The 207,626-nt window shown below is 43.1% G+C and overlaps 2 protein-coding genes and 2 long non-coding RNA genes across 5 annotated transcripts in view; 3 read left to right on the plus strand and 1 right to left on the minus strand.

Annotated features, from left to right (window-relative positions):
* AP5M1 (adaptor related protein complex 5 mu 1 subunit) overlaps window positions 1-481 on the minus strand; it is a 10,582-nt gene extending 10,101 nt beyond the window's left edge. Inside the window, exon 1 of the mRNA XM_021401953.1 lies at window positions 341-481. Within this exon, the coding sequence (XP_021257628.1) occupies window positions 341-399 (59 nt within the window). The 5' untranslated portion in view covers window positions 400-481. The remainder of the gene's footprint in view (window positions 1-340) is intronic.
* EXOC5 (exocyst complex component 5) lies at window positions 483-27,460 on the plus strand. Its single transcript, XM_021401952.1, has 18 exons — window positions 483-633; window positions 4,467-4,558; window positions 8,005-8,152; window positions 8,525-8,719; window positions 12,301-12,365; window positions 12,898-12,926; window positions 13,095-13,204; window positions 13,668-13,712; window positions 13,814-13,954; window positions 15,019-15,101; window positions 15,550-15,759; window positions 16,943-17,090; window positions 19,266-19,374; window positions 19,657-19,777; window positions 20,546-20,632; window positions 22,584-22,692; window positions 23,655-23,870; window positions 25,154-27,460. Exons 1-18 carry the CDS (start codon window positions 607-609, stop codon window positions 25,340-25,342), a joined length of 2,124 nt encoding a protein of 707 aa, XP_021257627.1. The 5' UTR covers window positions 483-606; the 3' UTR covers window positions 25,343-27,460.
* LOC110401171 lies at window positions 29,662-152,556 on the plus strand. The gene is made up of 13 exons (XR_002440298.1): window positions 29,662-29,797; window positions 58,067-58,257; window positions 66,101-66,198; window positions 72,201-72,302; window positions 76,044-76,154; window positions 77,320-77,470; window positions 97,647-103,633; window positions 110,829-111,658; window positions 112,542-112,652; window positions 117,463-117,549; window positions 128,145-128,290; window positions 128,564-128,773; window positions 149,154-152,556. It is a non-coding gene; the product is annotated as an uncharacterized LOC110401171 (long non-coding RNA).
* LOC110401890 lies at window positions 163,465-167,067 on the plus strand. Of its 2 annotated transcripts, none has more exons than XR_002440671.1 (3): window positions 163,465-163,723; window positions 164,006-164,164; window positions 166,725-167,067. It is a non-coding gene; the product is annotated as an uncharacterized LOC110401890 (long non-coding RNA). The 2 variants fall into 2 exon arrangements; XR_002440672.1 differs by lacking the exon at window positions 166,725-167,067 and adding an exon at window positions 164,257-166,714.

The raw sequence follows: 207,626 nt of genomic DNA on the forward strand, positions 1-207,626 counted from the left end.
AAAAAAAAAAGAAAAAAAGGGGGGGGAAAAGAAAAAAAGAAAAAAAGAAAAAAGGAAAAAAAGAAAAAAAGAAAAAAAGAAAAAAAGAAAAAAAGAAAAAAAGAAAAAAAGAAAAAAAGAAAAAAAGAAAAAAAGAGGGGGGTGGGGAGTGGGGAACATGACCAGAATCCAGCACTTTATACTGACGGTTCTAAGCCCAGGCCGGAGCCAACACTGTTAGACCCAGAGCATCCCAAGCGCTGTCCCCGCGATGCACGTTTCCCAATTCTCCCACTTCCCCCCCGCCATGCCCCACCCGCGGAGCACCCGCCTCGTCCCTTCGATTTGCCCCCGCCGTTACCTGGAGAAGAGCACGGCCCGCGGCTCGTGCCGCAGCACCCAGAGCGCCCGCAGCGCCATGGCTCGGCGCTCAGGGCGGCCGGGCCCGGTCGGGCCGGGGCGCCGCGGCCGGGGAGGAGCCGGGAGCTGCGCGCGGCACTGCCGCCCGGCGCACGGCCATTTCCGGCGGGCGGAGGCGGCGCCGCGGCGGCTGCTGCTGCTGCTGTGCCGGGACACAATGGGCGGCAGCGGCGGGGCGGCGGCGGGCCGCTGAGGAGTCAGGCGGCCATGGCCACTACGGCCGAGCTGTTCGAGGTGGGTGCGGGGGTTCCCTGCGGTGGTGTCCGGGCCCCGGGGCGGGGGGGAGATGGGGCCTTCGGTGCGGGGTGTGTGCGGAGAATCCCGGAACCGGGAGGAAAAGGGGGAGGGCGTGGGAACGAGGGGGAAGGAGGAAGTTTGGGTGATGGCGTGCGGGGCGTCAGCCCTCCTCGTCCTCCCTTTACCTGGCACCGCTGTCAGCTGCGCCGTGGGCCCGGAGGTTGAACCGAGCGCCGCGGTCTCCGAGTGCCTCTGCAACAGGGAGGGAGCTTCGCCCACCGGCGTCACAGCGCCCGAAACGGGGAGCACGCCCTTTGTCTGCTGTGGCATTGAGGCCCAGGAAGGCAAATAGCTCGTCCAAGGCCTCGCACGGGGCGTTCAGGAAGAGCTTAGCCGTCCTTCTGGCCTGGACGTTGTGTGAACTGTGTGGCCCGTGCATGGGGATGAGGTGTCCTGCCGGCTGCCCGCAGTTTGAGGCGCTCAGGGCCTGGTGCCCGTTTGGTGTGTTAGCTCTGGGACACGCTTTTCCCAGCCTTCAGGATAGGCCTTCCTGTTTCAGCATAGGGTCCCGTGTCTGTGGCTTGTCAAAAGGCGTGGTGTTCACTTGGATCTATGAATCTCACATAGGTGTTATGACTCATGTCCTAACGTGTCCCTACGAGGACAGGCTGAGAGAGCTGGGGCTGTTCAGAGAAGGCTCTGAGGAGACATTATAGTGGCCTTCCAGTACCTGAAGCCTACAGGAAAGCTGGAGAGGGACTTTTTATAGGGGCATGTAGTGCCAGGACAAGGCGAATTGGCTTTAAACTGGAAGAGGGTATATTTAGACTAGGTATTAGAAACAAAGTCATTACTGTGAGGGTGGTGAAACACTGGAACAGGCCGCCCAGTAAGGCTGTGGATGCTCCCTCCCTGAAGCATTCAAGGCCAGGCTGGATGGGGCTGTGAGCAACATGCTCTAGAGGGAGGTGTCCCTGCCTACAGCATGAGGTTGGAACCGGATGATCTTACAGGTCCCTTCCAACGCAAACCATTCTAGGATTCTATGTCTTTTTGCTTGCCTGGTTTTAAGAAATAGAGAGAATAAAGTAACACGATCTAAGTAGGTAGGTGCCAGGCTTAATGCTCTCTCCCCACCTCCACGATAGACTCTTCTCGAGAAGTTTCATTTCTCAGCGTGGTCATTACATGGTTCTGTTCTTTGTGGGATGCTGAGTATGGGAGAACTTCTGTGTGTTAAGAAAGCTGTGTTTTGGCAATTTGGGATCATGCACAGTTTGTTCCATTTTGCAATAGCAGTAGAGGTGAGATGGCAAAGTAGGTGAGATCTCTGTGAAGAGATCCTTTTGAAGTGTTGTTTTCCAGTAGGGAAAGCAGCACTTCATTTCTCTCCTGCTTGCAGTTCTGTTTCACTACAGAGGCAGGAGGGGCTATATTGACACTTATTACATTAATATTACTTTGTGCATTTGGTTACAGTGACTGCCATGAAGGTAAAAACATGAAAACGTGCTTATTATGGGAGTAACCCTCAGCTACATCCTGGGATTAGTGTTAGATTCAATGTTTGCATGAAGGCGTGTTTGAAAGTCGTTTTCAATATAGATATGTGAAATTACGTAGAGAGGTCTGTGCTGAAAATTGACGCTACGTGCACTCATTCTACCATGCGTAACTCAAAGTATGATGATTATTTCTAAACTGGCTTTTAGCGTGGCTTGGTCCAGTTGAGCTTTGTTTCTACAGGCCAGGTTGTCACCCGCTTCAGGCCTATCTCTTATTAAATCAGGAGCATTGGCAGAATGGGTAGGATCGCGTTAATTCGTGTCGAGCTGAAGCTGAGTTCAAAGCTGTGAAGAAATTGACTGTTGGGGCTCATCTGATAACAGGCAATGGACTTGCAAATGACATTTGTGGAAGCTGATTTTCAGCAGTTTCTTCAGGACTGGAAAGGAAAATTAAAATAGGAATTAGGCTATCAGATAGCTATAGGTGACCATATTATCAAGATAGCATTAAAAGTGGTATAATTCTCCTTAGGAGATCTGGCTTGCAGAAAAGCTCTGTCAAGTTGGTTTAAATAATAATAAAAGAGATCATTATGTGTAGGGGGGGCAATTATATTGCGTGAATGAAAGTATATTTGTTTGTGTATGTTCACATCAGTAAATAGTGCACCCTCTGTACAGGGCTATTCCATAGAGTTGGCATCAGTATCCTTGCAACTAGAGTGGAACTCCAGCTGGATTATGGGATCTTCAGAGGAAAGGCTGTGGTTTTAATAGAAAGGAGAAGCGCTGAGAAGAGCCACAAAGTGACTATGAAGCTGGAGGGCTCCCCTGAAGGGGCAGTTGCTGTATTGAATGGCTCATTTCACCTATAATTAAACTTCCAAAACTGTTCCCAGTAATTTGGATGTAACGATGACGTAAGGAGAGAGTTTATACGTAGTATGAAAGCATTGCCTTGTAACCTCTGAGGAAAAGGGTCCACATACAGGAAATAACGTTGCATATTCCAACTTGGGGTATGATTCTATATCAGGAAGAACCAGGATGAAAAGATAAGTGGTGTGTAGGGAAATGCTTTCTCAGTGCTCTCGCTTTTGAAGCTTAACCAAGTTGCCTGAGCAAAACGCAGTTGCTGTAGTCAGTCTTTGGAAGAGGATTCACCCAGCGATCTGTTGAAACTTCTGCACCGACCAGCAGGATCCAGCACGCTGCAAAGTGTATTCAGAAAGCTTTTATATTTCAGTTTAATAGCTGGGCTTGACTGGATAGGGCATGATGTGTTTGGGGAGAAACGCTAAGGCAGCTTGGTGTTAACATGAGCAAGGACTGGCAATATTTGCTTTCCAGCCCTTGCTTTTGCACTCTTGACGCTTTGTTGGGTTGTGCTTCAGTTCTAGATCCACTGCATGCAATGGAAAAGCTTCCCTTGAAGTCCTGGGGGCTGTGAGAATGCTTCATTTACAATTTAAGATATGGCAGTGTTAACAACACAGCAGTGCTGCTAGATGACCAACAAATCTAAAGGAATAACTAATGTTTGGTGGTGTGGGTTCATTAGTTTTGCTGTTTGTTATTTAAGGGATAGGTATCACTGCACTTTGTTTCAGATACTTGAATATTCAGCTGTGGAAGAAGTGGTTGAGCTGGTGCAAGCATTTGATCAGCTAAAATACGAGCTTTTAGTTTTATCATTTAGAAAACGTTAGAAGCAAAATTAGTTTTCTTAATTGTTCACCACTGCACAGAATGTTTGTGGAAGATCCAGCCAATATTATGGGGGGAAACTTGTGTGACCTTGTGTTTGTAGCATCAGGCACGCCCTGTTTTTCCTTTTTGGGAAAGAAAATCTGTTGTCTGTTTTTAGGCTTCCTTTGTTTTTTTTTTTCTCCCCTTTATCTACTTTGTTTCTGCAGCTGCAGTTGGATGTCGCGTAGTGGCCAGCAGCAGGCTGGCAGTGTTCTGCCACGGGGCAGTGCTTTGGTCACTTTAGCTCGTGGTGACACAACCTCAGATGGTTTAGCTGCAGAATGTGTCCGACACTTTGCAGTGACGATCCATAAGCACGGTGGGAAGTAAAGGCAGGTAATGCAGAGGCAGCTCTGCACAGACTGTGAGCGAGGCAGTCTGGCTAGGTGTTCAAACCCACCACACTGAGAACGACATTCTTTATGAAATATATCAGCATAAGAGGTGATGTGCTCATTGCCAATGCTGTGCTTGCTCTTCCTCGTCGTGAAGCTTCTAAATGCTTTCAAAACGATGTGTAAGCAGCTGCTCAAGATGTGGCACATTTTAAAGAGCTTTTATTTTGTGGCTTAGGAGCCTTTTGTGGCAGATGAATACATAGAACGGCTGGCATGGAGGACACCTGGAGGAGGTTCCAGAGGCGGAGAAGCTTTTGATCCAAAAAGGTAAAATAAAATTGTGTAATGACTTCAGTGGTTGCATCTCTAATTGTACTGCTTTATTACATACACAACAGAAAGCTTTTATGGAGTGCTGGTGCGTATCCAGTGAGATTTTCATGTGGGAGAACAGATAGAGTTTGTGACCATGCAGCAGTTATTCAGAACCACCAAGAGTGGGGAAAGTCACTTTCTAATTTAGGCTCTTTGAATAAAGGAGAATTGATGTTGTTCTTCGTCAGACATGAGTGTTCCAAAGCACTGAAGTTTCTGGATTAAAATGTAGTATTAGGCTTCACTGTTACGATCATTAAGTCAACTTAATGAGTTCCTTGCTAGTTTAGCACCTTTAAATGGCTTGTTTTAGGACCCAGCACTTACAGTGCTGTTGCAAATAACAGGCACAAACAAACTGGTAGGCTGGGAAGAAGGGCAGGAACGTGGCAATGTTGACATAGCTTGTTTGGAGCTGAGTGTGTGTGCTGTGGTTTGAACCAAGTGAGCGGCTCTCTTCTTCTGAATGGAAGTGGACTAGTGCCCCTTTCCCTTGCACTTTTCTGCATGCTATATGAGCCAGCTATAGGGAAATGATCTCAGGATAAAACCCAGCTCACTAAAATGTCAGGAAACTAACCCAATGGAGAAGTCAGCTTTTTCTAGCTGAGCTAGCATTTTTGAAGGACCAGAAGAGCCTGAGAGCAGGGCAAAGGGAATATTGTGTGTCTGTGAGCTAGTGGTAAGGAGGAAAGGAGCGAGGGCAGGGTATAGAGGAAGCGGGGAAGGAGGAAACAGCAAAACCTCTTGTTTGTGGAGAGCTGGCTTGGCTCTTTTGAGAAACTGCACCCTGTGTTGAGAAAACAGTGCTCTGGTTACTGGCCCAACACCAGGTGGTGCATTGGTATCCCTGATGCATGATCTTATACAGCACCATTTAACATCTCAGCTTCTGTATTTTGTACCTCTGGATGTCCCTGGAAGCATTCAAGGCCAGGCTGGATGGGGCTGTGAGCAACCTGCTCTAGAGGGAGGTATCCCTGCCTACAGCAGGGGGTTGGAACTGGATGATCTTAAAGGTCCCTTCCAACCCAAACCATTCTATAATGTTTATTTCTGAAAAGGGACCATTTCCAATAGTGCTACGTTTTTAGCTTTTTCACCAGTATTGGTATTTTTTCTAGAGATGCAATTAAGTGTTTTCATTTCTTAAATGATTGTAGCTTTTGAGATGAGCTTGATCTTCTTCCTGTTATAATTCTTGAAGTGCTTTTGAGCTCAGCAGAAAGTTTAGCTTCCTCAGTGTTGATTTAGATTATGGTGATGAATTGATCTGCAGTGCGCAGTAGCTTAGTGACTTCTCACACAATCTTATTTCTGTTTAAGGCTATTTGTAGCTACCTAAGATAAAAATCCTGAGAAGTTTAGGGATTAATAACTTCACAGACAAATGGATATGAACAGCTTCATTAACGTGGAGAAAAAACATTTGTTTTTGAGCAGTCTGGCTCCTTGGAGAGGAGGATGGATGCTGAACTGTTAACATTGAATCTGAGGTCAGCATCCTATATACAGCTTTACATGCAAGATAAGCAGGAAGAAGCCTGGAGATGCACCCCATTGCTTCCTATGGCTGTTTCTCCATAGTTGTGCCTGGCACTTACCTCACAGTAGTTAGTGATTGCTGCTAACACCAACTCACATTAACCTTTCTTCTCTATTTCTGGTGGTTTGCTCGTGTTAACTTCTGTCACACGCTTTCACATCTATCAGGATGAGTGGAGGACTCCCACAGCAGCAAATAATTCTCTTGTGAGGTCTTCTAGTATGGGAGGAAGGGGAGGCAAAAGAAACAGAAACCTTTTGGCTGTATGGTTTTGGGTTTTTTTCCTGTTTTTAGAAACTGATGCTTTCTTTTGTTTGTTTTGAAGAAAGGATGTTGAATTCTTCATTGCTGTTCTGAGAAACATGCTGAGCAGCTACCTCTTCTATTTAAGCATTCTTTCCTCTCTTGCCACGTTCAGTGCTATTGCTGACTAAGTGCTGAACTGGCATAATACCTGTTTCAAAAACAAACCTACCTCAAACCGCTCGAAATCGGCTTGTTAAAATGAATAGATACTGCACTTCTTAATGCTTTTGTTTGAAAGCATGCTTTGCGCGATTTCAAATCATTCAAATTTTATTTTTAAAATACTTTTAAAAACTTATATCTATCTCTCACAGTTTTCTCTGGAATCTAATGCAAGATGCTTACTTTTGGGGGTTCTGGTAAGCAGGGAATGGAGGAAGGAAGTCGTAAGCATTTGTCACAGTCACGGTTTCTGTAATAAGTTGTCACGTTTTCTAGGCACTCTTGTAAAGATACCACTTGAAAGACTAATTAGTTTTTCAGAATTAGAATGACTAATTAGTTTCTTAGAGTAGTACAGCGAGCAAAAAGGCGCCAAGCAGCAGGGTAAAAACCAGTCATTTCAGCAGCAGAAATGAAAACTGAAAATTCAGGTTCCTCCGCGCGAGGAAGAGAATCACGTTAGTACCAATGATGTATTGCTCAGAGAAAACACTGGATAGATTTGGGTATGTATCTGGGATAGATTTGGGTTTCTTTTCATCTTCTGCTTTAACCTTAAATCTGGACAAATTCTCCAATTGTTGATATGTTTTTAGTTATTAGCATGAGGTTTATGGCTATGGAGGACCTGGGAATAGTTAATTCCCTGCAGAGCGGTGACTCATGTTTAGAAAAATATAAGCTGAAAAGATAACTGGAGTGGGACAGAATGGAGAAAAACAAGAATGAGAGAGGAACGCATTGAGAATGGAATGAGAAAGAAAAGAGGAAAACTTAAGAATGTGTTCGAAGATCCTGTGATTGGAGAGGGTAAAATGTGAGTCTGCAAGTACCATCACAGTGATGGGAAATAGCAGGAAAATAAAACTTAGTGGCGTATGTTATAGGAAGAATTGTTAGGAAAAGCAGTGTGGTTATAGCCAGAACAACTTTATCAGAATGTATGATTGTATTCATTGCCTATTAATAGGACAGTGGCTTACAAGTTTATTGTAAAATCTACAGTGCAGTAGAAACTATTCTACTGTTACAGCCCTTACATGGAAGGGACATGGTAGCCTAAGCTTCCTTTGTCTTGACAAGATTTGTTTAAGGAAGATGGGGATGCAGGGACTTTTGTGCTAGTGAAAGAACGAGGCTCTTGAGCAATTGATGTTTAACTGTTTCCCCTGCTCTCATGTAACGTTTATTTGATCACACAGCTTTTGTGTAGACATAGTTCTACACAACTGGGATGGCGTAGTTTAAAATAAAATAGCATTCATGAGTTAGGCATGATCACATCAGCATTGTAGGTGAGCTCTCGTTTGAGTCGTTTGCTCTTTACAAACGTGCAGTCTCTTTCGAACTAAAATCTACCTTAATGTCTTTTATTTTAAATCAGATTGTTGGAAGAATTTGTAAATCACATCCAAGAGTTACAGGTAATGGATGAAAGGATTCAAAGAAAGGTGGAGAAACTGGAACAGCAATGCCAGAAAGAAGCAAAAGAATTTGCCAAGAAAGTACAAGAACTGCAGAAGAGCAACCAGGTAAAATCTAAAGCGTGTGGTTGGTACTAAGCTTTGCAGATTTAAAACAGCACGTGCTGCATCAACGTTTCTTGGTACAGCATGCTTCTGTTTGAGGTAAAAATAGCAAATGTAATGGAAGGCAATTTCCCCTGTCAGAGCCTGCTTTATCTGCATGTTCCAGTGGTGACTGTTAGCTATTCTAAAAGCGAGTCTTCACACTAGTTTAGTGGAAGATGCTAGACTTTGAGCAGTTGCTTGAGCTTAATTAGTGGTTCCAAACAGTTGTGCAGCTCCAAGGTGGAAAAGCTGATGCCTGGATGTAAATTGAGTGTTTCCAAAAGTACAGTAAATGGAAATCTGAGCATTGTGCCCGTGTGTACGTTCTCCCAGGTTGCCTTCCAACATTTCCAAGAACTAGATGAGCACATCAGCTATGTAGCAACTAAGGTCTGTCACCTTGGCGACCAACTGGAGGGGGTAAACACGCCGCGGCAACGGGCTGTGGAGGCTCAGAAGCTGATGAAATACTTTAATGAGTTTCTGGATGGAGAGCTGAAGTCTGATGTTTTTACAAACTCTGAAAAGGTAAGAGCTGTCAGCGGGATGAAAGCAGTTCAAAGCAATAAGCAGTACTGCCCTAATTACAAGCTGCTACCATGACTTACCATGGTCAGACTTCAAACCAGTGAGTGACTGACTTGTTAAAGTTTCATTGTTCTGAAATGTAAATTAACAACACTGGGCTGCAGATTGCTGATAAAGCATTTGTATTCAGCGATGCTGAATGTGGCAATGTTGGCATTTTTTCACTTTATGAAATTATCAGAGATTTGAGAAATGCTGGCGGGGGCAACTTTAGAGCTCATACAATATCTGCCCTTTTCCTTTGAACCCCTTGCCTCAGATCCACCCTGTAACGCAGAACGCTTCTGAATGCAACTTCTTTGTGAAACTTCACTGTGTTGGGTCAGTCCACTGGCCTTGGATACCTTTTTGTCACAGCATGCTTTTGGGCTTTGTGTAGTCCTGTGGTTATGTCTCCACCCTCTGAATTTAGAGGAACTAGGCAGGAAAACTTCAAAGAAACGTTAAAGCATTTTGTTTTTCTTATGCTTCAGAAGTGTGCTTGGGAAGCAAATAGAATCTGAGTGGTCTGGCTAATGGAAATAAATTGTAGGACTAGTGTCCAGCTGTAAGCAAGAAGGCACATATCCTTCACAATGCATAGGGAAATGTAATCCTTAAAGTTGGTTGATTTCTGATTTTTCTGTTTTTGGATTTTTGTGGGCTTTTGTTGTTGTTTTTGGTGTTGCTTTTTTTTTTTTTTCCTTCCTCCAAGTGTGTCCTGGCTAACCATCCTCCCCTGTGTATGTTGTGTGTGCAGTAGTATGACTGTTCAAAAACTGCAGTATTGTAGCAATGGCAAAAACTTGCTTTGCGTGTTCAGCAAAAATATCTTTTCTTGAAATGCATCTCATAAACGACCTGAGAAGAACTGATTACATCCCTCACTGCTGAGCTGAAGGTGTCTGTTAGGGAGGTGGAGAACGAGTAATTTCATATGCTTGCATTTCCCAAGAAGTCAGTTGTATAGTGACTTCTGCATTGTGCTTTGTGGATGTATGATGACTGCCTGTTGATAGTTTGCCTGCCCAGAGAGGGAGTGCAGAGAAACCTTTTCTGACATCCAACGGAAACAGGAAGGTTCCAACATAACAACAGTTGTTCTGTAGGTCACCTTTTTCATGTCTTCCTTTTTTTTCCTAAGTACAAATGAAACATTCATTTTGAAATTATTTAAAAGAACACAGTAAATAACAAGGCATCGGGTAAAGCAAGTTGTGTTGTCTGCTGAGAAGTCTCATAAGGAATTTAACTTCTACTCCAAACTTGATTTTTGTAATATTTTCTGTTGGAGGCTCTGAAAAATCTGTGGTAGATATATATGATAAGCCTGGAAATTGTTAAAGAAATTAATCTTTGTGTGCCCTGAAGACACAGAGCAAATGTGAAGAAGAGAAATGCAGGAAGTCTTGCATCAGTCTGCAAAGGAGGTGTGTGGGGACACACATTTAAACAGCAAGCAGAAATAGTGTTTATAAAGGAGCCTTCCTAGGCGTGCAGTGTGATATTTTAATACATCTTTGAACTAAAAATATTTCTGAAGTACAGGATAGTAATAAATATATTCAGAAAGGTATAACATTCATATTTTGGCAGCATCCTCTGATGTTTTTGAGCTGATGCGGGTTTCCATTGCGATTTCTTGTTCTGTGCCATTGCTCACAAGACTCTGGGCTTCTCTCTAAGCCATTAAGGACAAGGGATGCTGAAACAAGGAGGCAAGGAATTGCAGTGCAGCTATTTCTGCAGGAATTCATGTATTTCTCAGTAGTGTCAGTTCTTATAATCTCTTGGGTTCTTACCTTTTCTTTTTTTTTCCCCTTACCTTGAAGTTGTTGTTTCCCACATCACTCTGTCCTTGCTGTACTGAGCAATTTCCAGCTTATCTCCGTGATGGCTTTTCTTTGCTGTCCTGTCCTCAGCTATGTGCTGTGCGTCTTCATCCTCCGAGCTGTTACCATTTGCCTTGCCCTGCCAGCTAACCAGTCCCTCTTCTGCACACAAGTGTCTTCAAGTGAGCAGATCAATTAAAAAATGATGTAGCAGCTCACTTGTTTATCGTGCAACAGCATCGTTGTGTGCGGTGTTCACTATTATTCTTACACCCTCTTCTGCATTTGTTCTGTGCTCAGCATTGTTCCATTACGCCCTTCAGCTTGTTCACACCAACTCTGTTAAAATTTTTGCGTGCTGTTATGTCCACTTTTTCAGATGCATTGTAGCCTTTACGTTGTGTTTCACAGAATCAATATTTATTTTGACTTAATGGTTTACGGAAGCCCGATTCAATTAGAAATGAAATATGTCTGCGTTTAAGCAGAAACCATGGAGAATTGATTTGTCTTGGCTTCTGTTGTGCTTAAGAAAAGGCTGTGAATTCAATAAAAATCTTAAGAAGTTAGTTAGCAGCTCTTGTGTGGGGAAACAAGACGGGAGATGTTGCATTTGTTTGCTGATTTTTTTTGTTTCTTCTTTATTTACCTACCTTTTGGTGATTTTTTTTTGGGGTGATGCTGGTGCATAAGTGCTGATATACAGACTATCCTAATGACATCGGCACTGAACAGAATTGTTAGTTAGGCATTAAGGTTGCTTTCAGCTAATAGAAATAACTGCTGCTTCATTGGATTTATTTGAGGAGCGTGGCTGCTTTTGATTTGAGAGGCTATTGTAAGCTGACAGTTCCAAACATAAGCTGCTCTTAATAAGCAGAATGAGTGCGCTTTATTAGAGCCCCTGTTTCTGCTGAACAGCCAGCCTCGTGCAATGACCGTGCTCTGTTTTCCTACCTGTGCATCTTGTTCTGTTCTCAAGAAGTTTTAATCCCAAGCTGCTCATAAGTGGTGATAGAATAGGATCTCAGTGTTTCCATTCCTCTCGCTCTAGTTCTATGTACATAACTAACAAGAAAAGCAAGACAAATTGCGTGCTCTTCTTTATACTCTCTGTAATGTCTACTTGTATGAAGGCTTTGCCTGGATGTAGTCGTCAGTTTTCCTTGCTCTCTTTGACATGCCTTCCAGTCACTAAAATCAAATAGTAAAAGTCTCTGCAGCTGTCTTATAGCCATGCTTTGGGCTGTCAATGCCATCTACCAAATAAATGACTTCTATCTTAATTCATCACAAAGTATCATGTTGCAGTTCAGCCGCCTATGTGTTACAGTTGTCTATTTTATTCCAAAATAGGAGGATGCCAACTGACACAAGAATGCTCTAGCCACGTTACTAGATCAGGAACTCTGGTCTGTAAGCCATGTTGGCCTGGTATGGTGATGAGTTTAAAGACCTGTAGAGATGTGCCCCACGTGAACATATAGCAGAGGAATTTTTATCATGTTTTGACCTATGTAATTTCTATATTAAATAATATCTTATGCATTGTAAAAGTGCAGACTGTAAGGAAGTGATCTCCTATAGTGGTATATCAACTAAAGAAATAGTAACTACAGTGTGAAAGCTGAACAGTAGAGATGAAAGAAAGCAATAGCCCTTGTTCAGGCCTTCTTTAGTAATTGGCTGTCGTGTTTTTACTCATAACAGATTAAAGAGGCAGCAGATATTATTCAGAAACTGCATTTGATTGCACAGGAACTGCCTTTTGACAGGTAAAATTCTACCTGAACATCTCTTTAAAAAACAAAGCAGAAAGAAAATCCACAACAACTTCACGTAGCTGTAATATTCTAATGCTTCCTTTTTTGGAGAGGGGTAGGGGAGGCAGCAAGGAAGGGATGGGATGGGATGGGATGGGATGGGATGGGATGGGATGGGATGGGATGGGATGGAAGGGAGCTTTATTTCACTCGGTGATTGCTGCAGCTTTTGAGATAGATTGTGTGCTTATTTCTCTCTATTCTTGAATTTGTGTTCACGTACTCATGTTGCAGGATCTTTACATACACGTCCTAAACTGCTTAACTGACTTTTAATGGGATAATTTTGGTGTGCTGACTTAATGCTAGATTTGGATTAGATGCTTGTAGGTTCTTATGGATATGGAGTATGTAACTTTTCTGTCGTCTTTGTGTTACATATATTCCTTTTTAAATAGATCACGAGTAACATGCACTCTAGGATGTCTGATTTCTCTTGTGACGTGGATTTGAATTTAATCATGGTATTTTTTGATGTTAACAGGTTTTCTGAAGTAAAATCAAAGATAGCAAGTAAGTTATCTATCCAGTTCAATCCATATTCCCGTATATGCATCGTAAAAGCTGATTAAAGAAATATGCAGTACTGTCAGCATTACCACTTTTGCCAGTGCTTGTATTACATAGCTTCATGGATTATTTTTTAATTTTTTTAACCTTCTTTCCTCCATTCCCTTCCAGGTAAGTACCATGATTTAGAGTGCCAGCTAATTCAAGAGTTTACCAGTGCGCAGCGGAGAGGTGAAATATCCAGAATGAGAGAAGTAGCAGCTGTCTTACTCCATTTTAAGGTAAAAATTAATTGAAAAAAAATAAAACCCAAAACCAACAAAAATCCACCAGCTCATTTTTAAGAGAAAATACTTGCACAGGCAAACAACCATATCAGATGACATGCATACCTTTGAAAAAATACTGAGATGTTCCATCTGAAATCAAATGTAGGGGAATAAAGGAGGCAAATGATGGGGAAGCAGAGGCAGTGTCAATAGAGACCATTCTGAGAGAATTTTTCTTGAATGTGCGTGAGTTGTCATTCATGCTTGTTAAAACCTGTGGTGTTGTATATCCATGGAGAGTTGTGGTAAGTGAACCTCTGCTAGTTTGGTGACAAAAATGGAGTCTGCACTTCAGATGAATGTGTCTCTTGTGATAACTTCTTTGCAGGAGTTATATTTCCTTAATTTTGTTCTGTATAACAAACATGGAGAGCCTGCTTTTAAGACTGTTTTTTTTTTTTTTTTCCTTCCGCAGGGCTATTCCCATTGTGTTGATGTGTACATAAAACAGTGTCAAGAGGTAAAGCATTTTATGTTTTACATGCACCTCCTTGGGTGTTGATTTCTTTAGTTCTATAACTAGTTGTAAATATGTTGTGAAATTTGTTTCCACAACCCTAGGGTGCGTCCCCGAGGAATGATGTGTTTGAGGATGCAGCCATTCTCTGCCAGCGAGTGAATAAGCAAGTTGGAGAAGTCTTCAGCAATCCAGAGACTGTGCTAGCCAAACTCATCCAAAACATCTTTGAAGTTAAACTTCAGGTATTTCAAATATTAATATGTTAAAGTTATCGAGGAAGCCTTTCATCCTTATGTGCTACTAGTAACAATTACTAAGAATTTACAATATTCATAGTCTTGTATAAAGATGTAGAATCACAGCTGATTGCCCTATAACCTTTCATACAGATAATCAGACCTATTTCAAATAAAACTACTTGTACTGTGAATGCAGCAAGAATGAAAAGACTCAAAATCAGTATGTAAAATTAAAAGGGAATCAGTACATTCATTAGCTAGTTTACAAGATGTCATACACGCTTGATTTTTTCTGTATGCCACCTACCCAGAATATGTCAGGAAAAGAAGTTTCGTATTTAGTATCTTTAATCTGTTCATAGTTGGAATGGAGTTTCTCGTGTGAGGTTATCATTGAATAGAGAAAAATAACTTATGCTTGGAATATTTATATGAACATTTGGGAACATTAGTTGAAAACACTGTTACCCATCCAGAAAATACACTCCCTTTAGTATGTGAAGTCAACAATGTGCCTATTCATTGCAAAAAGCAGTTTCCTGGTCAGCGTTATTCTCCTTATTGATGATAATGTAGAGCAGGGACTGAGTTTGTATTTCATCCCCAAATTTGTCCATCAGTTTTGACATAGATTTTTTGGTAAATAATAATTTTGGCCGAATAGTCAGTTACAGGAGGGCTCTAAGCTTGTATCTGCATTGTGTAAGCAAATATATAAGTATCTCTTTTTCTTACTGTCAGCTGCAGACGTGCCCTTAGGCCTCTGATGGTTTTGCTTCTTAAAGAGTGGGGATCTTATGTTTGGTCAAGCATGTTTTCAAAGCAGTCTGTCTTTTCTATTTGCTTTACATGCTGCTACTTCATATTATTAAATCATTTTCTTCAAAACAGTGTATTTATCTGTAGATGACAGAAGTCTCTCTGATTACATCAGAGACTTAACCCAAAGACAATATGAATTGCTTAAGGTGCGTGCTTTGAAGTAAACTATATATAACCTAACTTACAGTGAGGATGACCTCAGGTTTGATATCTATTCTTCTAACAGATATACCTAAATTTTACAGAGTTACGTAAAGGACCAGCTAGAAGAACACAGGAAATCGGATGCAGAACAGTATCTTAAGAATCTTTACGATCTGTATACAAGGTATATACATGTAGATGATGAAGTTATTGTTGTAGATATCCTCTTGGAATGAAATGATTTATCATGATCAAGCTGTAGGAAATAGGACAAAAAAGTAAACTTCTCATAAAAATGGAAAAGTTTTCATGTCTGTTAACCTTTCCAGTGAATAGATTTCTAAAGAAACTTTAAATAGCTGTTATTATTTTGAATGGGAGGTATTTTGCATAGTGATCTTGGAGTGTGATTTTTAAACTGGGCAAAAGCCAGTCCTCCCTTTGATGGCAGTGGTGCTGTATGTAATCAAACATGAATTATGCAAAGTTCTTTACTTAAGTATAAAGCTGCTGCTAGAAGTTCTAATCATGATCAGGATTCTGTTGTACTATGTACTTTACAAGCATGTAATGCTGTAATTCATACAAATGCAACCTTTTCCTCCTCTCCCCTTTGTTTCTTTTGCATAAAGAACTACTAATCTTTCAAGCAAATTGATGGAATTTAACTTGGGTACTGATAAGCAGACTTTCTTGTCTAAGCTTATCAAATCCATTTTCATTTCCTACTTGGAGAATTACATTGAGGTGGAAATTGGTTATTTGAAAAGTAGGAGCGCTATGATTCTGCAACGCTATTACGATTCCAAAAACCACCAGAAGAGGTCTATTGGCACTGGAGGGTAAGTTTCTTCTATGAAGTTTCCTGCTTCTGAAGTGGAAGGGAGGTGGTAAGGGGAGAAACATAGTATTTACCATGCTAGATGTACAGTGATCGACTGCAAAAGAGCAGACTTCTGAAGTGACCTGTGGCTTTTTATAATTTGCCATCATTTTCTGTTAACTTTCTCTAAAATGCTTACTGCTCTTGATACGTGTGAAGGGTGATGCATGGTATTTATATACTCATGGAAAATGAAAAATACCAGTTAAACTTATGTTTCAACTTAGGATCCAGATCCACAAAAGGACTGAAGCAAAATTAAGGTACCTAACGCATGTATATGTGTGTATCTAAAAGCATACATTTTTTTTCACCTGCCCAGGTCTTGTGGTCCCCTCCCAAGACCTAGGAAGGGGAAAAGACCATAGCAATGTCAGTGAAAAAGCTCTTAGTGAGCCCAGAAGATGCAATGGACTTAGAGAAAGGTAAAACAAGACTTCTTTATCCTCAGGGTAGAGAAACTGTAAAGAAGTAGGGAGACATGGGAAAGGAAGAAAGAAAACTTGTGTGAGGAAGAGGTGATGAGACTGTTGCACCTTTCAGAGTTAATGGGTTCCGTGTGTTAGGCATGAAAAGTGATTTGGAGAGAACAGCAACAATAGCAAAGTCATGAAATGAATAAAAACAAAATTAAAAATTTAATTTTCTTGGGGAAAATTAAATTGATTGCAATGACTGTCTCTATGGGTTGCTTTATGCATGGAAATGTGTTGGAGCATGCTTGACTAAGTCATGAGTGCACAGATAGGGATGAGGATGAAAGGACTTACGGGTGTGGATGAGAGAGGAAGACCTCAGTGTTTTGAAAGTAAAATGTGACAGTGTATGGAGGCTAAACTTTGTCCACAGAGCACACAGCCCAGAGGATTAATTTGACATTATTTTTATTCCCTGGTGGGGGAATAGCTGCTCCCATGGTATGAGTGTACCATGGTAGGACACAACTGACTGTGGGATCAGAGGTGGTTGTTTTGCATTTACTAGCAATTTTTTTTTTTAAGCCTGTAAGATTGTCTTAATGCTTGCATATCCTAAACTGTGTCTTGGGTTCTGTTTTTGTAAGTTAACAACTGAAATATCGTGAAGTATTGTTGAATGTGAGCTTCTATCCAGCGAAATCTTTCGGTGCCTCTTTGTTCCAGTATTCAAGACCTCAAGGAAAGAATAAGGCAACGTACAAACTTGCCATTGGGGCCGAGCATTGACACCCATGGAGAAACGTTTCTCTCACAAGAAGTGGTGGTTAACCTTTTGCAAGAGACTAAACAAGCTTTTGAGAGATGTCACAGAGTAAGTTTGCTTCCTGTTATCTCCATTAGGGAGAGAATTTTGTGTACAAAGTCAAATCCTGAGGTTCACTTGGATCAGAAGACAGGAAGGACTTCAGCGTATTGAGAAATTCTCTCTTCTGTTTCTCACTAAATCAGGATCATAGTAGGAATTTGAGGATTTCTTCATAAATGTGGATTTAGTTTTATTTGGTCTTTTTCATACTGTCTATTTTTGGAAGAAGTAGGTAGGGTTAAACCTACTTATCTACACTGGTGGTTTCTTTTTGGTGTTTTTTTTTTCTTTTTAAATAAATTAGATCCAAGAGCTGAGAAGAATTTACTGCTTTCTTTCCCCTGTTTTATGACTACAGAGTTGTTCTCTTGTGTCAAGTGCCATTTCTTCAATCGTCATAGAGTATCACCAATGAAGAACTGAGTGGAATCATCTTTGATAGTTTACCTTGATAACTCTGTACTGTTCTTTACAAGTTTGTCTTACCCAAGAAGGTTTTCATCCTAACTAAATCACCTGTTTTACTGCCTGTAACTTAGTGTTTGGTACTCAAGTGTAAATGAAAACCCATGAAATTTAATTGGAGAATTCACAGATTCCAGGGAATATTTATTAGCTAAACGCAATATATTCCTAATATTCCTAAAATATTCCTAACAATATTTTGATGCCTCTAACATTCTAAATTAGCATAATGTGGAAGAGGTTCTAACATCTTAGTTATTCAAAAACTGTAATATTCAACATTCTGAGAGGGAGGCAAGCATGTTATAAAATATAGGTACAGCACAGTATTACTTATACACGTAGGAACGACCGCATTCTTAGTGGTGGAAGTCAATGAGTGCAGGTAGGTCATCATTTCCTTTTTCTCAGTATGGTTGTTGCTAGGAATTTGTTAAAATCATAATACAAACTTCTAATTGTGCATACTTTCTCCCTCCTCCTCCCCCGGTAGGGTCAGTTTTTTTTTAACACTTGATCTAAAACCAATTATATAGGTTGCATTGGGGAGAACCAGTTGAGTGCAAAATGGATCTTGGGAAATAAGGAGACTTTCAGAATTCTGGGCACATTAAAACCTTCTGGGTCATCATATATGCTGCTAAGATTGTGTTTGTGATCAGAGCAATTCACTGTGCTAAAGAGCAGTTAAGTACTGGCTAGCTAACTGGAATAGCTACATGGTATGACCGATGCATGCTGGCACGCTCTGAATCCCAGCCATGGCTGATTTAGGAGAAAAAGTCAATGGTTCCTACCTAACCATATACTGAAACATTCCTGTGCCTGGAAATGTCTCTGACAGGGTGGGCTTTTTGTTTCTTTATTTTTCAGGCATCCTCTGGAAATCTCTCGGAGTGTTCTTGTGTAAATTGCTTTGAATTGCAATAGTAATCTTACTCCAAGCTTCAGAGAGTCTCCACTTAATTCCTTAAAAACCAAAGCCCCATTTTTTGCATGCAAAAGCCCTGTCACGTTTTTCTTTAAAAAATGGATTTGAGGACAAGTTGCTGCCTCAAATCCTGTGTTGCTTACAGTTAATGGAAGTACAGATGCTGTGTGTACACGTGGGCATTACTTCACTTAATAACAATTTTCATGCTCTGTTGACTCCAGCTGAACTGCGATAAATGTCACTGAGGTTCAGACCATATTATTTTTGCCCAGGTACTGAGACAGTGATAGAACAGCTGCATTGGCTGAAGCAGAAGGAGCATCTAACCCAGTGTGCAGCCTCTAGCTGTGGCCAGTGGCAGAAGCTCAGTGCAAAAAGGCAGGGCATGTATAGAGTCACCTTTACCAGGTAGCTCATTTCAGCACGAAGAATTGTGTGGTTTAGGTGATTACAGAAATTGCAGCTGGACGTTTGTGTTTTTAGAACTGAATTAATATCTTCTTTCATTTATTATCACTGCTATTATTAGAAACTGTTTACATTTTTGCTCTCCATAGCATCCTGCAGCATATTGTCTTCATTTTACCTGTTAGTACCAAGGAGTTTGTTGATACTAAAGGCTGTTCCTCAATAGTTCTCTGTATGGATACTTTTAAAGTAAACTTCCAATTTTTCTGAAAAACTCATTACACTTTAAGCTTATCCCCTACTCAATATTGGGTAAACTTTCAGTTATATGTAAAACTGACCTTTAAAATAAAAGTTCTTCCTTTTCTTTTAAGCTCTCTGATCCATCTGACTTACCGAAGAACGCTTTCAGAATTTTTTCTATGCTTGTAGAGTTCTTATGTACTGAACACATTGATTACGCATTAGAAACAGGCCTTGCTGGTAAGTGTAATATTTTTTTTTGAACACTTCATCTCATTGGCCTTTTAGTGCAGATCATCTTTGCAGATCTTTTGCTGTGCCTTATTGATTGGTCTTGTTCAAAATGCAGTAGTTAAGTGAAACCTATGAGAAGTATTCTATGTATGGCACCATGGAAAATTTTTTCAACTCTTAAGTGTGTGATTTTAGCACTCATGGAAAAATCTGCATGTTTAAAATATCATCATGCTAATTAAAGAACTGCATATCGTTACAATATTAATGGGACCTTCTTCCCTTTAGGCATTCCCTCTTCTGATTCAAAGAACGCAAATCTTTATTTTTTGGATGTTGTCCACCAGGCCAATACTATTTTCCATTTATTTGACAAACAGTTCAATGATCATCTGATGCCATTAATCAGGTACTTTTATTTTGATTAGCATTTCCATTGTGAATGGTAATTTTTGGTGAATAAAGCAGGTTTTTCATTCTTCATCTCTGTTAAGAAGAATTTCTTCTTGGAATTGTTCAGCTTAATGTTGCAGGAAGATAAAATACTGTCATGGGAGGAGGAGGAAGGGAAGTTACATGTAGATAACCAAGGGGAGAGAGGGAACTCCGAGGATATTGATAGGAGTGAGAGAGAAGTTGCTTTGCAAAGACCTTACTGCTGCATTGCACTGGGCTAGTGCAGTTTCATGGCTGCATCTTGGGGTGAGCTGGTGATAGCAGGGCTGCGGAGATTGCTGGAGTCTCTGCAGGGGTAGAAGCTGGCCATGCCACAGAGCAACATGAACCACGTGGAAACTGGGCGTTGTTACAGGCTGCTGGGTGGATATGCTCAAGGTAGAACATTCACAACATGATATGTTGTGAATTAGTGTGCGTGGAAAGCTGGGTTTGCTTGCTAGTATGGCAGGAGCTGGCAGCAGCAGAGAAGCACCATGTAGGTGTAAGCACAGTGCTGCCTGAAGTGTACTACAATGCCATCCATCAGCACTCCACAAATTCTGCTCAGGGTCACGTGGCTATTGATTTATTGATCTGAAGTTAGCTAACTCCACCTAAACTAGTCATTTTCAATGGAACAGGAAATCTTCACACATTCCTGATGTGAGTAACAGCCCCAGCAAACAGATTTGTTTCAGTATTGTAACCCTCTCTCACATAATGCTTTATGCTGTTGCAGTTCATCTCCTAAATTATCTGAATGCCTTCAGAAGAAAAAGGATATCATAGAACAAATGGAAGTGAAGCTGGATATGGGCATTGATCGGCAAGTAGAGATTAAAACTTCGTTAACCTACCAATTCTTTTAAAACTCCTTTGTGATGTTGCTTGGTTTCCTTTTCAGGATTAAATATTTCAGAACACAAACTTGATTTTTTTGTTTTTACATTATTCTGTGCAGGAAATTGAGGTCTTGTTTGTTTAGAAGGTCAGTATTTACATGACACGCTTCTGACCGTACGTAATCTGGAAAGACTAGTTAGTAAATAATTTTGTTATGCTGAGAATTCAGTAATTCACTTTTACCTTACTGTCTCACACTACTTTTTTTTCCCCATTTAGGGGAAGGAGGAATGATGATTGAAATAGGTTAAAGACTAGCAGAATTTCCATAAGGAAAAAAATTTGACAGAAATAGGTTAGATGACTTGTGTGAATCTGTGCTGTGGATTACACCTAGTCATAGAAGTCTGCAGACTTGGTATAATTTTGGTTCTGACGTTAACTTGCTTTGAGATAGTGACTTATTTAATCTTTTTTCTATTTCTTCTAAGAAGAATATTGGAATAGCCATAACATTTATAAATGAAAATCATGCAGTAATAGAAATAAACCTTCCTGTGGGATATGAAAGCTACTGTGGAACTCATTGAAGTTTTTATAAGAATCACTCCACACTGGAGAGTGTTGAGAACAGCACTGTATAGGAAAAGTAGGCATTGCATTTGTGTCCTACAGGGTGATCTCTGCAGAGGCAGGGAGGAGATTGGATGTATTTCCAGAGAGCTCTAGAAGTTGTTTCTTAAAGGCATTTTCTGCAGGTGCAAAAAGAATGGTGGGGATGGAATATGTGTGTGTAACAATTGAGATTTTAGCTGTTGATGCTGGAAGTTGACGACAGAGGCTTAAATGCAAAGCTTGAAATACTTGAACCGCAGAGACCATAAGCTTAGTTTCAGACAGCCATGGGTCAGTTGTCAGCATTAGAATAGTTTGTAACTGTGTCGAGTAAGTAATCTCATAAAAGTGGTAGTAACACTTGGGAGAACAAGTCCCTGTTGGAAAACACTGTGCTCAGAGGTTTGTGTGGAGTCTTCAAAAGCATTAGTACTTTTACACCTAAAGGAGAGGTTAGTTTTCAGATGAATGTTACATGTAAAATATGAGTTCTTGCTTACATGCTGCTTTGTGGTACCACTGCTGATAAGAATTCATTGCCTCACTGAAAGGAATGATCTAATTTGAAAAATAAAGCACTTTCCAATGCTGAAATTGCTAATAAAATTAATTTCTAGTATGCCTCAGCATACCAGAAATTCATTCTAATGCCTCATTCTAATGCCCTCAGCATTATGCAGTCTGAACGAGTCCTACAGGAGCTTCTGGAATGGTATTCACAGTTATTGTCTGCCCCTACAGAAGTGATTTACTAGTCAACCAAAATTAGTTCTGATGGTTTTCTGTCAGTTTGTATTCTGTGTGAACAGTCTCTTGGGAGTATTTGTTGAAAACAGAAATTGAGGAGACTGCAAGACATATATTTTTTTAATTTGTTTGGATGTAGATTGTTGAGTGAAGTACACCTGAAATGCAAATTTTGAGTCTCTAGGCATAGAAAAGGAGTTTAAAAGGATCTGTTTATTACCTTTTTGGACATAAATATTCTTTCTTGCCTTTCCTTTAATTTTGTTTTTTACAAGAAGTTGGGCTTTTTCTGTTTGCTTGTTTGTTTTTTCCTAATTCTCTTTTTCATAATGACTTTCTTATAATCAAGCTTGCCTTCTTTAGAGAACTGCACTGCAACTTCAATCCATTGTTTCTTATGTTTCCTTTTAGTATTTATTCCACAAATTAACTGTTAGGTAGTGAGGTTTTTTTTCCTCATTGTTTTATGCTGTATACTTTTCTGTAGAACCACTTTACTGTATGTAAATATAAAAATCAAGGAAATGAGAATGTTCCCTTCAAAACCCTAAGTGTTCTTTGTAACTTTAAAGGACATTGAATTGTATGATTGGACAGATGAAGCACATCTTGGCTGCAGAGCAGAAAAAGACAGATTTTAAACCAGAAGATGAAAACAATGTTTTGATCCAATATACCAACGTAAGTAAACGAAGTTCCAACTCATCAGTATAGCTTGAAATGCACTTAAGTGATATCAAATACAAGACAATGTTTAACAAATACACATTTGACAGCGCGCATTTGATTAGTTTACTTAGCTATTCTACTAAGCAACTGCAAACTCTGTTGAGGACTGCTTTTCCCAGCTGCAGGGGGACATTAGAATTTTGTATCTAGTGTCAGACACAAATGAGTAGGTGCTGTACAAGCTGTCGCATTCTTTCCCATCCCAAGAGGCCCAGATTTAAAACAAAGTTTTTAACTGATAATGGGCTTGTAGCTGTCAGTTTCAGGAAATTTGTTATCAGATACTCTGTAGTTCCCTTCAGGAACAGAAGAAAGCAGCATGGATATGGCAAGATCATTTTTTGCTGCAAAATGTTCTCTGCCACTGAATCTATTCTATTTCAGCCTGGAGGATAGAATTTCAGCTTTAGGGCTGGGTTGCATTAGGCTGTTGTTAGGGAACAATGTTGAGAAGAGTAGAGAACGAACTGTCATTAATGGGAAAAATGTATCTGAATACGTGAAGCTGGGTGAAAACGGGAAGAGTGGAGCAGTAGGTTGTAGAGGCTGGTGCTGTGTGGGAAGAGTGAAGATGGCCGTTAAGTTGGGTTTACAACTAATGCTGACAAGATTTTAATCATCTTGATTTTTTCCCCCTTGGTTAATTGTTGCTTAAATTAAAAGCACAAACTGTACTGAACTGACATATATACAGTATAATTTGGTGGAATGTTGTCTTGCATCCATCTTTTTACGTGTGCTTATCCCTCTCTGTGGCAAATGAAAACCTGTTGAAATTATTAATTGGAAGGTAACAGATGATGTTGCATTGTAGGAATTTTAAAGAACTTAGTAATTAATGTTCAGCTTATGACGTAGAAGGCATTTTAAGAGAACAGGTTTCTTGAATTTTATTTATTTATTTATTCCCTAAGGCTTGTGTTAAAGTCTGCAGCTATGTTAGAAAGCAGGTGGAAAAGATCAGGAAGTCTATGGATGGTAAGAATGTGGACACGGTCTTGATGGAGCTTGGAGTTCGTTTCCATCGACTCATCTACGAACACCTGCAGCAATATTCCTACAGTTGCATGGGTGGCATGTTAGCTATTTGTGACGTGGCTGAATATAGAAAGTGTGCCAAAGACTTCAAGGTAAGTTGTGTATGTTGGTGACGTACAGCCATGTTGGTTGATTAGATAATACTTTATTTTAGCATTTCTTCTAAGAAGTTTTCGTAAAAATAATCTTTCTGTTTGAACATCAGCATTTCACATGCTGATGTTATAGATCCTGTTCCCGTACTGATAGTGCTTTATCATGTCCTAAAGAGCAGTCTCCTGATACCATTTTGTTGCTTGCGGGCTATGTGAATGTGTTGAGGAAATATTTAGTGTATATGATACTATGTATTTTAGATATAATTTTGTATTGAAATAAAAGCTAAGATTTTGTTTCTGGCCAAGACCTGTGGTTCTCTTGCTTCAAGTGCTTTGTTTTTTCCTGATGACTATTGCCAAAATTTTGAGAAAGTCAAGACAGGGAGACATAGTAAAGCCTGTTTTTCTAAGTCTCTTCCAATCATATTTAGTTAGAAAGTGAGTCTTCTGAAAGAGATTTTTTGATTTTACATGTATTGGTATCAATGAGTTTCTCCTGGAATAGTCTTCAAACTTCCCAATAACTTCCTTAGTTTTCTCAGTGATGTCTTCAGACTTTTTCTTGAGAAAACAAATCAGAAGTGACTTTCTAACCTTCAATTTATGTCTTTGTAAGCAGCTCGATACATTTTTAAATTGCAGTATAGATTTGTATTTAACACAAGATATGCATACAGTGAGAAACTGCAAGCTATCTTACAAAATAAGTAATTTTTTTGTTTTCATTCCGTGTTCCATCGGATGTTATTCTAATTAACAGCAATTACCTATGCAGTTTTACAGTGGATTTGCTGTGTTCCGTGGCATTAAAATCTTAAAGATGACACTGTCAAGATGTTTTTACATAGTTGAAGGCCATGATTATTCCAAATACAATGCTTCCTCTCCAACCCCATCAAAAATATTGTAGGGCTGAGGAAACAGGATCTGTGTTGTAAATACCACGAGTCATACGTTAGCTCCACCAACAAAACTTCTCAATGGCCAGTTCTGTTGTAAAAGTAATTAATCTTAGGTGTTAGTGGATTTAAAAAACAGACCACAGAAACTACCCAACAAAAACCATCAAAACTGTAAGCTCCAGAAAACATTAGTCTGGCGTCTGTATCTTGTATATGTGCATGTGCCTGTATATATTTATATACAGAGTGACTGAAATGTATTTTCGTAGGGAAGAAGTATTCTGATGATCTTGATGGGTGTTGTTTTAAGACCTAAAACAGTTTTCACTCGTAATACCTCTCTCTTTCTTTCTTTCTTTTTTTTCTTAACCACAGATTGCGCTGGTGTTACAGCTCTTTGATACTTTGCATGCACTTTGCAATCTTCTGGTTGTAGCCCCGGATAATTTAAAGCAAGTTTGCTCAGGAGAACAACTTGCTAATCTGGACAAGAACATCCTTCACTCCTTTGTTCAGCTGCGTGTTGATTATAGGTCTGCACGTCTTGCTCGTCACTTCAGCTGAGAGCACGGGAGGAAATGTACCTATGGGCAGGCCTCAGTGAGAAAGCACAGGGAATGTTTTCTAACCGAACCACAGTTGTAACTTTTGTGGAATAATGACTGTTCAGAATAAAACAGCCATATTTAGACGTGACTATGTAGAATGCTAGCGGGTAAAAATCTGAATGATACGTAAGCTAAAGTTCTCCCAGTGATGAATTTTTTTGCAAAACTACTTGCTACTGATTTGATTTTTTTTTTTATTGGACATATTGGTGTGGGAGAGCAAGTGGTACATGGAAAGTATCTTAGTCTTCAATATTGAATCATCAGATACCATTTGTTGGAGTTGAACTACAGAGCATAGCGTAGGTAATGGATTACATAGAATAGACCAGTGTAACAACATTCTTCATCAGTTTTAATGACTTAGACTTCAGCACAGCTAATCATAATCAAATTATCTTTGATTGGTGTTTCTAAGTCATTTCTTTCATTTAAAACGTTATCCTGCTCAGTGTAATTTCTTGCTCTAATTAATTAGTTGGGAATTTCTTTGAGATAGAGAAGTAAAAGGAACAGTATCCCAGAAAGATGTAATTTATTCATTGTGTAGCATTCTAAACAGAACTAATGTGGTGGGAAGATTTTATTTTCTTGGTTCTTTGGTTTTGGGTTGGTTTTTTTTTGTTGGTTTTTTTTTTTTTTTTTGCACCTAACAGTCAAGGGCCCACTGAAAAATATTGGCATCGTCTGACCTGACATTCTTGTTTCTCTCTGTTTGATATTGGCACACTGAATTTGATAGATGCTCCTAAAAGTAAGTGCAGCTGCCTTGTGTAGGGTTTTACTAGAAGGTGAAGGTGCCTGTGGTTGGATTAATACAACTTTTTCCTGTCTCTCGTTTTGTGTATAAATAAATTCAGATTATAACAAGCGGAAGGATAAAAATGTAGCCCAGTTGCTCATTTATCTACGGGAGGAATGGACAGCAGCTCTAGCAAAAACCTAAAGGTGAAATGTACTGTGCTGATGATAACTGATCCTTGGTGCCTGAGCAATATGAAATGTTGAAGTGTGTAAAAGCTTCTCTTCCACTGCTCATAATTTTAATACTGGAGACTGACTACTTCTGCATCAGTTCTACTACAGCATTTATTCAAGGTGCTTCTGGGATGGACCCATCATGTGCAAATAGCGAATTGAAGCAATGGTGGTTTGAAACATCTAGGGTAGCTTTTTCCACAAGCAGTTGAAAATTGTTGTAAATAGACCTTTGTTGAGAACACACTCGTGGAGAACAGGTTGGAACTGCTGTGGACTGTGTCTTCAATCTGACTTGCGTCATCCCCGAACAGCTCGTCTGTAACACTTTGATTTCTACTGTGGGCTCAGCATACTTTATGAAAACATTTCTCTCCCATCTTCAGAGCAGCAATTCTATAGATTTACTTTATGGGTCGGTCAAATATAATTATTTTTGTTAATGACTTCCCAGGTGTAGTCAATTTTGACAGACTTGTGTGGAACTTCTCTTGGTTAGTTGAGGTTCTTCTTCATTTTCCATTTAGCAGAGCATTCTATCAGTAAACAAGAGAGTGGATGCCAGACTTTGTCAAAGTGTTCTGGGCGACTGGCTGCTTTGTTGAGCTGCAGAGCTCTATTCCTTGGCCATGGCAAAGCCACAAAGAGTTCTGGATGCTGGAGGAGGCCCATGCTTGTACTGCTGCCATTTATTTTTTATTTTTTTCAAAAGCTCTGATGTGAATTCAGATGATACCTCTCTGTTACCTCTGTAACTGAAAGCCAACAATTTTAAGGCTCTGGTTTTATGAACCAATACAAAACCTTTCTACAAAAAAGTGTCAATTTGTAATAAAAAAAGCTTCAGAACAGTGAACATCATTTTAAGATTACAGATCACAGAAGTGCTTCGGAATTTGTTGTATGGTTGTTTTGAATTATTTTTAGGTTGTATGAAATGTATTTACCATATTTCTTGCTTTACTAGCTGTGTTTCCCATGAATGTGCTCAGTGCAATATTTCCATTATGCCTGTTAACAGGGGGCAGCAAAAAGTAGGTGAATACTAGAACATACATATGTAAACTCTTCCTCAATAAAAAGAATTTCCTCCAGATAACTTTTTTCCATTTCATTTCCACATTCTTCCAATATCTTTATGCTCAGTTATAAAAACAAAACAAACAAAACCTATTCAAAAAGAAAAAAGCGGGGGTAAAAAAGGAATAAAAGTAATTTTACTGACCAAATTAATCCCTGGTGTGGGCTTTCCCCTTCCCCTTTTCTTGACAAATCTCGCCATGCACGTACTGAAGGAATTTCTGTATGTTGTCAGTAAGTTTGCTTTGCAATACAGCTGGGACTGGGATAGGGTGGGAGACTATAATTTTCATACGTTTTTTAAGTTTAGAGCTATTATAGCGTATAATTTGGGAAAATATTTCCAGTGGCTTTTGAATACCATCAAGTACTATCCAAAATACAAATATGCATTTTAATGTTCGTGTAATGAAGTAAAGCGTTGCCTTTCTAATGCTCGCTCCCAGAACATTGGCATTTAACAGGCTGGCAGCCAAATGGATGCCTGAGAGGAGAGCGTGCGTGTGTGTGTAATTATGTTGTCTACAATAGGTGAAAATGGCTTTGCAGTAAACTGTTGTGGGCTGGAAAATAAGCTGTGTTTTTAGAAGTCCTATAATTTAGTAACGTGATTTGTTGCTGTTTCACGTATGCGCAGAGCGCAAGAAGGAGTTGGTGCTCTGTAAGAAGGCTTTTCAAGGCGAATAAAAATAAAATTGGGAAATGGATGTGCTTGGAAAAATAGAAGATCCAGATTTTTAGGAGAGGGTAAGAAATGGAGACATGAATTAAAAGGATACGGGGAACAAGCAGTTTTGAATGGAGTGGCGTATCACGTGGGGGGCTAAAATGTGATTAATAGAAACCTGGCATACACATCGACCCAGGAGAATAAGCAGGATTGGAATTGAAATCTCTTTACAGCTACATCCCCATCCTGAAACGAAGTGAGCTTCTACAGGAGGGGCTGGCTAAAATACTTGGCCTTAGGGCTGCTCGCTCATCTTGAAACTGCTGGGTTCAACAGGAAGAGGCTTTCCATCCTCAACTGTAAATCTACTCTGAAGGACAGGTGGTAAAGCTGTGATGTGAGCTTTGCCTGTTTCTGCTGTGAGGAACAGAAATGCTTCAGCGCTGCGCAGTCGTATTAGGAGGAAGGAAGAAAGGATTGCTGGAGCTGAGCCTGTTTTTGTTTTTCTTTCAAGGCTGCAGTGATCTGGATAATGGTGAGTAACTGCTTGACTGGAGAACTACACGGTACTGATAGGGAGAAGGTTAGTTTGCCTCAGAGACAGTCAGTAAGAGAACTTGAGTTGGGTTTGTAGGAAATAAGGCAAATACGTGACAAAAATTCTGCCTCCTGTGAAGTGCTTCGAAAAGGGGGAGAGCGGCCTGTTGTGTCCCAGTATGGGTCCTGGAATGCGTAGGCCTGTTCTTCAGAAACGCAAATTCATTCCAAATTTCTGAAGCTGACATAGCATACTCAATTTAAGATGTCGTAACAAATCCCAGAAAGGAGTGGTACACCTTGGATTAAGTTTTTATTGTGTTACTCTGCCAACTTGGATTAACGCTTGGGTTTTACCAGTCATGGGCAGGGAAACCAGCCCAGGCTGAGGTGGTAATTTTTCTTTGTGAAACAGGTAGCAATGATTACTTGTCTCATTTTAGATGCAGGCAGCAGCTCTTTGTTGCACTTCATCTCAAGAGCAGAAGGGAGGATAAGCCATGCTCTGTGCCAAAAGCTGCTCTTCTAGAGGACACCTGAAAGGTAGGGGCACCTTTCCCATCCTCTTGTTCTGCTCCATGCTGGCATCAAGGCAATGTCTCCCCCACTTCTGCCTCTTGTAAGCAGAAGTGCATTTGTCTTGCTACCTACGCTGCAATATTTTCTCTGCGGACATCAAGTGGACAGGCTGGCACGCTGTTTGTTTTCTCTTTCATAGTTGTTTTTACATCTGTTCAAGGGAGGGGAGGGAGAGAGATTGCCTGTCCAGTCATGTTCGCTGCTTAGTGCTTGTCTTTTCTTTTTTTCCCCCTCTCTCCTTATTTCTTTGGTGGCAGGAGATTTCTATGTCTTCTGCTTATCTGTGAGTCGAGAAGCAGCTGTGTTTGCCTGTCTTCTTTTCACTTGTGTGGGGCACTGCTTATCCTGTGTCAATACAGCCTTTAGTCTGTGTGGTAACCCTCATTTCTACTTGTATTCTGTTAGCTTTACTTCTGTGTCCTATTTTCCTTTCCAGACCTCTCAGGACTGCGCTGTTCCTTCCCCACTGTTACAACACTACCAGAGAGGAAGCCCTTTAACTTTGCAGCATGGCTTCTAAGAGTCCTCTACACACTGTCTAGTGGTTCTTCAGCTACATGTAGCCTGGTAGGTGGGGGAGTTTGGCTCCCTTCCCCTTTGTCTTGCTACCTTCCCCATATTTCTGCAGGTCTGCTGTTCAGTGTACTCTCCCCTATGACAAAAGTCGTAGAATCATAAGATGGTATGGGTTGGAAGGGACATTAAAAATCATCTAGTTCCAATCCCCTGCTGTGGGCTGGTTGCCCCCCACCAACCCCTGCTGAGCAGGGCCCCATCCACTGCCTTGGGCATCCCCAGGGATTGGACACCCACAGCTCTCTGGACAACAGTGCCAGGGCCTCACTGCCATCTGAGTAAAGAGTTTCTTCTTAAAATAATCCAAGTGGCAGTCAGTGGCAGTGCACTCCATGTGCTAAAGCTTGCCCTTGGCGTAGCCAAGAAAGTCACCCTGCTGCAAGGGAAGGGTCAGCACATCTGCTCTGTGCCTGCCCTTGCCCTTCCCTGTTGCAAAGCTTCAGCAAGGAGCGATGTGAAGCCTTTGTGTCACCTTTGGGCTACCAAAGAGATTTTAGATTGTCCTTCATAGGCTGATCCAGGAGCTTTGAGCTATGGATTGTTGTCCTCGAAGGGTCAGAATTGTTCCCCCCTGCAATGTCATTTTAGAGAATGGCCTGTGCAATTCTCATGAGACGCTTAGCTGTAAGTACTGGATTGTTCAGTTGATTTTATAGTACATGATATTCTTTGAAAGCTGGCATTTTGCTGAAAACAGAAATGGTCTCGTAAGGCTGCCAGAGCATGAAATAAACAAATGGTACTTGAGGATCCTGGTGCTTTCAGGCCAATAGGGATAATGGCAGCAGTGGCTGTTGCTGAAACCTGTTGTGCTGTGTTTTGTTTTTCTCCAACCTGGATTTAGCAGGGATAGAGGGGAGAATGGGCTAAAAGACGTTGTTCCCTTTGGTTCCTTTGTTTTAGGCGCACAATGGGGCTGTATAAGTTGGGGTTGTTTCTCCTCCCCTATTCTTTATTGACTGTTTGTACGACCTTTTTCCCTTGGAATTTATTCACCTCAGTTATTATCAGGGTTGCTCTTGTCAATCTTGGCCCTATCCCAACTTCATTTCTAGCCAAGATGCCTGATACGTATTTGTATCATGTCACAAAGAAGCACTTGCAATCTATTCTTTCCCATCTCACTTGAATGCCTGCTTTCCCAGTTTGCTCATCAGCATGGTGGGGATGGCAGCTGGCATTCTACCAAGGGTCCGGTCTCCTCAAGGCCACCTCTGTTTGAAAAGAGGGGCAGAACTGCGGAGATATGTCCCAGATTGATTTGTAGATAGACAAACCATGCAGCAGCAGAACCAAAGCAAAGTAAATAACTCCTGTTGAAAGACACGGTCACGGTTCTGCTGGTGGCATCAGCTGAGGTGAAGACAGTCGTTTGGAACTCTCTGCTGTTTTGACATGTGGTGTTTGGGTGTTGTAGTAAAGCCAGCTAACACGAACTTATATTGGAAACATTTTTATGATGTTCTATTTGCTGTAAACAATTCATTAAAATAACTTGCTAAGTCTTAGACAAGTGGGTTTTTGAAGGTTGCTCATTTTACTTATCCACCCAAAGTCAATTTGAGTATGAATATATATCATTTTACTCATAATAGCAAACAACTTCAGAGAAGAAACATTTATTCTGGAGGCAGAGATTCAAACTAAACGGCAATGATGCATTACAAATATATAATTATTTGCACTAATATTTGAGCAGGTGGAATGGATTAGTACACGGTCAACATTACACTGCTGATAACATGTATTTTTCTATATTAATATGTACTGTGCAACATGTATTAAAATTCATTTTAACAGAGATAGCAATATTTATATTGCTGTGTTCTACAGACAGCAGAGTGAATTGTTGAAATGTGCAAAGCTGGGCTTGACTCAACTTAACTTTGTTTCCCTGTTTGTGTGTTTTTAATTTCTCATTTAAAAAAAAAAAAGGCCACACAAACAACCCAACACCCTTCAAGCCAGAAAGATTTGCTTCAGTATGGAATTTTTGATCTGAATCACTTTCACTCCTACTCTCCCCAGCCTGGCAGGAGACTTCTTGATATGAGACCTCCAAAGCTCAATCCTTTGTATCAATACTAGGATACAACCTCATTTTAGAAGCTTGATAGGTAGGTTCCCTCTGGGGATTTTCCTGAATTATTATTTTTTTATAGGACCTGCTTTTGTCTTCTGGCTTGTAAGCTGTTGCTTTTCCCTCTTAAAGCATCTTTCTGGAAGTCTCTGATGTTAGAGACTCCCTGTTTAGCCAGTGAATGTGTCTCCTGTTATGAAGGACGAGAGACCTGGTCCTTGCTGGTGCTGTTAAGCAGGGAGTGTGACATGGGTTGAGACACGAAGTTTTAGAAGGATATCATGAATCGTGTTGTCTGCAAGTGTTTCTTGACAGCTACTTTGATCTGAGGTGTGTTCTGATGAGATGCAGGCCTGGGGCATCCCAAGACACTAAAATGACCTCCCTGTCAAGCCAGACAGGAGTTGATGCTCAACCAGGCTGGTTAATCTCTCTGTTTTTGTGTCTTTTTAAAATTTTATTATGTATATGCTGATATATATGCTAATCTCAGAGAAGCGGTTGTGAGGATGGATCATCTGTCTGAAATGCCTCATAAACTTCAAGACTAAAGAAAAGAAAGTCTTTAAAAAAGTATTTTTTTTCTTTCTCTGCAATAGTGAAAGCCTTAAATAGTAATTTTGAGGCAGGTCTTGAACTCCAGGTCTTCTGAAGGAGACCAGAAACAGTCGGCTTACGTTCACTCAAAATAAAGGGCGCCGTGCCAAATTCTCTGCTGGTGTTAGCAGCTGTAACTTTGCCAGCTTCAATGAAAATGTGAATTTTTACAAGTCCATAAGCATGTTAGACACATACCTTTGTCTCCTCACAATTAGTTTTGTTGCTTACATAGCATGAGGCTTTCTGCAGCACATAATCCAGTGCCTAAATATAGTAATTCCAATGCACTTGAGATCAATTAGATTTGTACTTTTAAACTCAGTTTTGTCTGTAAAGATAATGTTATATTGCTGAAGGGATTTGGTATTTAAAGTGTCTGAACAAGTCTAAGTGGCTCTTGGGCATTATAATTTTTATTTAGCTGCTTTTAGTCCAATCACTAATCAAATTAAAACCTACCATGACTGGTGTGTAACTCGGAGAAGACGGTGGAGCATGTTTGAGCTGATAGCACTTAATTTGTTGGCGGGTTAGGTGCTACGGTGGTGTTTTTGTTTGCAGCAACAAATGCCTGTCTTCTGAAAATGGAAAAGTAGGCTGAAGTGGCTTTTGGGGGACAAAAAGACGTAAATCCCAAGTGCAGAAGATGGTAGTTCCTGCAAAAATGGGCAAAATCCCCTTGAAGTCTTCGCACTGCAAAGACCCTTTGCTTTAAAAGAAATTATTTTCCTTGGTCTTGGTAATCAGCAGTTCTATAGGAATAATACTGCAGGTTGTGTGTATGGAGAAGGGGAAGGATGGGACAGAGCTGTCAGTTTCCCTCTAAGAAACTGTTTCTGAATGTACCCTCAGATCAGACCACCAGGTGGAGGATGCCTTGTGCGCTGGTGATGTGATCCAAAATGTAGGTTGTTTCTCATTTAAGACATGTTGAGAAAACCCAAGCTATGTTTTGTGCAACTTGTTATTCTATATATGTTGGTGTTTTCAATTCAGGCCCACCGTAGGAGGTAACAAACAGGAAGGTGGGCATTTTTGTGTTTTGTTTCATGTAAGAATGGTACATTTAGAAACGTTAGGGGCATGGCTTTAAAAGAGAAGGCAGAAAATAATGATTCAAAGGAACTGCTTAGTGCTCAACTGTTTCGTCATGTTGCGAGGGCAGAAATCAACAGCAATATCAGCTAAGGGAGAGAGTGCAGCTCTGGAAAAAGAGAATAAAGATGAATAAGCTCTTGATCAGGCTCAGGAAATGTTTGTCCTTTACGTTTAGAAACTTGTAAGAGTCTGTCAACTTGGTTTAAAAAATTGTGCTGCTGATATGTTGTGCTGTCAGATCCACTCTTACACTTGTCTCGAAGTTTGAATTGAAATGAAGTGTACTTTCTTTTAATTGTAAGGGCGAGCAAATTACTTCATGCTATGGTGGATGAGAAATGGCTCTCATTCTTGAGCAGAACTTATTCTTTTTAAAATAGGCATAAGGAAGACCAGATATGCTGAGGAAATGAGAAGAGAGTGACATAGCATTCCCCTGAATTAAATTAAAAAAAAAAAAAAAGTTTTTGGATGTCAGACTGTGGATTCCAAGGGGAAAATGGAATGGAGCCAATGGTGCGATAAAGCAAAGATTATAGAAGGGAGCAGTGCAACTCTACAGTGTGATGCAAAATATAGCTAGAGGCAAAAGTGGAGCAGTTCTCAGGGCATGGTAACGTCAGCGGGCACAGATATCACTGAATTCCCACTCCGTGAAGTTACAAACTGTGTAGTACTTGTATAGATCTGTTATGAGATGGACGAAGAGAAGGGAGCTATTCCAAAGTCTGATTCATCCTGGCACGTAACTAAAGTAGGACAGATGATTTGCTTCCTAGAAGTCTCAGCTGCCTCATCAGTTATATGGGCAACGAGAAGCTTGTTTAGATCAGCTCAAATGAGATGCCTAAGGGGTAAGGTTGCCTCAACCTCTTGTAGAGGCCAGGAAAGCCTACTGATACTCGTTATTTTGACCCCTGAAGACTGTCTGTAATGAATTCAGCCCTTTCGGCTTTCCTGGCCCTTTGGATCTCCTTTTTCCCTTGAAAATGGAAGAATCTAGAGCTGGTTTGCTTTTGCTTGGAAGTCTGCTGATAGACTAGAGAGCAGGGAGTTTGATAGCAGGCAAATACTGCCTTGCAGTGCTCAGTAGTTGCCTTTACAAAGGCTGCACAGTAGCTTTGGCTGCTATGGCACGACGTTGCTTATGGATTTATCTTCAGTGGCAATGCTGTGTGAAAAGACACATTAGTGTACATGGTGATGCAGGCATGAAAACTGTGCTTCCCAGGTTGCTTTGATCTTCATCTCTTTGGTGATCTGAAAGCCAAGAGATGAGTCTTTTCTGGAGTGGCCATTCTGTGACGGATGAAGAAAATGAGCAAATGGAGGAAAAAGAGAAAGGAGGTTAAACTGGACAAAAGGCTTGGACTGAAATCTGAGAAATGTTTCCTTTATTTCTCTTTGCTTCACTCTAAACAAGTCTTTGATTTGTCTAATCTGACACTGGCTAACTTCAAACGAAATGAGTTTTCTTCTAGCTTGGTTCCCTTCTGCTTGGCATCTCTCCGCTCCCACACCTGCTGGTCCTTGGCAGAGAGGAGCAGGCCCTCTCATTCTGCTCCCCCTTGGATCCCAGCTCTGCCTGCATGAGTGACAGCTGCTGTCTGACCGTTTGGCCGACTGGTGATTGTGCATTTGCAAGGCTGTGCAGTGAGGTACGGTGCAAGTTAGACAATCTACAGACGCCATCCGTCTGTTCCATCACTGGTTCCTCTTAGAAAGTGACTTCCTTCCATTGTCCTTGAAAGTTGATTTTTTTTGATCTCTTCCTCCACGCTGAACACCGTTATCTCTCCTTCATGGTGGAGTTCTGCTGGCTGTGGTCTGAGTGACTTTTTCATATTTTAGAGTTACTCTGGCAGTCTATTGGCTGCACCTCGTGTCTGTTTATGAGCTGCCCTCATACGTCCTCACTGCTGTTACCCTCTTGCTTTCCTGGATCCGTCTTCTAGCAAATGTTGTTCGGTTGTAACAGAGATAAAAGTAGTGCTTCCCAGTCAGGTTGAAGAGTTAGAGATTTTTTTCCCCTATGCAGCAAGGTATGGGATTTCTTGCCATCGTATTTGTTCTTTTCTATGTTTATGTACTGCAAATCACAAAATCTTTTTTGTCCCCACAAAGGACTAAGCTGCCGGGAGCTTGCTCATCTTTGTTGACCAGTTCCCTCAGGTTAGGACTCTGAGGGTTCATAAAGCTGAAAGATACCACCAACATCAAGGAGAAATAATTTATCTCCCTCTGAGGAAAATGCTGGGTATAGCTGGACATCTGTTTGGACGTTCAGTCCCTCCTAAGGCGCTTTCACCTGAGTTGCCATTCTTCTTTGACTCTCCCTTAGGCCTGTTTTACCTGGAGACAGTTTTGATCCTCACTATTCCCTTCCCCCTCCTCAACTCTCCTCCCATGCCACGCTCTTCAGCCAAGGCATATTTGGCAGGATAGACCGGAACTCTTCCAAGAGTAGGATCTTCATCAGTCAAGCAGTTGCTTGTCATCTTGTCCCCTCCTGATTCACAGGTGGCTTTGAGCTTCCCCGTCTGGCAACACGAGAGGCAACTGCTAACAGAGCCCGGTTGATTCAACCCAACAAAACCAAAGAATTTGGAATGAGAGGATGAAAGATCACCTTTTTGCACTGTGGCACCCCAAAGACAGGCTTCTCATTATGCAACATCTTGGAAATTGTGGTTGATGTCAGCAATGATGGAATGAAATATGGCTCCTGTCCAGCCCAACCCTTGTGCTTAATGTTTGATAGTTGGTTCATGGAATCGCTGACAGTTTTCTATACCTGTTGAGAGTATGCCATAGGCTTGCTGTGACAGTTTATCTTCTTATTTAATCTTTTTATCAGCTTTTTTTTTTTTTTCCAGTGGTCTGTCTAATGGTCAATTTGGCTATGGCTGTACTTAGCCGTGCAGCAGGTGTAGGTCTTTCAGTTTGTCTTCCTACATATATGGTATGTAATTTGGATTAAAATGGGCCTCAGAAAGTCATCTGCCCAACTTCTGACTTTTAAAGCAGGGTCAGTACTGAATTCAGACAGCAAAATGCAACACCTCTTTCTGCCTGCCCAAGTGCAATCCAGTGCTATGCTTCTCTGCAGCTCTCTATCCTGATGGTGAATGGGTGAGACTTTACTGGTCTGTGTTACTGGTGTTCAGGCTAGTTCCAGGATTGCTTGCATGGAGAACAGTCTCCTGTTATATAGGAAAAATTAATTTAAAGCATATTCAGTGGAATAGGTCCTTGGCTCAAGAGGGAAGTTAGCTGTTTTTAAAGTTTCTAGGCAAGGGAAAGAACTATGAAATACTTCCTCCAGCATTTCAGCTATGTAAGCTCCTGATTGTCTTTTTTTTTTCCCCCACACTTTCATGAAATTTGTTACCAGATCAAATAAATGCAATGTGGCCCTCATCTGAGGTTGGAGGAGAGTGGCTGCTAATTTCCTTTTTCAGCAAGAGAAATAGGAAAGGTGCCTTATTTGTAATCGAAGCAGAGAAACAGTTAAGCATCTTAAGCTGTGTAAGCAAAAACGAGAAGAAAGTTGCCAGCATGTTTTTGACAAAAGACAGGGAAGTGGCAGGCTGTTTGGGGTATGCAAAAAATTTTTCCTTTCATACATATTGACAGCCAGAGGGGGGTTATTATTGAGAATATGGGTAAAGTTACTGCCAGTTTCTGCTGGTACTCGTGTTTAAAAAGAAACTATGGAAACCAGGAGTAGGAATATTAATTAAGTTCAAATTTGGAATGCCTTTGCCAGGAGTGGCTGCATGAATTCAATGAAGCAGCCTGTTGGGTTGCAATTCACTACGTTGCTTGCAATTTAATAGAATGCTGAACTTTTCATAAATTAACATGTTGTTCCAATAATCTGATTAAAAGGTTATATGTTGATAAGATTAGCTTTCGCTGAGTTTTTCCCCTTAAAGAACCAATATATGTTTTCTTTAATCGGTATGCAATCATAAACTGTACCTTAGGGGCAAGTGCATTGACTCATTCAGATTGTGGAAGCACAGATGAAATCGGTGGAGCTGTGACATTTTACATCAGCTGAAGATATGACCCTTGTCCCTAGTTTCTGGTGGGCGTCTTTATAATTAAAATATTCCAAAAAATTAGATTTTGATTAGCTGTGGAAGTTGGGTGAATCCTTTTTTTGTAGAATAGGGTAGAAGCGACGAAACTTTGATTCTCTTCTAGTTTGTCCTTCTCTTTCTTAGGACTTAACTACATCGTATGTCTAAAAATATTACAAATATAAACGTGTATAAATATATGTATATACAGAGGGAGAGAGACACACTCAGATGCAGGAAGAAAACTTTGCTTGCGGAGGATCACTTCCTAGCACATCACAGCATCCATTGTAGTAGGCTCGGCGCTGCAGCATCCATTTTAGAAACTTAGATCCACAAAAGTATCTGGATGCTTAAATCTCGTTGTTTTAAGGGGTTTTACATGCCTGAATAAATTTAATGAGCCTGTGCTGTAAAGTGGCATGCTTTAGTGCTCTGCAAGCATTAGCTTAGCTCACGAGGATGGATGTGGATGATGGGATGTGCATTGCAGGCTGGTGGCAGCTGGAGAAATAGAAGCAAGGAATCACCTTTAATAAAGTGGACAGGCCCTTGTTTGTGTAGACGGCTATCTTCTCTTCCCAATTCCTTCTGTACTTCCTTTTCTGTGTGGATTTAGCCACGTCTGAGCCTCAGTGTTTGTGTCTACATAAGTAGTGTGTTCAGGCAGACAAATGAGCCTACCGATCGTGATGTGGAATTAGCCAAATGCTTGGGAGAGACGTGAATTTTGTATCAAATATGGATAACCACCCACCTGTCTGCTTGGGGAATCGGCTACAAAGTGATGAGTGAGGTACCAAACAGAGCAGCCAGCGCTGTTCCCAACTGATGATCCAATCCTGAGCTCAGCTCACCGAACTCCCATACACACCCAGAGCTGCTCGGCCAACCTCACCCTTCCATGGCCTTCTTTGGGATGAAAGGAGAGATGTTAGAAGTGGCAGCTCTAGCTGTGCAGAGCTGTCACGTAGCTCAACCAGGAAATGTAGAAAAGCATCGGAGGGAGAATCAGGGGACCAAGCAGGAAGGCTGAGTGTTTGCTGTCTTGCCTGTAGAAGAGCAGGTGGAGTTATCCGTGGGATGCTGCTCCGTTTTTAGGAGTACAATGAAATGCATTCCAAATAATTGTCTCAGAACCCTTCAAGTGCGAGGCAGCGATTCAGGAAGGCCGCCAGTTCCGTGTAAGAATAGGGTAACTGCTTTGGTTCTTAACGGCCTTACATCTTTGCGCTAAGAACAGTGGCTGTGCTCAGAAAGCACTTATTAAGCCAAAAATAACACCCCATTTTTTTTTGTCCTGTGAAAAGAGAGTTATAAATATCGTCGCGGTCAGCAGTCGATCTCAAATCTAAACTGCACGCTTTGCTGGGAGGTTTTTTTTCCCCCCCCCTCAACAGAGGTGAGCAGCTGGTAGAGGTGTGCTTCCCCGGCATGGCAGAAGGGAGGCAGTCTTGCTTCAAGTAATGCTATTTCTGGGCGGTAATCCAAAATGCACAGTAGGCAGAAGTTAAAAGGAAGTGCTTGCTTTTAGGTTTTTAAACTATATCCCTTAATCCTGGGTGATGATTGACAATCATGATTTAGAGTACGAGGTGCCCCTTTCTAATCCGGCAAGTTTGATGTTATTTGCGTATCTAGTATGGCTTTATTCAACTAAAACTAAATGGGAGCCTGTGCAATTGATGCCACATTTCTGAGATGAGTCCTGGCCTGGGAGTCTATTTACAGATTAGTGGATACACAGTATCCACAGTACTGCCTTTTTTAATGTGCCCGTGTGTGTAATTCAAAGACTCTAAAAGGCAAATTTACAATTAAAATGTTTCTTGCTGGGTAAGAATACTAGTGGGAGACTTTTAACATAATTTAATTCACCGTGAAGGAAAGCAATATACAAGATTATATTAATCCTAGTTTGATAATTATAGTAAAATAAGAATACATGTTTGTATTTCATAATGATGAAAAAAGCTATCGTTTATTGGCTTTGTGTTTTTTATTATGACATATGTGCTTGATCTTGGTTGCAACAGAAATGCTTTTCTTCTGCCAAACTTTGTGGTAAGTGAATGTAAAACAGAGAGGACAAAGTAGTTAATGAGTATTTGCCCGCAGTTTGTTATTTGTAAAGGTGAGGTGACACGTCTTATCTTCTGCCATCAGCGGCTTTTAAATCCATTTTGCTTAAAGAAAAAGAAGTAAAAGATAATGATACGTTGGAAATGGCAAATAGAGGACACCTCTGAAAAAGCTGGTGTGTCTTCAGCGTGCAAAGCATCGCAATACCTTCTGCGTTTTGTAGGTTTTACTGTTGATTCCCCAAACGCAGGCTAGCTAAGATGCACACTCTTGCAGATTGAAGCTTGGCGTGTATATTTAGCATTAATCACAAGCAGCTGCGGTGGAGGGAAACCTTCTTCCTAGCCAGCCAGATTATATTAGATTAAAATGATCCACATGTAAGGTGTAGCAATACCTACTACCGGGGCAGGAGGGAAATCACATTATACTTGCAACTAGATTAACACAGGGATTGAGTTGACAAATAATTCTCTCCTGCTTTTTATTTTGTCAGGTGGGAGAAATAAAATGTTGCTACTCCGGTGAACTGCCTCACCGAGGCATGCTTCTGTAATTGCTTTGGATGTGCACGCTGGTCCCTCCAGTCAGCACAGGATCCCAGCAGAGCCTGGTGCCGTGGGAGACACTCCTGCAAACCCCAGCTCCACAGCCCCAGCTGCAGGGAGTACAGCTGTGTGCCAGCTGCAATGGGCCAGTTGTGGGCTGATGTTGCATGCGGAGTTTTGCACCTTGTGTAGTGCCTGGGGTAAGAGCAACTGGGGAAATAGGCTGCACTTGGTTGTAGGCTGTGCACCGTGCGTCCTGAGAGTATGCTACCATGAGTGGGGCATAAGCACACGCTGTGTGCTTGCAAAACTCATCTGTAAGGCCAGGAATATTTTCCTTTGTGGCTTGAGGCTGTCAGTAGAGGAGGACAATATGTGGTGTCTTCTGTACTGTCTTAGAGAAACAATAGCTCAATAAAATATCGCGTAGAGCTAAGGAGTGGGGAAGGGGGGACTGAGCTCCATTTGCATAATGCCAGCGCTGGAATTTGGCTGCCAGCGGGGCAGGGGAAAGCAGGGGGCTATAGAATTCACTCTTGATGGTGAATAACGCTGGGGGCTCCACGCTGAACGACTGGGATGGAGCCGTGGTGCGCCTGGGCATGCTTCCAGCACGCGCTGTCGCAGAGGAAATTCCTCTCTTTGGTAGTCTTGTGTGAGCAGAGAGGACAGGACCAGGATCCTGATTATCTGGGACTCCTCGGGAACCCATCTGCGTTGTCATCTGCTTACAGCTTTTTTCCTTTTAATGGTATCAGGGGTCTGGGGTAAGAACAGGGTGGCCAAAGGAGCAAGGGTACTTGGCCAGAGCACAGCCAGCTGCACTTTAGATTTTATTTCTTTGTCCCTATAATTTGTCCTCTAGTGTAAGGTAGCACAGCTAGGATGTGTGATTTCCCCTGGACCTCTCCAAGCTCAAGGGGAAAGAGTGCCTGGTTCACAGTCCGGGGCTTCTGCCTTGTGCTTGGCTTCCACGCATCTGGTAACAGACTTCTGCTTGCCTTCTCTTCTTCTAGTTGGCCAGAAGTTGACCGTTTCACTGGACGGCAACATGCTTTCCTTCCTCCTCTTTTTGTTTGCACTGTGTCTCCCTCTCTGTTTGTCAGTCTGCTTCTCAGCTGATTTTTCATTTCCTGCCTGGCCCGTTTCACCAAAGAACTCTGACTTCTACCGTACTCAAAGTGCTTTATTTGCATACATGTTATTGTACCCTTTCTAATGTAAGGCTTGTACTAGGTTGTGTTCGAAGAGCACACCATGGCTGAGGATTGCCTTCTTGGCGCAGAGCTGATGTGGTTTCCAAGTCCCATAGGTAGTAATGCACAGCTAATGGTATTAGTATTCTGTACGTTCATGGCAACTGTGTAGCACTACCACATTCAATTGATGCAACAGAAATGTCTGGGCAGGAATTTTTAATATAACAGAACAGAGAAGTAAACACAAATATTGCACAGAAGAGCTCATCTGGAAGCTCGCCAATGTGTACTGCACTATGTCTGAGAGGTTCTGGCTGTCATCCTACCAAGTTATGGTAAATATAGCACCACAGGACCATGTTTGACCATGTTCAGGCCGTTTATGTGTGAAAAATGCAGGGAATATCTTGGCTTACATCGGGATTTAGATATTTGTCATTTTTCAGTCACTCCCTCCATTTTAGATGGGATCTCAGACAGCTTCTGCAGCATATTGATGCAGTACTGTTGTGTAATAGCAATGCTGCAGCAAAGCAGGGCAACGGCTTCTCAAAGCACTTTCAGTCAGCTGTGGAAAGATCTGGAAAGCAATAGGCTTTGATTCCTGAGTGGAGTCAGAAGTCCATTGAGAATGGAATCTGTTGAGCTCAGTTAAACTCTTCCTTTTCTAATGAGTACTCTGAGTACCTGAATTGCAGACCAGTAAACAGTGCCATATTTGAGAGCTTATGGCTTATTTATCTTTCCTGGTGTTTCAGAATGTGCCAGTGAGGTATAGTATGAAGGATCAGCCAAACCATTTCAGGGAAGTAGCATTATTTGGTTACCACACATGCAGTGCAAGGGCATCTTCACGAGGATGGAAGTGATACCAAACTCCATGAAGTACCCAGAATGACTTTTACGAATTCTATAGCATTACATACTCAGGAATCTGATCTCATAGCCTGGAACATGGTCCTTGTTTATAAGCTTTGGTAATGTGCTGAGAAAGGCAAAGTCCATGATGATGAACTCTTGTTTTCCCTATAGCTAGGTCATAATTTGAACAGGGTTTGTCTCTGCTCTAAGATTAAATGTTGGTATTTGATCTTCTAGGGAAACTGTTTACCACCCATGTGAAATCATCAGCTTCTTGTGAAAGCGTAGATATAAACAGTGGTTGTTTGGATAATTGATGTCTTTAAAACAAGTCTTGCTCTGTACATCTCAATGAGATTTAAAAATCAATCAACATCTGAAAACTATATACTTTCCACAAACCTAATGAATGCCTGTCTCTGTGAGACATTGCAGCTTGCATTATATTTTGAATTAATTGGCAAACAGTTACATAAAGAGATCATATTAAGGTCTCTGAAAAAGGAAGCTGGGTTAAAGATGAGCTTTCATCTTTAAATCTGCTTTTCCCGACTTTTTAATAGCTTGATTTGTCAAGATGTAGTTGACTCTGCTGGTTTGTGTATAGATTTTCTTTCTTTGTTTTTCTTTTACGTAAAGAGGTTGAGGGGGAAGCCAATACAACATCAAAGCATTAAAATAAAGAGCTTTAAGGGAAGGAAAAGAGAGATGTTAAGATTAGGTGAATGAGGGAAGCAAAGGTGTGGAGGAGATATCATCAAGTAAATAAAGATGTGGCAGTGAACTGCTCTAATGAGACACGAGGCTAATTAAAGAAAAGGAACAGAGATAATTATTCTCAGATGTTTTGCAAGGTGCGAGAATGAGGCTAGCTGAAATCTCAGTCCTGCTCTAACCTCACATTCTGTCTGTCTTCCCCTATGAAGACACTCAGGTCATCTAAGATCAGGCTTCACAAGTCATGCACTGACTTCCCTCTGGTGACACTGTTTCCAGAGGTATGGTGCATATTATTCTCCTGTCCCTGCTTTCCACCTGGTACTTGGGGAACCACACTGGAAAACAGGGTTTCAAACAATCTGCAGCCTCTGCTTTGTTGTAAGTGTGAAGCCCCGGATCTCATTTTTCTTCCCACACGGGCCTTATGTTGGGACTCAATCCGTGGGCCACAGCGTAGTTTCCTGTGAATCTGAGCTTACCTAGCAATGAGGGTTGGTTCTGCCTTTCCTCAAAAGAAAGCAGTTTTTAAAGAATATCTTTTGAAAAGCAGGCTCGCTCACAGTGAAGGCTAAGGGATGCGTGTGGTTGCCATGCAGAGGTGTAGGGACTAAAGCTGCTTCTGTGGAAGTTAATGGCAACCCTTCAGTTGCTTTACAAGGTCCAGATCATTGTTGACCTGTTCTGTTATCATCAAAAAAAGAAAGAAATCTATGACAGGTTCAGCTTTCAGACGAGATGCCTTTTTTCCCCCTCGCTCCTCACCCCCTCCTCCTTCCATTCCCCTTGTCCTCCAAAGAAGACTTGTGCGCTCGCCTCTTTTGCTGCCTTGGCACTGTATTAGAATACTTGCAGGAAAAGGAAAGAAAGCAAAATCCTGAAAGCCATGCTTTTCCCTGTAGGTTGGCACCATCGCTTCAGCTTTCATCAGCGAGAGCGGCGTGCCAATCTCACGCCAGCACAAACAGATGTGACTCTAGAGCTTTGAGTGGCCAATGAAAGAGGCATTACTTGCTGAACTACGCTCTGAAAGCGGCCAAATTCACCAGCCTTAGGATTTTCCATTGAGACAGACGGTTTCTCAGAGCTTTGCTTCAAGGTGCCGGGATTTGGGTTTTCTTTATTTATTTATTTTCCTTCCCTTTATGCGCTGACATTATTCCAACATTCAGCATATGATTTCTGTTTCATAAGAATGTTATCAGACCAGGGTAAGTGCATGGGAAGGCTGTTCGCTGCTCTCTGAAAACCACTATATACATAATGCAGGGCTGTATGTATAGATGGGATGAAATGTATTCCACATGCAATGGGAGCTCACGTGTATTGAAAATTTGTGCAACAGATAAACTGTATTTTAATTTCGACAAAAACCAGCCAGTTTTCATGCTATTTGAAGTATATAAAGCAGTAAAATACATACGATTCAGAACGCTCCGCTGAATCAGAAAAAGGAGGTGCTTAGTTGGCAAAAGCACTTAATCCAGACATCTACAAGGGAAATCATGTAAGTCCAATGATGCTTAGTGGCAATGAGTGCCACTTAATAGGGATTGTAGTTCTGCTAAACTGGGACACCTCCAGATGATTTAGCAGGCTTAGTGGAACGGGGTGAACAATTTGCAGACTGTATTCTTCAAAGCATATACCTTCTTCTGATATGCAAAAAATCACCAAAAGGTCTGCAATATTTGGGACAATATTTGCTCCTTGGAGTTTTGTGAAGGCTTTCCCGTAGCTACCCCTTGCATGGCTCGTGTGTTGATACACTAAGAAATCACTAATTGCTGATGAGCCTGGGCTAACAGTTGGTCACAGTGGATTAGCCATTTTTTTGCGAGACTAGCAGGATCTACTATGATCATCTGTCCCGACGTCTGGCCTACATTACCCAGAGAATTTCATCCTGATGTTACTCTGTCAGGCCCTTCAACTTCAGGATGAATTAGAGTTTAGCTTTTATTGTGTAGGAGTCACAAAATCAACTTCCTTCTTTGCTTGCTGGTGTTTGTACGATAAACGTTATGTTGGAGATGAAATTCTTTCAGAGCCAAGAGTGTCCCACCAGAGGGAGACAAGACTGATGGTGAATGATACTGAGAGGCAATGATGTAGCTGAACCACATTCTCCAAGATAGGATGAATTTCGTTTAAACTATTATAGGGAGTTATTTGTCTAACCTGGCCCTTAGAGCTGCACAGTGTTCAAGAAATGTTTAGATGTTGTTCTAAGGGACATGGTTTAGTGGGGAAATGGTGGTGGTGGTTGAACGGTTGGACTAGCTGATCTTGGAGGTCTTTTCCAACCTTGGTGATTCTATGATTCTATACACCATGGTATCTCTTGGCAAATAGTTTCACTGTGTTTCATTAATACTGCTACATTGCTTAAGGTTTCCAATGGCATTTGACGTCCTGTTCCACAAAACTAAAAGTAATTATATGGTAAGAGATCATTTCCAAATAATTCTAGGATCTGGAGGGACTGAACAGACAACCAAAAGTAAGTGGCAGAGTCCTCATTTTACAAATGGAAAACTGCATCTTGGAGGAATTGAACAAATTCTTCTGAAGTCAGAATCAGGACTGGGACTTGAACTTTTGTGGCTTTGCAACCTAGTCCTGTCTAACTGCCCTTCCTCCTGAGATGAGGAATGCTCAAGGTAAGATTAGATTCGGAGACTGGAAAGCAAGTTGAATGTTGAGCCGTGTGACAAGATGTTCTTGTGAATTTTTAATTGTTGGCTGTGCAGACATGTCCTTTGTAAGGCAATAACCTGAGGAGATCTGTCCTACATTTTGGAAACTGTTGCAGTTCTGCAGCTCTTGGAATGAGTCTCAAATGAAAAATCTGTTCTGTAGCCCATTCCCTACCATGTTCCCTCTAGATAAAGCTTTAAACCTGTCAACTTAGTGGCTATTGTTCCAGGAATTTATCCTTGGAAGCAAGTGACAATATCCCTAATATTTGGCTGGAAAGAGAATCTCTTTAGGGAAAGACTAAAACAGTGCAAGCTGATCACAAATTGATAGTTGCCTGTTTCTATGTTATACAAATTTCAACACTCTATGATTTTCTACTTAAAAAAATCAACTCTTAGCTAGTCTCTTTCAAAATAATTTTGCATGTTTTGTCAGATCGATGATGAAAGTTTCTCTTCTACCTGGTTCATAGATACTGGTTTCTTCATACAAGTACCAGTGTGAGGTTAATTTCAGGAAACTAAAACTATGGTAACTAGTCTAAAAAATAATAATAAAGATGCGCATATACTTCCCTGGAGGTTTCCAAGAAAAAGGGTAGATATGGCACTGAGGGATGTGGTCAGTAGGCACAGTGGGGATGGGCTGGGGTTAGACTTGGCAATCTTAGATGTCTTTTCCAACCTGAATGATTCTATGATTCTGCAACTCCATTGAACCTTCCTAGCAGATCAGCTGGGATATCTATTCTGCAAAAAGTAGAATTTTAGGAAAGTTCTAGAGCTTAGATTCAGCAGAACACATGAACATACCTCAATTTTAAGTCTACAGATGGCCTCTTAGCTCTAGTGGTGATACTCATTTGCCCTAATTAACAGAGTTTCCTGAGTTCCTACTGTGCTGCCTCTAGAAGGAGCTCCCTTCTTCCCTCACAGCTCCTCAAAAGCAGGGTTCTTCCCTTCCCCTATACTTTTTTAAGGTCTTAGAGCCTCAGGCTATAGTTGCATTGAAGTTTAATTGTGCAGATGATTAGTGAGTTAAGGATCAGGCTCAGACACAACCTTAACTAACTGTGTAGACACACCATGAGTCACTGGGAAGCTTTTGAAAATCTCACCTTAAAGGTCCAATACAACTGCCATCAAACTCCAAGTACTGACTCCAATGGAAGCTGGACTGGATCCTTAGCAAGAAATTCCATGCATGTCCAAGAGATTTTACAGTATTGGTTTGAAAATCACTTTTAAACAGGCATGATGTGCTGAAACGCCACGTCTGTTTGGAATGAATAAGTAAGAACAAACGGAGAGCCTTCAGCTCTCCTAAAGAAAGGCAGGACAGGCAATGGTTAAAATTAATTCATGTTTTTCCCATGAATTTTGTTTAGATCCATGCTTGTGTACTATTTCCTACACTTCTTCACTTCATCTCAAGCTTGAAATGTTTCTCAAGTCTGCCCAGCGTGGGGTAAAGTCCAATATTTCCAGTGAAGGATTCTTACTTGGATTGCTTTGTCTTAAGGGCTCTGCTGCTAAAGCAAAAGGAAGAGTCCAATTCTGTGCCTTGCAGTCCGTAAATTCTTGCTGCATAATCAGCCACCTTCACAGCTGGCACACAGTAACTGTCAAGCATCCATTTTGTGAGGCTTTGCTTTGCCCCTTGTGGCAAGTCAGGCACTGGACCTAGATCCAGATTCTTTAAAACTGTGCCCAGTTGTGAAATCTGGAGGAGAAATGGCTTTCAAAATCTAAGAACTGGTGTGTTGGAAGCCAGCTACAAATTCATTTTAATTTTGACAGTGCTGCAGGTCATGGGTTACCAGTATCCTGTAGAGCATTAAGTCACTGATTGTATTTGGCCCTTGCTTACCTATAGCATCAGTTGGAAGGCCCATATCTAGCAGCGGTTATTTGTCCATTCATTTTTTTTTTTTTCAAGTTTGTAATTTACTCATTCTGAGCTGGCAAGTGTTTGCCTCTATATATCTGCATGTATCAGGTGTAGATTCACTCAGAGCTTAGAAGTGATCAAACAGTAAGTAGGACAGTGTGCGTCTCGGCACTGCATGGTACTTGTGTGTTGCTCTGTCTCCCCTTTCATATTTAGACCAGGGCTGTGCCTACGCATCCACGTTGTATCCAAATACAGCAGCAGTGCTACTATGGAACTGCAAAAGAACCCATTTGCCAGTGAACTTTTGTTAAAAAAAAAAAAAAGGAACAGAAATATCCATTGAATCTATTAAGCTATTAACTATGTTGACATAACCCCTTCTTTTGGAATACTGTGAATGATTTTAACTACCATGCATTGATGAAAGCCTTAAAGAAACAACCATCCAAGGATGGAACAGAATAATAAATCAGTAACGAGTAGTAGCATAGAATGATTTTCATGGGCAGATTTTCTCTTCAGCTGGGAACAAACCTGAAAAGGATGCTGTTGGTTCACCATCAGGACATGGGGTCCCCTTATGGGACTACAGCTGCTGTATGTATGTATAGCCACTGTATGTATGTATAGCCACCGTATTACAACAGAGGGAAGGTATTTCATAGCTTTGCACTTTCCTCTTTTTCATCCTTTTTGTGACTGGACCAGTCTAAGCAATATCAGTCAACACCTTTAATGGAAACATACTCCAGCTGAAAGCAAGAACAAATTTCCAAGAACATGGAAGGACAGAATTTTTCCACGTTTAATAAGACTGCTGATGTGATCCAGGTGATAAGTGCAATACAAGGAGGGATGGAGTACATGGGTGGCTGGATTCTCACCTGAAAGCTGCAGACCATGTAACTCTTCCTTACTCTTCAGTGGAATTAGACCCAGTTTCTACAAGTAAGCAAGCTGCAGCTGTATATGCAAGTGAAGGCTGCCTACATATGTTGCAGTTCATGATCAATACCTGGTGAAAACATGTATTTGTACAACTTGTAGTCTACGTCACATGATACAATGTGCAGTTGGCGTTTCTTTTGATAAATGTTTTATGCCACGATGATGAGTTCTGTAGTTGACTGCATGGTTGTTCAAGAATATTTCACAAATGAGAGCTCTTCTTATTGAGACTGTCCCTTTTCTCCCCCTTTTGCTGGTGCTTTAATATGCTGATGAGACAAACCGTGCAGTTGAAACGTGAACTTTAAATTATTTAAGTCGGTGTGTTTGAAAGTCAACCATTTCATAAGCTGTGCCGACGGAAGGTCTCCCAGTTAGTCCAGAGAAGTTTTTTTTTTGCTGTCATTTCTGTCCTGTTAATTTGAGCAGAAACTGTAATTAGATGTAAGTGGTCTTGTTCCCACAGAAATGAATGGCAGCATCTGGAGAGAGACAACCGTTCCAAATGCTCTTGGCTACCAGCTCTCTGCAAGTTAGCAGTATGGAGCAAGGGCCTGAATCCAGACTTCTGTCGGCCTAATTTTATATCTGTGGAAGCACAACATTAAATCCAATATTCAAATGCCTCGCCGCGATGGGTGCAGAGCAGAGTACATTCCAGGCTTTCATGTTGCCTGCTCCTCTCAGGAGGCCAATCCTCGCTGCATCTCCTGGTGGGACTGGATGCGTTCCTCTGAATGACCTGGACTAAGAGTAGGAGGGATTCTGGGGCAAAGGCTTTATTTTTCCCCTTTTTTCCTTCTCCATTTCATTATCCAGTTTGACAGTATCTGGGCTCCGCTTCCCCAGTCAGGAGCGCGGCTCTGTTTGTAAACAGTAATTGAGTTAAAAGATGTTTTGTGTCAGAGCTGAGCTGGTTTCTTTATTTGCTCGCCCTGCAGAAGGACGGGCTCCTGTAGGAAGGTGCTGTGCTGCCTCTGAGCACTGGGTCTCCACAAGGTCACGCAGCTCCTTATCACCACTGAAATTCATCTTCAATGAGCATTTATCATAATCAGCACCAGGTGCTGTGCTTTTATCAAACTTCCCATCCCCTAAAGGAGAATCAGACTTGAAGCTGATAGTGCTGTTTTGGAGTAAATGCTTCCATTCAGCCTTTCCAGTTAATTGAAATGGGATGGATTGCTTTCCTTTCTTCAGCTTTTCAAACCTATCTTGTTGCGCTCAGGAACTTGCAGTCCTTCAGAAGGATGTTCATCTGTGGCCAGCCACTGTATGTAGCTGACTTTCCTTGCAATACATGGCACTGCGGCTTTCAACAGGGCAGGAGGTCATGGCTTTAAGTTGTACCAGGGCAGGTTCAGGTTGGGTATTTGGAAAAATATATTTTCCAAAAGAGTGGTGATGCGCTGGCACAGCTGCCCAGGGAGTGGTGGGGTCACCATCCTTGGAGGTGTTTGAGAACCGTGGAGTTTTGGCACTGAGGGACATGGTGTCCCAGGTGGGCTAGGGTTGGACTTGAGGATCTCAGTGGTCTTTTCCAACCTGAATGTTTTTATGACTCTGTGTGTGACAACCCCATGTGCAGGACAAACGTGATGGCACTTCTTTGTGCCTTTTATCAAGCTTTGCTGCCATGCGGTGCTAATTCTTTACGTCTACCTTGCTAACAGCAGTACCTCTGACATTGCAGCCTCCTCTCTATGCCACTGTTTTCCAGGGCTTGGTCTCATTTCTCTAAAATATGCTAATATCTATAAAATTGAGAGAAATAATTCAGACTGAGGTTTTTTAGAGCTGCCTGAAAGATTTACAGGACCGGTTCCCATGCGCCTAATGGGACTTGTGTATCTAAACCCTGTGCAAGTCTCTCAAATCTCTGCCTTCTGCTGTTATGGAGTCATCAGTGATGGCCCAATAAATGAGGGGAATTGAGGTTTACAGTTGAAGGGTTGTCTCAGATTTACTGTTGGATACAAAAGAAAGTACAGTGTCTCTTCCTCAAAGCCATGGCGCTCAGAGTGGAAGTCTGAGCGTTTACAAGTAAATCTGTTATTCAGTGTGGGAATTAAATTAAATTATTCATCCTTTAAGAAATTTAGGAACGTCAGACTCTTCTTTCCTCGATAATTTCAGTAATGCGGTGGTAAAGTCACTTCAGACTTGTCATATGGCTACGGTTCAGTGACAACTTTTCTCTGTGTATTTGATGCTGTTGAATGTTTACATGAAATGATGCTCTCACAAATAGGTGTGTTCTGTGGACAGTAATTCACGTTGTTGGCTATAGAGAATAATCTTTCCATCACGAGATATTTTTATTCCTGGTTTGCAGACATTAGACATTTTTGCTTGCTGTTAAAGCTTGCCCTCTGTTTCCCTCTGCCACGGACACGCTGGTAGTTTATATTTGTAGACCTCTGAATTTGATGTAAAAATTTTCAATTTTATTTCTTCTGGTTGTCTGCAAGGATAAATGCCTGTGCAACATGGCCTTCCCAGGGATGCTTAGTTGGCCTTTCCTCAGTCATTCTCAGCATCTACAATCTATTGCTATAATTTGGGTTTCACTATGCTCACTATATGTAGCTGTTCACAGAATCTTGGAATGGCTTGGGCTGGAAGGGACCTCAAGGATCATCAAGTTCCAACCCCCCTCCCACAGGTAGGGTTGACAGCCACTAGATCAAGTGCTAGATCAGGTTGCCCAGCTGTTCCTATATCGTTCATACTTTCTATTAGGACTTCTACAAGTATGCAGGCTGAACTCAAAGTATCAATGCTATGTTTTGAAAGGTGTGTTTTTTTGGCTTTGTAAGCGTCCAGGTACAACCATCCATGCAAGAGCAGGAAGGCCTGCTGTGGTGCAGTTTGGTCTTTCTCTGATATTGCAATAGTCAGAAGATGCCTGACCTTGGCCAACATTTGCGAAACCTACCTGATGCTTGGATGAGAATCCATGATTGTAAACAAGAGTAAGAGGAGTTCATCTGATTGTGTTTTCTTGGTAATTAGGAGACTATCAGTGTTCCTTTAGATGATTCCCTTGCACTGATATTATTGATAGGGAAATATAAGCTACCCGAGTTATTACCTTTGATCAACGAGAGCTACTTAGGCTTATCCAACCTCTGACCCATTTCTTGCCATTTCCTCAGGTGTCATATTCTGCTGGAGGCTGGTTCTGAAGGGTTGGAGAAGACTTCTGGTGGTGATAATATAGACTACACCAACAGGGAGATGGTAGAAGTGACTATGCTTCTAACTGTTGCTTAAGTGAGATGGGATAAATGCTCGATAGAGGGGATTCTCTGTGTTGCTAGGTTAACAGTTTTGCTGGCTGCCTGGGAAGTTGGAGAACTGGAGTAAGACACGGTAGGGATCACCTCATCATTTGTGCAGGATAAATGGGGGGAAGAAGAGCTAGTATGTGTGGAGAGGACCTGAACCATCACCTCTGGGGCTTCCCAGGGGAGTGGATCTGAAATTAATCCTGCAAGTTGTCCTCATCTATCATATAAAAATCCTTTTTGTAGAAGGCGGTCATTCTCTTTGCTAACTCTTTAGAATGTGGTGGCAGAGCATCGCTGAGCTCCGTCGCTGGCTGTGTGGCTTTGTTCTGCAGCGAGCAGCGTCTTTGCAGGCCTGTGACCTGCCCTGAAGGCTGGGCAGCGCACAGCTTGCTGTGACAGATGCTTTCAGAGCAGGCTGAAGCTTTCCTCTGCCTGGGTGGCCTTTACGTGTCACCTGCTGCCTGCTCCACGCGGTGGCTAAGGGCCGCCAGGTACAGGTGCCAGCTGGCAGCACTCATCTCTGCTTCTTGTGTGCTTTCAATGTTCAGCTAGCAGTGCAGGTAAGAGGTGTCGCAGCTGCTGAGCTGCAGCTACACCCGCTGCCAGGCATCTGCATCCGTGCAGACTTTATGTAGATGCTCGGTAACAAAGCGTCAGCGCTCAGAGCTGGAGATGATGTGATGCACTTTCTGGTTTCAAAGGAAAATCAAATGTGTCTCTATTAAAGAATTTTCTGGGATACTGCAGGTAACATCTGCAGCAGATGTTTCACTATGTGATGCTTCCCATTCTGTCCCATGTCTAAACCAAATATTTATGACTTGAGATACATACCATTCCCACTGATTTCCTACAGAGTTCAGGTTGGCTGTTTGGCTATCCCCTTTTGTGAATGTGACAGAGCAAGGGTAGGGAGAACAGGAGAATGCCACGAGGCAGAAATACCAGAACCGCACTCTAGCTGCATCTGGGCTCCATGTGAAACCCTTTGCCTTGATACACCATAGAGGTAGCCAAGATGCTGCAGATAACTAAGCAAGAGGAGAGCTCCTGGGTCACTGCATTAGGTCACCTCCCAGCCCATGCTGCGACACGCTACAGTGCCATTCATACACAGATTGTGGTCTGCTTTAGCCCTTGCTGGGGTTTGTTTGCTTGGTTGGGAGGGAGAGCTGCCCTGCCAGTCCACTCCACCAGGCAGCTCCATAGCCCCTCTGATCTTACAGGCTGAAATCTTCCTCTAATTTCCAGTCTAAATAAGATCAAGACTCATACGCTCATGTGCACTACTGTCCTTTAGCTTCAGTTTCTCCCCCTAGGCATTACATCTACATATTTTTTTACAGAGAGCAGATCTATCCGCTTCCAGCCTTGTCTTGCTAAGGCCAGAGAATTGTTCTTTATGTGCTGTCTTGCCCCATCAATCCCTGCTACAAAGGACGATCCCACTTCTCAAAGAGTTATTGGATATCTGAAGCTGCTTTAATAAGAAGTCACTTAGCTTTTCTCTTGCATTATTCCCTGAACAAAGCCACTTTGGTCTGCAGAAAGTCTAGGGTTCGGCTCAATGTCAGAGTGACATCCAGTGGAAGCATGGCAGAGCATCTCTATAGCACACCCACCTGGCAAAACCTTGCTTGTCATTGCTTTAAATTTATTTTATTCTTGCTCCACTGAGCAGGGCAAAAACTTGCCAAAGTCAACATGTGATGAATGAAATGGCTCTCGTTGTAAGACCTGTCAATACACTTCAGCTTCCTTACAATAAAAGGGTGACTCCTTTGACGTCTGGGACTTGCACCTGTCCTCCTTCTGAAAGCAATACATTCTCGATATGCTGAAATGCCACTCTTAGGAAATCAACAGAGTTAATCTATTGGGAACACTAAGGTCTCAGGGCCAGCTGTTCAGCTTTTCTTAGTATCATAGCACCATTGATCTAAAGCAGCTCTGATGATACACACCGACTGCTCGTACCAGATAAAATCCCTTTTTTAGTTATTTTGTGCAAGGAGAATAGTGATTAAGGCTGATCTGGGGACAGAACAAAATGGATTATCATAATAACTGGAAAAGGGGAGGTCCCTATATTTTGGGTACATTTAATGTTCAATTTGAAGCAAGGAGAGGGGAAAAAAATGCAGGAGGTGCTCTTTTTGTTCTTTCTGCACGTAAAAGTAGGGAGTGGGCAAAATGGACCTTAATTGCTCTCTTCTGTGTGGTTTCCACGTTTCTTTCCCAACCGCCCACTCCCTTCTGTGAGCCATAGGCCTCAGTGTCCAGGACTCGGCCTCCTTCCCTTCTCCTCCTCCTGTAGGGTTTGGCCACTGGGATGTTTCACCCAACTGCTTCTGAAGACCCTTGGCGTTGGGTAGATGGTGGTTGCTGCTCTAACCCAGTGCTGAGCAGACCAAGGCGTTTCATTACTAACCCATTTATTGCAATGAGCTTTTCTCATCGTTTTAATTCTCCAAAGCACCAATTTAGCTTGTGGGTCCCGAGGAGCCTGCGGGATGCTGGGAGAGCCTTTGACCAGGAAGATTTCCCCCTCTCTCCCCAGTGTCTTCCAGGCAAACGAGAGAAGAGCTTAATTCATTTGAAGAAGCACCAAGTGTTTAAGGTAATTTGAGATCCTTTATCTGTCAGTATTCTTGACAGCAATCAAGAACAATGGAGAAATAAATAAATTAAAGTCCTGTAGCCATGGAAGCACACTTTAGATCAGATTTCTATTTGCATGCTTCATACATATACATAAAACATATTTCATGTACCAAGTTAAATAATGCACAATACTTAAACTATTCTTACTTTTTATCCTTTGGTTATTGTAATTACAAGTAATTTTGTGAAGGATTTTCTATTTTTAAGAAATCACACTTTTGTACTTGATCCAGCTAACAGGATTTTCTTACATTACTTCATAAAGAGACCATCTTTAAACTTCTAATGTTATTTCTTATTCATTAGTACATATGCCTGTAGGGTATGTTCATAAATGGGTTAAAGTTACAAAGTTATGCTTATAAAAGCTCATGGTAATTTGGAGTATCAGGAGGATTTATTAATTTTGAAATCTTAAAAGAGCAAAAGCTAAAATGAGATTGGATTAAGTATATTCTTGCATGCAGTTATTCTAAACACCCTTAAGGACCGCAGACTAACTTACAGAGGACATTATGCAAATATGAATATATCTCTAAGTGCCTCATAGGCTTGCTGATGTAATATTTTACATGGTTAGTTAAGTACATCAAGTAAAAGGTTTGACCTTGATATACTGTAAAAGGTACTTATCCCACAACACCCAATTGTTTTCGGTGCCATTGTGAAATATATCGCTCAAACGTGCAAACAATTTTGCGCATAAATCTCATTAAATGTAGCTCCGGCAGCCAAACAGCTGTCCACAATACCCGCTCTCTTTAGAAGACCAAAGAACCGCTTTATGATTTATCTTTATCAAAATGCTGTTTATATTTATCGACAGAACCAGGCTGTGCTTAAGTAGTGAGATGACAATTTCTTACCAGGACAAACAGAGTTTCTGGGCTTTATTACTGGCTCCTGTTCCCATTACATAGTTCGGTTGTTTTTTTTTTTTTTTAAGGGCATACAGAAGGTGGAAGACTACAATGCCCTAAAGTCAAACGATGTTTTGGGGAAGGAAAACAAGTTCTGGTTTTGATCTCAGCTCAGAATTTCTGCACATTCTTGGGTTTACTTTCCTCTTTGATTGTGTTGCAATAAGCCTGACTATAGGGACTTAAACATTCCATTTTCCTGTATCTTCCCTCCTCCTACCCCTACTCCATTCCATATATATATGTGTGTGTATGTTCCATTGAGGTGGTAATGAAACAGAATAGAAAAATGGATTGCTAAATATTGCGTTATCTTTTCTGTATGCGTATCTGAAGGGAAGATTGGCTGATGTGGCACCTGCAGATTACTTTAGGGTAAATCCTTGTTTGTTCTGTTTAGCATTTTTGTGGTTATCACTAACTGAACTGGAGGGAAAGACTCAGTGGATGGATGAAGTAGGCATGGGTTCCTTATATTAATCAGATGGAAAAATAGATATTCAGCCCTGCACACCAAGACATCAGCCCCCTTCTGAAGCCTGTATCGTATCAAGCAGTTCCTGCGGGGCTCAAGCAGTAAAGAGTCTAATCTCTCTCAAGTCCCTCCAAAGTGACCAAAGTGCTCCAAAAATATTTATGGCACTTTATGTTGGACTGCAAATACCCTACTGGGATTGCCTCTCTTATGTGGTAGTTTGGGAGTGATTGAGTAGTCAGGGGGTAGAACAAAAAGAGAATTAATAATGCGGTTTCATTGGGCTGATGTTGATTGTGTGGGATATTGCATCGAATCGTGCTTTCTCATTAGGTCCATCTTAGAAAAATGATGAATTAGCTGTGAAGTACTACTGAGAATGTATCATTAGCATTTGCCAGCTACCTGGGAAAACTTGACCTGCTGCATATGTCACAGACTGAAATATTATCCCAGAAAAAAGCCATGACTGCAGCTTTATGTGAGCAAGAGCTATTTCTGTGACTCTGCCTGCCATGCTATGGTTTTGCTCAGCGGAAAAAGCCGCTGGTTTTCTTGTGAGATGAGTGGGTGCTCCCACGTTCTGAGCAATTTTGTATAGTGTGATGCTGTTTCTGAAAACGACGTATTTTGTGGTAAAGCACGAGCTATCAGGTCCATTCGGTTTGGACCTCTCCTCTCAGGTTGGATATTAGGAAAATATTCTTCTCAGAAAGAGCAGTGATGGGTTGGCACAGGCTGCTCAGAGGAGTGGTGGTGGGGTCACCGTCCCTGGAGGTGTTTGAGAACTGTGGAGATGTGGCACTGAAGGGCATGGTCAGTGGGCATGGTGGGGGTGGGCTGGGGTTGGGCTTGAGGATCCTGGTGGTCTTTTTCAATCTTCATGACTCTGTGTCTCTGTGTGGAAGGCTATGTACCCGAAGAGGAATGGAGCTTGGAAGCAAGGTGAGGTTTGAGAAATTACATTGTTCTCTGAGCCTGTGCTTGTTTGCAAGGATCCTGTGAATGTGTTTCACCCACGTATTGCTCTTGTTTGGCTCGTGTCAGAAATGAACCCGCTTCCGTGCCACAAAGGTACTTCCAAGGATGCGTGTCAGTATGTCATACTGGTAACTCTGAATATCCATTTATTTCTGTGGCGTATCTAGCTGGAGTAAGTCTGTTTGCTAAAGGATAAAATAAGAAACTGTTTTTGGGAGGTTTACTGATTTCTTTTGCTTTCACGTGGAAAATAAAATTACTACAAAGGCTGCTCATACTAAATGGAGGTTCCACTGGGATTAGCGAGGATGCGGTGCCTGTGAGCAGAAGCTTCTGTCTCTGCGGGAGGAGATGTTTATAAGGAGAGGGACTGATCTTTAACAAAATCTGGTGCTTGAAGTAATATGCCACACACATCGTAATTTAGGACCTGATCCATGGAAGTGCAGTGTTTGGATAAGCGGTTGGGTGCCTTGTGAATTTACAAACACAGCTAAACAGATTAGGTTAGGTTGGTAACTCACTGGAAATGCTTGTTGGTTCCTTTTGGCATCTGTCTGCCACTTTGGTCTCCAAGAAACATGCCTGAATGTATCTTAATTCTGTGCGCTGTTTGTAAGAATTTATTTTCTTAAAATGAGTTAATTGAGTAGGTTCTTAGCTATGCATTTATTTAAATCCTAGTGAACTGCTGTGTACGAGAGCGCTGCGTTTATCCTTTTTATCTACTAAAACTTCACAATCAACAAAAAAGTCATTATTAATCTATTCATAATGCGTGCACGTACACAAAACCTGTATGGAAACCCATGCGATGTTCCACGTGTGCACAGAAAGCAGCAAGCGGTATTCCTGCATCCAGATCTGACTCATTTTAAATTCAGATAGGGGAAAAAAATATCAGCAGTGAGATAACGTATCACACTACTGAAGATGATAGCTTTTCTTTTTGATTTTTTTTTTTAATTCTTCCCAGTGCTGAATGTGTGCATGAGCAGTAAAACTCAAATGGAAGCACAGTATTGACCTCTTAAGATAAGAAAAAGTACAACGCATCTTTTTTGGGCCCTATAGACGTGTATTAAGTGTTTCTGTGTATATTCCCTTTAGAGATGATTGGAGAGGAGAAGATCTTTGGTTGAAAAGAAGTAAAAAGCTGCAGGGTGAATGACGTCTTCTGCATGTGCCACAGAGGCAGCAGAGCTCTATACAGGGACCAGGGTGGAAGGAGGAGTGAGTACGTAGTCATTGACCTACAGGGACGTGAAACACATCTCTGGAATCTCATGCTGACTGTCTAAGTAAGTTTCTTTTGAAATCTTATGGCTTCTCCTATTCTCTCTTTATATTGTAATTCTGAATTAGAGTTCACTTCTGGCACTGTGTGAGCTGTGGCACAGTGTGGTGTTGGTTCCAAATGGGCTTACTTGTGTTGGTGAAACAAAAGTTTGTTTGTATAAGATGCTTAGCAAATATTTTGTACAGATTGGAACATCGGGATGTTTCCTAGAAGTGAATGCTTAATACAAACTGCTACAGGTGCAGAAGGAAAAATAAAGCAAGAAAATCCCTGCTCACCTGCAAAATACCATGTTTTGGGAGAGCCAAGCCTACAGCAACCTGCCCCTTCCACCCATCCTATGCTGGAGATGCAACACCATGTCTCAGCCTTCTCGTCCTGCTGCTGTGATGCTCGTGTTGTGGGGGAGCAGCAGGGGAACCTGCTGATCCTTGCATCCCACCATCAGAAGGTTAACGTATGAATGAGTTGGCTGGCTTTCAGCTTTATTGAAATCATCGTGGTACCATAAAGCAAGGGCAGCCGCCTTGCCTTGCACCTGCTGAGGCTCTGTGCTCCGCGGTCTTTATGGAACGAGCACTGGGAATATATTAATAACAAATGATTCGATTGTGGAAGGAAAAGCCTTCTAACAATGATATATCTGCTCATGGCTGTGCTTCCAAGGAAATCGCTGATAAATCTTTTTGATAATTCAGATTTGGGGGCAGGGGGTTGTCAGTGATGATAATTGAAAATTGGGGAAAAATACTTTTGATCCTACAATTGCAGGATTTTGTTTATAGGGGTTTTTCGGGTGGTTTTTCTTTTTTCAAATTTTCAGTATTTCAACAAGTAGAAAAAAACATCTCTCTCTATAGAATGAAAAGCCTTTGACTCCTAGCTATTACATATCACTGTGGTTTGAAGGATTTTTTTTTTTAATGTTTTCCAGTTCGATTTTCTGGAATAAAATGGAAGTATGGTCATATATTTTGAAGGGAAAACACTGGTTTTAAACCAACAAAATAACTGGTTGGTTTGAAGAAAGTATTTTGCATTAATTTTTTTCATAGTTGCATCATCTTGCTGAGCAGTTTGGTTGATTACAGTTTGATTATCTTCCATGAGAGACGTGTTGCCTAAAAACATCCTCTTTCTCTGCTCATTTCTGCTGTTTCCTAGCTTGCTATGTCTTTGTCTCATCCATTAGATTTCTGTTAATACTTCCAATTTAGTCACATCTTCCAAATTTCATAAAGTGCAGCTTCTGCTGGGCAGAATGTGCTGCTCTGCAGCCAGCTCCTTTCCCTACCAAATCTTTCAGACCTCTCTTCCCGTGCCCTATTCCAGCACATTTCTTCTCTATATTCCATGTCCAGACTTCTCTTCAAAAGCCTTTGCTTCTCCTCCAAGCTTCTATCTGTGGCCAAAAATCTTGCAGCCTCCCTCTCCTCAAGGACACCCCACTGTGCTTGGGTTTAGCTTGTGATTGGAGTCCTGGGTTACCATTTCCAAGACCTAATTTCACCATCATGCACGGCAACAGTTTGGTGAGGCGTTGAGTTCATATAGATGAAGGCAGGTGTGGAGAGAAGCACTGTTAGGTGTGATTGCTATCCAACCTAGCTGAAGACAAGTAGCTGTGGTTTGGAAGCTGTGGACACGTTAGCAGTGGAGCTATGTCCAAGTCAATAAGCCCTAATGTAGCTCCACAGCTTCTGGACCAAACCTGGTTTATGCTGTGTTCAGCTTGAACCACAGGCAGAAATCATAGAATCATAGAATAGAATCATAGAATTGCTCAGGTTGGAAAAGACCTTCAAAATCATCAAGTCCAACCACAACCTAACCATACTGCCCTAACTCTAACAACCCACCGCTAAATCATGTCCCCGAGCACCACATCCAAACGGTTTTTAAACACATTCAGGGAAGGTGACTCAACCACCCCCCTGGGGAGCCTGTTCCAGTGCTTAACAACTCTTTCTGTAAAGAAGTTGTTCCTGATATCCAACCCAAACCTCCCCTGAAATAATATACATCAGCCTATGTATGCACAGTATAATTTTATTTGTCTTGAACCTGCCTCAAAGGCAATAGTAGTTGCTATTAAACTTTGACTTTGAAATTCCTTGTGCCTCCTGCCCATGCTGCTGGGAGCTTTTCTGGTGGGTTCTGCTGCAAAACAGGCAATCTGCTGAGTGCAGAAATACAATTATTGGCCTCTTTCTTGGATGAAAGCAAGCAAAAAATGGTGATTGCACCACAGCCTGGCTCTGGTGTTGGTGAGCACTGCAGGAGTGCTGCTGGATGTCTTGGGCTGATGGAAAGAATTGGGCAGGTGTAGGAGTGATACAGAAGTGCAGCCAGAATTTAATTTCATCCAGAACCATTCTGCACAAGCTGCACAAGCCTTCCTTAGCTAAACAAACACACTCAAAGACAAAGATTTCCCATTTTCCTAGAAAGACATGTGGTACTGACTGCCTGTGCATTCTCTCCTGGAGCCTTAACAAACAGCCTATGCATTTGCATTTTCTCCAGTAGTCTCAGCAGTAAACTTCCTTCCAAAAAAGAGGGGAAAAAAGGAAATCTCATGTTCCCTGAATGCAGAGTGAAATTACACATTCTCTCTCTGTCTCGTACATGCAGATACACAATTTAGTACTTTACATCTTCAAAGCGCTGTTCAAATAGGGACTAAGTCGTGTTTGTAAACACTCGCTTTGGGAGACAAGTTCAAATGGGGCTTAAGTCCCCAGTGAAATGTTGCTGGTCTCAGTCAAGCTCCTAGTGGACATTTGCCACAAAAGCACAGCACTGTTTGCTTGTATCGATAACAATTAGTATTATAACTGTGTTACAGCACAGCCCCCATCAAAGACACATTGTGCAGTGCGCTGGGCATGCACAAAATCAAAGACTTGCCCTGCCTCAAGATGTGAGCAGAAAGAAAAGGGGGAAAAAAAAAAAAAAAAAAAGACAGGAGAAATGATCTGTTCTGTTCTGCAGAGGAGAAATCAAGAGCTGCAGTCCTCAAATATAGTTAAACTGAAGCTTACTGCTGTCCTGATTTGTTACCAATTTTGCTAAATCCAAGGTTAAATTACCAAATGGTGTGACCGTGGTCACAGGGGGAGTCTATGTCAAACCCAGGAGCAGAGCCTGGCTCTCACAAGCCCATAGAAACTGTGTTAACTGGAAGGTTACTCTTCTTCTCCAAATGGAGTTTAATGAACATAACACACTTCAATAGGTGTATTCATAAGAAGTTACCCATTATGGATGTAATGCATGAGTTTTTCTCTCTTGGAAATAGGTTGCTCTTACTGGCCATTTCCTGGTCAGGTTTTGATGAGTCTCTTTCAGGCACAGTTCCCATTGAAACAGGTTTTCCTGAATGAGGACTTAAGGAACAAATGAATAAAGACCTCTATAATTGCTCTATAATGATTAAATGGTTCCCATGAGCAAGGCAGTTCAGAAAGACGTGCTTTCACTTAGCAACGTTTGCGCTGCCAAAATGAAATGGCCACATCTACCGCAGGCAGAACTTAATTCAGGATCGTTGCTGCTGTTGTTGTGTCAGAGCAGAGGTGGGGGCAGGGTCAGACCAGGAGAATGGTAGACCCTATAGAAACACATTGAATATGGCAGCCCAAGTCCACACCATCTTGAGGCTCTCAGGCTGCTCCCCTGGGTGCTGATGTGCCCATTTGGAGCAGTTTCTTGACTCTGCCTTATCTCTGCCACGTTTGTTCTCATTTGAAATGATACTTGGGCACAGGTGTCAGTGATGCAGTTCGAAGGCAGTGGTTCTACAGAAGGAGAGAAGATGGATATATCGACTTTCTTTTGAGGTGAGGTAGAATCATAGAATCGTTAAGGTTGGAAAAGACTGCTAAGATCACCTAGTCCAGCTGTAATGAGGTACAAACCAGACCTGCAGGAGTGACTAGTTCTTCACGTTCCATAAAGCTAGCCTAGAACAGATGTCTTATTTCCCTTTCTCAGATTTTAATTTTTTTTAACGTACATTAGAGCTTAAGAGAAGGGACAAGGTTTGTAATGAGCTCTTCAGTAATGAAAATGGAAGAGCCTAAAGGAATGATCAAAAAGCCCACCTGAGAAAGCTTTTGCCTTTGGGCCTGTGGATGCTGGATCTAGTCCCTGGAGTGCTCTGGGATGTTAATGGGAACAGGAGGTTGGTGATGGACTGTTACGAAGCAGCAAGGAGATGCTGTGGGAACAGAACTCCATTTCTCAGGGTGTCTGAGAGCAGCTTTGTGGAGCATCATTCCATAGATTTCTGAGGCCGTTTGGTGGAAGGCTGGGGGCTCCCTACCTGATTTGGAAATACTCAGTCCCCAGGTGGGTACGCAGACCGGGTCAGCATCACCCAGTGAATGCTTGCACTCCTAAATGTGGGATGGCAGCCCTCGAAGTGGAGCCATCTTGGGAGATTTGCGTTGAACCGGTGGTTGCCAAACAATAGTGTTGAATCTATTGAAAATGAAGAGCTCATAAAAATAAGCTGTGCCTTGTCAGCTGTAAAGAGAGAAGAGCGTGTTGTTCCTCAGGGCCATATTCTAATCTCAGATGCACAGTGTGCATTACCATATAGCTTAAAAAAGCAGATATTTCCAAGATATCATGCAAAGTTGTGTGCAAACAGCTCAGAGAATCCAGTATCCTTCAGGAGATTTTCATGCACTCAGATATACCCAGCAATGGCATAGACTTCTGATAGGTGGTCTGCGGTTCTGTGGCAAAAGGGTAAAAAGGAGGATGGGAGAGCCAAAGAGAAATGTTAGGCACAGGAGCAGGATACAACTGAGTTGGAGCTGGACACTTCAGACACATTTCACTTTGCTGGAACATAAGGCTGGAGGGTGTAACGAGTCCTGCACTGATACCTTTCAGAGCCAGGAAGGAAAGATAACACATTTTGAGAAGCTATGTTGTTTATTTGATTTGGGTTGCTTTTTTTGAGGGTAGTTGTTCTCATTGTTCCTCTTTGCTTGCAACAGGAACAAATAATCTGGGCCAGTCAAGCCAGAAGTAATAGGTGTCAACTGCTGACTGGTGTCTGACCTCAGCCTGGCTGCTGGGAAGCACCTGCCAGCATCACAAAAACCTATCCTGACAGCAAGCAGTGGTGAGGAATCACAGAAACATGGGGCCAGAAGGGATCTCAGGTCATATAAGGCAATGAACAGGTGTCTTTTCTGTCTCTCCAGGCTGAATATCAAAGCTTTCATATGTCCAGCAGTCCCAAGAGACATACCTCGTGCCCACGGGAGCTTGGAAGGTGTGGGTTTCAAGAGCAGTGGATGGCAATGGTGCCCCACAGAGGCCTGCTGCAGGATGGAGCTGCATCAGTCCATTCTAACCCCTATGATTCTGTGATCTACTGCTAACAACTGGGCTTGCAATGGGTAGTAAGTGTGCAGCTAGCTGAGGGTGCTTGTGATCATATGAGTGTTGCTTGGGATGTTCAGGTTGGATATTAGGAAACATTTCTTCTCAGAAAGAGCAGTAATACGTTGGCACAGGCTGCCCAGGGAGTGGTGGGGTCACCGTCCCTGCAGGTGTTCCAGAACCATGGAGAAGTGGCACTGAGGGACGTGGTCAGTGGGCATGGTGGGGGTGGGCTGGGGTTGGGCTTGGGGATCTTAGTGGTCTTTTCCTATCTTAATGATTCTATGATTCTAGGCAAACATTAGCAAAATGTTGCATGGAACTGTATAAAGTGTGAGATATCTTACCCTACGCTCAAGCACAGCATGCCTTCTTGTTGGGAAAAAAAATGCTGTTGCAGATCTACCTCCTGTTGCCACACAGACTGAGAATCACAGAATTATTAAGGTTGGAGGAGACCACTCAGATCTTCTGCTCCAACCATCAACCCATCACCACCATGCCCACTAACCACGTCACTCAAACTTCTCCCTCATCTGCAAGGTTAACCGGCATAGCTCAGCTTCTCAAACACTGGCTGAGCCACAGAGCATCTTAAGGAGACCTCTGTGGTTCTGCTCTGCTAGGCCCTGACCCAGCAGAGTGCTGGGAGCAGAGTTAGAAGCCCATTACTTGCAGTGCCATCCCTCGTGCCCTTAGGCTTGCTCGCATCTGGAACTCATCTCTGGAGCTGCATCCCAGCCACCTCCCAGCACCAAGAGCCCAAGGCTGGGGTGGCTCAGGATATGGGGCTCAGCAGATGAGAAGGGAACACCCCAAAGGAGCCGTGCAGACATTTGCAGCCTCTCTGGCAGCACAGGAGGCACGTGTGGGGAGTGGGGGCAGAATGAAAGTGGTGGAACAACAAGCTATTGTGGGCATCTGAGAACACATTGCAAGAAAAAAGGACTGAGAATTCTGAAGCAGCACTTGAGTGGGTTTTTTTTTTCATAATTTTTGTTCTGCTGCTCTTTGATGTATCACCTTTCTTATTGATTTTCTTTTCTTTGCACTGAAAATACGCATTATCTTCCAGTCCCTCTTCAGTGAAGTAAATCTAAAATGAAAACAAACCACACATTTGGCCAACCCTGCCTTAAAATTACACATCAAGAATGTTTCCAGTGACAAATACTTTCAAGGCAAACAAACTGAAGAGAAATTAAAAAATCTCTGTGGGGCATAAATATGTAATTACACTCACACAGGGAGCATTTTATCAGGTAAACCATCCTACTTTGTTAATTGAAATGCTGCAGCACAAGGTTTTTTGACAAAGGGGCTGAATATGTATGTGTATTTCTCACTGCTGCTGCTCCATTTCTCTCTCCCCTTTCCCTCTGTGCTCCAGTGATGGGGTAGTGATCGCTCCTGGTTTCTTTGTTTGAATATCCTCATTTCTACCACCTCCACTTTATCCTGGCAGGGAAAGTTTTCCTTTCGCTGGAGGCACAGGTAGGTGGTTTTGTGTGTGTGTGTGTGTGGTTTTTTTTCTGTTGCTGTTGATTTAAAACAAAACAAACCCCAGAAAATGAGTCTTAGATAAAACTCTCCAGAAAAAAAAAAAATAAAAACTCAAGAATTGAAAATTAAAAAAAAAGAAAGAAAGAAAGCAGAAGGAATGGAAGGAATCCAGGAAGGAGGCGCAGCACTGCTTATGTCATCCCACTGAGGTTGTCTTACTGGGGGATAATGGGAGCAAGACTGAAGTTTGGGATCAAAGAGATTTGAGGTCCACATACCGAGTCTTTGTTAAAGAAGCTTTTGTCAGTATTTAGTGGGTATAGGCAACGCTCGGTGAAATATTTACGGGGTGATCCCTTCCAAGAAGCGTGGTTGCTGGTGGGCTATTTAATTGTCCAAACACACTCTGCATTGCCAGCTGCGGTTTTGCTCACCCATCTGTGATGCCTCTGCCCAGCCACCTCTACTGCCCTGAGAAGGAAGGGGGACAATTCCTCCCCAGGAAAGAGAGGCACAAGGTTTTCCCATACACCCCCAACTCAGCAGTGTCCCCAACCGGGCGGTGAGGAGAGGCCATGCCAAGCCTTCCTATCAACGTGCCGGCATCTTGTCCAGGTTTCTCGTCTTCCTGAAGACCAGTGGAGAACAATATGTTGTTGTTACTCTCTTCTTTCATGGCTCATTGCCTCGTCTGATCTTTCTGTTGCATTTTCTCTCCTAATAGGCGGTACAGAAGGCATTCCAGTTTCACAGCCTTTGGCCAACATCGTGTAGGGAAACTCAGAGAGGTTTCAATGTTTTTGTTAATGCACCTGAGTTTGAATGTTCCATATTTCCCCTTCTGGTTCATTCTCATCTCTGCTTTTCTCCATAGACCCTTCCCTTTCACAGTCCTGTTTGCAGTGTCCCATTTAGTATAATCTGGACTCTATTTTCAGTCTTTTTGTCTAGGCTCTGCTGTTTATTTTGAACAGAAGAGCAATAGAAGAACTGAGGTTTCCAGAGGAGGGCTTTACCATGCCACGCATCTCTCCAGGTAAGTCACTTAGACTGTCAAATACACATAGATGTGTAACCCTTTTGAAAAATGGTCAAAATACATCTGTGTAATCTCTTATCCTCTCTCTGTCTTTCATCTGCTTTTACGATGTTGACAACAGCAGCGTGTCCTCTCACAGAAGTGCTGTGAGTGAATAACTATGGACTGTGAGTTATTCAGAAACTAAATCATGATGGCTAAAGACTGAGAAATTGCCTGATGACATGGCTTTCTGCTCTTAGGGCCAGAGAACATAACAATTCCACGTGATTTAAGTGCATCTGTGGTTAAGACACATGAGGAAAAAGGTTGAAAAATGAGCCAAGAGCAAAGGAGTCCTATTAAGCTGTAACACTGGAAATAGGAAGGAATTCAAGCTGAGCTCCACCTTTGTGCCTAAATATAATATTGCAGGCTCTCAGAATCAGAGACCTGGCATGGGGAGATTTTGTGTAGGTACTGCCTGCCCTGTGGAGCTGAAAATCTTGGCACAGGAGCAGAGAGGGTCCTAGAGAGGTGGAAACAAGTTTGGCTAGCGTGGTTGACATCAACTACAGTGGCCCAACAGTCTGAGAGCTGTCAATCAACTTGGACTTCAGAGCATGGAGGAGAGATTTGGAATGGTGGCAAAGTATGGGATGCATACCAAGAATGTCCTCACAGGCATGAGGCAGCTTGGAAGAAAGTGTGGAACAGGAAGGCACCAAGCTGGGAGTCAGGGCTGCCAAGGGTTTATTAATTGTTGAAAGTGACTGAAGGATGCTAGGTTGTGTTGGGCTATGTTCTGTGTTTAGTCTTTCTCTGGTTTTGCTGCGAAAACTGTTTTGTTCTACATAAATATCTAAGTATTGCTTCTGAGCTGCCAAAATAATACATGTAGGCAGGAGCCATTTTCTCTCTGACTCTGAATATTGAATAATTTTACGCAAGGAGCATCACGTTCTGTGTGGGTCGCTAGGGCGATGTAACAGAAAATGTTAACCACTAGCACATCCTTTTGTTTTGAATTGAGGAAAGCCTCCCTGTTTCTTCTCTATCCAACATAAGACTCCCAGCAGTGCTGTTCAGGACCTGGGTGGGCAGGTGAATGCTCAGCAGCTGAAATTCAGATACTGCAAAGACTTTTCTAGTGGAAATGGGAGCATCTGGAGAATTTTGTTATCACAAGGGTTAAGCACTGGCTTGACAGAGTCTGCTTGTGGTTCTGGATTTTGGTACACCAGGTATTTTATCCTTGGCCTGGTTTCATTAGGCAAATATTTATATCAGTGGAATCACAGAATCACTATGGTTGGGAAAGACCTCCAAGATTCCCAGCCCACCATGCCCAATGACCGTGTCCCTCAGTGCCACATCCCCACGGCTCTTGAGCACCTCCAGGGATGGTGACCCCACCACTCCCTGGGCAGCCTGTGCCAGTGCATCACTACTCCTTCAGAGAGTAAACGTTTCCTAAAATCCAACCTGAATGCAATAATTCCCTCTTGGACTCTTTGGTGTCCTTGGCTGGCGTGCATCCCTTCTGAGTCACATTCACAGGAGGACTCGCCCATCTTTTCCCCTTCCCTTTCTTTGTGTTTTGAGCTGTGTGGTGGATGTTTGCTTAGTAAACAGTGTTTGAAGTCAGTTGTCTCCAGGTATCTGTGTTGACTGAAACCACTGTACTGTGGCAGAGAGTGCAAACAGAGCAGCTTAGTAGATTCTGTTATGGTTCATGTGAAGCCCTCAAACATGTCTCATGAGGATTTCCTTAGTGACAGATCAGTATATGCTTGAAGGAGTTTGACACTGCGTGATTGTTTCTTTTTTAATCACCATTATTTTCCTAAAATACAAGACTGGCTTATTTGAATGTACAAAACACAAGTAAAGAATCTTGCACCAATTAGGCTGGAAAGCTTGTTATTCAGATATTCAGCTCTAATTCTCCACCTTGTGTTTTCCCAGGAACATCCTCCTTGGACATTTCAGCATGTCCTAGACAATTGCAGAGCAGACTTCAGGCAACCACAGCACTCAGCACTGAACTGCGAGGGCTGGGAATGCAGTGACAAACATTTATTGAAGAGAGGAAATACGGTTCTGTGGTTTACTTTATTATTTACCAAATGACTTGTGTTCATGCTGAAAATTGGTATACTAGCTTCAGCCTATGGTATTGCCCTGACAGTATCAGACAGAAATTTCCACTGGTTTTGGGTGACACTTTTATTCTTGGATTGTGGTTTTGTACAACAAAACTAGTGTAATCTCAGATTTTCTACTTGGACATTTTGCTCTTTCTAATGGGTGAACCTGCATCTGTTTCAGAGCCTGCGTTCTCTTTCTTATAATGTTAATTAAGGGGCTCAGTCTGGTTTTGCTGGGAGCTGTAGGTTCTGGTAGCTGCTGGTTGATAGGAACATTCAATTAATCCAGATTCTGGTGCCAACTACAAGTTTCCCAGTCTGTGGCCATAACAAAATCCCTCCATGATTTTTGCAAACCAAATGATGAGAGCAGGCAAGTGTTTGCCAAACTCAGCCTCAGTCTGTGGTGCAGTTGTAGCTGGATGAGGTGCTGAAGTGCCAGTTGGACCCTGTTATTTCCTGGTAAGGCTGCCCTATCTCTTTTGAAGAATTACTGAAACTCCTCAGAAAAGGGGAAAATAAATTTTGCACCTCTTTTTTGAAAGACTGAAGTTCCTTCCATAGGACATTGAGGTAGCTCAAGGAGATTTTTATAGCTGTTTTGTTTGCATTTGTCATCAAAACACGCCTCTCGAGTATCTTGTTCTTTACTCCTTTGGGAGTACGCTCCAGTTTGGAAGCAGATGGAGGCAGCAAAAAGATGGGTGGTGCAGCAGGCTGTCTAGCACAGTTCCTCTTAACAGGGCTCCACGGACAAGGTCACAGACTGGGTAATGGTCAGAAAGAGGGAGTGATGCCATACAAATCATAGATGAACCTGGGTTGGAATGGACCTGTAAGAACATCGAGTCCAACTCCTGGCTCCGCACAGGAGCAACTGAGTATCAGGCCATAGACCAAAATGTATGAGGAATAGTTGCAGCAGTTGGGGAGAAGGAGGAAAAAGCCACTTGTATGAGCACAGCACTGGACTGGTTGGATAAAAAACCTCATTTCTTGGGTAGAAGTCCAGAGAGAGACGGGAAAATTTCCAGGCTGTTTGCTGGCCTGCATTGTCCAACACCTGTTTTTCACTGAATCATCACATCTGCCTTAAACTATCCTCACATCTTTTCCTGAGCCTGACTTGCTTTGGGAATAAACAGCAGTGATTCTTCATTGCCTTTGTTCATTTAATTTGAACGTGCTGGCACCACTTTTGCCTGCGTAAGCATTTGCAAAGCTTTCCTGGTATAAGTTAACTCCTGTTCAATGATTTGTGGGCAGGTATTCGTAGAGAACTTTGCTGAAAGGCCAGGCAGCAGTCTGCATCCAGGAGAATAACCTTTGTAGCAGTGTTACTCTCAAAAAAGGCTTCAGGCTTTGATGCATCCGTCTGATGGACTTTGCCTCTCATGACACTCAACTGCCCCACAGAAACCTTGGCTGTAATCTGATGTTCTCTAAATGGAATTGGAGGAGAACAGAATGCATAGCATGAGAGTGGGCCTGAAGGATGCTGGAGGGCTCAGTGTTCAGCTCTGGCATAGCTCAGTGTCTTCAGCCTCATTAGATGAGTTGTACAACCCAAGAAAGTTGGCGAATCTGCTAAACAAGAATTATGCTATCTTTTTGACAGATTGTGTTTTTTTTCTCGGTGATGCAGATAGTAGTTTTGAAGGGAAAACTGATCCCCAATTCCCCTTCATATTCACATCCAGCTTCCCTTTAAAACCTCCCCATTTTCTTGGCCCTGCAGTGTCCGTCAGAGTGCTGCTTCAGGACGTTGGTGCTTGGGAGCTGCAACTTCAGCCCTGAAACTACTTGGCTTCTTTTGATATATCCTCATGCTGATGCCAGTTTTCTGTCTGAATAGGCTTCCTTGCCTTGCTGTGCTTACTGCCATGCCATATTTCTACAGGGAAAGCTGAACGTTTTTCCATCTTCTCTTGGAAGACTGAAATTCCCATCTCCCCTACCCACTCTTCCCTGTACTTGCTCACATGGAAGGATCCTTCCTGAACAAGGCATGCTTCTCTACCATGGCCCTGGAGAGGGTCAGTGATGCTTCCCCAGCTCTCTTGGCTACATCTGCCATGACACAGGACTGCGCTTCAGCAAAAGGAATTTGTATCTTCCCACGTTTCTCCCTTCAGCACCTTTGAAGAAGTACCTTTCTACCTCTGTCTCCACTCAGATAGATGATTCTTGCTTCATTTCACTTGGGCTCCTTACCCACAGTCGTTCTGTAGGGCTGGTTAATGCGGTGTGTCAGTGTAAAGAAGTGCCCCGTGCGTGGCCATCTCTACAAGGACTTGCCTGCCTGAGCTCTGCAATTATGTGATTTTAATTGGCTTTTAATTTGGGGAGATTATTTCATATACTTAAATGAAAACCACAGAGGTGTTGTTAATACGGAGGTTAGAAATTGCAAAAAAAAGAATGATAAGTGACTGAATTACTTCTGGGCTCATACAGGAAAATTCACATTTACTTTCCCATGTATTTAATGTGAAATATACCAGAAAGTCCATAATTAGAAAATTATAAGGATTTAAAACCTATATTGCAAAAATACATTTCTGTGGCTCTGGAGGTTGCAAACATGCTTTCCATGTAGAGCTGTATGTTGCATTTATGCTGATTTAATCATTCATTAAACATTAGTAAGAGGCCAATTATGCTGTTCAAGAATAAGATGTTTTACGAGAAAATGACAAAAAGATACATGTAATCATTGAAATGCCAGTTTACAATCAGATAGGATGGGAAATAATCCCTTTAGCAAGCTTAAGCTTTTACATATTAATGGCAACATTGGGGAGAGTGGAAAGAGGGCTTTAACAGCCTTGCGGCCTTCTGGTCCTAATCAGAAAGTGAGTGCTTGCAGTGCTCCGGACAAAAATATAATGAACTCTTTTACTCTGTGGCAGAGACCACGTGACGTGCTTTTTAATTGTCCTTGCTGCGGCTTGAAGTGCACTTCTGCAGATAGACCTGTAAATATAGGTTCGAATCTCACTGTGACTCTTGCAAGAGGTGAGATGTCCTGGGGAGGGAAGGGAATAGAGGTCCACTGGGACACCTCCACACTTGCATTTCTGAAGTTCCATGTCAATCACTTTGTAGAAAAGAGAAGCGCACAGAGGGAGGACATACCTGTAAAATCATGATTGCTGTGGAAGCAGGGTGACAGGAGCTCATATTACCGTCTCTCTTCTAAGACTTGGGGACCCCCAATTAAACTCTTAGGTGACAGGTTCAAAATAAACAGAAGGAAGGGGTTCTTCAGACACAGTGCTGTTAAGTGGTGGAACTCCTTACTGCAGGATCTGATGGATACTACGAGCTTGCATAGGTTCTAAACGCAAAGAGATAAATTCATGGGGGAAAAAAAAAAAAAAACTTTTGAGGTCTATTAAGCACAAAGTTCCTCTTGCTTCAAAGTTTCTCAGCTGCAAATTTTTTATTCATTGGGAAAACGTGTTATGTGCGTGCTAGTCTGGTTCAGGCTGCCCAGGGAGTGGTGGGGTCACCATCCCTGGAGGTGTTCCAGAACCATGGAGGTGTGGCACTGAAGGACATGGGCAGTGAGGATGGTGGGGATGGGATGAGGTTGGACATGGGCATCTTGGAGATCTTTTCCAACCTTAATGACTGTTATTCATAAGCTCATCCTCAGCCATTTGCTTTCTTCAGCTAATGGGGGAAGAGAATGCAACTAATGGACCTTTGAGCTGAACCATCATGGTTGTACTTATGTTTTCATATCTGTGCACATTCGTACGTTCATCAGCAAAAGACATTTTTTAAATCTCATTTTGTGACATCGCACAGATTCCTGTGAGAAAAATATTCACCATTGTTTCTCCCATATTTATCGTGCATCAGAAACCTAAAGAAGATGACATCCAGCAAACCATGGTCTGCGCATGGAGCAAGACTTCTTTGGTGTGCATGAAAAGGCTACTTCAAGGCCAAGGAGCTGCAGAGGTAAGCTCAAAAATGAAGAATACAGGAGATGACTAATTACAGTTGCTAGTTTTGATGTTCACATGATTTCTACTCCAAAGCGACTCACCTCTGAGCCCCTCTGGGTGCTTTGTGTCTTGAAATATTGCAGTTGCCAGGATTGCTCAAACCCTGGAGAAAATCTGTCTTCCTCTCTGAGTGCATCAAGGCTGAGTAGGGTTGGGCAAAGAAAATCCACCGTGATCTGAACGAATACTCTGTCTTTATGAAAAAATCGCAGCCAGGAAGCCCAAAATGTTGAGGACTTGTTTGCAATGAAGGAGATGGTTCGAGAAGTCCTGGGGCGAGATCACAAAAAATAGGGAAGCCCTGAATGAGCTGCGGGTGGGTTCCAGATAAACCAGCAAAATATCACTCCAGCTTCCCAGGGCCAAGCGTTGATGTTCTCTGACCGCCTTGCCGACTTGTACATCTGGCCACCCAAACGTTCAGCCCTCTTTTCCCAAATCCAGTTGGTCAGCTGTGCCCGTTGCCATGCCGGCCTCTGGGCAACGGACCCGAGTGGTGCTGTTGAGAGGGAGAAAAATGTATTCCAGCGATAGTATTGAAGGGTTACCGCTGCCAAACACACTGTGTCTGTGGAAACACCTGTTGAGTAGCTGTTGCAGTGGGCAGAGCAAGATGAAGAAAGACAGCTGTAAAGGTGCCAGCAGCAGTAGGAAGCTCTACCAAGACTGCTTTGTGCCAGTTTAGAGATGTGCCAAATTATTTGGCTGCATTTCAAATATCTGGGTGTCCACTACATTTGCCAGCTCGTACTCCCAGGGAATATTTCAGCATTAACACCACTACTGCCATGCTCCCGCCGCACTTCCACTTTAATTTCAGTCTTTATGTTTCTGGGTTGGTTTTGTGTTTTTTGTGTGTTTTTTTTTAATTATTATTTCTAGCTCCTTTCCACATCTGTGGCATGCAAAGGAAAGCCCAGTATTAGAGTGCAGAGCCCGAAATAACGGCTGGGATCTACAGCTGGTAGGAAGACAAAGCATCGCTGTAAAGTTTTTTTGGCCACTGGTTTGTGAGATGTGCTGGCTTATTTTTTTTTCCTCTCTCTCCTCTTTTTGTTTTCTTTTTTCTCTTTTTTTCCACCAGAGAATAGTAATTTTACCTTTTACAAACAATTTGCTAACCTGCACACTTCTCCTACCTGCCCATCTTGAAATCCTTGGAACTGCAGAGCTTGGCTTTGGGAAGTTTGCGGTGGGAATGGGGCTGAAATTTGAAAGTTGGGCTATTAAGGTGGCAAAACACTCTGGGAAACTCTCTGAATGTTTCATGTCTATTCTGGAGTGTTTATGTACCATCCATTGCACTGGCGATATCCACTGAGGAATAAGAGAGCTCACAGCTGGAAGGAGAATTTCTCTCTTCAAAGAAAACCTTTCATGATTTAAGAGCACTCTTTTTACAGATGAGGAATTGAGAGAAAAAAAGGAGTTGTAAAATAACAACAATCTGTTTTTGATTATCATCTTCTTCCTCAAGTGCCAAGGACTGTAGAACCAGCCCTGCCCCTTTCCCCTGCCCCTTCCCCTTTCCCTGTAAGAAAGTCATAGTACAAATCCATCCACTGTCCACAACAGACCATAGAGGTATGGCCAAAGTTACGTTTCTTCTTTTAAGAGTTTTGAATGCCAGAATGAACAATCAGATAGATCTCAAGGAATTAAATTGTTGCTCTAATAGTTCCTGCCCCAGCCTGGCATACAACTCTTGGTTCAGTGGCTGTTTTATCTGCAGAAGAGAAATTTAGTGCATCCTACTGGGATGAATTCAAGCCTAAACACCCTATTCCTGAATTTCTTTGTCTACATCACGCTCTGTTCATTGCTTCACAGAAGATATGTTGAGTTCTGGACTGGGGACTCAGGAATGGAGTTGCTGTTAGGCAGCGGGCTGGTTGGTAACCCTCCCTGCAGCTTTGTTTTCTGTGGTTTTTGCAGTTTTCTACATGTTTTTTATTCCTTCTCTCATTACATGTTGTGCGGGGCAGGGATCCATTCCTGCTGTTTGTTTTTTATCAAGACAGAATCCTATCTGAACTAGGGTTAAATGGTTAAAATGAAAATCTTTCACACACGTTCCCTTGCAACATGGTCCTTCTCGATAATGCGTCTCATTTATGAAAGAAAAACAAACCTTTGCTTTTTGAATGAGAAAATGTTGCACCATACAAATTGGCAGAAGCCCAAACGTGTCCAGGAGAATTGACTGTTCTTCTTGGAGCTAACATTCCAAATGCCCCTTTTTTCAATTAGCTCTTTCTTTTCCCAAGCACTAGTCAATCTGCTCCTCTTCTGGATGGTTTAGGCCAGGATTAATAACTGAATGCCTGGCTTATTCTGATTTTACCTGCAGGTGCAGGTCAAAGAGCTAGAAAGCAGTCATACTTCAGTAGGGCTTGCAAGAGTCCGTGGTTCATCTTTGCTCCAAGACAATGGGGTCATCTTACAGAAATTCCTGCCACTCTTTTCTTGTCTCTGTTGTGCTAACCAGAGAGCAAAGGAAAGAGCCACTTGGTTCCTGAGCTTTCAGATGTCCAATGGATTGAGAAAACTGCAGCTTCTTGAAAACTTGCTGGCTGGATCTTGTAAATAATGAGAAAAGTCTCTGGCTGTTGCCTTGGCCACATCAAACTTTTCTCCAGACAACCAGAAAATGCATGTTTCCTATTAATCTTCCTGGCTTTGATGCCAGATTCATGGGTTATGGTCTGTTCGTCCTGAGAAAATGTTATCTGAGTCAATATTTAGACAGAATAAGCCTTAATCACAACATAGTTATGCTTCATTAAAGAGGTTTTTCATTCGCTTCATTCGGAAAATAATGCAGAATGTACCAGAAGCAAACAAATTGGGTAGATTTCCTATTCATGAAAACCTTCCTGTTCTTCCATAAAAATAAAGGGCTAATTACTTATTCAGAAGCCTTTCTTTTCTTTCTTCATAGGAGGAGCAGGGATACATTTTTGTGACCTTGCTAGTGTAGAGAGACTTGCCAGATAGTGCCCTGGTTTCCTGTTGCTAGAGTAGACCTGAATGACAGACAGTTGTCCCATTAACCCTTTCCTTGGGTACCAGGGAAGGAACAAACCCAGGCACCAGTACATGCTGGGGCCATCCAGCTGGGAAAAGACTCCACAGGATCGGTCCTGGAGTCACAGTGGACACCAAGTAGAACAGGACCCCAGCAGTGTGCCCTTGATGCTAAGAAGGACAATGATATACTGGGCTGCATTAGGCAAAGGATCACCAGCAGATCAAGGGAGGTGATCCTTCCCATCTACTCAGCTCTTGGTGAGGCCACACCTGGAGGATTGAGTCCAGTTCTGGGTCCCCAATGCAAGAGAGACCTGGACATGCTGGAGAGAGCCCAGCGTAGGGCCACCAAGGGTCTGGAGTAGCTCTGCTGTGAGGAGAGGCTCAGGGCAATCCCATCCATGTCCATAAATACCTGAATGGAGGTATAGAGAACACAGAGAGGCTTTGCTCAGTGCCCTTGCGGAAGGGCAAGGCACATCCAGGTCTCGGGAGTGTGAATATGTAGAGCAGAGCACAGGCATGGCAAATATGGCCTCAGAGCCCCTCTGCGCAGCCATGTGGCTGTATTACCATAGTAACTGACCATTCAGCTGTCCTTAATGCATTTCTTTATCCTCACAACATCCTGGCAAGGTAAAAATGTGTTTTTGTCTCCACGTAGCACAGAAGAGGCTGTGTGCAGTGGCTCACCCAGGGGCACGCGAGCGATGCCGTTGTTCCTCCTGCAGCCTAGAACAGCACAGAAATACCAACGTTGTCCCTCTTTCTCACTGTAAGGAAATAGGTTGTGGCTCCTTCTTCCTTCCTACACCCACAAGTATAGTCCAGGCAAGCAGTGGGGAGGCTGCAGAGAGGTCCGTCCCTTTTTCCAGGGCATGGAAGAGCAGATGATTTTGCCTGCAGTGCTCATAAAAAAAAAAAAATTGATTTCTTTCATCTCTTTCCTGAGCAAAGGCCAGTGCTGAGCCTAGCAGATTATTCAATAATGTCCCATAAAAATATTAAACTTCTGTATCGGAACCAAATTAAAATTGTATTTCATGATGTGAACAAAGGTACCCAAGTTGACTTCGTCTCTCGCCCTCTCCTTTTTCAAATTTAATATCGCACAGAAGAGAGAAATGAAATCTGTATTTAAGTGACTGTGGAACATTGTGCATTTAAAGTGCACAGCAAGTCACTCCCTAAAGCACTCCATATGATATGTAAATCTTTTGATCTTTCACAAAATGCATGAGTTCCATAAAGAATAATGAGTACTAGCTTGGGAAGTACAATATTGACTGTCACTGTAGTGCACTTAGCCACAATTATTATTTGCATGGCTTTTGCAACATAACTGGAGGGGAGAGTCCTGTGAATATTTTTAATGCATTCTAATAGCTGCTAAAAGAGATTTTATTTTATAATAGATGCATTCTTTCTTTTGGGTCTACAAGCATTTTTTTTTTCAATTTATTCATTACATTTTTTTTTTACTCTTCATAAAAAAGCATCTATGGGGAAAAGCAGAGGAGCATACAAGTCCTGAGGAAAGAAACAATTGATGTCCTGCCCTGCCATTAGCTGCAACAAAGCAGGGAAATTGACAACGTTTATTTATTCTTCCAGCCAATGAGAAACGTTTAACGTTATAAATGATCTTAGAAGTGATCTCCCTGAGGGATCTCAAAGTGATGCACTCTTTGAGGTGCATTTGAGATTGGCCAAGGTGTAAATGCCTGGAGATCCCTTAGGATCAGCTTTTCAGTAATAGCAGAAGTTGGCAGACTCTTCGGCACCAATTCAACGTGTCGTTGCTCTTGAGTTTCACCATGGGAAGGATTTTAGTGCCTGGCTCTGGTGGCAGCGGGGGCTTATTTGCAGTACTAGCTGTGGGGAAGGAGAAGCTGAGCTTTACAGTCTGCATGCTGAGCCCTTCCCATGTTTCTTCCCAGCTTTCCAGTGATGCACAGCGCAGTTCCTCCTGGAGATGGGCAAGGTAACCTTGCCTTCCAGAACCAGAACTTTCTCTCTTTGGGACACCAGCATCTTGTTTGACCACCCAGGAGATGCAAAGACTGTAAGCTCACAATGTGAGAGAATGAGGTAAGAATAACAGGTAGAACCATCACAAAACCCATAAATGAAATATAATTAGCTTATTACTATTAGTGCTTTCTGGTTTCCTCCTGAAGCTCTCAATACCCATCTGAAGGTCTTTTTGAAGGAGTTTGATGTATTTATTATTTGCCCTGCTATAAAGCCTGGAAGCTGCTTATTTCATAGAACACACCTTTCCATCTGTCAGGGAGCAGTGATTCGCAATAGTTCTTATTGATCTGGTCTCAGGGTCTGGTTATCAGGGCAAGTAACTTTTTGTCATTTTTGGCCTCGGTTTCTCTGTGTGTAGAATGAACACAGTGATGTTCTCTTTCTTTGTAAAAGCACTTTTAGGGTCTGAGAAGAAAATACTGTAATTAAGTCATACCTGAACAACAATAGAGCATTGCAATAGACAGCTGCAACTCTGATGTGAACCAGGCTTCCAGAAGTCACGGTAGCAAAGAAATGAAGGACACTTTATGAGCCCACTGCAAAAAAAAAAAAAAAAAAGCACATTTTTACCCAAAACTGAATGTATGATTTATTTTTTTTTCCACCTGTTCCACCTATATCACAACATGCACAGGATACAGGACTTGAAAAATTTGTTCTGTCAGTGGCAAGAAGGCATAAAAATCTCTTTCTTTGAGCCAGATACATCACTGGGACACACCATTCGCATTTTTTCAATGGTCTTATCCTTGAAGATTTCAGTTCTCCTCAATGTTGTATATTCCATAGATTTTCAAAAGACTGGTAAACATACAGAGGATGGCATACACTTTGCCAAGTGAATTGTTTCCAGTTTCTCTTCCTGGTGTTGAATTTTCCTACTTTCTGTTGCATGACTTTTAGTTTCCCACTTTAGAAACGTTGTTCTATTCACAAGTCCATCTCTAATGATGAGAAATAGGCAGTGGAGTTTAGGTTGAATGGCCATATTGCTGTATGCAGAACAGGAACTAGATTGGTGGTTTCATGTCTTTCTTTTTAAATCCCTTTTCTCAATATCATTCCAACAATGAATTCCTCTGTGGGAACATTTATTAGATACAAGCTGCACCAGTTCCCAAAAATCTACAGAACTTGTTTACCTGGTAAGACTTGTAGCAATTTTCCATAACATATTGCCATTTATTATGCTCTGGAAAGGCACTATAAAGGCACTTTCAAGAGGAGAAAACCAAGAAAGATTATTCATTTCACATCCTCGTGCAATTCTTTTGTAGGTGGCTTTCAACAAAGGGTGATATTGGATTACATTCATTTTGGTTCTTAATAAACTAGTAAATCTCCCATTGTTCTGTGTTGTCCAATTATAAAAGCAATGAATATGAGACTAAGCACTTCAAGATAACCATAGCTTTAAAGATAGACAAAAAGCTTTATAGATTAGGATCAGAATAAAACTGCCATTTTTGTAGCGTTTTGATGAATAATATTTTGTGAATTAAAGCTTTCTCTCTTAGGAATGTCAATAAATTACTCTTTAAGTAGGAACCACTGCAAATCTCAGGAAGAGTTTCCTGATATCCAGGCTGCTGAAAAGGGAAGGAAGTAAATCCTTCCCAGAAGTCATTTCCTTGCTGTCTGAAGAGGTGATTATGGAGGGTATTTCTTGAGGCCTGTTTGCCTGTAGGAGGGATCTGTTGGGATTTTCTTCCTGAACCATTTCTGTTGCCTCCTGTTTACGATATGGTGCCTTTTTGCACACGCTTCTTAGCTATACTGTATTCCAAGAATGGATCCTTTAGCACTTTATAAAGGCTTAATTGGCAATAAAAGCTGTCATTAGCATTTTGAAGGCAGGATTTGGGTATTTGCTTGCTCATAAGCAAGGGTTTCCAAAGTGGGAAGAACTGCTTCTGAGAGGTCTCTGGAGGTAATGAATTAAAACAGTACTGGCAACTGTTTTAAATACACTGGGCAGAGGCTGGACCATTTTAGTAAAATTTTAAGCATCACAAGTTGGGAAAAAAAGAATTGTAAGCCTCAAAGTGCTCAGTGGGGTCATGAGCTGGGATCATTGCCTTGCTCAGCTCTGTAGGAATTCATAGCTTGCTTACAGAAACATCTATTAATCTACTGACTGCCAACAGATTCTTTGTCAACAAATCCTTAATGGAAAGTAGAGCCCTCCACCTGCTTACTCCTCATATTCCTAACTTGCATGCAACCTTCCGAAATTGTCATGTGGCATGACTTAGTGCTGTGAATTTGTCCATTGGCAGAGGAGAACCAATGACATCTGGCCCTCTCTGGTGGTGACACAGGATAAATGTCCCACCCAGTTGCTCCTCCTAGTTGTATGCTAAGGCACAATATAAAAGGAATGTACATGCACAGAGTGGAAAACAGGTCATGAGAGATGTGGGAAGAGGCACATGGACAGATGTGGGGAATGTCTAGGTGTCTGAGCCCAGGCATCAAGCCTTTGTATCATCCATGGAAAGGTCCATCACCCATCTGTACCCTTGGCTTGGGCTGGGATGAATTTTTGCATCATAAACCTACTACAGCCCCAGAGAGAGCCTGAATCGTCTCTCTGAATGCAGTATGGAAGGGACACTGTGCTTGCCAGGTCTGGCAGCAGTATTAGGAAGCTCAAAGGAGAAACAAAAACAGAAGAGAAGATGCTTCCCTGCCGTCACTCCTCTCCTCACACGTCCCCTCTCACTGCTTCCCCGAATTTCAAGCACTTTTGTCTCTTCTCGGATAGCTCTTCAACTCGAGAGATAGCTGCTGGGTAAAAATAATTCTTTAGCTCAGGATTGTCAGTCCCATCATGGGACCGTGCCTGAAGATGCAATCACACTTTTTGATCAGTTCCGCTGGAACAACCTGTTGTCTTTTATAATAACATTTCCATTGGGAATATTCAGATGCAGAGTCTAAAAAGAACCATTTCATAGCATACAGACAACTACACACACAGTGACTTTGCGTTTTTATCTTTTTGATTTTCCAGTGGGTGTATTTGCTTATTTTTTCTTTTTTTCAGACCGCATCCATCTGCTTCACCGTTCCTACAAAAGCTAGTTTACATGCAATAATTGCCATTAAAAATGGGGGGGAGGGGGAGAAGCTCATTGCACAAATACATTGTTTTGCTCCTTTTAAAGCACACAGGAGCTGCAAAACGACGCGAGGTTGATTGATGGATGGCTTTATTTAATTGTTACTTTCAGAAACATGTTCTCTATCTTACTTATAGCAGGTGCGGGCTGTGACGTGGCATTTGCTCTGGTAATTATGCAGGTTTTTCTTGTAAATAGCAGAACAAGCCAGGATGAAAGATAGCGCTGCCCTCAGGTTGTGGGAAATTATTCAGCTTTCTCTTTACCAAATTTCAAATGATACGTGTAAATGATAAGGTCGCTTTGATTCCTGCTGCACCTCCCACCCCCCGTTCTTTATTCCTGTGGCATAAAACTGGGAGAGAGGGAGGGAGTGGGACTGAAGGTGGATGTGTAGAAGGGGAAGCTTGTGCTGCAGCCTGCGATGAGCGTTGTTGTTGCAGCGCGGGAGGAGAGCAAAGGAGAAAGCTGGCTTGTGTGCCATGCACTGTGGTACAGCATTAAAAGGCCTTGGGGTGTGAGAGTTGAAGTGGCCTGTTAGTAGGGCTGGTGCTTTCCAACGTGGGGCAGTGCAGCTGACCTCCCAGCCAAGTGCCCATCGGCTGCCTATGTCAGGTCTCCTCACGTATCCTTCGTCCTGCACTTCATCCTGGACGCTTTCATGTTGATTTGTGATAAAAGATCAACAACTAAATCCTATGCCCATGCAGCAGTGTTGAGATTGCATGCCTCCCAATGGCCTGAGTGATGCAAAGATGTATAAAATCTCCAGGCAGCATTTCCAGACTTGAGTGCCTGAAGTTTTCCACCAGGGTCAGCATTTCCAAAGAATCACGGAATCATTAAGATTGGAAAAGATCCCGAAGCTCAACCCCAGCCCACCCCCACCATGCCCACTGACTGCGTCCCTCAGTGCCACATCTCCACGGTTCTGGAACACCTCCAAGGGCTGTTGACCCCACCACTCCCTGGGCAGCCTGTTGTGGTCTCCTCTTCACTTCTTGCTTCGGTCCTTTTGCAATGCAAATCTTTGACGACTCACTTTGGTCCTTTCCAAATGTGAACCCTGGGTCTGCGGCCACAGCCAGGTGACTTGATGTCTGCAGCTCCATTCTGCTGTGAGCTGCCTGGTGTTTTACCAGATGTACTGAACACTTGCACTTTCCACTGAAATCAAGAGGAACTGATGGCGTTTGGCATCTACTGGAAGCACAGCCTTGCTACTGAAGGCAGTGTGTAAATAACAGTTCTGAAATAGGCACCCTCTGGAAGTGCTGCCTTCTTTGCTCTATAGCAAGTGTGCAATGAAATGAGAACAAACCCGACAATGAAAAATGTGCATTCAGTTTATATAAGAGCTTAGCTGAACAATGTAATATTTCAATGGAAGGTGCAGAGGATGTATACGAATGAGAAGCGGTTGATTGTTACCGTGTGTCTATCAAAACGAAAATAAGGTCATTCACAAATCTTAACATTCTATGAAGGGGAAGAATATTTTTTTTTAATTAGGATTAAAAATATTATCTACTTAAAATGTGCCCATGCATATAGTTCTGGCATAGCCTATGGCAACACCTATAATTTTGAAATAAAACTGTTTTTTCGAAGAAGGAAGTAATTTTGAGTGATAACTAATTTAGATAGTACTAATTATATTGGTTGGAACTTGCAAGTGAGTCAATGGATAAAAAGTTGATTAAAGCAAAGTTATGAAACAACAATAAAAATCCCTAGCTCTGTTCTTTAAGATGTTCTGAGCATTTTAATGTTTGTTCCTGCCTGCTCTTTTAGCTGGGCTGGAAGAGAATGTTTCCATATAGCTGTTTGGAGAAAAAATGAGAGGAAAACATAAGTTTAAGAACAGTGTGTATATTGTGTATATTGGAACAAGTTGCCCAAGGAGGTTGTGGATGCCCCGTCCCTGGAGGTATTCAAGGCCAGGTTGGATGTGGCTCTGGCAGCCTGGTCTAGTGGTTCTTGATCCTGCACACAGCAGGGAGGTTGAAACTCGGTGATCATTATGGTCCTTTTCAACCCAGCCCATTCTGTGATTCTTTGTTTGTACACCCTGAAATACTGCTTAAGAGGACGTAATAATTTGTGTAGTGATGTGACTTACCTGATCCTTCGGTGTTCTGTGTTTTGAGGCGATGGTCAGTGTTACTGTGGTTAAGCAAGCAGGCGCTGATGAGATTTGTGGACGTTTCTGTCTCCTGCAGCAATGCAAGCCTTTGCATGTAGTTGCTCTCTATTGGTTCTTCTAAGTCAATCTAATGTCTTAGGAAGTGATGCAAATACACCTGGACACTTTATATGATCTCTTTTGGAAGTGCACTCCCTGCATGGAATCCCATAGATCAAAAACACCTCATATCTACTTGCAGCTATTTCAGCTTTGCTTTTACAGCCTGCAGTGAAAGCTGCAGCCTTGCTGGCTGGTAGCTGGACAGGAAGGCTTCAGTGTAGGGATGGACAAATCCATTTGTGGCTGTGGGCTGGATCCAAACAGAGGGATGGAAGGAAAAGAAGAGCACAGGGTTGACGGCCACGTGGTTGCGCTGCCCCGGCTGAAATTCTGCCTTCTCTCTATTTTTCAAGTTCTGCTGCTGAGGAAGCGTGCTTAATTAACCCTAGCAGAGAGCAACCACAGTCAATGCTAATTCTGTTGATTGCCCTATTCTGTTTCTCCAAGCCAGGTGTTCCCTACTCACCTGAATGATTTACACAAGAAGAAAGCAAGCTTAGCAAATGTTCCTGAGAAATCAGGAAGATCTGATGGAGCTACAAAGGGAAGAAGCTGTTGCTTTTATCTCAGCTGCTGGGTCATATCTGGACCCTATCCTGCTTTCACATAACATCTATTTTTTCCCACCATGCTGTTGCTTGTGCCCAGAAATTTCTCCAGTGAAACCTATTCTTTTGCGTTCTCATCGCTCAGATTTTGCTATTTCTTGGAAATGAAAAGAGCCCCAAGTTGAGAACTGCATCACTTTGTGCATGGAGTTGAGCTGCTGCTGCCTGCAGACGTGATCCTGCACCTCTGGAGCCCCCCAGAATGTGGAGGCACAAACGCAAAGCAGCAGAAGAAACAGAGGGCAATATGAACCTGCTCACGCTTTGCTTGTGTGGTGCTCCTCTTCACCAGGTTGTGTGAAGGTTGGGTTTTTGCATTTCGAGTTGTTTTCCTGGGTAGAAAATCATCACTGTGCACAGCTTTGGCCGCGTGTGCCTGAGGATTCTGCGTGTAGCACAAAATTCTGACTGTGAAGTGAAGAGACAATTTTACCATTCTAGTTCAACTTCGTCATCATTATTACTGGTGTTTCTAAGGCTCACATTTTATTTTCTTTTAGTGCATATTTGCTTAATGTACAACCCATGGCACCCTATGTGCACTTGAGCACTTTGAAAGGATTTTGTTGTTTAAAAATAACAAAGGCAGGGATAGATGTTAAAAGAAAGGGAAAAAATAAGTAAGAAATGAAGATACTTAATATACATCAGCTAGACTGTCTGTAAGCAGCCTGGCATAAGTCGTCCTTTAATAGAGCTGTAAGAATAATTAATTTTTCAGTTCAGTGGTCAAACTGAAAAACTGAGGGAGGAAGGAGAGGAGGTGAGTGGGTGGGAAGAAACAAGGAGAAATGTTTGGGTCAACCTGAAGCAGCAATTTCTCATTTTCTCTCACTGAAGCGAAACAAACACATGTATTATCTGTTCCTTTGAAAAAACGGCCCTTGCTGAGTTTCTAAACAAAACCTTCCTTCTAGAAGCAAGGCCTGAAGATCCTGCGTAGCTGATGGTGACACGGATCATCTTTACTGCTCTGAAATTTCTTCTTCCCTTTTCCTTTTCTAGAAAAAAACCCACTCAATAAATTTACCAGTAGCGTGTGAAGAGCTTTATGAAACGTGTGATTAACCAAAACCTGCTGCCCAGCTCCAATCTGCTTCTGCAGCAGTGTTTTTCAATACTTCTGGAAGTAAAACCAAAGTTTAAGTCATACTAACGATGAGTTTGCTTTTCTTGATCATCTTTTCAAGGTTGTTTGAAAAGGAGCCCTCATGCCCTTGGGAATATGTTTTTCCTAGGGTACGGGATGTATCATGGATAAGGCCATGGAGTATCTCAACAGTCCTGAATTCTTCAAGCCTCTGCCACAAATCATGGTACAGACATGGTCCTACCATCCTCTTCTTTCCCTGGGCAACCTGACCAGGAGCCTGACTTAGTGGTTGGCAAACCTGCCCGTGGCAGGGGGGTTGGAACTAGGTGATCTTTGAGGTCCCTTCCAACCCGAGCCATTCTGATTCTATGACTCAATGATTCTTCTTCTTGTAGGGGCCGCTTGTTTTCACCGTATTACAAACAAACCCAACCAAAAAGTGTGTATAGGTGCAGAGCTGATAAACTCATAAGAGTGCATTTCTTTGTGGGAAATCAACAGAGATCCTTAATACCAGAGATGCATTAAAAACATGCAAGCAAAAGAGGCTGCTACAAGAAAAATCTTCGAAGGGGTATTATCCAATTAGTACTGATAGCTCTGCTAATATGATAGCAATTAATATGTTGTTTGTGAAATAAATAGGAGAAGACCTAAATATTCTTTGGAGTTACATATGAATAATGCTCTAATATCTGCTGGAATAATTATAATGAAGCTGTAAGTATTCTCTCATCAGTTGTTTACTGAAATAGCAGTCTATTTAATCAGTAGCAATGCATTCAAGGTGACTAAATATTAAATATGATTGGCAGCTTACTGCTTGGACTAAAACGATTAAGTAACATGAGAAAGAAAGTGACAGGTGACTTCAGTCCCCTCGAGGAAACATGCCCCAGCCAGGAAATGGGTTGGGACTTCTAATAATATTGCTAACAAATAAGTGCTGAAATGTTTGCTTGCAGCAGTCAGTCTGGAAAGGAATGCAAATCCTGTTATACATCTTTTTCATCTTGGTGAGGTTGCAGTGGCAGCACTCACCAGCTCTGAGGTACCATGCATTTTAACTATCCTGCAGAGACACGTGCTTGCTCAGGAGGTGTTGGATGGCCATGCCAGAAAAGCCCCTCCAATCTTCAGCACTGTGCAGACAGACCATTAGCTGCACGGTATCTCATGTTCACCCTTTTTGGAGTCTTTCCTTATTGCATACTCCATTATTTTGGATTCACTTGGACAAACGGGGTGAGGGTGAGAGATGAATTGCAAATCGGTTCCAGGAGAGCCCTCGATATCTGTGTGAATTGGTGTTTGCCCTGGGCCCTGATCTGCAGTTGCTGCTGCAACTGTGGGAAAGGACTGCAGTAAGCAAGACATTTCCATCAAACTGTCTCACAGAAGGATGCAAACTAATTCTATCTTTGAGTTTCACAGCCAGTGAAAGCATTTACTATTTTGACAAAGTCCATGTTTCCAAGGCTCCTAAATCTAATGTGATCTTCCATGCTGGTAATCAGGTAGGTCCTAGTTGTGTGTCAGCTGTTTCTAATGCTTAATCAAAGCCCAGGCGAAGACAAATATTTGTGAGATGTCTGCATGAGAATATGCAGTAGTGTCACCTTCCTTTGGGCTACATCCTGATAACCTGGTCTGGTTTTTGGGTGGTTCAGTGTAGAGCCAGGGGTTGGACTCAATGATCCTCATGGGTCTCTTCCAACTCAGGGTGTTCAATGATTCTGTGACCTCACCAGAGGAGTATTTAACTCCCTAGCAGGCCACAGTTAAAGCACCACTCTTCTTTACCAAACAGAACAAATGCTCATCCTGGAGCTGCAGAGCTCTGAATTCAATCTAAGAAATCGGGACACATCTTAGGGTAAGAAACTGGCAGGGGTTATGCAGGACATCCATAACTGGTCTAAAACCTGAGTCCAACTCTGGTCTTCCTGCTCAACGCTGTCTTTTCTGGCTGGTCCCTCAGGGTTCTCATCAGCATCTCCCTCCTTTCTGGCTCTGTGGAATAGGTGTTCAACCATGAGACTGCTGCAGAGCCTTGCTGCAGTCATTGAGGCTGCTGTTGTCTGCTTCTCAGCCCAAGCAGCCATACTTAGGAATTTGGGGGGCTTGGGGCAGCTACAAGGGCAGCAAGGGAGACACGATTCTCTTTCTGTGTCCCTGATGGGATCCTAAGTGTAGTATAGACATGAGTGTCAATGCCCTTTTACACAGAAAATAGAGAATGAATTCCAAACAGTACTGGAGACAGCTGACCCTTTTAGCACGATGCTTAAATATTCTAGTGCCGTGCCAAGGCAGCATGTGCAGAGTAAATATTTTAATCCCTAATTAATCACTTTGGTTAGATTGGTAAAACAGAAGTCTAATGAAAATAATTTGAAATTTCCTTCATGAATAATTGCATTGTTCAGGGGATTCTGGGAAGAGTCAACTGGCTGACCTTCCATTCTTGGGCTGCTCTATTGCTATGAGACTTAATTTGTGTCCTCCAACCCTTTTCAGTCACCGTCACGAGATTAGAAATACCTTTCATGCAGTTTAGCAGCAACTATGCAAAAGGACAGTGCAGTCAGCAGAGAGGTAAGAAATTAGCACATGCTTCCCTGCGGTGAAACACATACAGTATGGCACATAGGACAGGGGCAAAGCTTCTTTTCCACTCTGTGCCCCTTTATTATGTCCTGAGCATGATGGATTGCGTCGTTTATTGAAGTATTCATGGCCATTTTTAATTAGAGATGTGAGGTCTGCGGGTGTCAGAGCTTTGAGTATTTACAGGATTGGAAAAGAATTTGCTTGTTGATAAATCCTGGTGACCGACACCATGAGTCATCCTGTGGCTCCACGGAAATTCATTTCCTCCTTCAGGTCTTGTCTTTCCGGTGTTCAGAGTCAGCCCCCAGTCCCGTCTAGACAGGATAGCTTGTAGGATCAGAATTACATCTCCTGCCAGAATCAGCCTACATTTCTCTACAAATGCTACAGTCCTCTGTGGAGCAATGATTTAAGTGCAACAAGGTCTGTGGTCTCCCATCCCTGGAGGTGTTCAAGGCCAGGCTGGATGGGGGCCTAGGCAGCCTGATCTGGTGCCTGATTTAGTGACTGGCAACCCTGCCCATGGCAGCAGGGCTGGAACTGGATGATCTTTGAGGTCCCTTCCACCCCGAGCTGTTCTGTGATTCTATGTGGTTGTTCCACAGGGAACTTTTGCCTTGCTAAAAACACCACAATGTACTGTCTTCTTTCTCTTTCTTGCGTGTGATGGCTGCAACAAAGGACTGTGCAAACTGGGAGCGTTCATGAGAACAAGTTGTGTTGTACAGCCAAGCATTTAAAAAAGGGCCAGGAGCATAATGGATAAGGACTGGATTTCTGGCTCAGGGAGATGAGGAAGATGGATGGACTAGATGATCTTAGTGGCCTTTTCCAACCTTAATGATTCTATGATTCTATGACTCTACTGTGCTTAGCTCAGAGATGGAGTGCACAAATTTTGCACGTAGTCATGGGCCGTGAGGTAGGAATTGACAAGGGCAAGGGTCTTGGATCTTAGTTTGGAAGGTGGCTGACTAGAGGAGAGGAGCTGAACATGGGCCAGAGTTCTTGTTTAGGAAAGTGAATAGTTTGGTAGAAACTGGATTGCTGGGCCAGGAAACGTGAGTATCCTTGCCAGTACCTCTAGCAAGCAGAGAGTGTGAATGAGCACAGCTCAGACCAGTGGCATGTGAACAACTCCACTAGAAAGTGTTTTCCACCCATCAAAAAATGTTTTTTGAGAGTAACATATTTAAAACTTTGAGTTTTGTTTAGAGGACGAACAGCAATCACTGGTCCTCTGCTAGCAGCTTTACCTGATGAAGCCAAACCTTTTGCTCTGATTATCACCTCATAGCATCTTGCAGTCTCCCCTTTAATTTGCTTTTTTTTTTCTCCCACATTCACTATTTTACTTCTCTATTCATATGCGCAGATGACGCTTATCAGCCATGGAAATTTACAGATATTAAACAAGCTACAGGAGGGCTCTGATATTGTTCCCTCAATTCAAGATAAACCTATTGAGAATTAAGGGAAAAATTATTAATGAAAACTGAATGAGAAGGCTATAAAGTTCAAACAAAGTGTGTTCCCTACCTCACAGGATTTGGATGCATGCAAAATTTCGTGAAAATTACTCATAAAATGGTATATTATTTCACATCTTCGGGCAAAAGCACTATTGAAATATTTTCATTCAGTGGAAAATATATTGGGTGATAATGATATTTAATGTACATTTAACAAGGAGATAAAGAATATGAAGAGTTTATTGCAAAAAAAAAGTGACCCTCTCTACAGGATTTGAACTTGCTACTTCTAACAATATAAAACAAAGCTTCTACCCCCTGGTAGAGAAAATGTCATCTCCAGTTGAGATGAAGATCAGCTCCTGTAGATGAATGTCATGGAAATGAACCTTGGTTTTGTGTGTTGAAAACAGGCTGTGAGGAAGGAAAATGTATCTGTGAGAGTGTCCAGCAATAGGGTAAATATTTGGCAATTTGAGTTTTTGGGGTGATTATCTGTGTATCAAAATGGAGGATAAAGCTTAAGATCTTACCTCTCCACTACAGAGGGAGTATTGCCATCATGAGTGGCAGTAGGAGCTTGGAGAACAGAAGCGAAGTCAGAATGTGCAGTAAACCAACCTTTATTTTAACCTGTTCCTGATCTCAGCATCACCTCAAGGTGAGTTCTGTGGATTGCCCATAAAGCAGGGCCTTGACCTAAGAAGAGCCCTGCTGAGGAAGTGGACACTGGAAGCTCAAGGGGAAGGTAATGGAAAACAAAGGCTGAATCCCTTTCTGTCCATTGGCAGAGCCAGCATGGCTAACAGGCAGAGAAAGAACCTGTGGGTCTTTAGGACTTGCTGGGAGGGATTCAGATTTGCTTAATAATACCCAGATATTCCCCCAAAAACAACAACAACAAATTGAAAAACTAAAGATTCAGATTCCTTCGCAATTCTCTCATATGTTATTATTTTGTCATAAAGGATGTATGAGAGAACAGACAAATTAAATCATCTCTGCTTTTCAACCTAGATTTACTGGCTTGTGCTTTCCGTCTTCAATGAGGGAGACAGAATGGAAGCACTACTGAATATCAAACTGAACCAAGGTGATAGGAGGCTGACATCAGCTTCATAGCCTCAAAACCCATCCTATATTATGTTTTGATCATGGACAAACCTTGTACCCCTTTGGAGGAGAATGGAGCGAATACAGCCATGCAATGCTGCAGAATACTGACCCAACACTGGCAAACATGAACAGTATTGACCCAAATATGGGGAGAATCAAGCACTGTCCAGAAAATCAGAGCAAGTGCCGTTACTAATATTGGACTATTGCTAATCTGAACCTTGTCTGGAGTATTGAAGAGAGCACAGAGAGTGCTGAAAACCATCTGAAATCCTGGGCGAAATCCAGACAATATTTTTGCAAATTAAAAACTGGCATGTCAGAGAAACTCAGAAACTACAAAGGCACAGGAAGCCTGATGCTCTGTGCAGCCTGCTGACTAAAACTTGCTGCTCAGGGTTCCTAGAGAGCCATTTTAATTGAAAGCGAGAGCATCTTTTGCAAAAGGTTGGGAAGTCCTGCTCTAATTGACTCTTTCTGGGGTTAACTGTTGCAAAGAATGAGTCAGATCCCAGCTCCGCCGCGAGCACCGGGAGCCAGTCCTCCCCCATCATTAATTACTTTGGTTGCGTTTCTTCATCAGCACCGCTTGGATCTATCGACGAGATCCCTGGCGCCTTGCCAGCACCACCACTCTGACGAGATAAAACACTCTGTGTGGGGAAGGGGAGGGCAAGCCTTGCTTGTTATTGCTTCTCTCTTTGATGCTGAATTGGTTGGTTCTCCCACACGGACCTTTCTGTACAGCTCCTTCCTTTAACGGAGCCGCAGGGTTGTCATTGTCGCTTTTGTTTGGTTGTTTTTGTAATCGACCTTCCAGCATTTTGGAGGTTTGTAATCTAAATGAACAGATTCCTACAACTGGTGTGGCTTGGATGCTTCTTCCCAGCGTGTCAGCTAACCGCATGCCTTCATGTAGCTGTAAATTAAGGCAAAGGTGGGGACAAAGAGCCCCTTGAGACTTCTGTGTGCTAAATGGTTTTCAGTTATAGCTAAGTTGTGGTAATATCTAGAAGCAGTGCCAGTGGAGGTTCAGGTTGGATATTTGGAAAAATTTCTTCTCCAGAAGAGTGGTCAGGTACTGGAACAGACTGCCCAGGGAGGTGGTGGAGTCATGGTCCCTGGAGGTGTTCAATAAAAGGGTAGATGTAGCACTGAGGGACTTGGCTTAGTGGTGTGGTGGTGATGGGTTGATGATCTTAGTGATATTTCCAACCTTAATGATTCTATGATTCTGTGAAATCCCAGCTGAATCTGTATGCAGTGCTCAATGTGAAATGCCTGGAGGTGGGACTCCGCCTGCACCTTTCATGGAAAATGGGTGTCTGCAGAGCCAGACAAGGTGCAGACTTAGGAGCAAAGGCTTGATGAGTCCATGTTCCAGCAGGGCAGGGTTAAGGAAACAATCTATGCCCTGCAGTACAGAGCTACTGTGTACCACCCTGCCCAGGGCTGCTGCCCACTTGTTTACTTTGGCTTCCTCAGCCCAGTTTCATACCCTTGCCCTGCCACATTTTTCAGCAGAAGTGTGATGGTTTTATCCTTTCCAGAGCAGCTGCCACATATTCTATGGAACTCCTATGGACACCTCACCAGACATCTAGGAAGAGAAAGGGAATGGGAGAAATGATGTTATATATTCATATTGGGCTTCTCTTGTAGGCAAAGTCTCTACACAAGGCTGCTGCTGCATCCATGCTCCTACGAAGGGAGGTTTCCTGTAGGAGAGGTGTTTATGTGGACTGGGTACCCAGCTACTGAACTAGGGGAGCTGCTGTATGTGGGCATGGACGTGGCTCCTTGCTTGAATCAAGCTGTTCAAGACCACTCCACTGCCATTTGCTTTGTCAGAGGGAGGATGAGAAACATGCACCGCTGGTTTCAGCTTTTTGATCTCTTAGATTATGTTGTCTCACCATGAGACCAGCCAAGGAAGAGAGACAGAGCAAACCCAGAACAATTACAGCACATTTACTGCAAAGGTTTACATGTTTTGCTTGGAATTTTCCCTACCAACTTTAGTTAAGTTCTTCCAAAACCAGCAAACGCACACGGCATTAGAGAGGAAAAGAGCACGTATGCATGTGTGTGTTTGCTGGATGGGATTTTTCAAGTTTTCCTCCATCTAATGAAAATTTGCTTGGCTGTCCCCATTGACACAAGCTGTAACCAAGCTTCGGGTGGACTGATACCCTGTTGTATAGTCCCAGCACACTCATGTTATGTAGTGAGAGCTGGTGGGGGTAGCTTTTTTGCTATTAAGCCTATATTCTGTGCTAAGCATGCACAAAACTATATTTGCTAAGGCCTCCTGTGGCATAGCTGTATTATTTCTTTAAATATTCTCTTTGGATCATTGATGGCATCGCTGTTTTGCAACGTGCCTGGAACATCAGGGCCTAATTCACTGCCACATCCCTAAGGGTGCTGCTGCTGCTATCACTCCTGCTTGTGAGGTGTGTTAGTGGAAAGCACCTCTTCCTCAGCAGGGTATCCTCGGGGTAAGTGGCTCCCTATCTCTGCAAAATAGTACACATTTCATTTGTCTGCATGAGGGTTATTAATGAAGGATGTCATGAGCCCTCAATGAAACAAAGTCTTTGGACATGGGGACCCAGAAAAATGGACACAGTGTACTCACAAAATGTTCTTAGTAGCACATGTGAATTTCTTTGCACTCAAATTAAGGAGGATTAAAGCAGCTAAACTGTTGTTGCTCAGTTCTCTTGGATCATGTGACAAAGCCTGAATCGCTTTTAGTCACTGGTATAGGCCTAAGTCAGTCCCTTGATCTCCAAATTAATTTTTGAATTGAATGATTGTGTGGGGTTTTTTTTGTCCTAATTGAGTCTTCAAGTGAAAAATGCTTAGCAAACAGATGGAAAACTGAGGACAAAAGACTCTATTATGTAATTAAAAAAAAGGGAGAGTTCACCACAACAGTTTGAAATTAGTACTTGGAGGTTCTGTTTATTTTTTCTTAATAAAACCCCAAACAGTAAACGATACACAGTGCGTTTTGCACAGCTTGGTGTAAAATCATGAAAAAAGGAGAAGGTGGAAAATTCATACTGGCAGCTCTTGTAACGGATAATACAAAGTGTCCGAGCAATTTATTGATTCACTTCTCGTTTTCCTTTTATTGATATGGCAGAATCAACAGTTTTCCCAGGAGGAAAGAGGTATTGAGTGATAGCAATGCAAAGCTCAACAGCAGGTCTCTTGTTTCTGGAAACCCTGAAATTCCCCCTGAGAAAACACAGGCTTGGTTCAAATTCTGGAGGTCCCTTGGGGCACTGTAGGGTTATCTGGTTCCCTAGATGCCAAGAAGAAGCTCCAGCAATAAGCTAACAGGCTTTAAATTTGTACTGAGGGGGTGTATGCAACGTCAGGACCCTTCTGTGGGATGCGCTACATGTACTGTGCACTCTGAAATCTGTGTTTTTTTGTACTCAGATGAAGGTTGATGGAGGGAGAGTGTGCAGTGGGCTGCTGGGCTGGTAAATGGAGGTACACCAGTTTGTGGTTCACAGGAGACGTGGCAGAGATGGGCACATAGCCCCCACCCTTAGGACAGTAAAATAACTTACAAGGAATTTCTTGACTCTATACAGAATCAAGAGATGTTTGGTCTCAATCTCATGTGTCCATTGCTGTTGTTATTAGTTTGGGGTGATTGTTGTTTTCTTAAATCCATGATACACTGAAGAAACCCTGCTGTAATGCCTCTGTAATTTTTCTGCTGATGAGCTGCTTCTGCTTTCCAAAATATCAGGTTTGGCTTAATAGAAAAGTCAGTCCTTGAGCATCTAAGATAGCAATAGGCTGAAAAGAAGAGGAATGAGATGGAGCTTCTTCAAGGTGCTTTTCTGTGTTCAGAGCTCAGTAATATCTCTGCTAACTAGCAGGAGTAAGTGGGATTTATCAGAAGTTCTGAGGTCCAAATAGAAATCCAGATAAAAACCATTTACCCATTTGGTTTCTTTCATACAGCTAGCAGGTAGTGTTGCTCTTTGCCCATGAAATCATAGAATCATAGAATAGTTTGAGTTGGAAGGGACTCTTAAAGGCCATCTGGTTCAACTCCCCTGCAATGAGCAGGGACACCCACAGCTCCATCAGGTGCTCAGAGCCCCATCCAGCCTGACCTTGGGTGTCTGCAGGGATGGGGCACTGCCACCTCTCTGGCTGACCTCTTCCAGTGCCTCATCACCCTTATTGTAAAAACCTTTTTTTTCCTTATATCCAATTTAAATCTCCCCTCTTTTAGTTTGAAACCATTTCCCCTCATCCTATCACAACAGACTTTGCTGAAGAGTCTGTCCCATCCCTGGTGTTGCTCTGCTCTTTAATAGGAGCTTCTCGCTGTATTTATGCTAATTTTCCAACCATTAGGGCACATATCTTTGCTAGCTTTTTAGCTCCTGTAGTCCTGACAACTAAATATTTTTAAAGCTTTCCTGATTTACAGTCATCCCTTAATATTATAAAATAGAGAGAAACCAACCAAAGAGCAATTAATTTTCTTTCATCATTGGGAGAAGACTTCATTGAGGTGCAGAGATAACCAGAGCAAGACATTAAGGAGCTGCGTTTTGGTACCTTGGCATTTGCTTCTATGAGCTTCTGCCACATTTGGTGGATGATTCACAGTTTTCTGCTTGAATGGAGGTTAGACAGAAACCATCAAGTGTACCAGGCTCTACCATGGCCCTGCATGGTTTGGTCTTCTATCTACGATCCATGGAGCTGCTATGTTCCTCTGAGAAATTGCTCATACATACTGTGGAAAAGAATTTGATTCTGCTTATTCAGAGAAAAAAAAAATCAGATTTCCTGACATTGCTTGTTGATAAGTAGCGGAAAAAGATCTGGCCAAGTGTGTCCATGTATGGGTGAAGGGCATTTTCCCCAGTGAAGCATCCAGACAACACCTGCAAATAAATAAGCTTCAGAGAAACCTAGATGGCATCAGACCCTCGTGTCAGTGCTGGCATTTCTCTCTTGCTGGGATCTCACTCTGTAAAGGGATAGCTTCTGCATGTAAAGAGGGAGCAGGATGGTCTGGGCTATGGACAATGAAGAGGGAAACTCTGCTCCTTCCTTAGGCTTCTGCCAGTGCACCCCACAGCTCTCCACATCAGAATCAGTAGATCGACTTTCCTTTGTTTTAGTGATTTTCCTGCATGAGAAGTTTGGAAGGTTTATTCTCATTTTGCCTGAAATAGCAGCACATGAACTGGGGAGGAATGGGTCTAGCCCTTCATTAGCGTCCAGTCTCTGCAATGTCAGCAGTTGTTTCTTGCCATCACAGTGTAAAACCCTTTTCCCTTTCACTTCACATTATTTCTTTCCGCAGAATGCTTTCAGTGCAGATAATGCACATGAAGGTACAATACAGCCAGTTGTCTGAGAAAAGAAGCCCGTTTTCTTCTAGTGGGTGGTAGGTAAGAATTACTAATCCAATCTGCTTGAGTTAACGCAAAACAAGGATTAGGGTAAAGTTCCCGAATATGTTAATCTTCCTTTATAGAAGTAAACTTTAGCACCGCTATCAACCCCATGGTTTATGGTTCATGGGAACAATGAACCAATTAAACTCGAGCGGAAAAAAACCTTGCACAAGTTTTCTGATTGTTACCTAATACTTTGAATTCTTTTGATTCTTAATTATTTGCCACTGTGTCATAGGCACAGGAAATAAAATGTTGTTTATTATTCATTAGGCTGTTTCTAAACATATCCATAATTAACTGCGTCTTATTGTGGTTGTTCTTTTCATCTCCCCCTCTATGAATGTAGCTATTAAATGACACGTAAGGTCCTGGGTCGCTGATATAATTGTTGGCAGCACAAACTGTCGGCTTACTGGAATGGTTGTGCCTATTCATAGTTGGAGAGTTGTGGAAAAACATGTGGCCTCTCTGAAGAAAGGAAAGGGTCAGACAAAGCCTTTCTCTTAGGTACTGGGAAGGAAAAAATGTTTCATTTCATTTTTATAAATTTTCTGGCTTTACAGAAGCTGGCCCATTCAGAAAAACTTTAAACGCTGCTTTAGCCTCATTCATTTCCAAAATATTCTTGCTTGTTGCTGAATCATATACATTGCTCTTATCTACAGCAATCCACATAACTGGGAAAATGTTACTGTGTGTTCTGGGTTTTCTTCTCTGCATCATATTTCTAACTGGGGAACAGAGCACAGTGGGGATAATTGGACTTACTATAAGGGATATAAACGTCAAGGATTTACTTTTAAATGCTTAAGAGTCTTTCCTGCTGCCAATACCTGCATGGGAATCTTGTGCGCATCAATTAGAGAAAAGTTGTCCTAAAGCAAAGGTTACACCATAGGAGTTCAGCAGCTTCCACGCTGGTGGGTCAGAAAAGCCATCTTCAATTTAGAACAATAATGCAGGTGTTCCGTGTAGTCCGCATTTGACTTGTTAATGAGTGAAAAATGCAGCAGGACTTCAGTTGTGCTTACAGTATTGGTATGTACCCATGGCTGTAAGAGACTGAACCCCACTGCAATTAAAAAAAAGCACTGTTTTTCAGAGGTGCTGATGAGGTTTTGGAAACCTCGGTGACTATCAATGATTTCATAGAATCATTAAGGTTGGAAAAGACCTCTAAGATCATCTAGTCCAACCAAAATTGTGTCTGTTTTTCAAGAAGGGAAGTATTTGTCCATTAAACCTACTGAAAGAGTAGATTTTTGTGTGCAATTTCATAATCAAAGTTCAGACTCAAGGAGGTTCATAAAATATAACTTGGAAGGAAGCATTTCTGATGCAGGACACAATGAAGATTCCAATCCAGGCTACAGTTCACTTTACAAAGTCATGCTTATAGTGCTCTTGGTTAGCAGAGTTGACATCTAGGGTATGGAAGAGGGCACACAAGGCTGGTGGGATGAGTGTGGTCACTTATAGCAACAATAAGTTGTGCCCATATAATACTTATCTGGTAAAAATTTAGTCCACCATTATACTGGCTTGGTGTGGAGTGGGCTCCCATGCCAGGCACAGAGCTGCCTCCTTCATGCCAGCAGGAAGCCAGGGTTCCTCCGAGGCAACGTTTGCTTCCCAGTCCTTTTGCTCAGCTCCTTTGATTTCTGCATCTCACCTGAGTGCTGCTTGGTTAGTTTAGAACCAGAGCGTGCCCAAGCCTGAAATGCAGCCAGGACGTCTCTCCCTGCAATGATGGCACTTGCATGCACTGGGGCCACATCCTACCAGCTCCATGCCAGTGGGAACAGATGGCACTCAGCACTTGGCAGCATTGGGTCCCGGATCCCAGGGCTTTTTGGTTATTATTTTATTTTTTTGTCTAACTACCAAAAATCCCAAGTAGCGAGGCATGAGTGGAAACAAGGCGCAACGAGACGCGCTGCGCAATCCCGACTGCTTTGGTACATTTGCAAAAGTAGCGAGTCCTCTTTGTGAGTTCCCCAGCACACAGCACAAACAGTCCAAGCCTGAGGCTGGGGGACTTTTCAAGCTTGTATCCCTGCTGTGGCATATAACGAACAGACAAAAACCCCTTTCTGCAACCTCCGCTGGCTGCGACATTTGTTGGTGTCTGTGGCTCTGATTCACCCCGCTTTGTGCAACACTGGTACTAATGTAACTGTATTGTGGCAGGAGACTGGAGAGGGCAGCGGATCACTCGCTTGAAAACATGACCTTTTAATTTAAACAAAAGACTTGAAAAAATGAAAGTGGTTCTTAAATGCAGTTTAATCAGTCAGGCGAAAGATGTCTAATGAAGCTGCCAGACAGATTTGTAGCCAGACTGTCACTTTACCCATCATGTTTACAGCCTCCAGTGGTGAGATTAGGACAGGGTGAAGGCTCGGTCTATCCAAATTTCCCCGCTCTGCACTTGCTCCTCTACCATGTCTGTAAGTTTTGACAATTTGACAAATCATTTTGCTGCGTTGTCTCTAGAGCCGGGAGAGCCGAGCGTGGCGTTCCCACCCGTGACCACGGCGGAGCGCAGCCTGACGCGGGGATGGGAGACCCAAAGGGACGCCGCGGTGCTGCAAAAACAAGGTAAACCCTTTCTGCTTTATGTCATTCTATTCCTGAGGGAGATGTGCTAAAGCCCCTGCCCCTTCTGCAAGGACAGATAAATTGTTTCGGAGCGATTTTTACCATCTCTATTCCCTCTGCTGTGTATCGGAGGACTGTTTTTCACCAGGATCTCTATTTCATAGATTCACATTAGTGAATTCATAGAATCACAGAATGGCTTGGGTTGGGAGGGATCTCAAAGATCATCTAGTTCCAACCACTAATTCTTACTTAAAGCTACTGAGACGATGCAGTTATGAATCAGGCCATGCAGTTGTTGCTATTTCAGAAGAAACCTAAGAGCAGACCAGCTTTAATGAGAAATAAATTGTAATCCATCCCCACCATTAAAATTCACACGTATGTGGCTATCGAAGCAGTGATCACGCATTGCTCACGCAGATTTACAGTCGGCTCTCATTTACATTTTGGGAGGTAAAATGAGTATTTATTTCACAGGGAATATTTACGACCCAAGAAGTTTTTGTGGCTGCCTGTTGTAGGAACCAGCCCCTCTGCTTATCCACAGGCTGAACACAGCTCAGACACGCGGTGCCTGAGCTCCCTGCACCGCTGCGGCACTGAACTTAGGCTTGAACGGGAGGAACTGCCTCTCTGCAAGATGAGAGGGGATTCATTTTCCATGCTAGCTCTTTCCTGGGGGGCTTTGCCAAGAAGAGAAAAACCACTTGCAGTTTTATGTCTTTTCACCATTTTTTTTTTTTTTTAAAGAACATCAAAGTTATCACTCCTGCTTTCTCACCATAATCCTGCAAATCCTAATGTATGTCTCCCAGTCTTTTCATACTAAAAGCATGAGTGCATGTGTTCTGCAGCATTTCAGAGGTCGCAGACAGTTTCCTCATTTGCATACGCACTGTGGCACTAAAAGAGCCAAACCAAGGAAAGTAGTTCAAACTCAAACATATGGGTTTTTTCTTGGGTACTTTAAAGCCGATTATTATTTTTAAAGTTACTTATGTGACGTGATGTCTAATTCTGCTTCAGTGGAACAAGACGACTGGACAAAAATGACTTTTCCAGGGTTTTTTTTTTTTTTGCCTCCCTCTTTCCCTGAACACTTTCTTCAAACTTTCATGCTTAGCAAAAAACTCCCCTGTAATTGTCTTGTCATGATTATAGTTTTTCCCATTCACTGCCGCTTTACATGGAAGCCCCGGGAAAAGAATTCTTAAAAATTAAATTTCATGCTTGCATGTGTTTCTGTGATCTGCAGGGTGTATGATCTCCAAGTGGAAAACTTCTCTAAAAATAAATGGATTACCCTTGCTCCGACGCTGTCTGATGTCTGCGGAGCAGATACCGCCGCTCGCCTGTGATCTCCCGCCCACCGCAATCGGGGTGACAGGCGTTGAGGCGAGGGCCGGGCCATGGCGTGGGCTGGGGGAGCAGGGCCGGCTCGCTGCTGGAGGACAAAGGGTTGGCCTTCCCCACACAGCAAGGGGAAGAGCCTCGTCGCGTGGTTCGTGGGGAGGGCCAACAGCTTTCCACACCGAACGCCATCTTGGGGATTATCTGCCACGCAGTCCTTCTCCACAGAGGGGTTGGGTTGAGCGGCTCGGTTTGGCCAGTTCATTGGAGGTGTTGGTTCAGGGATCAGCCGTGGCACAGCTTAGGCAAGGCAGCACCCAAGCCCTGAGCAACAATCAGAGGGCCTCCATGGGGCCTGATGGCCTGCCCCCTCGGCCTGCACGGCTGCCTTTCCTCCGCAGCGCCCGGCCCTGCGCTGGGCCTGCAGGTGGTATTGCAGCGCAAGAAATAAGTACCGATAGTGGCCAAGGGATCCACTTTCAAGATTTTCCTTCTTATCTTGCAGCCCCATCTTACCAGCCTTCTTCCCACGTGAGCGCACCCTTTTGACCTCACTGGAGTGAGGAGTTGCAGATGCAGTGCAAGGCGTCGTGAACACCCTCCTCTTTCCCTGCTGTCTGGCTGTTTTGTGATAGATTTTCTGCTTCAAAGCTAGAAATGACTTTGCAAGCCCTTGCTCCTGCGATGCCACCCAGCAGCGACACTGCCAGGCGAGACACTGGTGCCCACAGGAAGACGCAGCGTGTCCCTCATTGGCATGGCTGCATCAAGTCTTGACCCACATAAGTAACATTCCCTCGAGGGCCACCTTGAAAAGGGATTAGGTAGAAATGGGGAGAAAAAAAACAGAGCAGCTGATAGCAGTAACACATTCGCAGGAGCGGGAAGGCTGGTCCGGTGACTGAATACCAGACTTGGACTCTGGAGATCAAGGTTTAATCCTCCATTCTTCCACAGATGTTGGCAAGTCACCTAATCTCTCAGTGCCTCAGTTCCCCATCTGTAAAAGGCAGATAATGGTGGTTCTTTTGTCTGCACTGTCTGCTTAGATTTCTAAGTTTTTGAGGGCCAGGGATGCTTCTTCAGGAGAGTGTATACAGCACCTACCTCTGTAGGGGAAATTGTACTGGAGCCTTCCATGCTACAAATGATGATTAATAATAATATCAGTCCTTTAATTGTCAGGGAACTCGTGCTCTGTTGCAACAAAATTAACAATTAGTACATGATCGGAGCTTTAATTGAAGCTGAATAAATAATACTTTGTGTAACTTAATGGGCATTTACAGAAAACTTCTCCATGGAGCCTGAGGGCAATCTAATTGTGAAGTGTCATCTTCAGATGTCCACAGCAACAAATCCTATCCCGTAATGTTTGAGAGCTGTTTTCAAGTTGTGTGGCAAGGCAGAAGTTGTACTGAGGGCATTTCTACCAGCTGCACCATGGTTCTTCCCAGCCCACCGAGCATTCAGGAGAAGCCCAACAAACCACAACAGTGGGAACTTCTCCATTGCCCACAAAGCCTGGGATGAATTGTGTTGTTATTACACCTATCACAGCCCAAACCACCCAGCCTACTTTCAGACAGCAGTCACCTACAGTAACTATTTCTAGAACTTCTCCTTTGCTGCCAAGCTCTGAGATGTAAGTTTAATATTTTGAAGACCATTCTCCCTTCGTTCCAAGGGGAAAGAATTGGTATCTGCTCTGATTATACTTAGCATGTACTGGAGTCTTCTCTGAGGTTAAAAGGAAATTTCAGCAGGTAGGATTATCTCCAACAAGTATTATATCCTGCCAAATTGTGTTTGGATTTTGCTAGACTTATTTACTTGTTCACAACACCCAGGGAAGCAGAGACTTTTTTCCTATAAAGAATTTGACTCTGTTTGAAGACATGGGAGTTGTGTTTTCAAGATGAATCAGACTCAGATTGACTTTGGGATTTGACATATTATTGATTTACTGACTAACCTTGCTGTTCTGCTGGACATGCTGTGACTTTTGTGAGCGACACTGAGCTATTACAAGGCTTCAGGAATGCTTTCTGGTGGCATGTTTGGTTTAGGACAGTTCAGCTGAGGCTTTTGTGATTAACTGCTTTATAGCTGCATCTTGGCTCCTGCCTTGTCTCCAGATTTGTTGGGTGTGCTGAACCACTCCCTGCCTTTCCTCGCTCTCTCCATCCAGTGTCTTATCCTGTCTCCTCCTCTGACTCTTTCCAAGAACAAGAACCTCAGTGAAAGAACAGGCCAGGCTTTTTGGGATGGGATGTGATGCCTTTACTAATGCTTCTGCAGACTTCAGCCTGTGGTCCTTCATCCAGCTCTAATTTCTGCTGTTGCTGTTCTCCTGTGCTTCTCTGTCTTACGCTTGTCTCTGCTTTCCAGCTCTTCCCATATTGCTGTCCAGTCCTGCAACCCACTTTAATCAATGCAAAGCAGGCGTGTTAGTGAGCTTCAGGTCTCTCGGTCTGCTTTTCTTTGTCTCACCACCTGATGTAGGTTTTTTGTGCTTGTTTTCCATATCTACAGTGGGTGACTATGATTTATTTGTCTTTTAAAGGTTGATCTAAGTGGAGAACTGATGGTAAGCGTCTGCCACAGCTGTATCTTATACCTGCAAATCCTCTTTCATGTAAAGGGTAGGGGGCTCTGAGCCTGCTACAGACACAGCATAGTCCTAACAAAGAGGAGAGAGTGGAGTAAGTGGAGCCATTGCCTTTCCAATGGGTTATTTGTCACCACAATGGAGTAAATGCCCCACAGTTTATGTTCTGTGTGCACAGGATAAGCCTTAACTAGTCCCGATTAGGTGCAGACTGAAAAAGATGGGAAGAAAATTACAGATAGTTTTATTTTTAAATTTCAAGTTCCGATTTTCTGTGTGTAATTACACTGAAACACGTGAGGAAGGAGGTAGTGATTTAGCAGTTAGCTGCAAATTATGATGAAATAAAAAAAAAAAGTCATCTTTGCCCAACAGCTCTGGTTCAAATGCTCTCATTTCTTTCAGCAAAACCGCTGTCATGCCCCCTGCCCACAGTAGTCTGTATTCTTGGCATCCTCGTTGTCCCATGGGGTTCTCGTTTTGGCATGCTCCCACTCCCATGCGGTACTATTTTCTTCCCTCCAAATAAAAAGAACTGGGCATTTGTAGGGATGGTGGGTGAAAATAAATCCTGAAAACATTTATACTTTTTTCCATGGAGGAGAATTTCTAATCAGCTGTGATTTATAGTTCGTTGCTGCACTGGGGCTTTTAAAACATCAGATGTATTAGATCTAGCCAATATAGGCCAAGTCATTGTGAGAGATGAAAATTCTACCTAGATCTTAAATCTTTCCTGGCAGTGACAGATGCCAAAGCCTTTCTGGCAAAAAATATACAATTGTTTTGTCAAAGCTCACTTTATAAATACCTTTTGCTGGAATGATGATGCTTTGTATGAAACACATTGCAGAAAACTGACAGCGAGGATGGGAAATGCTGACCTAGTTTTATCCAGAACAAAAACAGGATTTATTTTTTTTGTACAATTTTTCTCTTTTTCTTTTCTTTTTTCCCTTGGAAGAAAAGAGAGTTCCGTAAATGCTAGTGCTTAGGGACTGCAGAAGCTGGAGGATGGGAGGAAAGAGAAACACCTTTATGGTCAAAAGCTTAATAATTCTGCTATGACTGTTGGGCAAGCTGATGGGGCCAACTCCACATGGTCAAGTCCCAGTACTTCTAATTGTTTTAACAGTCTTCAGCCCTACAAAATACCTTCAGCTTCTGCTGAAAATTGCAGGCAGGCCTAGGTTTTCAGAAAAGGAAGATTAGAAGAATATTAATTGAGACATCCTCTTTAACTAAGGGGGGGGTTGTAGGCCTAGGCCCTGTTTTGAGTCCAGGGTGTGTTTATCTCTATGTACATCTCTGTGTACATCCTAGACTGTTCTTACACCAGAGCACAAGCTTTGATGTTTAGCTGTGTGGTAATCCTGGGCACCATCCTAGGGATCTTTGTACTCCTTTTGCTGAATGTCAAGTGGATTCCTTCTGATTCCCAACTTGAAAACACTGTCGTCCTTTTGCTTTTGTGTGAAAAATAGTAGCTTTCTCTAGGCAGGTAGCTCAGTAAGCGCAAGAAATCATGTTTCTGGTAAGGGATAAAGCGAATTCATAGGACAAAACTCCAGCAGGACTATAACCCACCAAAGTAAAACTTCCAGACATACCAAGGGAACACACTTGTGTGCTTGCTTTCCTTTTTCTATTAGGTTTCTGCTACTTTGCATGTGAGCACGGGGATGTTGAGCTAGATGGGACTTCAACCTGACCCAACTGGTCATTCACTTGTCCTTTATTTTAAAGAGACCTCCATGCTCTCCCAGGTACTACTGGTGTTTTGGCTGGTTTGGTTCAAGTCCCCTCACTACAGCTTCTGCTTTGCCATGAGCTCCAGGATGCTCTCAAGTACAAGCCATGCTTTGTGTGATGAAGGGGGCAGGATCTGAGGCAGCCTCACCAGCAGTTTGGATAGCAGGTACGTACAATCTATAAGCACAAGGGGATTTGATAAAGCTCCAGTGGTGTCAAGGAGAGAGGGAGTTAGCTTGAGAGGATAACTAGGCAGAAGACATCCTTCCAGGAGAATTCATAAATGACAGAAATTGAAGATCAACCAAAACTTTCCTTCTTAAATTTGATAAAGGAGTATTTAAAATTATCGTATGCAATGCAGGAGAAGCATAATATTAGCTAATTTCTCGTTTTTAAAAAACATTTAGAGCCTTACAAGTATTTGGGTTTTATCATATTTGCATTCTTTCCCGTGATTTTTTGATACTTAAACCAGACATATCTTCCAGAGCATTCCAGGTCATTAACATTCACTCTCTCTCCTTTTTAATCTCTCGCCTAGTTGTCAGCCTCAAGTGTGAGTTCCTCCTTGGAATGCCGTTCCTTTATTGCTTATTGTCAAAAATGTTTTCGCTTGGAATTTTCCCCGGCTGGTGACATAGTAGGCTATCGCTGTGGGTCAAAGTTTGCATATCAAGCCATCAGTTTTCATCATTGTGTTTGTCATGAGCAGAGGACGTTTTTATTAGATGAAACAATAACGGAGTAAAATGCATTGAAATTCAGCCTGCCTGTGGCAAGCTGTAAATGAGTACATCTTCTGGTAGAAGAGAATTGTTTGAAGCATCTTAAATGTTAGATTATTTATGTTTGATGCCACTGTTTTAATTTTTTTCTGTTCTTACATTATCTTTCATATTTCAAGAAAGGGTTTTTAGTAATGTTAAAGATACTCACATTCTGCTAATTCCTGTTTGTTGGTTCTTGAGATCTGAACCTGTGGTTGTCATGCACTGAGGTCTATACAAATATCGTAAAAAAAAATATATCAGATCAAGACAGTTTATAATTATGACTAGACAAGAAATTCTCCAGAATTTTCCATGATAAGATATTTTTGGTAAGTTTGTTTAGTTTCCTCAAGAATACACCGAGCTTTTTAGAAAACTGCATCCTTTGTACTCTGCATTTCCCATTACCAGAAGGCCTGGGACAGACTGTCATTTGGAGACATTTTTTAGATTAAATGTTACAGAGTTCTTAAGCAGTCAGTGCAAATAACTGGCTTTTATTCAGGAAAAACTGGATTTCATTTTATAAAGAAACCATAAATCCAACCTCCAACCCACTGCACGGTGTTAAGTGCTCTCCACACAAATGTTACCTTTTTCTTCACACATTCAGGGGCTTTAAGGGCAAATTTTCCAGGCATTTCAGGTGGTGAAGTTACTCCTTCAAGACTAAGTGCTCCAGATGGGGGTTCACAAGGGCAGATCAGAGGGGGACAATCCCCTCTCTGCCCCACTGCCACCCCTCCATCGACACAGCCCAGGACGCAGTTGAGCTTCCAGGCTGCAAGTGCACACTGCTGGATCACATGCAGCATCTCATCCACCAGGACCCAAAGTCCTTCTCGACAGGGCTGCTGTCTGTACACACAGCTGCAACTATCCTGACCCAAGCGTAGCACTTTGCACTTTTCCCTGTTGAACCTCATTAGGTTTGTGTGGGCCTTCTTCTGAAGGCTGTCCAGGTCCATCTGGATGGCATCCCTTCCTTCTGTTCTACCACCTACGCCACTCTGCCTGGTGTTATCTGCAAACTTGCTGAGGGTGCACTCGTTCCCACTGTCTGTATCCTTGATAAAGATATTGGACCCCTGGGGGACACTAGTCGCGATCAGCCTCCACTTGAACTTAGAGCCATTGACCACAATGGCATCTTGTGCTCAGCCCCATCAAGGTCATTGCCTTTTTAATTTCCCTACATGCTGAATGAGGAGAATGGCAGAACATGGAGAGAAGAAAGGGCTGTTTTCTAAGCCACACAGTGCTATTCAGGGGTGCTGGACACCCTTTCAAAGGCACCAAGATGTTGAGAAGATCTGGTGTGATCAGTCATGTTGCTGATTTGGTATGTCAGTACGCTTCACAGTGAAATCAAAATGGGGACACATCTGAAAAAGTAGATAGTCTAATGAGTAAGACATTTTGTAAATAAGACCAATTAAAAATCAAAAACAGTACACATCTGAAAAGGCAGATAATATGGTGAGTAAGACATTTGGTAAATAAGAGCAAATAATGATGTTCTAAACCTCAACCCAACACACTCGTGTCAACACTTAATGCTCTCACCCACAACAGGTTTATACAATTTTTTAAATACAGCTTGGTGTTACTTTCTTTTCTTTATGAAAAACATTTTGTTGCCTTCTGAGCAAGTATTTAACTTCACTTTTGGGGATGCAGTAGTATCAAGCAGAGGAAAGTACAGTCTGCCCTTTTTTTTTTTTACATTTAGAGTACTTGAAGAAGAGATGGAAATGCTTTTGTGTTCTTTTCTGTCAGAAGTGTTACTAGGACAGACTTTGCAACAAGGCAGGGGTCAGTGTTTGAGCATGTTCTCAGCATCCTTGGACAGAGATCCTGCTTCCACTGAAACCCCCCATGTGTTTAGCAGAACAGTGAGGGACAGTACTGCTATTACAGACATGTGTGACCCACCAGATGCTTTGACAATATCCTTTGGAGTTCAAATGGACAAGTGGTCTGGGGGAGGTGGGGAACAGCGTGGTAGAACTAGCATGCATGGGTATAGGGTGAGTTAAGAAGGGGACCAAAGTGTCTTGAATCCCCTGGGGCTGGGTGGCAAAATGTTTAAAACAGATGCATAAATAGAAAATGCCAAAGCACATCTTGCCTAACGTATTGTCTGCAGAGAACTTCCCAATAGGTTTAAATTCAGCCAAAGACAATACCTTGGTACCTAAATAATCTTTTTTTATTTTGCAGGCTTTAGAGTTCTGAGGCAAATAGGTCCACTTTGAGAGGCGGTCCCAGAGTTGTGTGTACCCCTTTGCTTTCATGGATTCAGCATTGTGAGTCTGGGTGGTCCTTAGATCTGACATGCTGCACATCCCAAACCAGATCATTTTATTCATTTAAAATCGGTGTAAAGTTTGTGATCTTAAAATGTCTTACTGTTTGTGATTGGAAAACTTCAAGATCTGGAGAATTCCTCAGGGTTTTCTGGATGTTTCTCACTAAAATCTATCACTTTCAATATTATAAATAAATGTTCACCTGTTTTCTAGAAATTCTCTGTCTATTTTCAAGGCTTTTTGGTAGGTCTTTCTCCAGGGGTCAAAAGGCACCTTTTTTTTCTTTAGTTTAAAGAACCACCTAAAATCCCCTGTCTGGACAAGTGCAATAGACAACAATTAGTCCAGTCAGAATTGCTGCCTGACATTTTTTACATTGCAATGCAAACTAATCTCTGCAGAGCTCAGTGCACAATTCACATGATGCTTGATGCAGTTTTTTTTTTTTTTTTTTTCTGATGGAGGAATTGCTGAAAATGCACTGAATTTTCTCAAATGTACTTGCTCTTCAAACTCCTTTCAGAGCGTTCTTGGAGGGCTTTTTGTTTGTTTGTTTAATGCACAACTTGCTGTTAGGAACTGAACCTTTCAGCTCAGCGGTGGCTGATGACAGATGTCACCCAGCAGTGCTTCTCTACCAGCAGTGGCTGCGTGTGACTCTCAAGGCCAAGTTTCTAGTTTCAGCACACGAAGAAAAGGAAATGTGGATTTTCTTAACACAGCGTTTCAAGAGAAGGTGTAGAAAATTTGTGTTTGATCAGTTCTTGTTTGAGGGAAATGCGAGATCGGGCTGCTCCTTGGCAGTGAAAAATGAAAGTGGAATAACTAGGAGAGTAATTCATTCAGAAATAGGAACAAAAAGCAAAATATAGTACTCCAAGTACTCTACGGTTTGAGCTTTATTTCAGAAGTACAGTACATATTGGCATGACAGCAGGCTGGAGTATTATTAGTGTTTAGTTTTAGTACCTTTTTCTCATTGAATACATTTTGGGATTGTTTTCATAAAGCCACATGTTGGAGATGTTATGACACGTGGGGGGTGTCATGCAAGACACAGAGCTATACAGTCAGAAGAGTCTTATGAACCCAGTTCCTTGGCATTTTCTGGAATCATAATAACAGAAACATTTTGCTGTGTAGGCAGACCTTTTCCTACACTGGGTCACAGCACTTCATCTTCCAGGAGACAGTTTCCCCCCCAGATGACCTCTTTGTCTGGCAAGTAAACACCTGGGAAATTACCTATATCAGCAAATCCAGCTATAGGTTTTGATAAGGGAAATATCTACTGCGAACTCAGCGCTTTGGTAGTGATTAGGGATGGATTTATTCCACTTTCAGGGTAGTTCACTTTGTTCTGCCACCCTGCAGTTCTTTCAGAAGGGGTCTGTCTATTTTGCTGCATTTTGCTGAGTACGTCGTGGGAAATACCTGCTTATTTAATTCATGCTCTTACCAAAACGGGTACTTTTATTTTTGTCTGTGGGCTTCTGACATTTTAAAGGCAAAAGGAAATGTAGAGTGAGTCCAGTGTGGCTTCCTGTATGGCACAGGATGTAGTGCTTCATCCTAGGATTCTTGCCTCAAAACTCTAAGTGTTGGTGGATCTGAGCATATCATGAAATCATACCAGAGAATCATAGAATGGCCTAGGTTGGACGGGACCTTACAGATCATCAAGCTCCAATCCCTGGCATGGGCTGGTTGCCCCCCACCAGCTCAGGCTGCCCAGGGCCCCATCCATGGCCTTGGGCACCTCCAGGGATGGGGCACCCACAGCTCTCTGGGCAGCAGAGCCAGGGACTCACCGCTCTAAAGAAAGTATCTTTAAGGAAAATATCCACAACTCCCAGTTTCCATAATTCCCCATCTAATACAAAATCCCTTAAGGGTGCAAACTGAGTGCACATGTGTAGAGGACCTCATGATCATGAGGCACTTTGAATATGAATCTGACTTTCTTAGTTACAGGAATTAAGAAAGAAAACCTGGAAGTGTCTTAGCGTGCTTCTATTAAAAATGCAGAGAAAGTTTTGCAATGTGGGAAGTGACAGGGTTATAAATGTGTTTGTGTTTATCTGGGAGGGTCGGAGGGCAGAATACCTCTTGGTATTGCAAAAGGTTTGCAAAAGTAGAACAAAGAAATAATCCTAAAATCATAGAACCATAGAACGGCTTAGGTTGGAAGAGACCTTACAGATCATTGAGCTCTAGCCTCCCTGCTGTGGGCTGGTTGCCCCCCACCAGATCAGACTGCCCAGAGCCCCATGCATCCTGACCTTGGGCACCTCTCAGGATGGGGCAATCTAATATGTAGATAAACACTGCAAAAATAAAAATTATGGTATAGTTTATCATTTAATGGATAAATACAGCTTCAGCTGTAAGTGTACACGTTGAGACAGTGCTTACAAATGAATGAAAGGAGAAGCTGCTACCCTGATCCAGGGAAAGGGCATGCCCTGTAAACAAATGCATATGCAGTCTCAACAAATTCATTGAGCGAAGAATTAAACTCAGCATCAGTAATGCAAGGAAGGAAGAAAGATTGTATGATAATGAAAGATATGACCTGATGCAGTTATCTTTGCTCCTATCGTAAGCAGCATCAAAAAATAAATAAAAAAAAAAGAATCTAAATCTCATCAATAAGAACAGTGTTGCACACCTGGGGTCTAAACATCTGGGAAGTGCTGTATTAGTGAAACCATCTCCAGGCTTACAGGGTGGATGAAAACTGAAAGCACCAGCCACCTGCAATTTTAAATCGCTAATTTGGAAAGATGTCTCTGTGCCATCCAATTTCAAAAGCACCGTACAAGCTGCATAGTCATTGCTATTACTGTGATCCTAACGTATTCGCATCTCGGTGTACAGGGATTTAGATGCGCACAGCAACTCTGTGTCTTAAGATGAGACTCTGTGCCCCTCAGAATGCTTTTAATTCCTAACCACTAGGGGTTATAGCCCCTCTTGATGTGCTAGGATTTATATCCCTAACTCCTGGTAATACTCATGGGAATTGCGTGCATGAATCACCATTGAACAAGATGAATCCTCGCAATGTTTAGTTTCTGGAGTTTTCTCATGTTTCACATCCATTGCATTTCTTGTAGTTATTAGCAGCCCCACAGGCTGTTGATGAGAACTATTAAGTACCTGTGTACACCCAGGTGAAATTCTATTATTCTTAAGGTAGGAAATTGTTTTGAAGCAAAGCAGTATTTTGTGGGCATTGATAATGACATGAAAAGGAGTACCTGAGTAGGGTGACGCTTCCAAATGATCTGCAAAGTTACATTCTAATCACCATCTAGGCTTGCAGCTCTAGCCAAGAGAGAAAGCACGGCTAAAGTCTGGTGGGTGATTCTTCCATTCTATGAAACCGCATTCAGAATGTGTGTGCAAAATGGCTGTTGAAGTGCTGAAGAAAGCAGGCTGCATGTAGAACTGTTATGATAACCTTAATTCAAGTTGTACTTACACAGAGTTACTCGTATCTGTGGTTTTCCAATGGCCAGTCTCTGCTTGTACCCACCAGTCATGACCTCTTTGCTCCTAGGGAGTAGTGCAGTTGCACCTGAGAAGTTCTGGATGCTGTAAAATATGCTCCCTTCCTCCTCATCCCCTGGAGTCTTGTTAATCTAAGTCCGTGCCACTGCTACCCAGCAAACATGAAATGAACCTCCCACCCCACACTGTATTGGTTCCAGTTTATTGCCTCCTGTTGGCTGAGCTCCCACTCCTGAGCAAGCTCTGTGAAGTCAGCTCAACTCCAACTAACAGCTTCATCAAATTGTTTGGATTCTGGGGCCATGCAGGTCTGCCTTCTCATGGTGAACAGGCGTCAGGATCGCAGGATGAAATGCTAAAATGCAATAAGTAAAGCTACATCTCCAAGTCCTTTCTTCATGAAAGATCAGCTCCTCTCTGGCCATTTCTAACACCTCTGTGAAATCCAAAGATAAACTTATTAGGCAACATTGCTTTGAGTGCCAGCAGCACACAGATAACACACAGCTTTTCCCATTTGCCAGCATGCAGAGATACATCCTTCACATCAGGACAGCCTTGTGAAGGAAGAAGAGCTCATTGAAGCTGAATCTTAGTGAGGGAGAGGTAATGCTGTTGCTCAGAGGAAAAGATTTCAAAGAGTATGCAGCTGTAGCTCTGTCTTTTTTTGTTGAAGGCATTCGTTCAGCTCAGCCTTCCCTGACACTAATCTCTTCCATAGCAGTGTGCAGAAGTAATAGTCTCTTCTGTTTCTTTCCAGCTCTTCGTCTCTGTTATATCTCCTCTCCTGGTGACCTCATCTGGTTACTGTAGAATTTTGCCACTTGGCAGGACAAGCAGCATTCTGAGAGATCTATGCGTGAAATCATCAGCATTTGAAAATTCCAGCTATAAGATATGCAATCAGGTGTCTCCTTAATGACACCAGCTATTCAACTGCATCTACCTCCAGACCTTCAAGTGGCTTCTCAGAGAATTTCAAGCCCAGTTCATAGTCTGTTCTTTGTTGACAGAGTTCAACAAGCCCTGTGAGAAGGAGACTAGAGAAACACAGAAAAACGTTCAAGACTCCATGAGGACCATCTTCAAGCATCTTACTCCTTTGAACAGTGGATCTGTGTATAATAGGTGAAACCACAGAATCATCACAGAATCATAAAATGGTTTGGGTTGAAAAAGACCTCAAAGACCATCCTGTTCCAACCCCCTGCCATGAGTAGGGTCACCAACCACTAAATCAGGCATTAGATCAGGTTGCTCTGGTTCCCATCCAACCTGGCTTTAAACACCTCTAGGGATGAGGCATCCACATCTTCCCTGGAAATCCCTAGGTGAGAAATAAAACTTCCCTGGAAGCCAGCCTAAGTGCAAAGCTGAGCCCTTGAGTAAGAAATTACTTCCACAAAACTCACTTGCATCTACTCCAAGGCCTTTCTTCAAGCTCACCTTCTTTTGTACCTTAATCACACGATGTATGAACTCCCTTTCTCAAAAGAACCCAACCAATGCAACAAACACCAGTGAAAGGAAAAGGAGCAAAGAGCAAACAGCTTTTTCCAGTGATGGGGACAACATAAGAAGCAGTATAAGGTGAGAACTGCGTAAGAATGAAAATCTATGCTTATGGTCTCAGTGCAACTATTGCTTCTTAAGGTAGGTATATTCACCTTGATCCTTTCTCAGGTACTGTACTTGCACATAGTAGCTGAGTTGCACCAGAGTTCATGCCAAAGGGTGGGAACCTGCTCTATGCAAGCTGTAATGATGGTGGGATGTACCGGATATTTAGCAGAAATAGTCTTTCTTGCTGTGTCTGCATGGAATCTGGTTTAATATTGCTTCTGGACACAAAGAACTAAAAAATGTTAATCAGTCAAACTAGCTGGCCAACTTTTGGTTGTCCTACCCTCACAGTCCCATTTTCAAAGGCAGTGAGTCCCCTCCATGTCAGCAATAAAACTGCTGCTACTCTCCAGTGTAGAGCTGAAGCCTTCTGTCCACGCAGGATTTTTCCATGAGCAAATTCCCTTTAAAATAGTCCAGCAAACCCAAGGCTACCTCTTGCTAGTGACAAAGAGCAAGGTATTATTGTTACCCTGAAGTTTACCTCTCAGATATCAGTCATCCTGCATCTCTTTCACTCTCTAAGTGAAGTTTTCCTGGAATATCTGCAAGGGAGGACAATTCTGAAATTTGCTTGCACATCCAATGAGGCTGCAAACAAAGGCGAAGTGCTGTGACAAATGCCTCCAAAGTCAGTGTTTGTCTTTCTCTTTGTCTCATTCATACTTATGAACCTCTGGGTTAACTGACCTGGGTGTCAAGTCTGAAAAACAAAAAAGTCAGATTATATTCTGTGAAATGGTGGATGAGCAATAGGTAAGAGTTTAGAGGACTAACCAAAACGTGTCTAATTATTTGGGCTTAGGATTTAACTTACTGTTTTTTCTTTCTTCTTCTTTTCTTCCCTCAGCCCCTGCCTGATACTCAGAGCACAAAACCCAGCAGGGAGAGGGGTAATGGAATTTGGAGGCAACTGGTGTTCAAAGACCTCGCTTGAAATGGGCCTATGCTAATGCTGAGGGTATGTGCAAATTGGGTCAACATCCCGCATATTCCTAAAGGAGCAGCTTCATCAGGATAGCCTACGTGGTACAGAGTTGTCTCTTTCATAGGGCTGCACCTCAGAGTATTGTACAAATCCTCAAAGAGATTCTGGCTCTAACTGCCCAGCCCATGGCCAGAGCATCACCCGAGTGTGTGTGGTCTCTGAGCCACGGGGAGAACACGTTCATCCCAATGTAACTGAGTTTAATTGCCACCTCCTGACTCTTTTCAAAAAAGGAATCTGTGCTTAAAGGCTCAGAGCCTTTTCCTTGAACTTTCTTGCTCCAAATTGAGCTGACATAACTCCCTTGTACTTGACAGAATTACATTGGTCAATTATTGGTCAGACACAGATTTGAATTTGGCAGTGAACCTCATCGTATCCCCTTCTTTGTCTTCTCCATGTATTTCATGAAGTATTAAAAAGTGTTTTGTATGCTTGCGTATGTGACTCATACAAAATATTTGCACAAAACAGAACAGTAAAGGATTTGCTATAAATTCAAAAATTAGTTTTGCACTAAATCGCAGTAGCGCTCTTTCTTTTTCTGAGGCAGAAAAAATATTTTAGAAACAGAACTTAAAAAGATGCAGCAGTGAGAGTAAGATAAGAGCTATAATTCGAGCCTACAGGACTTTCCATTGAAAATGTGGGCATGGGCATCATGTTGTCACATACTTCTGAAACAGAAGACAGACATTGCTAAGGAAGCATTGACACAACTGAAAAGTTGCTGATCTGGAGAAGGGGTTGTGTAACCCTGGAGGAAATTGATGCTTGCTCACACTGAATAAGAAATCCAGTACTGAGCAGATAAACCAAGCTATAGATGCAATGTTGAGCTCTAGCAGCTGCAGCTGCTGTTCAAATAAATTAAGGCATTAAATGGTATCATATTCACAGCAAACAATCAATGCAGATAACTATGAAAATAAGAGGCAGGGACAAGGGGAAAAGGTGAAGCCCTTGTTCACATGCAGAGCAAGGCCCAAACAATGCAGGCAGTTCCTTTGTAGAGTCACCATTTGCTGGTTTGTGTGCTCTTTGGTTGAAAAGGGTGTTGTAATTGGCCACTGTGGTCCAGTTTGTCCCATCCCAGAAAGATACAGCAGTGGAAAAGCCAAACCTGAAAATCTTTGCCAAAAACTCTTTTCCAAAATTAAAATGGTTTGTGTGACCTGAAATTTGTCTTAGTCATCAGGTCCCACCATGTCCTTCTTTCCATATAAATTCACAGGGGTAAGCTCTGAAGAGCAGTCTGTAGAGGTACTCATTCACCCTTCTGTCTCTCAACACTTTCTCACCACAATGCTGAACAGGCAGGGGCTGGTATTGCTTCTTGAGGAATAAATATTTTCCATGTGAAATGGAAAAATAGTCTTGACAGCCTTGCAGAAACATATGCATGCTTCCAGTGGGAGACCCATCATAGGTGACGACAGCGTGCTACGCATTTGGAGGTTAGTATGTGGTTTCTGTGCAGAGTGGTTTCTGATTAATGCCTATGAACTTGGTGCTGATTCCGCCTAAATACTGTAAATGAACTTCAGGAAAAACAGTGTTTTTGATCAACCGCATCCCTGGCAATATAATGAGCACAATTACTCTTGCTTGACTATGCAACATTATTCTGTTTTGCCAGTTAATTGCTGGTGATGTTTTCAAGCTGATTAAAACCAGACAGCACTTTCACATATGTTTAATCAAGAAATTTTGATAAAATTTAGAAGAATATCTTGGGTCTTTTCTGGCATTTGTCTAGTTTTCTTCCTTTTCTTTTTTAACAACTGACAGACATCAAGATCAAAAAAATCCTATTTAGAGTCCCAGAGTTTTCTGTCTTTGGTACTTGAAGGAGTTTGTGGCAAGGTGGGGTACCTCTTCTCCCAGGTAGCAGTGATAGGAAAAGAGGGAATGGCCTCAAGTTGCTTCGGGGGAGGTTTGGATTGGATATTAGGAAAAAATTCTTCTCAAGATTTTTTTTGTCTTCAAAGAATTACCAATCCAAGCAGTAGTTTAGAGCCACCAAAGAGCTGAAAGGAAGAAAATACTGAGACATTGCAGGTGAGTGTGAGAGGCAGTGGTCTCATCAAACCTAAAGTCAAGTGCTTTGCCTTGAATGAGTATAGGAGCTACTACCCTTCCACATTTCTGCACATCATCAGTGTTTGAGATAAGAGGGCCTGAATACATCTTGACCAAAAGGACTGCAAGAAATTAAATTTCTTTTGTCTGTGAGGTTCTGGAATTGCCCATTTCTATTAGCCATGCAGGCACAGGATGTGTATATTGACTGTGTTGTGGACCAAGATTTCACAAGATTTGGTATTGTTATGGAAGTGTCTTGAACCTTCCCAATGCTGGAGAGATCTCTGAGATCCCAGATCCCATTGAATTCGATGGAAGGTGGAGGCATTCATCTATCAGAGACCATAAGCATGGACTTTCTAACGGTCATGAAACTGAAGACAGTCTCAATCGCAAATGTAAGAGGGAGCTAGGCACAGTTTCCCCTAATCTCTTGAGATCCCGGCATTTATCTCTCTGCTTAATTGAATGAATGGGAAATTAGATAAAACTTTGCAGAGTAAATCTTTTGGCAAATGTGATACCCAAGTAAAAATTTTTCAGTGGACTCTACATTTTCACACCTGCTCCTTTGTTTTGTGGAAGTGTATTTTGAATGTAAGTCCTGCTTACATTGCATCCCTATTAATTCTATTGTACATATTAAATGTCCTCTTTGTAGTGTGTAAAACCAGAAGAGAGACTAAAAACAAATAGCATGTGTTTAAAATGTTTTATGGAAGGTGGCACCAATATTTTCTGAAAGCTTCCATCGGCCCAAGCCACTGTTCTCTGATAACAGTGTTATTGTTCAAGGCCAAAACTGGAACCTAAAATTAAGTAGGAAATAATGGAAGAGGTGAGAAAACATGCTACTTAGCCCTGCAAGAGACAAAAAAAAAATGTATAGACTAGACAGAATGTGTTTCTTGCTTCTCTACCAGCATACTTACATCTGTGATAACTTAAATCCTCTGTTCTCTCATTAACTGAGAAGTGAAAGTTATTTTCATTTTATTTCAGCAAATCCTATGACCATCAGAGCCATGTTTTATGGCTCACAGCATGATGAAATGCCTACATACACTGTGTGAGGCACGGAGACGTATCGCTGCTCTCATTTTGTAATGTGGAACAGAGTTCTGCGAATTGGTCTGCAGATAGTTCCAGATTTGTCTTTTACCTGGTGGACTTGGGAAATAGGACTTCTGCAGGAACCTGTCCATAGCAGCTTCTCTGAGGACTTCTTTCTCAAGAGGCTTTCCACACCCAAGCAACTGGACATGCTTCCATCCCATGAGTAATACACATCTTTGGGGTGCTTATGAGCTGCCCTCTGTGGGGCTGCTTGTGGGAATCCTGAGGTCGTTTCCACACCTTTACTCATGAGAGGATGTGCATTTGCACTTCCAGTCTTGAGGCAGAGGGGGAACCATGGTATGGACTTCAAGTTACTCCACAAGTGGCGTGGATCAGGCTCACCAAAAGACGCCAACACAACAGCTGATGCATCTGGCTGTTCTAGAGTCAGTGCCCAGATAGCTGCAAGATATCCAGAACCTCTGGAATGTGCATGGCCAAGCAGAGGAAGACATGGGTACTGAGTCCTGTGTGTTTTTTGGTTTTTTGGTTTTTTTTCTAGGTTGGAAAAGACCTACAAGATCATCCAGTCCAACCATCCACCTACCACCAATAATCCCACTCGACCATGTCTCTCAACGCTGTATCTAAATGTTTCTTGAACACCTCCAGGGACGGTGACTCCACCACCTCCCTGGGCAGCCCATTCCATTTTAGTGATCCCTGTCTGTCCCAAGGGATCAAGAGCAGCCGGAAAATTTGGATCACCTATTAGGATATTTATTTCAGTGTTAGAAATAGCAGTTTGGAAAAAATACCCTCTTTTGAGTGGCACTGTGTTTCCTTTGGTTGCACCTGTGTCTCTAGGTCTTTGCTTACCAAAACAAATGCCAGCATCAGGCCACCGTGGCTATTACGGCAGAAAATACAGAGCAATAGAGGGAGATCCAGTGAGGAAGAGGTCAGATGTAGTGGAGACACAGGAAACTGAACTGAGGAGGAGGAGAGGCACTTTGCCAGTCAGGGGAGATGCAGAACTTACCACCTGCTACCACAGAAGTAATTAAATCGCACTCCAGAAATGGATAGTCCATATCCAAGTGAGGCAAAACTGATCTCATACAGATCTATTCCAACCTGGAGAGTTATTACATCTCTCTATTTCTAATTATGCTGTTACCCAGTGTGATGCCAACTCCAAAGGCAGAACCTGTGTCACTAAAGAACCTTTTCTTTGTGGAATGAGTGATTAGTGGTGGCAATTATCAGAGATTTCGGAAATAGTTCCTTTTTGTATCTGAAACTCCCATCTTTTTTTAGACCAAAAAAACCAAAAGGAATGAAAAAACTTGAAAACAAAAGCTGTGATGATTTTGCTTCTGTTTAGAATAAATATTCACTTTGATACAATCCTTTAATAAAACTTTGACCAAAAAGTGGCATTTTTTAAAGAAAGGAAATGTTGTGCTGCTCCCCTCCACATAAAACATATAATAAAACATCAAAATGAATCAGAAGCCACCAACAAAAATTTGGTATCAGTCCAAAAATATATATTTTTTTGATGGAGACATTTTGATTAAAAAGTTGAAACAGCTGTAGCTATGGCAATGCATTGATACGCTGTCCCCTTCTCCAGGAAAGCTCTCTCCAAGATCTGGGACAATGCATAACTGCACAGGTGGACCAATGCTGCTTTGATAATGCCAAAGAAGAGAAGAAGTGGGTGAGTACCACTGACCATCTTACCTCCTTATCCACCAGTGTTCATCCACATCCTGCTCTGACCCATTTGTGCTGCTCAGCTCCCAGAGCGATGCTTGCAGCATATTTTTCCTAATTCCTTTTCCTCATAGGCAAAACTGACACTGCATTTTTTCTGATTCAGAGATGGAGGATGTTTGCCCAGAATGACCCATGTGATGCTTCTCATCTTCCTGCTCTCCAGATCGTTCTGTATGTGATTTTAGTGGAGCAAAACGTTGCTGCATTTTCCCTGGGATGGGAGAACAGGACTCTAATGTGTGTTTTCATTTGGGACACAGTAAGATGGGACACCTTTATGAAGGAGCAGAAATATTCTGGGGCTGGAGCTGCAGAAACTGATTGAGTGTGTGACTTGTCATGCATGGGGTGATGCATGACATGTCTGTCATCACCAGAGTGGACTTGCAGATATGTTCAAGGTGGCTGATTCTGTTGGTGATGCTTCTATAGTCAGATCTGCCTTGCCCATGCAGTGTCATAGAATCATAGAATTGTTTGAGTTGGAAGGGACCCTTAAAGGCCATCTGGTCCCACTCCCCTGCAGTGAACAGGGACACCCACAGCTCCACCAGGTGCTCAGAGCCCTATCCAGCCTGACCTTGGGTGTCTGAAGGGATGGGACATCCACAACCTCTCTGGGCTGTCCTTATTGTAAAAAAAAAAAAAAAAAAAATTTCCTTGTATCCAACCTAAATCTCCCCTCTTTTATTTGGAAACCATTTCCCCCAGGCCCTGGGTCCTGGTCTTGACTTAAGTTGAATGACAGCAGGAGGGACCCCAGCTCCCTTCTTTTAAACCTTCTCACTTAAGAAGGACCTTCTTAAACACATCACACCAAAAGCCTATTTGTGCCCTGGTTTACACAAAGGGAGCAAGCTAGAACAGGGATGAGATGCAGGATGAGACCCTCTGCAATGTCCCTGCAGGAAGACCTCATGCCTCTGGGTGGTGGCCTTCAGCAAGGACATGCTCTGAGCCCCTAGAAGAATAGGTAGCCACAGAAGTGATGTCAATGCCTTCCCTGTCCCCTTTGGAGCACCAGTTCTCCATCAGATCCCCCAGCTCCTTGGCTGACCCCCATCTCTTCTGGGCAGTGATTTCTTGCTCTCTGCCTTGCCACCGAGGGCAGATTTTTGCCCAGTGTTGTTCTTCTCTCTAATCTCAGCCCTGTTCACTTTGGCATCCAGATACACAGTCACTACCATCCAGTGCTTTGATATTTATTCTGTGTTATTCAATTGGTTTGGGGAGGGTGGGGGCGTGGGCAGCTCTTTCAGTCCCCTTTTCTGTCCATCAGTATGGTGGCAAATAGGCCGGATGCAAGGAGCCCATCACGAAATTGCTACCAGGAGGAAAAGAATTAAAAACAAGGAAAAAAAACCCAAGAGAGTAAAATACATATTTTATTAAATGAATGGGACGTACAGCTGTGGACATGTCCCTCTCATGGCAAAGCCCTCAAATGAATAAACTGCCCATCACAGTGTCCCCCTCAGATGCCACCCCAGTGCCCACAGTCCACCCCGGCTCTCAGCCAAAAACTTTTGCTGTCGTATCACTGGACGTGGTAATCTCCTGCATCCCGTGTCTGTAACCCAGAAGCCACCTCCCCCTAATATTTTACGTATTCCCGAAATTCGTTTGCAAGGGGGCAGGAGAGGAGATAACGGCGGTGACTTGAGCCGAGTGGGAACTGCTGACTGACAAAGTGTGTAGTGCAGTACGGGTGCTTTCTGGCTCTCTAATTATCCTTTTCCTTCTTGACTCCAGTATCACATGTAGCCATGTGTAGAATCATAAAATAATTATGCAGTGTACAAGCTTTCTGGGAGCATGTACCACTGTTTTCCTAATTCTTTATCGCTCCCATTGATCGTGGCGTGTGTGCATTGATCCAAGTCGGCCATCTGGTTGGGGAAGATAAGCGTGCGAGTGTCTTTGCATTGCACTGTCACTCAGGGAGGGGGGTACATTTTGGCTGTAGGGAATTACAGGGGCAGGATTAGCCCTCTTCCTAGGAGTAAACTGAATTTTAAATGTAGTGTTGCAGCTGCATGGACCATGTTGCTAACTTCTGTTTTTGCCCATAGACTGGGTAGATTTTTATTCTTCCTCTTATTATGATTTTCTCCTCTTTCCTGCTCAGACTGTGTTTGGAGATAGAGATATGGCTTGCATTAAATGGAGGGGAAAAGGGGGAATGTCCTTCTCTGCACACACCAGAGTCGCGAGTGGCTGCTGTGTTACAGGATTTCGAGATGGCAAAACCAGCTTTAAATGCAGGCGAGGACCCGCTGGATTGAACACATTTCACAATAAGATTCATTGGTCCAAGAAAGAAAAAAAAAAAGAAAAAAAAAAAAAGATGAAGTTATCAGCCTATGACAGGAAATTAAAGAGTGGATATTAATCAGCTCTCTTAACTTCTATTAATCAAGACAAATAACCTTAATCACGCATTATCGGGATGTGTATGTTTAATAATCAGCAACAAAACAGCGGAGGGTGGTGGTTTTTTTTTTTTTTTGCTTCATTTGTTTTTCCTTGCCTGTCAGGTTCCCCTGACACAATGGCCGTATCCTGCAATAACTTCAATTTGGATGCAGTATTCCACCGAAATGGCCGTTGTGTGCGTGTGTGCGCGCTCACACCCCTGGTCGTCCTTTTGTGAACCGTGGTCGTGGCCATTGTTGTCTCATATTCTGCAAATGTATGGAAGGTGCCTCAAAAGCCTTTCCTCTAAAATTGAACAATTCTGTCAAAAAAGATTAGTTCTATTTTGTCTGCTGCTTGCTGACTATTCATGAATGTAAAGAGAGAGGGCTTGGGTGTCATACTAAGTTGCTAAGGTGGCTGGCTTTCGGCTATTGACTTGAGGATACCCAACCAGAGCCTACAAAAGAGCAGCCAGAAGGAGAGGAGAGAACTGGTCTGCCATGTGTTTCAGCTATACCTTCTTTAGCTGCCCATTTATTTCTTTTGTTGCCACAACTTTTATTGTCATACAGTTGAAAAAAATGTTAGACACAGGCTTCAGGCTGCACCAAGCAGAAAAAAGGATTAGCATATCACTAGGATCATCTTACACTGAACCAAATTCTTTTCAGGATGTATAATTAGTGAATACAGTCTCCCCCCCTCCTTTTTTGGAGGGGGTGGGGGGACCCTATGGATAGGGAAAATTAGCTCAGATCTCTGGGTAGGAAATGAGAAGAAAGAGAAAGAAAAAGTTCCCCAGTTTCGGGGAGGATTTATAAGGGCTGTTTGCTCATATAAGGCTCACGCATCGTGTTTAAGAAGCATTTTACACAAACGTGTTAAGAAAAACATCTTTTTTTTCATACCCGAGTGTGTGCAATCACCTTCCCTGAAGGGGAGCAGGAGGAGGGCGATTGTTTCCAGAGCTGGCCCCAAATGGAGCAGCCAGAGGCATAGGGTCTCAGCGCCCACGCTCTCTGACAAGGGCTCAACACAAGGCAAGAAGCTGAGGATGCATTACTTTATGCTCCCCGTGTGTGTTCACGGCTCCCTTCTGCCATCTGGGAACTGCACACTGCTCCATGCACAGCAATAAAAAATGCTATTTCTCCTAATGCCTGAACCTGTATTATCAGAAAGCTGGAGTTAGTACTGAACTGCAGCACACTGTGGTATACGCATTTTTAAAACAAGAGAGAGCTGGATGGGGGAATTAATGGTCTATTTTTTGGAAGGGCATAGGCAATTTCAAGGATGCAGAAATAGGTGTGAGGCAAGCAATGGTACTGTGTCCACAGAAAGCAGCAGAGCTCCCATCTGATGCCAATGGGAAAGACAGAGCTTTTGCCTGTTATTGGGATGGTTCAGCTCCCAGACACTTGGCCCCAGAAAGCATCTGTTTAGATCACATTTGCAGCGTGGTGTTCTTGCAAAATGAACTGCCAGAGGAACAGGATTGTGTCTACGTTAGGGTCAGGGTGAAGAGGACACATTCAGCTTGCTGCACACATCTCAAATCCCAGTCTGTGCTACCTCCAAAGCTCAGCTGCACCTCCGCACTGAGCAGTTTGGGACTCCAGGATAAGGCCACCTGGGCATAGTGTTTCCTGCTCCCATCAGAGCAAAATCTGAAAGCAGCATCGCTCTGGGAAGTGAACAGAGCTCCTCTTTCAGCTCAACGGCTGGTAATTTCACCGTGTTTAATCACGCTGCACGTTTGACATCATTGCCTTTTCAAACTGTTCAAACCAATTGTTCCACCAAAGTAGCAATTGGACGTGAATATTCAGACGCTGCTCTGGGGTGCTCGGTCATAATTGGTCACATCACTCACATGGTCTCCTTCCCATTCTGATTAGAAGAGGGTAGAAATTTGCTTCATGCAGATACTTAAACACCCACACATAAAAAATCTCATTTAGCACAACTATTTTTTTTCCTAGGGGTTACTACAGCCACTTGAACGTTTGTAGTCAGAGGGCACCAAAGGGGAACAAATGAAAGGAGAAGTCAATTAAAATGGTAAATGTAGGAAAAATGGTTTCTTTCTTCACCCAGTTCAGTTCCCGCTGGTGGTCCTGCCAATATGCGGGATCGCACGCAGGTTTTGTGTTGGATGGAAATCATGCCATGTGCTTTATTACTGAAAGTGGAAAATTTTAGCTTCAGTTCCCAAATGCAGCTGTACTGATGTTTCCAGGGGTCCAGAGCTCATCCTGGGAGGTAGTTGTGGCAACCCAACCGTAGATGTGAAGTTCAATGCAGCGAGCGTGTAGAATTCCACGTATCCTTGGGGTTTGTGTGACTCGAACATCATGGATCTAAGAAAAAAAATGCATAGGGTCCAAGAAATATTTGGGGAGAAATGATCTGTAGCATGTTACACTATTTGATGAGTGCTGGGTCACGTACATTGTGGGGATCTACTGTCCATGTGGATCTTCTCTTGACTTCAAAGGAGGAAGGATTTTGGTGAAGGCTGTCTTGAGCAGACATGTAAAGCAGCCACATCAGGCACTGTGGCTTATGATCTTCTTTATTATGCTCTGATATACCAAAGAGTGCGTGAAATTATGAAAGGGAGTGACTTAAAAGCAACCATTTATTTACAGTGCAAAACAGAAAGCCTAGTGGGATGTTCCTAGATCACAAACAATTACTCCTGGTAGCCACGTGGGAGATAACCCAGGGTGGCCAGAGGAAGCTAAGTATTGTCATTTTTAGGGAAGAACAAAAGTGTCTGAAGTCCCTCACTGAAACACTGGATGTGGCTCTTCTTACTGAACTTCCTGCTCTTCAGCTTCCAGCAAAACCCAACTGAAGGAGAAGATAAAGAAAAATCAGATAAAATTAAGAATAGAACAGCAGAAATATTGGGATGATTATAATCTACCACCTGCAATTTTGCAACCTTGGTAAAAATCATAGAATCAAGGAAACGTAGAATCATTGGAGTTGGAAGGGACCCTTAAAGGCCATCTGGCCCAACTCCCTTGCATTGAGCAGGGACACCCACAGCTCCATCAGGTGCTCAGAGCCCATCCAGCCTGACCTTGGGTGTCTGCAGGGACGGGGCACCACCACCTCTCTGGGCAACCTGTGCCAGTGCCTCACTACCCTTAGTATAAAAAACCCTTTTCCTTATATCTAATCTAAATTATCCCCTCTTTTAGTCTGAAAACATTTCAGAAATGCAGTTAACTTACAAATGACCTGATTTTGCAGCACCTAGGTTTGGCTCCTTGGTAGCAAGCAGCTCGTGAAGGCAACGTTGCAGTGGTCACCTTGGAGAGGCTTGGCTTGGTCTTGCAGCCTGCTGTGCTGCCTCTCTGCATCCTGCAGGTTGTATTTTCTGTAAATAAATGCTGTTTAATAATTATTCTATGTGCATTTTATCATTAGTCTGGTGCTATAGAACCACGCAAACCCAACCTTGATTTATAAAGCTGTTAAAATGTTTGACCTTGTTTGAATAAAAGCCTCAAGGTTAATTACAGCAAGCATTCTATGTACACCCTCCCTGTTTCAATTGCCTTGATGATTTGTGGGAGGAAAGGGTAATACCTTCTCCTCTTTTAAAAGCAGCTGCAGTGCAAAAGTGTAAGAGTTTGCTTTTCCGCCATTTTCATGTTTGCCTACACTTTGATATGTGATATATTGAGCGATGAGCTGTCTCTTCCTGGGTAGCACTAGAAATCTGATATTTTTACCTGAAGTGCAATAAGAAGCATGTGAGAATTGAAAAAAGAAAAGTTGGGAGTGAAGAGTTGGAGCTTTGCTGCTGGTTGGGATGTATCCATAATGAGATAAACAAAGGGACTGTGTTTTATTTCTTATTGCGCCGAAAACAAATTTCACAAAATAAAAACCAATTTAAGTTTCTTTTAAAAGAACTGGGAAATATTGAGGAAAGTTAATTGAAGCACATTCAAATTACAATAAACACATACAGGCACAATTATCTTCTTTTGACTAGTGTGTGGCTTGGAGATGTTTTTATCTTTTGTTTATTGCACTATTAAAAATATGGAGAGGCACCAAGAAAGGGTAGATAGCCACCATATGGAATTACATATTTTCCCTATTTATATTTAAATAACTGTCCGTGAGAAATTATGCACAAATCATGCAATAATTCCCAACTGAAAGGACTGTTTAGAAAATAAAAATTCTGAGGCACAATATTCTTTTCATATTAAATTGCCCATTTTCTGTACATCTTATACGTTTGTACAATACCAAAAAAAAAAAAATACGGCATTGTAGCCCAATACAATTTGTTCACAATGCTAATGAAGATGGATAGAGGACATTGTAATATACTGTAGTAATTCATAAGCAATGTGGGAAAACAAGACAAACAGGCTCAGAAAGCTGGAGCATAATTTTTTGTTCCCATTTTCAGAGTGAATAGTGGTAATTTTAATAACCTGCTGGTTTGACAGATTTAATGATGCCGATTAACTTTTATTGCTTGATTCATGCCACGCTCACTTTGGGGTGAATATTTGTGCTTGCAAAGTTTGAGTGGTTGGTTGGAGGGAGCTAAAAAGAAGCTCCTAACACCCCATGGAGAATTTGGCAAGCCCCAAAGCTTTCCGCTTGGGATGCCGCTCCCTCCCCAAAGAGATGCATTTCGAGCTCACATCTCGCTTTGCCACAGTGCTGTCATCCCTTCAGCAGGGTCTGTTGTGAGAGGACAAGGGGACATGGTTTCCATCTAAAAGAGGGGAGATTTTGGTTGGATGTAAGAAAAAAGTGTTTTACAGTAAGGGCGGTGAGGCACTGGCACAGGTTGCCCAGAGAGGTGGTGGTGCCCTGTCCCTGCAGATACCCAAGGTCAGGCTGGACAGGCTCTGAGCACCTGATGGAGCTGTGGGTGTCCCTGCTCAATGCAGGGAGTTGGACCAGATGGCCTTGAAGGGTCTCATCTAACTCAAACAATTCTATGAGTCTATGCAGGATCTTAATAGTTCCTTATTATTTCTGGATAGAAGTTCTGATTAAGTGGGAGTATGTTGTGAGTGTTGAGAACACTTTCACCATGAAAAAAAAAAAACCCTAAGAAGAAATATTTCATCAGCAAAATATCCAGCTTTAGTTTACAACTCTTTCAAAAAGGAGAACGACTAAATCTTTTGACTTTCCATAACAGGAGTGAAATCTTCCAAATCAGCTAACGCTTCCTTACAGGCTCCATACACTTCAAATTTTACTTGTCTGTCTGTCTCCCTAATAACTCTAATACTTCTAATTTTTGTAATTCATCCAACATAGGTTGGAGGTTTAAGTAGGGCTTCTATATACCTGGGGGTATAACCTTATATATAGGGTTTTTTTTAATATATATATAACCTTCTAATAGGTTTAAGTCAGGCTTCTATAAACCTGGGGTTGGAACTAGATGATCTTTGTAGAACCTTTCAACCATTCTATGGTTCTATGATTCTGTAATGACATCTTGCTCAGCAGGATCACGCCTTGTGAACTGATTTATTGTGAGCACTTTATTTGGGTGTATATGTGTATACGTATGTGTGGATCCAGGAGTTGGACTTGATAATCCTTATGTGTCCCTTACAACTCGCAATGGTCTATGGTTCTACGGTTTTATATACACATAGGTATGTGCGTTTGCTTTTTTTTTTCCTGCTGCACTGTTGCTTAATGAGGAGAAAACTTTTCCATGACATTTTCAGGTCTGTCAGAAATAAGTGAGAAATTCAGAGAGTTTGATGTGAGCAAAAGCACTCTGCTAAAGGCATCTGATCCACGTTAAACTCTTAGCGATTGTCCTTGTGTTCTGAGCTCCCATTCATTTGATTCATGCCTGCCTCTGCATCCATTCACATCAGCTCAAATGCAAAGTGAGGGAGGAGCAGGAATCATCACTAAATGTTCATGTAGGGCTGCAGGGATCTCCACTCCTGGACATCACAACAATAGAGAGGCATGCTGGTGAGTCAGGATAGCAGCAGCATGCTGGGCATGCTCCTGTGTGCCACCTGCTTCACAGCCCTCTCTACTCCCCATTTAATGGACAATTAGCAACAGTGCCCTTGAACCATGGTAGTTTGAAGATACCAATGAAACAAGGTTGAAAAGGAGAAGTATCTCCATTAGGCCGAGCAACTGATACCAGTATTCAGTTTTAAAAGCTGCCATGAGGCACTGAAGGATTTATTTTAAAAGAAGATACCATAAAAGGCGAAAAGGTTTTCCCACATTTTTCTTATGACTTTTAAAATTTTATTTCAATAAAATCTAGAATATTTCTGCTGCTAAACTAAACTACTAGGGAAAACTGTGAACCAGCATCTAACAGTTTGGGGAGAAGACCTTTCAATCTGCTGCTGGACAGGAATATACTTGTGTTTCCCTCTGCTCCTAATGTCAATGAATGTCACGTGCAGCGAATTTTAGAGCTCCACCACGAGAGCCTTGCCACGCAGCTGGATGCAGGCTGGTGCATAACACAATGTAGTTTGGATACAGCCTGAGGAAGTCCAAGTAAAGAGTATTTACAAGTGCGGCCAAAGAGTGTTTCAATCCCTGCTCTGCTCTTTCAACATAACTGCATAGACTCATTGAATCACAGAATTGTTTGAGGCAGAAGGGACCCTTCAAGGCCATCTGGTCCCACTCCCTGCAGTGAACATGGACACCCACAGCTCCATCAGGTGCTCAGAGCCCCATCCAGCCTGACCTTGGGTGTCTCTAGGAATTCTTTCATCCCTCCCTGTTTGGTGGTTTCTCCTGGGAATGACCAGTAGAAAAATCTCACAGCACACCAGAAGCTCAGCATAGCACCCCTGGTTTATCTGGGAACCAGCCATTGGGAGTAGCACTGGCTTGCCCATTGTGTTGCTTTGGATGGTCTTTGGGTCATGTGTAGGAGAGCTTGGTCTGAGCCTCAGATACAGGATTTTGCTTCTGGTTTCTCCACTGCCTTCTGGCTAGAGAGCAGGCACGGACAGTTTGGGTGGGAGATGGTGATGGTGAGGACACAACAGCAGTGTCTATAACACATTGCTCTTAACACCTCTGCTAGGTGCAGCCTCTAGCTCAGCTTGGGAAAACCACATGGAAGACAAATGGCGCTGGCGTCATGGCATTAGCATCATTTTCAGAGTTGTGTTTTCCAAAGAACTTCATACAAAAAGACAACCACATCCTCTTCTGCGTTGTGGTCATGTGCCATGTGAGAAGGGGGTACATCTGATGCCATTCAGGCAGTGGGGTGCAAAGGGACCAAGCCCTTCTTTGCCACTGCCCACCAAACTCCTAAGTAGGAAACACGAGGGAGCACCCACACTGTCCTCTCTCCATCACAGCCCCACAGGTTTTATTCAGCACTTTACTTTTCCTACCAGATACCATTAATTTCCCTCTCTCTTAGGTCCAATTTTCTCTGTTTGCCCACAGCACTGTTAAAGAAGGACCTCAGTGCAGTGTTCCCTGAACAAAATTAAATCCAGAAACCCGCCCTGCAGGGCACAGAGCATCTCCTTGCCCCGTGTTTGGGCAGTGCTGGTCAATACAAATAAATAATATGAAGCCCTGGAATGACTCATTTGTCGGGAACACACCTGCATAACCAATCCCACAGCTGTGGGGCTGGAAAGGCAAATAAAACAGCTGTAACCCAAGCCTGAGGGGTGCTGGGGACTTAGGGAGGGAAGCTGGGCTTTCAAACTGCTGTAACCCAAGGAAGAAAATCATCAGCCTATATGCCTTTCACAGCATTTGAAGGCAAAATGGTTTGTGGCTTAGCCATTGTTTAAAGGCCATTCCTCAAATTCCTTGTTTACTGTCAGCGGGGTGAGTTGTGGACTCTGTGACTTTAGCTGTTAATGGGCCTAACCACTTCTGCCAACAGATTAAGCTGTGCTGAAACATTAAGAAAATTGGCCCAAACAGAGATAGGGAGCATTCTTGTTTAGCTGTTGTTTCATTTACATGAGAATCATTGTCCCCAAACAATAGCATTTCCATATCGTCCAAAGAGCGGGCAATTGGGTGAAACCCATTCTGTTTCTGCTAAATGACAGAAATTGTTTGTTTGTTTGTTTCTAGAGAGAAAGAAAAATGCTCATTTTCAGCTGCAGTAGATCCAAGTAGATCCGAAATGAAATCCAGCCCCCAAATACCTCCAGCTGGTGAAGGACTGGGAGCTCACCAGGATGGGGTGATGATGGAAGAAAACATGAATATTAACAGCTGTAAGTGTGCTTAAACCAATTGCTGTCTGGGGGAGAAGGGGAGCAAGCAAAATTAGTCCATTTGGGGAGGGAAAGAACAAGTCTGTTGGTTATTTTTGTAAAGAAAAAGAGAGATGTGCTCTTGCTATGACTCATGCTACTGAGTTCCCCAGGTGATCCATTCACTTCTGTTGTTTCTATATAAATGCTGCCACCTGAACTTATCTCAGGTTTGATGCTCAGGCAACATCTTTTCTTTCTCTCTGGATCCTACAACTATACTTTGAATTATAGCAGCACCTGGAGTCATCAGCCAAGATTGCAGGCCCCTCACAAGAGGTGATGGCCAAAAAAACGGCGAGATCCAACCAGCTCCCTGTCCCCATGGGCACAGCCAGCAGGGAAGGAGCATTGTGGGGACAGACTGGGGTGGTCACTGTCAAGCCTGGAGCAGAGGGAGGAAGGGTTGGGGCTGCCCTGAGCCCAGGCATCTCTGTGACCCAGGTGAGTGCTTTTGGTCGGGCATCACTGTCTCCTTAAGGCCAATGTTCACTGCATGTTGCTGCAAAGAAGGGTGGATCCAGCTCAGTACCTTGGAACCTATTTTATTGCTGATTAGTGCTATGAGATTTACGCAAAGCACCATCTGACATTTCCTTGCTTTGGGAGATCCTGCTGTTTTCTTTATTTTATTTTTCTTCTAGACCTAATAGTTTTGGCCAGTGCTGCTGTTATTGGCAGTTACCTTTGGCTGCTTTAAATGCCACCAGATGTGAGGCGATGTTTACATTTCCCCAATTACATTGTCTTTGAATGGTTCTAAACTTGACTTTGATTAAACACGCTAATAACAAGAGAGGTTCCTTTTTTTTTTTTATGAATGTCACTTGCCTGAGTTGAAAAGACATGCTCTTAATACTTGCTTTTCATCTAAATCAAGAAAGCAACACTAAGCAAAAAAGTATTTAACTGTAGCATATAGGATTGTAAAGATGGTAATCAGGGACACTGGTAATTGAAGCTTTTGGGGGAGAACCTTTCTTCTGAATCCTTCAGTCTGTTTAATAGGATAAAATTAGCTTGAGTGGCTTGGTGTTTGAAGAGGTTATGATATAATTGGAGCTGCCTCCTGGGTTTGCTGCTGGACAAGGCGATCAGGTGGAGACATGGGAGGGCATGGGAACCTCTGAAGTACAAGACTCAGCTTCTGCCATACTAATTAGCCTAAATTAGCTATGCCAGTTTTCTGCTTGCTTTTGAATTTCCCTGATAATGCTTTTATCAGGAGTGTAAGAAAAGGAATATGAAAACGCGCACAAAGTTCACTGTAGAATGGCAAAAGCGATGGTGACTGTCGACTAAGTCCCAGGCTTATTGCTGCAAGCTTCAGGAAAAAAAACAGGGAGAAAAAAGATTGAATAGCATTAGGAAATAACAAATGGATATCAAGTACAACCCCTAGGGATTTAGAAAGTACTATGGCTTGCGTTCTCAAACACGAAAGTTTACAAAGCATCTGTAAGAAATTGATTATCTTGAGGATTATATACATATTACTTTGAGGCCAAGCCCTCCCCCCAACACCCAGCTTTGCTCTTGAGTGTTTAACCCAAGGTGAAGGAGGCAGGTCCTCCTCCAGGCAGAACCGGCTCAGGCTTCTTAGCTCATGCTCCATCATCTGCAAGGCCTGGGAGAAGCTATTTGTATTTCGTTAGCTGCTGCTGTTATTTAATTTTCACTTCCTACCCCAATTAATCAACTTTAACCATGCGAGGAGATTTGTGGCACATTCAGTGTAGCTTGTGCAAATCTATTTTAATTGAAAACGTGCAAGGGGGGAAGAAAGTAAGGAGGGTTTGTTGGTTTTCTTTCTGTCCTTGGGAGGGATTGCCAGTGGACAAAGCAAGTCAGGGGAATACTTCACCTTTGAAAGGTGTTTCGGGATGTACTTCTACAGGCAAAGAGATGTCAATCTCTGGGGAACGCTTGAGGCTATGAGGAGATAAGCTTTTCCTTCACAAAAAGCACCAGCCTTGGTTTGTAGTTATTTGGGGTCAGCATTGTGCGTGCCTCTAACTGGGCACACAGATCTTACACGCATGTAGGGCTTGACCAGCTGCTGAGCCACATCATCAACTCGATGCAGGAGCAGACTCATGACATAAACCTGCTCTACTTAATCTCTCTTGGGGTCCATTGGCTCTTGGAGGCCTCCAGTCACTGGATGAGCAAGTGGAGAGAGGTCCCAGGAGATCTTCTGGACATGAGGAGGAGTTGTGGTTCAAGAGCTCTCAGATATCTTATGTCTCCCATTAACCCTTCTTGCACCCAGTGCCTTTGACTCCTCTCCCTCAGGCTGTCCTAGGAAAGTTTTACAAAGAGCCGCGTGAATTTAGAAGTGGATTCTGATCTCATCAGAAGAGCAAGCCTTAGCTTGGTCGTGGCTTCCCAACGCATCTCCTGGATTACAATAGAAGACGTTAAACAGATTAGCAGCAATCTCATACTTTGAGATACAACAGGAAGGGTAATGCAGTGGTGAGCTGATCTGAGAGACCATTTTGGATATGGGTAACTTGAGCTCCAGAGCACAATTTCTAGTAAAACTAGATTTTATTTAGATACGTTCTGCATTTCAGTACAAGAATGTTGACCTGAGGGCATTGCAGTGTTACTGTTCATCACTGTCTGCTTTCCACGGAAAATCAATAGGGATATCAAGGTTTTAAAATTCTATTAAGCTATTTTATTGTACTTCATCTTAGTCTTCTGTAGAGGGAAGTGGTAGAGTCTGCATTTCTAGCTTCTGCTTGAGAGCAAGTTTGAAGGACCTAAAAAATGGGTTTGCTTCCCTGACCCTTTCAATCCTATGTACTGGGTGCATATAAGTGCTTGTGATCTCCTCTCTTAGCTGGAGGATCTGGTTCTCAGTGGGGAACTGCTCTGATTCTGCTTTTGTGGAGCCAGGAATCATTCAGGGAAAGAGACAGAGTCCTGACTTCTCTTCAGACTCCCATGCTCACAGCACTTGTCCTGGCTTTTTATCAGGTGCAAACACCTGGGTCCTGTAGGCTCTTCAGCTCTGGCACGTGTGCTTTCAAAATCCATTCGACTGCCTGCATACAGACAAGTGTTCAAACAGCTTCATCTCCATCCCTGTGGGCCCCAAGGCACAGCACTGGGTATCACCTGTTCAGCTCCTCCACATGTTATACTGAGGTCTGCATCCTGCAAATGCTTCTTCACAGGAATGGCAAAGACCAAGTTGTCTCAATATAAATCTTGCTGTAGTAGATTTGTATCAGTCCATTCAATATCTTTACATTCTTGGGGTTTTCTTGGCTTATTGGCCCCTCCCATTGCATAATAAAGAGTGTGCAACTGTTTTTTTTTTTTTTTTTAAATAAATAAAAATACAGGTTTTTAAGCTTGTTGCTCTAAACTCTTGCTCTAAATGCAAGGAAAGCATTCCGTTCTTGAAAAGTATTATGCTCAGATTAGAGCTTTGAGAGTTGAGAGGACTTGTTTTTAATTAGGGAAATCAAAACTGGGAACTCTTCTGCCAGCCTCTCCTCTTTGGAGCACCATCCTGTTTTGCTAGAGATATTTAATGGGTAAGAACCACGGGGCAAACTCCTGAATGACAGCTTAAGAAGGGACCTTGATGCGTTGTCCTTGAAACCTGTGATGAATTTCCCCTTGACTTCATGGGGTGCAGTATGCCCTAACTCCAGACGTTGTTATTGTACAGCCAGCCATGGGTCCTGTTCAGAAAGGACATCCTGTCTCCAGATCTAGGAGAAATATGGCTGAGCACAATGCAGATCTCATACATCGCAGTGGGCTTTGGCTCCATTCATGGCACAGAAGAGTGGCTCTCCAGGACTTTTCTACTCTTGTTCTTATACCCAGGAGAGACAAGAGCTGCAGAGCATGAGCTAGCTTTTCAGGTGAGCTCCTCTTCTGTGTTGGCAGTGTCCCAGCTCCTCTTACAACAGAAAACCAATTTTATAGTGATTTTTAAGGACCTCTTCTTGCTTGCCCTTGCAATGACTTCTGTGAGATGGATCTGCTTCTCTTCAGGTAACACGACACACAAATGGTAGTTGCTTCAATGGTTTGTATCCATCCTTTACCTGAAGGCAAAACACGCCATCAGACCTGGCAAAAGGGTCACCTGCCTGATGGCTGACCTATAAACAGCATACCTTTGTTTGAGATCTCCCAGGAACATCATGATGTGAAGTTAGGTTTTCCCTGGAAAACAGAAAATAAGATAAAGAAGGCAAGATAACTCTAGCTAGAGATGAGAGCACTTTAGTCAGGGGTGTTTGAACCAGTCCAGGAGACCAGACTGAAGGTGCAGAAGCACAGGAGATAGGGCTCTGCTTGGTGAACAGCAACTTCCCCTCCTTCTGCAGGAGGTGCCCCACACCTCACCCTCTCTTTTCTCAACCACGCACAAGACAAGGCAGGATGAAGCTGGTTTCCCTCTTACACAAGGTGTTTGCTGGCTCTCGCTCCTGGCTGTTTGATATCATGGAATCATTAAGGTTGGAAAGGACCACGAAGATCCCCAATCCCAGCTCACCCCCACCATGCCCACTGACCACGTCCCTCAGTGCCACACCTCCACGATTCTAGGACACCTCCTGGGATGGTGACCACTCCCTGGGCAGCCCGTGCCAGTGCATTACCACCTCATTCCACCCAAGATCTTTGAGAGAGAGAGAGAGCTGGCACATAACCCTGCTGCCAATTGCTCCCTGCTCCCTTCTGGAAGCAAGAGGTTTCATGCACACTGTGCTGAACCTTATGGGTTGGGGGGAAAAATCCCCTCTGCTTAATGAAATTCCCCCATATCTCTGAGAAATAAGCCACAGCAGCCTCAAAGTATCTGCTGTATCCACGAAGCTTTCAGCTCAGCACAGCGCGAGGGAGGGCTATGTCAGAGATGAGAGTCTCTCCTTAGCTCCATCAGGCAATACTGCAAACAAGTCATGTCTCCTAGAAGAGGAAAAAATCTATTTTAGAGCTCTCTTTTTCTGTGTGGGTGCTTATCTCTGGTCACTGCTGTTCGCCATGTAGAGAAGTCTCTGTGGCGTGCATTTCTAAGAGGGCAAACTGTCTAAAATTAGCTGTTAGTTTAAAATAAGAGACTGTACGGTTCTCCAGGGAGGGGTGTTCATCCTCCAAAGGAAACTGTCAAGGATTGTTCAGGATTACTCTCCAGCTGTTCAGAACTGCTGCATCCTTTTAAATTATAATGTCAACATGTCGCAAATAATATGGAATGACAATGTCTAATTTCTGTCCTGTGAGGAATGAAAAGGAAGGGAAATTGCTAGCATGCTAGATACATACCAGATTTAAGAGACCAGGTAACCTTTCTAGGTGACAGTAGGGGAATAATTAGTCAAAATGTTAATGAAAATGTAATTTTGTAGCTAGCCTGTGCAATCTAGAGTCATTATGAATTCCAGCCTAATGTGCTTCAGAATGGATTGTGTCATCTCTGGGGCCAAGGGATATGGTGACTTCTCCTCCGATTGGACTTTTTTAATATCAAGTAGCTGTGGGGTTTTTTTCCCCCAGAAATGTTTGTTTTGGTTCTACCAGCATCGCTGCATTTGGGGAAGGAGTTTCAGTGCCAAATTCAGGGATATGTAACGGGCCAGACCAATGTCATGGCCATTGCTGATCTTAACACACTGAGCAGTACAGTGAATTTGTTCCAAAAAACCATGATTGAAATAGTCAAAAGATTAAAACAGCCCATCTGACTGCGTGGGTATAACTGAAAACCATGAGATTACAGCAGATCATGAGCAACTTGCATCATGTACCTGCATAAGTCCTATACCAATTTTAAGTTAGACCACCGAAAGGAGAGAGATTTTTAACAGACTCCCCTTTTCACCTGTTATTTGAAGTAGCTTTAGCTCTGAGGCTGGAAGCAGACACCCACTTGGAGGTAGCAGAGTGTTCCTGGTGAGTGGTAACCCAGGAAGTTGTGGTAATGTGATTGATTCAATCAGATGCCTACATCCAGAGCTTAAATATTCTCATAAGCTCTCAGGGTTGCTGGCTATAAAATACAAACTATGCAATATAAACAAGAAGTGTCCCATGGCATACATTTTAATGCTCGGATTCCATGCAGCACTGTATATTTTTCATGTTAAATTAAAGAAGTGCATGAGACAGAAAGAATCCAATGTGTTTTACATTCCCTTGCAACAGAGAGCTGTTTTGATAAAACCTACAAATGATCCATATTGATATTAAGGGGTGGTTGGTGGTTTTTTTTTTTTTGTAAACTTAATTTGAATTTAGAAAGTCTCTAAATGATAATTGAATCACAAGTCTGGATTAGGATTCTAGCAGCAACACTTGACTTGGTCAAAATCACTGTTACGAAGAGATGCAATTTTTACACAGTACTTCACATTGATTAAGTAATGTGCGAAAATGGAAAAAAAGTATTCGAATCTTAATCATAGTAATTTGCATGAAATAAAAGTCTCTGTCAAGGGAATGCACATTATAATAACTCCTGGGTGTTTTGGTTGCATCAGTGAGCAAAGAAGTTGTGTGCATTTTTTTTTTGTCCTGATATACAAGAATTTCCTCTATTTTTAGTGCACCTTTGATTATTCTAGAATTTAGCAGTATGGCCCTGCAGTTAGGGAAAGGCTGTGAGACAAACAGGTGTTTTAAGATAAGCCAAAGTTCACAGATGACCGATAATGTATATACCTAAATTAATACAGCAACATAAAGCAGTACGTTGTAAACATGGGAACTCAGTTTGAAGCTAATTAAGGCTCATTTGGTTTTGACCTGCATCAAACAATAGCACTAAATCAGAAAAGCAGATGCATTTTGGAAGCTACTGAACTGAAGAACCTTATCTGGAGCCCAGTGTAGTCAGCAGAGACTTTCTCACTGACTTCAGTCAATCAAACCTTAGAAATGCTTGTGTCTATTTACACAAATTGGTCTGAAGTAGAACGGGCTTTTAGATGTGGTCCCTGGTCCATTGCGTGCACACGTCAATGCTGCTAAACGCCGTGATGGTGTCACTGTTATCTGTTACTGAAGCAGACCCAAGATCTCAGGAGCATTTCTCTGGGCCACTGTGACCACTGTGCAATCTGCTCTTATTTTAAAGAGCTGCTATTTCAAAAATCAATGGGCATCAGGTACTAATTACAGAAAATCCATGTCTTGTCCCTTCAGCAGGTTTAGCATTTTTCCTATTCACCATACTACGTTTGCTATGGATTGACAGCATGGCCCCATAGCAATAACCCATAGCCACCGCCCACACTCCTTTTGCATTCACACTGGGGTGGACTTTGCTGCGTGAAGTTCCTGGTGAATGATCTTTACCGTATCAGATCTCAATCCCCTTACTGACCTTGCAGTGAAATTGATGCTGTATTTTCTGAGAAAGTACATAATTAGAGGCAGGCTTTCTCTAATTATTGAATACACTTATCGTGTAGAAGACTTTTTGTCCTAGAGGTGTGATTTGGGACACGGGATCTGTCTGTTTGGAACGAACTGCTAAGATCTGAGACTCCACATACCATTGATCACAGAGTGGGAAAGGGACTCCTAGACATTTATGAACAGTCCAGATAACACCTCTCCAGAGGTTTAGCAAAGAGCAAGCCAACTGGTCTGGATGCTCCGATCAAGGATCCAAGTTTTCTAGGCATAACTTTTTGCCATTCCCTCTCTCTTTCATTTTGTCAATAACTGCTTCTAAAGGGAGGTAGACACAAAGGCTCTTTTGGATTAGGACCTTTTCTTCTTTCTGAGGTGTGCTCAAACCATTGAGACCCACAGAAGTTGCTGTGATAGCTCTGCATAGTATCAGGAGGGAAGTTTGGTTATCCCCAGTCACATTATCATTTGGATAATTGCTTCTTGCGGGATGTTGACTCAAGTGGGGGAAGAAAGTGCTGAACAACTAAGCTTGGAGAGGAAATATAGGCTGAAGTTTATCTCTTGTTGCTGAAGCTGCCAGCAAAGCTAGGCCAAGGAGGAGGGTTTGTTTAGGATTTATTCTGGGGGAGAAAGGCCCTGCTGTCTTCAGAGTGAGATGAGATCAAGTTCTGTGTTCAGTACCTCTTACATGTTGTAGATGCAGGCCAGGAGATTTTTTACATCAAAATAAAGGCATGGATGGGCCTGCACATATAAGAGAGCTGGCATTCCTACAACAAGCATGTAGGTTGATAAGAATTTTCTTTAATCTTTTCAAAAATAACCTTTCCTCTGAAATGCAAGCTCAAGAACATTATCAGTTACAGAGAAAAATCACATGAAAGGCTGCATTACAATAATGAAGAAAAAAGATTCCGAGACTAGAGCAACAGCAAAGATGCTCAGTACCTCCTTGGCTTGAGCCACTACCTCTCTGCTCATCTGATATTTTCAAACTTTGTTTTTTGGCAAATCCTATTTGCAGGGAACCTTTGTGCACACAAACCACCCTCTGGGTGTGATACTGGGGTCACTTCTTGCTTTCCCCAGGAATACCCAGTGCTCAGGGGCTTCCTCAATGTATGGAAGATGCATTGTAGCAATGGGACTATCTCCACTTATGAGCTAAGGGGAATGGTAACGCACCATCCTCTGCCTCTCCTAACTTGAGAATGTGCCCCATATTTGACAGTACTAACAGGAAAGCAATAGCTATTGCTACATCCCTAGCTCCACAAGCACAACGCTGACATTTTAACAGAGGGAAGCCAAACCTACCGCTCTCATAAAACATCCTACGAAAAATGGAAGAAGGAATTCATAAGAAATAATCCTATTAATTAAGGCCCAAATCCTGGTCCCTGTGCACAGCCTGAGGAAATGTTGTGCGTGTGAGGGAGCGGAGGCAGCGGACAGGGAGGGAATATAACCCCCTCCACTCGGCCCAATGTTCATGGCAGCTTCCACCAAGTGCCACCACCCTCATGGCCAGCCATGGGTTGTCCCCATGGGATCATGGTCAGGAGCACATGAGAAAGCACGATGACAAAATAGTGCTTTCTCTTCCCAAGGCAACGATGAACGTATTTTCATCCTTACAGAGAAGGGCAGGTACAGACCGTGCTTACCTACTCTTATACTCCATTTTACATTAAGAACAATGCTAAATTAACAGGGTCACTGACCAGTGTCCACGGGCCCTGTGGATGGCATTTAAGAAGAGTTTGTAGAAATATCTACTAGGAATGGTTAGCTAGCACTAATCCTGCCCTAAGGCAGGGGATGGCTGAGGTGGTTCCCATGAAATCCTCCTGCCCTACATATTGGTGTCATCTGGCTTTGAGTATTGAGCTCCTTCCACTATAAGCAGTGGGAGATCCTACAAAGAAGAGTCCGTGATTACTGTGGTGAAGACCTTTGGCGTTGCTGCCATTGTGGAGTTATGGCTTCTCATAAAGATTGGGAAATTCTCCCACTGGGAACATCCATGCTGCATACGTGGGGAATCCAAAAGAGACCAAATCCCTGGGAAAGGGACCAAGGATGCAGGGTACCAATCTGTAGGAATCTCGACTTCATTCCGTAGTTCCCAGGCTGAGAAAGAAGCTTCTTTTAATGACTTTCCTTTAGTTGTGGGAGATTTCCACAAGTCCTGATCTGTTGGCAGCTGGACTTATCTCAGAGCATGATCTTTAACTATTGGGAAGCATTTCTGTGCAAGGAAGTTGTAGTCTTTAGATTCCCAGTTCTGCAGTGCTGCCCTTCTATGGTGCTATGTACATGTAGCATGAGCACACAATTGATCCCTGTAATTAATAAATTTCCCAGAGAATTTAAAGTCAGTGTGGCTATTAAAAAAAAAAAAAAAAAAAAAAAGGAGAAATTCATCTTCCCTGTAAAAAAAATGCAAACATGCTGTGCAAGTGGCCATCCTTGTGTGGACATACAAATGTGCAACAATAAATGCTCATGGCATAAAGAGCAGCAGACAGAGTGCTGGGTGATATTTGGCTTCTTAGGATATGCACAACTCATTCATAGCATCCATCTTTCTTTTTGTACTCCATTTTCTGTTCTTCTTACTAATCCATAGATTCCTCCCTTTGCTAAACCAGGAATCCAAGGCAGATCCCTGGAGAATCGTTTGAGTCTTGGATCCTCAAGCAAATCCAAGCTGTAGTTTCTCACAAGGGCAATGTTCTCCCTACAGAGTTTATAGCAGAATGCCTTATAACCCTATTTAAGCAGCTTCGTTTTTAAGTGATGCAGCTAGTGGTATTAAGATATTCTGAACCATCATTAGTTCTATTTACTGAGCCTTTAGATGTGTGAATCACTGCAAACATCTGGAACGAACAGGTGGAATTCAACCGCACTTACTGTACATTTCTGTTCTAATGGTGTTTGGCTTCTCTTTTAACTGAACACCAATTCTTCCCAGAGACCCAACTGTTACTACAGGCATATATGAATTGAATTTAATTGGCAATGAGTTAAAAATGATTATTTCAGAGAAATTATTGATGTTGACTAATGAGGCATCTTATCCTATACATACTCTTGCCATTTTAGACTGCATCCCAGAGGAAGCACAGGCTGTGCAAGTGCGTTGTCCATCTGTCAGGCTGCCCTAGAAACTTTTGGCCTGGTAGGTGGGAAGACTGGGGCCAGAGCATGGTAGAGCCTCTCCTTGCAGCAGGGCACAGTGTGCCTGCAGCTGAGCTGAGGTGCCACCCTCAGCCCTCTGTGTTGGTCAGCCTGCCCTCCAACCAGCCCCATTCTCTGCCAGGCAGCTCCACTAAAAATCTCTCTGCCTCCTGTTTGCCCTCCCAGAGCTCCTCCCTTCAGCCCCAGCCTCCCACAGGAGAGTCCTTGAAGACCATTCTACATATTGATGCTGCCTTTGTGCTGCAGACACCATGCTGCTGAGTTGGGTAATTTTGGGCTCCATGCTGGAGCAGGCATGCCCAAACTTTCACCTCCATCATTGCCACCCCATAGGTGGTGCATGGCAATTCTGGGCCCTACCACAGTAAGGAGACAGAACAATGAGAAGCAGGAACATTATTTTAATCTTGAAAATAAAGCCAGCAGTCACCTTCAGACTCCTCGAGTGGGATGATTTGGGCTGCCACCTGCCCCCTAAGGCATCTTCTGCAAACACCTAATGCAATGCAGAAGGAGCAGGAGTTAGCCATGTTTCACCAGTAAGCTCCCCATCACCTTGTTTATCTTTGGAGATAAGCCAGTCTTCAAACTATCATCTCAGATTCATTCATTTTTATCAGTTGTAATAATTTTGGTTTCTAAAAATGAATTATGATATAAATACAATAATTGGCAATTATGATAGGGTCATTAGGCTCAAGTCCACCTCCTCTTCCTCTGCACAGATAGCAAGGTCTGGCTATCCAGCACAATCTGATAGGTTTGTATGATGGCCAAAAACCTACTTTTGAAGACAGGAGTGGGGGGAGGCGGACAGGAGGAGGAGGAATGCAGCTATTGCACCAGCATCTTGTAACATCCATCCTATAAAATGTGTATTACATTACACATTCAATGTGTAGTGCATGCACTGAAGTGGCTGTGAGGGTGCTGTCTGTCCCGCTGATGGGATGTTAGACGCAATCTATGAGAATCTTCCCCCTTTTTCCAGTGTGTCTACTAATACCAAGCCCTGGGAAGTGCTGTGCTGTCTAATTAACTCATTTTTGTAAGTTACCTTCAGATCTTCAGGTGAGCAGTGCAGCAGATGCAAATATGTAGTGACACTGTGTTAAGTTCAGATGCAAGAGGGAAGCGTAGATGTTTGCACCTTGTTACTTGGATATCCACTGTTAGATGCAAACCACCTGTATGATCTCAAGAGCATACAAGCTTTATGCCACAGATGAATCACTTGACTCATTTTTTACATTCAGAGGAGACAATTATTTTTTTGCATGTATTTCTTACCCTTAGCATTGATTGTTTTTGGAATTCAATTGCCAGGTTTGCCATTACCTAAGCTGTGAGCCATTTTATTTCTAAAAAGTCTGTCCTTCCAGCATCACTTTTTTTTTTCCCACCACTCCTGCATACATAGTTCAGTTACTGCTTCTTCAGAGATGGATCCTGCTTAGTTTCTCCTTGACCCCCTGCATAGTTCCTCCCCACCTAGGATGAGAGGCAGTGGCCTCAAGTTGCACCAGGGGAGGTTTGGGTTTGATATTAGGGAAAATTTCTTGGAAAGAGTGGTGGTGCATTGGCACAAGCTGCCCAGGGAGTGTTGGGGTCACCATCCCTGGGGGTGCTCAAGAACTGTGGGGATGTGGCACTGAGGGGCATGGTGGGGGTGGGATAGAGTTGGGCTTGGGGTTCCTAGAGGTCTTTTCCAAACTTAATGATTCTTTGATTCTGTGATCTACAAACTCAGCTGCCTCTCACACCTAGTGAATATTGAGTGGTTTATTTACAATGAATGGCACTTCCAGGCTGGGCTGGGAGAGCTCTAGCTCCAAGCCAGTTGTTTATTAGCATACTCAGCAGGCTGGGGAAACCCCAGTTCATGTCTTTTTGCTGCCTGCATCAAGCCGTTTGAGCTGGCCACTGCTGCAAGCTTGAAGGAAAACATCCTGAGAGCAACTTCTGAGAGCAAAATCAAGACAACCATTACATTCCCAAGACTGGCTGCCGGGCAGGTCTGAGCAGTCCCTGTCCCATGCTGCCTTCCCAACACCCACACCTGCCCCCACACCCACCGGTGCTTCCCAAGGTGCCGGGCTGGAGAGGTATTTTCATGTTTGCACAAAAAAAGGCAAGCAATTACCAGGCCACGCCTCTGCACACAGCTTCTCATGCCTCTAAAGTTTCTGAAAGTCCCAAGTATCGGGTTCCCAAAATCCCTGCTGCCAGGAGGAAGGCGTTGCAAGGGAGCAGGATTTGCTCCTGGATGGCAGAGCTGAGCTGCTGTAGGCTGCTTTCAGACCACCAGGCTGTCCATGCTTCTCTTTTTGCCCTTTTGCCTAGCTCAACAAGAACATATTTATTTTTAAAGTCAATAACCGTGGTGCTTTTTTTCAACACAGTACAACCTCAGGGCTATATTATCATACATATATATATATATTTTAGTTACTCATTTTTACCCACATTTTAACTCAAATGATGTCCATTCCTGGTAGCTGTGTTTGGCATCTGGTTTTCCATCTACTGAACCCAGCAGTGTTGCTGCTCCAAGGCTCAGCTGGTCAGAAACGTATAGCAAACATTTACATTCAGCACAACTAACATCAGCTGGGACTCAAACCCACAACATCAGCAATGCAGAGAGAGAGATATTTAGTCACATCAAAGCTTTTTGCTAATTGCAGACACTTCATTCTTGTTTAATGTTTCGTGTGCTAGATTAGTTGGTTGATTTAATTGGTTTGGCAAAACTTATGTTTTAAGGCAAAACATTAGTTAAGACATAATGGATTCCCCCATGGAAAATTCCCATAAAACTGAATAAATCAGAAGTTAGTTTGTGCTTTGTAATTCTGTATTCAGTTCTGTAGTCAGTCTGCCTACAGAATTGAGTAGAAAAGGACTCTTTCCTCCAGAATGTTCATCATTGCTGTAGATGCGAAAAGCATAGCACAGGGTTATAATTGTCTTTTTCAGTTAGTTTTGTAATATACAAATGGGTTTGCAATAGAAGTAGTTACAGAAGAGGAGCAAGAGGAATAAAGCATAATTTCGGGTTGAAATGTTTATATCTCTTTTCCAAATATGCCCATATCTCCATATCTGTATGAATGCACTGAATTTATGTGCAAATCTTTGTATGTCTGTGTGATATGTAACACAAACCTTCACGTGTATGTCCGTGTCTGTTTGTATATTTATGCTCATGCACAGCCTAAATCTGGACAGACACTGGGTTGCTAAAGAGGTTCAAGAGTTATTCAAGAGGTTTTCAACTCAGTTTGCTGCTAAAGGAACGTTTTTGAAGCCCAAACCCTCAATGTGTTTGCATGTATATATATGAATATTAAAATGTTGCTCACATGGACCACCGAAAGTTTGTTTAGCTTGAAATTAGGGTTTTGTTTTGCTTAGAATTTGGTCTCTTGGTACTCGGCTGATCGCTTTGTGCTGGCTTTTATCTTAATTGCTTTTTGAACTATAATTATGGTGCCACATCCACACTGCTACAACACCACTGTAGTGTAAGTTGAGAGTGTTTCCATTGTACTTTCCAATACTAAGTGTTGTTGTTTAGTGCAGATGTAAAATTTATATACCACAGCCGTGAAACTTAGCAAACAAAGTCTGAGTTGGGGAGGAAATCCTTTTTTTTTTTTTTTTTACAATATTTGGAAAAATCATTTGCTGAATATTACATTGGAGGCAAAAAATAACTAGTTCTCTCCAGTGCTGCAGTTATGAGAGGAAAAACACACCATTTAAATATCCAGCTGAAATTTTGCATGCCATTACCTCATAAATAGAGACTTACGCATAGAAGCATTTTAATATGTATATACCAAAGCCATATTGACACTGCAGACTATCATTACTCCTTAAGGAAATGTCATGGGCTCTCCTTTCCTATTTGAACGAGTGGTGAATTTATAATTCTTTCAACCGGTTGGTTTTAATAACGTATCGCTCCGTTATTCGCGCTTTATCCTTTCTCTAAATACCTATTTGAAGACTAACCCATATCAATCCATTAGGCCACTAGCACAGCCCAGCTTTTAAAAAGTCCACGTCGGACTGCTCGCGCAGTGTCCTATCAGTGCTAATCCCTCTCTCTGCTGAAACATTTGTTCTTTTCCTTTCATTCAAGGCTAACGTTGAAGGGAAAGAAAAACGCAAGCCACTGATTTGTGGCATCCCTTTCTCCACGCAAACATGCACAAATAACATTAGGACTGTGACCGGCGTGGATGAAAGCAGGAGGCAGCACATTTCACCTGCCCGCTTCATCCGCAGTTATTAATCCATATGCCATTGCTGCAGAAGTCACGGGGTAAAGGGAGGTTTATCCTGCACTGAAGCTGGGCAGGGGGGTCTGCCAGCTTAGCCCAGCCAAAGAGCTGTGCATAGTGCTGTAACCCGGCGCTGAGCAGAGCCTCCATGTACAAGCACACTCAATATTGCATTTCCGCGGTGAATGCGCTCCTGCTGCGATTTTAGTGAAAAAGGGAAATCTGCTGGGCTCATGTCATCCGCAGGGCTAGATCAGTTTGCAGCCAACAAAAACGAGTGTTATTATTTTTATTATTGAAGGCTTTTCTCTTTTTTTTTTTAATTTTTAATTTAAGGTTGTTATGTCATGCCCAAAGTCAATGGGCGAGCTCCCTGGTAGAGCGTTTTTTTGCTTAAACCGCGCCAAGAAGGAACGGCGGCAAATATTACAGGCTGCACGAGCGAATGGGGAAACTCACGTTGCACATGGCCTGCTCCTTTCCCCCCCAATCAGAAAATCCCTCCGAGCAGCTTTTTACTCCCCCAGCCATTATTTGCCGTCCCTTCTATAAATCTTTGGATTTTCTGAAGAAAAGAGGGAAGGTGCAAACGCGGGGCTCGGCGGAGCGCAAACAAAGCGCCGGCCCCCCATGGCTGGAGCCACTTGCCCCAGCGCCTCGCGGTGCCACACTGGCAGATGACGGAGATCTGAAACCTTTACAACAACATATTTCTTGAAAGCGCCGTCGCTCCATAACTCTCCCAGCCATTTCCAGCCCCGCGATATTTCCCCCCGCCGCCACCTCCTTTGTGCTCCATTCAAGGTTTTCTGAAGTGAGACAATCTTTTGCGTTTTTTTGTCTTCTGTCTGCATCAAAGTTAGGACTTTGTTAGGGATTCTTGCTATCGGCATCTGTTACCTCTTTTTCTCAGGGGCTAAGGAGGAGGCTGCTGTATGGCTGAAAAAGGCTCTCATTCAGCCCGCAATTGCTTCTCTTTGCTTCCCTGTCACACTGTCAACCTCAATCAGAACGCAATGAAAGTGATACAGAAGCAAAGCTTTGCTGCCTCCTCCTAGAACAAAGAGCGTCCCATAGCCTAGTACAGATTTCACATCCAATTTAACTCTTTGGAAAAGGATTTCAGGAAATACATAGTCAAGAGTTGAAAAAATGGAGTTGGGTCTACTATAAAGGCTAAAAGTATTATCCTGGCTTAGATAAGCTACAAAGATAGGTTGATACTATTTTCTAGCATAAACCACATTAGCTGGCATTACACATTGAGCTTTCTTTACTCGTTAAGTTGCAAGGAGATTTGAGAGGAATTTAGCAGCTACATAAAATGACTCTTTCATGATTCTAGCTTTAACAGTCATTTTAGTCGTACAAGGTGCATGAATAGCAAGAACCTAAATCATGTTGTTTAACAAATCTGGTATTAGAGGGTTAGTCTCAGTTTACTTATTAAGAATTTAGTTGAGTAAAGGATTTTAGGACTCAGTTCTTTGTGCGGATGACAATGAAACAGGCAAGGACTTGTATTTTTGGGAACCTAAATCAGCGACACATGTCTGAACTCCGCTTTTGGGCCTACCGTCGCTGTTTTGCATCAAGAATATTTTTCTGTTTGGATTCCCACTACTGAAAATAAGGCTCCTCGGGCAGGTCGCAGAGCAGGGGGGATTTCACTGGGTTATCTCAAGGCACTGTTTCTCAAATTTACAATAAGCGTGGGGTCGGTCCATCGAGTGCCCTTTGCCTGCAAATACAGTCACATGCAAAATGATAAACTTTTTTTTTTTTTGCATTGGTTGCACTTGGGGAAAATAAAATCAATGTTATTTCAGCACATTTTTTCATCCTTAAGACCAGTCTTTCTTTACGCAGGCAAGGCCCATGCTAAACACACATTACCCCATTCTCCAAAGCAATTCCTTCTAGAAAACAACCTTGATCAGCGCATCTTAGCTTAACAACCCAGCTGCTAAAAACGCGGCCCAGGGCAACTTTTGATGAGCTCAGGCCTAAGAAAAATAATATTAATAATAAAATATAAACACTTTCCTAGCTAACTCAACATTTTACTGCAAAAAGACAGGAAGGGGAAGCTGCCTTTTTTACATCTCTATATACAAACAGCCCGGCACGTTCCCTGATTCAGCAGCTCTGCAATCAGTAAAATGTCTCAGGAATGCTGACAGGTCTTCTCTGAATAAGAGAGACAGGTTTCACATGTTATGATAGTGACGGAAATGCCTCTCAAACGGCTTCTAAAAGTCGTCTTGCTAGGAGAGAACACATCTCTTTAGAAATTCCCCACGAACAAGAGATGATTACAAGGAAGCGGTATGACAGACACCAACATTTCATCTCTGCATACAATTATGGTACAAATTAGAAATGCTATTATGTTAGTGCTCCATAATTAAGTAAGCAATTAAAAACAAAAACAGTTCATTAACAAATTGTCATAGCGATGCAGACAAGTGCCCAGCAAGGTCATGATAGGCAATTGCCTGAGACAACTAAACGCTGGGAGTGAGAGGCAGAAATGTGAGCACAATAACATTTGTGGGATGGAACTCGTGTCTTTTGCAAATTACTATCACTTGGGAAGCATGAGATATGACAATAAATGTTATTATTCCTCAAGATGGCACAGTAAACGTCCAAATAAGAATCTTTACGGAAAGTTAGAAAAGAAACTGCTAATGAACCTTTTTACCTACTAATTATACGTTGTCTGGGGAGGGGGACCGTCAAGAAGCAGAAATGAATCTGAACTGGTTTTCATAATACTTCATTGTTATCTTATGGTTATCCGGCAATTTAATAAATTTATCTGCTTCTCTGTATTCAAATAAATGTTCTCTGGGATCTTAAATTAACGGCTGCTTGAATAAATGTAGTGAATGGCTTTGTAGGGTCTGATTTTTTACCTCCTGCAACATCAGTCTGATATTTCCTCTCATCTCCGTCAGATTTACTCTCCAATTCCTTTTAAAAATATTTTTAGCTATGTCAACAAAAGGGACTTTAAAAAAGCCCTATCACTGCTAAGTAGATTTGGTAAAGAAGGACAATAAAACAGCGAAACAGTTAATCGCCGTGCTAATTATTTGTCCTATTTTTCTTAATACAAATTAAATGTTTCACTTGGTTAATGACAAGTTTGATCAAACAGTTTCATAAACTGATGGATTGACTTTGAAATGAATTCAGGGGGAAAAAAATGACATGATGCAGATTTGGCAGAGGGCCGTCTCTAGTGGGAACAGATGCCCAACAAATTTGGCGACTAGTTTTGTTCTCTTCTATCTGTTGCAGTTCACAATCCTAATGAATGTTATGTTTAAATAACATGAATAAAGATAAAGTGAAAATGAATTCAACTCCAGTTTGAGCAGCAGAATAGAAATGAGCAAACTGTATTATCTTCTGCCACCTAATCTGGGTTGAATTTCCTCTGTATCTTTTTTTGTTTGTTGAAGAATCCTTTTCTTGAGTCTCCTTGGCCATTGACAAGGTCTTTTGAGATGAATATGAAAAGATAGATTTAAAGGTTAAGGCCAGGGTCAGATGGTTGCAGATGTTTTGTGAGAGATTGTTCGGTTCAGTTGCGGTACTCCTCCTGACTAAGGTATTTCAAGCAGGCAGAGTCATGGCCAGCAACCATCAGTGAATTCTGTTTGTTTCACAAATGATCCATGCGAGCACAAACACAGATGAGATGAAGTGTTTGGAGGCTTGGCGCTGGGTTTTTTTCTCTTCCAAAGGCAGGCGACAGTTTGAGTTTTTTGTTGGTTTTTTTCTTTTTTTCTCCTCGAAGAGCCCTCGCTCAGGTTTTGTTTCTTGGCAGAAAGGGAGGGGCGATGCCCCGCTACCACCCGCACATCTGTGAGGGTGCGCTGAGAAACGCGATGCTGCTCCTGAAATGGTTGTAGTAGAGGTGCTGGGCAGCCCTGGCCAAGGCAGAGACAGGAGGCACAGAAAAGATGCACACAGGCTGAACCCTCCCCAGCCACACTCAGGTGGGACAACACCATCCGCATCCATATCTGTGCAGGAATAGCAGTTTGCAGGGTCAGGCTGGATGGGTGTGATCCTGTAGGAAACAGGTCTGTAATTCCCCCCCTCTCCCACCCCTGCAAGGGCAATGCAGCCCCTTCACTGCTGCTTCCCTTTGCAACACACGGCCAGTGGATGCTTGACCCCAAGCCTTGCTGATGGCTCATTGGAGAAAAAATACTGCACTGAGGGATCCTGGTGTATAAGCTTTGCAAAGGAAAAAAAAAATGCTCTGTAATGATTTATTTGGATCAGTCATACTGAGCTGTATTCCTATGAGACTGCAGTTCCTCCCCACAGAGCTCCCAGGGAAGTTGGGATCTGTGCCACCCAACCAACAACTAAATGCTTCGCACATAGATGCATTATCCCCGCCCCGAAAATGCACGGCCTACCTGCCTGCTACAGGGCTTTCAGTGAATTCCCCAAGGAAGCATAAAGTCTCCTGTAATACCCAAGGTCTAAAATTCCACCCCCATGCCACCTTTGGGAGCCTGTGTCTTGTCCGTCCCTCCAACAGCAGCAATGCAATAGCAAAGATTATTTTGAGACCAAAGCGATCGATTACCCCCTTGAATTTCTTTTAGAGATGGATCTCTCCTGTCCTTAACAACAAAATTTAGTTTTCTGTGCCAGTTGTCTGATGCAGAAGTGAAGCTGTAGTATCAAAGGGTTCTGTTTTCTCAACACCTTCTTACCAAGTATTGTATATTGCAATAGGTTTTAACCCCAGCCCTGCCTGCCTGCGTAGCACAGTGGTCCCTGGGACAAACCTCTGCTAAGAAGGCTTAAATGGGTAGAAAGATATTCAAAGAGTTCAATATACTTTCTTAGCATGTCCCTGACCAGTGCATATTTCCAGCAAAGTAAATATATTGAGGATGTGCTTCCTTCTAACATGGTATCTCCTGGCTTTCCAGGTTGGAAACTAAAATTCTGCCCTTCCTGTATAACGTTCCCCCTTTCCTTCAGGCATAACCCCACCTGTGATGTGCAATAGGTGTTTTTCAGCTTTTGCTTGGTTAAATGCTCTTGTGTCTGTGGGGAAGTGAAGCATCATTCCAAGTAGTTGCTTTTTTGCTTTGCGCCGTGCTAGATGCATAAAATGCATGTTTCTTAATCTGTAGCTCAAGTAGTCAACTGCTTGAAGAAAACGTCACTGACAGTTGTGGGTTTTATGCAAGTGCCAGCATTAAATAGCATTATTTAAATGTGCTTCCAAATACTTGTTTGATAAGCAGGGATATGGATGATTTATTCGCATCACAATTTACTAAAGCATGTTAGCTATTTTTTTTTTCTAATTTCTACCCTACTGTCACTCTGTTTTTATATGCGTTAGTTTAAAAAGATTTGCCCAATGTAAATAAGAACAATTACGGAATTACAGAGCAGGATTACTTCTGAGGAGGAAAAAAAATAACCAGGACTTGTATTCTCAGTGGCTATTCTGTTTGACTTCATCATTAAGAAAAGTATTCAGAGCATCCGAGGGGTGAAGAGTGGAGGAGTGTGTTTTCTTTTCGATATGATAGCGGCATTGAAGTTATTCTTTCCTTTACAATAGATTTTACCTAGCTTTATCTTCATAGGAAGCTGCTTTCAGTTGAAAAGCAGAAGTGAATAGGAGTGTCATGACATAGGATTAACAGTACAACCGGATAGTAAATCAAATGTTTGAGATGAAAAAATGTAGAATGTGACATGCATCAGGAGAACGAAGCAGCAGCGTTTGTGGGGACGAGGGAAAAGATGATGTATAATTATCTGCAGAGGTTCTTGAGACCTGTACTTTAATTCAACTTCCAGAAACACGCAGCCCGCTTTAACCAGTCAATCTCTGTAATGAATCTAATCACAATGTAAAACATTCCCAGGAACCGCGGGCCTTGCGGAGCGCTAATTACGGATGAAACCAGTCTAAGCCTTTAAAAGAAAAAAGGACGTACAGGAGGAAATCCACAGCGTTTGACCGGACCTGCGGTTCCAATTCAGGGTGAGCAATGCACATAAAAGGGATCCAACGAGTGCCAGAATTAAAGAATGAGCAGAATTAAGGTTTTGAGTCTTACGTATTTTGGTATTAGACGAGCTCTAAAGACCCTCGTGGTAACCACAAGTGGTGACCTATTGCTTTGATCCGCAACATCTACCAGAAAATATATTTTGCCAACAGATCCTTCTGCTCCCACAGTAATGAACCTCCACCAAAGATAAATGCATTTGGACATGCATTTGATCTTGCTATATGATTTGAATGCATTTGCAATTCTGTACTCACCATTTAAATTCACTGTAGAGAGCAAGTTGCAATACTTTTAACGGGCTCTAATCTCTCTGGTTTCAGTTTGAGACCAAGAGGCATTTCATATCATCAGCACTGGATTTGTATTGTATGCTCAGAAAATAGGAATGGATTTCCAGGGGGTTTAATTTATCAATATCTGGTCTTTATGGGAAACATTAGTTTGCATAGGAAAAGGGGTTAAAGGAAGGTTTAAATTATGTCTCTAATATTTCCTGAAAACTTTGTACAAAAATATTCTATGCCACAAAAGCCCATTAAATATTCAAACTTTAATATACATTCCTCAGTAACAAATGTACAGTTAGATAACACATAAAGAATTGTGAATGACTAATTATATTTTGCATATTTACAGCAAAGACAATTAGCAAATAGCTTTTATATGCAAAATAAATGAAAAAGTAATTAAGATGCACTAACTAGAGCAGCAATATCAAGTCTGTTGTCTTGTGATTCATTCCTAACAAACATAATAATTATGCATTCATTGTCATATAATTAAAACAGCTCTGTCCTTTAGAAAACTGGTTATTTACTGTATAATAACCTGAAGAGTGGCAGAAGTTCCTCATAATGGTGAGAAGGATAATTAAATATTTCTTCCTGGTGTCTGCTCACTCAGTTGAGTTTATTATCTTAAACTTCTGCGTGAAAACATTTCTTTGGCAGTTCCAACCCCTCTCCCCAGCTCACCTCCTCCCCACTGGGAAAGCTGTGCCTCCTGTTCCCTGCTCCCACACCAAAACCTCCCCGAGCACTGCCAAAATGGTCATGGCATTAAATCCCACCCCAGCAGGAGGAAGCTCATGGGTCTCACTTGGGAGGACGGGGATGCTCCAATTCAAACCATCTCCTCCATGCTGTGACCTTGGTTGAACTCCTTTGGTGTCACTGCTGGAGGTGACCACGTGTCTCATTTTGGGAGTGGAGAATATCTCCTGGCCTGAACGTGCCATGGTCCTTGGATGGAGCACAGCAGCAAACCTCTGTCCTCCAGCTGCAACCCAGGGCACATCCGCCTCTCTCCATCCTCCTACTGCTTTCATTCCCCAGCTCTTATTATAGCTCAGTAAAACATGATAAATCATTTGGTCTCAACTGGAACCATTAATCAATGCACAACAGACAGTAATGTCCAGTACCATACACCATCTCTATAATACCATTATCATCAACCACTCTTTTTGTCTTAAAACTGCATTTTCCTCTAAACCTCAACTGCAGAATATACTGAGCTGCAGCAGAGGAAAAGCAAAGTAATTGTTCAGCTGAACATGGTGCTGGCCTGGATCTGTAATCGGATTTCAGGGGACTCAATAGGTGAGGAGCAGGGCACAGGGAGCCAGTCACCGACGTGTGCTGGGATGGACAGACTCAGCCCCGTCCTCCTCTTGGAGCCTCAGCTCAACGCCAGCCCTGTGTGAACCCACACTGAGGGAGCTGGGGTGGATTTCATTGCCTGCAGCCCCTCAGCCCATTGCTAGGAGTGTTTGGGGTAACCTGAGATTCGCCTTGAAGGGGTGAGTGAGATGCAAAATGCACAGAAAAAAAGAAAGAAAGGGATAACATTGAGCTGTTGGCCTCTGCCAGGAGTGAAATCTTTGCACATATTTCTCAATACTCCAGGGGAAAAATATTAAAGTCCCTACAGGCTTTGTTACTCAATTCATTTACTCAAACCTCTCTATCTGCTTGCTTCCTCTTTGGGAAGCAATGGGGCTTGGCCTGGCCTGAACAGAGGGACCTCGTGCTGTTGCTCCCCTGGAATTAGTCATCCTTCAAAGTTCTGGTCTCAAATTGGTCCCCATCTCTCCTCACTTCTAACTTAGCACAGAATGGGGATGGGCCATATTCTCTATTAAATCCTACAGAGCGGAGATTTCAGCATGTTTGGGCCACGCTTACACTTCCTTAGGCTGACCTGGTGCTTAGGTGCATTCCTCAACAGCTCTGTCTTTCTCCTTTATCCCCTTCGTACCGATATTGAACAACCAAGGTTTACTCTCCTCGTGCACAGCCAATGCCTAGTCCACTACTTGAGTCAGAGCAAGGATGGAGGGCAATACCTGTTAGTATGGGCAATACCACTGGGACCCCTTGGAGACTCATTTTCTCTCCTATTCCCTTGACATATACAATGCTGCAAACCATCTCTACCATGCATGGAGGAACAGGGATCATTAAGCAACCTATAAGGACCATTCGCCATCCTATAGTGAGCATTAGCCATTGTATAGGAAGCGTGAGCTTCCAGAGCCTGCAGGGTGTCAGGATACAGTTCTGTGCAGAGCTGTCAGAAGAGACTTAACCTCACTCTGTCCCTCTTTACCCAAACTAAGAAGATTGCAAGGCTTAGTTGATGTTTGTGAGTGCCTCAGGGTTATGAGATGATAGGCACTATGTACATGCAAGTGTATTATAATGCATGTCATAAGTAGAATTAATAAGCTATAAGGTATTAATGTAAAGGTAGCACGCGCTCCTGCATGATGACCTTTCTATCTGCATCTTTACAGGCATCCAGAAAATGACTGCTAATTTAAAATCGGGTTAAGAAGAAATAACGTAGTCCATCAGTATGGGATAATGAGTCAGTAAATATCATTTATACAAAATGAGTCAGCAGTAAGAACTATGATAAAAAGAGATGAGAGGGAGAGAGTGCTAGGAGAGATGGGTATGACACATGCATTCATTTCAGAACTTATAATGTTCTTTTTGGAAATCTGGCTTTGATTTTGGGCACTTCTCATCTAAAATGTTGGGGATCCCAGCAGGAGCTGGGCGCAGAGCCAGAAGGGGGGACGTTTTGCCTCAGACATTTTGTAAAGGGCAAGCTGAGCCCTCAGGAAAGAATCAGAAGGTCCTCTGTGAGTTACATGAAGTTGGGGTCAACATCAGAAGCCCTTTAAGCATTCCTGATCATAGAAGCATCAATCTGTTTTCTCAGAATCATTGAGGTCGGAAAAGGTCTCCAAGATCCCCAAGCCCAACCCCAGCCCACCCCCACCCTGCCCACTGCCTGTGTCCCTCAGTGCCACATCTCCATGACTCTTGGACACCTCCAGGGATGGGCACTCCACCACCTCCCTGGGCAGCCTGTGCCAGTGCATCACTGCTCTTTCTGAGAAGAAATGTTTCCTAATATCCAACCTGACCCTCCCCTGGTGCAGCTTAAGGCTATTCCCTCTTGTCCTATCAGTAGTTACCTGGCTCCAAGAAGCAGGACAGATGTCAGCCCCTGGGCTTTGCCCACAGCCTGGATTCAGGAAGGTGGTGACATCCAAGCACAACTTGAATAGAAATGTGTGCACGTATTCAAAGACCTCCTCCGACTGGAGCCAAGAAGCCAAACCATCATTATGAATGATGGAGTTATTATGAATTATGAGTATTCATATTTGTATGAATTATGTGTTTTGCATGTGCAATCCATACCCCCTGATGAGCTCTCCCAAAAGCAGAGGTTAAAATGCTATATCTACTTCAGCAACAAGACGTTGCTTGAGCAAAGAGGACGCAGCAAGGCCAGCTCCACATTGTAGCTTCTTCTTTCATCTTGCCTTGAAAGCAGGAAAGGCAGATGGTTTCTTTCACCTTTCCAAGGTGCTGCATCTCCTGCATCTTGCAGAAGTCACCCCTGGACTCTTCCCCCCCCCAGGCACAACCCACATGTGCAAAGGGCCAGCAGCTGGCTTGGTACGGGGCAGCCACAGATGGACAGGAAAGGGGAGCGTGTGTAGACAAGAATGAGTGTTCTTAGGCAGGGATAAGAGGTAAAGGAATAAAATGATCTCTTTCTCTAGCTCTGCATAAAAGAAAGAGAGAAAATCAAATTCCAGCAGCTACAAGCTGGCTACGTTATACCGTCATAATCCAGAAATGAACATTGATTCCGAAGAAGGCGCTTCTTCAAACTTTAACGCAACAATTAAGTATTCCATTGTCATGGCTCAATTAAATGGTATGGCCTGAGAAAATTGAGGATTGTAAAGTGAGGATGGAATGTGCTTTGATCCTCTTTCCAGGGTTATTGTTTCATTAATAAATGAACATGTCATTTGTCTCACCAGAGGGAGCTCCTGCCCTCCAGGCTTTTTCCCTTTTTTGTTCAGGTTTTATAAAGATGAATTTCCAGTGCTCTGAAATACCATGGATTAGTAGTTAAGCCTGACAGCACTTCGGGGAGTAGTGGGCTTAAAGTGCCTCACACAGGTCTCCAAAGCACTTGTTTACTAATAGAGGAAATCAGCGACCGTCTGCAGCTGCTGATATCGCATTACCATTTGGAAAGACAGTAGCTGAGATAACAAATCACACAGTTTTAATAATTACTCCTGCATTCCAGTTTTTTGTTTCCTGCGTAACTGCAAAGGCTGGATTTCTTCCAAATAAACAGATAAAAACAGTATGGAACTTTTATCTTTTAATGATAATGACAACACATCATGTTTCACTAAAAGTTTCCTGCTGAATTTTTTTTTTCTGATTTTTGGAGTTTCAATAAAATGTAATTATACTTTATAATTCCGCTCTTTTAATCTTCACTTCAAAAACTATTCACAGTTAGCAAGTTTGCGAGGCACGGGGAGGCAAGAGCGGCCGTTCCCCACGTCGGGCTGCTCACCAATTCTGTCTTGGGGTAAACCTGTCACACCCAAGCTGCTTTGCATTCAGATTAATAGCTCGTCTCATTTGAATACAAAATAGCCCCGTTTATGCGGTTATTAAAAAAAAAAAAAAGTAAGAAAACCGTTTGGCAGCGAAAGGATGTTTGAGCGAGGATGTGTCTTTTCTGTTCTTATTTCTTTTTTTCTTCTTCTTTTAAATCCTGAATGGAATATACTTTGGTGTCAGGATGCTTTCATATCAATGGCGAGGCACTAAAACAAAGCAATGCCTGTAAGAACCAAATGGTGAATACGTACTCTGAGAGTCAGAAAGTTCTCGTTACCCCAGTACCTAATCAGATTTCAGGGGTTTTAGTTTGAGTAAATCTTCACATCTTGTCCTTTGCTGTGTTCAGAGAAATGCCAGCAGTTTCATTAAGAACTTCTGTTCCTAAATAATTCCATGGATTTATTTAGAAGAGCAGAGAAGAGGAGGAGGAGGAGAGGAATGCCGCAATTGTACCTTCCTCTCCCGACCCAAAATATCCAGACTTGAAGGTAAGGTAAACTTTTCTCACAGCTTTTAGTTTGCTTACCACCAGCCCATGTTCCACTGGGTGATTAAAGAAAGCTTTTTTAAAGCATTACTTCAGAATGATCTTAATTGGTGCAAGGTTGAGCCCTTTCTAGGAGGGGAGGGAAAAGGTTGAATAGCCTTTTCAAGTCACATGAAAGTTTCTAGGATGAATGTACGATAATTAGATTAATAAGTAGCTTAATTTATCACAGCTAAGGATTTCAACAGCCACACATTAGAGCAAGAAAAAAAAGATTAGTGTGATTCCAGTTTGTAAAAAAAGAAAAAAAAATTGTACTGAAACTTGGTTAACCTTAAATACAAAGTGCCTTTCTTTTTTGTGTGTAAATTCAGTGGTTAAGGGGGGGGGAAAAACAGTGAAATAATCAGAAAAGTCCTGTTCTGTTCCTTTCTGTTTGCTGGCTAATGAGAGATATCAGGGCTGTGCAAAAACAACTTTTCCCTGTGAGGTTATTCTTCCCAGAATGTGGATTTAAATGGAATCTGCAGCCCCTGTGCCTGTTGCAGAGCCTGAAGATCTGCATGAGGTGTGAGACAGCGGGGCTGAAAACACCCCTAACAGCAGCCTTTTACATTATGAAATAGAAGAAATTGAAGCAGCAAGAAAATAGGTGAAATACAGGTGAAAATAACCTTGGTGCTGGCAATGCAAGGCAAGAGCAAGGAGCCAGAGGTGTGCAAAACAGCTGTAGCCAAAGCCAGCGCCAAGTGTGCGATTACCAATGCTAATTAGCCCCGCAATATTCGCCTACACTGAGCGCGGTGTCCAAAGTGTGCCATCATTATTTGTGGGCGCTCCCGTCAGGTGTCATTAATCCACCTCCGGAATGTCGCGGCCTTGTCGAACGAGGATCCCCACGTTTTTTAGGCAGTTGGTGGTGGGCCCGGAGGATGGGGTCCTGTCCTCCCTGCCCCCAGCCCCTCTTTGAAACAGGCCGATCAGGGGAAGGGTCGTTCCTCCCTTAGGAGACAACAAAAGAAATGACTCCAAGCCTGAAAAACAACAAGGCCGTAATGAAATGAGAAATGAGGATGGTTGCTTTTAATTTCGTCTCCTACTTAAGAGACGCCCACGAGTGCTAATGAAAGGGAGGGTGCGGTGGGTGCAATTAGGGCGCAGATAACGCGCCTTGCACGCGCCGTAGTGTCTGAGAGGTTAGCGCCGGCGCGGGGAGATCACCCCAATCAAAGTGGCTGAGGGCACTTGTGCATCGGCCTGTTTGATAAGGTTGATAAGTGTAACCAGTAGCTTAGGAGAATCGATTTCCACCGCCGGAGATCTCCCCGGATGCTCTCATCCTTTCTTCTGTTTATATGAAAGTGGAGCTTTAAAGATGTTTTATCATCTAATGGCGAATATGACACAGAGTTACAAACGGAATCTTTTTTTAATCTCGGAGTGGAAAATTTAAGCGGGGCAGTGGTTCGCTTTAATTATGTATATTGAACGAATTTGAAGAGATGAGAAGAAACTTGTTTTTCAGCCCACTGAACCCAAGTGCTTGCCTGTAATCTAAAATGGATATCTAATTATTGTTTAACATTATTTATTTAGGAGGAGTTACGACCTCTAATTTGCCTTTAAATGATTAATTTAGTGTTTAAATAAAGCTCCTTTTATTTAATAATGTTTTCTTTAACCAATCTTCACTAATGTCAATAAACTCTTTGTTTAACCTTCTTAAAGGAAACATTTTCTCAGCTCTGAGACAATTACGAATTGCCAAAACCCATATGGAAAAATGAGCTAAGTAATTATCTAATATTACTGCAGTGTGCTTAAGAAGAGAATGTTCCACCCCAGTAATGCAAAGCAGTGGGGAAGAAACAAGCTTTCCTCATCACTGGACACCTCCACCCATGCGGAAGGGTCTTGGTAGCACCCTGTTGTCCATTGATGCACATGGCCACAAGGGATGAGCTCACACACAAGGCAAGGGAGCCCCAACCACTGCCCCAAAACTCAGCTCCGGGCCTTCAGCTCTTTTCTGAAAGGCGCATGTCATGGCACATGTATGTTACCTTATAGTATGTACTGGACAATGGATTTGAAAATGAGCACTTGCTGTGTGTTGAGCACCATTTCTGTGTGATAAAAATGGTATTTGTGACAAGCAATGTGTATGTTCTCTTGGTCTCGTTTAGATCCTCTGTGCGTTGCTCTGAAGTACGGTGTGTCACCAGAGCTGGGAAAATAATGAGAAACAATAGGTAGCACTAACAAAGCCAAATCAATGTCCAGGAGACCAGAAAGTGGGGGAGTAATGGACAAGAAGGAGAGGCAGGGCTTGAAGCAGGAGCAAGGAGCAAGATTACAGAAGATGGCAAAGAGTAGAAGCAGAAAATCCAGGATGTGAGGTGCACAGGTTCGTGCCAGTCTGGTTGTGGAGATCTCCATGGATGGAGACTCCACAGTCCCTCTGGGCAGCATGACACAGTGATCAACCAGCCTCAAGGCAAATGACATGCTTTCTTATGTTCAGACTGAATTTCCTATGCTGAGAATGGGACATCCTGGATGGGACGACTTCTCAGTCTTGGACTTGTTTTGTTATTGACCCAAAAGCTCATCTTGGGATCAAGGAATGTCCCCAGCAAGTGAGTATGTGGCAGGTTTGTTTTTATAGTGGGAGCAGTGCCTGAAGCTGCTCAGGAGCTGTGGGACAGCAATAGGATGGAAACGTCTGTCTGTGGTCTGCAGAGATGTCACATGTGGGAAAAGAAAGGATGGACAGGTGGGCCACAAACCAGGAAGGGGAAAAATGCAGAAAACTCAATAGGCAGCAACTGATGTTAAGAGGTGCGAGACTCAACCAAACATTAGGAGCAGAGCTACGGTAAGAAATGTGGGGCCACACTGGTTATTGTCTGGAGCTCAAGTGGTGTTAGGGTGCACAGAGGCGTATGTTGGCACTGCAGTCCACAAAGAGCAAAGCTGCCTTAGTGCAGATGGAAGCTCAGCAAGCATTACGTGACTGTGGCATCTTGTTCTTCCTCTGCTTTGGGAGGAGGTGGGAGCCTGGGAGAGCTGCAGGGCGTTGGTTCTCTGCTGACCAGAGCCCAAAGTGTCACATGGGAGTGTTTGCACTTCTGTTCCCCAACACCTGAACACATCCAGCAGGTCCCTGCTCTGTTCCCAGTATCCCTTCACTGACATGAAATATTCTCCTTTGGTTTCTTTTTTTTTTAACACTGGCAAAGACTTTTTGACTATTTGTCTTCTGAAGTTTTGATACGAGAGGTTCAAATTGTTTCCCAATAATATGAGGCAAGATCTCATTCAAGTTGTGAACAGCTAAATACAAGAAATCTCTAATGCCCAAGCCTTAGCTCATTGCAATAAACACCTAGGCTGATACGCTGGCATGGGCAATTTGCCAGGGATTTGGAAGGTGGAAAAATCCATGCTCAGCTTCTACTTTTTCTCTCACCTTATCCTGACACTTGTAGACCATTCCTTGGAAACTCAGAGTATGTGAGGCCACGCAGCAGCAGTGCCCAGCTGATGCCATCAACGTAACCAGGAAATCTCTTAGCACTCACCTGCAAGCAAACCTCCATGTAAGTGATGAGACTGGGGCCAATACACGAACAAGAAGCATCTGGGACCCCAAGCTCCCTTCCAGAGCCAGGAGGGTTGGATGAGCATCCAGCCTTAGTATCTCTTTAGCATCGCATTGGAGCTGGGCCAGCACATCAGGAGTGAAGAGGAATTGAGTCCTGCCTTTAGCTCTTTTTCCATGTGGGGTTCCTGTTCCAGTGAATGCAGCCGCACACCAGTCCAGATGTTCAAAGAGGGACCAGCCTCCCACAGATCCTATGGGAAAGGTGAACAAAAGGACAGTGAGCATGTCTTAAAATCTTCAGATCACGGCCGACCATGAGCTGTTGGCTGTTGGCCCTGCACATGATAGAAAGCAAAGCATAATCTCAGCTGGGTTACAGGTGAATGAGCAGATGCTGTTGCCCCCAGGCAGCTTGAGGAGACACCATCACCTTCTGGACACAGCATGTTAAAGTTGAACCTTCTTTAAAATAGCTGTTAACTCCATGAGTGCCTAGCTGCTCATCAGGGATCAAGAAGTGCCTGGTTAAAAGCTCCTGACCCCCACTTCCACGCAGCGTGGCCAAGTCCCCTGGGACTTGCTTGGCAGCCCAACAGCACATGGAGCTGAATTACAGTGCACATTCCTCCACTGGAGTCCTCTCAGTGTTAGGAGATGACATGGCCTGCCCCAATGGATGTGGGAATAATTTTCCCAAGAAACACCCTAAAAATCTCTGCTGTGACATATAGGAAGCAAGTTCTCTCTATCAGCCAACGCAGAGTCCTCAAATAGGGATAGGATGCATCCAAACTTGTATTATTATTAGTTAATAAACAAGTTATTATGCCTTTTTTTTTTTTGAATCCACAATAGGAAAAAGGTAGATGTGCACCGAGGGACATGGTTAGTGGACATGGTGGGGATAGGTTGACGGCTGGGCTAAATGATCTTAGTGATCTTTTCCAAACTTAATGATTTTATGATTCTATGACAGAATAAAGCAAAGAGCTCCTTGCATCCATCATCTCTTTAGACAGGACTTGCACAGCATTCAGCTGCTGAAAAACCTCACTAACCTAAACTAACTGAAAATTTAAGAATCAAATGGAATTATAAACTGCTGGTTAGAAAAGAACTTAGTTTCACACCTCTGTTAGCTTTTCATCAACCCTGCAAAATTCTCACTGCCTGCATGGACAGAAATGGGTAATATTGTTTGATGAATGAATAAAATCTCAGGTAGGAAGCATTTCGTTTGCCTGGATCTTAATTATCTCCGTCCCCACCCTCCTGAGCTCATATGTAGGCTGTGTGTCTGGGCTGGTGTGGTTTTCCTTTCCAGTTATTCACTGTTTGACTTGCATTAGCAGCTACTACCTGGGAGCCCTGGAGATCGCTCAAAGTTGAAGTTGTTTCCCCTTTCATCTTACATCATTATTTAAAGGGACAACATTATGGATTTTGTTAAGGGGATACAAATTCGTCTAGATAACGTACCCCACTGTAGTTAATTTCTACAGTGAAGTACTGAATTGGTAGCATTTCTGGGAGAGACAAAAAAAGGGCAATTCTAGCAATGGGAGAGGGCAAGTTGGTAGAATATTAGGAAAAATTTCTTCTCCAAAAGAGTGGTGATGCACTGGCACAGGCTGCCTAGGGCTGTGGTGGGATCACCATCCCTGGAGGTGTCCAAGAGGCATGGAGATGTGGCACTGAGGGACGTGGGCAGTGGGCATGGTGGGGTGGGCTGGGGTTGGGCTTGGGGATCTTGGAGGTCTCTACCAACCTGAATGATTCTGTGAGTCTGTGATTCTACAAGTATTTTAAAATGAATGACTTTTTGGAAAGTCAAGCAAGATGCCTTAAGAGTTGGAACCACTCTCATTGGAAGGGGTGTACAAGCATCCTTTGTTTCAAACCTCGATTTATTCTCTCCTTTTCCAGTGAACACAGGTAATCTCGGATTATTTACCAACATCTCATTTCCCCCTCACCATAACAACCCTCAAAGCCAGAAAAACATATCCTCAGTGATTCTGTTTTTGTTTTGCTCTCGTGTTTATTTTCATCTTAACATTAATTGCCCCATAAAGTCTGCTTGGTTTTATCAATTAGCTTTTGCGGTGAGAAAATATTTTAGCTCCTAATACAGCATAATGATTTTTTTCCCTATTTGCTGAGGGGGTTATTAATAAATGTCCCCACTGGGGTTAGAACTCTGGTGCACTGGTGTTTGCTTTAGGGGAAATGAGGGATTGGAGGAAAATCCTAACCAAACGGAGCTGTAATTAGAGGGAAAGCAGCTGCAATTAGAACTATATGTTAGCCTACACCCATGGCATGCAGGGACAGACCTCCCCTTGACTCAGGCAGGGATGGAGCAACAGCTCTGCCATGGCAGAAAGGGGAAAGCTGTGGGTTTCCCTTCATTTCCAGATGTTGCTCCATGCATTCAGCATATTTTCCGAGAAAAAGCCTTTCAAGGAAGGTTTTTTCTCAGCCGAGAAGCCAACAGCAGACTCCTCCAGGCTGGGATTTCACCCTGATCTCTCGCTCCTCGCTATTTATTTAGCCTGAACCGCTGCCACCAGCACTGCTGGGCTCTCTGGTCTGCTGCCAGTGGAGAAGGTCCTTCAAACACTGCATCCCAGTGCACATCAGACACCCTCACTGCTGCCTGCAGAGTCTTCTCTCTGTAGGCTATAGGTTCTCCAGGGCTGGATGGCAAAGCCTGGCAGACCTCATCCTCCTTCCTGCTGCCACAGCGGGCTTTGTTCACCAAGGAGAGGACCAGACGCTGTCCCTGCAGCTTTCCTGCCTTCTACAAATCTAAATTCATCATTGCAGGGAAATGAGGCAGCTAATAGGCTGTCCTAGCGAAATCAAATCCGGCCATGAGACACAAGTTTCTGGAAAGATGAATTTTCCAGCCTGCAGCCTGATGGGAATTCAGGCTGAGTTAAAACATCAGTGTTTGATTCTATCAATTAGCTGAACAACATTAAACACTTTCATACAGCAAGGACACATATGGAATAATAAAAAAAAGTGCAACAGATGTGCAATGCTGCTTAATATGGCTTTTAGCTTAATTCATCTCATTGCAGAAATCTGCAGTTCTCATGGTTTCTGAACACCAGCGACTGATGTAACATGTTGTCCTTCCCCTTTTTTTGGCTAAAAAAAAAAAACCCAAACCAAAACAATTACTATTATAGCACTATTAGCTTTAAGGATTTGCAGCTTTGCTTCTTTCACAGCAGAGATCAGAAGTAATATAATTTGTTCTGGGAAAACCTGACCGTGTCCTTACAAGCCTCTGCAGGGCACCTCGGATTGGCCTTCTCTATAGGTTCCCCATACAACCCTGTGAAGGAAACAGGTTAGGAGCTGGCTGGTCACAGAAACCCATGTTTGAGTGCAATCTCCAACCCACCACATCCAGAGAAAGCAGACAGAAAACAGCAGCAAGGTGCAAAGCCTTATCATAGAATCATAGAACAGTTGGGTTGGAAGGGACCTTAAAGGTCATCGAGTTCCAACTCCTACCAAGGGATGGGTGCCTCCCACCAGGTCAGGCTGCCCAGGGCCCCTTCCCACCTGGCTTTGGGCACCTCCAAGGATGGGGCATCCATAGCTTCTTGGGCAACCTGCTCCAGTGCCTCACCACCCACTGAGTAAAGAGTTTCTTCTAAAATTCCCACCACCTACATGTAATAGAGGAGGGGTTTAGCCCATCATTGAACTACATCCACAAGAAAGTAGATCTTGCCAAGCCCCCAGAAGATGCAAGCTGTGAAAACACGAGAAAAGTCACCTAAGTGAGTATGGGTCTTGATCTTCTCTTTGCAGAATGTCTGCCGTAGATAGAAAACCCATAACACTGTGTGGGAGAAGCAATTATCTGCTGCCAACATTGCTGAAGCAAGGAGAGCTGACCCTCAGCAGCTGCGTATGGTTCACATTCTATTGCTCTTCCCAGCAAAAGCATTCAGGTTTTGCATGGAGGAGCTGGGAACTGAACCAGCAGAACCAGCACCTTTTTCTACAAAACAAAGCTTTCTGTCCTGACAAAAGCAAAGACGTTTCCACCAACTCCGTGAGGGCTCATGCTCTGCTGGTATCTACTCTGATTCCTGGCAAGGCATGCACTGCAACTAGATAATTGTTCAAACCAGAACCTTTCCAAATCACCATAAAACTGCCCATTCTTGAGACAGCTGACCATTCCGTTTCTTCTGTTTCCTTCTTAGCCTTTATGTGTGTGTGTAAGCATGTGTCTCTCCATGTATCCCTCTAATCACACACAAACATTATGTACACAAGATGTACATGTACTACAGATCTTTAACACTCAGAGAAGCTTATTATTTATTTGAAAAGTTGTTTTAAAGGAATATGCATTATACTTGGGAAGTAATAGTCACAGAATCATAGAATTGAGTTGGAAGAGACCCTTTAAGTTCATCTGATCCAACCCCCCTGCAATGAACAGGGACACTTACATCTTGATCTGTTGCTCAGAGCCCCATTCAGCCTGACCTTGGGTGTCTGCAGGGACAGGGCACCCACCACCTCTCTGGGCAACCTGTGCCAGTGCTGCACTTGTTGTAAAAACCTTTTTCCTTATATCCAACCTACATCTCCCCTCTTTTAGTTGGAAACCATTTTCCCTTGTTCTGCCATAACAGACCATGCTGAAGAGTCTGTCCCCTTCTTTCCTACAGCCCCCCTTTAGATACCAAAAGGTGAGAGTACATCTGTGCATGCAAACCAACACCTGTGTCTCTGCATGTCTATGTATATAATACTTGTACACACATACACAACAAACACGTGGTGTGTTCATTAGCTAAATACAGAACTCAGTGCTGTACCCTTTCCTCCCTGTGCTTAAGGGTGTGAAATTAAGCACAGGTGTTTAGAGTCACTTTTATTACATTAACAGCACCAGAAACAGCACAACCTTGTGCGGCTGCTTTGACACCGCCGTTAATTTTCACTTGCAGCTGTGGCAATTAGAAAGTGTACTTAATAGAGTGTCATGTTAATTGTTGCAGAGTTAACCAATTTCTCCATTTAATTGTCAATTGATTAACCTATTGAAATGGTAAGTGACTCAGTTTCCTTCCAGAACAAACAGCAGCTACATATTGTAGCTCCATCCAGCTGGAGGGGGTACTCTGTGATTTGCTCAGGCTCAATGCGCTGGTATTTTTCTACACCTCCCTGAGCTTTTAATTAGATGAGCCCATTTTACATGTATTTGTCTGCTGGAAAGGTTATCTGTGCTGGAGCTGACCTGCAGAGACAAGGTTGAGCCTAGCGGTCTTAATAGAAAAGGTTTTCAGCTATGACTGCCGTACTTGATTGCATTGTAATGGTAATTAACTTGAGACTTTGCCTCCCTCAATGTTTTTTTGTAGCTTTAACTATGCAATGAGATGTTTCCTCTGTCATATATATGCACTTATTAAGCTCTCATTGGATTCTAATATGCATGCAAATAGTCAAGAGTTTCTTAAGGCTAATACTACGCTATGTAGATTGTAGTGCCATTAAGTCACTACAAAGATGTAGCCTGCAGCAAACTTATAAGGCTCTTTTTCCTGTGAGTATAGGCGAGGCTTGATTTCTCATTTTTGTGCTTTTCTTAAACCTAAAGGAGGAAGAATTCCCTCTACGTAGTTACACTGCCTTTTATCTGGAGGACACTCCACGCGACAGTACATTTTAAGGCTTTTTTCTGACAGAACGATCCTAAAAACGCGCTTGTCCTCTACAAGGAAGATTGCGACGTTCTCAATTCAGCATTTCCAAGTCGGTTTGTAATCCATCCCCACCCCTACTCCTCTCTCCGTGCGGCCCGTTTGAAAGCCCGCGCTATCTCCTGTGTTTCTGCATGTTCTTTTACAGTACGGCACTGTCATTTAATTACGGGACAATCCACCACAACTGAGCAAGCATTTTCATCATTGATAATGTTGGTAGCAGGCAACTGAGACAAAATGATTACAAACCTATGTTGCGCTCAATAGTCCTTTAGAGGATTTCTCTCTTAATAGCGCTGCCTCATTCATGTTTGGTTCAGTACATTTGTTCTTTAAAAAAGGCATAGATTAGAAGAGTTTCAGGGTAGGTTAATAACTCAACTGAAAATGGCTGCTTGCATTGTCAAAGTCTGTTCCTGCAGTTGCCTGGTGCTTTCTTCAGTTCTTCCACACTGCAGCTTTGGCCCAGTTGGTAAACAGCTTAAGTCCAGACATCTTTTCATTCTCTGCGCAGCGGATTGAAATAAAAATGCATATAAGTGGCGACTGACTGGCGCTGGCCTGACAATAGCCTGTAACATTATGCAAGGGTATTTACATAGGAATAAGGCCTTGGTAAAGAAGACAGGGGCAATTAATGACTAGGGCCACACATATAAGGAAAGTTTGTCCAATCCTTTCTTCAATAAAGATCTTTTGTAAAGTGCTATGGAAACTCATGGAGGCCCCCAAACAGATTAGGAGAGGGACTTTTGTGGTGTGTTTTTTGTAGTTTTTTTTTTTTAAACTTCAAGCTAAAAGGGCCAAATTTTGTAAAGGTAAAATGTAATTCTTCTGCAGTTTAGATTTTTTTTTTTCCTATTGTGACTCCCCCACACTCCTTTTTTTTTTTTTTTCTACTGGAATCAGTTGAGTGCAGCTACTTTTATAGGAGGAAGCATGGAAAAAAAGAAAGAAAGCGAGCACTGTACCTCCACTGGGGAGCACAGTGGAGGCAGAGGGCTTGTAGGAGACCTGTCGCAACGCTTGACTCCTTCTGCTCATACAGGTTTGGCATGTAAGCTAATTTGTAAGCATTTAGGGCCTGACTCTGATCTCCCTTTCACCGCTCGCTCGGGCTGTCAAAGTGCTTCCTAGCAAAAGTGAGGTAGGGACCCCACCAGCTGGATTTGGCCCTTTCTCCACTCTTTTGTCCTGGTGGATTTGGGTGTAAGTAATTCTGACAAAATGAGGAGCCCCACGTCCTAGCTTGAGTTGTGGTGCTGACAGTGGAGCATCTTCAGGGATTTAGAATTTAACCCCAAGGCCTCATCCCTGCAGATGGGTTGCCCTCCCTAAGGCTGACATACAGGGGAGTGTTTACACACTTCTCTTTTCCTCCTGTAAGGGCTCAGCTCAAGGCTTGTGGATACCAGCGATGAGTCTACTTCTACTTCCCTAGGGGACACCAGCCCAAGTCACCACGGGCCAAAGACAGCACAAAAATCTTAGTGAGGCCTGTTCCAGTGGCCAGTGAGGCCGGCTCTGGTGACTCAGGCTTGAGACTTGCATGGCCTCACTGAGGACCTCATTTTCCATGGGCAGCCATGACACATCTGTTGATGGCAGCTTATACATGTCCATAGCAGCTGAGAAATTTCACTTTCAAGCTCAGTATTCAAAGACTTTGTTCTTATTCTGATGACTCGTAGAGGACCTCTGGGTGGGTTGATGCTGTAGTCTTTTAAGCACACTCTCCAGATAGCTGTAGATCCTACTGCTAAACTCATCATATATGTTCAAGAAGACAACACTTTGGTGGGCATCAGTGAGGAAATCCCGACTGATTTATCTGCAGTTCTGCCAAGTTTGAAGTCATTTAATGATCTACTCATTGAATCTTTTTCCTCTTAAGTAACTTTTATAGCAGAATATAACTCAACTCAAGAAAAATGTATGCTTTCTGGGAAGTATATTCTTCCAGTCATGCCACTTTCCTTATTCAGAATAAATTAAAAGATCAACAATTCCATGGGAATTAATTGCTGAAATGCTTTCTGGACACTGAAGAGGGGGAAACAAATGTTAATAACACAAATGTGTGGTTCCTGTGAGAGGAGTGTGGATGGAGCAGAGAATGTGATTCTGCTTCAGCCCTGGAAAGCTGCAGAAATCAATGCTTCATTCAAGGCTATTGATCAGTACTAAATTAATTAGACTTCAAGGCTTATGGCAGTTGATAAGACAACTTGTTAATTTAGTCAATGATAGTGTTTTCCCTAAAGCAGCAAATACCCTCTTTCTCAGAAAAGACATTTCTAGCACTTGCTACCCAACATTTTTCCCCCCTCTTTTCTTTAAAAAAAAAAAAAAATTCACTTTACATTTAAATTAAGATAAGAATTGGATGGAGAGATGCTTCCATTTACCCCTATTTGCCTTCCTTTGCTCTAACGTTGGAGCGGGTTGTTGATAACATCTGATGTAATTTAATAGGACGGCAGCATAACATTTAGCTTCTTCGACCCCGGCCCATTGACGGTGATGTTCATTTGGGAAAGCTGCTGGGGGAGGAGGAGGAGGAGGAGGGAGCAGACCCACTTTCTAACTGCATTTTTAAAATGGCAAACCCAGGGCTCCTGCTTCCCAGGCGAGGAGGATGCTCGTGGTGGCTGACAAAGGCACGGGGAGTGCCGGTGCTGCAAGCCATGAATGAGACGAAGGTATCCCAGAATACCCCGGACATCGGGCCGTACTTCCTGCTGGCTGGGAAGGACAAAAGGACAAAGCCAGAGGAGTGCCGGGGTCCCACCACCAGCTCTTGGAGGCACCAGTCTGCTACCAACAGCACTCCAACCCTCGGAGAATGCTAATAAGCCACTGAAGAGCTCGGCTTTCCTGCCATAATTCTATAGCGCCGTCGAGGACCCCATAGTGTTCACTAAATAAAGACAACTAATTGAGAATTTTTTGCACATTTTGCTCTGTGGACTTGTTGTTCAGGCGGTTCGTTGGGGAGAATGTCCCCCTACTGACAACAGGGGCCGATTGTTTTGGCAGCCGCCGGGTTAGCACGAGTTCCCGGCTCTGGGGCTGACTTTCCAAGTATGACAAAAATGTTTAATTTTGGATTTTTTTTTTTTTAATTATGTGGCTGGGAATTATTTTGGCTTCGTGGAGAATAGGTCGTCTGGCGTTCATGTAGAAAAAGAATATTGCTGGCAGAGTTTCTCAGAATTAAACCTTTGGTCTTTCTCTCTCTTTATTTCCTCTCACTCACTCTTTTTCCCCCTCTTTCTCACTCTGTTTTTGTTGTGTGTTTTTTTTTTTAAACTGTATTTTCTATGGCGAGGCCTACATTTTTGTGTCTGCAGGTGACACTTTGATTGAAACTAAAATTAATAAATCAGCTGAAAAGCTCACACCTACAGCTCACAGCAGGGCCTTGAAAACACGGTTATAAAGGGAGCTTTATGCCCTTGTGTAAAGAAGGAATAAATTACAGAAGCACTTGTTGCCCTTGGACTCGATTTTGCTTTGCAGCCTGGTATCTTATTTTTGGAGCTTATTGTTAATCAACAGGTTCCTTGTAGGTTTAGCAGGTGACTTTGCTATTAATCTCCTATTTGACCACTATAGCATATTAATGAGGTAGGATTCTGGATGTGGCTATGTCTCCAGCACGAGGAATTAGTTTAAAAGGTGCACTCTTTACTCAATTGCCCACAGTTAACGATGCTGCAGCCCAAATGCAAAGTAGCGTTTTCTGCAGCTTGTGTAGCATTAAGAGTGTTTTACTAACATTATGTTCCTCACTGTGCTTTTCTTCTGTTGTATACTTATTTCTTCTCCATGGAGGGCTATTATCAGGCTTACTGGTCCTTCCTTTTTACTATGTTTTTGGGGGCTTGCTTCATTTCGCATTCCCCTAACAAAATAATGAAATTATATATAAATGGCAAAATGATATCCTTTCCTATTAATGCGCACCTTGGTTTTAATTAAACGATTTTGGTGGGCTTGGAGGGACCGCTGGATTTAAATGAAATGCTCGGCTCAACATTTCTCTTCAAAACTAGCTTAATAAATATCATTATAAAGTGCCGGAATTCAATCAGCCCCATTTCACCTTGTATTTTGGGTCTGATTTAAGCTTGAAGTGAGGATACCTATAGGGGTAGTTTAAGAACATAAAGAAAAGCTGAGGATTTAAGTCTTAAATTTGTAATTACAAGGATCTGCCGAAATACATAATATTATGAGACGGGCTACAAAACACCCCGGTGGAAACAACAGCTTTGTTGTAATACAGTAATTTCCACATTCCAAGGAACGTGCTCTGCCATAGACGGTTATTATCGGTGTTCCCTTTCATAACTTTCAGACATGTGGTCTACCTCCCAAACAGATCCATTTTCCGATTTAAATCAGCACTGCCAGGCTTATGCGCGCAGATTCTCGGCATTTCCTTAACGAGGACTCTTACACTCAACAGCATATTTGTGTCAGGTTAGATGTCAGCCTGGGGTTTTAGCCTGAACCGTAAAATATCTGTCTTCTATGGATTAAGGTCAAAGTTATCCAGTTACTTTAGCTTGGTATTTCGGTATTCCTTTTTCTTTCTTCGTTTTTAATTGGGGTATATATATTACAAAAAAGGACAGGGGGAATAAGATCTGATGGTGAGTATGTTTAGGAGCAAGCAGTGCAAGTATTGCTGATACCTTTACTTCTGCCTCTCACAACAACACCTGCAAAAAGAGATGTACAGCCCACGCTCAAAGTAACAACAAAACATGTATGTTTTCAGAAATTAACATCAATTTCTGGCATTGCAGGGCACTCTGACAAGAGCTGCATTCTCCATCGACCCAAAATTGTCTGTGTTGGAGTAGAGCATCCCAGTGGGGCAGCCGGACAACCTTGGTGGCTTTGGGAAAAACCTCAGCGGGGACAAATTATGGGGAAAAGACGAAGTTCATTGGCAGACCTCGCAGAGCCCTAGGCTCACAGTGGGTGAGATGAAGGGTCAGGGTGAAATGGACACAGGCTCAGAAGCCTGGATGAGCCCAGAGCTGCTCCCAAGGCACGATGCAGACAGAGCCCACCGTCCCCCATTGTGCCCCAGGCAGAGCAGACAGGTTCAAGTGGGACACACACCACCCAGCTCCTTCGTTCATTAAAGCCAACATGACATTCCCCTGTCACAGGCCAACAACGCAACAAACTTCACTTGGAAGGTGGAAAAAAAAGAAAATGGAGTTTTTCAGCTCTGAGAATTCATGCAGTAATAGCCACTGACTTTTTTTTCTGCACTTTTATTTTTAAAGAACCAGTGTTTAAACAGTTTTGTTGGACTTTTTTTTTTTTCAGATATTCTGCATTGCAGTCCAGGTTGTGAGGGCTCAAGGAACAGTGCATTTTTACTGCTCAGGCACAGACCCTATACATCAGGATTTGTCATTAGAACACCGGTGAGTCCTTCACTGAAGTGGTGCGAGCAGGGGTTGCTATAATGCCTATTTCTAAGCAGGAGCAGTTAATGCAATGTAGTTTGGGAGCCCTTCCACTCCCCAGCCCCCGTCTCCCCCAACTACTTACAGCACAAGAAGGTTTGAGCTTATTTTGTCTTTTCACAACTTAGCAAGATCAGACACATTTCTGCAATGCATATGCAGATTTTACCTCTTGTTACTTTCTCTAATGAGCTTTCACTTAATCAGTTTGACAGTAGCCTTTCTTCCTTTTTGCTTCGTATCCTCTAGGAAAGTATTCAGGAAAAAGTGTTAACAGTTTCAAGGGGTATTAGCAAAATGGAATGGTGGCACAGCCAAATTTAGGAAGAGCGCAAGAGTGTTTTACAGAAGGAAAAAAAAAAAAAAGAAGTTAAAATCTGGAATGTGGATTTAACAAGAATGTATGTCTAGGAAATGAGCAGGACTGCAGACATCACTCTTATTTCCTTGCAAAGCTTTTTAAAAGATGGCAATCGTTTGTGGAGAAATCCTGACCTTATGTAATTATGTGGACTAAAGAAAAAAGCACTTCCCCTGATAATATGTAAACCTTATGAAAATAAAAGTATCATCTTCTGCAGTGAGCTACCGAGTGGTGCCCTAGCTATAGCCAGCCATCAGGACAGAGATGTGGGATGCCCCAGTGACCTGCAGAGCTATGGGAAGGGATGTACAGAGCCCCATCAATCCTACACACCTGGGTTATCAAAGCACTTGGGTGTTTGGGTATTTGTTCCCGTGTGGGCTGAGCTGGAGGAGAACTTGACCTTCTCCAAGAAGTGTTGGTATTGGAGCAAAACCATGCTGGGGAACTGCCGCTAGCATGGAGATGTTGCATCTGGGTGAGCCAGTACTAATGCGTTCAATGTCACCACTAAGCTGTGTCAAGGCCGAGGGCATCTCAGGCATTAAATTCATAATAGCAGAGTGACCAAGGGCTGCTGACACATCGCTATGCATCCTCTCTAACAAGGAACGTGAACTTTTAGCCAAGGCTCTTGGGAGAGCCACAGGATCTAACCACCTGAAGGGAGTGGAGCTGCACCTAAGGAAACTCCTGGGTTCTCATCCTTGGGTACTAACACCGGTGCTTCTCAGCTAAAAAAAAACTCACCCCAAATCATTACTGAGGTGGAGAAAAGAATAGCCAATGGCACTGCCATGTGGAAATTCTCCTTATGTACAACCTGACAATACCAAAAGTGAAGTATTGGTGATGCACTGGAACAGGCTGCTCCGGGAGATGGTGCTGTCACTGTCCCTAGAGGTGTTCAAGAAAAGCTTAGATGTGGCACTGAGTGACATGGTCCAGAGCGGTCATAGGCATGGGCTGATGGTTGGACTGGATGGTCTTGTTGGTCTTTCCAACCTTAACGATTCTATGATTCTATGAAAAGGGAGCTTGTGTTGGATGCGATTATCAACGTGAAATATGTGATTTCCCCCACTGCTGGACCAAGCTGCTATCACCGTTTAAAGAGAAAATTGGTAAGAAAACACGGCTATCATCTCTTGACATGATCTAGTTTTCAACATCATTGCCTGCTAACTGATTGTACCCCAGTAAATGCTCCAAGTGCCCGCTTCAGGAAGCAGGGTGCTAATGGCACTTTCCACATTGTGACATTGTTGTGCCCGGTTGTAAGTGTGGTGTTCAGACGGCACGTCCTCATCAGGAGAAGCAGCACAGCCCTTGGAGCTCGACCTTGCAAGCCCACAGAGCCCTGGGAGACACACGGAGCCCAGAGACGCTTTAGCTGGGCTTTGCTTTCCTGACGCTGTTTCCATCCCCAAAGAGGGGACCTCACCGCTGTGGAGTCAGTGTATGGGCTCCAACATGACTTTTCCAAAATCGCCCTTTTCATATATTTTATTATTATTTAATTTTTAAGCCGGGGTCCAAAACCTTTAAATCAGAGGCAATTTTGTTTTCCTAGCTGTCAGCAATATTTTGGCTATTTTAAGAATGTAGGACAGGGTTAAGGATTAGTACCAGCATTTCTTTTCTGTGTATCAGAGCTGCTTAGCAGTAATTAATTAGGACATTGGGTTTTGTACTCTTGGTTCAGGTCATTTGCCTATGAGCAGCTCAAGCCTTTTACAAAGGCACGCTGCATATGTTTCTGGGTACTTTTTTGAGAGAAGATTTAAATTGGCCAGATGAATAATACTTTGCTACAAGTGTTTTGCCCTAGGCAAAAAAAGGTTTACTTCATATTATCATTGCCCGGAGCTGGAATCCTCAAGCTTGATGTGACTGGTGTTATACTGTCACATGGCAATGATGTAAGAACAGGAGCTCTCTGTGTCAGACAAATCTGGATTTAGGGGAATTATAGCAGATGTTGCAAAATGGCAACAGTTTAGTAAGTTCCTTTCATCCCGCAGTTGGGAGGCAGGTCCACAAAGTACCCCCAGACAGAGAAGAATGTTATCTTTGATCCCTTTCACTCCGGGGCAAGGAGGCTCCACCCGCCAAGGGATGCAGCGGGGCTGGAAATAAATGAAAATAAATGTACAGTAGCTGTTTGTTTTGCAGTATGGAAATCGGCCATTACTTATTCATGCTGTTTGCCCAGACATGTATAAAAGATTTTATTGGGGGTAGCGTGTATTGTGTGCTATAAACAGATTAGGGCATTCAATATTAAGATTAATGGCATGGAAAAACACTCGGAAATTTGTGAACGGTGAGATTACGAGCCTTGCAGCTCCTCTCCACCAGATGCACACGCACAGTGGCACGGTCCTAGCTTCATACCAAGGAAAAGAGAAAGGAAGGAATGTTATATAAAAGAAAAGAGTTATATGTTCCCTTACCCAACATTAAAGATTGGTGGTGCAGATCAATGGAAGAACTCCATTCATCTGCTCTGTTTATGACAAGTAGGCATTGCCTGTAATGAATAAAGCATGCCAGTGGAGGACTATTCATAATTCTTTTCCTACGTTTAAATCTGATTGGAATTCGGTCAGAATTTGCAGGATTTTTTCTTAAATTGGTCAGCTCATTGGAAAAAAAAAAAAAAAAGCATTTGGTGACAGGTACAAAACCACCCCAGCTTCTGATTAGCTTTTTAAATAAACAAAATCCTTCCTACCACCTGACAGCAGCATGGGCTCAGCCATGTAGGGCACTGGCACTGCTCGCACTGCTCTGATGGAGCACAGCCTCTGCCCAACAGACTCATGGCCACAACCACAGATTTTGTGATTAGGATTCCAGGTGGGCTCGGATCAGGAAGAGATTTGAGATATTAGATATTAGACTCACATCAGTGCAGTTCAGGTCTTCAATTTAAAATCTGCCTGTTCTTTCATTCCTTCACGAGTTCTCTTCTCGTCCTGCCAAATGGAGCAGCCTACATCACCCATACAGAAGTTCCATGAGTACCCACAGTTAAGTGGGTCCCCTATACATGAGATGTGGATCGGACTAAGCTGACAAACAGCTGTGGTGTTCATTGACCACAATGGTCAATGGCCTTTTGACCATCGTAGGGAAAGCCTCCCCAAGCAGTTCTGCTCATAGGAAGGCAAAAAGTCCCTTCTGCATTTCCAGTCTTTTTTGGATGCCCTAAACCAGAGGAGACCTTGCGGCAGCTTCACTTGAGTGATCCCAGCACCCTCTGCTTATTGACTTGCACCCAGGGGTGTTCCCAACCGTGGATCCCCAAACTGAGGTGGTCTTTGCAAGGCCAGATCCCAACCTTGTCCCTCCAGAGGAAACTGTTTTGCCCTTATCTGTCTACCAAACTGCTGTACAGGCACATCTGCCCTTTGGAGAACACTAAATCCCATTCCCGCAGCTCTTGGTCCATGCAAGCAGTGAGCCTCGTTTGGCAGGAGAGTTTTGGGATGACCATGCAACAACATCCTGTCTTCTACATCCCCCAAACCTTCCTCTGTAGAACCACATCCCTACAAGAGAAAGCCTGTAGTGAGCACTTTGCCAAGCACAACAGAGCCCAGCTTAGCTGATGACTTTAATTGTTGCCACCCTGCAAACATCATTTACAGCAGCTCAATGCCACAATCACGACACAGCCAAAAATCACTGCAGCATGCCACAGTCACAGCACAACACCGGTCGCACCGCTTATGGCCCTGGTCACATGTGCAGGGATGTATAAGGAAAACATGGGATCAGCAGACGTTCCCATTCAAGATGCCTAATCTTGTCTACACTCAAAATGGTACTGGCTAAAATTGGTTTTCAATTGATTTAAGTTCACTGGCACAAAGCCCTGTGTAGACATTCTTAAATGGGTTTAAAAATGGCTTATCAATTTAGCTTAAGACACTTAGTAGCTAAACTAAGCTAAATCGGCATAAGCCAGGTTTAAATTGATTTATGATGTCCACAAAGAGTTTTGCACTGGTTTAACTAAATTGCTTTAAAAACACACCACCACTTTAGCCATCAAAAGTGAGTGCCTACGAGTGTAAGGATTTAGGGTAAATGTCTTTAAAAGTGAGGAGCTTATGCCCTTTTTCCCTAAACAGACTTAGTCTTTTCGAAATCAGAAACTGTCCTTTGTCAACGCTACTCCCAAGTGCCAAAAAAGGGAAAGGGTCAGATCCTCCATGGAGTAAATTAGGGAGATATCCCATTTTGCATCAGCTGGAGGAAAGCCAAGCCCTGCCTCGAAATTTTAAAGGGAAAACAAAATGGTCTGAGATCTAGGTTCAAATTGGGGCTTGCACATTTTTTTTTCTGCCAGAATTTTCTTTACCCCCTCAGGTATAGATAGCAGTTATCTATGATGCACATATATTCACACATATTCACGTATATTCACGTAATCACAGCACCATTCACAGCATCCTGAACCCTGCAGCAACTCCCCTGCTTATGCTGATGTCTATGGACAGAGTTTGGAAGATATTTCAGTGCTGGTAGCCACATCTGTTGTTTTCTTGCTTAATGATTTGTAGTTAGCCAAAATAATGGAAAGCAGGCAGACCTTTTTAATGTTGGCTTGCTTGATGGGAGCCTATCTGAGTCAAAATGTTTATTCTGCGGTGCTCCCGCTAGCTCTGGAAATTCATGTATCTATATGTATTTGTGTGTTTTGCTTGACTAGACACAAATTATGCTCTCAACTGGAAATATCACAAGTGTAAATAATTTGGAGATGTAAGTGCCCGAGTGAAACTCGTGTAAAAGCTATTTGTTTTATGGATTTTGATCTCCAAAGTTTAAAATATGAGCAAACTTTTCATTAAGGGTTTTGCCATTTGTTTGAGCACTCCTGTAGTAATTGGAAATGCAACAATTGTTTAAAAGTGGCATTGTCCCTGAAAAGATTTAGTGAGGGATGAAGAAATTTCTTGAACCTAAAGACATAATCTGGTGATCCAATTCTCCCCACTGTGTCCATTCCCGTGAAACTCCATTTACTTTCTCCTCTCTGCCACCAGCTCCCCGCATCCCACCTAGCCAATCCTCTAGGTTTCCCACATTGTTTCCCCTTTTGTCTTTTCAGTCCAAACAGAAGAACAACAGACAAGGTTTCGAAGGGCAGGGAGCATCAGGGGCTGGAAGAGAATGGCTAAGATGAGGGTCAGAGTCCTAGCCCTACTGCCAACAGTTACCAGGGTTTGTGCTGCCTGGCTGGGCAGTGTTCAAAGACTTTGCTGGGCTTTGTTCCACTGTGTAGGGATTAGGCCTGGCGGTCTGAGAATTTGCCTTCTAATTAAAAAGGATAAAAGATAGAAGTAGCATTAGACTAAAACATAGCAGTGATACTTCACAGGCTTTTTTTTTTTTTTTCCCCTTGCTTTTTTTCTTTAGTCACAAGACAACAGCGTGAAGCTGTCCGGTTGTTTTATTTCTTTTTGTTTTATTTGCGTATTAAAAATAATAATAATTAAAAAAAAAGCTTAACGAAGAGAAGGGAGGGGAGGAGGAAAAGTTTTGAAACTCTTCCCAGCTGTTCCATATGGTGGGTGAAGGCAGAATTTCACACACGACGTCTGTGCGCTCTGCGGCGATGCTGCTAGCTGCCTATTGCATCTCTCAGCGAGGATTACCCCCGCTCCCGATCGCGTTCTTTAATGCCGAACCAAAAGATGAGGGAATTCCCCACGTCATTCTCCCCGGCCAAAGAGGTCTACGGGAGACCTGAAATTCTTCTTGCAGAGCCTCTGCTTTTATTCCTCGCTTCTGGTCCTTGTTGGGCGCGCTCAAAAGCGCAGACAAGCTCTCCCCTATATTAACTGGGATGTATTATTTTGCCAGCGCGGTGTGAAAAATATCAGGCTTATAGCACCCATTTAATTGCTCTCAAAACTCATGCGTTTTGGGAAGGAGCTTGAGGCCAAATCCCTACGAGCTGCTTGCTCCTCGTGTGAGTAATCCCATCTCCCGCAAAAAACCCTATTGATGGCGGCCGCCAGCATCCAGCCCAACGCAGGACGCCGAGGACGGGCGTCCATCCAGCATGACAAGGGCTGCTGGAAGAGATCCCCGCCGGGTACAGCTCCATCTGCCTCCAGCAGTGCCTGGGCTCCGCGGACGGACACCGCCGTCACCTCGGGAGAGGAGCTGAGGTGAGCGGTTGCGTAAGGGCCGCTGATGGGATTATAGAAATTGCTTTTCAGAAAGGGGGGAAAAAGAAAAAGAAAAAAAAAAAAAAAAAGAGGCGGTAGGAGTTTCGTGGAAGACTTCAGAAGCTTTCAAAGCCACAGAGCTCGGATTGCACGCGAGGATAAAGGAATGCCCCTTTGTTCCCACACATCTCCTGTTACGTCACGAGGAGCTCGGTTTCTTCTGAATTCGGGAGGAATTTGCATGTAGTAAATAATTTGGAAGAGACAACAGAGCGGGTGAATATGATTCACAGCGGAGAGTTGTTGCAGTCCGTAATGCAGGGTCCTAATGGGAAAGTGTTTCTAAAGGGAAAGCATTTCCTCGTTACATTTTTGCACAAGTTTTCTAGCAAAGATCGTATTTATCCTGTGCAATAATGAAAGAAGCCCTATAGGCATTGCTTGGGCAAATGTGTTGTTGTCTTCAACAGAAATGAGCACCGTCAGACTGCTGTGCGTTAGCTCGAAAGCAATACTAATGTGGCAAATTATGCCATTGATTTTAGGCAGGGTTCTTCATTGATTTTTGCTTAAAAATCTGGTAGTACGCTACAGCCCGGCATGGGTAACTTCTTAATGCTAGAGCATTTGTAAAAGGTTACAAAAAGGCAATTCCGCTCCGTTTTAGGGACATGGACATTTAATAAAATCTGCATGCTGTCTCAGAGTCTAAATGAGACCAGACCTTCTTTGGGTGCATTTGGAAGCCAATAGGCTCAATGTCTCCCCCCAGGATGCTGCACCCACTGCCTCCCCCCAGTGCTTAACACGGCTGTAGAAAGGTTGGAGTGAAGGAAGAGGTCTGGTGCCACCTCGCATCCCATATATAATATATAGGGGGGTAAATGGGAGGGGGGTCCCAGCTTACACCGTTTTGGGGCAGTTTTTTTGGCTGGTTTCACTGCAAGGAGCAGGGACAAAAACCCCTTGGATGCTTCAGGCTATGCACATTCCCCTAAAACGTACTCAGGAAAGGATCTTACAATTCATCTTCCATAGACCAGGGGTAAAGATGCAGGGCAAAAAGAGGAATCTTGTATTATTTAAACGAGAAATGGGGAAAAAAAACAATTATATTTCCAAAGAGTGCTAGAAGCACTTAGTGTCTGCCTGAAGCCCCCAAGGAGGTGTGTGCAGGAGGGCCGCTCCCTTCTGCTCGCCACTGATTCACCAAAGGAAGGAGATGAAGGGGGGGGGGGGGTGTTATATTTAAAAGAGCGTTCCCAATATTTGCATTATGGTGAAGGAAAATATTTTTCAAGGCCAAACGAATATTCATTTATATTTATTTGCTTAATCTAATGATCTATTGTGATTCTCCCTTTCATCTATTCTTCCCTTGATGAGTGTGTGGCACTCCCATTAAGATTAATAGCGGTTTCACATGCACAGTCAGGGGAGATTAGACCCCTGCCCCGGCCTCCTGCCAGCCCCATGTATGTCTTTGGATTCAAGCTCCGAACCCTCACTGATGTCAGTGAAAGCACCATGTGTACAAAAAGGCCCCATCCTGCCCGGGGCTGAGCATCCCTGGCCAGCTGAGGCTGGGCTCAGCTTCTCCCCCAAACCCATTTGTTATGCCCTAAAGAAGGTGATTTTAGGGCAGACTGCTCCAGCGCGGCATATGGGGACCAGTGTGGGGTGTGCTGGAACCATTTTCTAGCAAAATAAGACACACAACCATTGCCTCTGAATGCATATACCAGCATCCTTCTACAACAACTCTACGCATAGAAAATAATTTGGGGGACCAGCTCTCCTCTTTCTGCCCACGAGATGTGGCATACGTCTGCCATCACACCAAGAGATATAGGGGAGCCACCTGGTTTTAAAAAATAGAAATAATAAATGGTGTTACTCTGGAGCACAGGGCCTGCTCCCAAGCCCTGGCATGGGAGCCCTGTTTTTCTATTGCGGTCTGGTGAATTTCCAACATCTTTTCATTTGCAGGCGTTTACCAACGTACCCTATTACATCCTGACCCCGTCTGACTAAGTCTGCCAGCTGCTGCAGTGCTCCGGCCACAGAAGATTTGCTCCCATTTCCCTGGTGCACAATAATTCTGGGAAGAGGAAATGGAAGATTTGCCCATTGCCAGCAAAGCGGGACGTGGCTTTGTGAAAATCGCTGGTGTGGCCTCGTGCCTCAGTTTCCCCAGACACAGAGTGTGTGTGGTGAGACTTTTGCCTTTCCAGCAGTGCCGTAATAAGCGAAACAAATATAATAATAACACTAGCCACTAATACTTTTTACGACCAGTAATTTTGCAGTCTTTATTGGAAGCATCTCTATGATGATTCCGCAGGATTAGGGCATTCCTTTTGCCCCAAGCAGCCCCTAAGGACGGAACAACGCCAAGATCCAGCCGAAATAACATGACCAAAGTCAGAGTACACAGTACATAAGAGCCAGAAAGTGAGCAGAAGTCAGAGGCTAGCATGGAAACTGCTACACCATCTGTCCTCTCTGCTTGCTCGAAAGACTCTTCGCAATTAGGGCATAACTGAGTATATGACATTGTTTTCCTGCACTGTATTCAAGCTCCATTCTCACTCGTTATAATGAGCTCATTATTGATTTGTGGAGCTTCCCCTTTGAGCTTCTGTATCTTTCAAAACATGTAGCCAACGTTCAGGCTATAAAACAGATACTCGTGTCATGCTGTATATATGTCACAGTGCCTGTCACATGTTGTGATAGATGGGATAGCCATCTTCTGCCAATATTTACAGGTATGTTTCTAAGCAAACATTTCAATAGCTCCTATTTAAATATGACTGTGGCTGCTTGCAGTATCAGACATTAAATCTGTTTGATTGATCGGATAGATGAGAGTCAGTGATGAATACATGCATTTATCCAATGCCTTCTTGAACATTTGTATGGCAGTATTTCTTATTTTGGATTTTCTAAGAAGTAATACTAATAATAATAATAACAAAATGAACTTAATTGCTGCAATTTATGGCCATGGCTCATGAGATGTTTTAATAAGAGGAAATAATCCGTAGAATTTCAGCTATTTTGGTAAAAACTTAGAACACATACTTTAATCTCTCCAAGATCATTGTCCTTATTCTAAGTACGAGTTCCTAAAAAGCCTGTGTTGTGATTTGCTTTTATTTTCATTTTTGGCTTAAGCAATAGGCTTGAAAGTGGCAGCTCTGAAAACAGATTTCTTTATCCAGAAGCCAGGTTGGAGAGCATCCACACAGGCTGCTATTCTAAGACACCATTTCGAAGACTGCCATCTCTACGATGGCATATGAGATGTAATTTAGTCTCTGTGTTAATTTAGCCCAGGGTCTCTCCTGAACAGAGAAGACCGGCTGTGCCAGATTGTGTTAAACTAGGGATGGTGCTTTTGTGATACGGACAACTGTCTACCAGGGATTGAGCTGAGACCACCAAACTACTTTCATTTAGATTCTCAATTTAGTCTTGAACCAAGGTCAGAAGGTAAATAGCCAGAGCTTTATCTTCCCAGCCAAGCTCCTGGTAGAGGGTTTCTTTGAAGTGGAGTGTGATCACTGGCTGTTTCAGAACTAATGTCCAAGACAGTGATGTATAATACATTTGCTTCCATTTTACATCTGCTGGTATGATCGCAGGTTAATTTAAGAACGATTTCCCAAGAAAGGAGTGTTTCTGCCCAGTTGTAATCTTTTAAAAAATCTGAAATTAACTCAAGATGCCCTTTTGACACTCCCGAATGTATACGTGTTTGGGGTTATTTTCTACCGCTTTGATTGCCAGTTGCTTTGGGTCTGAGGCTGCTCTTGCTGAAGTCAATGGCACCATTCGTATTTGCTTCAATGAGCAAGGCTCTTTGAAGATGCTCTCTATGTTGGCTGGTGTTTGCGGCTGCACATCCACCAGGTGGTCAGAGGGAAGGAGATTTCTGTTTGCTGGAGGCACATTTTCTGCAATGACACAGTGATAGCAGTGTTTGATGGACCCACTGCTCATGTAGACTCTACGTTCATCCCTTGAGCCAGTCAAGACACAAGCCTTGTGCACGGGGATGCATTTATGGGAAGACAGTGATGGTAATTTAAGAAGTCTGTGACCTTCCTGTGTTTGCCCAGTCACTTGTATCACTACATTTGTATTTCTTTCAGGATCTGGATTCAAACCACAGAATGTTCCTGCAGGGTTTATCCCAGATCAGCTCCCTAATCCAGTTCACCCCAGCCTGTTGTGGCAACACAGGTACGCATCTACATGGGACACTATGAAGTGTTGGATGGAAGGAGAGAATGGTCACCAAATACCCTGCTGCTTCCAACTGTGCTACAAAACTTGCAGACTGACTCCCCTTCCTGTTGTGTGCCATGAGTATACTTTTCATGTAGCTCCTCATCACAGCAATGCAGTCATCCTCCTGCTTGATAGCCCCTTGCACCAGATGTTGCTGCATCTGTTGTGGGAGGCCCTTGAGCAGGAGCAGATCACATCTCAAGCTGGGGGAGCAGGAAGGTTTCACACTTTTCCCTGGCACCAGAAAGTCTGTAGGGTTATTTCCCACACCGACAAAAAGCATCTTGGAGATGCCTACCCTGTTGTTGGGGCCATAGCAAGGGGAACAGCCCATGTCCAGACAAGCCACGGCTCCAGCAACATGGAAAAGGGAGCAAAGGAAAGGAGAGAGGGAGGTGCCTTCAGAAAGGGGCATCAGCCATGTGTAGGGAGCACACCAGATGGCTGAAAATCACATTTTTCCTGCAAAGGGACATGGCAGAACATAGCTGCTCCGTGCCTCTGTCTCAGAGCAAGTTGCTGCCGACCCATTGCCAGCACTGGTTGCACATTCAGTGCTGTGTGGCTGTGCAGCTCCTACCTCAGGCTGGTTCTCTGCATCAGCATCCCCAGATGCAGACTCAAGGTCTGCCTCAAAGGAAACAGGAATCACTACCATTTTCCCTTTAGTATGAGTGTTCTGCCAGGAATGGCTGCTGCAGAAGTGGATTTCTATCAAAATATCCCCTTTCATTGAAGCCTTTAGTTGAGAACACCTGAAAAGTGTTTTGTTACGTGCCACAATTTGTTGATTAAAATAGAGCCAGCTTTCGCCTCACTGGGTTGGAAGTTTTATGAGTAGCCAAGAAGCGGACTAGAAAGGAAACAAAGCCCTACAGACTCCAGCTCAGGTGCCTAGACACAGATGTATGCCATAAAGCAACCTCCCTTCCCAAACTGCACCCAAAGCCAACAGCCGATTCCACGTAGTGTGACATTTTGCAATTCTTCAGCACAACAGACTGAACTTTTACTTTCCCTTAGTAATTCTGGTGAACACAATGTAAAGGGTAAAGAAAACTGGTTTATGTTCAGGTGCATAAAAAAAAATAGACAATTCTACAATAGACAGTAAAACCACAGAAAAACAGGGCTGACTAGGACCAAGAAGCCATCTAGCCCATTTCTCTGCCCTGGGGCAGGGTCACATTTTTCAGGCTGATGTTTGTCTAACAAGATGTTAAAAGCCTTCTTCGACCCCTCCAGGCAGTCTGTCCTAGCACTGAACTGTCCCTGTATGTGGAAAGTGCTTCTTAAGGTCTAAGCTCCACCTCGGGGCTGCACCTGATGCCCTTTCCTCCTTGCCCTAACCTCTTGGTCGAGGAGGACAGACTCACCACCCTCACAACACCTCTGGACATATTTGACAACTGCTGTCATCTCATCTCTCCCTCTGTAATGCCCTGCTCCAAGCTAAACTTGCCAACATTTTTCCCATTCTCATCCTCTGCTGCTGGGTGGCTGTGGTCCCTCTCCAATAACCACACTCTCATCCATCCCCATTCATGAAGGCAACCACCAAGCAGAACCAGAGCACATCCGTGACTGTCGCCATGATGGGCAACCTTCTTGTTTGACTGTGGTTATTGATAATCTGCTTCTGGTGAGGTCATCTGGCCAGGAGTTGGACTCGATGATTCTTATGGGTCTCTTCCAACTCGGGATATTCTATGATTCTATGATTCTATATCATATCCAAATTACAGAATTATTCTTCAAAGATTATTCCACTTTTTTAAAATTTCTACTTGTTAAATCTGCTTTGATTGTCAAGATAGTGGAAGAACTCTGTTGCAAATAATTTATATTGTAGTATCATTGGTTCCACCCTGTCACCTAGACATTTAGGAAAAGATACCTCTGCTAAAAAAAAAAACATGATCCCAATCATAGGAAAACCGACAGAAGCAGAAAATAAAGCCAGAGGAAGTTCTGGCCCATCATTTTAGGAGGCCTGCATTTCATTCTCATTAGTGCTAGGATTTGCTGGTGTGCTCTTAGAAAAATAAGATTCTTCTGGGGAAGATTTGTAGACTCAGAGAATCATAGAATTGTTTGTGCTGGAAGGGACATCTGGTCCAACTTCCTTGCAACTGATAGGGACATTTACAGCTACATCAGGTTGCTCAGAGCCAATTTTCGGATCATTGGGACAGGCATGCATGACACTTCTTGGCAAATGGGAAAAGTTCTGCCTCACGCATGTGCTCTAAAAGTCTCTGCTTTTGTTCAGTAACTATACAGGTGGCTTAAGATAGGTGCCTAAAATAGGTAGTGTGCGTAGAGCCTGCATAGAGCCTGTGAATTCCCCATTCCTCATCTTTAAAAAAAGGAAGCAATCTCTACCTAACACTTGGCTGCGAGAGAGGAATTAATAAGCTAAAATAGGTGAGGCACTCCCATACACAACTGAGCGCTGTGAGGGGCTGTGCCGGGTCACTGCTCTGCAGCTGAGGGTAGCCATCCCCTAGACAGCCCAGCACACGGGGAGCACGTGTTTGACCAGGCCCCTGACCACCCAGCCACCCCTCCTCTTGAGGTGTCAAGGCTGTCACTTCTTGTAGCTGTCACCAGCAGAAAGATGAATGTTGAAGTCGTGGCATGTCTACACCATAGTGCGGAGCCACCCAGGCAGGTTTCATGCTTGCTAACAGCAGTGCTGGAAGGGGAAGGCTATGAAACGCAGCCTATTAGCAAGGCTAACCTTTCTTCACAGTCCAACTGATATGCCTGCATAAATTTGGCACAAATGGCTTTTGCGCCACCCATCATCAGAAGCTCTGCAGCCAGGTGGTGTTGGAGATGAAAGGGAGAAGCAGGCCCCTGACTGGAAGGTGGATGGTGGGACCCAGTACCTAAAAACTGAATTTAGATTCATTGAGTTTTCTTTTGACTGTCTGAATTCCCTCCTGGATGGCTCTTGGCTTTCAGAAGCACCAGGCCAGCAAGCACCTCCAGTCTCTGGATCTGGATGGGAATGACCCACTGCGATAAAGAGGAAATTGGGAAGTAATTAGTGACCAGAACAAATGACCAAGCACTGCAGTGGAGTCTCCAGCTTGAGAGTGGATGTTTTTCCAAGTGATATTATCCAATCCAAACAGACTTTAATCCACAAACATCCCCCGGACTGCATGAAACAGCAAGGCAGATTAGACCAGCACAGTTGTCCCTCTGGCTTTTTGATCTGTGACTCTACCTGGATCCCAAAGAGTTTATTTCTTCACAATGAGTAGCACCAAATCAGCACAGAGATACAAGTTTCCTTCTGCAAGAACAGTAAAAGGGTACAAATCTTCCAAAAATGCGTGTATCCGTGCCTCGCATTTCAAAATGCAGCTATCTGATGGCTTCCACAGCCCAGATCAGGCATTTTGGCTGTCTACAGCAGAAGATATGTGAAAACAGATCCAAAATAGCCATACTGCTCCATGGGGAGTTGTCAAGAGGGAATATCTGGCAGCAAGGAGAGGCTCAACACTCTCCTCTGGGATCCAGGAGACATCAACTCAGAAGCCGTATCTCCCATCTGGACTCAGAGAACCACATGCCCATTTTCTAGCCAAAAGAAAGTGGATGTGGGTTCACAAACTTGGGTTCAAAAGATGGCAGCGTGGTGCTTATATAAACGAGACAGCTTGGAGTTTATGAAGCATGAAGACCTGGCTTTGTTTTCCTCCTCAGCCTTAACATCTCCTGCTTCCTCAGAATATCCTAGTCACAGGCTGCAGCCCAGTCGTGCTGGGAGCACTCACCATCCTCCATGGAAACTACCTCCAGGTAGGACGGAAAGCCACCATCTCTGATCACAGCCAAGCATAAACACTTGAGAAGAAAGCTCTAGAAGCCTGGTGGTGGACACCTCCAGTGCTCTCACACTCTTGCATCACCCATGAAATGCCACAGCACCTCTTTTTATGTTGGACCCTGCCAGTTTGGGTTGTGCCTGATGGTGGTGGGCACTGGTGATGATGATGCAAGTAGGGCTGATAGGAGAGCAGATACAAGTTGGTTAAGTGCTTTGTGTCAATCAGGAGAACTGATCTGCACCAGATGAAAATATACCCTTAGATTTTGATACCAATGGGCATGGACCAACCCAGAGCCAAGCAAGCTGACTCCTCCAGCTCAGTCTCAGCACAAACCAAAACAGCGGTGTGGCTCTCACTGAGGAGCAGACTGACCCAAACCCCTGCAAGCTGCACAACTCTCAAAAAGACTGCTGCTAAATCCAAACTGTGAAATTGGGACTTGGCCCTAGACCAAGTCAACGTCTTGGTTGAACGGGAAAAAAAAAAAACCCACAAAGTAGACATTGAGAAATGAGTAGTCTGCTCCCTTCCTACAGAAATCTTTTCCAGGGTCTCAGCCAAGTACCCCAACTTTTCAAATCTTGACAATTTGGTATAAAATAATTACATATACAAACACCAAAAAAAAAAAAAAAAGAAGGAAGAAGAAGAAGAAGAAAAGAATAGTAGAGTTCAAAAATATAACAGACTTCTACGGGTGACAAAGAGGAATTTTTTCTTTGCTGGAAGGGGTGGATTTATAGCAAAGTACTTGGACCATCTCTCTTTAAAATTCAGCCCTCCTGTATTTTTTTCTCCTCCCTTCCCCAGCCTGCCTTCCCACTCCCCTTGCTCATCAAGAAAAATCTAGAAACCCATGAAAGTTAAATCTGAAGTTGCAGTATAAGCCCTGTTATGCAGCCAGTTCCCTCTCAAGAGAAACACACACAAAGGAAGCCATGGGAATTTCTTTGGAAATTCAGGGGGTCTGGTGCCTCATGTTCACCGGGATGCAAAGATTCAGCTGAACTAAGGTACATCACCCACACATTTTTCTGACATGCCTAGAAGAGGTGTCAGGGATTGCTTTGAACAGTTTCAAATTCAGAAGTGAGACACAAGGCCTGGTGAAAAGGATTGCTATTTTTAATGCCCAGAGTTTTCTTGTGCGATTCCAGCTCTCTAAGACCCTAAGACCTTTAAATTCCATCTAGTGTCTATCACATGCCATTGAATTGGCATGTTTGCAAATTGCATGCAGTGAGATCCTTCCATACCAGCAGCTCTGTCTCAGATTCCCCACCATCCCTGCCAAACTAGTATTGCCTGCACATTTTTTTCATCTTTTCATTGAGTTCTGCGTGTCAGCCAACACATTCTTTAGAATAGGCTTCAGTAGGCATGGTAACTGGTTCCTGGTTGCAAGCTGCCTTATGCATTCGCTCCTGTTTCTTTCTGGATAATTTCCCCCTCCTTCTTCTTAGGTGAGGACTTAAACGTGTTTAGCGTTATCCGTTCCATCTGTTGTGTTTGAGATAAATAGCCAAGATATAATAAAAAGTCCTAATTGAGGTAGTGATGCGGTGAATAAGCAAAGCTTGTTCATCGGGGCTGTGAATCTGGACTGTTGATAGCTGCAGGTACCTCGGGGCTGCTCAGCCTGACTGCTATGTTGACTTTGTCTAATTGCAGGGGAGGAGCTAGGAAAGCAGTGAAGGGCAGTGGCATACACAGCAGGAGAGCTGAAAAATACTGGCATGGCCACGCGGAGCGAAACAAACTGACTGACAAAGCTCCTGGCATATTATTAAAAAATCTGGCAAAAATGCTCATCTCTTGACAAAAAAATGTAGAAAGACTAGTAATGCATAACTTTATCCCGTGTTGGATTTTAACACGGCTAATGCCAAGTTGTCTGTCAAAATTAATAGGGCATTGCTTTTTCTTATAGAACAGGAAAAAGAGAGAGATCGCACATACATTTTATTCATTTATTCATCTCTAACAAAAATGATGTATCTGCTAAAAATTTATTTCGGGAGGGCTTTGGTAGATGCTGATGTTAATTCTGAAAAAGCAATACTCGAGCAGCGACGCTAGCTTATACTTACCGGGGTTAACAGATAAAACCTCCCGGTAATAGCAGAAAAAAGTCTGCTATCATCTCAAGCTGCAGCGTGGGGAAGTTTCAGCCTTGAAATGCTGCTATCCATACGCATCTCTGCCCAGATCCATGCTTTTTGCTTTTCCGATTTCACTTTAAAATGTGCTGCTTTGGTAGAACTGCATTGAAATTTATGGGCTTTCGTGGGCGCTAATCCAAAAAACAGATTTGTTTACCATCCGCCCTAGTTAAACTTTGTTAAACTGCTTTAGTGATTGCATGAGATTTTGCCTCTGTTGCTTAAACTGCTGATACCTGACACCTGGGCTTTGAGATTACATCTCCCGGAATCTTCCAGGAGAAATGACTGATCTCCTCCAAACATCAGTTCCAGTTACAAAAATTCCCACCCATCTACAAAATACGAAGAGTTTAACCTGTGTTGCTTTGCTGTCTTGCACTTGCCTGATTCCACGTCCTGAATATTTCTGAAGACTCTCCCTTTCTGTACATAACTCACAAGTGCCACTACTGTCCCTCTTGCTCTGCTAAATGGCCACATCATCCTGTGCTTCTGGTCCAAAGCACCCAGAGCTCTTGTGGGTGCACAGACCACCATGACAGGACAAGAGGAAATGGTTTCAAACTAAGACAGAGGAGATATAGGTTGGATATAAGGAAAATGTTCTTTATGATAAGGGTGGTGAGGCACTGGCACAGATTTCCCAGAAAGGCAGTGGATGTCTCATCATTGGAGACACCCAAAGTCAGGCTGGAGGGGCTCTGAGCACCTGATGGAGCTGTGGGTGTCCCTGTTCTTTGCAGGGGAGTGGGACCAGATGGCTTTGAATGGTCCCTTCCAACTCAAATGATTCCATCGTTCTATGAAACCAAGGAAATGAGAGGTTTGTTGTGATTTTAAATGAAGACACAGCTGGCTTCCCTTCTGATTGAAGGGATTTCTGCATAGCCTACATCCAATATTATAAGATGTTACTGAAAATAGCCTGGTGCATCTGGACAATTCCAGGAGGGGCAGAAGTCAGGAAGTCATTTTGTTGCCACACCCAACTAAAGAAAAGACATTCTGTGGCCTGAGAACATGTTGGTACAAACGATTATGAATTTTCTTCCTTTTTTTTTAAATAGTAGTCTCTCTTCTGCAAAACTGTGGGGGACTCTTTAGTCGGTGATGCGCTCATGGGGTGCAGACACTTTGTACCACTATCCTTATCTGGCAAATAGGGCACATTTTGTTATGTTAGCAAGGTCTGGGCCTTATCTTTTCCCAAGAAATTCACTACGTGTTTTTGAACCATCCTCACAGCAGGGACAGAGAATACATTTGAAAGAACAACTATTTTCAACAGGTAAGGAAAAAAGTCCCGCATGCACCCACCTCCGGGAGCCAGCAGCAATGCAGTCCCCGGTGCATGACAAAGCACTTGTGTGGCTCAAATGGGCAACCTACTTCTTGCAGATGCTTGGAGGCATCCCATGCAATTCAGCATTTTAAGTGACCCCCCTGAGATGGGGCTCGCTGTGGTTGGGTGTCTGCATGTCAACCCCGGAGGAGTGTGAGCAAACGCTGATGCTCGATGGGGGGAAAAAAAAGAGGATCGTGCAAACGTTCTTCAAAGGCTGATGGAATAAACATGTAAATACAAGATGGGCTGATTTCCTACTGTTCATGTTTGCTCACTGTGAACATTTGGTTCACTTGGCTTTCCTCATTATTTCAGCTGGGGAAAGTCACTATATGAATTAATAGCAGATTTCCCCGCTGAAAATAAATGTTTACCAGTTTTGTTTTTTTTTTTTTTTTCCTTTTGGCAGAGACCGGGCTTTTTTGTCTGACTGCCTTCTTTCTGGCCTGCACATCCCTGAGGTGTGTAATTAAAGTGAGGGAATTTGCGCATAGTGCTTTAGGGGCTTAATGAATAGAAAACACAGGATATTTCATTGATTTGGTTCACACGATATTGTCAGAGTGTGCATTTCCTTTGTAAATGGCAAAAAGACAGCCATAATAATATACCTGCATTCAACAAAAAAATATATATTTTCAAACAAATAAAAATAAAAGAACTGTATCTGTTTCCAAATTCTAATATAAAATACATTCAGAAGAGCAATTTAGATTAAAACAGAAAAAGCAAGAACTTCAACATGGTTCCGAATTAACGATGGTGTGTTGGGATAATGCTCTGTGAGCTGGGACGTATAGGAGGAGGGTGTAAAGGAAAATAAGTTCCTCGTTTCTGGAGAGATTCTCCATGAACAATTCATGGTGCAGACCTATCATGGCGGCCAGGTTGGTGCAGATACATTTTCTCCCTACAAAAATGGTTATACATGCTGTTGACCCAAGGGGTGGATCCCTTGGATGCAGAGGAGAGGTGCACTTGGGGCATAAACCACATCAACGGTTGGACATCCTAGTGGTCTTTTCCAACTTTAATGCCTATATTATTCTATGAACAGCCTTCTGTCTGGCCCAGCTTAACCCAACCCAGCTCAGCTTCTGCTCCACCAGATGACAAAGCACGTGAATGTTATTTCCTATCAGTCCTTGTCCTGTGTCCAAATGCAGCACCATCCCAGACATTGAGGAAGAAAGTAACTGAAGAAGCCCATCTGCACCTCCTGGGCACCATATACTTCCTATATGCTGTTTGTGTAGGTTACAAATAGCGGGAGCCTGGCCAGGAGTCCCTGCACTGTGCAAGTGTGAAAAAGCCAATGATCAGAGTGCACGGAGTAAAAGAGGCTCACCAATCCCCCGTTCAGCAGAGCTCTGTGCTAGGACTGAAGGCCCAAGGCAAAAGCTGATGCTGTGATCCTCTGCTTAACAGATGGATGGTGACATGCTGGAACAGATTATCTGGTGAGATGGTGCAATTTCCAGCGCTGGAGGTCTCTGAGGTACCTTCCAGCCCTATTGCTCAATGAATCTATAATTCATCATTTCGTGAGTGAGTCAAGACACTCCCTCAACTCTCAAAACAGCATGCAAAGGACAAATTGCTCTTTTTGTATCTCTTCCCACTAAGCAGAAGGGAAAATAAGACATGGGGTGGGAATGCAGAGAGGAAGGAGGAGATTCAGCATCTCCCCACAGCTCTATTCAGTCCGTGCTATAAAGCTTTGTACGTGCTTATTCATATCCAAAAGCACACATGAAAAAATAATTTTTCTTGCCTTTCCTTTGACCCTTCTGATATCTTCTTCACAGCAGAAGATTAAGTTCAATTTCAAGAATCCATTGGAGAAGAAATGCATGTAGAATTGAAAAAGAAGCATTTTGTCATTAAAAGAAGACATCCCAGGGCGTGTTAGGGGATACCAGCAGAGAGAGGCTGTTTTCCTGGGACCTCAGACCTCATCCTCCCTGAATTTCCCGCTCTGTCTGGCACACTTGAAAAAAAAAGCAGCTAATTCAAACAGTTTATTTCAGGTCAGTATGATTATTACAATACAGTTCTATAACAGGCAGGATGGAGGGACTGGGGCTGTGAATTATCTGAACTTCAGGCTATTTATTCTAACTGTAAGTGGCCTTCCTGATCTTCTCTCATTCTCACTCCACCAATATGCTGGACTTAATAATTTAACACTAGATTGAACATTACTTAGACTCCAAAGCAGCAGAAGGATCCACTTGAAAAAATGTTATTTGTAAACTGTTAAATAAATTAAATAATTAATGTATTGACGTCTCGTCCTCTTATTTTCTGGAAGGACTGAAGCAAAATTCCAGTATATCATCCTAACTTTCTGTGGACATCTATCTCTATCTCACAACCATATCCAGTAGAGAGAGTCAAAGCCTGCTCAGCAGAACCACAAAGTCCCATCAAAGTCAAAGCAAGATCAGCCTGGTGGGGCTCCCTGCACTGCAACACGCACTGGTCACCCACTTGCCAAAGAACAAGACATTCATAGGATCATAAAGGTTGTAAAAGAACTCCAAGATCCCCAAGCCCAACACCAAGCCACCCCCCTCCATGCCCACTGACCATGTCCCTCAGTGCCGCATCTCCATGGTTCTTGAACACTTCGAGGGACAGGACTTTGTGTTATGAGCTCAGTGTTTTTGGTATCATCCGAGGGATTGCCTAGTTAATTCAAAGACTATGAGAAGAGAAAACACCACAAGGACACTCAAAGAGCAGCAGTCCAAACACAATATCGCATGTGTAGAACTAGGAAGAAGTGCTTTTAGCCATGTTTACTCTCTGTGCCCATTGGCTGTGCAGCAATATTTGTAGGATGCAGGGACTGCTTAATGAAGGCAGATTCATCTTGTGCCCCAAGGACTGGGTTAGCAATGCTCTCCAGCAGTCAGTGCACACAGAAAATTTGCCATTTATATATAATGGTTTTGTGACTTTCGCTGATCTTAAAGCATTTTAATCATAGAGACTTTGACCTTTTGGTCAAGTGGAACGTTTGTTATTTAATTTCTTTGCTTTTTTGTACAACACGTTAGATCCTCCTTGTAAAGTAGCTCAGGAGACTGCTCGCCAGAGAAATGCTTGTTTAGTGATAAAGCAACCACAAAAGGTACGGGTCACATCCTGCACAGCTTTGCTGGCTGAATTTGGACAGTTTGACCCATCCCACTTGGTTTGGTCATCCAAGGGGGACACACAAGTGTCTCTCTGCATCCTCTAGGAGGTCAGCAGAAAAGAACATACATGTCTACAGGATAATTCAGTCTATCAGAATAAATCTTTCATATTTGCTGAGCCTCTCCAAATAGCATATTCCTATGTTTCCCTACCCACCAGGAAGCAGTATGATTTACATTTCTTCACATATGGCCATTGAATGTTGTCAAACACCATTACAGTGGCAGTAACAAAAATGAGTTTTGCAGCAAATCCACACATTAGTAGCAGCAGCAAAGATTGGAGGAACTACCTCTCACCCTTCAGAGAAGCACACCACAGCCTGCTCCATCCCAAATAGGAGATGTGCTCCTTGAGCTACAGGGAATCCTCTAAACGGACGCTGCTGTTATGTTGCTTGTCCTCCCAGGAGATGGTCTGAAGAGCTGATCATCACAACTACATGGACACATTTATGTGAAAATGGCAACAGCAGCTCTGATGACAGCATATTCACAGTTCTGTACAATGAATGATCCCTTTTCTCCCCCTAGTCACATGTCCTGATGGTAGAGTACAATAGAGATTTATTCCCACTGAAGGCCAGCAGAGGTTCATTTGGAAAGGTGTGCAAAGCCAGGCTGGGTGAGGCCCTGAGCAGCCTGATCTAGTGCCTGGTTTAGTGGGTGGCAACCCTGCCCATGGCAGAGGGGTTGGAACTGAGTGATCTTTGAGATCCCTTCCAATCCAAGCCACAAAGAAATACCAGATACTCTTCATAGAATCGTGCAGTCTTAAAAGGTTGGAAAAGACCACTGAGATAATCTAGTCCAACCATCAGCCCATCATGAGACTGACCTCTCTAGAAAGCCAACAAGAAAAACGTCTGCATGCCCCCCATTCACTCAGGGCTGCTACTGTGTTGACTGGGCAGCAGAGTGGACAGACACACCCTGAGCTCCCTTCCAGCCCTGCCTTCTTTCTATGAGTTCATAAGAAAACCCATAAAAACACATAAGGCAGAAGTCTGCACTCCTCTCTTTTCCATCAGGTTTGTACTGCTTAACTTGCTTCAAGCAGTGAGAGCCACTCCTGGTGGGAAGCCTTCCCGCCTTGGCTGCAGCCAAGAAGTGGGAATTTAAAGGCAGCATGACTCAAGACTCTCAGAAACCAGCTGCTCCTCAACTTTCAGCCTCTCCCTCTTCCCCCCTCCCTTTTCTCGAGGCTCTCATTGCAAGCTGGTCATGTTCCTGCATACCGCAGGTCACTGTCTTCCCACAGCCCCAGGAGCCGCAACCTGCTGCGGCCGCAGTGCCAGGGCAGCGCATTCCCTCCGCGCGAGAGCTCTTTGTGCCTTGCAGTTGAGTTTTTAACATTTTCCTAAAGCAACCGGGCTTGACACATTCTCATTTTGCCATCCCGACGGAGGCCGCCTGTTCTATAAGCATCAAACTTAAATTCACCGAGCATCAGCTTTTCCCCTACTGCTCTTTCCGAGGCGGTGGCGAGGAATTGGGAAGCGTTGCAGCTACGGTTTAGAAACGAACTACTGAGCAGACACTGCCAAATTTCAGCCCACAGCACATTCTCACAACCGAGCTGTAACCCTTCAAAACAGAGACTGCTAACATATGGTTGTGTCAGTGGGAGCTTCTGTAATGCAATTTATTGTTGTGTAGGCTCTTTCAAGCTACTACACATGAAAGGTAAAGGGAGCATTTACTCTTCGATGGGAGTTTAATCTTAGATTTGCCCCATTTGAAACAAAACCATCATTTGCATCTCTAATACATAAGCAATCACCTGTAAAGAGTGCTTGTGAATTGAGACATTTCTGTCATCATGTCCTTTGTCCCAGTCTGGGGTTTTGCCTAAGAAAAAGCAGCAGAATTCAGTCCTCTGGAAGACAGCACACACAAAATCCACTGATATCACTAGAAAACAGTGAGAAATAAAGGAGAGGGCTCTCGTGAAGTGGAACAGATATTCACAGCTAACATGGGGCTTGCGCTACGTTCATTCTGCTGCATGCATATATAATATATAATTTAATTCCTGCATGCTTTGCCTTCCTTGCCCTTTTTCTATCTAAGCGTTACAGTGTATGGTTAAGGCTTCAAACAGAAGTAATCTCCTGTTGAAGTGAAAGTGCCCGATCTTGCACGAGCAATAAAAGATAAAGATACTCCACACAAGAGTGAGGTGCACACACAACTCAACCTCCTCTCCACAGCTTAAGCAAAGGAATATCCAGCGGAGCGTGATCTTTTTGTGGGCCCCACTCCACCTGAATCCCATTGGCACGATGAACTCTGACACCACAAAGCACCTCTTCTAACAGAGGGTGCCTAAAGAGGCCTGAGGTTGAGGATGTTTTGAAACGAGTTGCCTTACTTGGTTTGAGATGGCTCTAGCAAGATGACAAGTACTGTGTACCACATCACAGAATCACAGAACCATTCAGGTTGGGAAAGACCTCCAAGATCTCCAAGCCCAACCCCAGCCCAGCCCCACCATGCCCACTGACCATGTCCCTCAGTGCCAGATCTCCGTGGTTCTAGAGCACCTCCAGGGACCGTGACACCAAAGTACATCCAAGCCTGGCCACAGAGCTAGGAATTTCCCTGTATGAGAAGAACAGAGAACTCAACACTTCCCTTTTTCCCCTTTTCTTTTCTTTTTCCTCTCATGTAATTTCCAAATCTGAAGGTTGGAAGCACTGTAATTACTGGGCAGACAATACTTCAAGAACTTGATGCCATGCTCTAACCTACTGCTGTCTTCAGCTGAATTGCTTGGTCTGAAGGACACACATACCTATCAACTGGTCATCAGCTTACCATTTCAGACAGGCTAACACTCTGAAATGTAGCTCAGATATTTGTCTATGCCTTTGAACTGGGCCATGCAGAAGCACATAAACTACAGATAAAAGCGTAGCAAAGAGGAAAAAATTGATATATTTTCATAACTTTAAGAAATGGAGATGGTCCTCTTTTCTTTCAGTAATGTGATGAGTGTGACACCTACCAATTGCCTTTACATAGCATCAGTGCTAATTTTCAGAACTCATTCTTTTAGTAGGAATTCTTATCTGACTTGTATATCAAGGATCTCCATGTGGCTACTCAATATCAAACACGCAGGTCACCCATTTCAGCTTCTGTACACAAAGGACTATTTGCAAAGGACACTAACTCTATTGCTTCTATAACACACTCTATTGCTTCTATAATACACATAATCTTCTCCAGCTAACATCATGAGATATTAAAAACTGCCTTTTTTTTTTTTTCTGATAGTTTGTTTTGCTGTCCCTGACTGACTACCAAGTGCTGAGTGCCCTGGTTACTATAAAAGTCATGCACACATGTCTTCTGCCAGCATGGTGTCATGTCTTCTGTCAGTCTGTTATTTAGTACTCAGTGTTCCTATTATCTTCAAACTGGCTCTGGATTTGTTCCAAAGATTGCAATGTTATTCATGAACACTTTGGTGGAGGGCTTGGGCCATAGATTGAAACAATTGAGAGTTTGGGGGTGGGGGGAGATACGGGAATTGGTCTTTTGGAGGGAAAAGACACAGGGGGTTCATATCTATATGTGCCAATTATCAATCTGAGAGTCCATGTTAATCTGTCTGGATAAAAAGAGTTCTACATGGTGAGGAAAATGGGAAGCACTGATATATGGAAAGAGGGAATTTGCTCTCCTAGACAGGAATCACCATGTGAACTCTCAGTCAGGTTAAGCCCCTTCTCTGCCTTGGTTATTTGCCAATGTATTACCAACCCTGTTCTTCCAAACAAACAAACAGAGCAGAAACCTGAAACATATCCGTATCAGGCTTCAAGATGAGACATTAGCAAAACTTTCATAAATGATCATTTTTTCAGAGCTAATTTGGCTACTTCTTTGTCTCCCCAAATCCTGTCACTCTAAATCAATATAAGAGTTACCCTCCCTGGACTGCTCAGTTTTACTATTACCAGAATTATTCAAGCATATTAGCAGAGTTCTAGCCAAGAATACCTTGTGGTCTGATGTAAAGTCTTGTTTTCCTTGATTAAACCTCCATTTTTCATATTTGTTAGAACAAACAAGCAGTTGAATATTTTATTAGAGAGAGTATGATTTATTTTTGTTAGCTAATATATTTGCTCTGTGGCAGGGCCTCAGGGGATGAATATTTTATTTCCTTGACAGCCCTAAAGGGACTGCTCTTATAGAGTCTGATCTCAGCCTGCAAGCAGCATTTTGCACTGCAGTGGCAAATTTTCAGATGCCAAAGACCTCTTGTCCTTGGAAAAAACAACAACAACCAAAACATAACATAATTTTCACCCTTATTACGTAGGAATTGCAGTTTTGACATCGCCATTGCTTGTGCTTTCATTCACCTTTTTCCACAGATCATCAATGCTGTCAATGCCGTAGTAAAACCAAAGAGGCATGCACGTGTGCTTGCCTTGGAGAATCATGATGATGGACTCTGCATCAGCTGGGGAATTGTTGCAAGGGTTGATCTGGCACAGGTTGCTCAGAGAGGTGTTGGATGCCCCATCCCTGCAGACACCCAAGGTCAGACTGGAAGGGCTCTGAGCTCCTGATGGAGCTGTGGGTGTCCCTGTTCACTGCCTGGGGCTTGGACCAGATGGCCTTTAAGGGCCCCTTCCAACTCAAATGATTTTGTGATTCTATGACCTATGTGGTGTGAATATGGGTAGGAGCATTTGGCCCATGCTCACGCAGGCTGCAGGATGAGTGCTGTGGAAAAGGTGGTGAGTAGGAATGAGAACGGCTTAGGAGTGAGAACCTGTCAAAAGCATCCATCCTCCACCTGAATCCTGTTTCCTTTGACCCAGGCCCATAGCATGAAGTGAAGGGAGACTGTGGGGCTTTTATCCAGCCAGCACATCATGCACACTGCCTGTGTTCGCTCTCAACTCCTCGCTCCCAACCAAGGCCCAACGTTTTCTTCAAAACAGATCATCAGGATGTCTGTTTCAATGGGACCATTAGTTTATCTCAGCCTGACCAGTCTAGGCTTAGACTCATTCAGTATTTAGTCTAGTTGCAGTAAAAGCGTAAAGTGAATTAATGCTTAGTGTGCTGATACTGATGCCACATTATATTTCCAATGAGATCGGGCTCCTGCTGAACTGGATGTGACACACGCAGTATAGGAATCACTCCACACTATGGGAAACCTAAGGAGTAATAAATTAAAGCACACAAATGATAGAAGGGAATTGTACCCAGGGCCACACAAAGGTTTGGTACCAAAGGAAAACCCATCATTTTGTGCCTTCCCTGCTAAAGAACATAGAGTTGCTCTATGAACCAAGATCATGGTGAAAAGAAAAGCTGTTAAAAAGGATATAAAAGGGGATCCTGTTGAGGCTGAACCAGCATGTTTGTTCCTGCACTGTGCACCATGGATCCAACCGTGGAGCACATGGGCAATGCAGCTTCGACGATGACCCAACACAAGGAGGCGTAACGTAATCCGAATCCCCTCTAAGCTTTGTGTGTACATCCATCAGCTGCCTGCTATCTCTGAAATCAGACCTGGAATCAAAATGCACAGCTTCTGCTTGTCTTTTCTTCCCAGGAATGATACTATAAGGGTAGAGGCAGTGTATTTAACAAAGCTGTTATGCAGTTTACTGATTGTGATTATTCATGGCAAGTGCTTTGAAGTAACAGCTTAGTGCAGAGTGACAGTAAACAAGATGTAGAGATATACCTAGATGAGAAGAAAAATAAATGGCAATTAGAATTGATATTCTAGGTGTAGGAAACATCAGTGAGACCTCAATCTCCAGCAGTGATGCTCTGCATTCATATTGTTACGTGCCTGCGAGATCTCCAGAATGAATTATAAACATCAGTCAGACATCACTGAACCCCTAAATGACACATGAATATCAGTGTGTACATAGCTGGAGCAACAGAAGAACGAAGAGATGGGGAGCCCTGTGTAGGCCCCCAGTGCTAATGCTTGTGATTGTCCTAAGCACTAAAATAGCATCTAAGATCCAGAGTGAGCAATTCAGACCAGCTCTTGACTTCCAACACGGTGAATGTAAAGGAGCTGTGGCCTCCTAAAGAGCTTTCTCAATGATGTTTCCTCCTGAGCAATCCTGCATCTGTAGTCTGTGAAATGCCACTGTTCCAAGGGGCAAACCAAGGAATTATGACTTATCATGAATACTATATGCAGAACATTGCTCTCTTTTTTTTCCCCTTTTGTTCCTACCTAATTCTATTTTTTAGAAAAATTATTAAAACTAATTGCATTATTTAATCCCATCACATAAAATCCTCCAGTGTTTCATTAATCAATGTAATCAAGCCAATCAAAATAGATAAAGGAGATCTTTTAGCAGGCTTTGATGAGATTTTATCAAAATCTCAGTGCATATTGTAAAGCCTTAGCATCCTCAGAAGCAAACTAACTGTGGAATGTGGAAGCTTTGTCAAGCAGGCGCTAATAAAGCAGATGATGCTTGGACCATTTTAAGAGGCTCTTCATATTAAAGTAATAACAGCAGTGTTTTTGTATTGCATATATAAAAAAAGTATGAAAGCAAATGGGAGTTGCATTGGTTTTATGTACAGGGAGAGATTGCTATGTAAGCAATCACGTTTTTAAATAATGAAGAAGATATGTGTCTGTGAGTCAGCAGACCATAAAGCCCGAATGCTATAAGGAAAATGCAGTGGGTAATGCAAAGGTTATATCAGAACAGCTGTAAGTGAAGAGCCTTATTAAAAGCACAAACCATTTCCTTTGAAATGTAGTGCTCTTACTCCACACCCGAACGATACATAAATATGAATCAATAAGCTGTGCCCTGCACACAACACTTGCGTTGTGCTTCTCCTTCCTGCCTCAGGTCACAGCTCCATGTTTTTGTGTTGGATAGCCAGGAATATGAGCTATTTGAACACCACCACAAAAATAGCAGTGTAAAGGGTGATGAGGTAATATGGTGTCATAAAACCAGGAGATGTGTGTAGTAGTTTCTCCCTTGACTCAATCTAACTTGGAAGAGTAGCCCCTGGAACCCAGAATCCATGGAACAGACCTTTAGGAGCCAAAGCAATCAGCTCAGCAATTAGCACTCACATCACCTGCAAAGCGGAGATTTGAAAAATGAGCACTGCCATCATCTCTAACAGCCACCTCTACCCTCGCTCCAGATGAGCACTGGAAGTTTTGCCCCTTTCTTCCATTTTGAAGACTCTGGAACTCTGAGCTGGAGCTGTGCTCTCCCTCCTTTCTTACATGGAGATAGGTACAGAGGTAGAGGTCAGCCCTGGCCATTCTTGCAATGAGCTCAGCACTACAAAAGCCACTATTAGAGCTTAAGTACATCAGGAATAAAATCCAGCAGGAATAATGAAGGAGGAGAATCTCAGGTTTCATTTAAAATCAAGCAACATGGCACTGCTTGATTGCTTAGCAAACTGCTGGATGGAATGTGTAGGTAGCAACCCAACAGCAGCAAAATCTGATGAATGCTGTAATTTTGCCTTGTGTTGTACTTTCGTTTCAATTCTGAGTTGCAAATGCTTTTGAATGGAAATAAGCAGACTCTGTTTGTTTTTTTTCCCACTTGCTTTTCTTCCCCATGTTTATCCACGCACCCAACAAACACAGCTCAATTTTAAAATAAAATCAGGGCTAAAGAAGAGACAATGTGCTTGCCACAGAAGTAGCTGAGCTCACCACAGCCTGTACAAACCAGTATGGGCAGCCATGGCTGTGTGCACCTCCAGCCTGGTTCAGCTCTTTTTAATGGCAACAGCATCACTGTGCTCTCAAAGGAGTACTGCTGTTCATAGAATCATAGAATGGTTTGAGTTGGAAGGGACCTTTAAAGGCCATCTGGTCCAGCTCCCCTGCAATGAACAGGGACATCGACAGCTCAGTCAGATGCTCAGAGCCCAGTCTAGCCAGACACAGGACAAGATACGCCTAATGCACTCACTTCCAAATGAAGCTAGGGTTTTGCTTTAAAAGGATTCTATATTTACTCTTGAACTCAAACTTATCTTACTGACCCCAGCTGTAATCCCCATGATACCAAAAAGTCACTTCACGTTTGCTGAAAGAGGAGTGTTCTGGTTAGAGATGCACAAGGTCAAAGCATTCTCAAAATCTTTTCTGGCAAGTTAAGACAAAAATTTTCTCTGGAAAAATCAGAATAGTTCCAATGAATTAATGGTGCACCATCAGCAGAAGTTCTGGTTGGCTCCTTGCTGACATCACAACCTTAGAATTAGTTTATTGTCTTAGAATCATAGAATCTCCAAGGATGCAAATGACCTCCAGGATCATCCAGTCCAAACATCCACCCACCACCAATATTTCCCACTAAACCACATCCCTCAGTACAACATCTACACATTTCTTAAACATCTCCAGGGATGGTGACTCCACCACCTCCATGGGCAGCCCATTCCAGCACCTGACCACTCTTTTGGAGAAAAAAAAATTTCCTAATATCCAACCTGAAATCTTAACTATTTAATTAATGAATAGAGCTAGTCGTGGTCTCGTTGCTGTCACCAGAAATAAAAGATCCATTTCATCACAATACTCAGCCATTGGAAGAACAAACCCAGAGACCTGAGGGCTATGGGTGAGGGTTTCCCACTCTCACAACTTTGTCACGCTTCACTCACACCACCAGAACATTTATTATTCCGGTTTTAAGATATTTAACTGCATCAAGCTTTCAAAAGTTGTGTTTGATTTTTTCTGTTTACACCTTTATGGATTGCCTAAGAGCTGCTCTGCCCTTGTCTCAAGCACATTTTCCTTAGATACACACCGTGAGAGCAAATAAATCCATATGCCAGCACCCAACTGGGAGTCCCCACTTGCTGGTTCTTCCCCATGGGCTGTGCTATAAACCCAGACAAGTTTGTTTTGCCGTGCCCACACTATGCACACCCTCACAGCACAGCTCACATCTATGCAGAGTGACAGCTAAAAAGGATGTTTCTAAGAATTTGAGGCTCAGAATGGTATACTAGCAAAACATCAGTGTGTTTTAGGAACAGACAATCCATCGAAAGATTTCCTTATTTCTGTTTATTTCACATGCTTGGGTTCAGCTGGGAAAGGTGGTAGTGATTTCCAGAGCACCAGGATGGGTGCTTTTCAATGCCAGCATCTGAGATTGCTTGGAGCCGGGGAGGTCCCATTCTGCTCCCTCCCCACTTCAGCATCCCACCAGTGAAATGATTATAGCAGAACGGCACGTTGTGCAATTAAAAAAAAAAAAAAGAAAGCATATAAACACAATGCAAACCTGCTCATATTAAAGCAATTAAGGAATTAAGGGATGTCTCAGCATGTGAGGAAGACTAAGCAATTATTTTATTTCTTGACAGACACTCAGCATACTGAAAATCGGAGTATTGCGCCATCCAAAACTATTCATGGAAGTGGGTGAAATACAGAATATAAAAATCTTAATTTATTTGGATGCTCTTTTAATTGATGGGTTTTTGTTCATTTGTTTGTTTGTTTTTGTTGTTTTTAATACTACCAGCATGCTTTCTTTCACTTCTTCTACCCATGCTGGCTAGAGACGTGCTTAGTGGGCATGGTGGAGATGGGCTGGGGTTGGACATGGTGATCTTAGAGGTCTTTTCCAACCTTAATGATTCTATGATTCTAAATTAAAGATTTATGTTCCATTTTGAGGTAGAATTTTCCTATCAAAAAATAGAGAAAAAAAAGGTGCTTCAGGGAATTAAGTAACCTGAAAACATTGCGTCAGATTCAAAGTCACATTTCAAAATATTTTAAAATTATCTGTAAATTCTTAAATAATAACAATAATAATTTGCTTTCAGTTATAATAGCCCACGTTTATCCTGACTGTTCTCTGTTTCAGCCACCAAAAAGAGAATGCATCTTCCACCCAACACTCATGCATGGTACGTAAGGTTCTCAAGACCCCAGAGAAGGAGTTAGGATTAATGTACCAACAGCTGGACATCTCCCTTCTGTGACAGCTCAAGAGAAGGAAAGCTGGGAGCCCAGCTCTAGAATAGACGACTGGGTTGATGCTGGATTTGTTCTCTAAGAAACATCCTAAAATCATAGAATCATAGAATGGCTTGGGTTGGAAAGCACCTTAAAGATCGAGTTCCAAAATGAATCAAGCTGGGGAGAAGTTCAGGCCAAAAGCTTGTCCATGGGTCTGCAGAGAGAAGGAGAGTCCCAGCCATCAGCCAGGGGACCATGCAGGGAAGTGGCCAGGAGAGGACTTCATGCAGAGAGCCTTTCTCAGGTGGGTGAAGTGCTCACAGGGACTCAGCACTTCGGAGGAAAAAGAGAGAGAGGGAGAACGATGGGTTTAGGGGATGGAGGTTGCAGAGAGGAAAGGCAAGCATGAAAATCGCTTTCACCACAATGCCAAATAATTAAAGTACAAACTGACATTTGATGGATTTATAAATGTTCCTTTGGGACGACCACTTGAAAGCATTTGATCCATGCTGTGATATTTTTATTGGCTTTAATAAGTTTGGAATCCAGCCTCTCCTTCCCTCTCCCAGACCACGTACACGAACAAACTGGGTCTCAGATGAGAACATATCTGTGCCACCTCCCCACCACAGTCACCACAGGCACTGAGACGTGGACAGCATAGCTTTGTTCCACTTTCACCGTAGGAAAATGTGTGATGTTAGAGCATAAAAGGAAGAAGCAAATATTTCAATAACAGGAGAAGATTTTGGAAGCTATTAGTTCATATAGTCCAAATGATCCTATATGCCGGGGTCCATGTTAATGCATGAGGATGACCACGCTTGCTCTCAGGATCCCTCTGCTTTCTAGAAGGATGTGATGCTTGCTATGGGAATGAGTGCTTTGCACTCTTGACCTGCCTCAGATGTGCAGACACGTGAGTTTTTACACATCCCTCAGTTAAACCTGAGCAAAATTTAGCACTCTGGGATGTACTGTGGAGTCATCCACGTGCCCATTTCTCTGCGGGTCTCTAAGCCACAGAAACTGTGCTTCATTAGGGGTAGTGCAGGTGTCATGTGAAATTCCTCCTCTGGAAGACGCTGGTAGAGTTTTTCCCTTGTATGTTCAAGAAGTAAGAAGCAGTTACAGTGCCAGACTGGCCATCCCACAGCCTCTTTGCTTGATGTTGACTTATAGAACAGCTCCTCCCTTGCAGCCCTGTAGCATTCAGGTGTGGTATGAATTCACTCATGAGCACTGGCAAGGTGTTCATAGAATCACAGCATCATTAAGGTTGAAAAAGACCTCTAAGACGCCCAGGTCCAACCCCCACCCATCCCTACCATCCCCATTGGCCACGTCCCTCAGAGCCACATCTACACAACTGGAGTTTCATCCAGCATGGAGTTCTCTTATCATTTCACTCACAAATACCCAATTATCAACCATCCCTGTTTTTTACAATATATATAACATCCTCGTCAACATTTGCATAGGTTTCCCAGCTGCATTTCTCAAAAGTGTGCATTGCATTTTGCGTTCCTCATTCAAGACTCACTATTCCTTCAAGTTTCTGAATCACACACAGCTTTGACAAAATGGCCACCTTTGAACCAAAAACATGCACGGTCCCAAGGCAGGGCATGGCAAGGGGAAAACTGCGTGGGAGTACAAGAAACCTCATTTCACTCCAAGATATTTTTCTTAAAAGGAAGCCCACTTGGGATGTCCATTCAGCTCATCTCCATGAGAAAAAGCTCGCACATTCACTACTGGTGAATGGACATGGGTTGGTGATCTTGGCACATGTGAAAGATCTGAAGGGTCAACAGTTGTGTTTCATTGATAATCATTTCTACATCTCTCACTGGAGGGCTGTTCCGAATGGCAAACCATTGGTATTTGTATTATCTCTTTCTTTTGTTGTTGTCGTTCTTTCATTTTCTAATAAGCTTTATGTAGTAACTCCTGTAACAATCCATGCACATAGGCTAAAACAGAAGCAGTGCAACAGGATAGCAGGAAAACAAAATATTTCATTGAAAAAAAAATGTACTCCAGTCTAAAAAAAAATTAACTATAGGAAAGGAATTGGCCTTCTTCCTTTTGTTCTGCTTCTTTAGTTTAAAAACACAGTAAGTTGAGGGGAGATGGGCAATTATACCACTACACTGTAGTTTACATTTCTTAACAATGCATATGTAAAAATTGTTGGAATGTTGCATTTCAATGAAATATTTAAATTGCTGCCATAGCCCGTGAATGCCCTACTGCACAGAAGGGAGAAAAGGCTGCAACTCATTGGGAATTTCTCATCAGATAGCAAACGGGGATGTATGGGCTGAATAGATTAAATCACAGCGATTGCCCTAAACATGGAGCTATAGAGACCCGCTTATCGCTGCTCCTCCTTCCTGCTCTGCCCCATGTTCCCCCCAAGCGCACTGCTGGAGGAGGGAGCATCGGGCTCTGCCCCTCAGATGGACGCCAGCTCCTGAAACCATCCCTGCCCATTGTATCTGTTATCTCTTGGCATTTATCTCATCTGCTCCTGAGCTGCGTTGTCCCATAGGAAGGGGACTTGGGGGCTGTTTTCCAGCTCCCATCACAGTGTAAAATCCTGCACAGGTACATAGAGATGTGCTTGGAGCAGGCAAGGTGAAACGCTCAGGAAGGACCCAGCTCACAGGTGGGTCACCAGCACCCACTCCACTCATTTTGGGGCCCTTGGGTTCAGGGAGCTCAGGGCTGAGGAATGACCAAAAAAATACACCCGAAAAAGCACTTCTATGCCTAAGGAGAGGAACTCATCACTGTGTTTCTCAGTGAGTGCACACAAAATCATTTTTTTCTTCCCAGCAACCTGTCGATATTGAATTCACCTGCACCACCAGCATGTAAATAAACACATCGAGGGGAAACCTGGGTGTTCTGCTACAAGTTCTGCTTATAGGGAACCTAAAGACGCAAAGGACCAATTTTAGGGAGAAATAAGCAGGCAGCCAGCCCCTGACCCTGCTATCTCCACATGATAAAGTAAAATATCCAACAATACTCCTGTCGGAAATCCCTCCTCCAGCTATGGGTGAGAAGCAGTGGTACTCAGGGATGGGGAGGAGGAGGTGGGCACGGAGCCGTTCTAGGGGGCCGCGTCCTCCCGTCCCATTAAGCCCGCGGGCAGCTCAGGCTGTGGGAGCAGGCGGGGAGGGAGATGAAAGGCTCCTGGAAGGAATCAGGTGCAGAGGGTGGGCAGATGCTGCTAAAGAGCAAAGGGATGCGGCCAGGCTCATTTGTCTGGAAGGGAACCAGCGGGAACTTTCTTTTTATCTCCAATTGCGGATGTTAGGGCCGTTCCTAAAGGCCACAGCCAGTTGGGACCCCACCACTTTCCATCCATTATGGGGAGGGAAACTGCAGCGGGTTTTTTCCCATACCTACGATGGGACCCAGCCGGGCTCTGCCTCCCCCAGCCCAAACCGCGCTCCGTCCGTCTGTCCCACAATGAGTTGAACACATCCCCACGTTCCTGGCCCTCTCCTCCTGCCCTGCCTGGGGATTAGCCACGCTCCACCTCATCTGAGTGTGACTTAGCGGGGCACCCCTTTGCCAGGCAGGCGGAGCGGGGCATGGCCCCGTCTGTCTGTCCGTCTGTCTGTCCGTCCATCCGTCTGTCTGTCTGTCTGCCCGGGGATTAGCCCAACCCCACCTGGGCTGCCTCTGGCTCCTCTCACCGGGATCTCCTGGACCATGTGTGCCTCTAGTCTGCATGGGCTGGCAGGTGGCAGCTGTCTGTCCGTCTGTCTGTCTGGGGGAGACGGACGGGTGCTGCTATGCCCATCCTACCACCATGTCTGTCTGACCGGGAGGGGAAGCTATATGCCGCCGTGTCCACCTGTCTGTCCATGCCTCATACTGCCATGCCTATCCACAAGGGGATACTGGGCGCAGCCCTGTCTGTTTGCCTGTCTGTACCACACACTGCCATGTCTATCAGTAAGAAGATGCTGGGCACAGCCCTGTCCGTCTGTCCATCCACAAGGGCAACAACCCACTGCCATGCCTATCTGTGAGGGTTGCTGGGCACAGCCCCATCTGTCTGCCATGCACGAGGGCCTGGTGTAGGCAGCCCTGGGCACCAGCACTGCCCCCCCCTGAGCCCCCGGCACAGATTAAATCTGGGATTAGGGCTGGGGCCGCTTGGGCACTGCAAACAGTACAGAGCTCACATTGTACTCTTGATGTCACAGCGGACAGGGATACGAATATCAATAAAATACACCCAAAAGAGCCTATTTTCACCCATACGATGAGGCAGAGCTGGACTCCTCCTCCACCCAGGCCATGCTGGAAACCCACCTCCTACCCCAAAAACCTCAATGGGAAGCCCCTGGGCTGGTGGATGGGATGTTGGATGCTGCGGGTGCTCAGTGCAGGACAAAGATCTGCAGGGAAGGTGCCCGCGGGGATGGCACCAGTGGGAGACAGCTGTTTGAGAGCGGGGCAGTTGATCATTAGGGTTTTTTTCTTTTTTTTCCCTCTCTTTTTCTTTTTTCTCCTTTTTTCCCTTTCCTTTCATTTTTTTTTCTTTGTCTTTTCCCCCTTTTCTCTCCTTTTATTTTTCTTTTTTTCCTCTTTTTTAATTTTTCTTTTTCCCTTTCCTTTCCTTTTCTTTTCCTTTTTCCTTTTTTTTCTTTTTCATTTTTTCCTTTTTTTCTTTTTCTTTCCTTTTCCCTTTTCTCCTTTTTTTCTTTTTCTATTTTACTTTCTTTTCTTCTTTCTTTTTCACTTCCCCTCCTTTTTTTTTCCTTTTTCTTTTTCTTGTTTACCCTCTCTTCCATTTTTCCTCTTTTTTCCTTTTTCCTCTTTTCTTTCTTTTCCTTTCTTTTCTTTTTTCTCCCTCTTTCTCTCTCTCTCTCTCTCTCTTTTTTTTTTTTTTTATATCCACGGGGCAATCGCTCTGCTCTGATTTCATTATTTCCTTTGCAATTATCAAATCAACTCCGCTTCCGAGGGAGGGCACTTCGCTTAACTCGGGCACCGCCGCGCCCCGCCCGCCGCCGCTCCGGCTCCGGGCACCGGGCGGCCTCAGCCCCCTCCTGGGGGGAGGAAAGAGGGGGGTAGAAGCAAAAAAAAAAAAAAAAGAAGAAGAAGAAGAAAAAGAGAAACAAAAATCCCACCGCCTGCACTCGGTACACGCGCACCTTCTCGGCCGATGGAGGGAATGAAAGTTTCATTCTTTTTCGCCCCAAAAATGCCTCTCGAAGCGCCCGGAGAGAGCGGAGGGGACCGTGTTGTCCCTCGGCTCCGTGTGCACAGCGCTCCCCCCGCCCCGCCTTGTGCCGCTGCTCCGCGTTCCGGAGCGGTTCCCGGAGCCGGTTCCGCGGTATCTGCGCGGCAGCGCGGAGCGGGCGCGCCCCAGGTACGGCGCTGACATTGATGTCACCGCATTAGAGTTAATGGCAGCAGCCTGCTCCTCATTATTAATTGTCTTTGTGTTTGGATAAAGTATGTAATCTTCTCCTCAACCACACCATTAAAATAGGTTGCCTTTTCAATTAAGAACTGTCTTGAGCGCAGCAGTCAATTTTCCTAATGAAGATGCATTATATTTTCACTTTTTTTTTTTTTTTTTTTAATAATGGGAAAATCCCACGTTTTCATTAGGCGTGATTAGGGAGAAAGTACAAGAGGGGGTTTGGCTGAACTCGATGCGGCCCGTGCGGTGTATTAAGCGCTTTTAAATAAATTGCAATTTCATAGAGCCGAGGAGCGGGTTGGGGTACGCATACGGCCGCGTTCGCTTCCTTCAGATTAATAAAATGCGGAGCCCGTTCTTTAAAGCGCACTCATCAGATGGAAAACAGTGATTAAACCAACTCCAGCCCACTCTTAGCCGCAATTACTCGGGTAAACTTTTCTCCCAGCCCCGCTTGCTTTGCATTAAACCTGAGGATGATGCTCCGCGATAGACTTGCTGCTAATGTGCGGCTTTGGGGAACAAATAGCGCGGTTTAATCACGCAGAAACGCACCGGAATGGGCTCACCATTAATTTCCCCAAATAAACACGCATTGTTTCTTACGGAGCTCCCACCGGAGAACAGCAGCCCCGGGGCTTTGGGAAGGAGGAAGGTTTGGAGGGACTCGGAGGGGTTTTTTTCTCCCTTTTTACGCTGGAAAATAGGTATCGCACAGCGTGGAAGCAAAGGGTTAAATTTTACATGATGGAAAACACTTAAAAAAAAAAAAACCGAAGAAATGAAAAGAGAGGGAGGAAAAAAAAAAAAGGAGAGGGAGAAGAAAAGAGGGAGGGGGGAAAAAGCACTACGGGAAAAAGAAAGTGCGGTGTTTGCGCGCTGCGGGGGGACGGGTCTGGGTCGCAGCGCGGTGCTGAGCTCTGGGACCTTTGTTAGGGACACACGGAGCGGAGGGGACCTCATCGCCACCGCCCGGTTCGGGAAGGGGGGAAAAAAATCCCAGAGCTCTTCGGTTTTAAAGTTTGGCAAGCCAAGAGCCAGCACCGCTGCCTGCAGAGGGGAACGGAGTTGGGCTTAAGGGCAATTTCTGATCCGCATGGCAACAACAACAGTTGGTTGGTGGTGGTTTGTGGCTTTGTTT

Source organism: Numida meleagris, chromosome 6 (assembly GCF_002078875.1).
Source record: "Numida meleagris isolate 19003 breed g44 Domestic line chromosome 6, NumMel1.0, whole genome shotgun sequence".
In the NCBI taxonomy this organism is placed as follows: Eukaryota; Metazoa; Chordata; class Aves; order Galliformes; family Numididae; genus Numida; species Numida meleagris.

Excerpts from the sequence above, each read along its gene's own strand:
- EXOC5 (XM_021401952.1), top strand. The coding sequence starts at position 607 with ATGGCCACTACGGCCGAGCTGTTCGAG. Across the intron at positions 8,720-12,300 it reads TTTTTACAAACTCTGAAAAG|ATTAAAGAGGCAGCAGATAT; the intron begins GTAAGAGCTGTC and ends TACTCATAACAG. Across the intron at positions 13,713-13,813 it reads ACATAAAACAGTGTCAAGAG|GGTGCGTCCCCGAGGAATGA; the intron begins GTAAAGCATTTT and ends CCACAACCCTAG.